Source organism: Mya arenaria, chromosome 6 (assembly GCF_026914265.1).
Source record: "Mya arenaria isolate MELC-2E11 chromosome 6, ASM2691426v1".
NCBI lineage: Eukaryota > Metazoa > Mollusca > Bivalvia > Myida > Myidae > Mya > Mya arenaria.
This window is the reverse complement of record NC_069127.1, coordinates 51,266,848-51,510,028: the sequence shown is the minus strand read 5'-3', so window position 1 is coordinate 51,510,028 and position 243,181 is coordinate 51,266,848. Positions and strand designations below refer to the sequence as shown.

The following is a 243,181-nucleotide window of genomic DNA, read 5'->3' as shown; positions in this document are numbered from 1 at the left end:
TCAGAGACACAGACTTAGGACGATTTGTTGTCGTACGCCTTTTGATAAGATCGCCCCATTGCGAACAAGACACCCTACTACCATTTTAAATATTCATATAAAGAGAACTTTCTCAGCTTGACATTGACACAGCACACATATTGCAGCATACAAATTTTCTCTGAATTGTGTATTTTTCTTCCCTTAACATAAATAAACCCAGAAGTTTCATAAACAAAGATACTCGAATTTCCCGAAGGTCGCAACAAGGCACGGTGCAGTTATTGATATTCCTAAGAAAGGTGTCTGAGACGTCGACACCAGAGCTCCCTAGGCGCTTGTTCCGGAAGAAAACATCTCACGCGGTCTCGCAGACAGGCGCCCGAAAACTGCACTTCTAGTTCAATTTCGGCTCTGTATTTTCCTTAATTACATTGTTCCAAGCCATTGAAACAGAAGTCATTTCTATTACACAACTTGCAGATTTGCATATCGCATTGTGCAATTTACAGCATCATGAGCGTTTTCTTGTAAACATGTAAAATGTTCACCGAACGGCGAAAGCTCTTTGTTTAGAGTGCGTCATTATGGCGATATTATTTTAATTAGAACAGTAAAACCATATTACAAATTCATGGCACATGTATATTATGATAATTTGATATTCGTTTCTTCAGTCAAAAATTTATCTAAGTGAATTAATACGTTTGTGTCGCCCGGTAGCTTTAAAAAGCCTTTCTCATCGAATATTTCCAAAAGTTTGATGCATTGCTTATTGGTATGCTAGCTCAACAATCTTCAAGAAACTTCATGATTCCTTCCAGAGTAATGGCACTTAAATAGTCCAAATTTAAACAAATCACTTTGAACGTGTGTACCCTGAAATTGGCATATTATCGCGACCAAGTTTGATCAAAAGCATGCCGACATTAATTTACTCAGGAGCTACGGGGTGTTCAAACTGTTCAAACATTTAATAAATTAACGTACAGTCTCTGATTTTGCATTTCTTATCAATTTTTTATCAAACTTGGAATACAATTTGGAGGTATAGTATCTGGACCGATCTTGATTCACAAACTCACACAGTTTAATGCCTAACTTTAGCATTTCTTATCAAAGTATTTATTAGACATGGTACCGACGTTTTGGGGCAAACTAGCTCAACAAACGTGAATAAAACAGCCAGATCGTACAATTTATTTTAGAGTTATGGCCCTTGAATTGTTCAAGTTTATCCAAAGTCACATTATACGCTCTCTCATTTGAGGATTTCCAATCTTTACCCAACTTGGTATCAAGTTTTGGGGCAATCTCGACAAGTTCGATAAACAGCCAGATCACACTAATCCCTTGAGAGATATGGCTTTTGATATGTCAAAACTTACTTAAATCACATTATACGCTCTCTGACTTTAGAGCTGCACTCTCTCAGAAAGAACGTGTTGACAACGTTTTATGAGCCAGTTCGTAGTTTTCATATGTTAAGTAAGTAAATGTTGAAGCAGTTTCAATCGATCTAAACAGATGCCATATGCAATTGACTTTTTTTCAAAGTACCATATGATCAGTAATTCAGTATACTAGACTGTGCATTATAAGACATTTGTCTAAATATGACTTCGAGGCATTCGATGAGTTCATTATATGTTATTCGTTTCAAGTAGAGTAACATATCGGTGCCTCTCTGGTACAAAGGAGCATCTGTCTACAACATGTGACAACTTCCATAATAAAATCGATTATTTAAGTTTCAGCTTAAAGGGTTCTTAAAGCTGCACTCTCACAAATTGAACGTTTTTTCAACTTTTTTATTTTTTGTCTTGGAACGAGTCAAGTTTTGCGAAAATCCATGGAAACTAGTTATATAAGACTGCTGAAAATAATAGATCGCAGATTTTTACATTTAAGTTCAAAAAATGATGCTTTATCCATTTTGCTTAAACCGTTATTAACATTGATTTTCCAACGGTTTGCAGATATTTACGCAAAAATTTACTCTTTCCAAGACAAAAAAATAAAAAAAAGTTGTAAAAATGGCATATCTGTGAGAGTGTAGCTTTAAGGACGTCGTATATTTGTACATTTCCGCTGGTGTATACGGCACTCGTGATTTTTTCTAGTGATGTGCTCTGATGTTGCTGCTACTGTTTTTGCAAACTAGATACAAGAATCTTAATTTAAAGTGACACTCTTATTCAAAACCAATACATACACATGTATATCAAACATCAATTTTGACTGCTAAACCTTTAACTACTTACTTAAGTAATGCATTTATGGAAATGTCAACTAATGATAAGATTGTAACCGTGAATTTAATAGCAGAAAACGCAAAATATTAAATGATTGGTGAATGCTAAAAGATTTACTGTGGTCTACTTTAGTCTCATATGGTAGAAATACTGTGCATTATGCTTATTTCTTTCAAATCAAACTCGATATCCTTCATAAGAACATTTTTTTTTATATCTGTTCATCTTTTTGTAATATCAAAGTATATTATTAATTGTGGTAAATCTTATTTGGGAGTAAGAGGGAATCTTTAAAGTCGGGTAAATGCTATCAAGAAACAGCTCAGAGAGCTATTTTCTGACATGATAACAAACATACCTATCATCATTAACAAAACATAACAGAGCTGGTGACCTGGAATTAAAACCTGCTGTCTATCCGGATTTTATTCTAACAGCACATAAATCTTGTATTATCTGACAAAAAAAAAATACATTCGAAGCAAAGGTTTTATGATGTTATATGGTAGTGGATCTAATTTTTATACTAGCAGCTAATAGATCTTGTATTATCTGACAAAAGTAGAACAGAAATAAAATACATTCGAAGCAAAGGTTTTATGATGTTATATGGTAGTGGATCTAATTTTTATACTAGCAGCAAATAGAGCTTGTATTATCTGACAAAAAGTAAAACAGAAATAAAATACATTCGAAGCAAAGGTTTTATGATGTTATATGCTAGTGGATCTAATTTTTATACTAGCAGCAAATAGAGCTTGTATGTATTATCTGACAAAATAAAACAGAAATAAAATATATTCGAAGCAATGATTTTTCAATCACGGGCTTGCAACTGAATGCATTTTGATGGAAAATGTCACTTAAACCCTTTGAAGAGCTGTGTTAACTGACATTATAGCAAATTTAATTCTTCAAATATTCATTAATAACTTCAAAAAAAATGCAAATAAATAGTTAATATCAATTATTGCTGTAACAATAAATGGTGTATTGGTTTCCAGATGAGGATTTACCGCAATAACAGTTGAGTATTGAACAAAAAACCCCAGAAAGCTCAGTGAAAAGAGTGACTCCTGTGAAATTGAGTCACCATGCGCGCACGCTATGGTGATACTTCGGTGAACATCGACTTTAGCTGCGACGGCTGGGTGAAACCTCTTGGCTTAGCCGATCATAGTTCAAGTGACATTCGTAACGTGAAGTCCTAATGTGTTTTTGAAGTTTTGTAGATAGGAACTCCTTAAGAAAAATGGACTAATATTTGTGTACTTTTTGACAAAAATGAAAACAAGCAGTATGAAACTTTGTGCATTTTGTTGATGGTGATTTTTGCAGGAATTGTTACCTTGGTTACACACAACTTACAATGAATCTACAGGCCTTTGAGATGTTGTGAGAAAAAGATTTGCAGGTAATTTATTTGTTTGTTGTTTACCATCGATTGTTTCTGAATAACATAATTCAATATTTAATAATAAGTATGTCTGTGGTCGACATAATAAGTAATTTGTACTAGAAATATGCAACTAGAAATTGTCAGAGCTATGCTTGACGGTTAGTCTAGACGTCAAAATCGGGATTCCTCTAATCCCTAAACATGAAATATTTGCCATATAAAAATCGTACAAAAGTTCCGTCCTCGTTCAATTATTTGGAATAACTTGGCGGTAAGCCATGTACTGACGCCGATGGTGCATTATAAGGTAATTAGGCTTATTATTATCATCTGCAGTCTAACATCAAAATATACATAGTATAATTTGTTACATACACCAGGGGCGGATCCAGGAATCAACGTTAGAGGGGGCGTAGCTTAGGGGCGCAACCTTTTGACATGCACCCCTCCCTCTGAACCGAAAGTGTATGGCATAAACTGTTTGCATATGGATTGGGGGTTAAGCAATCAAGAAAAATTAACAATTTGTAGTTGGAAATGATGCATTATGGGCGTATTTTATTATTTTTATCTCCTAAATTGACATAAAAAGTAAACTTTGACGATTTTAGAGGGGGCGCGCGCCGGATGCGCCCCCCTCTAAATCCGCTAGTGTACACAATTGTTATTGTTTCTGTGATAAATATGAATTGTTACCTATATTTACTCGATAAATGCATGTTTTTGTAGTAACTTTTGTGACGGTAAGCAGGCCCTCTAGCCCCAACCCCCCTCCCCCACCCACCCCACCCCCACATGCTTTAAATTGTTCAAGAAGTTATGTATACATAGACTACAGCATACTACATCATGTAAGGCTAATATATATATATAAGCCATTTTTTTCTTGAGGGAGAACCACAAAAAATCCTTAACAAATTTAAAGCCTATATTTGTTCTGTTTCGATTGGGTGGGCTTGCAAACTAAGTTAAGCTCAAAAGTAGAGTCCCCTTCCCTTGACGTAAAACAAGTTCTAGTCCGCCTAGGTTCAAGCGTTGACTAAATGAATGTATAATTATATATGAAAAAATATAACCTTTTAGTTAGAACAAATAATAAAAATGACATAGTATCTTACATTTATAACACATCTACATGTATACAACATATAGACGCATGGCAACGGGGAATGTAAGCCTTAAACCCCTGTGATTATTTATTTTTCATTTCAATGAAAAAAAGCTGTCTTGATTAAAGAAAAACAAGACGGGTTTAGCCCCCAAAATATTTGTAAAGGTAACATATATACCGGTATTTATGTTAAAGCGTAAACTGTAAACATACCACCGTTAACAATATTAATTATTTTCAAGAACCTGGAAACCACTGTTCTGAGCACACTGGCGCCATTTGCCAAGAAAATTACTGAAATCTTGAACCCAATTTCTGGTACAAAAACATTTGTTAGATTGTAACCATCGTTTTGGGGTACACGGTACACGGGGTTTAAGGGGTTGGTACCTATTACTAACATGTGCTCCGTATGTGTGTGTTTTTTATGTTGCTGCATATTCATGGAACGCTGCATTTCCACAGATTGCCCGTTTTGACAACTGTTTGTATTTTCATCAAGGAATAACCAACTATGGTGTAAATGTCTGGAAATCTTTGATATAAGACTGCTGACAAAAGATCAGATTGTAGTTTTTCAAATTAATGTTGAAACATTGATATGTTATGACTAAAAGTATTACTAACGTTTTTAGGAAAATGAAATCTTCGGCAGTTTCCCAAACAATTGAGATCTGTTCTATTGTAAAATATCTTTAATACTAAATTGAAGGCATTGATACAAAAATCAGCTGATTTTGAGAACAAAATAGTCAATCTGTGAGAGTGCCGCTTTAAAATAAATGCGCTTCGATTTCGAAGAAAAGAATCTTTAACAAAAAAATTCTCTGTACCGTACGAGGGATCTCATTTTTTTTATTGTGATTGGGATCCTATACTCTCTTTATATATCAAAACATATGTGCGTTTTGCATATCTATCGCTTTTGTTAATATTATACGAACATATCTGATTGGAGGCCAGTCAAGTTTAAAAGAACATGTATTAAAATAATAAAACGAGCTTCATCTCCTGATCACTGTCTTGTTACTAACAGGTGTAGCCCATTGGCTCTAGCTATGAATTTCTTGTTGCAAAGTAATAAAACTTGTATTTCCTTTGATTAGCAAACAAAAACGACAAACGCGGACTCTTTATGTTAGAAATATAAGTGCGGGAGTCGTCCAGAAATGTTGATAAGCTGCAGGTTTGATGGGTACCAGAAGCCGGCTTTAGTAGGAGAAAAAGTAAGCATGATTGTAAGGAAAATAGGATATTATGTTTCTGAGGCCTTAACATACATCATGGATTAAAAGAAATCGTCCGTACCGCAATATGCGACATAATATCACTTATCAACAGCAGAAGTAGTAGCAGCAACACCACAGCACTAATACCAACACTACACAACAACAGCAACAACAATTACCCATTGGCATTAACAACAGCGTTCCATGTGTAGTAACTGCAGCAACATGGTAAAGGCTTTAGTACGGATTCGTATTCAACGATATTTCTTTAAATCTCTGTTAAAAAAGCTTTTCATATTTCTGTTTCGGCAAAATACCCCTAAGACAAAAACAAAAATGTACGGTAAGGGTTACATCTTGTCCAAAAAGAGGTAGGTGTATATTTCCATCGAGCTTTATGTTAGAAAGCTATTGTTATCATTCCGCAATGACTTAAAACTAATATTCAGTTTAAAGCTTTTTAAACTGAAACCACACATTATTTATTTATTATTTTTTACCGACGGACTATAAAATCGGTAGGGTAACCCAGACAGAAGTATTTTTTTAGGCTTAAGTGAAAGTGTAACCATCATTATTTTGTCATTTCCATTTGTCTTTCGCGTCTGCCAGGAACGTTTGTGCCACGTTTAGTATAACAAATCACAAAATCGTTCACCATTCGTAAAAAATCTAAATATCATGGCCACATATGGATATCTGTTTTCCATAAAATTCGACCAAGCGAAACCCGCCGGGAAACGTAATTTCCTCCTAGAATAATAACCGGAGTTTATGCAAAATTGTTCAATTTTATAGAGAATATACCGCAGGCCTCGGCAAATTGCCTGCTTTTGTGTGGTGATACACAACGTCTGCCATTTTTTTCCCTTCTTGTTTTCTGAGAATATGGTGCTTTGAAATGTTTGCAGTCTGGTAGAAAGTACAATGAATTCTCCTCCATGAAAGGGCGAACGCCCAAAGATGCTTTACCCAGTCAAAGAACGAAAAATTCTTCTCTGAAAGTTATGATTCAGCGAAATTTAATCCGAAGAAGTTATCTTTTTTCAAAGATCTGATTTGCTTGAATTCATGCAAAGCTGCTTAATTTTAAGAAACCTTGGCATGCATTTTAAAGATTATAAAGAATGAATTTGGTTAACCAAGTAAATTCAGTTGATTAATATTTTGGTTTATTACATTGGAACCGAATTCGAACTCAAATTGTTTTCATTGTTTTTATAATTATTCGAAACTTAAAATAACAATGCCATAAATGTGAAAAAAATATTGATTTTTTTTCTTCATAAATATGCACTCTTGTACTGTCTATATATTCTAACATCTGGTGCCAGTGGTTTATCAGTAAGCACAACTCTTTTTTTTATAGTTTATCAAATACTGATATTTTTTATGGCTTATCATTATACACACAAACATTTTTTTAATGTAAAGACATTTTTTTTTGTCTTACCAGTAAGTACATATGTTTTAGTTAATGAGTAAACACAAACATTTTGGGGGGTTTAATAGTAAACACATATCGAACTTGAATAAGAATGACGGGAGCGGAAAATGCGTATTTCCGGGATAAAACAATTAAGCATTCAGTACATATCAGTAATCGAATATTTATTATCCAAATCTTTGTCATTCACTCTGAGAAAGTAAATTAACTATTAAAAAGTGAATCATTTACTCTTAAGAAAACATGTGCATTTTAATTTTTACCCATTTAAAAACTAAATATTTTTTCGGCTTCGTTTAGTATGTAATTCAATCAAAGAAACTAATAATTGTCATGTACATGTATCTTTGAACTCGTACAGAATTACTTTTTATGATAAGCCGTTTGTACACGAAAAACATATTAGGCCATATTTATTCCACGCCATGACGTGAATGTAAAAAATCCAAATAATGCCAAATGAATAGACTGACATTTACTGAAATAAATGAACAATTCACGAGCTAGACATTGTTATTTCGCAGACAAAGTGGTCACACGACTGCAATCATTGGAATCGTGACAAAACTCCCAATTACAAGTTAATCAGTGGTCGGTGGATGGCCCTAAATAACCCCTAGAGTGACCTCAGCGGCTTGAGGTCAGGTCGTCTAGGGATACGGGCATTTGCGATCATCATGAGAACTGAGAATTTAGTTCAGCGACGAGTTTTGGTTATTAACGGGCCAAAATCCATTGAATATACATGGAGAAAAATGTATTTTGGTAGTTTGTTCGACAGTGTCATAACCACGACGACGACTATGATGATGTTGATGACGATGATGATGATGATGATGATTGATGCATTATCATCATCTTCATCATCATCACCGTCGTCGTCGTCCTTTACACCATCACCACCACCACCACCACCACCACCATTATCATCATCATCATCATCATCGTCGTCGTCGTCGTCGTTTTCGTCGTATACACCATCACCACCACCACCATCACCTCCATCACCACCACCACCACCACCACCACCATCATCATCATCATCATCATCATCGTCGTCGTCGTCGTCGTTTTCGTCGTACACACCATCATCACCACCACCACTTCCATAGTAATCAGCATCGGGCGCTTGAATTCTACTATCAGTATAAGGCATTCAGGTAGTTTACCAAAGTTATTATAGTTAGGTATACTTACTGAAATAATAACTGGCTCATAATATTTCCCCTAAGCCTGTTTGGTGTGTCGGTGCATACATCCATTAAAAAAGCCTTCTTCTTGATATAATAAGTATTAAAGTGATCAAGATCTTCAATTCGTTGGCAAAAGGGCAAAAACAGCCTACGAACAAAAGCTTATAATGCAGGAATATCAAAATAATATAGCCACATGCAGTTCCTGAAACTGATTTCAGGGGCGGGTACTGGATATGGCGTTAGAGCCATGCACCCTCTCCCCCAAAACCGAAATATACATGGTTAAATGTTGATAGGGGGTATGCAGGTCATATTTCAGGAACATGTGTGCTGTTTTAGTATGAAATGGTGTATTTTGTGGTTTACATTAAAACAATTATGCGATATTGGCAATAAAACTCAATCTCACCATTACACTTAAACTTGCTACTGCATTATTATAGAGGATTGGAGATCAAGGAGAATGTGGTCACTAATACACTTTGACAAATAACAAATAGACATTCACACTCAATATAGGAAACAACATGAACTATTGTTATAACTGGTAATACTTAATTCACAGTGAGACTCTTTGGAGACCGATAAAATGCGCCAGGGTAACTAACTCACGTAAGGATATCACCAGGGGCGTAGCTAACCCTTAATGCAATCTGGTGCATTCTGTGCGGTCTGACGTGCTTTATTTAGTACTGGAAAATGGACAGTTTAAGGATTATGTATTCTCCCACCCCAGATAAGTAGATCCAATAATTTAACCATGCTAGAAAATCTTATCTTGCCCACGGGCGAAGATAAAATGCCTGTATGGAACTCATTTTTAATGGTCGCCACGTTGTAATTACATCCCTTGTTGAAGCCTGTCGTCTGAAGCATCATGGAAACCTTGTCTTGTGGCAATATTTAGAACGCTGTTTCATTATTTCTCGCTTCAAATGTCTACATAAAACAGTTTTCACGCACCTTTCAAGAAATAATGCTTCACTTTTCTTAGAACTATTTAAAAACCGATTCAGACTATTAACATAATCTGAATCACTGCACGCATATCAATGAAAATCACGAATTATCGCATATCCATACGCAATTATTTTCAGTAAGCACAACAGAGTTCCAGCAAAAAAATACATCTTTACTCAATTTTGTTTAACTGAGGTGGGAGAAAAAGCATCTACCATAGCCGCTCGTGTAAGATAGATTCATTCCGACCCTCGCTCAGGGTCTCGGTAAACCTCGTTTCCGCAAAACACCCTCCGCTCGGGTTGGAATGAACCTATCTTACACTCTCGGCCATGGAAGATACTTATAGTCAATTACGCATTCTGCAACTTTGGCTGAGTTTTTTTGTCAGAATCATGTGGATTCAGCCGCGGCAGATCACCACAGACTTGCTTTTAGGGGCATTTTCAATTGAGCTTTTAATACTTTAAGTTTTATCGGAAGGTAGACCCCGTTAGCCAGAAACAAATATTTGAATTTTTGTCAGTTATTTATTAAATAATAATGTGTAAATGTAAGATTGTTAATTGAATGATATAAATATGTCATTTTCCCGAAGCCTGGAGTTAACGACCACCTGCGAGAGCGTAGATTAGTAACACATTTAATGCACCAGTCATTTGTAACCACGGCCACTCCAGGTCCGGAGAAAAGCGGGGACTTTCGGTCCAGCCAAGCCCGGGCAAAATCTGCGCCCTGCGGGGACGATCTGCGCGTAAAACCCCTGCCAAATGCCAAGGAACCCTAGATAAGGCCACTTTACCGCTGTATTTGGCGTGAAGACAAAACCACCGCATTCACCCGGCACTGCGGGGTCAACCGGAAGGTAAAAACACGGCCCATTTCCCCGGCTATCCCCGGTATACCCCCGGACCTGGGGGCCGTGGTTACAATTGACGGGTATACCGGGGATAGCAGGGGAAATGGGCCGTGTTTTTAAATTTCAGATGGCCCCGCAGTGCCGAGTAAATGCGGTGGTTTTGTTTTCGCTCCGAAAATAGCGGAGAATGGGCCTTAGCTAGGGTCCCTGGGGTGCGGGGGCATTTGGCGGGCATTTTACCAGCAGTTTGTCTCCGCAGAGCGGGGATTTTACCTGGGATTGGCTAGTCCGAAAGTCAAAGTACCCGCTATTCTCAAAACCTGTGGGGCCGTGTATATAAAATTGACTGGTGCATTATTCAGACAACAAACATACGTTTATACTTAAAATATTTTATTTGTCTGCATTTCAGAGCACATAAGTCGAATAGTTTCATATTTATTTTCTCAGAGCACAGCGCACGCTTTTCAAATAATACTACGATAGTATGCACAAGTTAAAACTGGAAAAAACGGAACTAAACACTTATGGTCTATAATATACCAATTGACATATGATAACATGAGCTATTGTGTCGCGAATTGCGCTTAACAACTTGATGATGGCTTGACTAAGTATTTCAATGACATTTGATATTTCCTGCTTTAAAGCTGCACTCTCACAGATGGTCAGTTTTGACACTAAAATTCGTCTTAGAATCCGCTGATTTTTGGTACAAATATTTTCAATTCAGTAACAGATCTCAAATGTTTGGTGAACTGCCGAAAGTTTCATTTTTCTTATATCGTTAGTAACGCTTTAAACCATAAAACATCAATTTTCGAACATAAATATGATAAACTGCTATCTAATATTTTGTCAGCAGTCTTATATCACTTGTTTTAAGACATTTACGTAAAAATTGGCTCATTCAAAGTCACAAAATATTTCTTCTGTCAAAACGATCAATTTGTGAGAGTGCAACTTTAAGAGAGTAGCATCCTGGTAACACCAAAGTAACAGTTTATTTGAGGTGTATATATGTAAAATGCAGAAAAAAAAACTACTAGGCGGACGGAAACTATGGGTGGTAGGCTATCGGACGGAACAATCGTGTATAAGTAGATGAAATGATCGAGGATTTGACCTAAGCCTAAGAGCGTTAACTTAAGAGCGGGCGTTGTCTAAAGAGCGGCGAGGCGGAGGGGGGGGGGGGGGGGTCTTTGCGCTCCAATCTCCAGGTGACGGAACAATAGGAGTAGACAAAAACAACAGTCATGTAGGGATTTCAGGGACCCCCTCATGGAAAAGATTTAGTCGCATATAGAGCATTTTGGTGTTTCTGCATATTTGTTCCAAATCGTTTGACATAAACAGTTCCATTGAACAAGTTGGGGAGGGGGCGGTGGCCTGCGCCCCAACCCCGAGAATCAACAGCTAGCGATGTAGACTGTTGTTCACTATAAGTTAGACAAGTTGGTAGCAGGGGGCGGGGAGGGGGCGAGGGCCTGCGCCATAACCACGAGAATCAGCAGCTAGCCATGTAGACTGTTTTTCACCATAAGTTAGACAAGATGGTGGCAGGGGGCGGGGGAGGGGGTGAGGGCCTGCGCCCTAACCTCGAGAATCAGCAGCTAGCGATGTAGACTGTTGTTCACTATAAGTTAGACAAGTTGGTGGCAGGGGGCGGGGGGAGGTGCGAGGGCCTGCACCCTTACCTCGAGAATCAGCAGCTAGCCATGTAGACTGTTGTTCACTAAAGGTTGGACAAGTTCAAGTTGGATGAGGAGTGGACGGGGGCCTGCGCCCCAACCTCGAGAACCAGCAGCTAGACGTGTTCACTAAAGAGCATTCTCGTCTTAAATGTTATCAGCAATATGAATGAGATTATAATAATGTGAAACTATTTGTTATTTCGTGACGAAGCACATTTCGGTGACACCCCCATAGGTATTTCGATAGACCATGTGAAAATGTGAAGACCCTTAATTACACAAATAATGGCCACATTGTTTCAGTTGGCCACGGTCTCCGGAAATAACCTCGCATCTTCCAACACCCACGCAGTATGTAATAAAAACATATGAGTTTAATAAACATGTACATAAGTTATTTGGCAAGAATATCATAAGATTATGAGAGAAAAAGACGATGACGATAGCAAATATGTGAATATAAAATTATGGAAATTTATATATGGTGGTATACAATCATTTTGAAGTGTTGAAAAGCGTATGTTATTGAGAGTTAAATGTTGTAGGCTACAAAAAAAAATATTGTTTTGATTTGTTTTCTTTCGTATATGACCTATATGACCTGTATGATAATTAGATATTTTGCGATCATAATATTTCTTATTCCATGAAGAACGACAAAATGGAGAATCCTTGGTTAAAATGGTTAAAACTTAAAAGGGTGTTTGTATTTTGACCAAACAATATTTATTTACAGTTAAGGGTGTAATAAATGTTATCTTCTTTTTCTATTTCGTAGACGAACGATGGAGATGCTGACGCTTCTAGTAACCCTACTACTTCCGGTGTCCGTCGCCGCCGTATCATGCCCGCGCTCGTGCGACTGCGGTCACGTGACCGCTCCCAGTGCCGGCGGAAGTATGCTGGAGATCCGATGCTTTGTCTGGGACATGGCGGACTTAGATACCCACGCGCTGGCGGAAATGAAGGAGGACTACGCACTGAAAGTATCCTGTGATTCCGCGCTGCCAACGGACCTTAATAACCACGCTCTAGGGTTTAACTCCAACATCTGTTCACTGACCTTACAGAATTGTAAATTGTCGTTTATCTTCAAACAGGCGTTTTATGGCCTGAAACGCTTGGAGCTCCTCGCCGTCCACGACGCATCAAATCACCACTTGCAGCTACATCCGGAATCCCTTGACTATGTGGATAAACTAACACATCTGGAATTAACCGGAAGTGGAATTCTGAAGGTGCCGACACTTTGTGCCCTACGAAATTTGGAGTCCCTGAATATTTCCGGAAATTCGCTAATTTCTCTTACAATGGCGGGCCTAAACTGCACGGAAGGAGATCTTATGAATCTCAAAACTCTCGATATATCGAACAATTATTTCCTGAACCTGAATGAATTCATAATACACGGAAAAGCCTTTAGCTCAGTTGAAATATTTCAAGCCAAAGATAATAGTATCAAATTGGAGCCAAATTTCAACGTTATGACAAACTTTCGTAAGCTTCGAGTCCTGAGTTTATCAAATAACAACATTACCGAGGTACCCGATTCGTTTCTACATAGTTGTAAGGAAATACAAGAAGTTGACATGTCTAGTAACAACATTTCTCAAATTCCAACAGACTTGTTTATAAACTCCCAGAAATTATTGATGCTAACATTGCGCGACAACGAACTGTCGGACGGTATTTGGAAAAGTCTAACTCACCAGAATGGACTCCTGCATTTAGACCTTACCAACAATCATCTGACAGCAATAAACCAGACGACACTTAGAAATTTACCGGAAGTGATACACCTGTTGCTAGGCGGGAACTCGATAGAAACCATCCCCGAACACGTGTTTCAAAACAATCAGCGTCTCCAGGCGCTTGACCTTGCACGGAATAGTATAATGACGATCGACAAGGATGCGTTTGCTGGACTTTTGTCCTTGAATCGTCTTTACCTTCAAGAAAATCATATTTACAGTGCAAACCCTGATTTTCTATCCCATATGAATAACTTAAAACGTTTGAACATTTCTCACAATTATTTTTCGGATTTACCATCGCTTAAACTGCTGGGTTTCTTGGAAAATCTCGACGCCAGTAGAAATAATATCGAACAACTATCAGAGGAAACATTCATCGCACAAGTCAATACAAGAGATATAAATCTATCAAACAACCGTCTTTCTCGGCTGTCGGACTCCATTTTCTTGTCATGTAATTCACTGGAAAACCTAGACCTATCGAATAATTTGATACATTTTCTACACCCGTCAATTTTTATGAATCTTGGCATCAAAACGTTATTTCTGCAAGGGAACAAAATTGAATCGATTGGAAAGACGTTTTCTTACATGGAAAAGCTCCACGAACTTAACTTAAGCAGCAATCAAATCAGCGACACCCTCCAGCGACGGACGTTTCCGGGACGCATCGAAATGCTTGACCTTTCTGATAACCGACTGGAGGTCATACGCCCGCACGCCTTTGATAACCTTGACAATATAAGAGTCGTAGACCTCCGTTTTAATCAAATAACCACACTTCAACCGGAAGCGCTTCGCATCTCAACAAGCAGATTTTCTCAGACAGGGTTCCTCTTGAGCGACAACCCCTTTGTGTGCGACTGCACGTTGCTATGGTTACGGAAGTGGGACCAGTCCACGGAGGGTCCGCTTATTGTGGGCCTTAACACGACTCGCTGCGTCGCCCCGCCAAACGTCTCCGGTCGCCGACTTACTTATGTTCCTCCAGACGAGTTCCTGTGCAAATACACGAGCATCTGCAAACCCTCATGCACGTGCTGTGCGTTTGAGGCCTGTGACTGCAAGTACACGTGTCCTGAGGGATGCGAATGTTTCCATAGTTCGGATTACACGTCATCACACATAATTCGATGCAATACGAAAAACGTGACGTCAATCGCGCGATTCATTCCGAGAGTTACAACGTTGCTCGACTACAGCGGAAGTGACATTGATCACGTGCCACTTGACGTTTTTATGCTCATGGACAGACTACAAGTTCTCATGTTAAACCATACAAAACTTTCATACTTACAAGCCGGTTCATTTAATGGACTAACACACTTGAAAAAGATGTTCCTGAATAACAATAAACTCAAGTTCATAAGTAGCGGTGTATTTGACGGCCTGACGTCATTGCAAGAACTGTATTTAGATAACAATGAGTTGACGTCAGTTACAGACGGATTATTAGACGGTTTGACGTCGCTTCGAAAATTGACGTTAGGTCATAACTATTTTCAGTTTATGACGGACTATCTTTCAAAGCTCGTTTTTCAAATGGATGTATCGCTGGAAAACGTGCGTTGGGTTTGCAACTGTATCCTCTATTTCACAGCGCGTGAAAAACCGGCAACTTTTGTCGCAGGAATACGGCTTAAACGGAATGTGGTTCCTGGCATCACGTGTGCTGAATTAAATGAAGAAAATGGGCTTAATAAAGAAATTATGCTTCGAGATCATTCCCCTAAATGTAGTCAAAACTTTAATCCTTACTCATTTAAAGCATCCGATGAACCGGTTTCAGACGCACCACGGAACGAAAGCATCCGCATAGAAAATAGTTCTGGAGACAAAATACCCCCTTCGCGGAATAACGACATAATTCGTCAAGAAATGACGTCAGACAGTGATGACGACAGATTAAAATTATTCCTACCAGCAATTGTTGCGGGAACAGTGGTGTTTATTGTTATAATTCTTTTAGCGTGTAGACATGAACTGATAAATTGTTGGTTATATACGAAGTTCCGGTGTAATAATGATGACTTTGAAATGGTTTACGATAAGGCGCGCCCCTACGACGCGTTTGTTGTGTACCATCCGATGGACGAAGTAACTGTTCAAAGAGAGTTGGCGATCCGCTTAGAACACGGACGGCCGCGTTACCGCTTGCAGCTGCAGCACCGCGACCGGCCACCGGAAATGTCAGATCTTACGTACATAGAAAACAGCGTTAAGGCAAGTTGTAGGACAATCATTGTACTTTCCGGTGAATTTATTGTAGATAATTCCTTACTTAAGTGTGTAACACATTGCGTGAGACAGGACTCACTAAACAGACTTATAACAATAAATCTTGGCAAGATAGACCCAGCAAATCTTGACCCGGTTTTGCAGGCGCACTTCCGGCGCGGTAAGCATATGCTCTTTGGAGAGACTTGGTTCTGGGATAAGTTGATATATTGTCTTCCGGTGCCGGGTGTCACGGACCGTGATGCTAGAGCGGGGGCGCATCCCTACGCCACCGCGGACGCTCCGGGCCACAATTCTGCCATGATGGATAATCGTGCCTACGAGGAACCGCTTTCACCGGGAAGGCGGATGGCGCGGGAGCCTCAAGGCGGCACCGAATACAATATGCCGTCCATGAGCGGATACGGATATGGTGGTTCCGAATACAGTGGTATCTACGAGGAGATCCCTGATCCGCCGACGGATATGACGTCAGTAAAGTACGCCATTCCGTGGAACGAGGCAGATTTAAAACAGAACGTACAAACACTTACCCGTTCCACTTTAGGGCGTTCAGAATCGCGACCGGAGGCTCCAACTGCTGCCCTACCGGATATTCCAAACACTTCCGCCAGCCAGAGCGTTTAAAGTTTTAAGTGACATTTTTTGCAAAGAATTCATTTGACATATGTATGTAAAATATTTAGGGCTTAAACATTTTTATAAAATAATGTAAATACTCAATTTGGTGCTCATATATTATGTGTATTAATTGTAATACAATACTTTTCTTTATATTAATTGTATATGCATAATGTATGTTTTTAAGTTATATATTTTTCATTTTCATTTCCATGCACAAACTGTTATTACATCATAGCAACATCATTCAATCAAGAATCTTGGACCATTGTATTGTGAATAGATCACCTCTTAAAATGTATCATTTTATATTAATACGTAAAGTGACACTCTTATTTAAAAGCATAAGTTTTGAGTGATAACCCTTAGCTACATATTTGATAATAATGCATTTATGGAAAATATTAATAACTGATAACAAGATTAAAACCGTGTATTTAAAAGCAAAAAATATTAAATAATTGGTGAGGGCTAAAAGATTTACTGTGATCTACCATCGTCCCATTAGGTAGAAACACCGTGTTTTCTTCGCCTTTCTTTCAATTTAAAGTGACACTCTTATTCAAAATCAATGCATAAAAACATGTATAACAAATATCAGTTTTGACTGACAAACCTTTAACTACTTACTAATTAATACATTTATGGAAAATATTAATTACTGATAACAACATTGTAACAGTGTATTTAATAGCAGATAGCGCCAAAAATATTAAATGATTGGTGAATGCTTAAAGATTTACTGTGGTCTACTATATTCTCGTAAGGTTGAAATATCGTGTTTTATGCTCATTTATTTCAAATTTAACTAGGTAAATCTTATTTGGGAGTAAGAGTGCATCTTTAAGACCAAAGATTAAGATCAAGGTATATTGGTAACAGTACAATTTTATTCGGATTCCTTTTGAATTATAATTTAAAATTTAAGTTGTGGTTAAAGCTTGTTTGTATGTACTAATAAAAGTACATGGGTAAGTATGATTCGCATAACCATTTATTTTGTGTAAGTACATTCTTACAATCTTAAGTGTTTAAGTGGTCTACATAAAGTTGCGAAAGGGCCAGCCACTGTTTATATGTACCGCTTCACGAGTTTAAAATCAATAACGACTGACTGCTTATTTACTGAACTAAATGTATTGGAAAACTTTAGAATTGCTGCCTTCTTTATGGACAAAATATAATTTGGACCACTTCGAGTAACTTTAACGAGAAATACAGAAAACGAGACTGAGAATCAGGATATATCACACATCAAGTAATCAAATTTTCGGATTAATGAAAAATTGTGAAGATTGTGAAATACGTTGAATTTATACTACTAATAGCTTACATTTATCTTATTATTCCTTTAGTATTCCCTGTTAAAAGAGCTACGTGTCCCTCTAAAACACATAAAGTGCATTTTATCTTCATTTTGAGTACAATTCTAGTCATTTACAAGTTTCTATGCTAAATTATTTGTAAACTGTATACTATATCCTCTACATTGCCATATTTTGTAAATGAATTTATCATGCTTTAATACTGTTCTTTTGTGAATACTGTGCAGTTTATGACATTAAATGTCTAAACGTTGACCGGTCGTTTTAACATTTCGTAAGGAAGGGGAAGCAATCCAACACTTATTATGTTCTATTCCGCATTTTATTTTATTACAATAAATGTCTAATTTCGTATGGGAAGGGAGGTTATCAAACACTTGTAGTTTCCTCAACTCACCCCAAATCGCATTAACATATCGTAGAAAGAGAAGCTATCCAACACTTGGAGATTCGCTCCAACTTCGTTTACCTTTAGTAAGGGAAGGGAAGCTATCCAACACTTGGAGATTCGCTCCAACTTCGTTTACCTTTAGTAAGGGAAGGGAAGCTATCCAACACTTGGAAACTCGCTCCGACTTCGTTCACTTTTAGTAAGGGAATGGATGCTATCCAACACTCTTAGAGTTTCCCCACAAAACCTTTACATCGTTCTTCGTTATAATTACCGTAATATAAATCGGAACAACGCGGACAACAGCGCCATTCGACGAAACTCGGGTGTCTATACTGGTACATTAGTTAAAGTTGTACGTAAAATTAATAATAATGCTATTATTATTATTATTATTATTATTATTATTATTATTATTATTATTATTATTAATTGAAGTGTCTAAACGCGTAATCTTTATTACGAAGTTCAAATTGATTCCCAGTGAAGCGTTTTATTGCATAAAACATTAAGATTTAAGAGTAAAGTTCTTAGTCTTTAACTATCTTTAAATAATGAAGTTAATACGCGATATACATGTTAAAACTAAAGGTTTCTTATATTGTAACGGTGCGCTTTCCGCTTGTAGGCGGCGGATGTGCGTTATAAACGGAAGTACGTTCAAAACGGATGTTAACTTGGTTGGTAATATGCAAAATAGCAAAGCCCGGGCTCTGTGTGAAAAGAGAATTTAGTGTATATAAAGACGAGTGGAACCCTTCAGGGCTGAGCATGCTTTTCACTGAAGGGATCTGTTGGTGTTTGTTTCATTAGGCAAAAAAATACCTGTGTCTACGGTAACCCGACCGACCCTATTTTTTCCTCGCCGACCCTAATCTTTTTTTAGACATAAAAGTAAAAAAAAATTTTTTTTAAATTCTATCGTAAAAAAATATATTTCTTTAAATATATCGTTATTATTTTCGTTGTTTGTCTTTCAATGTCCCCGGAGAATATACTTTCATTCCTGATTATGTATTACCGAGACGGGAAAACAAAATGGCGGAGGGCGGCGAACCCTGTCCGATATCTTAATACTGGCAAACGCATGTTTACGGTCCAAACACGTGGTTGATCACCGGAGACATATTTTGCTGTCTTTTTAATGAAAATATTTTAAATTATAGTTCGCGGTGTTATTTATCCATATACACGTCCAAAATAAAACTTAATTTTTTACGATTAGGCTTTGCGTATATCATGCAGACTTCTTACGATTAGGCTTTGCGAATTCGTGCAGGCTAACTGCCAGGTTCCAATATACATTTCATTAATTGTTTCCGCAATTATCAATAGTTATCTATTTCACCTAATTTAAGTCCCATCAACTAAAATCCAAACAAAAACCTGCGAAAGTTTACAACACATTTATTGGAATGTGTCGGCTGCAGAAGAAACGGTACAATTTGTGACGTCAGAACACGAGCGGTGATAAGATCAAAGACACGTGGCTTCGGTTTGTATCTAATTCGGTCAGTCGGATACTGTACGATCCCATTTGATTGCCAGGATTTCGCCTAGGCTGGTACGAAAATACCATACGATCGAAAAAATAATAATCAATAATCGTCGTCTGGGAATCTTAAAACAATGACCGAAATGTTTGAATTCGTTTTAAATATGAATGAAACTTTGATTGTAGTAATGTACGAAAATAAGATACATAAAATAAATCCATATCCGCGTTTACTTGTTCTTTTATTAACCCACCTCCACTTGAAGGCCTAGTTTAAGGAGCTCACAGTTGATAAGAAAATCGACGATTTTCCTCAAGCAAATTAAAAATTTAGTTGATAATTGACTGTTTGGCTAGAACATTATCACAGATTTGTTGAAATTGAAGTGCTGGATTTTTCCTAAAAAACGATCACGACTTATAAACGAGTATTGTATACAAAAAACACACCAGATTTCATGGGAAAAATTGGCGGGAAAATACGGTAGTCGAAGGTAAGGAAATGATTAACAATGCTGTTTTATCCGACTTTTTGTAAATTAGGAAACGCGTAGATATACCATAATTGATCTGATGGAACAGAAAATTGCATGATATGGAAAGTGTAAAAAATGTAATTTTTTTTAAAAAATCCCGACCTACCGACCCTATTTTTTTTTTCGCCATGTTACCGGAAACACAGGTATTTTTGCTTGGCCTTACGCCAGAAAGCTCGGCTATCTGGAGTTTGTTTGTTTGATGGTCTCGCACGCTACAAATGGTGGCAGCGGTGGGATAATGACAACTGCCAGAACGGAGTTTCCTTACCCTAAAGAGTCCAAGACGAGTCTTCTCGGTCCCAAGTCTTCTCGGAGGGGAAGGGAATGTAACGGTCTGCTTGTAGGCGGCGGATGTGCGTTATAAACGGAAGTACGTACAAAACGGATGTTAACTTGTTTGGTAATATACAAATTAGAAAAGCCCGGGCATTGTGTGAATAGAGAATTTGTATATAAAGACGAGTGGACCCTTCAAGGTCGTGCATGCTTTTCCCTAATGGGATCTGTTGGTGTTTCATTGGCTCGCACGTTATATTATAAACTGTTCACATACATCCAAGGTTGTGTTCACTGGCACCGGATTTTCAAACTTAATCATTTTTTTAAAAAATCAAAACAAATCTTATAATTCCTTACTAAAAATTATAAAACAGAATATGTGAAAAAATATTGAAAAATATATTTTTTTAAAATATGCACTTTGTACTGTATAATATACATTATTCCAACCTAGCCACCACTTCTTGAAAGGAAAGGGAAGTAAACCAATCCTCATGGTACATGTATTTCCAACTTCGCCTTAACTTCTTGAAAGGAAAAGGAAGTAAACCAATCCTCATGGTATTTCCAACCTCGCCACAACTTCTTGTAAGGGAAGGGAAGTAAACCAATACTCATCGTTCTTCAAACCTCGCCTCAACTTCTTGTAAGGAAAGGGAAGTAAACCAATCCTCATGGTACATGTATTTCCAACTTCGCCTTAACTTCTTGTAAGGAAAGGGAAGTAAACCAATCCTCATGGTATTTCCAACCTCGCCACAACTTCTTGTAAGCGAATGGAAGTAAACCAATACTCATCGTTCTTCAAACCTCGCCTCAACTTCTTGTAAGGGAAGGGAAGTAAACCAATACTCATCGTTCTTCAAACCTCGCCTCAACTTCTTGTAAGGAAAGGGAAGTAAACCAATCCTCATGGTACATGTATTTCCAACTTCGCCTTAACTTCTTGTAAGGAAAGGGAAGTAAACCAATCCTCATGGTATTTCCAACCTCGCCACAACTTCTTGTAAGCGAATGGAAGTAAACCAATACTCATGGTATTTCAAACCTCGCCTCAACTTCTTGTAAGGAAAAGGAAGTAAACCAATCCTCATGGTACATGTATTTACAACTTCGCCTTAACTTCTTGTAAGGAAAGGGAAGTAAACCAATCCTCATGGTATTTCCAACCTCGCCACAACTTCTTGTAAGCGAATGGAAGTAAACCAATACTCATGGTATTTCAAACCTCGCCTCAACTTCTTGTAAGGAAAAGGAAGTAAACCAATCCTCATGGTACATGTATTTCCAACTTCGCCTTAACTTCTTGTAAGGAAATGGAAGTAAACCAATCCTCATGGTATTTCCAACCTCGCCACAACTTCTTGTAAGCGAATGGAAGTAAACCAATCCTCATGGTATTTCCAACCTCGCCACAACTTCTTGTAAGCGAATGGAAGTAAACCAATACTCATCGTTCTTCAAACCTCGCCTCAACTTCTTGTAAGGGAAGGGAAGTAAACCAATACTCATCGTTCTTCAAACCTCGCCTCAACTTCTTGTAAGGAAAGGGAAGTAAACCAATACTCATCGTTCTTCAAACCTCGCCTCAACTTCTTGTAAGGAAAGGGAAGTAAACCAATCCTCATGGTACATGTATTTCCAACTTCGCCTTAACTTCTTGTAAGGAAAGGGAAGTAAACCAATCCTCATGGTATTTCCAACATAGCCACAACTTCTTGTAAGGAAAGGGAAGTAAACCAATCCTCATGGTATTTCCAACCTCGCCACAACTCCTTGTAAGCGAATGGAAGTAAACCAATACTCATCGTTCTTCAAACCTCGCCTTAACTTCTTGTAAGGAAAGGGAAGTAAACCAATCCTCATGGTATTTCCAACCTCGCCACAACTCCTTGTAAGCGAATGGAAGTAAACCAATACTCATCGTTCTTCAAACCTCGCCTCAACTTCTTGTAAGCGAAGGGAAGTAAACCAATACTCATCGTTCTTCAAACCTCGCCTCAACTTCTTGTAAGGAAAGGGAAGTAAACCAATCCTCATGGTACATGTATTTCCAACTTCGCCTTAACTTCTTGTAAGGAAAGGGAAGTAAACCAATCCTCATGGTATTTCCAACCTCGCCACAACTTCTTGTAAGCGAATGGAAGTAAACCAATACTCATGGTATTTCAAACCTCGCCTCAACTTCTTGTAAGCGAATGGAAGTAAACCAATACTCATCGTTCTTCAAACCTCGCCTCAACTTCTTGTAAGGGAAGGGAAGTAAACCAATACTCATCGTTCTTCAAACCTCGCCTCAACTTCTTGTAAGCGAATGGAAGTAAACCAATACTCATGGTATTTCAAACCTCGCCTCAACTTCTTGTAAGCGAATGGAAGTAAACCAATACTCATCGTTCTTCAAACCTCGCCTCAACTTCTTGTAAGGAAAAGGAAGTAAACCAATCCTCATGGTACATGTATTTCCAACTTCGCCTTAACTTCTTGTAAGGAAAGGGAAGTAAACCAATCCTCATGGTATTTCCAACCTCGCCACAACTCCTTGTAAGCGAATGGAAGTAAACCAATACTCATCGTTCTTCAAACCTCGCCTCAACTTCTTGTAAGGGAAGGGAAGTAAACCAATACTCATCGTTCTTCAAACCTCGCCTCAACTTCTTGTAAGGAAAGGGAAGTAAACCAATCCTCATGGTACATGTATTTCCAACTTCGCCTTAACTTCTTGTAAGGAAAGGGAAGTAAACCAATCCTCATGGTATTTCCAACCTCGCCACAACTTCTTGTAAGCGAATGGAAGTAAACCAATACTCATCGTTCTTCAAACCTCGCCTCAACTTCTTGTAAGGGAAGGGAAGTAAACCAATACTCATCGTTCTTCAAACCTCGCCTCAACTTCTTGTAAGGAAAGGGAAGTAAACCAATCCTCATGGTACATGTATTTCCAACTTCGCCTTAACTTCTTGTAAGGAAAGGGAAGTAAACCAATCCTCATGGTATTTCCAACCTCGCCACAACTCCTTGTAAGCGAATGGAAGTAAACCAATACTCATCGTTCTTCAAACCTCGCCTCAACTTCTTGTAAGGGAAGGGAAGTAAACCAATACTCATCGTTCTTCAAACCTCGCCTCAACTTCTTGTAAGGAAAGGGAAGTAAACCAATCCTCATGGTACATGTATTTCCAACTTCGCCTTAACTTCTTGTAAGGAAAGGGAAGTAAACCAATCCTCATGGTATTTCCAACATAGCCACAACTTCTTGTAAGGAAAGGGAAGTAAACCAATACTCATCGTTCTTCAAACCTCGCCTCAACTTCTTGTAAGGGAAGGGAAGTAAACCAATACTCATCGTTCTTCAAACCTCGCCTCAACTTCTTGTAAGGAAAGGGAAGTAAACCAATCCTCATGGTACATGTATTTCCAACTTCGCCTTAACTTCTTGTAAGGAAAGGGAAGTAAACCAATCCTCATGGTATTTCCAACCTCGCCACAACTTCTTGTAAGCGAATGGAAGTAAACCAATACTCATCGTTCTTCAAACCTCGCCTCAACTTCTTGTAAGGGAAGGGAAGTAAACCAATACTCATCGTTCTTCAAACCTCGCCTCAACTTCTTGTAAGGGAAGGGAAGTAAACCAATAGTCAGCGTACTTCAAACCTCGCCACAATTCCTGTAAGCAAAGGGAACTAAACCAATACTCATCGTTAGTACTACAAACCTCACTACTATTTCTTGAACGGGAAGGGAAGTAAACCAATACTGATGGTATTTCCAACATCGACACATCTTTTGTTAGGATAGGTCAGGGTGAAAAAGACGCTTATATAGAAGTTATGATACACGGGTGTTTATTTAATTTCCAATTCTTATTTAATTTAAATTCAATAAATTGTTTTAGATTTGGTATACAATAATGTATTCTTCATATAGAAATGCACATTCACTCAAAAATCGTTGATTAATCACTATTGCTTTGCCGCAGCCTTTAGTATAAGGTGACGGTATACTTAATGGTTAGCGTCGCTCTTAGGTTGTAGGAAGGGATTTCGCATGATACACATTGCCTCTGTTAAAGCTGCATTCTCTCAAATTGACAGTTTTGTCGGACAATTTTTGTTGTTGTCTCAGAATCAGCTCATTTTGGCACCAGTGCCTTCAAATCGGACATATAAGATAACTCCCAACAGTTCAATTGAAAGGTAAACTGCCGAAAATTTCATTTTTTTTACAGTGTAAATAACGATTTTCAAATGTTTATGTGACAACTGCGATCTTCTCTTTTTGTCAAAAGTCTTATATAACTGGTTTCCAGATATTGACGCAAAATTTGGCTTATTCCAAGACAAAAGGTAATAATAGAAGTTTTCAAAACAATCAATCTGTGAGAGTGCAGCTTTAACTACCATCGTTCAAACGTTACTGGATAACAGTTTTGTTTGTCGGAAGCAATTTGGCATCAGCGACATGTATTTATTTGAAAGGACCCTTTACCCTTGGGTTCAGGGGATAATTCTCAATACTTTTTAATTATATAAGTATAGAACGGCTAATTCCGCGTAGTGAGTTCTGAACTGTAATTCTACAAACTTGAGATCCAGTAAAATAACAGGTTAAACAAAGATTTTTTACCAAAAACTTAGAAACCCCTAAAGTCATTTAATTAAGTTAATGGATTGGAATATTGAGACGATTGAGAGTCGTAGCAATCGTAAACTGCTTTAAATGTTTTACTATAAGACAACTAATATACAGTATAAAGTATTTTCATTCATTTCCCAAATCACCACATGCTATTATTATACAGTTCTAGAATAAAGTCAAAGCATCAAATTAAAAGCAAGTTAAATGCTTGATTCCTTGAAAACCCGAAGCCTCAATAATCATTTAAGTTCCGTGCCGTCCTTTTTTCCATTACGCTCTTTAGGTGCTTTGATTGTTTGGGTATAAATGACTGGGAGAACCGGACCAATTCCGGACCAACGGAAATCAACGAAAACACTCCGTTCCGATCCGGAAAAGAAAGTCGGTTATGAAATGATCAAACATTGCTTCCAGATAAAATATGATTATTCATATTTAATAATAACAACATAAAAAGGAGACAAATTCAAACGATTATTACTATTTTTACGGAGTGGTTTCGTGAAATACAGTAAAGTAATTTGCGTCAAAAGTGTAATAGATTATTGTTTGACTTGCACATTTATTTTTAAAAAAGGTTTGTTATTGGTCCCTGATTAATTTGAGCTATTTTTTATGCACCTTTCTCTGTATGTGATATAGTCTCGCTAACTAAATTCGTGTATAAAGCAAACGATTTGAGAAAGCAACTGATCTTACACAGATAATTTATTGTACAACTACAAATACATGAACTAGAACAATTTATATGTATATATATATGTGAGTATACATATATTTGTATATGACCATTACTTTGATATGCTTGATTTGTGCAACAACATAAAACATGTTTTGTAAATATCCAATATAGTTCATATTTGACGTACTAAATACTACAATTTGTTACATGTATTCTGGGCTGGTGGGCTTATATAACAATAAACACTATGTTATGTTATGTTTCTTTTTAATGAGTATATTGTTCACACGGTGTCTATCCAAACATTATAAAAAAATATGCGACTGATGTATTATATATTTTATACTAATATGTAATAAGCTTTTAATTGTTGTTGTTTTTGAAATGAAAATGGTCCGTACCGGCCAGTCTTTTATACCCAATCGAAATTTTGAAGTCTTCCGAACGATTTCCGGACCGGAACGGAAATTTCCGTTGGTCCGGTCGGGTATGACTAAAATACGAAAATAACCTATTTTCGCGAAAATAGCTTTTTTGACTAAAATACGAAAATAAGGTTATTTTTGATAAAAATAAGTTATTTTCGCGAAATTAACATTTAGTTAGTTTTTGGATAAAATATATATTTATTTATTTTTTGGCGGGGGGGGGGGGAATAAGTTTTGGTAAAACTCTGAAAATAGGGTTAGTTTGGCGAATATAACATTTCGGAAAAAAATGTAGTTAGTTTTTGTATAAAATAAAGTTATTTTCGCGGAGATAAGTTTTGGTTAAAATCTGAAAATAGGGTTAGTTTGGCGAAAATAACATCTCTGACAAACATGTAGTTAGTTTATGGCTAAAATATAAAGGAATTTTCGCGAAAATAAGATTTAGGTAAAAATCTTGAAAGTTTTGGCGAAATTAACAATTTGTTTTTGAAAATTATGTACTTAGTTTGGGCTAAAATAAAGTTATTTTCACGAAAATAAGATTTTGATAAAAATCTGGTAAGTTTGGGCGAAAATACAATTTTTGACAAAAATGTAGTTAGTTTTGGGATAAAATAAAAAAAAAAATGGGGGTGAAATAAGTTTGGGTAAAAATCTGAAAATAGGGTTAGTTTGGGCGAGAATAACATTTTGGACATGTCGGCATCCCCTTTAATATTTATGCAAAGAGCAACAGAAACAAGCTCAGTAGCAAACAATCTAAACATAAACCCGGTTTAGTGGCACTGGGCAAACTCAAAAGACATAGAAAACAAAATCACAAACAAGAGAAATAAAACAGCACAAAACTCTACAAACTTGGTATGTTTATCAAGAATAAAAAGCATCATTTTAAAATCCAAGTATTTCATTAAGTCTGTCTGCCCAACTTCCTGCTGGAAACATTTTAATTTTACGAATTTTCTTTAAAACTTTACCATAAAAATCGGGATGAGCAATACTATCAGCAATGAGCGATTTAAGACTACTATTGTTGAAGGATATATCTTTGATTGTTCCCTTTAGTTTTATCGTGTACTGCCTGCAGTAGCAATAACGGTCTATAATTATGGATCATTGTCATTAACTTAATCCGCTTAATGACAAACAAGTGTGTATAACCGCTTTGATGTTGCACATTTCGGAAGGAGGTGTGCAACAGAAACATGTCAAAATACTATCAATAATCATTGTTCAATTTTCTTAAATACACAATTGTTTCGAAACACTAATGCACCTGTCATATGTGTTATGTAGACCGAATAAAATATTTTTAATATTTTGGATTAAAAATTGTCATTTATGGCAACAGAAGAAGGTATTTTTCCCATTTTTTTAAAAATCTTATTTTCGCGAAAAGAACTTTATTTTTGCCAAAAACTAACCACATAATTGTCAAAAATGTTATTTTTACCAAAACCAACCCTACTTTCAGATTTTTATCCAAAACTGATTTTCGCAATTTAAATAACTTGATTTTAGTAAAAACTAAATATATTATTGTCAAAAAATGTTATTTTTGCCAAAACTAACCCTATTTTCACATTTATATCACAATCTTATTTTCGCGAAAATAACTTTAGTTTCATCAAAAATAACCCTATTTTCGTATTTTAGTCAAAAAAGCTATTTTCGCGAAAATAGGTTATTTTCGTATTTTAGTCATACCGGTCCGGTCCGGCCATTCTTTTATACCCAACCCTTTGAGTTGTAGGGTAGCTGTTTTTTGTCTGGGACATAGCAACGCTACAGGATATAAACAACATTTTACTGATGAAATAAATTGCTTGGTAAGACGAATTTACATTGTTTAGACATTTTATTTTGTAGGAAAATTGTAAAGAACTAAAGGCTCAACCCTAAACACTTGATGCTTTCGTCTTATCATTGTTTTTGGCTTAAAACTTTAGAATCTTAAACGGCGGGCACCTGCTATCAACTTTCGTTTGGCCAGACGAATATTTTGGCTTTGGAATTATATTAATCATATTATTGGACACAATTTCAACGCAGTTTGCTTCATTTAGCGATTTGGTGATACATTTACCATTATCAAATTCCGCAAGTCATGAACACAAAAAAGATTGACTACAATTTGTTCAGACATTTTGACACAAAAACATAAGAATGTCATGTTGAGTAGGGTTGGACATTGGTACCCAGTATATGTACCATAACGAATAAATGCTTTGAAAAGTGCTGGTATATATAATTTTGAAAAGAACTGGTTCCAATATCGATATTTCCATATAATTGAAATAAAATTCAAAATTCAGCAAATATGCAAAATATCATATGGCGACAGAGGTCAAAATTAACCCAAGTCTGAAGCCCTGCACTGGTAAAATGTCTTCCAGACTTGCTCAAATTTTGAATTTTAAATAGTACGGCTTGTTCCCAAGCAACAGTATATGAAGTCAAGCTTGTTCATCCAAAAGTCAAATTTTGATGACTGTGACAAGAGTCAAACTTCACAATTTATACTGACAGTATTCAAAATATTTTACCTTTCATTTTAGACAATACCCATCAAAAAGAAATGGAAATGACCATTTTTTTAAACATTATATCATATTTTGTCACTACAGACTGATTTCTGTTCAGCAATTGTTGATTACGACGAAAGCTTGCTGGTCACGTCCGTCAGACCAACAGTTTTCAGGAAGTTTGGTCTCGTGTAGATGTCATAAAACGGCAACCAGTTCAGCTTCGTTTCACGAATTAACTGAAAATGTTACAAATGCAGACCACTAAAAACGTTGGACCTCATCAGTTGTTTCCAAACAAAAACAGCTTACCCAAGCTAATTGTTTATACTTAGTTGATAAGAATATTCTTTGAAAATCAATCAGGGATAATAAGAAACATACACTTTCGGTGGTAAAATACCTTGTCTCTTGTAAATGGTTGTTATCTGAGCCACACCTGAAAAAATAGCTCTAGAAAAATGCTCATTGATAGCTGAGTGCTAGAGTACATCTTCACATCTGGGGTTTGATGCCCAGCAATAGCTAGAGTGTAGTACTGCGGAATTTGTTGTTCTGAGTTCTGTATAAAACCCAGTGAAGGTGTTCCCTTATGTCTATTATTTACACAGAGTATGTTAAAGAGTCAATTTAAAATCACACTTGGATATCCTTGTATCTGGTCCTTTTTTTCAACTATGCTTTCCCTTTAGCAAATGGTTATGTTCCTGTAAGGTGTTTGATAATGACAGAAGATATATAATTATTTTGGTGCAGACTGTTTTGTTTTGTATCAACATCCAGATCATGTTCTTTTTTAATGTAAGCTACAACTAATCCTTGAAAATATTCATGACCTTCAAATTTCTTTCAAAAATAACACCTGTACTGGTTTCTTCACAAGAACTGGAGTTTTCTTTTTATCTTAACAGTTTTTTTTAAACTTATATGGTCATGCTAAAATAAAACAAGATCATAAACTGAATAATGTATTTGATATTTTTAATTTAAAATGACATATTTTTCCAGGCTTAGCATGTCGAGCAGAGCTAGCCGAAGTGCCCACAGTGGCAGGTCGTTTACGGCTAACAAAACAAGAGAAAACCCAACAGCATCAACAGGGCAGGCTTACCCAGAGATTAAACAGAGAGGATTTTACTCAGATATCATTGGATCTGATGCTCATTCAAGACTTGATGTAAGTTTTGGACTGTTATTTATTCACATTTATTTCATGGCCCGTTTTTACAAACACTCTCAATTCTGAGGCTTGATTTAGACTCACATTAATAAGCAAATGACAATTTTATTGATATTACATACTTTTTACAAAATCAGTCTAAATGATGGTGAAACCTGAAACCTTCATGCGTTAATGAATTCAGCAATTTTCACCTTCAATTCTCTATCTTCCATTAATGTCTAACCCCTACTGGGGACCTAGACATTCTCTGCTAGAAAGAAAATACAAAACATTCAAATTTCATGTTTTGAGTCTAAACCTGGCCTGAGATATATATCTATGATATAACATTGTATAAAAGTTATTGCTCAACAAAACATTTTCTTGAATATCTTTATACGGTACTCAGATGAAAATAGATGAAAACTATTTAAGATAATTATTATTTGGATATTTGAAAACTTTTTTTCAAGACCATTTTACTGTACTAGAATGAATTAATTATGGTTTTGTAGTTTTGTTTTTATAAATACTGGAATGTTGAAAAGAATGATCTCATTGAAATGTATTGGTTGTTTTAGATAGATGGTGTAATGCATTCTTTTTTATTCAGTCACTTGCAGGTATAAATTTAGGAATGATATTTCATCGCATTATCAAAACAGGGTTTATTGATTTCATATTGGAAGTATTTCAGACGGTGATTTTTTAAACTGCGTTTGACACAATAGCTAATATAAACGATATCAAATTGATTGTTCAACCTGGCTATAAGCCAAGTCCACAAAGTTCATAATGAACTACATGCGTTTGAAGATATTGACAGACTTATCTGGCAATAGGTTGTTGATTAATTGTCATACATTAATCTGCTGAGATCTATTCAGGAAACTTTGGCAAGCACCTTATTGCATTCAATATCAACCTCAACAAACCATATGGTTTTTATTTATATCTGTAAATGTTAAAAACGAAATCACCTGTAGTGGCATTTCATAAATTTTTTAAATAAAGGCAATGTTTTATTGCCTTATTTTTATTTGTACATTTTACATACATGTATATGAAATAAAAAAAAATGTGTATTTGGTTTAAATAATATTTATTTCGTTATAACATATACAATTTATTCATATATATATAATCACAAACAACGTCAATGGAAAAGTACCGTAGTTCCAAATTGAGAGCACAATCAAAATAAACAAAACCAAATATGCATTGAAAGAAAACATGTGAATTATGTACCAAACAATAGTGTAGACAGAATTGAGAAGATAGCCTTGAAGCTTATGCTATATCTCGCTTGTGTGTATTTGAAGACCCTTTCCTCTCTTCTCAGCTTATTGCTTTGATTTTTATACCTCAATTTTTGTTACAGGATGTGATTTCCGGCCCACCAACAGCGCATGGTACACTATGGACAGTTGCAAAGGAGAAACATACACCTAAAGGTACCAGAAAACTAGCAATGTCTTTATAATGTGCCAAATGTTCAGGACTTCGTAAAAGTTAACAACCTTGTTAACATCATCGTTGCTAACTTTCAAATCTGTATTGTTCTGGATGTGTCACAGAAAGGCTTATGATCTCCTGATAAGATTTGAGACAACTGTTATAGCTCAACTTGATTTGTTTAAATTTATATGGGCATATCATGAATTTTTTTTATCTCTAAACGTTGACTATGATGTCCTTAATCACGCTTTAAGTTTTAACAAAGTTCTGAACAATCAACCTAATGTCATATAAGATTTATCATCTTGTTTCCGAAAGAAAAGGTCTTGGTATTGTCATAACCTTAGCAGCTTTGTTGGTGCTCAAAAGTTTGAAAGGCTATTGAAGATATTCCAATGAAACTTGGTATACAAGGTGCTTTATACATGTTGCCAGAGAGTATAAGCACCTGAGCAGCAGGACCCATAACCTTAACTTTTTAAATTGTTGATTTACGCTCTTTATTTTACTGAAAATCAAATGACGAGAATTGTTATTCTCTCCGCTGAGCTCTTTTTGACATCGTCTTATATTAAGAAATATCCAAATCGTGAGTAAAAGGTGGACACACATACCACTAGAACACCCTCATTCTTTTGTGTTCTCAATAAGAACCGACTTTTTGGCAAAATTAGAGAGTTCAAATGGCAATTGTGCCAGTTCGTATTTGGAAAATAAGCTATTTTTAAGTAGAATAAGTAGAAGCTGGTCGGTTACTTTACTATTTGAGAGAGTTCAACGAAACTTATTGAGAATTTGCATTCTCACTCAGTTTACCAAATGCTTTTGAGGCACTCAAAGCATTTGCATAATATTTGGTAAATATTGACTGTCAAGTCCTAATTTCCTGATTCTGTATTTCAGTGACAGCTTTTGAATCAAAGGTTGAAGTTTCCGAGGCACTGAAAGAGCAGTCTTATGGACCGACTACAGCCATCACAGCTATCTCGGTAAGTCATAGTTGCTACGTACAAACACATATCAAAATAGGAAAGTAAATAGCTATATTATCAGTGAGAAAAACAAAATTTTGAACATTGTCGCATCATTATTAGCTATTAAAACTGGAGGATATATACAAACACACCTCAAAATGAAAGACTGTGTAAATTATGTGATATGAATTCAATTGAATCAGAATATCTTTTTAAAAATAAAAAAATCTTTACCTGCCTACTCTCCTTTTGGGGCGCATTGACACAGAAACAAACAAAATTATACTTTTTGGCTTAAATGGAAAATTCAAAATTAGGAATGAAGTAACGAGCTGAAATCTTCTTATCTATCTTTTGGCGTGGAAGTCTGGTTCTGTAAACATCTTATACAAACATTTTACTAGAGCTTGGCTATCAGACTTGTGCTTATTTTATCAAGCATTTATAAGTCTTAAGCATGTACATGTAAAATATAAGGAATTGGGTTGTATATTTTTCTCAGGAAAATACCGTTGTTATAATATTGAGGTAAATGTACATTTTGTTTTAAATCGGATAAATGCAAATTTTATTAAACATCTTACTTAACAATATAATTGTAGTTTTATATATTTTCTGTTACAGGATTTTCCAGTGCAGTCGTATGAACCGAAAGTTCAGCTTCCGTTCTACGCAAAACCCGGAGAATGTCCAAGAAAGATCGAGATTGAAAGGTATTTAATATGAAATCTGAACATATTAGTATATTCAGGGATGATTATATCAGCACCAACAATCATTCCATGATTTTATTATTTTATTTTTGGAACTAAATGTCGTAAATTGGGATTGGGAAATAGCAATTGGAAAATAGCCGAATTCTGGCTTCTGCTTAAGAGGGAGAAAATGCCTGACCCTTTAGTATTTAATATGGGAAGAAATTTAGACTAATAGTAAGAAGATGGAATACAGACGGATCTGATGCCTAGAACCCGTTGTCACAAAAACCTTCACATTAAATAAGATTTTTTTTCATAATACAGCAAGCATTGGCTAGATTGAAACCCATATTTGTGTGAGTTGCTTGCAGCAGGATGATTAGTTGACAAAATGAACCATTGGATGACATTAAAACATTATCAGTAAATTTTAATTCTATTATATATTAAGTATCGTCTATATGGAAACCAAGACTTCGGCTGACTTTCTTTGCAGCAAAAGAAACACAGACAGATCTTTTCAAAACAAAATGACATGAAAACATTTTCAATGAATTATTATTCTCTATTCAGGAAACGTCGCCTATATGGGAACCTAGACTTGAGTGAGTTACTTGTAGATGAAGGGATACAGTCTAACTTATTGATGCCCAAAGAACCCAGCGATGAGGTCGTTGAGTTGAACAAACCAGGACAGGTATGAATCATAATGAATGAATTTGATAAATATGGACTTTAAATTCCATCAACTTTTTTTCCTGTTATCGAACATGATAGAAAGGTTTAATCGATAGAAAGTTCATTATACATGCAGAATCAGCTTTCGAAAGATGTCAGATTGCGCCATTTAAATTGTATTTATTGAAGAAATGTTGTTGCATTTTTATGAATAAAAATGATATTTCCCTCATTTACAGGTAGAATCCATATCGTTAATTCATGATTAGTTTTGATAGAAATAAACTAGAAACTTTGCCCATTCCTGTCAAATATATGCATCAGTAATATAGATGGCATAACATTTTATGGCATTATTATTTTATTTGTATTGTTTTTCACCAGGACCCTGCCCCCTTCCCACCATTTCTACCACTAGACATCTTCGACAATATGGAGTTTGATTGCCGGACTCCTGAAGAGTGGATTAATATGGGCTTTGAGAATGGAGTGAGAAAGCCTGTACCGGGCGAGGCTTTGTTGCCCAAGAAAGACTCTGATGCCGAATGTAAGAATGATTTAAAATTGTATGAACTTCAATTTTTCCACTGCCAAAGGCTAAGCCATCCGTCATTAGATGCAAAAATGTGTAAGTGCATTTAAGATATTAACATCAAGATTATTCCTATGTTTGATTAATATTGAATACCCACTGTATTATTTATGCATAGATTATATATGAATAACTCCATAATGACGCTACTATTATGATATATGCTATTTTTATAATATTTTATGATTTTTAAGGGAGGTATTAAAAATACACAATTTTAGTGTGATTTTAAAGCATTGTCATTAATTTGTTTCTTTAATAATATATAGCCTATATCAAAAAAGCTATCTGTGAAAACTTAAATGTATAAATATAAATATTCAAACCTAACATTTGGTAACCTTACCCATAGCAATTTTGTTTTAATAATGGATGGCTTACCTTAATGGGTGGTGAGATAAAGGTCTCCGACTGTTGAAAGAAGAGTTGTGCCAAGTGCTTGATATGAAAACATTAATATTAATTAAAAAGCATTTCAAAGTAAAAAAAAAAGAAGCAAAAATCATTATTGATAAGTTAATAGTTATACAATTGTTACTTTTATCTATTCAACTCATTTAAATGTGCAAGGTTGACTTAAGTTAAGTTTTAAAACATTCGTCTGCTGCAGATTTAGAAGATGTCTGAATAATAATGTCTCATTTCTTCTTCAGTGTCGGAGCGCGATCCGAGGATCGTCTACGCCTGGTTTGATGTCGGAGTCCTGGATTATGACACAGAGAAAAAACTTTACCTCGTACAGAAGGTGAACAGACAGAATAGAGTGGTGGACACTGCTGGAAAACCCATTGTGAATGGAGGAATAAGAGAAGACGGTAAGAAGAATTTTCTGAGACCTCTACCATTTCTGACTTTAACAGTAATCTAAATAAGAATACTGATTCCCAGATTGTAAGGTATTGGTCATCTTCCCAAAATGGCTGAAAAAAATCCAGCCAATCTTGTCCCAAACAAGAAACAGTTCTGACAGATATTCTAATTTATCAAGGAAAATGCACCTAGCTACTTCATTTATCTTCCCAAAATCTTCCATTTCTGAAATCATGTGAATGATAAAAATGTCTGCAATACAAACTCATTTTATGTGATGCATTGTTTCTTGACCTGTAACAGTATGTTCTATATACACGCATGATTTTAGCTATGATATTGGTCTACCATTTTGACATTGTGTATGAAATATTTCTTCTTACAAGTCTTAAGAAGATCGTATATTTTCAGGGACCAGAATCACCCTACCGACCCAATACTGGATTCCCCGGGTGAGACTGATGTTTAAAGCTGAGGACCCCAGGGTGTTTACAAAGAGGGTTGCAGATGCCTTCAGGTACACCATCGTTCATTTAAATTTGAATATTTTATTGAAAAAGAGATTTATCACATCAAAATCATTGCCAAAAATTAGTCCAGTACTGGATAAAGTGCTCTCGACGCTACTCTGTTTCAAGCTGCTTCCAAAGAGCTAGATTCCTATTTAAATGTTGTTTCTTGGCGTATCGTTGTCCCTCAAATGTTGAAATGAAGTTCTGTCTATTACAGTACAAAAATGTGAAAAAAATAGTGTACAAGCTAATGAGACATGTATCAAAGACAAGTCCTGTACAATTAATTAAATTTAGGTACAAAGCTTTACAAATCATTACATACATTTATAGTGTACAGAAATTATTGGGTAAATTTGAGAGAGAAAGGTTTTGACAGGAAGTAGAATTGGTTATATAGTGTGTTTTATATTTTTGTGTTAATTGCAGACTGCGGAAGCACACTGAAGCTGTCCTGCGCTACAACATGTACATTGACTGTATGCCGATGGACGGTGTGGGAGAGTTGGACCAAGCCTCCCTTAAACGCATGGTGGAGTGGGCGAAAAGCTCTCCAGGACTCTCAAAGGACAAGGGGTAAGAGTTGTTAGATGTTCTTTGTATCATTTTGATTACCAACTTGCCCAGTTGACTACCACTATTGGGGTTAGGGTTCAATAGGTCTAAAGTAAAGGTCACAGCCGATGATTTTTGGACAACATTTTGACCTATATCATAAAATCTGTTTGGCTAATTGCCCTTGACCAATCAAAGACCTCTACTGATTTCAAGATCAGTATGGTAAAGGTGAAGGTCACTGTTAATATTTGAAAACATTGTTTCTAAACCTTATCTCATAAAGAGTTGGGCAAAGGACCATAAAACTTCTTTGGTAGGTTTTTGTTGGTCACCAATTGATCCCTATTGTTTTGGGGGTCATGAGGTCAAAAGTCAAGGTAGTGACAGACAACAATTTATTAAAAAAATGTTTATGCATGTCTTAAAGCACTGTAATGCATCCTAGCAAATGTTTTGGATAGAGCTGCTTTCAGAGGGCGTTATGTTTTATAATCGTCTCTTGTCGACACACTTGCTCAAATTTTCAGACTCGAGGATGGAATTCAGGCTTTGGAGAAGGAAGCAAACATTGACTTCTGCCGTTCAATGAACCGTATCATCTTTGACAAGATAATTGAGCAGGATGACTCAACCTTTGCCTTTGTATCAGTGCCCCAGCCTGATACCAGACCTGTACCCTTCAAAGGTAACCCTTGATGATATAAAGAAATATCAGTGTATCATATAAAATCTGTTTAGAAGATAATTGTAGTATTTGACTGATAAGCCTCAAATAAATTGAGATTTTGTATAATTGTAATTAGTATAGTTGTCTTTCATGGTACCTCATGTGTCTTGTGATTATGATTTCTTTTTTCAGTTTGTGATTTTTGCATTAATATTAAATTGAAAATGTGTAAGATTGAGGGCTCAGCACTAGACAAACAGAACTCCTTCTTTTGTAGGCTCTAGCCAAAAGCCAGAAAAGCTTATGTGATGTCTCGGTTTTCATTGTCCATCACATGTCTGTAAACAATTGCTTGTGAATGTGCTAAAGTTATTTGATTGTATTTTATTCAATCTTAAACAGTAGTTAGATATCCTTGAGATCTGGAGCCCTTATGGCACATATTGAATCTTTAGCCTAGTGATAGAATAGTCTCCTTCTAAATAAAGACATTATTAATTGACTATCATTCTACTCTTATACTTTACAGCATGCTGCACAGATGTCCCCACTTATGACTACGATGCTGTGTACGACGCATTTGCCTTTAACTCGCTTCTGACCAGGGTTGAGAGCATCAAGGCCACAGGGACGGTCGCTGTCGAATGCAATGAGGTCGGGAACAAATGTCTCTACCATGTTCCTACCACCAAACCAATGAGGATTGAGGAATTTGAGCAGACGCAGGCACAAGTCACATCTCAGGTGGGTTTTTAACTTTTAACTCTTAAACATCTTATGAATATTCACATGATACTTAGTACACCAGTTACAATACAAATAAAATTACTTACTGAAAGCCTGTTACTTTTGTCAACAACCTGAATTTTTTCATTATTAGTACAATCAATTGAGCGATTTTTCAATAACTGTCCTTGGATATAATATTACATACATGTTTGATGGTTGACCTTTATTAGTTACACAAACGATCACATTGCTTTGTTTGTGAGCAGTTGACCTAGCACGTAAAGTACATAATAAATAAACACCTGGACGGAATCCATGTTTTTTTAAAAAAATGGTCTAAAAAAATTCTAACATACTGTTCGTTTCGAGTGAGCAATTATTTGATGACTGGTTATTAACTCAAGTGTATTTTGTTCCAGGTGTCACTGTTCCTGAAGGACTCCTGGATCTCCACCCTCCGTGCCGCCATCCGCACAAAACTCCGGGATGTAGGCAAGGGCTGGTTCAACATTCATGAGACAAACTTCGAGGTGTACCAGATCTCCAAGCTGAAAAAGTTTATGGAGATGGTGAAATTCATGATGCAGGTAATATTTGTTTTTATATAAGAGTGGGAAAATCCCAAAAACACTCTAAGAAAAAGAAGTGTTGTGATAAGCTTGTTGAGTTTTCTAGTCTCAAAATTGTATTAGGAATACAGTATATAAGTGAAATATATATTTGAAATCAGCAACATCTTGTTCTAAACTATTTATTTTGTTTTTCTTCAAATTGTTTCAAGATTCAATGACTTACTGGTCCCAAACTTATCTATTCTTAATCACCCAAATGATTCTGGATGCTTGTTACTAGTTTAACCATTTACTAAGCAGGGGTTGATTAAATTAAACTATTGTAAACCTATGTATTCCAGGACTCGATGAGATTCCTAGTCCAGAACTCCCTGAACTTGTTCACCCAGATGATTCTGGATGCCTGCCACTCAACGATGTCCCTCCCTGAAGACTTTGTCTGGGGAAAGGACGTCATCTCTAGCACCTACAGGTAAATCTATTATGTGATTTTTTATACTCCATTGCATTTCTTAAAATGCTGTTGGAACTTCATGCTTTTGAAAGGATTTCACATCTAGCAAGATGGAGGATGTTGTTGTGGTAAATAATCAATGGCATAACGAATGGTATTTTCTGAGGTTTTGGAAGTATGGTGATTGGAATAGGAGATACATTGCTAGTGGAACTGTGTACAAGTTTGCATAAATTTTGAAACTTGCAATAATTTCTTAAAGGCTTCATAAATGGAATGCCCGGTTTCTGACAGACCTACAACTTAGTATAAACATTATATATTTGACAACAATTATGAAGAAAGTTATGATAAGTTATATTAGATCACTGTCCGGCTTGGTGACCACTTACTAAACTCACATGAGCCGAGGCTGGGAATCAAACCTGTGTTGCCTAAGTGAGAAGCGAGTGATACAACTTGACCAATAAGATGTTCACTACCGTACCGATCTTGGTTGGCCTGTTTGCCTCAATTGCATGAAGATTATAGTAACACATCATTTGTTTCAGACCGCGCAGGAATGCCCTGTTCCTGGTGGACCTCCAACTCGACCAGCAAGGTGTTCACTACAGCACCAATTTGAACAATTTTGAGACAGTGCTGGTTGGCCTGTTTGACAAGGGAATCCAGGCAACGCAGAGTGTTCCACAGCTGGAGAAGGTACAAACTATGATAATATTTATATAGTTTTAAGGGTTTAAAGGATCTTGGTCATGGTTTGTAAAACACACTTTTCACAGTGTTTTTTTTAAATACAGTGGTCAAAACTAACACAAGCCTGCAAGACTTGCACTGGTGAAATGTCTTCCGGGCTTGCTCATATTCTGAATTTTAAATAGCAGGGCTTGTCTAATTTTGATGACTGTAAATACGAAATAAAATGACTCAAAACATTAGAATGGTTTAAACTAAGATACTGACGGCCCGTAACTTTACGGTTGTTCAGGAGCACTCTTAAGCAGCGTAAGAGTTACGACAAAGATATCTTATTGAAACAGGTTGCTGGTTAAGATTAATTAATTCTAGCTTTATCCTTTTAACGACTTAATATCTGAACAGTTAACACCAAACATTCTTTCTCTGTTTTCAGCGTATCCTAGAGAACATTTTCTGGTCAGGCGAGCCGCTGTTGGAATCTGTTGGTGAACATGAACCCCACGTTGAAGAGCTACGGGAAAGCATCCGGCGGGCAATCCGCAAGGCGCTCATTCCGATGAAGGCATATGCTCAGGAATATGAGAAATATCTGGAGATCATGAACCTAGATATCAATGTGTACATCAGGTAAGAATGACTTGGGTTTTGAATACTGTATATGTCCTATTAAAGGGGCTGTACACCAGACTGGCACCAAAATTATTTTTTTCTGTAACAATCTCAGCACAATTATTTAATAGAATGTTTTACTCTTTGATATCATAATTGTAAAAAAAGTACCAAAATGTAAAAAAAAAATCGAGTCAGAGACAGGGTTCGAACCAGTCAAAATTGCAGTCCAGCGTTGTATCCACTGGGCTACGAAGGCTTACCCTAATATGTTGGAATATTTAACTTATATACCTAACTTGGTAATATCACGTGAAAACATCGACTAGCCAATCACACATAAGGAATGAATTCTACTAGGTAGACATACCTAGTAATCTTTTTTAATGGAAAAATACGAAAAAACTGCGAAAAATAAATTCATTGTAAACTATGTGGTACTTAAGTTAGTAAGTTTCAATGCATGGAACACATCGATACCAAGTTTATGTCAGTTTTTGACAATTTTTTTTTTTTTCGCTTTTTCATCAGAGTACAGCCCGTTTAAAGTCAAATAAGCTAATCATGATAATGCATTAAAATGATTTTAGTTTTTTGCAACATTGAACCTATATTATACGCCTTTAAGGTGATGAGTCAGATATTCATTTGAAAATTTATCATTTTCCTTTATATTACAGAGAATACGAGGCTCAGAACCACACAGCCCTCGAAGTGAAACAAGAAGTCGAGATGCACTTGAAGGAGAAAGAGATCATCGAGGCCACGATCCCAAGCAACATCACAATCGGACCTTTCTGGATCAACACAGACTCTGTGAGGCAGAATCTCTCAAAGAAGAGGAAGAATCTGAGCAATGCGGTACTGGAGTACTTGGCCAGGCATTTGCGGAAACAGGCTGATGAGGTGAGTGACAAGTTTGATGAAAATCACCTCAAGACAATCAGTTGCAAGCATAACGTATCACAAATGAAACTGTTGTTGTTGTTACTGCTTCTGCAGCTGCTGCTGCTGCTGCTGCTGTTCTCATGTTTCCTTAAAGTATTCCAGGCCTGAAGAGTTTATCTGTCTTTGGTATGACTTTACGTCATAACTTTTCTTCTCATGTGTTTTAGGACTGTAAATAGTTCAAGGCCATCAGCTGCAACTCGTATGACAATTGCTTTAGTGAACAATCACTCTTGTTGTTACTGTTACTGTTGTAGTTTCAAGTTTTTATCTGTCTTTTGTATGAGTTTACGTCATAATTTTTCTCCCTACGTTTTTCAGGCCTGTGAAGAGTTCAAAGCCATTAGCCGCAAGTTGTATGACAAATGTAACTGCATAGAGGAGCTGTCTGAGATGAGGGAATGGATGAAGGGAATTCCAGAAAAACTCAAGGAACATCAGGTTTGTTGAAGTTCTTTTTGTCCTACATGTACTTTCTTGACATTTAGTCCTATCCAGGCTCCAGCACGGATTTGAAAAGGGCAGGGTGCTAGGTCAGAAATGGCACTTCTGATGCACATTGAATGAGCCTTAATGAGGCACTTGCAAGGGTCAATGTTCAATTCATATTGTGTATGTGTTGTAACTACTTTCAATACTTATAGTTTTGTTATGAATACATTAGCTGTTATCTTTATTTTAGTGTCAAGACTATGTATATTTATTACTTTTTTCACTTATTTCTGAAAATTGACTTGACACTACAATTACCGTAAATGACTGGGTATAAGACGATAGGGGGTATTAGACGCAGGGAAAAAAATCTGTAAAAAATCCGAGAAAAAAACTTTTAATCTATGTTTTTGGTTAAAAGACGCATAGAAAAAATGTCAAAATCGTCCGGCATATTCAGCCACCATGTTTGTTGACAGTGACCAAAAAAATTTTTTTCGTGAAAATGGCGATGGTTATCTTTAAAACCATACTGTCGAGAATGAAAAGTTATGTTAAGCAAAAAATATTTTGACAGTGCCCAACTTTGCTTTTTTATATGTAAGTTTGATTATTGTTTAATTCAATTTATTATTCAAAATAATATTGAATACCGTAATTCACAAGAGTTCGGACACCATAAATTAATTATCTTTTTCGCTCTCCGAATACATAGAAAATTATCATTTTTACATTTTATTTACATGTTTGTTTAACCTGCCTATTTTCTTCATGTTTGCTTTTTACCACTTATTAATTTATCCGTAGTAATCAATGGTCATAAACTTATTTATTACGCCTATAAGTGTAAATCCTTCATGAAGTTAATTAAAACACCATTTTATACATGCACTGAACTAAATAAACACATTCTATCGGCTTCAGATCAAAGAGTCACACTGTGTGACGTCACATAACTTACAGTTATGCCCACGAGGATCTCGTGGAGAGCATGGATATTGCTGTGCAGGATTAATGTATAACTGTACGATTATTGCTTCATATAGTCTATAAGTGTGGTACAAGTTTGAAAGCTTATTGGCAGATCGTTTTACAAACATGCCATGTCGATGTTTTCTTAATCCCTTGATTGCCCTTGTTGTTTGTTTAATCCTCAAATAAATATATCACACTTCCTTTTCAACAGGCAATAAATCGTTTAGGATGGGTAGTAACTAAGTGGTCACAGTGGTGTATACGGTTAGGTAATCTAGCCAGGCAGTGTAAAGATAAAAATCAATATTCTTCGTCTGTGAAACTTGGTAACTATGAAAGTTATGACTGATGTCCTTTGGGTGTCCGAAAATTAGGTACGCAAAATAAATTATTTTGGGAAATAATTATGGGTGTCCAAATATAAAATATTTTTGTTGAAATTATAAACGTCTTACGATATACCGTATCCCGATCTTCAACTGCCGTTTTAACCCGTATATACTCGATCAATATGACGCGAGTAACATCCCTTTCTACATAAATCTAAACAAACTCTCGGCTTGAAATTGACATCAGAAAAAAAGTTCAAAAAATTGTTACTGGGTATTATACGCAGGCATTTTTTTGCATCAAAATCTGAGGGAAAAAAGTGCGTCTAATACCCAGTCATTTACGGTATGTCAAATAGATATCAAATATAGTTCATAATCATCAAAGACGGCTCTAACAAACAAAAGGGCACTGCAGGCATAGTAAATAGGGAGCAACAGGGTGCTGACAAAGGGCAGGAGAGTGCTCCCTCCTGCTATTTAGGCATAGCTGGAGCACTGACTATGAGAACCATATGTTAAGATTAATTTCCGGAATTAGAATGTATATTTGAATATTTTAGGATCTCATTGACAAGGCTATGGACGACTATGAGCTGATTGAGGACTTTTACTACAATCTCTCACAAGAAGACTTCAACTTGAAGTAGGTTTTCACCTTTTGTAAATTTTGTTGCTTAAATTCTATATAGATTATTGTCCAAGGTCACATTACCATCCATACTTCTGTATGTTGAGAGACTGCTGGATAGCTAATTTCATAATTACTGATCCTGCAATGAACAGAAACAACATCTTATTACATGAAGGCCTAGCATTTCAGTGCAATCCATACTACAGTATTCTGTCGAACCCTGTTGGGCCGAACTCGCTTGGCTCAATTTCCTAGATTGTTCGAACTGGATGTAAAGGACCGATTTTTTTATACTGAATGTAAGCATTTTCCCGAGGCTTAAGGCATTTGCGCTGGTCTCTGGGAGTAAAGCTAACGGGATTCAACTGTAATGGGTAATTTATATAACCTAGGTGGACAGCTATTGGGTGGCCTCACAAGATCGAGGTACAGATGGAACAGACTGAAACACAATTGGAAGAAGATGAAGAAAGATTCAGGAAACTTCAAAGCTCCGACCAAGGCAACTTCAATGATCGCCTTGACACGCTCCAGGTAAAATGTTCATCACCTCTTTTTATAAACCTCCATTACCATTTTAATCAATAGCTAGAAATTCAAACATTGAAATTGAAAAAAATCAGGACGTTAAAAAGGTGAAATGACATCACATTATTCGCGCAAATTGTAAAGGTCAACAAGTTTTGATGTAATAACAAGCAATACACTACGCTTATGATAAAAATTTGATATCTTTCTCTGACAGAATTTGGGATTTAAAAGTGTTGTTTTATACTCTACATTTAAACAGACTATATTCTTACAAACACTTAATGCTTTAATGGCCTGTCTGATGTTTGACGCATTGTTAATCATGTGGTAGCAATAATCTTGCTCTCTTTTGCAGATGGTGGTCGCTGGCATGGCGGCTCACAGTGATATCTCGAAGGCACATGAAATTGCCAATGAGGTCCGACGTGTCACCAAGCAACTGAAGGAAGCCCAGGGTCTAGCCAGCACATATAACAACAGGGAGAGACTGTTTGGCATGCCTGTCACCAACGTTAGTTATCACTTAGTTTAAACGTTAAATATTTTACAAGGATTGTAAAGAAAGTTATATTATCATAACCTTATTTCCAGTCACTCTCTTTGGATCAATGTTGCGTGAGAGTGTGGTCTTGTGTTGTGGGGGCAACCGGAGAAAACCCAATTCAAGGTTACCAACTTACCATTAAACAAACTCACATGCGCCTTGGCCAGGAACCAAACTAGGTTCGCCTTGGTGAGATGCAAGGGTGCTAGACCACTGCACTAGCCTGACAATCAACTTGTCCCACTATAAGTCCTTTTATTTTTTTAATATGTAGTTTAAAAACTTAACACTGAAGATGAATTTTGGCCCTTTTTAAGAAAGGAATATAATTTTATATGTTGACTGACACAATAACATTAACTATAAATGATTTTTAAAAATCAGGTATTTTTGCTGCTGACGGACATTTGCATTTCCGACAAGGAAATGGAAATTAATTTCTGTTCAAGTTTTTTTCAGCCATAGTGAAAATGTCTGCTTGATGCCAATGTACCGTCCAAAGGTTCTAAGTGGACAGATACATTCAAGCTCAACTTCCTTTTCGTGCTACTTCCAGGGTTATCATGCTGGCACGACGGCATTACACATGTACACTGTTCATTGAGACTGGCTGTGTTTAATAACGATTTTGTTTTTTGCATGTAAATTGTGCAAAATCCTCAGTTCAATTAAACACTGGCAAAAAACTCAGACAGTGTAAATGTGCAATCACTTGCAATCTTAGTTGTGTGTTGTGCATTTCCTTTGACATTTGTTTTTCACAGCAACTATTTTCAAATGTCAACATTTTTCTTTCTGAATTTTCACCGCATGTGTTGAACATTAGAAAAGCTTTCACTTTACTGCAGCTTAAAATGACAATTTTTCGGTATTTCATTTCATGATAATTCTTGGTCAATTTTATTTCAAATAAACTTTGTTAAAAAAATTTTTGGTGGACTGGCATCAATTTTAATTTGAAACTATAGCAAATGCCGTATGAGAATGTTTTGAAATTTGGTGGAAGCTTTAAATGAGTGTGTTTTGAGAACTCAGCAATGCTTATGCTAAGCTCTCAATTAAGTTCTTCTTGTTTAGTTTGTTCTGGTGAGATTTTGATTTCATGTAGTATGGATATTGTTATTCTGATGTTATGAACTAATTTGTTTGTTTCTGCAGATATCTTTTCTGTCAAAAACTTGCGGGTGTATCCCTCCATTTTTTGTATGCTGTATTCAGTAGCTTTTTTACAAGAACTGAACTTAAGCATCTGGTAGGATGTGTGCAAAAACTCAAAGCTAGGCATTGTTTGGTGTGCTAATTCTCAAAATATTTAAAAACTATTAGTTTGGAAAAATTTGGGTAGAAAATGTGGAATAATTTGGTATGCAAGGTCGACAGGGGTGAACATGTTTGTGTCTCCAATTGCCTCAAAAGTTCAAGGCACCATTCAACGCAATTGATGAAGTTTACGAAGAAAAGCCAATATGCTTACTTTGTAGATTCTACACTGGTCGATTGTTAGAACTTTGTTAAAGTTAACAACGTTTGTTAATGTTGTAGTTGTTAACATTCAAATCGTAACTGCCTGAAGACACTTGCATTCTGCAGTACTTTCCACAAGATTAGCGACAAGTGTTTCAACTGAACTTTTAATTGAATATAGGGGAATATCATAAACTTAATCTCTAAATGTTAACCACATAGTTGTGTAAATAATTCAACAAAGTTCTGAACAATCGGCCATTTTTTATTGTGTGACTTTATTTGCAAGCCATCAAACAACCGAATTGGAAATGCATGAAAAATCTCACAAAGATGTTTTTCACTGCCAGAAAAACTGCAGTCAGCTTGATTTTATCTGGCTGTAGTAGATTTTTCGCATGATAAATTTGACCTGTCTTGAATCCTACGTTTTGTAAGATTAGATTGTTATAAATAATTCATAAATGGTATAAATATCATGAGGTGAATTTTATTCTATGTTTTAACACTTTTGCACGTGAACCTTTATTAAGCCTTTTCAGAAATCAGAAAGTATGTTTTGTGAGTAGAATCTGATTCCAGACGTCTGAATCTTGTAAATTTCTTGTTCTCAAAACATCAGCAAAATTACAAATAATGGTAATCAGGTCAAAATTGTCATGTCTGCTTTAAAAAGTCTACGTTATTGTGTTTTCTTTAGCATATTAATTTCTGTTTGATATATCTTACACTTTATTTGATTGTAGCACATTACTTTTTGCGTACACTTAATTTAAGTGGTAGTAAATTATTTTTTGTTTGAGATATCTTACACTTTATTTGAGTGTAGCACATTACTTTTTGCTTACACTTAATTTAAGTGGTAGTAAATTATTTTTTGTTTGATATATCTTACACTTTATTTGAGTGTAGCACATTACTTTTTGCTTACACTTAATTTAAGTGGTAGTAAATTATTTTTTGTTTGATGTATCTTACACTTTATTTGAGTGTAGCACATTACTTTTTTCAGACACTTAATTTAAGTGGTAGCAAATCATTTTCTGTTTGATAAAGGTTACACTTTATTTGAGTGTAGCACATTACTTTCTGCTTACACTTGATTTTAGTGGTGGCTTATTACTTTCTGTTTGTTTTAGCTTACACTTTATTGGAGTGTGCAGTAGCTGTTTGGAAAAGCTTACACTTCATTTGAGTGCAGCATATTACTTTCTGTTTGGTATAGCTTACACTTCATTTGAGTGCAGCATATTACTTTCTGTTTGATATAGCTTACACTTCATTTGAGTGCAGCATATTACTTTCTGTTTGGTATAGCTTACACTTCATTTGAGTACAGCATATTACTTTCTGTTTGGTATAGCTTACACTTCATTTGAGTGCAGCATATTACTTTCTGTTTGATATAGCTTACACTTCATTTGAGTGCAGCATATTACTTTCTGTTTGATATAGCTTACACTTCATTTGAGTGCAGCATATTACTTTCTGTTTGATATAGCTTACACTTCATTTGAGTGCAGCATATTACTTTCTGTTTGGTATAGCTTACACTTGGGTGTACAGTAGCTGTTAGATATAGCTTACACTTTATGTGGGTGTACAGTAACATTAGCCTTGCTTGCATTGTAGCCTGTGTGACACTTTGTTGTTCTAGTATGACAAACTGGGAAAGCTTGTCAAGGACTTTGAGCCATTCCGTAACCTCTGGGTCACCTCGTCTGATTGGCTGCGCTGGCACGAGTCGTGGATGAACGACCCGCTGACCGCGATTAACGCTGAGGAGTTGGAGAAAAACGTCAATGATGCTTACAAGATTATGCATAAATCTGTAAAGTTGTTCCAAGATATTCCAAGTAAGTTGTTTAACATTTGATATACTTATGTGGTAGTTGAGTGATTTTAGTTTTGTCTGTTTTTGACAAAAAGAAATCAAGGAATTTAAGAGCCCTTGTATCATCAGCGTTGTTGTTGTTGTCTTGATGAAATCTTGACCATGACTCAAAACACATTTGAAATGAAACTTGGTACAATTATGTTACTAAAGGGTTTATCTTGCCTTTTTTATTTATTGTAGTTTTATTAACCCTTATTTTGGTATCAATGGGGATAATTATAAGTATTTAACAGGTTAGGATGGCTCAGGGATAGTGTTTCGCCTCCTAATGAAGAGGTCCCAGGTATGATCCCCCATGGGGGAACGTTCTTGTGGCCTCCCACAGACAGACATGGACACTAGGTACTGGTAAAATCGACCCAGGAAGCGGAATCCAGAGAGTTTAATATAAGCTGTAAGCTTTCTACACAATAGAGTTCAAATAAATTGGTGTAAACTAATTATATAAATTTAGTATAAATTTGATTTTCAGGCGTGCAGCAGATTGCCCAGGAAGTGAAAGGCAAGATTGAGGAGTTCAAGCCCTTCATTCCCCTCATCCAGGGTCTCAGAAATCCCGGCATGAGGAGCAGACATTGGGATAATGTAGGATTTTATACAATATCAATTACATATGACATTTCAAAAAATCTAAATCAAATAAACAATTATGTGAACAAATAGAATTACGAAACTACTGTCTGTAAAATTTTGATCTTTTAAGGGACTCTTTGACGTCAACTGGGATTTTAATTTGACATAATTATCAAAAAATCATCATCAAATAAACACTTATGTTTATAACATGGAATTACAATAATTGTGTTTGTAAAATTGTGATGTTTTTTGGATGATGATTTCTTATTATTGTGCATCATGATGTCAGTAAATGTAAGGGTAACAGTACGGATTGGCTGACGTTGTGTATATGAGAAATTTACATGGACAATTCACATGAGGTATAATTTATATGTTTTATAAATCCATTACAGCTATCAGCTGAGCTTGGTTTCACAGTGGTTCCCAAGGCCAACCTGACATTCAGCAAATGTCTCGAGATGAATCTTCAAGACCACATTCAGACCATTGCCAAGGTGGCTGAGGTTGCTGGCAAGGAATACTCCATTGAACAGGTGTGTTATGGTTTACTAAATAAACAACTTTGTGTTTATTGTTTTAACAGTAAATGCCTAGATTTGAAGTTGCAAGGCCATATTCAGACCATCACAAAGGTGGCCGGATAAACTGGTAACATGCACTAATAGAGATTAGTTGTAAATCATGGTTGATGAAAGACTAGTCTTTGAGGAGCTGAATAGTCTTGTGACTAAAGTACAAATATACTTAAAACCACTGAATAGAGATCATTCAATTTCGACATCAAACACCACACACTCATTTCGGACTCTTGTGGTCATTCTAAAAGACTAGGGGATTCCCCAAGTCTAAAAATAGTCGTAGCAAGGTCTTCAATCCTGTTCAAAATATGTTCTAAAACTAACAAATGCTGTAACCAGATCTTAATACGTAATTTGCATATCATAATAATGTCTTGGACATAAATGTTTCTCAAACATTACTTTCTTGCTCCCTTTTATTAGGCCCTGGACAAGATGGAAAAAGAATGGGACCCAGTCCAGTTTGAAATTATGCCATACAAGGAAACTGGTACCTACATTCTTCGCTCATCTGAAGACACGTCCCAGTTACTGGACGACCACATCGTGATGACACAGAGCATGTCGTTCTCGCCGTACAAGAAACCGTTCGAGGAGCGCATCAACACGTGGGAGAATAAGCTTACTACTACACAGGTATAGTTTTAGCATGTAAGAAAGTCTGTAACATTTTTATCTAATGTGGAATGCAGAATTGATATAATTATCAATTTTGATCATATAAACATCATACGAACGTGAGTGTTTGCATGTGTATGAGCGAGTGTATGTATGCAATCGAACTTGTGTTTGTGATTTGTGTTTGTTTGTTTTTATGCGTGCACTTGGGTGTGCAAATGTATGAGTGCATGTGTGTGTGCGTGAGCATTATTGTTTTTGTATATTTGTGTATACTATCAAAATGCATAGAATTGGTTTATAGGTTGAGAATTTAAAACTGTGTGCATATAATATACTCTTATGTGAAAAACTAAAAGAGAAAAAAAATGACAATCAATAGCAATACAGTCCACAAGTCCGCCTGTAACTTGGTCTCTTCTTTTTAAACATTAAAACCCACCACTAAATCATTAATAGGATGATGCAAAGACTTTCACTGCTTGCTTATGCCCCAATAATCAACAATTTTAAACTCATTGATTTATATCCATTATATCAATAGTCTCGTAAAACAAATAAATCATTCCTTCCCAGGATGTGTTGGACGAGTGGCTGAACTGTCAACGCGCCTGGCTGTATTTGGAGCCCATTTTCTCTTCTGACGACATTAATCGGCAGCTGCCGGTGGAAAGCAAGAGATACGCCACGATGGAGCGTATGTGGCGTAAGATCATGAAGAATGCCAAGGAAAATCCTCAGGTACGATTCTTAATCCTTAATTCTTTAAGTGAATTTTCTTTTAAAATTTTAAACTGCCTTGTTTATTTTTCATTGATAAGATCATGCCACATTGGAGATGAAGTAACATAAATATGTGTTGCAAGCCTCGTTTCTGTTTTCTGCATTTGCCCTTACGTCGGATATATCGCTCCGCTATGCATACATGTGAAAAATACTTATATTCTAAAATGTCCAAGTGACAAAAAAAGTAAAAGTGAAAAGTATTTGAATATATAACAATTTTTATTCCAGGTGATCTCCCTCTGCCCGGACAATCGTCTCCTTGACAACCTGAAGGAGTGCAACAAACTCCTGGAGCAGGTCCAGAAGGGATTGTCTGAGTACCTCGAGACAAAGCGTAACGCCTTTCCACGCTTTTACTTCTTGTCTGATGATGAACTGCTTGAAATCCTCTCACAGACTAAAGATCCGACAGCAGTACAGCCTCATCTTAGGAAGTGCTTCGAAAACATTGCTAAGGTATTGGAAACCTTCTGTGTTTGGTCAAGAACATTTTTAGCTCGTCTTTTTTACAAAGAAAAAAATCGGGCTATCAATTATGATAGCCTTGGTGTCGTTGTTGTGGTTTAAACTTGGTCATAACTCAAAAAACGTTCTAGGTATTGAAATGAAACTTGGTACAAATGTTTCCAGAGATAATATGAACATGATGTAATGATCAAAATTACCAAAAAATGTTGCTAAATCATACAATAATATCAACGTTTTGTTTTCTGAGTGTCATTTAAGCTCTGTTTTAAGGAAAGCATCCAAAAGTCCAGTGAGGAAAGAGAAAAAAAAAATATGTGGAAAAAGCTATACCTGAGAGGAAAGGTGGAAAGTTGAATGTTTATATATGTGTTTTCCATGTAATATTTCAGCTTCGCTTTGAGGAAGATCTCCAAATGTCCCGTATGTACTCCGGGGAAGGTGAGGAGGTGGAATTCCGCGGGAAAAAGCTCTACCCCACGGGAAATGTGGAAGATTGGATGTTGGAGATAGAGTCGAGCATGAAGGAAAGTCTAAGGCAGATCATCAAGGAAAGTCTTGGGGACTACGAGAAGGTGATGACTTGTTTTTAATTCAAAGAAATAAAGTTAGGTTATTGTGACAGTTGTTGTCAATGGTGTCGTCATCAAAGTGCAAAACTTTTACCTAAACTTGGTCATGACATTCAGAATATTCAAATGAAACTTGATGTTCACATGTTGCCAGAGACAATATGCAAATATAAAGCAAGGCACACAACTCTTGCTTTGATAATTGTTGATTTATACTCTTTCTTTATTTAAACATTTATGAATGTGGTATCAAATGTTCTAATTGACTACTTGGATCATGAACAAATGCATTCTAGGCGGAATATTCTCATGACAAAATTCGATCAGGCAGCAAATTGATTTGTTTATATCAAAAATGATACTCCTGCAAAACTATTAAATAATTATTTTAGCAATTGACTTAATGGTAAAAAAAGTCCTTTGTCCTTTTCAATTAATGCAACATACAAAAACTAATAGAATTAAAATTGACCTTTAAAAAATCTCATAAAATGTCAACATCAAACTATTGTACTATTTCTATTTTAGACTCCTCGTACAGAGTGGGTGCTGAAATGGCCTGGCCAAGTGGTTTTGGCTGGCTGTTCAACATACTGGGCCACCGGGGTTACTGAGGCACTAGAGAACAAGAATATCAAGGACTTCTTCCATAATTCCATCCTGCCTCAGCTAGATGATCTTCGAGAGCTGGTGAACACCAAGATATCCAAGATTGGGCGCATGACGCTGTCTGCGTTGATCGTCATTGAGGTGCACGCTCGTGACGTGATCATCAAGATGTTGGAGAACAATGTGGAGAATGTGAATGACTTCGAGTGGATCAGCCAGCTCAGGTTGGTCAGATTTAAAATCTTTAATAAAACTCATATAATAATCTTATTGATGATGTTTAGGGGAATGATATAAGCTACTCCACTTTTGTATCATCTGTGTTAGTTTGTAGCATGGCAGAAAGTTAAGGTTGAAAATCAAGTTAATCAAATAAAAGTAAGTATTTAGACTAAAGTAAATAAGATATTGATAGCATTGAAAAGCTTAAGACTTTTTGAGAAATTGAGACCAAGGCATGGTTTCAATAGAGATCTTAGGACCTAAAATTGTAAATTTTCAGGCGTTACCTTACTTTTGGCACAAACTTTGTTGCAAATTAAAACACCATAAGGATATTTATTGTAAAGATTTTGCCTGTAACATAACAGACTACCCTGAGTACTCTTAATAAGCTTAAGACGTATGAATAAGATATGTTATTGAAACAGAGCCTGGGAGTAGATGTGGAATCAACATATGGACTTATGGCCTAAACAAAAACCTTTCTTATATTAAAGTGCTGAAGCTATCATGCCTATCTATTATATGACCAATGCGAAAATTTAGAGCAAGTTCTATTTGTTACTTATTAAGGAGTGTCTGAAAATGGAAAACGTTTAAGAGGGTCAACATTGAGTCTGGTTCAAACGGAAACTATGATATATATAACACAGTAATTTTAACTGATCTTTCATTTCAGGTACTACTGGCACGATGACAATCTCTGGATCCGAGCTGTGAACGCAGAATTTCCATACGGATACGAGTACCTGGGAAACACGATGCGTCTCGTTATCACCCCTCTCACTGACAGGTAAGACTTTATGATATTTTCTCAATGTCTAGAGGGAAAATCTAGAGCCTGCATGATAAAAAGTCCAGTTTTTTTCTTAGCATCAAATTTTTGTCGAATTTGGTGTTAGATCGAAATTTATTTCTCTCCTGATAACAGAATTATATTATAACTAAAGGCTGTGCTTTCTGTGATGACTCGGTGAAATAAATTTTGATCTTTCTCTAAAACAAATATCCTATATGTTTTCAATTGAAACTATTTTTGCAATCCATGTCTCATGCATGTTTACATTTAAATGGCATGTTTAAAATTTGCTACAATCAAAGCTTCAATTTGATTAAACATACCCTCAATAATTACCTACTTTTTTGACAAAATAACTTATTGAATCAAAGCTCATGTGCATTTTTTTGCCCAATTATCATGTGACCAGTAAATCATTCCATTGGTTTAACTCGTATGAATATCAGGGTACATAAAATTCGGCATCATGTCCATTAAAAATGAGCCGATAGATATGTTTTTCTACAAATTGAAATAATTTAAAATCTCCTACCCTACTTACAGGTGTTACCTGACCTTGACCGGTGCCCTGCATCTCAAGTTTGGTGGCGCCCCTGCTGGGCCCGCAGGAACAGGAAAGACAGAAACTACAAAGGTATGAATGTTCAAACAGTCTGCAACGTATCCACTTGCCATACACTTGCCGAACTTCTATGGCAAGTTTTATCCATTTGTATTTTGTAAGCAGCTTGCCTGAATTGGTAAGTAAAAATTTTGGTTGATGGAGGCTTTTGTCAAAATATAATTCATTTTGTTTCCAACGTTTCTTAGTATGTTTGTTGTTCGCAGTCTCTAACATAATAGCATGATACATGTATTTCTTGTTTTAGGATCTTGCCAAGGCTATGGCCATCCAGTGTGTGGTGTTCAACTGTTCTGACCAGCTTGACTTTATGGCCATGGGCAAGTTCTTCAAGGGTCTTGCCAGGTACGTTTATTAAGAATCATGTAGTTAGATATATGTGTTGTATGAAACTTTTTTTGACAAAATTTGGAAGTCTTGATGTCGATAGAATAATTCATAATAAAATTTCTGAAATACTTCATTTTTTTGTTTAACTGGTGTGACAATTAATTAAATATGCCTTTTTCAGTGATAAATAGGTTTGTTTTAAGATAAAAAGCATTTTTAAAGCTCTGGCTAAACAATGAATAACTAATTTTAAATTGATAACTTGTAAACAGTGCGGGAGCGTGGGCGTGTTTTGACGAGTTCAATCGTATCGACATTGAGGTGTTGTCTGTGGTCGCTATGCAGATTACGACCATTCAGAAAGCCCTAACACAACGGGTGAGATACATGTGCGATACCCGCATATAGCCCTGTCTATAACTCGCATATAACCCTGTCTGCAACTTGCATATAACCTGTGTGATACTTGCATATAACCCTGCATATGGCTTGTACTTTGCTGTAGAATAACATGTATACAATTGACTAGTCGCCAGTTATAAATTAAACATTTCAGTTGACCAATAATAAGATTATATTTTGTGATAAATAAATGCACAAGGCTGCAATATCCAATGAATTATTTCATAAATCACTGTCAAGTGATCTTGAAAAGTTACAATAATTGCATTGACTGGTCAATTCACATGTTACCTGCTTTTAAATTATATTGATATTACCTGCTCATTCCTATTTTTTCCCCGCTTATAACCCCTATATTCTGTTTTAACCCTTATATAACCCAATTTTTCTCCCAGAACTTGCGTACATCCTTTATTATGCACTTATCAAATGTTTTCCCCACCCACACAATGACAGGATTTAGACAAACTATAAATTTTGCTGTCTAAATTCCACCTCTAAAGCAGGGTATGTTATTTGAGGGTGCTAGGCATCAGGGGAATATTGAACATTGATAGGTGCATTATTTTAACCATTAAGCTGACTGGTTCGTGGGTGTGTTTTGATTAATTCAACCATATCAATGCTGTAGTGTTATTGCTTTAATTTGAAGTTTGCTGACAATACTAACCATCACCATTATTCTAACAATTTAGCTCTGGGTCTTGGGCGTGTTTTGACGAATTCAACCGTATCGGTGTGGAGGTGTTATCTGTGGTTGCTACTCAAATCATGACAATTCATCACGCCCAAATTCACAATGTACCGCCAGTTTTGCTGTTTTAGTTATGTTACATTATACTAAACAAAATAAAGTAAGGATCATTTATTTTATCAATGGCAGCCAAATGTATAAAACTTGGATAACTTTTCCACATGCTAGTTTGCACATTTAAATGATTTGATTGGTCAATAATAATTATCATATAAATATTGACCAATCAATAAACATTTCGGCTCATTTTGACCAAACCAAAGAATTAACCAATTAACTGCTGTTGTTTTTGAAAAATTGATTGTTCAAAATTGATTGTTTGAATTTGATTCAATTGTTTAAAAAATCATAAAATGTTTTTATATGTTTATAACAACCTTCCAAACAGATATTTGTTATAAGTCAGTTGTTCTATACATGCATTAAAAGTTCAATAATTTTAAAGGTGACCCTTAATTAATTTTGTTGAGTGTACTTTGCAGTTTATAAAATTTCTCAACTTCGCACTTGCTGCAAGTTTTACTTTCTTTGTAACATTTACTGCTCATCACACCCTTGGTGTCGTTGTAATTGGCAAGGTCAACGGCGGTGTACAATTACTTGGAACTCATGTTGCAATGATGATAGGCACATGTAAAGGAAGGTCAAAAACCCTTAAATAAGTGTAGAGTTATGCCCCTTTTTTATTTTTTGAAAAATAACTCGGTCTTCTTGCTACATTTAGTTCTAGCTTTTGTTTTGTGGGTTCAAATAGTTCACCTATATGTTTTATTGAATAATATCAGCAACAGTTAAAAAAGTAATTTGCATGAAACAAAGTTTAATCAAATAGATTTTAAAGTAAATCTGAATGTATACTTGTATCTAAATTTATTGCATAATAATCTGAAATTTACAACATTGTTTTTTTTAAATATTAATTAAGATATTTAAAGCCTGTTTTAATAACAATTTATCATCTGAATCATAATGTATTGTTTAAATCATCGTATATAGTATTTATATATATAATAATAATATTAAAATTTATTATCAATTTCCTAGCTGGACAGGTTCGTGTTTGAAGGTGTTGAGCTGCTGCTGAGGCAGTCCTGTGCCGTGTTCATCACCATGAACCCTGGATATGCTGGCCGTACAGAACTGCCAGACAACTTGAAGGTAGGCTAATATCTTTATGGAAGTCCTTAATTTTTGCAATGTCTATACTTCATTTTTGATATAGGGGCAGCATTGCTGAGGTAAAGCATAATTCAAGAGGATGGCTTACGTAACTAATGACCTCATTTTGAAAAGCGCTTTGAGCTAAAAATAAAATTAGACAACCAATAGAAACAGAGTTCCAAAAACTAGTTATGATAGTACCGGACTATGCCACATCACTGTTCTTATTCACTTTTTTAGGATTAAATAACTCCTTAGATAATTAAACATTGATATTTTGTGTTTTACACAGGCCCTGTTCCGACCTGTAGCTATGATGGTACCAGACTACGCCTTGATTGCTGAAATCTCGCTGTTTTCCTTTGGGTTTTCCGACGCCAAGCACCTCTCCAAGAAGATTGTCTCCACCTTCAAGCTTTCTTCTGAACAGCTCAGTTCTCAGGTTTACTAAAAATTACTATTGAAATTCAATTAAAAGGAACTTATTGACAGAGTATATGATAGCAACAATTTTTTTAAATTTCATTTTACTTTTATAAAAAAGCTACAGAAAGCAACTGGCAGATACATTGAAGCAAATTTTGTAATTTCTAAGTCATATTATAATTCATTTTACAAATTATCAATAATATGGCTCTTTGGTAAAATAGAGCTTTTCCTGTAATTATTTTAAATACTTATTTACAAACGAGCTATTGTTGGAACTTGCTACTATGTCTGCATCATAGTTGTGCAAAAACTTGGCCGTAGGTCAAAAACAGCTGAAAGCATTCACATGAAACTTGGTACACATGTTGCCAGAGTCAATACGCACATGTAAAGCAAGGGGCATAATTCTTATTTAATGTTTGTGATCGCTGTGCGACGCTCTTGTAAATACAAAAATATACACATTTCAGGATCACTACGATTTCGGTATGCGAGCTGTGAAGTCTGTGATTTCCGCAGCTGGAAATCTGAAGAGACAGTTCCAAACCATGGAAGAGGTATTTTTGGATTTTTGCTTGTGTTAATTTATCTTGATTTTAATCTACTAAAAGCGGACTAAATTACTTACCAAGAAAAAATAAATAGATATTGCATGTACTAGAAGTATAAGTCCGCCCAACACAATATAAAATGCGATAACGTTAAGCATATTTGATAATAGGAGGACATTATATAGGTCAGTTGTACGTTTGTAATGTTATCTTCGATATATTATCCTATTTTTAACCAGGTTAACACAAATCAGTTCTTCTGTCCACCATTGAAAACCTGTTTTCGTCGCATAGCGGCATTTCTCGCTATGCTTTAGACTACTAGGAACCTGATTAGTGATTGTTAAATCCACAAAAAGCGAACTGAATTATGTTCTAGCAAAAGAAATAAGTATTGCATTTACAACATTTCGTGAAACACAGGAACAGTTAGTATGTTTGATAAAAGGGCGACATTAAGTAACCTGTACTTTTGTAGTTTTATCTTCGATAGATTCTCCTATTTTGATGCTTAAGTTTACTAGTAACCTGATTAGTGATTGTTAAAACCAAATGATCTTGGGTGGACCATAGTTTTAAAAGTTGCTATTAATTACAGGAACTGATTGCTCTGCGCGCCATCCGAGATGTGAATGTGCCAAAATTCCTGGTGGATGACTTGAAGCTCTTCAATGGTATCGTATCCGATCTCTTCCCCAACATCAAGTAAGTAGTCATTTAATTATCAATGTAATCTAAGTACTCTGAAAGGTGGCAAATAGTAGAAGCCCTGTCTGTCTGTCTGTTTGCGTGCTCTTCCTATGTTTTTACGTGTTTGGGCTGTAACTTTCTTATGCATAGGATGAATTTTAAAAATCTAGACACAATTGCTCACCATAGGAAGATAATAGGCTGATTGTTTAGGACTCTGTTAAAGTTAACTTTCAAACTTGAACAATTTGATGATGTGCTTACATATATTTGAATAAAACAAGCATAGCTGAACAGCCGTCTATAATCTGGCCAAATGTGTCGCGCACAAGACCCAGGTTCCCACCTTAAAGGTCAAAGTCAGACATAAAGGTTATTCACTCAAATTTGGCAAAACTTTATATGACATAATGGTCATCTTGGCTGGGCGAGAACTTCCACGTCTATGGGGCAAACTTTTGGTGTGTAATATATGGGACGTCAGTTTGGGGGTCATTTGTCACTTAGGTGATTGATAACATTTAGCTACTTTAATCTTACTTTTCTAGGGAGCAGCCTATCGACTATGGTACTCTGGATGTTTCTCTGAGGAAGAACTGCACCAAGCTGGGGATCAAAGATGTAGAAGGTAAACAATCCATGTTGTTTCCCCCATTTTCAAGAAAAACATATTTTTTTTATTTAAATTTTTATAAAATGAGAATCTCACAATTCATAAAATGATGTTTCTGAGTGATATATTTACTGCTTTATTGATATTTTACTCCATTTGTTTCCAAAATGTTTGAAAAAGTACTCATGAGAATTGTTCGGCAATACTGAAAAAAACATTTTTCCCCCTATCTAGTGAAGAACCTATACTTGTTAAAAAGCTTTCAACAGACTTGTTATGATTCATGAATCCTTATTTCCAAACATAAATAGGCATGTGATGAGAATAAAGTCCATTAAATCTTGAATAAGCCTTTAAACTGTTGTCTGTGTTGCAGGTTTTATCAACAAGTGTATTCAGCTGTTTGAGACAACTGTTGTCCGTCACGGTCTGATGTTGGTCGGTCCTACTGGATCAGGAAAAACTAAGGTATGAATCTATATTATTAATGGTGTGGCATTAACTTAAGAAAATAACAGTTAGACTCAGCTTGCAAGCAAGTTTGTTATTTGAGTTAAAGCTACACTCTCACAGATTTACCATTTTTACATCTTTTTTTATTTTATGTCTTTGAATGACCAAATTTGTGTGTAAATATCTACAAACCAATGATATAAGATTGCTGACAAAAAATCTGATCGTAGGTTTTCATATTTTCGTTCGAAAATTAGTCTTTTATGGCCTAAACCATTACTAACACACAACAGTTTCATAAAAATGCATAAAACATCAATTTTTGAACTTGATTCAATGGATTTTTGCAAAAATGGCTCGTTCCAAGACAAAAAATAAAAAATGACGTCAAAAGTTCAATCTGTGAGAGTGCAGCTTTTAAAGGTTAATAGTAAACTAAAAACAGCGGATAGCCATTCACTTTTTATCAATATGAATTATTTCAAAAGTTTTATACACCCATAACCTAATTTGTTGAGGGATTTCTTAAAATATTCCTTCAGTTTTGAACTCATTTTAACCATCTGTTCAATTTAAGGATCAAGATTGCAGTTTCCTTCAAGTAAATTTATGACTGTCTTGTCATCCCCAAACAAAAATTCCACTTATTTTAGAGCTTAAACTTAATTTCTTACCAGTCAGAGTTTAGTACAATAAATGACTGGTTCACTCAAATTGTTCCTGTATTTCAGTGCTACGAGGTGTTAAAGGCTGCCCAGACAGCCCTAACAGGTGAAATGTCGCCCGCAGGGTTCCAGTTTGTTCCCACCCATACCTACGTGCTGAACCCGAAGTCCATCACCATGGGTCAGCTGTACGGAGAGTTTGACGCGCTGACTCATGAATGGTATGTTTGATAGAGTTACGGAGGAAACTGGTTGGCTCGATATCCTAGGGACCTGCCAAAATACTTAATATTGAGAATGCTCACAAAGAGTAAAACAAAAGAGATATCGAGAACGGGTTTCCACTGTAGTTCATACTTGAAGGTGAAAGTCTGTTTTTTGTGATATTTAAAATAAAGTTTACTGTTTGGGCAGACCTAAAACGAATGGTAAAAAGTTATAAAAGCCCACAAAAGTATTCAATTTAAATAAATATTCATAAAAAAATCAAAATTTTATGATTTTTAGGAGGCCAGGAGGCCTTTTATGAAAGTAAAAGCAATGTCGTGTTGCGGTTGTGCCCTTTTAGAAAGGAAAATACCATGCCCATTGTTAATCCTGGATGAAACTTTGAATAATCTAAATGTTAATCACATCAAGCTTAAGTCATACTCCAAGTTACACTTTTTGTACGCCATCTTAGAGCAAACATTGTTTCCAACAATAGCCTTATTAAACACTGTTAGTTGTTCTTGTATTCCTATATAATCAATAAAAAAAATTAAAACAAGCCACAATAGTATTGAATCTTACACTGTAAAAAGTAAAAATAAAAGTAAAATATTTAATGGCAATGTCAATTTATCTCTGCCAGGACTGACGGTATCTTGTCAACGTTGATCCGTGGCGGTGCAGGCGCCACTAATGAGGACATGCGGTGGTACGTGTTTGACGGCCCAGTGGACGCGGTGTGGATTGAGAGCATGAACACCGTGCTGGACGATAACAAGAAACTCTGTCTCAGCAGTGGAGAAATCATCAAACTCACTGATGTAAGTGTAACATTATAGAAATTTAACACTTGATCATCTCTAGCAAATACAGATTAAATACCTTTCAGAAATCTCATCTTTAAACATGTATGAGCCAAAAGTGAATTGGGAAGGTGTTATCAACGATGTGTGACAAAATATTTCAAAATTAACAATTCCAGTATGATATAATGGTAGTATTATAAATTTGATTGTAAGTTTTACTTGATGTTTGAATAATAATATTCAGCTTTTCTCTGTCTGAGACTCAAACACATGACTCAGGACGTAAGTGAACACCGACCTCGCTACATCTGGGTTTCACTGTCTGTATGAACTTACATGAATTTATCCTTATCCTCTTCAGCACATGACCCTGATGTTTGAAGTCGCTGATTTAGCTGTAGCATCGCCCGCTACTGTGTCTCGCTGTGGTATGGTGTACCTCGAGCCCAGCTACATCGGGCTTCCACCGTTCGTCGAATGCTGGATTAGGACCATTCCTGAAAATATCTACCCATACAAGGAGCAGATTGAAGCTCTGTTTGAGAAATTCATGGAGGTAAAGATTGCTTTAAAAATATTCTTCAACATTCAGTAAATCTAGAATTTCGGTCACAAAGCTGAAATCCTTCCATTTCTATTTGGAATTGTAAACTGTACTAATGCCAGCTATGTTAAAGGAATTAACATCAAAAGTAAATATTTTACTCTTGGTAAAGCTGCTTGGAAAATACAACTTATAGTGCTCACTTGAGAAAATTTATCGCTTTGATACATTAAAACAAGTAATTATTCTTTTTAAATGTTACAAATTTTGTTTCAATATACTTTCAGCCAGCCATAGACTTTGTGCGCCACCATGTGAAGGAGATCGTAGGAACTGTTGACTGCAACCTCGTGTTCAGTCTTCTCAAACTCCTTGAGTGCTTCTTTACGCCGTTCACACCAAAGGAGGTAAGAAGGAGTCAAAATATGACCACTCTTTTTTTATCCTTAACTACAGTGACATTTAAAGACTCAAAAACAAATGATTTGTTGACTCACTATCTATCATTTGTATAGATCAATTTATTCTTTTTTATTATATTCTCTGCAAGTTGAATCTTTTAAAATTAAGAAAAGATGTAACACAGTTTAATGTTCATAAAACTTATGTAAAGCTTAGATTTTAAGAGCATAACATTTTTTTTTATAATCTATATTATCCCTGTATATATTATATACAATAAAGATTGGTAGAAGTTGAAAATCACTTAAGTTGTTACCTTTGGATTTAAAAATCATTTCTTACTTTCTTTCTTGCGGTATAAGGTTTGTATCTTGAAAAGACTCTATAGATTTATTTTAAATTTTTTCATAAATAGGCTTAAAACATATCCAAACCTGTCAAAATAGCTAGAGTTGTATATTTTAGAAATTATATATTATTTTTTATCTGTGCTACCCTTTTATGATATGAATATATGCATGCCATATATTGCTAGGCTAGAATATATGTAACATGTAACCACTTGCAAATATACAAACTATGTTTTATGTGGGGTGGGAGGGTATTGCTTTTTATACTTCAATATACATTTTATTTGACTCTCTATAATTCAACATTGCTCCTAAATATATACACTGAATCGGATACTCCGCCATTAAAATCAGAGCTTATAAATTCAGCTAATATATGGGTAAGTTCGGCATTAAGCATTGTAAAATTGTCTGTTTCACATTTTACGCCTCACCAAAAAATGAAGTTTTTGTGCCAAAATGTTGTAATATTTTTTAATGTCATTGTCATCACAAACGCTGTTTTCAGGATTTGTTTTCCGAAGTGAGATTGATCACATTTGATTGATTTAATGGGAGTGATCACAGTTTTCGTTATCATCATAATTTCTATATTATTGGTGCAAGACATTAAGTTCACTTTGCATGATACAATTATGTGTGTTTAGTTACACATTTACAGATTAGATGCAGGTTTAAGGTTTAAGGTTTATGTCTAATTGGAGTAACAATTTTATGGCTCTGTTAGCTGTTGAGATTTTAAAGCTGCACCCTCACAGATTGACCTTTTTGACATTTTTTGAAACAATGGTCTCAGAATCAGCTCATTTTGACATCAATGCCTTTAATTCAGTTATATAAGATAAATCACAATAGAGCAGATGTCAATTTATTTAGTAAATTGCTGAATATTTTATTTTTCTTAAATCATGAGTGAAATATAATAAACTGCAATCTGATCTTTTGTCAGCAGTTTCATATCACTGGTTTCTAAATATACGCGCGAAAATTTGCTCATTCCAAGACAAAAAATAAATAAGTTGTCAAAACGGTCAATCTGTGAGAATGCATCTTTCAGATAGGGGCTAATCTATCAACAAACATCTCCTACATAATTCATTGTGATTATGAGATTAATTTTCAAGAAATTCTTATTAATCGATTACTGATTTATATTAAATGAATTGCCTATTTTTACAATATATGTCGTTTGCTGGTTCATAAGATGGCCCCTAAGTCTTTATCATTATTTAGTAATTGTAAAATTTGAAGCACTCGTTTGTGTTTAGAGCTGGTGTCAATTGACCATAAAATTTGTTGAGATAAGCGATGAGTCTTTGAAAGGCAAGAAACACTTTGATAATAAAAAAGAAGTATTTTAATTATTGAATTTGGTGCTCAATTGACACTGGTTCTAATGGTGAGGTTCTTTGACCAAAAATATATTTTGGTATCTTTTTCAAAAATACAAAGAAAATGGGTGAAAATAACTTCTGACAAATGTAGTTGTTTCACCCTCTGGTTGGTTATTTATTAATGATAGTAAGTCAAAGCAACTTGCCTTTTGCATGTCATTTTTGACATTGCATTTTAGGACATACATATGCTTATTTTGTAGCACCACTTTTATGTGATGTATACTGGCTTCCACAGGCAATTTGTCTGCTGCGATACTTAACAAGCTTTGCTTTTAAGGTAGCAAGCCAATAAATTTCAGCAATAAAGACCTTTATCATTAAATGCTTTATTTCATTTCTTATTATTTTTTTTTTCATTTTTAAAAAGAGATCCTACTGATTAAGGGCCAGTATTTTAAAGGAGAGTAAAACTCAAGGATATAAAGTTTAAGAATAAAAGTAGTTGTGTATTGCTGATCCTTAAGAGGTGTGCTACCTTAATCATTAACCACATTATACTAATACTGCCAGTGTACTGCAATAGAAATGTTTTAAACACAAGTTAAAACAAAACATTTCTTTAAGCTTTTTTTCCAAGCATGTCTTATGGTAATACACTCAACACAATTATGTAAGGGTCACTTAATAAAGCAACTGTTTTTTTTTCAGATTCTGATTTTATTTAAACCTTCGCATATACCTCTAGGTTCACTCATACTCTGACGATCTGGGTTCAAAGTGGTCTAGTGATATAAGCATCTGCCTCTCACTGGAGAGGTTGTGGGTTTGATCCCCACTAGAGTGAGAGTGGTCTAGTGGTGTATGTTTTTGCCTATCACTGGAGAGGTTTAGGGTTTGATTCCTCACCAGATGTTCTTTCCAATGGCCTCTTAAAAAGGACACCAGTACTGGGCTCTACCCCTGAAACAGACTTAATATCTATTTCAACAATTGTATAGTTGTGGACCCTTAATTAATTTTATTGAGTGTTTGTGAGAATAGCCTAACTTTGGGTGTTCTTTTAAATGTTTCAATGAAACATTTTTACGATAGTTGTTAAAAATGTACACATGTAAGCTTAGAATTTTATATCATGCCCACTTAAAGACATACCGCACTGAAATTGTTCATTCTTTCAAATCTAATAAAACAGTGTATACATCGTTAGATGCACTGGTTCCATGATAATAATTGGGTCTCACTTTATTATTTTAAAATCAAACTACTGATGACATTTATCCATTGACATGTTAACAAAATTTTGACAAAGCTTCAGGAAGGGCCTCAGATCAAAAAATCACTAAATGAAATTGGACCTCCCAATTTCTTTTAACATCATTGCGGTTTGTCTTTAATCGCTTATGCATAAGTATATGCTTTTGACTATAAACTATAAAGCAATGATATGCCAGAGTTTTTTTTAATATTTTTTGTTACATATTAAATGGGTAATAAACATATATACATGTAGTGTGTTCCTTTACAAATAATATATTTTCTGTTGTCTTTAATGCTTCAATACACATAATATCAGTTCACACTATAATAAATTTTGTGGTTCGCTTTTCATTTAAATTTTATTTTGCCATCACGATTTATTTATTCTGCTAACATGTGTTGTTTTTTCACCGCCACTCCTCAACTTTCGCCGCTTCAACATCAACTTTCGCTTATCGTTCGAACATTCGATGAACGCGCCAACCGATAAACCATACTAACATCAGCGTTCCATGAGGAAAGTGGTAAGAACAGAGCACAAACGATATATTTAAGCAAATTAAAACTTGAAACCTGCTTTGTAACTCTGAGATGATTGGGCGTCATTCATTTGAATGAAGGCAACTAAATTTACTTTTTAAAATAGATGTCAGGCTTTGATAAACGTCAGCTTAATGGGAAAGTCACATGGTTTGGCAACTTACGTGTACTGATATCAACTCCATCAACACTAAGTCTTTTATCATGCAGAAATAAAAAAACGGCTAGTTAGGGGCCTGCGAAAAAATATTTTACTTCTTTGCTGTTTGTTTATAATTTGCTTAAGCTTTAAGAGACTTGCTTAAATAACTTGACTCTGGTTGTCATTCAATCATCCTATTGAACAATAAATGGATTCGTCAATGAATTACTTAACTAGCACATGGTTGAATTGTCAAATGACTACCTCTTTGAACAACCTCGATCAGCTAACCAGGTGGAGTAAGGTTTCCATTGGCGTCATGTTTATTTCTAAATCTTATGTGTGAGTATAGTTTTAAAGCGGAGAAGTCATAAGGGTTTCCTGTAATTCTGCTAACTTCTTTCGCCTTTAACCAAATAACATGTGTGTTTTGATTTAGCAATCATACATATTAATATTATAAGTGTTGTTGCTATATTGGGCGATAGACTTTTTTTGCGGATACCATTTTTAGCCATATTTTACACCTAAATTTCTAAAATGGCCATCCATTTCTGGATAATTTGAATTGTTTTGGTACTATAGAGGTGAACATATGCAGCCTAAACAATGGTAACAGGTGGTAATCCGCGAAAAGATCTATATAGCAGGAATACCTGTTCTTTATGAAAGTAAATTTATAAAATTAATTAATCCATTTCATTTCAGCTGCTTAGCGACATTAGCTTATTTTGTAATATAATAATTGTCAAGATCTCTTTTTAGAACAGGTTCCCAGTATATTTGAAGTTGTAGCTGAATTGAACTCCTCTTGTTAAAATTATGTTTCAGCAATCATCTGTACTCATCATGCCCAGATTTACGACAACTTCATCGCAAGTCAATTTGACAGTTATCCTATAAAAGTCATAGAAGCTGAACTTTCAGATGAAAATATGTATTTTGTTATACAAGTTGATTTGAATTTTACATCAAACCTCATTTAACGAAAGGACTGAATATTATATGTGAAACATTGTGTGTTTGTAGACAGTGATAGGTAGTAATTCAGAAGATGGTGGTGATGGTAAAGCCAACTTTGTGAGTAAATTTCAGCAAATGTTGCTCTGAGTTGACTGTTCCAGAAATGGTCCAGTTGTTGAAAGATACATGAAATGTTTGTGTTTTTTTATTTTGCAGTTTTGTTAAAGAATACATGCTTTTAATATGGTTTCCAAAAAATATTGTTCCAGAAAATTTCCAGAAATGTTTTGGTTGTTGACAGTTTTATGAATTATTGCCAATTGCTTATCATATGACTTAGTGGAGCTTCATGAGTTGTTTGACCAAGTTGATTTTTATATGACTGAGTTTAATTTTATGAGTTATTTTCATACTGTTTGTCATATGACTCAGTTGAGTTTTATGAGTTATTCTCAATTAATTGTCATATGACTGTGTTGAGTTTTATGAGTTGTGGCCATTTGTTTGTCATATGACAACTTTTCACCATCTCCCTTTTCAATCAACATGATATAACATGCCTTATGTTCTTATTGCTTAAATTAGAGAATAACAGAGGAGAATACAGCAAGTGTAAGTCCATAAAAATCACATAGTGTACATTCAATACTTCAGTTTTAAGATTTTTGTTTGTTTTTTGAAACAATTTTTTGATGAAATGTAGATTTTTTTTTCGTTTGAACTTCACAGAGTAAGATTTGTCTGGAATTGAGTTAGTTTTTTAAATCCCAGTTTGAAATTTTGACACCTTTAAAATAGGTTGATTCTGACTTTCGACTATGTTCTGTTTTGTGTGAAAAGCTCTTTGATGCATTTATTTTTGAGTGCCTTTAGAATTGTTGCATTAAATATTATTTTTGAAGGTTTGAGTAGTAAGGAGGAGAATTGGTTTATTAGAAAAAAAAGAAACATAGTCAGAAACGTTCAGTTTGAATAGATATTGGAAACTTTTAAAAGAAATTTGGTGATAATGTTTCGTTTGCAAATAAGAAATCTAAATAATAAAAATTTGTTAAAATGATAAAACAGTATTGTTAAGAAAATATCCTGTCTTTTGAGTGTTGTGTAACATTATTGTAGGCTGTACATATTAATCTGACATTTACTATTTTTTTCAGATTATTTTCCAGATCTGTAGGCTTCTTAAAAGCACATGTTAATCCATTAAGTACATGCTCATCTGTTTTCACTAAAACCTTAAATTTACCTTACCAGGGTGAGAAACCGATCCCCGCCGAGCGACTTGCGAGAATATCGGAACTTATCGAGCCATGGTTCATATTCGCCCTGACATGGTCAATTGGAATGACCGGCGACCATGACAGCCAACTGAAGTTCTCTAATTGGCTGAAAGAAAAGATGAAGAAGGAGGGAGTAAGTTAATTGTCATGTTATTGACTTCATAAATTTAAAAACAAAAAGATATGAGGCGGTTCCATGGTCTATTGGTTACACACAGGACTCTCAACCCAGGGGTCACAAGTTTGATCCCCAAGGAGGGACATTAGAAAGGAGTCGTGTGTAATAGTGCTACACATTTACCACTGCTAGGAATCCCTCTGACCAGGATTATACATTATGTCTTTTTGCTATGCCCCATAACCTAACATTTCGCTAAATTACTTACTTAAACTTGATTTTACAAAACAAAAAGTAGTTATGAAACTCATGATAAATTTTAAAATAATTTCATTAAGATGCTTAAAAGATATTCAAAAAAAAGAACAAAATTTATGCAAAACAAAAAAGTGTGCTTAGCTTGAGCTTTTTTTAAAAACGTACTTAAGATTGTATGAGAAATTGAGGCCAGGTTTTATCCACCATGACATGAATCCATTTGTTTCAGCTAACCATTATCTAAGCCATTATATTTAAATAATTAAACTAAATATCTTACAAAATTTTCTAAATTAAAGTTCACTGTTTATCTATAATCATTCCTTATCAGATCAAGTTGCTGTACCCGGAAGAAGGGACAGTGTTTGGCTACAACCTCGATGATGCTGGTATCAGCAGCTCTGAGAGTGACGACGCCCTTGATGATGAAGACAAGAAGGATAAAAAGGTATGGAAAGTATTTAAGCTTGTCTTAAGCTGTCAAGGTATTGTCATAAACATGGTGTTGTCAACATTGGGTTCATTGGCGTTGTCATGCAGAAACTTGGAAATAACTAAAAAAATGTTCAAGATGTTTGAATGAAACTTGGTATATATGTTGCCAGACACTACAATACCTGTATAAAAAGACCCATAACCCTGGCTTTACTTATTTTCAAGTGATGCCCCTTGTTCAACTGGAAAAATGCCCAGAATAACATTAGCATTTGCTTGGCATTGCTCTTTTTAGATATACAAAGCGCCAGTTTTTGAGATTCTAAATATTTTAGCAAAGTGAATCATATAACGTTGAAAATAAGTTATTGTGGTGTAAACATTTTGGGAAAAAATGGAGTCAAATATCAATAAAGCAGTGAACATATCACTTAGAAATTTTATGTCATTTATTGAATCTTGAGATTCTCACTATTAAAAATGAGCAAAATTCAGATGCTGGGTATAGGCTATGGCAAAGAATGATAAAAGTCCCTGGTTATAAAATACTTTTTTTTCTTATTTTTTCTGTAATTAAATAAACTGTTGCTTTCTTTAAATCTTGCAGAAGAAAAAGAACTGCAGTGAAACAGTAACAATATTAAAATGTTTCAATGTTACTTCTTCATTGAAAAGTTTGAATGTTATAGTTCTCTGTCCAATTTGAAATCTTTATGTTTTGTTTTACATTTGTTTATTTTTGCATTTTTCTTCCACAGAATAAGGGGGTGAAGAAATTAGTATTTTGTCTATTGTTTTACTTGTAAATAATGTTTGTTTGAATTGAAAAATATAACAGAGAAGTGTCTGTCGGAAATGAGTGTAAAATTTGTGTTGGGACATGATCCGCCGATTGTTGAAACTTTATTTAAGTTAACAACATGATAAATGATATCGTAAACATTTGATAGGTGCAAATAGATATAATCAAAGCAAGTACAGCTGAAACAGTTGTCCTGAAGAAGAGTATAAGTGTATTCATTAAACTTCAAGAGCAGTAAAGATTTGAAAGTTAACAACCATGGCATTAACAAATGTTGTTAACTTTAACAGAGTTCTGAAAAATCGGCCCAATGTTTCAGGGTTGTTATTAATTTAACATTTTAGCAAAAGATGTTTGTCATTTGACTTATGATTGTTGTCATAATTTTCAGATTATATGTTTAATTTGTGTTTTAACAGAAAAAGGTGAATTCTAGCGTAAACTTAACACTGTGTGTTAAAATAATGAGTTAATCTCAAACTGGCTCTGAATTACAAAGTGCATTGAATATCATAACTAAATAGCAATTATACATAAGACAGTGAATTTTAATCAAATTTCTTTGGCCATAACACTGAAAGGTATTATGGAGTCCTGTCTTATGATATTTAAGTTATATTGAAATCAAGCCCTCTAATATTAAGTAATGGATATAGATCGTTAGTATGTAACTACAAAAATAACCATTTCTTTAAGTATATAGAATCTTTAAAAAATGTAGTGGTCTACATTACATCTGCTGCTTCACCTGATAAAAATCCATAACACCTGACTGCTGATTTACTGAAATAAATGTATTGGAAAACCTCAAAAAATACTGCCTTCTCATTAGACAAAATACAATGTTGACCACTAAAGATAGTTTTAGTTTAAACTAACAATTTTTGATCTTATGCCACCAAAGGTTCGCTGGGTCGGTTGGATGGACGATATGGAAGAGTTCACCATCCCACCGGAGACTAAATTCTCCGACATCATCGTGCCGACAATCGATACCATACGCAGCTCTCATCTGCTTGAGATGCTTCTCGTTAACAAGAAAACGGTGAGTTGTTACATTTATGTAAACATTTTTTTTAACTGGACATAAATATTTCAGACAATATTTGAGTAGTTTATATGTATGTATCATGTACAGAGCCTGAACTATAATTTTGTGTTTTTACATAAAATTATGCAGGTTAGGTTGCGTGGCCAATGAGAAATGAAATTGCTATGTTTTACATATGCTCATTATGTTTTAGGGCAAACAAATATTTTTGTCATCTATATTAGTACTATCCATGTTTGTTTTTTTGAAACAGACTATAATAAAAACGTTTTACAAATATTGGTGATTGATTTAGGGCCTAAAATATTTACAAAGTACTATCCATGTTTTCTGAAACAGACTATAATATATTGAAAATGAGTGTTTTATGTATGCAGGTGATGTGTGTAGGGCCCACAGGAACAGGAAAAACCCTGACGATCATTGACAAGCTCACTCGACAAATGCCAAAAGAGTACATCCCAGATTTCATCGTCTTCTCGGCCAAAACAAGCGCCAACCAGACACAAGATCTCATTGATGGGAAGCTTGACAAGAGGTAAGCTTAATAAAGAAGAGGTGACACAGGCTTGATTCCTGGCCTGGGTGCAAGTGAGTTTTGTTGGTGGTCACCAAGCATGGCAAGTGGGTTTCCTCTGGGTACTCCAGTTTCCCCCACCACACACTCTTATGTAATATCATGCCAACGAGTGTGATTAATATAATGTTGTAATAACTTGTTTCAAAGTCGTTGTAAAAAAAAGAAAGAAGAGTGCTTTTTAATCACTTTATTTACTTCAACACAGTTCTGAACAATCAGCACATTGTTTGATCCTTGTCACTGTGAAAATTCTCTTAAACCCTTAATCTATATTTTAGGCGTAAGGGTGTGTTTGGTCCACCACTGGGGAAATACTTTGTCTTCTTCATTGACGACTTGAACATGCCCGCTCTGGAGACATATGGCGCCCAACCACCCATCGAGCTGATAAGACAGTACTTGGACTTCAAGGGATGGTACGACAGAAAGGCAATTGGTGAGTGATTTCTTTATGATCATCTATTTGAGTTTACAAAATAAAGTTAGATTTTTTGTAGGTTTATGCCCGAAAGAGCACCAAATTAATAAGCCCAACCAATTACTAGCCTATTGACGTTCGGATTGGGTATTTTATATGGAAAGAATGTCTGTGAGTCCAAAATGTATAATTGTGTGTCTATCATTTCACAACCAATTTACAAAAATACCCGTGACCCGATAGTTTCTTTAAGCCTCAGGCTCCAATTTCTCGAAACTTCTTAAGTCCCTTATAACAGGATTAAGCTAAACTCACTATTTTTGTTGTTCTATAATATGCGTTGTGTTTACTTCTTTAAGAGTTTTTAGAAATTATATAAGAAAAATCTGTATGCTAATTAGAAGAAACCATTTTTCATTTATCAAAATCGATTATTAGTATGTATTTTGGCTAATTGAAATAAAGACTTAAGCCTGTTAAGCTTAAGAGGTTTTGAGAAATTGGGGCCAGGTGATCATATTGCTGTTTTTTTTCTTCTTTTTTTCAACATGGAATAAAGGATTTTAAAAACAACAACAAAACAACCTACCTTTTCACGCCTAAAACAGTGGTACAGTGAAATGACAAACAAACTATTTATTAATTTGGCCATTTATATGAATGTATATGGGCAGCTTTCAACAGGCAGAGGCATTTTGGACATGAAAAAATGGATATTTAAAACTGATGTTACAATAAGTACTGATAACTCTTGCTGATGCTCAATTAAATATGATTATGTGCTCTTCATCTAGGTGAGTTCCGCAAGCTAGTGGATGTCAACTTTGTGTGCGCTATGGGACCCCCTGGGGGAGGCAGAAACCCGACGACACCCCGTCTACTGCGACACTTCAACTTCCTCAGCTTTGTAGAGATGGAGGACTCCAGCTTGAAGAATATCTTCGGGACTATCCTCAAGTCATGGATCAGTAAGTAAAAGAAAAAAAAAACATTTAGCAGTTATCGCAATTAGGCTCTTGGATGATTGAGCCAAATTTTTTACCAGTGAATGTCTTATGCCAATTTTTACAACTGATTCAGTATTATTAGTAATCCAGCAAAGACCTCTATGCTGCAACTTCTTTAATCCCAAGATTCCAGCCTGAACAATATCTATTGGTCTGTCCTTAAATCTTTGATCAGTAAGGCAACTATATATTAATTGCTTGAACAATATCTATTGGTCTGTCCTTAATTCTTTGATCAGTAAGGCAACTATATATTAATTGCTAGATTTTCATCCCCGCTCACCCCCTCTTTTTTCTGCCGCCCCTTTAATTTTTTTGACTCAAATAAAAATGTTGAGCTTAGGGTCTGTATTTGTGTATTGGTCCCGTACTGTCTGGAATGGGTGTTTATTCATACCTATGGTGTCAATGTATAACATTCACATGTGAAAAAGGAGAATTGTTATAATCACAGGGATAATTCTAGTAAGCGATTTCCGCAATTTCTCGCATAAAAATCGCTCAAATCGCATCCAAATCATATAAATGCGAGATATTCTCGCGCTTGATCGCAGTTTGTGTATTTTGTGTCTTTTCCCTTTTGTAGTTTTACAAAATAAAGCATCGTAATTGCGGATGGCTTTTTGTTTATATTAATTGAATTACGGACGAATTGCCTCCCTACATTGAACGCATTTGTGTTATTGAATTTTTAATCGATATTGTCCACGCACTTGTTTTCAAGGGTTTTTGCGACCCGGAATAATTTTGTTTACACGGGTTACCACTGCATTTTAAAGGCGTCTACAATATGGGAAGCGTCAAAATGTCAAATCAGAAAACGTTGTTTGCATTTCTTGAAAAAAGTCTCTGGACCAAAATAAAATACCAGCTTCAGGTGAAAACAAAAATGGCTAAATCCTATTTTTTGCTCAAGTGTGATGAGTATGAATGTTCATGATGTTGGAACTGTTAACAAGTGTTTTCTTCTAGTCAAACAAATGTATATATCATATCTATATATTGTAAATTTGTAAATATACCGTATTGATATTTATGAATAAAGTTACTGTTATGCATTAATTTTTCACTGCGTTATCCATGTATTATAAAAATCTCACTGAAATTAAAAAAAATTCACCAATTTTGGACAAATGGGCGCAATTCTCTCATTGAAAATCTTACATAGAATTATCCCTGTGATCATGTTTGTGGTTTGTCTAGAAACTCATGCATACGGTCCCTTATGCAATAAGAAAGAACATGAACACATATTCAACAGCGAAACAGCCATCTAAGAAAAAGGTAAAATATTACCCTCGCCCCCCATTTAAAAAAAATAATGAAAATGTAGCAATTAATTTATATTGGCATGAACTAAAAATTAAAGTTGGCAAGAGTGGTCTTATTGAATAGGTGTCAACCTGGGTCTTCCAGTTAAAGATGACAGTCATATAACTGTACAACACAACAAGTGCACAGTCCACTCGTACCATCTTTATTTTTTTGCCTTCCCCATCACAATCACAAATTTAGTTCAAAATAATTCAATGTAACGCTTCTTTCCCTATCTTTTCAGGCCAGAACAACGGCATCGCCAATTTCAAGGACCAGTTGACAATGACAACCATCTCAGTGTATAACACAATCAGCGCGCAGCTACTGCCAACCCCGGCCAAATCCCACTACACATTCAACTTGAGAGATCTGTCAAAGGTCTTCCAGGGAATTCTCATGGCAGAGGCTGGAAAAATCGATGTAAGTGGTTTTCTTCATTTTGACTTCTTTAACTCTAATAAGCAATATCACTGATCATTTATATAAGCTTGTGCATGTACAGCTTTTCACCAGTGAGGGCCTCAGGACATATAACCTGTTGGCTTTCAATTATAACATAACGATTATTGTGTTGTCTGGCAAAATTAGGAAAGGTGTTTTGTAATTTTTAGTTAGTTTATGAAAATAATGTAGGATTTTTTTTAATTAGCTGGCATCCCATTTAATCGGCAAATTTACAACAATCATTACCCTTTTGTTTGTTTCAGGGCCTTGCCTCGCTGCTCCGTCTCTGGTACCACGAGTCCTGCCGAGTGTTTGCGGACCGTCTCGTAAATGATGAGGATCGTGACTGGTTTGATAATCTCTGTAAGGAAAAGATGAAGAGTGACTTTGCGGCTAATGTAGATGAAGTGATAAACAATGACTTGATTTTGTATGGTGATATTCTTTCAACAAATGTGGAAAACAAGGTCTATGCTGAGATCACAGATCATCCTAAGGTATGTACTTTTGTTTGAAACTGTTTGTAAACAGTTTGTGATAAAAATTGCAAGCTTTTTTTATACCCTTTGTGAGCAGTTTGTGATACCGTATGTGAGCAGTTTAGTATATCATCTGTTAGCATGTTTGTGATACTGTTTGTGAGCAGTTCATGTTATCATATGTTAGTATGTTTGTGATACTGTTTGTGAGCAGTTCATGTTATCATATGTTAGCATGTTTGTGATACTGTTTGTGAGCAGTTCATGTTATCATCTGTAAGCATGTTTGTGATACTGTTTGTGAGCAGTTCATGTTATCATATGTTAGCATGTTTGTGAAACCGTTTGTGAGCAGTTTGTGATACTATTTGTTAGCTAAATTGTGATACTGTATGTGAGCAGTTTGTGATCAAATTTATGAGCAGTTTGTGATAACTTTTTATGAGCATTTTGTGATACAGTTATTCAGCAGTTTGTGATACCTTTTAAGAGCAGTTTTAAGATATCTTTTGTGAGCTTCATTTTGATACCGTATTTGAGCAGTTTGTGATCAAATTTATGAGCAGCTGTAAGACCATTAATGAGCAGTTTATGATACCATTTTGTAAGACATTAATTTTGTGATTATGTTTGTGATACTGTTTTTTGACATAATTTGTGATACCATTTGTGAACAGTTTGTGATCCCATTTGTGTGCAGAACCATTTGTGAGCAGTTGAATTTTTAATAGAAAACTAAAAAATCCCTGTACAATAGATGGGGCTAAAGAATTGGCATATAAATCTGGTTCTGTCCATCAAAGTGCAACAAGTTGATTCAATTATGTCATACACTGAAAAAACAGACACGCATTGGCATCATGATGTGGTCCTTCTGTAAATGAAACTTATTATTACAATAATAATTATTAAACAAGTCTTGCAAAATGGACATGTCGAAGTTCACATCACTTTGCTTTAAGACATCATGTATGAAATTTTCTTTAAAACACTTTCCACATCTGAAAATATAATTATTTTGCGACGTTCAATCAACAGCTCCAGAAGACGTGTGAAGATCTCCTTGAAGACTACAATCAGATCAACACGGCCCAGATGAACCTTGTGCTGTTCATGGATGCGCTCAAACACGTGTCTCGTATCTCCCGGGTAATCCGTCAGCCTCTTGGTAATGCTCTACTGCTCGGGATGGGCGGATCTGGTCGACAGAGTTTGACACGCCTGGCTGCTCATATGTATGTATTTTATTATTTTAAATGGACAGTACTGACTTACAAAATTAATACTCTCAAGCTTATATTATAAGTCATTCAAGCTAGAGAATAATTTTTTATTTCTATTCTAGTTGTAAAAAGCAGCAAAATCATTGTTCGCTCTCTTTTTAAAAGAAAGATAGTACAGATATTGTGAAAGCATTGGACTCAATGTTAACATTTTAGACAGCGTGAAAAATCTTAAGCGTTGGCCATAACTTGAAAACCATTCAAGATGAATGAAAACATAGTTATTGAATGGAATGAAACTTGGTACACATGTTGCCAGAGACAAAACAAAAATGTACAGCAAGGTCCATAACTCTGGGATTAACAGTTGTTGAGTTATGCCCCTTTTTAGACGGTTTACCAACAGATGAGTGTTGGCGTTCACTACACGGCCCTCTTGTCTACTTTCTTAACGACTTTACAAAGTCTAATAAGTTTGAATACAAATTAATATATGAAAATGGCAAACAATGTAAAGAAATTTAAAAAGATGGCACTTTCCTTTACAATTGAATGTTCCTTTTCCAGGGCTGATTATGAGTGCGTCCAAGTTGAATTGGCCAAGAACTACGGCTTCAATGAGTGGAGGGAAGACTTACGTAAAGTCATGATGAAGGCCGGCCTGGATAACAACCCAACTGTCTTCCTCTTCAGTGACACCCAGGTATGAAATTTAGCAAGGTAAAGCTAGATAAGCTAAGACAAAAATCAAATAATACCATAGTCAAAATGCATTTTTCTGCTGGGCATTCTTTGACCTTCATGGTTGAAAATAAAGGGATCTCGGGTAGTTTCATTGAACCCCAATAAAGGGTTTATAATTAACAAATATTCTTTTTTGGGGGTCCCAGGGATCCGTTTAAGTTTGAAATGGGGGTGCCAAGCAATAGATTAGAAATAACAACACAGGTTTTCTGTGTCATTTATAAATAACAAAATTTTATGGGTCCATGAAATAAACTTTTGTTAGTTGAAAATGAGGGTCCCCAGCAATAAAAATAAGTTGGAAACGTAGCTTTTCTATGTCTGGGAAATCTTGTCGAAAAAGGCCTGTTGAAAAGTTCTGGAAGGGATGTATGTTGTTCTTAGTTGTGCAACTTCAATGTTTCTCAATTCAGATCAAGAGTGAATCTTTCCTGGAAGATATCAACAACATTCTAAACGCTGGTGACGTGCCAAACATTTACGGGTTCGATGAGCAGGATCAGATTTACTCGGCGATGAAACCCATCTGTCAGGATGCCGGGCTCGTGCCGACAAAGACCAACCTGTTCTCCATTTACACGAAACGTGTACGCAGTAACCTGCACACTGTCATCACCATGAGGTACGGTATAATTGACATTAGTCTGTGAGATCCTATATTATCCCATTTCTTTCTTTAAGAAGAGGAATCAAATCTATGTTGTCGTCTACTTCTTTGTTACAATAGCTTGGAATTGAAGTCAAAGCTTGGAATCAAGAGAATAAATACTAAGGCCATAAATTTTAGATAATATGGAGAATAGGAAAACCGGCTCAAAAAAACATGTAACCAAACTTTTTTTAGCTTCTTTAGTAGTTTATAAACCCTAAACACACCAGTGTCAGTCATCGAAATTAGACTTTTGGATGAACAAGCCCGAATTCTTATACTATTGCTTGGTATCAAATTTTTTAACAAGCCCTGCTATATAAAATATAAAATTTGAGCAAGCCCGGAAGATATTTTACCAGTGCAGGGCTTGCGGGCTTGTGCTAATTTCGACCACTGCAGTGTATTGTTTACAATGATAATATGCATTTTATAACAAGTCCAATCACTTTGGCTAGTATTTGTTGAGATATTCCACAGGGTTAAGCAAGAAAAAAAGCATGCATTGTCCATGTGTATCTAATGCTATGTTTTGTTGAGGATCAAGAACAGAACTATATCATCTACTTGAGCATGTGTCATTAATTTGCACAATGTAATTTTATTTTTATAGCCCCCTTGGAGAGATTTTCCGCGCCAGACTGCGTCAATTCCCCGCCCTGGTTAACTGCTGTACCATTGACTGGTTTTCACCATGGCCAGCAGACGCTCTGAAGTCAGTTGCCATGAAGTTCCTCCAGGATATTCCGGAGCTTGACACTACTGACGAGGTTATGGATGGATTGGTATGTGAAAATTGGCTTAATTATAAAAAATAAATTCTATAACTTAAAATGCCAAAGGTATGATTCAGATAAATTCTATAACTTATAATGAAAAAGGTGTCGTTCAGTATTTATGAAGAATATGGAATGATTATTTTAAAAAAATCCTCTCTAATCAAAGTTATATGTGTAGGTATATGAATTACAGGGAACTTAAATGATTTCAATGTTAGATTTAGGGTTCATTGTTATCCTCATAAAATATTTTGTCTTCTTCATAATTCATGGTTTGTCTTCTTCATAATTCATGGATTGTCAACATATGAATGTTAAATTGAAGACATACAAAGTCGATGAGAATAATTTTTATTCTGTTGACAAGTTGTCCACATTACCCTTTGCATATCACAGAGAAACTTTTCCTATCACAGGTGACTGTGTGCCAAGTTATCCACCAATCGGTCGCAGAATACTCTAAGAAATACCTGGCGGAAATGTCTCGTCACAACTACGTGACCCCCACAAGTTACCTGGAGCTGCTCGGGATCTTCTCCAAGCTTGTAGGCATGAAGAAAATGGAACTGAATACAAGCAGGAATAGGCTGAAGACTGGTTTGGAAAAGGTGGGTAGTTATGTTATTGGATTGGTTGCATGAATATGAATGAACCTGTCTTCCATTTTTATAATTATTTTTTCCTTAAAATGGACTCATTGACAGATTTTACGCTGGCAATTTTTTTTTAAGCTTTGTTAGTTTTAAATGATGTTACTTACTTTTATTAAGCAACTGGCAGAAATACACTTAATATATGAAAATAATCTTTGACAAAGAGAGTTTACAAAAATTATTATTATGTTTCCAGCTGCTGACAACAGCCGATGAAGTCGCCAAACTCCAAGAAGAGTTAGCCACAATGAGACCACTGCTTGAGGAAGCAGTAAAAGAATCCATCACCACGATGGAAAAGATCTCTAAAGACACTATAGTCGCCAATGAAACCAAATCTGTCGTCCAGAAAGAGGAGGCGGCTGCCACAATTAAGGCTACAGAGACACAGGCCATCGCTGATGATGCTCAGAGAGATCTGAATGAGGCTTTGCCTGCACTGGTACGAGATTGTTTTTGCATCTTATACTGATTGTTTTATGTAGCATATGTCAACTTTGTAGCTTGCCAGATAAATAAGGATCATGTTGTCTGGCGGTGTTTTTGCTATCCACATTATTATTATCATCACTGTCCATTGTTTCATACAGTTTGGTTCGCTCTCTAAAAATTTCCTATTGAATCTTGACAAAACTTGGTAACAATGTTTATGTGCACAATATCTGCACAAGTTTGATAACCAGCCAGATTACAGAATTTGTCCTGTACAGTGTATAGATAGTGATAGTTTTGAAATGTGAAATAAACTCTGTGTCTCTCCACTTAGAATGCTGACTTTGGTAGTTTAAAGCAATAGAATGTCATTGTAGAAGTATGTATCATGCAACGGGCCTGCTGACGTTGTCAAAATGATGATTGAGGCTCTGTCATTTTATAAAATGTTGAATAATCTCAATTTTCATCCATGATAACAGCTATTGCTAATTTGAAATCACTATACAAGAACAACATCAAACAAGTGCAAGCCATTCTGCGGACCCTGCTGGTGTGAACATGGTCAATGAAGCAATGTGTATTATGGTTTGAAATTTAATAAAGTTTCATTTTATTCTCCATTTAGGATGCTGCTGTTGCCAGTTTGAAATCACTGAACAAGAACGATGTGGTAGAAGTGAGGGCCATGCAGCGGCCCCCGGCAGGTGTGAACATGGTGATTGAAGCAGTCTGTATCATGAAGGGAGTGAAACCCAAGAGGGTCGCTGGTGACAAGGTAAGACAAGATACTGGTGTAAAAATTATACAAACTTAAGTATTTTTCAATCCCAGGTAAGTAGATACAAATGTTTGGCCATGCATTTTTGGTTGTGGTTTTTCACTATATTTTGTTTAACTGAGTTGGGAGAAAAAACATCTACCATGGCCGCTCTTGCAATTTTGCTTCTTGTGGTAAATTTTCCCAAGTGGCAATAAGTGTTTATATGCATGTGATCATATGCCCCGTGGGTAATATTTGCCTATGAGGCAAATCTCATCATATAAACACAGCTCAAGTTATAAAGTGTGAGGATTAATTTGAAGACAAGATACGGAAGACAATTTATTTGTTATATTCATTCCCTAATATCCAAGTAGCATTTGGGAGTATTACTCAAATACAGTGGTACATGCAGTGTACAGCCAGGACTGAAGATTGATATCTACTACAAATCTAAGCGACAAAGGTATGCTTACTGATTCCAGCATGTTTCTACCGGGATTGTTCAATGATATTTCTAACTTTTGCATACTCCATTTTATCTATTACAGCCAGGAACGAAGGTAGATGACTACTGGGAGCCTGGCAAGGCTCTGCTCTCCGATCCCGGCAAGTTCCTTGAAGGCTTATTCAAGTTTGACAAAGACAACATTCCCGACCCTGTCATCAAGTTGATTCAGCCATACATTGATAACGAGTTATTCGAGCCTGCGGCTATTCAGAAGGTTGGTACAATAATGTCTTTAATGCAGAACCATAGTGGACCCTACTTTTCCTTAATCCTTTTCTGGGCTCCAATTTTCTGCATGCCCACGGATCTGCTTAGCTGGCCAGTTACTTAAGATTTAGTCCAGTTCAACATGAACCTATTTTAAATTAGAACCCTCCACTACATGTACATCAGAACTGTTGAAAGGCATTTATTTAATTCAAAAAGTTGGGTAAACAGCCCTTATATCCATACTTTTGCTTTTTGAACTGCAGCAGTGCAGTAACCACATCTCAATTATTATTTTTAATTTCTGAGATTTTAATTGCTATTAAATCCATTATGACAGCTTAAAATTTCATAATTTAAGTTTGAAAGTGATCAAATATTGATCTGATCTGTTTTCTCTGTTCCCAGGTGTCCAAAGCCTGTACCTCAATCTGCATGTGGACGAGAGCCATGCACAAGTATCACTTTGTCGCGAAGGGTGTGGCACCAAAACGTGAACGCCTGCGCGTTGCTAGTGAGGAGCTCAGCGAGACCCAGCGACAGTTAGCAGCCGCTAAAGGGCGTCTTCAGGAAGTAGAGGAAGGAATCGCCACCTTGCAGGCAAAATACGAAGATTGCGAGCGTAAGAAGGAGGAGTTGGAAAACAAATGTGCCGAGTGTGAGGGTCGTCTTGTACGGGCTGACAAGGTACAGTGTTGTGGGCCACATTGCAAATTTCCTCTACTGTGATAGCAGTTTTGTGTCCTACTGCTAAGGCCAAAAAAAACAAAAACATTTGGTTCGCGTTACCCGACCCTACCTACGGAATAGGCGCCGACCCTACCGTTTTTATAGTCAGTTTGGAAAAAAAATGAAAAACTAAAAAAAAAAAAAAAAAAAATTTCTTTTTATTTTTATTGGTTTTTAAATATGTAGTTTAAAACCTTAAATGCTTATAAAGCCTAATAAAAAAATAAAATAAAAAGCCTACCTACCCTACCTATTTTTGAAAAGGATGTAACCCTAACCAAACAATTTTTTTTTTTTTTTAGGCCTAAGCTTGGCTGACACATCGTTATTACTTTGTTTGGCATCGTAGGCACAGTATACTTTCCAATTAATTACTTCTGAATGACTTGGTATAGAGACTTCAAACTTCGTATGGGTCATGGTCAGCTACATTTCTGGATGGAAGGTCACAGTCATTGCAATCTTATTGGAACATTATATAATGGACCCTTTGTTTCTGATCAATTACAATAACATCTTGGTGTAGAGTCTTCAAACTTGGTATGCACACTGGTCATGGTCACTAGATGGCCCTATCTATTTAGGTCAATAAGTTGAAGGTCAAAGTCATAATGACCTTTACAAGAAAAATTAAAGGCACACTGACAGGTGACTCATAAGATTTGCAGAATTCTAGTTTTATAGATTATGTTTCACTTATTCTGAAATGTAACAAATTTTTCTATATAATTATGAAAGCCCAATATACCGTAAATGCTTCTTCATTGCTGTGCCATTATAGTCTTCTTTTCTATCAGTGAAGCGTGTTGACTTTGAATTGAACAAAAGAACTCATACATAAAATTATCTGTAAAAACTTCTTTTTTTTGTAGCCAATGAAAACAATCAATATAACTATTTTAATAAAAATTTATTAATGCTGACAGCTGATTGGTGGACTGGCTGACGAGAAGGAGCGCTGGAAGGTTTCCGTAGAGCAACTTGAGATCTTCATCAACAACTATGTCGGAGATGTCATGATATCTGCTGGATATGTTGCCTACCTTGGAACATTCACGGTAAGGATTTTTCTATAAAATCTACATATTGTTAACGAAATAATTTTGTCAAAAACTTGAGGTCTTCATAAGCATCGATGTCGAGATTTTATGATATCTGCGAGATATGATGTCTCAGTTTGAAAATGCACTGTAAGGTTTGATTTTTGCCAAGATATTTTGCTTAACCTTGGATCATTTAAAATAAGGCTTCTTCCCTTACATTTTCACTTAAGAGAAAAAATAGCTGCATATAATGATGTTTAGAATACTTTCCTTTGAAGATTTGATCATCGGTCAGATCAAAGTTCATGAAAATAAGGTTAGAAGATATGAAATTCAAACTAATTGTATTGTTATCCTACTGTTTTATACCATAAATTTAGAAAAAGGCATTTCATTTGTTAGGGAAAGTACCGCGTCGCAATGCAGGAAGAATGGGTCAAACAAATTGACAACCACAAAGTTCCGCGGACGGACGATCCGACCCTAGTCTCCACGCTCAGTGATCCGGTGAAAGTCCGTGGCTGGCAGATCTATGGACTACCCAAAGATAATTTATCAGTGGAGAACGGAGTCATTGTGCAGTACTCACAGCGATGGCCCTTGTTCATTGATCCCCAGGGACAGGCCAACAGATGGGTGAAAAATATGGTGAGTGTTTCTGCTTTAGTTTATGAGCATTAACATATTAAGCATAGGTTATTTTTTTTTAAATTTGCATTCATTGACTTTAACATTGTCAGCAACCACTTAAACTGGGTAAATGCATAATATCAAACGTTAACTGGATTATTGTTCAAAATTACATCAACCGATGCGCTTGCTTAAAATTAATAAAGGCTACTGGTAAATGCTGACACATAACATTACTCTTACAGCAAGGAAATTTGCTTTATGTAACCATGATCATTTCAACTATTTAACAATTATAAAAGCAATACAATTTAGAAACAATATTGAGATAGCATAGGATAGTAAAAGTATTTTAAAGACATATAAACCTACATATTATCGCTCTTCCCAGGAAAAAGACAATGGCTTAGATGTGATCAAGCTGTCTGACAAAGATTTCCTGAGAAGTCTTGAGAATGCCGTCAGGTTTGGCAAGCCCTGTCTCCTGGAAAACGTGGCTACTGAGCTGGACCCTGCTTTGGAGCCCATCCTCCTCCGACAGGTATGTTACATACATGGTATTTTTAGCTTGTCTGTTTTTCGTACAAATTGGGCACACTAACAATTGTTACGGCTCTTCACCGAGTAACTGTATCAAATGTGCCCCTGATTTGAACTTTGTTGCACCAATCTCGTGCCCTGTCTCTTTTCGAAGAAAAAAAAATCAAGATATTTAGATTAAGCTGGATATACATATAGTCAGAGAGAATATGCACTTAAAAAGCAAGGCCAATAACTAAGGCATTGATAAGTTTTAGTTATACCACTTTTTGACTAAAAAAACAACAGACTAATTTTATAATCGTTTAATAACTTATTTCCAAGAAAACAAAACCATGAAATGTCAAAGCCATTAGTTAAGTATCCTTTGTCCTGTTATTATACCCCCCAAAACAAAGTTTGGGGGGGGTATACTGGAATCGGGTTGTCCGTCTGTCCGTCTGTCTGTCTGTCTGTCCGTCTGTCCGTCTGTCCGTCCGTTTTTTTTTGTCCGGGATTCATCTTTGTCGTTATTGAACAAATCTTTTTCAAACTTTCAGATATTAATGGCCATGATGTAAACTTGCGCCTCTGTGAAATTGGTACGGGTCACATGACCCTGACCAGAGTTATCTCCCCTTGATGTGTTAAAGTAGGCAAAATAAGCCCTGTCCGGGATTCATCTTTGTTATTATTCAACAAATCTTTATCAAACTTTCAGAAATTAATGGCCATGTTGTAAACTTTCGCCTCTGTGAATTTGATACAGGTCACATGACCCTGACTGGAGTTATCTCCCCTTGATGTGTTAAAGTAGGCAAAATAAGCCCTGTCCGGGATTCATCTTTGTTATTATTCAACAAATCTTTATCAAACTTTCAGAAATTAATGGCCATGTTGTAAACTTTCGCCTCTGTGAATTTGGTACAGGTCACATGACCCTGACTGGAGTTATCTCCCCTTGTAGGCAAAATTAGCTTTGTCCGGCCTAACTCCAGGGCAAACAACCTAGACATGGAGGGGTGGGGGGTATTCGTTAGCCTATGGCTTACAGTTCTAGTTTCTGTAAAAGTTCAGGAACAAGAAATTAAAGACTATATCCCTACCTCAATGACGTCAAGTAATTACTTTATATCTTCATTTTTTTAATGCATCCATATCCATTTTAAATATCATCCATTAAATATACGGTCTTGTGTGGTCAAAATTGGCCGATTTTTCAATTTTAAATGATTTTCACTAACAATATTGCCTATTTCTTTTTTCACAGACGTTCAAGCAACAGGGTAGTACAGTGATCAAACTTGGTGACGCAGTTATCCCGTACCACAACGACTTCAAGTTCTACATCACCACAAAACTGCCCAATCCCCACTATACACCAGAGGTCTCCACGAAAGTCACCATTGTCAACTTCACACTGTCACCAAGGTATGAAATCTAGGACGCTTTAGATCCTTTTTAGTTTGTCTGGTTTTCAAAGAAAAAAAGGTGAAGTACTGTCCTGTCTTTTGTGTTATCATAGTCGGCTGCATAAGAGGTAGCAGCATTGCCATTATGCATATCATTGACTTTGGCAATTACTCATAAACAGCTACAGAAATTAAAATGAAACTTGGTACAGTTGTTGCAATAGACAAAACACACATGTACAACAAGGCCCCAAACTGTAGCCATAATAATTCTTGAGTTATCCGCTTGTTCAACTAATGAAACGAAGCATTTTTTTATAATTTTCAGAATGGGCTTGAAATTTCATTGTGAACATTCAAAGGGGCCTGCAAATTTTGCAGGTGCCCTCTAGTTAACGCCCTGTCCATTAGTCTGCCCGTCTGTCCGTCCACATTTTTTATGTGTGTTTTTTTAATAATAAGCCATTCAAGATATAAAATTCATACTTAACTTCCTCACAGTAACAAACGCTCTTTTTGGGTCAAGTTATGTAACTAATGCTTCAGCTTTAAAAATATTGTCAGATATATGGCCCTTTGTAATCTAAAAAAATTATTAAAAAAATAAATATTTTGTTAATATAAAATTATTTATTCCACAGTGGACTCGAGGATCAGATGTTGGGTATTGCCGTAGCTGAAGAGCGTCCAGATCTGGAAGAAGCCAAGAACCAACTGATCGTGAGCAACGCTAAGATGAGACAAGAGTTGAAAGAAATCGAGAACAAGATTCTCTACCGATTGTCAACGTCAGAAGGAAGCCCAGTCGATGATATCGATTTGATCAACACACTTGAACAGTCAAAGATTAAGTCCATGGAAATCTCAGTGAGTTTTTTTAATAAAATTTGTTTTAGAGTAGTAACGCCTGATTAAATCTGTCCGCCTTGCATAATATTCTGTTCTAAGACTTATCCTCGATATTTCAAGACTAGAAATATTTAATGGAAACAATGCTTTAATACTTTGTGCTCTAAGTACAAACAGACCCCGGGTCTTTATGAAATTTTGTTATCCTTAATGTACTTAAATTGCTATTGAATGAAAATTGACACTACAATTTTAATGATTTGTGCTTGTTTCTATCAATCATTTTTTTTTATTCAGGCCAAAGTGCTAGTTGCCGAGCAGACAGAAAAGTCGATTGACATAACCCGTAGTCAGTACATTCCCGTGGCTGTGAATACGCAGATCTTGTTTTTCTGCGTGGCCGACATGGCAAACGTCGACCCCATGTACCAGTACTCACTCGAGTGGTTTGTTAACATCTTCCTTGGTGGCATCAGCAATGCAGAACGTGCAGGTGAATATACTGTTTTCCAAGAAAAGTTACTCAGGCCAAACTAATTAAAAGAAATTTGTTTGTCAGATTTTGGCAGAAAAAAGAGATTTGTTTTCCCTTTTTCGTTTCAAATGGGAGATGGCGAAGACAAAACTGCTATTTCCTATACAATTAATACTTAGAATGATAATTCTGAACCTTTAAAAGTTGACTCTTCCATCTTATAAATATCTTAATGGGTAAGAGGGGCTTGTTTGCTACGCTTACTCTTAATCGTTAAGATTTTACTTTGTTTTATTTAATTATTTCATAATTCATGTTTACCCCATTTTAAACTAACAAAGGATTTATACATTTCAGACAACCTCCCACAGCGTGTAGAAAACATCAATAAATATTTCACATTCAGCCTGTACAGTAACGTGTGCAGATCGCTGTTTGAGAAACACAAGCTCCTGTTCGCCTTCCTGCTGTGCGCTCGTATCAAGATGTATAACAACCTCATTGACATGGTAAGAAAAAGGGTTGGTTTATACTAATTTATTTTAGCTCGTTTGTGACAAAAGCTGATAGCTTATAAGATCACTCTCAAGTCTGTTGCCTGGGCAGAAACCAATACTTTGTACTTTTTGAGAGGCTATGAGAAAGTACCCCTGGTGGGGATTGGACTCACAACTTGTTGGTTGAGAGGCGGACACAAATAAGAGATGTCTATATAAAAAGAAATTCTCAAAAGGTCTTGTTACTCCAGCTTAAGTGTTTTTTTGCTTATCCCTGTTGCAGGCCTTCCAGCGTTCCTACTTTTTCCTACTTTTTCTTCCTTTTTTAACAGCTTCCTACTTTTTCCTACTTTTTTCTAAAAACTCCTACTATTCCTACTTTTTAAAAAATTAAGACCGCAAAAATATTTAAGTTTGATCTTTGTGCTAGTTTTATATGCAGAAAACAAACAAAAGATGTCAAACTGGCTGGTTTCTGTTGTTGAAAGGTGTGGCAACATGTTCCACTTTGACGTGCATCATCTTTTCACCCACACAGTTCAGCAACAGATACCGACCAAGCATCATTCACTAAAATATTCAATGTGGCATATTGAATGGTATGATTTTGCATTCAAAACATCTCCTCTAGGTAAGTTAATAGCTATTAATAAATACATATTTAACCAAAAATATTCCTACTTTTTTGTAAAACATATTCCTAATATTTCCTTCTTTTCTGTCAGAAAACCTCCTACTTTTTTGTTAGTGGCTGCTGGAAGGCCTGCTGTTGATAAATCATACTAGGGGAATGTTGATAGCTGCGGTAATACAATGAAACTACAGGGATAAGCTCAGTAGTCAAACATTCACAATTAACCCTTAGGCTGCTGATGGCGATTTTAAAGGCTTTGTAAACAGCTTGGAACCAGACCAGACACCGAGTAACTCGGCGCCTGGTCAGGTTCCAAGCTGTTTGCCACTCAGTCAATATATCCCCAAAGTTTTAAGTAAATTGAAAGAAATTTAGAATAAACCAGACGACTTTTTTGAGCAGACGACAATTTACCCAGCATGCAAAGGGTTAAACAGTGTTTAGAGGCATAAGGCAAAGGCCCAAATGACAATGAACTTGAGACACAAATCACACAGGACAGGGATACAATTTCAATGATGTGCGCATACAAATTGGCTTGTTTTTCTAAAAAAGTGTAAGAATGAATATTTATTTCAATTTTAGGCATATAATAAAAAGAAAAATTGTTAGTGAAATATTAATTTTGTTAGTGAAATACATTACAATCTTACACTGAAACAAACAATTATTCTCTATGTATTCACTTCAGGATGAGTGGCGTTTCCTGCTCGCGGGTGGTACAGTGAAACCCAAGGATATTCCAAACCCATCGCCCGACTGGATCGCTGCAAGATCATGGAACGACATTCTCACAATGGGCTCTCTAAAAACGTTTGAAATATTTTCTGAAGACTTCAAGAACCACCTCGATGGGTTTAAGAAAATATTTGACAGCGCAGCACCTCATAGGTATGAATGTGATTGAATATTTTACGTGCAAATTAAGTTTTTTCCAGCTGAGTTTCCACAGTATGGTGAAAAAAAAAATTCTTTTAATTATACAAAGGCTATGCACTTGATTAGAAAACAAAAGTACATGTACATGGTTAAAAATCAAAGATGCAAATTCTTGTTTAGAAATTAAAGATACATGTTCTTGGTTAGAAATCAAAAGATAAATGTACTTAGTTAGAAATCAAAGATACATGTACTTGGTTAGAAATCAAAGATATATGTACCTACCCGGTAGTTAGAAATCAAAGATATATGTACCTACCCAGTAGTTAGAAATCAAAGATATATGTACTTGATTAGACATCAAAGATACTTGTTCTTGGTTAGAAATCAAAGATACATGTACCTACCCAGTAGTTAGAAATCAAAGATATATGTACTTGATTAGACATCAAAGATACTTGTTCTTGGTTAGAAATCAAAGATACATGTACCTACCCGGTAGTTAGAAATCAAAGATATATGTACTTGATTAGACATCAAAGATACTTGTTCTTGGTTAGAAATCAAAGATACATGTACCTACCCGGTAGTTAGAAATCAAAGATACATGTACCTACCCGGTAGTTAGAAATCAAAGATACATGTACCTACCCGGTAGTTAGAAATCAAAGATACATGTACCTACCCGGTAGTTAGAAATCAAAGATACATGTACCTACCCGGTAGTTAGAAATCAAAGATACATGTACCTACCCGGTAGTTAGAAATCAAAGATACATGTACCTACCCGGTAGTTAGAAATCAAAGAAACATGTACCTACCCGGTAGTTAGAAATCAAAGATACATGTACCTACCCGGTAGTTACATGTACCTACCCGGTAGTTAGAAATCAAAGATACATGTACCTACCCGGTAGTTAGAAATCAAAGATACATGTACCTACCCGGTAGTTACATGTACCTACCCGGTAGTTAGAAATCAAAGATACATGTACCTACCCGGTAGTTACATGTACCTACCCGGTAGTTAGAAATCAAAGATAATGAGAGGAAGTGAAAACAATCATTTGGTAGTGTTTGATGGAAAAATTTCAGAGTGTCAAAAGTATGTTATTAAAAGATGAAGATCGTTAGAAATTCATTTGTAAAACAAGCACACTATCATAGCTTAGATTTTAAAAGCACATTAATATATTTTCAGAGGAAATTGACACTTTATTTGTACTATCTAAAACAACTATATTTTTACTTCACTATTTGTTCAATTTTTACAAATCTGTAGAGAGCCGCTGCCTGGAAAATGGAACGATATCGACATGTTCCAGAAAATGATTGTTCTCAAATGTCTCCGTGCAGACAAGATCACAGAAGCCATGCAGGACTATGTCGCTGAAAACCTTGGCCAGAGGTTTATTGAACCGCAGGTTAGTTAAATTATTTGCCATCTTTTAATATTCTAAGTTTCATTGAATTCCTTCAAGTAGTGTTCAAGTTCTACTCTGGAAAAAATTGGCTGAAGAAAAAATGAGCTGACTCCCTTGAAACAATGTGTTAAAAAATAGTTCTGCAAGTTTCATTGAATTCTATCAACTGATACTAAACCTGTTTTGTTTAATTAAACCCCTATTACCTGTCTGTATCAAGTTATTTATGAGTTTTGCTCCATTGTGGAAATTATTTTCAGATCTATTTATAGAATGTGACCTTATCTTCTATTTTTAGACTGCTGACCTCCACCTGGTTTACAAAGATTCCTCCCCCACAACCCCTCTCATCTTTGTTCTGTCTGTGGGAACAGATCCGGCAGCTGATCTCTACAAGTTTGCCGAGGAGATGAGGTTCGGAAAGAAACTCAGCGCCATCTCTCTGGGTCAAGGACAGGTATGTTTTGTTGTTATATGATATTGGCTACCTCTGAGAAGCCAGGCTTATCAGCAGTCGTTATAAACATTGTAAACTACTTAGCAATCTCTGGCCCTATTGTTCAGAACTTTGTTAAGTTAACAAAGTGGTTATTGACATCGTGAAAAAATAAACAAAGATGTCTGAACAATCGGCCCTGTATCTCAATTTCAATTTCGAATAACTCAAAATTTGAATAAAACTTGGTGCTCATGTTTGCTAGAGACGATACACACATATCAGCAAGGCCAATTACTTTGGCTTTGATAATTATTGGCTAATGTCACTGTAAAATAACAGACAAGTGTGGCAAATGCCCTGTGCTGCTCAGGTTTGGTCTTTTTTTAATGTGATAGTGTTTGCTACACTGATTTAAATATTTTATTTGTTGACAGCTTGACAATATATATGTTAAACATAGCAACATGATTGAATAGACATTTCGTACATGTTATTGCTAAGAATGTTTTAGTTTTTACCCATTCAATGATTTTACATCCTGTATAACAGGGTCCACGTGCAGAGGCTATGATGCGAAGTGCCATGGAGCGTGGCAAGTGGGTATTCTTCCAGAACTGTCATCTGGCTCCCAGCTTCATGCCTGCCCTGGAGAGACTCATTGAACAGATTGACCCAGATAAGGTAAGAATGGGAACCATGCGGTCCTAAAATGTGTGCTAAATTTAGAGTCTTAGATCACTGTCTGGTTCCCAGCTTCATGCCTGCCTCTGTGAAGACTCATTAAACAAATTGACCCAGATAAGGTAAGAATGGGAAACCATGCCATCCTTCATGCGTGCCTAGGAGAGACTCATTTAATAGATAGACAAGATAAAGATAAAACACAGGAACATTGATTGGAAAAAGTGATCACACCAAACAATCATTGATGAGACTTAGCCATGGACTGACATACATGTTAATTCGCACCATGCACTTGTCACTTTCTGTATCAAGTTTAACCACTTTGGCTAAAGTAATAAAGAGCTATGTGTTTTTGATTCAGCTGCCATTAATTTATGTATTCATACTTCAGGTGCATAGAGACTTCCGTCTATGGCTGACAAGTATGCCGAGCGAGAAATTCCCCGTTTTCATCCTGCAGAACGGCTCCAAGATGACCGTCGAGCCTCCGCGTGGCATCAAGGCCAACCTGCTCAAATCGTATTCCAACTTCAGTGACGACTTCTTTAACACTGCGTCAGACAAGGTACACAGGTTTTGTCTGATTTTACGCAAATGTTGATGTGTGTCACTCACGTTGGCTTTTATTGTAAACTTTGAATTTAAACTAATTATAATTCAACAATGTTATACAAGGATGTCATAAGATATAAAGCTGCACTCTCACAGATTGACAGTTTTTGTAAATTTTTGTCTCAGAAACAATTGATTTTGAAATCAATGCCATCATGAGCAGATCTCTGTCGTTCAAATAATGCCAGAAAATTTAATTTTTCTTAAAATGTTAGTATCTCTTTTAGCCATAAAACATCAATTTTCGACCATAAATATGAAAAACTGCAATCTTTAACAGTCTTCATATATCACTGGTTTTGGGACATTTACTCAAAAATTGGCTCGTTGCAAGACAAAATATATGAAGTTGTCAAAACGATTAATCTGTGAGAGTGTAGCTTTAATTGTTGCTTCATCCAATATTATATATCAAATGGCAATATTCATTTAAAACAGTAATGTTCGAGTAAGAAAGAGAATGTTTTTTATACCTAAAATCTTTTTGCTTACTTTTAGCCCATAAAAACCGTCTTACCGGTATGTCTACGTAATAATGCGTAGTTCAGTATGCCAGTATAATATCAGTGTGGCAAGCCTAGCTGGGCAAAAAAATAAATAATTAATTTAGAAATGATACAGATCAATAATTGTTTGTTTCTGATTTCATTGCCAAATCTTATACGACAGTATATAGGTCAGGTTTATTTTTTTTAAGTGGAATTGTGTCTTAATGTCATTTTTATACTGAAAACTGTCGCAATTATGTCTCAGGTACAGTTGTGTGGCTTACTAATGTGAAACAACTTCCAAAAATTTCTCAAAAAGGGAGAAAATAAACTAACGGTCAGAAAAAAATACCTGTTGACAAAAAATCAAACCACAATAGTACAGAATACGTTTTCAGTGTTTCTCACACAGGAAAAACCCAATACATATGTACCCAGACAAAAAGGCTACAGTTTCAGTGTGAAAATGGTTTTAAAATGGCAAAACTTTATTAAGAGTTGAAGAAGAAAAAAAATCAACCCTCCAACATGAATGACACAATGCTATTGGTCTGGTACTTGTCGTGCAGGGACACCATATTCTACCATATTGGGTCTCCAGTCTTTATATCGTATTACCAAAATGGCATCTAATTTTCAATGTTGATGAATAAATGAAACATTTTCTATAAATGTACTACAACGTGTTATGTAACAAAGGTTATCGGTGTGATATATATATTATAATGTCTCAGCCTACCTACCATTTATTTTTTTGGCTGTGAAATCACAAACAAATCATTTATTTTTGTAAGCCTTAAGTCATTATATTGCTTGTTTAAAATGTTTTTAAACTTAAAATTATACATTTAAAATGTTTGTCCCATTAAAGAAAAAAATGGAAAAGGTAAGTTTTCAAGATTCAAACATTCCCTATATACTCGGAATATTTAGATTATCTCAAATCCGTTCTTGTATTTATAATCCTTTCTTCTGTAGATATTCTATATGCAAATCCTGTATTCATATCTTTGCTTCATGTTTTTCTTATTTCAGATTAAGTAAATGTTTGTCTTTTTCCCAGTGATTCTATAGAAAATAGTTGCATATCATTTTAAGTAAAATTTGACTAGAATTCAGGAGAAGGTCATATAAAATCAACACTTTAATACCATTTCTGCCTCTACCCTATGGTGTAAGTGCATATATAGGAACAACATGTGTCTTGTTGGTAGATAAATGATTCATTTTCATACCTGCCATATTTCTGGAAGGCTTCCCAGAGGATATAGATTTTCCCTTGTCTGTAAGTCGTCACAAATTTTTGTGTCATGCGTACATTCAAAAACATATGAGTCATGAAATTTCACAAGAGGTGAGAAATGAAATCTCACAGTAGGTTGAGTCATGAAACTTTACAGTAGATAGAGTCATGAAACTTCACAGGAGGTAGAGTCATGAAACTTTACAGGAGGTAGAGTCATGAAACTTCGCAAGAGGTAGAGTCATGAAACTTCACAGGAAGTAGAGTCATGAAACTTCACAGGAGGTAGAGTCATGAAACTTCACAGGAGGTAGAGTCATGAAACTTCACAGGAGGTTGAGTCATGAAACTTCACAGGAGGTTGAGTCATGAAACTTTACAGTAGATAGAGTCATGAAACTTCACAGGAGGTAGAGTCATGAAACTTTACAGGAGGTAGAGTCATGAAACTTCGCAAGAGGTAGAGTCATGAAACTTCACAGGAAGTAGAGTCATGAAATTTCACAGGAGGTAGAGTCATGAAACTTCACAGGAGGTTGAGTCATGAAACTTCACAGGAGGTAGAGTCATGAAACTTCACCAGAGTATGAGGATTATAGGAAGTTGTGCAACTGGTAATTTTGATGCACAATGGTCGACTATGCCTGGAATGTTGCTCATGTGACAAAGCCAGAAGTGGGGCATCTGTGTCCTATTGACTCATTTCTTTGCCTTGTCTTATTGGTTTCAGGGTTCTTTAGAAATTGTACTACTCTTAACTATAACATTTGGCTTATTATTCAGAACATTTTTCAAGTTAACCACATCGTTGACATCATCATTGTTATCTTCCAAATGATTATTGCTCTGAAATGTTTCATGGACAGACTTGCGATCTGCAGTATTTCTTAGATATGTTGAGACATCCGTTTCAGCTGTGCTGTTTTAATTTAAATATATGAGCATATCAGAAAAAATATATTTCATTTTTTAAATTTTACAATGATACCATTAATATCTTTTTTATCATTTTAACAAAGTTCTGAACAATTGGCCCAATATAAAATTATATAGTTTTGATATATATTTTCAACTTAGTAGAAAGTAGATAGACTCTTTATAAATCAACTTACCGTATAACTTTTATGTAACAGGGTTATGGTCGTCAACTAGTGCGGGTAATAATACTGTCACATGGTGTACAAAACCACACACAAAAAAACACGAACAAGCATGTGTTTTTTGCAGCATTTCAAAATGATTGGCACTATAAAAATCTTTTGTCTATGAATTTCTTCTTGTGACCGAAAAACTACTGAGGTGGGAAATCTTGATTTTCAGGCATGCACTTTAGGGTCCTATTTCTAACCTGATGATTAGTATATGCGTGTTAAAGTCAGTCTAGTTCATTTTAAAGCAAAAAAAAATGTATGTGAAAAATCACAAAAAAATAAATAATTAAAGTTGAAATTGGCCAACTTCTGGCTACCATTAAAATAATTAAAATATATCTTGGTTTATATTTGGAACTGTGCATACGGTTTATGTAGCATTTTCATTCTAAAATTAAAACTTTTTATGATGTGTTAATTATTTTTGTCGCAATATTTTGCAATTTTCTGTCAACCTCAGTACTGCGCATGTTTTAAAATAATGTACAGTATAAGAAGTGTATCACAAACTCTTGTTTTAATATGATGATAGATGCCTTTGACCTTGACTTGCTTTAAATCTTTTTTCTTTTTTTAAAGTCTCTTTTAAAAAAATTCTGTTTCTAGAAATCTTCTTGATGTTAAGCTAAACTGAAGATTTTTTCTGCTGTGTCTTTTTTATGCATGGTGTGAGTTTTACTTTACGAATATTACACAATGTCTTGATTTAGGCATTGGGAAATTTAAATATACAAGGGTTACATCGTTTTAGAATGCCGAAGCTCTAGGCTATGAAGTGAGGAAAAACATGTTAAAAATGTTATGAAGTTATTGTTTTAGTTTATTCTTAGTTTATTCTTACATTCATTTTTGTTTTGTCAGTTTAACAGGTTTTTTTTCCATTTTATGTGCCAGTTGCGAAATGCCTGAGTAAAATAAGCATAATTTTCTGAACAATAAAGCCTAAGGACCCATTTTAATATTATCAGACATGTGAACTCTACCAGCCGTAGACAAAATCTACCACAAGGTAGACCCTTCTACCACTCTACTGCTGACCTGACAAAATCTACCGCTTTTGTTTAAATCTGCTTTTGAAAAAAATGTATAAAATTTGCATTCTATGTCCAGTAAGGTCATAAATTTATCATTAATATTGACTGGTTTAATTTCATATCTTTCTGATTTTCCATCTGTTTCCATTTCATCAATAAAATCTGTCTTGTGGTAGGTTTGCTTGTAAATAAAGCGATATTGTCAACTCGCGTCACATATGTTGATAAATACAGAAAAACAACCAGCTTAATAGCAAAGAAATCTTGTATGGCTTAAATTCTGATGAAATTTTTATGTACTCAATACATCTAAAAAAACCAGACTAATTTAAGTCAACGCTGCTGAAACATGAAATATTATGTAACATTTCTAAGATTTCTGATTGCTGATTTGGTTATTTATCTTTGGTTATTTGTCATCAACAGCTTTCTTGAATTTGTATAAGGAAAACATATTTGAACATTATATTTTAAGATTGATTGCTTGTTATAAAGAAATGCACTGTTAGTTGTTCTTGTTAAATATCAAGGAGAAGAACAGAAAAAACAACAAGCAAAAACAACATCTGTGCATTAAACAAAACAAAATAGATTTCATATTTATTTCTACACTTGCTATTCTAGAATTGGTATTTAAGTTGTTAAACTAATGTCAATGATTTGTACAACTAATGTTAATAATTTGTTATATTACGGTCACTCTGAAGTTATTCTAAGGTAAATGATTTGTTCCACTAAATTCAATGTTTTTAAGACAAACATCACTGATTTGTTAAATATTTTCTTACCATTATTTATACTTATCTATATATTCATCCAGGTCCATGAGTTTAAACATCTCCTTCTGTCGCTGGCGTTTTTCCATGGGGTTGCTATTGAAAGACGTAAGTTCGGTCCTCTCGGCTTCAATATTCCCTACGAGTTCACTGACGGCGATTTCCGTATCTGTGTCAGCCAGCTGAAAATGTTCCTGACAGAATATTCAACCATCCCATTCAAGGTAATTTAGTTTATTTTTTTATTTTTTTTTACGTGCCATTATCTTAAACTATTAGATTTTGAATAGTGATGAATATTAATAAAGTAAAAATCTGCCATAAAATCTGATTAAGGGGGCTATACACCGTATGATGAAATAGCGAAAAAAAGAAGATTATCAAAAACTGACAAAAACTTGGTATCAATGTGTACAATGCATTGAAACTAACTTACTGAAGTACCACATAGTTTACAATTAATTTATTTTTCGCAGTTTTTTTCCATAAAAAAAGATTACTAGGTATGTTTACCTAGTAGAATTCATTCTTATGCGTGATTGGCTAGTCGATGTTATCATGTGATATTACCAAGTAAGATATAAAGCTTAAATATTCCAACAGTTTAGGGTAAGCCTTCATAGCACAGTGGTAAATACAACACTGGACTGCAATATTGGCGACACCGGTTCAAACCTGTCTCCGACTCAAGTGTTTTTTACATTTTGGTATTTTTTTTACGATTATGATATCAAAGAGTAAAACATTTTATTGAATAATTGTCATGAGATGAGTTACAGAAAAAAATTGTTTGGTGCCAATCTGGTGTATGTAGTCCCTTTAAGGACCATTTACCCTTTATCATTTCCCAGGGTGATTATTAAGCCAGCACTAATCATCGGTGATGGTCCAAGTACGGATCAAATCACTTAGCTGTGTTAAAAGGATTTGTTTTATGCCTTTCATTACAGGTGTTGACCTACACTGCGGGTCACATCAACTACGGTGGCCGCGTCACAGACGACTGGGATCGACGTTGTATGATGAACATCTTAGAAGATTTCTATAACAAAGATGCGCTCAACGACGAGCATTTGTATTCCGAGTCGGGAGTTTATCGCCAGATTTCCACTGCCATGGACCATAATGTAATATTGTGATACGAACTTATATCTGCATTTATAGATATACCCGTAGATCACCGATGTCGCGTAGCATGATGGGTACATTCCCTTGGATATTTCAAAAACTAATAAAATAAAGGCAAAACAGAATATATATTAATATAAAAAAATTATCTATTCATGATTTTAATTTCAAATATTTAAATAAAAAATGTTTACAATGGCCACGTTTGTCTAGATTAGTTAAAGTAAAACCTCATTTTTGTACATGTTCTGTAAAGGAAATAAAAAAGGCAAAATATTTCTAATTAGAGTTTTTCTCCTTTACTATTAAAAGAAGTCTCTTAGGAAGATAATTTAGCCACTTAAATTGTAAGTTGACATAAAATTTCATATAAATGTCAATAGACTGTGCCCTAATGCGACAGCGGTGACTCAAACTTAATACCAAGTATCACAATTATCTTATGGGCTCGTGGTGGATGTTTTTTCACCATGTTTGCATGTATCTGTCTGTCTGTCTGTCTTGTAGTTGTTATCTGTTCTTTATTCATTTGTTCAGTGGACCAGCAAAATTTTTAATGGTTTGCTGAAAAAAAAGCATGTGGTACTGTAGTTAAACCTTAGTGAAATATCATCTTTTCTGACAATGTATGATCTATAATATAAAGTTAAAGACTGATAAATAATTCATTTGGGTAATTGTTGATTTATGTATAATTATAACTATTTTTTGAAAAATATAAAAAACAAAATTTAATCATAGGGTGCATATTGCTTCTATCAGCACAAATATGCTAAATAGTAATGATTTGTTTATCAATTGTGATATTTTAACGTATAAAATTTATTACCATAGTTTATTTCATGCTTTTCGGTGGTTGATTCAAAAACAACTGATAAAATTACTGTTAAAAACAGTTTGAGTTCATTGAGATATAATTTGACAGTTTCTCTTATTTTACCCCATTTCTTTGTGTTAAAATAAATGTAAAAACAAGTAAAAGTCAATTACCTCGTTTACTGGTATAACATTGTTTGGCTGATATTTGGTGCGATTTTCAAATTAAATATCAATAAATTGTAATTATATTGAATTCAAAGCATGAAATAAAAGAAAAAAGGTTTGTTTCAGTGTAATATTGTAATATATTTCACCTCCTGAACACCAAAAGTAAATATCAGGAAATATAACTTTGGTGCTCATTTGGTTATATATATTTAAATATTATACTAAAGCAAACATTTAGTTATTCTCAATCAATCGTGTACCACATGGTTTTACGTCTGTCAGTAGTTGTCCTTGTCTCGTTTAACTTGCTTGTCTAACCTTCCCGAGCTTTAGGCTGTCATTTTTCCAACCTGAAAATATTTAATGCATGAAAATTGCACAATCCTGGAAATTTGGTAGTCTTTGCATGTGTTTAAAACAGAATTAAATTAGAGCTAGAGAAAAGAAAGTATTTTAATTGCCAGAACTTCGTAGATTTTTAATCAAGAAACAGAACAGAGCTCAGCCATGTATTTTTAATCGATTGTTGGCTTACATATTCGGCAATAATTTTTTGTATGATGTTAAAGGCCAGAAAGCTTGATATTTCTGTTTATATGAAAAGAAAGTGATTCTCGAAATAAGCAAAGTTTGCACATTATCTTTCAAAGTCAATTTAAAAAAACCATACAATGACTTGTCTGTAAAATGCGCTAATATTTGCAACATAATTTCTTGATGTAAATGACAGTGAACCAATACAGCATTTAAACTATAATGATAATTAAGCACTTGCGCCTAAATCTTGATTCTTTAATCGTCTATGTTTGCTGTGTTAGTGTGTACGGAGCACCTGATCCCTTGATGCGGCCTGATTGCTCCAGCACGGTCTTGAGACGGCATTTGTTACTTCTCGGACTATAGATTTCTCCCAGAATTCCCCAGAGATTTTTTTTATGCTAGACTTTAGCTGCCTTTTCTCTATATATATATATGTTACAGACTTTCGTAGAATTTTCTTGTAGTTCTTAGATCCATAAAGCCTTTCCTTTTTGATAGATTTTTAATAGATTTCTGTAGACTTTTGCCATTAGATTTCGACCCCTATTTAGAGGGGATTTACAACTGTATACCTATTTCTAAACTTACCTCTATTATAGATTTTTCACAATTATTATTAAATATATTATTCACCTTTTTTTTCTTTTTATATTATTACAATTATATACACAATCATTAATCTAAATAAGCACTTTTATTTTTACGAATGTACTTATTTTTTAATTTTCATATATATATACGCGTTAAAATAGCATGAACATTAGATTGAATATTCTATCAGAAGTTCCAGTATTTAAAGATTTTAGTTTTAAAAATTATATAAATTATAGAACATAACATTGTAACATTAATAAAGAAGTTAGCTTAATTCAACACAAGGGTCATATACTGCCAGATGGCATATCAGTTGCGGTATTGGAAAATGCCTAGATTTTCAAGGTATCTTATTTAACTGGCTCTCAGAATGAAATGGGTTAAGAGATCTGTAGTCTAAGACAACATTTTCCGTATCAAGACACGGTGAATTGAAAGGCGTAAACAGGACCGTATCTTGGTGAAACGGGATGTTTCTGTTGACACTGTTTTAAAATGTTGTAACTAATTTGTGTTCATTTGTGTCAGTTAACATGGTATATTATACACATTTATACTTAGCATATGTTACTAACAGTTTAATATGGATTTACCAAGCCTGAAGTTTTGGATAAAATTAACAAAGAGATACTGCATTTATAAACGTTGATTAATAAAAAAATATTGTCAAATACATTTAAATGATTGTGTAAGTTTTGCTGTATTTTAACAGCTTATATTTTTTTAATATAAACATATGCCTTCTATTTCATTACCTATGCAAAATTGTCAACATAATTGTTTTTCATTAATAAATGAGTTGTTCTTTTTAGCACTGTTCAATATTATTGTTATCCTGTAATAGCACGATATTTTGCACGCTCTCTGGCATTGTTTCTGTAGGGATATATCCAGTATATACGTAGCTTGCCGATCAACGACACTCCGGAGATATTCGGTCTCCATGACAATGCCAACATTACATTCGCTCAGAACGAGGCCTTCATGCAGTTGGAGGCACTCGTCAAACTTCAACCGAAGACAGCGAGTGGCGGTGGAAAGTCTCGTGAAGAGGTTAGAATATTGACCTGTCTTGTCAAAATGTAGCGGATTTTCTAAACGTTATTTCAAATATTGAATATCTTTAGATAGGGTTGACATATTGTGACCAAACTTGGTATACAGGAAATGGCTTGTAATTGTTACAACAACACATATTGGAGATGTATATCAGAGGTAAGCAATTAAAATAGTTGAACCCAACAAATACCTTCATAAAGGAAACTTTTTTCTTTCCATTTATCAATAAAAAATTTACTCTTTAAGATAATTGAATTTGCAATAATCTCAAAATTCTGTTACAGAAGAAATATGCAATAAGTGTAGATTTTATACAAAATACAGTTGGAAATAGTATTAAAATTTATTTCTAATGCATATGAATCGGTCATTGCTTTGTACAATCTGACCACCATGTACATGTATGTCTTATAGATCATGGAAGAGACTGCCAAGCATATCATTAAGCAGGTGCCTCCGCCAATTGATGAGGAAATGGTCGTGAAGAAATACCCAGTCATGTACGAACAGTCCATGAACACAGTGCTCATACAGGAAGTAATCAGGTATGTGCTAAAAGTTTAAAATAAATATAAAATATGGGGGTGTATACTATACACAGTGATACATTTTCATTTTGTATTTTCTTGGTTTATTTTTATTCTGAATTCCTCTTTCTGCAAGCTTTAATAACCCAATTTGTAAGGTAAGAAGTATAACTGTGTTATTCACAATAGCAGGCATACAGTATTGGAAGAATTCAGTCATATTTTTTGTGGAAAGTAAATTTGGGGAGGGGATCCATTCTTTTACCCTGGGTGACTATTAACCAAGGTGAAGGTCTATTCCTTGGCTAACTTGCTTGCTTTGAGACAAGGACTTTTGTCTTGGTAAAAATGTTCCTGCTACTGCACTATTTTGATGGTGTGTACATTATTGCTTATTTTATGTCGTCTGCATAGCATTGCAGACATATAGGGATCATGTTGTCCGGTGTCATTGTCAATGGCCGTGGCATATGTTATTCTAGCTCTCCAACTCAAACAGTTGTTATCCAATCTTTACCAAACTTGGCTACAATATTATTGGCATACTATTTTGATAGAGATCAATTAGCAGGCAGGTCACTCTTTTAACTCCAGAGTTATGGTCCTTGAATTGACAAAATTTGACTAACGTTGGTAGGAAACTTATGTCTGTATTTTAGGTACAACAAGCTGATTACAACTGTCCACAAGAGTCTCAATGACATTCTGAAGGCCCTGAAGGGTTTGGTGGTCATGTCGCAGCAGTTGGAAGAGATGTCCATCAGTCTCTACAACAACATGGTGCCCGGAATGTGGGCAGGCAAGGTAAGCAGAGTTCTTTCCCTTGTGGAAGAATTGTTTGTTTTCTGAACTGTTGTTGGTACCTTAGCTTGGATAACAGAGATGTATTGGAAATAGTTAATGGGGACTGTTTATTGGCAATAGTTTATGGGTATTGTTTATTGGCAATAGTTTATGGGTATTGTTTATTGGCAATAGTTTATGGGTATTGTTTATTTGCAATAGTTTATGGGTATTGTTTATTGGCAATAGTTTATGGGTATTGTTTATTGAAAATAGTTTTAGGGTATTGTTTATTGGCAATAGTTTATGGGTATTGTTTCTTGGCAATAGTTTATGGGTATTGTTTATTGGCAATAGTTTTAGGGTATTGTTTATTGGCAATAGTTTATGGGTATTGTTTATTGGCAATAGTTTATGGGTATTGTTTATTGGCAATAGTTTATGGGTATTGTTTATTGGCAATAGTTTTAGGGTATTGTTTTGTTATTGGATGCAGGCAATGGGCCACTGTTTAACTTAACAACATGATTAACAAGATCGTTGTTACTGTATTGATGATGCGCTCACATATATGTAAATAAAACAAGTACAGCTGAAATAGTTGTCTCAAATCTTGTAAGAAATACTGCAGATCAAAATTGTAACCATTTAACTTCAAGAGCAGTGAAGATTTGGAAGTTAACAAAAATGACTTTGAAAACGTTGTTTACTTTAACAAAATTGTGGTTGGCCTGTTGTTTAGAATTACTAATCTGTCTACATAGTTTTCATAGTTGACAATTTGTGACAAAGAATGATGAAGGCACAATGGCAATTGAGATTTAAACAAAACTTTTCGCGAAAAACCTGTAACCTTTACTGGCTTGGTGGAACATTTTATTTATTTTATTCAAATTGAAAGCTAACACCTTTCAATCTGCAGAAACTGAACTTCCTAGTTCGTGTTGGCAAAAAAGCGTTCCAAGACGGCTTTGCCAGACTTTATTTGTATTTTGTCACATTCTGTGCTTCTAAAGGCTTTCTTTTTCAGGATGTTTTTGTGACAAAAAAAATGCAAAATTGAATGTCATATATTTTCAGGCATACCCGTCCCTGAAGCCACTTGCATCATGGGTGCTTGATCTGATTGAGAGAATGAAGTTCATTCAGCTTTGGATTGATGATGGACTACCAGCGGTAAGTGTGCCTGATTTTCAAAGGAAAACAAAATTGAGTTATTCAGGATGAGGAATCTCCTAACAAAATTTCAACTTGGCAGAATTTTGTAGAATGATGCAAGGCTGAAATTTTGGCCAAGGATTGCATCGTTAAAATACAAACAAATCTAAAATCTTTTCAATATCTTATTTGTACAAAATAACACTTAAAAGGGGTATTTATCGTATCTAGTGACAGTTGTTTTATTTTCGCAGGTGTACTGGATCTCCGGGTTCTTCTTCCCGCAAGCTTTCTTGACCGGCACACTCCAGAACTACGCTCGTCAGAAGGTCATCTCCATTGACACAATCTCGTTTGGATTCGAGGTACAATACAATAGTTGCTAAATTGTATGCAAAATATATCGGTTAGTAAACGTGAAAATGTAAGTGTCCCAAAATGCTGAATAGCCAGTGAATACCCCTATGATATGACTGTTGATGAAATTTATTAAGTTTGATCAAGATGTGTTGAAATTGTCTTTTTTTTTTTTAAAACACAACACTTTGGTAGAAAAAAATGATCAAATGTGTAAAACAATAATTAAGATATTCAATTTTACAAAAACAAATAACATTTCAAGACTGTATTTGTTAAAAGTACTGTGAATAAATAATTGAGCACTACAATATGTGTAAATTGATCTGCATTTAGCGTACGATGTCGCCAGACGGATGTCACCAAATAGTCAATTGTTCTAACAAGATATGATTTACTATTTTCGATATAAAATCATAGCTATATTTAGGAATCTGATGAAAGCCCATCAGCCTTTTATTTTGTTGTGCCAATTAAATAAATCCTGCAAGCTGTGACCATTTATATACCAGAGTTTTTTTCATGGTTTATGGCACATATGTTCCAAAATCAATATGCTTGATTGCTTGGGATTATAGTTCCAAGGAATTGCAGTACTTTTTATAAGTGATTATAAAGAAATCTGCTTATTCAAAAGCATTTGTTGTTTTTACATGATGAAAAAGAGTTTTTTATAATATGCTTGGACCTCAAAGGAAATTTTTTGTCAATAATTATGCGAAGTTTAATGAGGATTTTTTCTGTTTTGAGAAAACCTCTTTACCTTGTAAAGCTTTCAATTAATTTTCATGTATTTCTAAATATAGCAATGATTTTACATCAAAAGACGTGTCTCTTATATAATTTTGTGTAAACATGGTTCTTTTGCATATTTATTTTCATTCTTTCAAAAATCACTAAAAGGTTTTGAAAATATTTTGAAAATCATCTTCAAACTTGACTATGATAAAACAAAACAAAAAAAGGCAGAACCTTTTGGTTCAAAAGTCTGTTTAAACCTCAGTCTGATTTGTTCGTCATTGAAGAAAGTTATCAATTAAAAAATGTCTTATTTGATCATGTCATGTATATGATGCATGTAACTCAAAAAAGAGGCCATCTTATAAAAGCATGTTACTGCTCAGTCGCTTTTTAAAACCTATATTTCTGTGTTTTCAAAACTAACATTTCTATACGGTAGGTCAGTTAAGGCAAAGTTAATATGATGTTACAATGAAAGATCAAATTCAATTTGTGACACTTAATTAATATTTAATTGAATTTCAAGATCTTACAACTTTTTGTGGTATTGAACACATTAGACAAAAAGATGGCCCCAACATGATTAGCTATCAAACTGTACATCTGTGCCGACTGTGTATTGAATATCAGCAATCTCAAGTATTGTCAACTATCTCCAAGAAAATAAATGGATTTATAATTGCTGCACCCACTACTTGCGTTATTAACATTATACACAGCGAGCTGGAGGCGAGAGTTATTATAATTTTGATAACGAGGGTTTAGCAGAGTAACTGTTATGTACCATATTGTCAAGCTTACCGTTAAATCATAAAGAACTATGCATATATTGCAATATTACTGTAATTAATACGCACCTTGATATTGATCTGCACGCTACTTATTACACAGTTAGAGCTCTGCCTACTGGTTTACTGAACACACAAGCGGATTCAGGGCAAGGGGTGGGGGGGCCTGGCCTGAACCACAACCCCGCCCCCACTGTAAAACCGTACAAGTGTACTTTTTATCTCCATATTGAATAAAAAAGTAATAAAATACGCTCAAAATGCACCATTTCAGACTAGAAATTGTTAAAATCTTCTTGGGGAAGTACCCCCCCCCCCCGCCAACATTTTAAACCATTTAAATTTTGGTTCTGAGGGATGGGAGAATGTTAAGATTTTCTCCCACCTCAGATAAGTAGATCCATTAATGTAACCATGCTAGAAATTCTTATCTTGCCCACGGGCAAAGATAAAATGCCCGTATGGAACTTCTTTTAATGGTCACCACATTGTAATTAACCTCCCTTGTTGAAGACTGTCGTCTGTAGCGCATCATGGAAACCTTGTCTGGTGGCAATATTTAGAACGCGGGTTAATTATTTCTCGCTTCAAATGTCACCAGAAAACAGTTTTCACGCACCTTTCAAGAAATATTGCTTCACTCTTCTTAGAACTATTTAAAGAACGATCAGACCATTTACATACTCTGAATCACTGCGGAATATCCATGACAACCACGAATTAGAGCATATCCATACACAATTATTTTCACTAAGCACAAAAGCAGTTCCGGCAAAAAATACATTTTTACTTAATTTTGTTTAACTAAGGTGGGAGAAAAAGCATCTACCAATTAGCCGCTCGTGTAAGATAGGTTCATCCCGACCCTCGCGCAGGGTGTTTTGCGGAAACCTCGTTTCCGCAAAACACCCTACGCTCGGGTCGGAATGAACCTATCTTGCACTCTCGGCCGTGAAAGATACTTATAGTCCCTCAGACATCACTTTCTGGATCTGCCCTTGGATCTGAGATGCTAAATAATGAATAAACAAATACCAAGAGAACACTGTCACCCCAATATGGTGCCAGAGTTGTTATATTTATGTTGAAGGGCCTTAATTGTTCAAGTAACCATATATAAGGTCTGCCATCGAAAAAAAAACAAGTTTGTGAAATGTAAACTAAATACTTCTTTCCATGATAAAACATTATCAAAAGTCAAAATTAAAGCTCTAATGTCAATTATAATCTATAAAAGCTCTATTTCGCTGAAAAAGCATTTGTATAATTTACTGTTATTAAAAAATATTTTATTTAAGTGTGTTATTTTCAATTTACTTTTCAAATTTTAAAATAAAACTAAAATCAACAAAGTTGAAAGAAAAAGAGAGACTCTCTTTAAGAAAAGACTATAATGTGATAGATACAGTGAAAAAAATATGTTTACAACTTTATGGTGTTTTTCAGCAAAAAACGTTTTGACGCATGTGTTTCACAAAAATGTGTCTGATTGTCCTCATGCTTATAGAAGACTAAATTAACATTAAAAGCAAAAACAAAACAAGACAGGGTTGTAAATATTGTAAGGCTGCTTAAACATTCATGAGCATGGTAATAAAACAAGTTTCGAAATGTTTGTGAAATAACAAATAGTGATCTTTTAGTGTTTTAAATTCGTTGAATATGATTATTGAAGTCATATAAATATAATGTGTCTGTCTTTATAATGAACTAGCTCCATATTTTTTATCTGCTATAAGAGAGGATTGGGTTGCCGTTGGGGGGGGGGGGGGGGGGGGGAGAGATAAAAAAATGAAACAAATAGCAACCTATATATGAAGTGTTTCAAGCGTCTCTTAAGTTTCAGTGCTAATTTTGGTAATTGTTTAATATGTTGACCTAGATGTAGGATACGGCCATATCATACAAAATTATGGCAATTTATGGAAACTCATTTTTTTTGTGGCAACAGCAAGTCATTTTTTTTATAATTATGGACATTAACTAAGACTGACATATATATATATATATATATATATATATATATATATATATATATATATATATATATATATATTTATAAACTTACTGTAACTTTCCTTTTGTTCACATGATTTTGTACACGTTACACCAGACTAAATGGGTGAATGTGAAAAGGTTCTAAGTGACATTAAATAAAGAAGAAGATAAAACCTTTTCGCTTTCACCTCCTCTCACCCCCACCCCCACTCAATCCTGGACAAAATAAAAGGAAATATTTCCTTGTCTAACCAGTGTGTAGTGGTAGTAATCATGGTGATAGCTTGTATAAGAATATTGGCTGATTCTGCTGGACTCTGGTCCAGTGTTATGATCATCTCAATAAAATATTTATCGGGAAGCATTTATGTGTTATATTGTGACACATATACAAACCTTGGCCTTAAAGGACTTGATGGAGAGCTACCCAAATATTAATTCAGAAATGTCAGGCCAAAATTATAAAAAATATGCTTGTCCTTACTCCACCCAACATTTTGAGGGGTAGGTAGGTTGGTGTTTTTTTTGTTAGTTATAAAGCTTTTAATTCCGCAATGAAAAACATAAAAAACATTTGACCACTTAAAATGGTTTGTGGGCATTTTTGTGAGTGGATTGAGTAAGGCCAAAGAAACTATTTATTAACTTTTGCTGCATTTGTCTCTTCCAGATAATCCGAGAGAAAAAGGAGGAGTTAAAACAAGGCCCATCGGACGGGTGTTACATCATGGGTCTGTTCGTTGAGGGAGCCCGATGGGACCATGTTCATCACAGCCTGACCGAATCACGCCCGAAGGAGCTGTATACAGACTTGCCCATTCTTTGGCTGAAGCCGGAAGCCAACCGGAAAATGCCAGATTCAGGAATATATGACTGCCCTTGCTACAAGACACTTACACGTGCTGGTACGTATACTTTAGAAATATGGATAATTTACAATCATGCTTTAGAAATATGGATTATTTACAATCATACTTTAGAAATATGGATAAATTACCATCATACATTAGAAATATGGATAATTTACCATCATACTTAAGAAATATGGATAATTTACAATCATACTTTAGAAATATGGATAATTTACAATCATACTTGTGAAATATGGATAATGTACCATCATACTTTAGAAATATGGAATAACTTATAATGATACTTCTGAACTATGGATAATTTACAATCAATAACAGCACAGTACTGTGTCAACTCAATGTGTTTTGTAGCAGCATGTGTTACACAGCTATGATTACATGCACAAAATAAAAACAATTGCAAAAGCAAATGTTTGATTTTTTTGTACTAAGCCATATTCATTGAAGTTTACACTGGAAGAGTAATTTTTGTGAACATATAGATGAAATTGAAAACAAAACAAAACAAAATAACATCTATCATAATTTATTTTTTTGAAATAATCTTGTTTGTTGTTGCTTTTCATTGTTTCTGTTGACAAAATGCTTTGGGTAATACTCTGTTAACAATTTGTTTAATGGACATTTTATTAACAAAATCAACAACAAAACAAGTTTTCAAATATTTTCATATTTTTTAATTGTTTTATAGATTCTTTCTAATGATTAATTGAAAATCATAGCATTCCAGCTAGCCATAAATAAATTGTTTATGATCTCAAAAAATGATAGAATCTTAATATACTGTTATTGATATTTTATAAGTACATACTGTATGAATAGAAATGAAGTTTATTGCTTTGTAGCCCAAGGGTATGACTATACAATAATGCACAGAGATAATTGGTCTATTGTTTCGTCAGAAAGATCAATTAATAAAGCTGTCCCCTTCGGGTGACCTGAAATTTCTTCGTTGAAAGGTCATGAAGATTTTCATAAAAAGCTCCATATATTTCATTGTTTAAGATGTCAAAGAAACCTTTTTGAAGTTACCTCTTGATTCTTAATTCATGTACAAACACTAAGAAAACAATGTTTCTGTTAAATAAAAAAAACAAGATGATCATATATGCAGGACCTTGTTTGCACTGTGTTTACTTAAAAATAAGACACACTAAAGTCGTTAAAAATAAGACACACTAAAGTCGTTGAAATCAGACTTTTGGCTGAACAAGCCAGAATTCTTATACGATTGCTAATGGCATCAAATTTTTTAACAAGCCTTGCTATATATATAAAATTCAAAATTTGAGCAAGACCCAAAGATATTTTACTAGTGCAGGGCTTCTGTTAATTTTGACCACTAAAGACATCTTAGAAACATTTACTTTTGGCTCATATTTTAAGCTGTTTTTGAAAGAAGGTCAAGGTATTGTGGTATAACCTTGGTGCTGTTGGCACTTTGGTGATGTCGGTGTTGTACAAAAACTTTAACCTAAGCCACCACTATACAAAAATATTCAAGATTATAGTCAAATGAAACTTCGTTATATTACACATGTTTCCAGAGACTATATGCACATATATGCAAGACCCATAACTCTGGTTTTATTGACTGCTGAGTTATGTCCCTTGTTTCATAAGAATCACAACAAGAAAAGACAAATGTTAGTTTCTTGTTGTCATAACACAGTCATAAACGTAAGAAGTAATGATGTTAATCCTCGCTAAAATCCTTGCTAAAACTATCGCAAACTAATGTTTTACGGTATTGGCCAAAATGATTGTTATTTGGATGATAGTAAAAGACAACCAGCATTTTGAACCTTTAGATTTAAACATATAAGAAATACACTAAACCATTATATGGTATTATTACTGTGAATTCAATTCAATTACAATTTTATTTTACAAAGACCTCCAGCCCATACACAAACACAAATGCATACAATTTTTTTTATAAAACAAATATTATAGTCTGTCCAAAAACATGTACATCAAGGTGAAAAATGGAAGATTTTATTAATTTTGACTGAAGTCTTCCATAAAAACATTTTTTTTCTTTAAAGGCATGGTATGGATACATATACGTATTCATTTAATTAGGTACATCATATAAAATGTGTAGGAACTTCTATAGTATCTTGGATATTAACATTTCCTTTATCAACATACAGAGCTGGGAAACTTAACAAATTTTTCTCATAAAACCTGAAAAATGCATTACAGTTAAAGCTGGGCCATTGTCTGTCCATTGCCATTTTTAGCTGGTCATTCGTTTTAAAGAAAAAATAATCAGGTATTGTTATTTTAAAAACCTTCGCTTTTTTGTGCAAAATCTTTAACCTTGGCCATTACTTAAAAAAAACACATTCAAGATATTGAAATGAAACTTGATACACATGTTGCCAGAGATGATAACAACATTAAAATGTACAAAAAGGGTCATAACTCAGGCTTTCAATAAATGAACTGTAGAATTATGGCCCTTGTTTGGCTGAAAATTAACAGACAAGTTGTTTGCCCTGTGATGCTTTTGTAGTCAAGGGTTTATTATAATTACAGACTACTTGTACAACAATTTCTCTTTTTCCAGGTACACTTTCCACTACGGGTCACTCCACAAACTTCGTATTCTCCGTGGAACTTCCGACGGACAAAGAACAGAAACACTGGATCAAGCGAGGCGTTGCCCTGCTCTGTGCTCTCAATTACTAGACAGACAATATATTACCAGACATTCATAGACAATAAACTATACACTTTTTATGTTTTTTGAGCTTTTCCCCATATTATCATACATTCATGGACAATAAACTACCGGTATACTCTTCACATAGATTTTGAACTTTTTTCCAAACAACTTCAGTTCATTTTATTTATCTGGGCATTGGTGTGTGTCTTCATAGAAATGTTTGCTAAAGTGCCTTCAGAACAATTAAGATAACAGATAATTAAGGGCCATACCATTTCAATGAAACAGTCTTTATCAACTGTATTTTTCCTTAAATTTAAAAGAAGTGTTTAAAAATGTTTTGTTTTGTCTATAAACTGTGTGACAATGCTTTGAAATCCATAATAGACTTCCAGTAACCATTGTTTTCATTTTATGTAAGGATTTGGGCTGACATTCCATGTACAAAGTTGTGATTTCAAAATACCTTTTTATTGAGTGTGCGTTGTTATATATTTAAGATAAAGTGATTTCTGTTAAATTTATTATAAGTTATGGTTATTATATAGTTTACATGTATGTCATGTGGTATTTATAATTATTAATTTAATGAAAATATAAGACTTTAAGTCTTAATGTTTATGTCCAATATTGAAACTGCTGAAATTAAAAAAACTTATAGGCATATATTAAATATAATTATTTTTGTTATCCGTCCACTACATGTATATATTGAAACTGCTGATACAAATGTTTATATTATTCAAACTGCTGAACATAAGATATTATAATTTACATTATTGCTGTGTCTTTGTTATATTTATAACTGTGATAGTTTATCCGTCCTCAAGACCATTATTGCTAATAAATATTGAAACATAAATGTATACAATGTTCTAAAAAGTATTCGACTGTTTTACTGTTTATACTTTGAAACAAAAGAAAAAAATGAAACCATAAAGATATGTATGGAAACAATAAATAAAGTAACATCTTTGATTGTTTTGTTATATTTGTTATATTTATGATGGGATCTGGATTGAGAAATTTAAGAATTTTATAATAAAAAAAATGTGAAGATTCTTGAGTTTTAGTTCAGTAATTGCCCAGTTTGAAATGGCAAATTTACACACAATTAGAAAACTATACATCTCAACATAGTTATTACAAATGTACATTAACTTTCATTACATAAAAGCTTGGACCAATAATTAGCATCACATTCCTTAAGTTAGAATGTATAAGTATAGAATGCTTCTATCTTAAATAGTCTATCAAAATACATGTAAAAATGTACATGTTTTATGACTACATGTTCGTGTATGTTATTCAGAGGAGATGAAATATGGGACTTCAATATCTTTAATATTACTTTTTGATAACAACTTTTGTTTTCATGGCAGTACGTTAGTATTCACGTGTATCCTGAACTATTGTAGTACACTGTTTATTGAAACATTAGGCCAGAATTCATAAACAGTTTATCTGGCGTTTCCCAAACTACTTAAAAATACCAGCTACCCGAAATTATCGATAACGCAAGTATTTGTTTACTTTCAGTTTCAAAACAAAGACCGGTGCAGAATGATTGTCAGTATATCACGATTTATACAATCGATCGTCTACCAAAAAAGCTTTAAGGACAGTTCTCCAAGATTTCCAAAGATATCAAGTTCTATCGACCTTTATCGTACAATAAACTTCCTGTTAAACAATTAAAATTTAATCATTGTTTTTGACATATAGTTGGAATTTCCCCGATAGTAAACAATACGTAATCTTGACGTAGATGCTAATCTGCATAATTTATTTATAACTAGCCCAGCGATTGGCTCATGCGGACAGGAACTAGACGTGTCTGTAAACCACTCGGTAGACAGTAATTATATTCATACGCTCACTATAAGCGTGAGTTTTCAGATCAACTATTATTCAGTCAATTTAACCTTGAAACTTAACGAACTCAACTAGTTTTACAATAAAATGTGTTAATACAGCAAATTCAAGCTGAAATACCGACTTTAATAAAAATCAATGGAATTACTTTACAACAGTGTATGAACTTCGTATTGGATGCGTAATTTGGTTGGGAATTTCTTTTCAAAGCTACACTGAGCTGACACAAGCTGGGAGATTTCCCGTTTTCTTTGATTTTCACGGTTACGACTATCCCGGGGGTGCTACCATCCCAGGGACTTCTCCAAAATGGATCTCCTTTACGGAAGTGATCAAAAGTTTAATGATTTGGACGAGGACATGAATACCTTTTTGGATAACGATGTTTTTCAAAGCCCAGCGACTACGGTATGTTATTTTCAGCTGAACATGTGATTCAAATTTCAAACATATGGCTAATGTCAGTTGGTCGTATCTCACTTTGCGCGTTATAATTCATTAAAACGTGATAAGAAAATGTTTGCTAATGTCATTATATTGTATTTTAACGCTTATGTGTGCTTATTTTATCAAAAGTTAATCCGTTCCGTGGGAATTAACATATGGGCTCAATGTACATGTATCAGGGGCAACGCCCACCCGGCTTAGCGAAACCGAAACGATTTACGGGTGACTTGATACGGGGTATTTGCTACCTGAGAGCCCTTGAGAAATTTATCATGAATCTTGGGCGTGCAGTTTATTTAAATATGTAATGGCTGTAATTTGAAGTGATGTAATGTTGTGAATACGATATTCTAATTTTAAGATTGTTTTCAATTGCTCAAACTTTCAAATCCAAGCAATTGTATAAACCAAAAGCATTTGGCTTTTTTTTTGGATAAAATTCAAACAAAACAGTTGTATGAGGATGTGACATGCATGTTGTTGTTGTTTTATCTCAAAAGTATATATATATATATATATATATATATATATATATATATATATATATATATATATATATATATATATATAGTAATACTATCGATACAATATATAGATCTATATAAATATTGAGCCTAGTATCTTAAAAGAATGACATGGATGCAATGAACCTTCCATTATTTTAATAGACCCCCCCCCATGGGGCAGCTTAAGCCTTTTAAATATCCTTGTTCATGTAATTTTTATAAAATACCAAGGGGTATACAATAGCTTTTTATCTATTTGAACTATTCTGTATATATTAACGTTCATAATAAACAATAAATAATCACACCAGCAAACGATTTAAAACTATTTATCAGCTCTGACAGGGTCTGCTTAATTCTTCAATGCCCCCCCCCCCCCCTCACCTACACATACATACATACATACACAAATACTGGGGAATGACACCCCACCCAGGGCGAATGGCACTCTACCGCCGGGGGAATACCGCCACGCCTTGGGGAATGTCAACCACCCTGGGGAATGTACCACGCCCTGGACCTTTTGTGCCGTTTGTTAATGAGGAAATACATAATATCAACAGGTAGATTTTCTCAAAGCTACTGATTGGTACATGTATGTAAAGGCTGCATTTCAACACATGATTCAAGCATTTATCAGACCTCTCTTTGAGTCTTGAAAAACATATTAGAACTGCTTTGGGTTGCAAATTTAAACGAGTCAGTTTTGGTTTATATATAAATTAATATAACAGGATCTAAACTTTCCATTTAGAGAATAAGGTTATTTAAAGACGTTTTAATCACCCAGATCAACATTTTACCTCAAAATGTGATCGAGCCATTGTAATACATGCCCAAGGATTTACGTAATTCAGTCTATTTTTGTTAAAGATCATGACGATCTCGTATAAGGAAGATCATTCAAGTGTACCCCTGGCGTAGAATGCCATTTCAAAACACTATCAAATTACTATTCGTGACACCCACAATTTAACCATTCATTTTTTGATATTCATTTTGAACTTAGTTATAAAATGGGACAGACGCGGTCATGCTCAGCGGAGCAAAGGAATTGATATATACACATCCTTAAATCATGTTTGCATAAACGTAATTGTGAGCGCTTTTAATTTCGCTTGCAAGTACATCATGAATTCATTCAATAGTCATGCCTTACTATGGCTTTGTATTGTCGGGCTAGTGTGGGCTTGAATGGCTCCATTTTCAGGCTAGGTCATGTATTGGGTCTGTGTTTTTTTCTGTTTTGGATACTTCTAATCGTACGATCATACTATATTGCAAGCATTTTGAAATCATTAAAATCGCTTACATAATTACAATTAAAATCGTGCCTAAATATATAAATCTGATATCCATTTTTCTTCACATTTCTTTTATAACAAAGGTCTTATAAACTGGTTTTGAAAACTTCTCACGAAATTGGCTTTAAATTCTTAATATAACTGAAGCAGAGAAATTGATACTGTATGCTTTTAAGAACCATTCGTTGCTTTGTACGAAACGATTAAAATGCAATTGGCACTGGTATTTCCATGTACATGTATATGACGGTGTCCAGTAAATAAGACAGCCGGAAGAGTTTCACCTGCCATAGATATTCGCTATTGTAAAGAAAATAATCTACCGAAATGCCATAGATTTATTACATGAACTGCCCAGTAAATATAAAAGCTTCAGTTGCCATGGAAATTTCATTTTTCCGGTTGAATACACGGGGCCTCGGGGGAGGGGATTTGACGGGTTGATTGACAAGCGCCCGGGGCACAATCATATATCATAAGACACTTTATTGCCATAAAGATCATTTGGCCATCAAAATAGCTGTTGTAGCTGAAAGCTTGCCTTCATGATCTCATAATCATATACATTGTACATGTAACACTCGTAGCGAGTTTAAACACCATACTCCCAGGTTGAACGTCCTGGGGCCTTGTTTTTCAAGTTTTTTTTTAACCAGAGCGTTTGACTCAATTACCAACATTTGAGAACCAGTAGCCACTTAAACAATAAAGAGTTCGTTGACTTACTGGCCCCCAGACTTGGCTCAAGGACGTTTTATAAGGGGTTCTTGTTTCATTCATTATTTAACTCACATCCTTGATAATTGAGAGGGGTTGGATGTTTTAAGTCATTTTTCCAAAAACGGCAGCCTGATTTACTCCTAACAATATAACTACAATTAAATAACATTGTTGAACTCGTGTTCTCAAAATAAACGAAATTGAAGAGCTCTTTTTTAATGTTTCGGGGTTTTTGATTCATTTCATGGTTGCCGGGTTGTAATTTGTATGTTTTCATTTGCACTTTCTCACGATAATGTGCATCGCTTTCTGCTCCCAGTGCAAGTTGCTAGCATGACACATTTTATGATACATCCGCAAGGAAACCCCGCTAGGTACTCAAACTGCTAGCTCATGAAAACTTGCAAATGTAAATTGCACAAGAAGTTAAGAAACCTCAAACATTCTCATAATGTTAACTGTACTTAATATTGATTGCACGATGTACCTTGCGTCCATCCGCGGTGGTGTAGTGGTTAGACCGGCATCCAGCGACCCAGACTTGATAATCCGCTGCGGCGGCGATTTCTATACATTATACAGTAAAGTGAGACACCTACATTCGTGAACATCTTTACCCCGATTCCTTATCCCAAATGCCAGGCGCCTGGCAGGAAGGCAATCGGTACCCCTCGATTTAACTAGCTGCTGGGTCGGCAACCGGCCATGTCAGAACAAGCCACTTGTGAGACTCGACCCTTCGACCTCCCGCTCCGTAGGCGGACGCCTTAACCACAAGGCCACGGAGACGGTGGTATACATGTGTGGCAACCTGTTTCCAGGCCTTCTGCCTATTCGGAACTCCTCGGCTATTTTCCATCGTAAGTTTTGTTTTCGATGGAAAATGGCCGAGGAATTCCGAAAGGCCTTCCAGCCTGTCAATTCCAAGCCTGATTCTCCGCTGCTGGGGGGGGGGGGATTTCTATATGCAGTAAACATGACTTATGACAACCTGTTTCCAAGTTTTACGCCCTGTCAATCTCCCTGAAACTTACCACAATCTAAACCCATTGATTGTCGCAGGTAACAGCTGCCGCTGTACATATATCATATGTCTCACAAATCAATACGCCTCCTTTCACCGTATTATTAGAAATATGAGAATCTTCATTTCACTTAATATGATAGCTTTTAACAAGAGCTGATATTCATTCAAAAACGTCATTAGATGGGAACATTTCATTACTAGTATCATTTCGACGGAACTTAATTTTAAAATGAAGATTCAGTATAACACTTGTATTTGAAATAATCTTCATGATCAAGGGACGTTGCGCAATCGCACTTGTATTTTTTTCAAATCACTTGTGGGTTGTTTTTCTTCCGTTTTAATGCGAAAATGTCCCAATATTTATGCAAACATGAGAGTTAAATGCATCGCGATTTGTTTTGAAGTTTGATACTCAACATTGTATACATAATATGGCTTTTGTTTTATTACACCTCCGAGTCATGTTTCTCGTGTATAGTTAAAATGCATGTGATTCACTTCCACGCATCCAACCAGTGGTTTTACATAGTTAAGTACAACGTACAGATGATATTCTTCTGAGAGCCAAAAAACCTGTCACTCTTCTTACTCCGTGTGATTATAGCTCCCTTTGGCTCTGAATTGTTCGATGTTATCAGAGAGTCTATATAGCATGTATAGGATCTGTGATATATTATGTATGCGTATACAGTTTCAGAAAAGTACAGCTGTAGTTAAGGTTTAATTTGCTGATAAGCCCCGGGTGTCTGGAAACGATGCCTGGGAACTACTTTCTCTCGTCATGTATATAATTATTGTAAACATAGACAGCCGCTAACTTCCATAGAGTTGAATTCAGTTTCTTGGTTGCAACTTTCTGCTTTTCTGATGCAACGGAAATTTACGTCTATATGTTTTTTTGCAACGCATTTCTTTTACGATGCCACATAAAAGACAAAAATCTTCAAGGATTTCTAAGCCACTAGGTTATGATTCACCAATGCGAATGACAATAAAAATCGAAGCGAACACCTGTGCAAAAATGTTTTCATTTACTTAGTTTGCGCTATGAACTTGGCCACTCGTAAAATATTCATGGAACACGCGGTCATGCTAGTCACATTTACTGTTAACATTTAGCAGCATTTTAACGTTCTCAAGAAAAAACGGACTATCATTTATGGGTCATAATTATTGCATCACACAGCTTTAACCAGGCCTGAAAGTTTCAATTATTTACCAGACTCCCAGAAAGTGGGTCAGACTCCTGGAATTGTTTCATCAGATTTGAAAAGGGAACGGGACCAGCTCGAGTGGTTGCACGTGAAATTTTAATAGTGAAACTTTGGCAGTTTAACAAATAAGACTTTTGGATGAAAAAACCCTACTCCTTAAACTAATACCATCATGCAACACATTTCAACACAAGCCCTGCTTTGTAGCATCGAGAATTTTAGCTAGTCCGTCACGCACTGAATCTAGCTGACCACTAAGATCAACTTCTTAAATATTCAGAATGAAATATATGTTATCATTTGTTTATTTTCATAACAAAATATAACCAATCTACCAGTGCTGGGCCGAGATCCTTGCCCCCCCCCCTCCCCCTTCATTGGCCCTGTCGTTCTCTGTTTCCTAATACAGCACTCTGAAGAAAGCGCATTGGTGCCCCTCCCTGACCTTACGAGACTTATCGTAAAAGTTTTAAAAAGACTTTGAATAATTTATTGAGGATGCTTTTATCTATAATAAGGAAGCGCCGTTTTTCTTTACTTAAAGTAGACCAATTTATCACTTTTATATACAATGCAATTCAATGATATCTTTAATAGAAAAGTGCAGAATCGTGATGGACTCGTACTTGGGGCATCAAGTTAACACAATCGCTCTATTCTCCCGGACCTTTCTTATCAGCTTTTATTAGTGTGCCTTTGATAAAAGTAGGTTATGTGAGTGCTTTACGGAGACATTACGATTATCAAAGATTGAAAAATAAATATGAGTTTGTATCTCGTCATATTGATATAACAAATGTATCTGAAATTGCTTATGTACGTATTATCCATTCAGAGCTAAAATGACGTATCGGCATTCTTGTGTCGTAAGCTTATAGGCCACCTTGGCTGAGAATGGCACTGTACGACATTTGTGTGTATTCAATTCAGATCCTTTCAAGTTTTGTTGTATTCGTTCGAAAGCCCATTTCTGTATTAATTAATGTTCAAATACGGTACACAATAATCGCTTGTACATGTTTTGAGTTGACACCTATTACGCGTCATTAAGTTGGTTTAAATAGCCTAATTTTGTAGGTCATAATTGCATACTGTAATTAGGCCTGATTATTTTTGTTATTTACTTTTGTGGGTTATCACAATGTCCCACATGAAATTATCGCTTTATCACACGACAAAAACACACTGTAGGGTGACATTTGTTTACGATATTTTGAGTCCATATGGTATAATTCGGATTGTTTCGACACATGTCACCGTGCACGCGCTATGATTCTCGTGCAGCGTTCACAGCCGTCGCAGGCTACTAGTCCGTTCGTCTGCTCCGTTCAAATATACGCGTTGGTTACAACAGGTGGCTGTTGATATATACACATTAATTTCTCAAGTCAGCAAACCAGTGGGCTGTCTATTCAAACCGGATCTTGAATGTTGTGGATGTTGTACATCCGGGATTCATTGAGGCATATTCTACATCTTGATGATCTAAATATCCGCGTTACCGTCTAGAAGGCTGTTCTAATCAATCATCCGGGATTCAATGTCAAAAACAAAACATGATAATTCAAGTTGCCTTTGATCTGTTTATAAAATATCAAAGTTTCAATTTGTTTAAATGAGATGCTAAGAGTATGAATACATTTTTGCACACAGTCAAAATTGTAAAATGAAAGTAGAAAAATAGTTCCAATATATTGTCACATACTATGAAATGAAACTGAATCTCGCACAGACAAAATTATACGTTATTGCTTACATGCGTTTTATAAAAAAAGGCACAATATACTTTAATTGCGTATAATCTACATTTTTCTGTTTAACTAAAACTGCGCCGCCCACTCATGTATTCTGAACTAAATTGTGAACATACTTTTGTTTCCCAAACTAACGCTGTCCCTTTCGATTTTCCAGGAACCTGGCTACATGGTTGATGAGGAATGGTTCGACAGTTTCTTCGTGGACCCCGTGCTGAACGACAAAATGATCACGGACGCCGCCCAGCCGCCCCGCATCAAGTGCGAGCACAGTTACTCAAGCGTGAACGAGAATAGCCTCGCCAGCAGCGGCGAAATGGACGACATTGGACGACTTGAAGGTATTAAAGGCTCACATGAGGTCACGCATTTACACAAATAGGAAACTGAGAGTAGAAAAAGTAGTTCCAATATATGCTCCCACATAGTATGAATTATGACGTCACCAGCACAGTGAACACCAGTAATTTATCATTTTAAATATTGTAAACAACATAGACTAAGCGACAATTTAAAAGCTAATTGAAAAGGATTCTTATAACTCCTCTCCGGACAATTGAGGATGAATTGCCGGTTTCTTGTGAAAATGAACGGTATTGCAAAAAACAAGTTGATGTGCAGTTTAACACAAGTTTTATTTTTAATTTGGTTTGCAGTCTATAACACCTAGCTTCATAGGTATTATCTCTTCTTTTTTTAATTAAAACTTAATTTATTGTTCTTGTTTTATGAGTATGTTTTTGAATTCTACAAGTTAAACAAAAACATTGTGAGCAGCTTTTTGGCGAACATATAATGATACTCCATGGGTTAAAGCATATTTAAAGTGATGAATGCACCATTGGTTAAGAGATAAAATGTCAGTCAGAAAATACTTTATTATAGTTTTCCATTTTTTCCATTTTGGAGTGTTCAGAAGTCCATTTTAGGATCTTTAAGTGTCTGGACATGATGCCATATTGTATGAGACAAAATGTGGGAGAAATAATCTGTCAAAGCTGAGAAAAATGCCACATGGTTCAAAAGGCCATGCTGTCTCAACTTTATCTTGTTGTAATTGCTTTTGGAGCAACCTTTTAGTTTTGATGGGCTTGTGCCATTAAGGCCATATTCAATAAATAGTTTGTTTCATGTTGCGACAGACTATCACAAAAAAATGTTGACAACAAATATTTTTAGGCTCTTTGGTTTTTTTTCATGATCATTTTTTTCATTTTTAAGTAGAAAAGCAAATAAAAACCTACCCACCCACATCTTAACATGTAGGCAGGGAAACGCCACACAAACTTTTCAATGTTTGTGGCCTTAATTGATAAAAATTGGACATTTTCATTTGTAGTATCTTCCTTGACGAAAGTGACGTTTAGAGTGTCTGGGGTTTTTGATAAACTTCTTGGTTTGAAACTAATTTGTCCATAATGATATTGACCTTTATAAAAATTATCATTGGATTGGCCAAAGTGTTATTAGATATTATTTTGTGACCAGACACAACCTTATAAACATAATTTTTGCCATTTATTTTGTCCAGCCACACTTCAATCTGGTTAAAGACCTCTGTGTAAGCCAATGTCATTTCACAAATGTTAATTAACAAATTTCTTTCTTAAGTGCCACATTTTTAAGTACTTACTTACAGTAAATGGCTGGAGTAACATAAGAATAGACTTATTAAAACTTGAATCGGCTCTTCAAATATAGCAAATCTTCCTAAATCTAAGCCAATTTGGTCTGAATTGATGTTGAAAACCAACCAATTTGATAGCACTTAGTGCTTAATACACTGACCATATTCATGGATAATTCAGCAATTAATATGATTGGCCAGGAGAAACTTGTTTACATCAGAATGATAACAAAACCTTCATTCGCATTTTTGGATTTTCCAATTCTTCATAGTTGAAAAAAGTGTCATTGACTGACATTTCAACAGTTGTCAAATAAAATCGCAATTCTTAAAACTTTGATCTTGACAGCATGGTGATTTCAGTCACTATATTATAAGGTTTCTGCGTTCCTCTTTTCACCAGTAGCTGTTTACATGAAAAATAATGTCTATTTACATTTCATTGAAGTACTTTTGCTCTTATGTTAAATGAGGCTTTTAATTAGTGGTATACTGTACACTGTACTGTCTTCATAACTGCGTTAGAATTGCTGGAGGCGTAATGTCACGATCTTGATCACTTTCAACAGGTTGCAAAACAGTTTTGACATGTGTATAAATCAGTTGCCTCCAGCGCTTTAAAATAAAACTCAAAAGTTTTGAAAAACATACATGGATTTTACAATGTACGCTTTGAACTTGCTTAAATAACATGAACCTTGCAATGTACGCTTTGATGTTACATCAAAATGTCTTGCAATGTACGCTTTGAATGTACCTCATAATGTATTTCATGCAGTGTACACATTGTATTTACCTCAAAATGCATCTTGAAATTTTAGCTTAATTTCTTCTTTGTTCAGTTTATTAAATTTTCTGTGCAACTTAAATTTTATAATCTGTTACTTTTCTTGTGGAGTTCAATTTACGTCCAGTCAGCTGTAAATACTGTTTGATTTTAATTTGCCGATCAATTGTCGATAGTATTTTTCCTAGCCTGTGCGTTCACATGACCTTTCAAATGTAAAACAGTGAATCAATATTAATGTTTGTTCCAATATTCAGACCCTACTAAATTGTTTTAAGATGTTGATCTTGATGAAATGTCTGTACTGATGTATATCAAACCTATTTTGTACAGTTTAATTAAAAAACTGTCAGAGTTTTGTGACATATTATAACACCCACGATATGACACTTTGTTTTCCCATATTCCATAATTGCTTTTCTGCATTTTGTGTTGTTGTTTTCGAGAAATAAGTTGAAGTATTCAGCTATTGTCCTGTCGGTGTCATAATGTCACTGTCGCCATTGTTGATTATTTTTGTTTATGTCATTGTTATTTATAAACCATTCAACATGTCAATTATTGAAAACAAGTTTTGATGCCACATGCTTACTTTGACAATATATAAAACAAACACTTACTCTGCTGTCCGAGCAACACCTCACCACTTTTGAAAAGCCATTTACACCTTCTTACTTACACGTACCTGCATGGCCTCATTTTCATCGAATCTTTCAATGACATCATGCAATTTGAAACTAAAGCCCTTTGAATAATGACAAAATGTTCATGAAACTGATTTCACATGCAATTTTGTGTTGTTTTCATAAATCTTTTAAATGACATTATGCAATATGAAACTAAAGCTCATGATTACAAATGTTTTAAATACCATTAAATAAACATGAGAAGTCCATGAAACTCATGTCACATGCATTTCGACATGGTAAATAGAATTGTAAAATGTATCAATTGGTTCTATATGATATACCGTAATTAAAATGTTCTTTCATTCTTTCTTTTAGACTTGGAATCGGAATTATTACTACGAAATGCCGCCCTTGACCTTACCATGAAACCAGGCAACAGCCAAACTCTTAAACCTGAAACGATTGAGACCGACCCACTTACAGCCACACAGACCGGCGCACCAACAATTCCTGCACGCACGTTTACAGTAACAAAGCAACAACCGACAATAATTCTCGCCTCGACACAGCCCCACACCCACGGATTCTCAGAACGATCCGTTTTGCCCCGAATCACAGTCAAGACTGAGCCCCCAGATGCATACGACATTGAACCAAGAGGTGTGTGTTTTTTTCCAAGAAATTGGCGTCTTTAACTTGGCTCGTATTTTGTCAAAAATTTGTTTTTGGTATTTCGTCATTTTTCGTTTAAGAACAACTTTTCTCAAAAACAAATCTTGAGTTCTCGCGGTACTTAGCTATGGTTTCATGTTGTCATTGGTTTTCTGCCAGAACTGAAATGTTGGACATAATTTGTAAATGTTAAAATAAAATTAAATATCAATGAATGTTAACATATGGTATTATTAAGGTTAAATTTAAAATTGGTATTTTGTTCAGTTGTACTAAAAATAAAATGAAAACAAACCAAAATTTATTGAAATTAAAACTGACCACATTACAAAACTATATGCAAATTATTTTTTGTCAAAATTCATAAGCTATGATTTTAATAAGGTAAATAATTGAGAAGTTTTATGATAATTTCCTATTTAAATTAATTTGACCAAATACCGTGACTAATACTGGACAACAACAAGCTATCATTATAGAAGATAACAAGAAGATAAATGGTTGTCAATTTTGATACCCCTTCGGCTTAAATCCATAACGCTACTGTGAAAATGGGAAATAGCTTATGGGTTAATAACTGATACTAAATATCAATGTGCAAAGTTTCTCAATAAATTTTAAACATTGATATTTACTTTTCGGTGTTTCAATGTATTGTATCCAAAGGTCAAGTAGTTATTAATCAACAGATTATGGTCAAAAGTCGTACCATTTGTCAAGTCAATATTCATAATAAACAAGTTGTGGCAAAGTACAAATTCGTTGAAGATGTACGCTGTTGCTGTGTCCGTTACTTAAAGTGCACATTTCAGGGAGAAATTGATTGAATAGCTGTCTATATTTGTAATTAACTTACTGTTTATTGTGGTTTTACAAATATTCAGTAAGAAAGAGTTAAACAAGGGAATAGAAGGTCTTATTTTCTGATAGAATTTATGTCCACAAGCCGTTAAAGGGACACAATGCAGGTTCAGACAAAAACATTTTGTTTTCTTCATTTTAATGTATTTTTAATGTATTTATTCATTTGACTTTAATGAACATAAGAAAAAACATATGAATTGTGTACAGTAAAAGGTGATATTTAGGGGCTTTTTTAACTGGATAATTTGTGGTCACGTTACTTTTTAAGCTATAAATTGAAAAACAACAACATAAGAAGGGTATAATATCTTGTTATCCATACAAAATCATATTTTTTTTTTTTTTTTTTGATCATTCAAGTCAAATGAGTTGAACATAATGATTTTTTTTCATCAACCTATATGTGGCCCTTTAATATCAGAACTCAATGTAGAAGTGTTCCCAACAAAGGCTCATTATCTCGATAACATGACTGAGCCCTTAATAACGATGTTTAAAAATTGCCAATTACTTCAGAAAGCTGCAAAGATAAGATGTCACTTCCTTGCACTCAAACAAGTCCTAATACATTATACAAACAGCTTATGGCTGTGACAATATATCAACTTGATAGTAACTTAACATTATGTAATGTTATTTAAACACTGACTGAATGTTAAGAAAGTGTGTTGTGCACTTGTGTTAGTGAAATGGGGTTTTGTTTATAAACGAAACGATATCCATCAATGAATTTCATCAAAATACATAAACATTAAAGTTTTTATAAGGAGACTGTTGTTATCAGCAGAATGTTATAACATTTACAAGATAAATGAATGTTGTTAGAAAATTTAAACTTGGTAGTTTGTTTTGAGGAAAAATTGTACTTCATAATATATTAATGTTCTATGAATGTTAAAAGTTTCACATGAAACTTCTTATGTAACAGTTTTAATGCAGTTTTTCTTAATTGAATCAATTCATCAAGTGATGCAGTAAAAACTTCAACGCATTTATGGACAAATGCTAATTTGATGCACTTTTATAATGATTTAGGTATCATTCTTTCTGTAAAATAATAGCATTAAATGCACATTCTCATTTTCTGTTATATACATGCGGATGCAGTTAATGCATGTGTTAACTAATGTTTGTGGAAAAAATGCTATATCAATTGTCAATTTAATATCATGGTCTTCAATTCTGTCATGTTTTGTGATGTATCATTGAATAACTCTTAAAGTCTGTAAGGAATTGCTTAAATGAATTGTATAGGCAGTTATATGTAATATTTAATGATGTATTTTGCAGTAAATGTGGACTCCCTCGTGTTACCCCCAACCCCGCCCAGTAGCAGTAACTGTAGTGACAGTGACAGTTGTCCGAGCCCACAACGCTCCGCCCCCTCAAGCCCGTCACGATCCTCCTACGGGTACGGTCGCGAACGGCCATCTTTGTCTCCCCCATCGTCACGTTACTCACCATGGAGCTCAAATCAGGTATGTATAATGAAATGTTACAAAGAAAGAAATATCTATTTAGAATGAAGCACTATATCAGGGATGTTATTTGTCCACGGATTCACGAATTTCCATGGATCAGACGGCTCCAGGCCCCCCCTAAAAAAACAACATCATTGATTTATAATTTGTTTAATTTATAAGTATTGACATTCAATTTTTTTTTTCAAATTTGAAATTCCTGCATAAACGGACATTTGAAGATATGAACATAAAAAATTATACGTGTGTAAGCATCAGTTAGGACATGAACCAATTATTACCTATCAAATAAGCCTTTTGAAATAACCAGAAGGGTTCAGAATTGTACGTAAATTATTTTGAGCAAAATTAAAGATAGCTCTATATATGTTTAGTAATAATGGAATGTAGATAAAGATATGACAAAATGCACTTTATTGAAAATAAAAGATTGTGCGCTGTTTACAATTCTTTATCAGCACATATGATGACACAGATATTTGGATATCACTATCAGTAAAAATGAGTTTATAAACTTGTATGAACATTTTCAATTGACAGACTGAGGGAGTGGACATTGTATTTCAACAGATCCCGACATCTGGCATCCTCGTATTAACTGAGGAAGAGAAACGCACTCTGATCTCCGAGGGCTATCCCATACCCTCAAAACTGCCACTTACTAAGCAAGAGGAAAAAAATCTGAAGAAAATTAGACGCAAAATTAAAAACAAGGTATTAATGAATGTGATGTATAATATATTGGTCCCCCCACGACCCCTTTTGAGCACCTTGGATGGTATTCAATATGCGACTTAAGTCAATCTTATGGTCTTACATGATTGACTTCATTCACTCTATTGGTCAGTTATAAATAACAAGTAATCGGATTAGTTACATCGTTCTTACATCCAATTAAGACCAATATTGAAACCAGCCCCAAAGTCATGATGTGGATGAGCGAACGAATGTTAATTGAGAAATGACTTCGAAGAGACCCGATCATTTAAAATTGATTTTATTAATTCAAAATAAAAATGAGGGCTTAGAAACATTCATCACCATTCTGTTTGTATTTGTTATTTTTGGTTTACACAAGTTAGGCTGGGAATAACTTTATGGTGCTAATAGTATGAACCTTTTAGTGTTTATGAAACTTTATTCATGGCCCATGTAATTTTAAGTGTTTAAGAGATATATGTACAAAATACATCAAGCGTCTAAAGCATTCTCTCATATTTTTTTCGGTTTCCATATAATTAATAGTGCGCTGTTTATTTTATGATCACTAAATTTTTTGTCCAATGAAATTTTATTGTTATTGCTTAAAACATAATGTTGTGCTTTTAAGCATATTTATATGATAATATGAAGCAGTCCTATATTTAATTGTGGAAAATATGCTTAAGGTACAGGTTAAGCATCATATTTCAAAGTTATAAATTTTAAAATGGGATTTACATGTTACGCCCTACCCTTTTAAGATAATATTCACATGGTTATTTACTGCATATATGGAGAGAGAGAATTAATAAATTTTAAATAATATTTCATTCATTTCATATGTTTGTATAGGTAGCTTGCATGATTTAGATGTTTTCTGATGAAAGATATGATATTGATACAGTAACACACGTTGATAATCAATTTTAATCGTTTTCATGTAAGTTTGGAATTTGTTCACAATTGCAATTATGTTTATCACAGCTTAATTAAATACATAATTTTAGCATTACAAGTTTTATATTTAGGATATTGGTTTAATAGTACTAAGTTTTCTATCATGTTATCCAAAGTGTTAAAAGATTAACTCTTATTATCCATTAACAATAAAGAGGTTGTTAAACCATTTAGTGCTTTAATCGAGTGCTAACACGGACTCTCGTTTTCTAAGGTCAAATTTTCTGGTTTCTCGGTCTTGGTACTGGCTGTATTGATTGTACATAAAATGTTCTTAAAAGAATGTTCCTGTATTAAATATTTACCATATTAGTTTTATTGTCTTCATTGTTCGCATAGATCATTCTGAGAAAAAAAGTGTATTTATTGGTATTTATCTATTCTAGTGATTGGTAAATTATGCAGCTAAAACAAGTTTTTACCTTATTTGATGTTTGGTGGAAAATATGAATGCGTAATGCACTTAGTCAGAGACATTAGCTCAGTAGCCAGACTTTTCCAAAGCTTTTGTTTTGCTTAGTTGACATGATGTAAATCGGATTGAGACCACCCTTGATAATTTTCTACCTTATCTATCGAAAGGATATATTGAATGCATTTTTAGTGCATGTGAATTTTTTGTATGGGGTTATCATGTGACTAGTAAAGCTCTTGATTGGTTTAATAGACTTTATGAATATTTTTATCATGGTGATTCGACGACATGTCAGTTTCATTAAGCAAAATATTAAGTCTCCTGTTCTTCTCAAAATCTTATGTATTATAGACTGAACTATACGTATGCCCAAAAAGATAAGCCCCTATTTAAGTTAATAATAAATCTTATCTTTGATATTGTAGATCTCAGCCCAAGAAAGCAGACGGAAAAAGAAAGAGTATTTAGAAGCTTTAGAAAAGAGGTAAATTTCCTAAATGTCAACTGTCATATTGTACAAAGGTTATATTATGAATGTTATCTTTATTTGATTCTGATACAATGTTATGTCTTGATTTCAATATTCAAGTTACATATTAAGATTTCTAAATGGCTTAAACTTCATTAAAAAAAAAATGCAATTCCACACAAATAATGGACTCTTCCAATCATTTGTGAAAAAAGATGTTTTGAATGCAAAAAAGTGAAAATTTTAATAAATTATGATCAAATATACAATTTGGATGCAAATTAAAGCAATTCAAATATTGATAGCTTTCTATGTGAAGAATAAAATTGTTCGTTACATAGATTACACTATGTACAAGAAAGATTAATACTTGCTTTTTAGTGTTACATTTGCACAGTAGAAGTATATATTTATAAAAAAAATTGGGTGATTTTTTGCATTTAACATTTTTGCCCCAAATAAAAACTTTGCCCGTTTGCAAAATTATCAAGTGTATTGTGACGTAATATGTAATGCTTTATGACCTATGCATTTTCGTTTAGTTTATAAGTAATCATATCTTGTTTTCAGAGTTGAATCTTTCTCCCAGGAGAACTGTGACCTCAAGAAAAAAGTTGACACATTGGAAAATAGTAATAGGTAAGTGACTAGGTAAATTTGTATTGGCCTCTCATCATTACCATTTTAAAATTTAAAAATCATTCACAAAAAACTTTTTAAAAATCGTCCATATCTGAAAACGTAATGAACCGGTAGTTAGAAATTTTGTGTATTTTTTTTATACATGGAATCAGTTGCTGAACTCTAATCCAAGCAAAATAAAGAATTGTTAATGCTGCAGCCGGCAGATTACAATAAGACGGATAACATAAACATGAAATAGTTCCAAAATCTGTTAGAAATACATGTACTCGTTAGAAGTAGCTTTAAGATACTATTAGTCTTGCTATACATCTCAATTACCCAGCCTCAATTTTTTTCATTTTATCTTTCAGATCATTACTAAGCCAACTGCAGAAGCTGCAAAACTTAGTGGGGAAAATCCCACGCCCTAATGTTATGCCCCAGACTGGACTTATGGTAGGTCTTGTTTGATATTGTTACTACTTACATTGGGGAAAAAGGTGTTGGTTAATTATGTAAAACATGCAATTGCCAATTATGATGCACAACCAAACATTTTTGACAACGAGCGTTTGGCTGACAATTAAAGGGAATTATGAAATAAAGTAATATCAAAGATGACTATGAACATATTATGGTTCAGGCTACCAAAAGATTTGATAGAATTAGTTCTTATGTTTAATTTGACGAAAAAAACAAAGTTAGTTTTGAAATGAGAGTTGCAACTTGATAGCCACTTAAAGGAATACCTACCTAGTTTAAATGAAAGGTTTGTTTTATGCGGTTGTTCATGAAAACTCGATTTGAATCGTCGTTCTTTTAGACTTTTTAAAAGAGTTGAATGAAAAAATAAATGGCATTGCATGGTTTACTTTCGTACGTTATCTTGTTAAAGTACTTTGTAAAAACAGATGTGACTATACAATTAAAAGTGAGAAATAAATAAACACAAACAAGTTTGTTTTTACTTTAGAATGTTCCAGCTTTTTATCTACAAGTTTAATTAACAGTCATATATTAAAAGTATATCGATACCAATCATTGCTTTAGTCACATCTGTTTTATATTTTTACGAACATGTACATACTGTCAATGTCGGTTAAATAGTGAGTCTGCTTGGATTTCAACCAGACTAGCTTGATTGCTTTAAATCAGAAAGTCTCGTTTAAACCACATGCACACTGTTAAGATTTTAAGCCAGCGGCTGTTTCTTTTAAAACAAAATTAATTCCATTTAAGAAGTTTATCTTATTAGAAAAAAGGTGAAACATATCCTGCTATTTTTAGTTTTTACATTTTCTGCAGAAAATTCACCTTTTGAAGAGTGTCAATAAACTCTAAGATAAATTAAGGAAAAGATAATTGTCACCAACTAACCAATTGATGTACTAAAGATTTTACAGCTAAATTTTTGAAATGGTCTAAACATCATTACATTTAAACCAAAAATTGAGCCATTAGACCATGGGATTTAGAGTAAAAAAATCATTAAATAAATTATTTCAAATCCTGTGATGACTAGAACTATTCAAAATTGGTTTGTAAGAAGTTTAATATAATAACAAGCGAGACAGATTTGCCTTCAGTGCGTTCAGTACATTTTAATGTATTGGAAAGTATAAATGTTTGCGACTAATTAGCCTATGGCTATCTCTAGTGATTTAGAGTTAAGTTTAAGGCAGTAACTATATGTACATGTTCGGTGATGTCTGAGGCTTGAAAGTGAAAACTTACATAAATATTTTAGATCAAAATGTTATCACTTTCAATACTCAATAGGGAAAAATTATACTGTTTCGCTAACAATATTATCATAAATATGAATATTTCCATGCTTTAGGAGGGATTTTCTCATTTCAATGCCAAAACACCTGGTTTTCAAGGTCTCATGAATTCATAAGTGCTCAAAATTAGCTCAAGCCCGCAAACCCTTTACTAGTTATTATATATTAGCAGGGCTTGTTACAATTCTTTTTGCCAAATAGTAAAGTTAGAATTCAGGCTTGTTCATCAATTTCGATGACTGGCGAAAATTAAAAAAAAAAAGTTTACTCCTAGTTCAAGGAATTTGATAAAGTTTGAATTGTTTTTTGGTAGCTTTAGATAATACAATGTAGTGAATTTAATCCCTCTGAAAAGCATGATGACTGTTCATAAGTATGACAACCTGAACAGTTTATGCTAATTAGCTAATCCTTGCACGCTGGGACAATTGTTTCAGGTTCTGGTTTTATGTTTCGCTGTGTTTGTCGGGAGTTGGTCCCCCGTCTCACTCAATGTGGGCTACGGTTCTTCCCACTCCGCTGGGCTCAAAAACGACCTTCCGTTCGCAAACCCTCAGCTAGTAAAGCCTGCACCAATGATGGGCCCGCAGCTAGAGGCAGCCCGCGTTGACGCCTATTGTACTCCGCCGAGTGAGTAGGGGCTTCGGGTTTTATAAAAGCAGATCTAAGTGATGGGCCTAAGGCATACCCAAGTTTGGGTTAAGGGCTCAAGAAATTCCCATTTAAACTTGCATGTTCTTCCCAATGATATTTCACCCATGAAACCTGTATCTCTCTTTTGGGTTGTTATATTTTATTTACCTTTGTAATTTTTGAAAAAATAATTGTATTATATGAAGGAATAATATCAATAGCTTATGTGTATTGTTATAGTTTTATTATTATTAAAAGTTAAAAATTTCTAGTTGCAAATCAAACCATGAAAATCATGACCAGGAATGAGTATGAAAAACAAAATCATATAGAAAAATAATTTATAAGAATATGAAAATAATTGTAAGCACTTTACTGTTTCCATTTTAATAGTTTATAATTTAGAAATTGTTAAGTAAAGACTATAAATATTTTTGTCTACTTTTTTTCAGTGAAGTCGCGGGTATTGATGTCGCTTAGGGGAGAACAGGATGATTTAACGTGGTACGACATCTACGGGCCCAATGTTCCGTACGCTGAACTAGATCGCGAAACTGGAGAACCCATGGGAAGCACTTATTCAAACATCCTGGCCAAGCCCGCACCCGTTAAGTCTGACAACACAATTCCTGTTCCTGATAAAAACAGTCTGTACCCGGCCGAAAATGACGCAAATACAGCTGTTACCTTGATCAGCCCGAAGTCTGATGTAGTCGAAGTAACGGTCGATGGACGTTTCGGGCATGTCAATACATCACGTGATGAACCAACAAAGACAGGTGCTCACCCGAAACCCCATAACGGCGCCGAATCGCTCATGGAAAGTGCTGACACCATTTAGAAAACGTGTGCTTGAATGACTCTTGATGCATAATAGATACAGCCTTAATTAAAGTTAAAGTGTGATGTTTCGTAAACAACTTTCAAAAGGGAGTGATTGAAGTTGATTGGAAAATTAAGAATTAAGGGGATGTTATGTGATTGTTATTGACTAGTTACATATAAACATTTATAACTTGAGGGCTTTTCATATGCAAGATGGAATGTGCAAAGGTTATGTCACATGACAAAATCACATGACATACACATATTTATTGATATTTAATTGACTTGTTGAACTATTACAATGGGTTGATAATTTATTTTCACATAAAAAAAGTGCTGACTTACTGAAGTAAGATTCTTAATTTATTAAGTCATGGTCAGTAAAATTTTACAAAAGAATTCTGGTATTGCATTTAGTAAAATCTATCCTTATTAATGCATTTCAGGGTCGTTTTTAGGATCTGACCAATTCTTCGTTCATTGTTTCATAAATATTCACCTGTGGTGAAATTAGCCATTGCTTAATCATTGTTTTTTTCGGACCAATCATGTTTTATGGCGTAAAATAGCTTTCCATTCTTTTTCATTTATTCATATGACTGTACATATAATGGCCGTGCGTTGTGTTCATATACTGTTGAATTACATCTTTATTGTCATGTATTCACTGAAGCCATTTTAATGTATATTTGAACCATCATGGCGTGTATGTTTATTGTGCTACGCATTAATCACTTTTATCATTCTAATTTATTTTTTATGTATGTTTTATGTTAACAGTTTTAGGCATGTTTTAAATTGTTAAAAGGTTGGACCACTTTTTGACTAATTGACTTCGATAAATACATGAAGTAAACTTATATTTATTGTGAGTGGTGTAATTTTGAAATTTTAGGATTTGGTTGTTAATTTAAATTAGTATTATATATTATTTATTAGTAGTTCACACAGTTTATTGGCCAGTTCAATAAAACAGTAATATTGAATTATGACACTTAAAAATAGTGGTGTGTAACCTTTAAAAGTAATATTGAATTATAACACTTAAAAATAGTGGTGTGTAACCTGTCCCAGATCCTGAAAATCCAGACAATCAGTGTAGTGTAACCTTTGTCTTTTCTTTATCTCTCTTCCATAGCATAATACTATATCATATAACAAAAATATGAAAACAGATGTAGTATCTGCATCAACTCCTTAGAAAGGGTAAAGCTTTTTAAGAAAATAACTAAAAATATTGCCAAACAATTTGAACTTTTTGTCTGTTCAAACTATTGATGTAAATTTTTTAATCTGTTTTGTAGACATACATGTCAAATTCTACAACATTGATGCAGAAGGATGCTCGTTGGCCTATAATTTTTGTATATTTGAGCTCATCCCATTGTAAATAATTGCCTCGTCGCAAAACATGTTTTGAATGGCTGAACGCTGGAATGCTTGCACTTGAATGATTACATATTTCGTTATCAAAAAACATTTTGTAAATAATGGGAAAACATGTTTCTCTTTTGGGAATTAAGTAGAATATAGCAGTGGAAAGAAATGTGGAAATATTTCGTTGTACTTTTCTTAAAAAAATGTAATCCCATAATCATATTGGCAGTGCCATACTATCCCTTCAATAATAGAAGTTTTTATTAACATTTAAATCATCTCATATCTGTAACAGTCTTATGCAGCTGCATTAACATTTGTTTCCTTAGTAAATGGTTTGTTTGTACACTTTTGTCCACTGCAGTAGTTTCATCACCTCATTTCTGTGATAACAGAGCAAGATTTGAATTGGCTTATGCCAGAGTTGTGTTCCTTTGCTGTTTTAGGGCATTTAAAGGGAAATGACTTTGTCACTCATTTAGGTATTAGCCAATTGTTATTTCTTCCTTCGATGTGGGATTCTGTTAGGGTTATGACTAGTCATACAGTTAATATATATAACATGATAATATATTGTCATTATTTTTTGTGAAATTTATCATTTCTTTGTTGAAATACAATTACATATTTATAGTTGTACAGGACCTGCATTTTCGGACACATTGTCATTGGATGTTTTAGTATAAAATGCATTGAATGAGGTTTAAAATCACCCTTTGAAAATATCCTCATTTTATTAGAGTAGCCTCACTTTCAGATGGGTGATTCTCATTCATGTGTGTAGCCTCTCTTTGAAGTGGGAAATCTTTGTTGACGAGGTCCAATGGTGTCCTAAGTCGATTACTGGTAATCGGCAAACTATCGGTCCAGTGGTGACCTACATGTAAGCCGATAAATCGGTAAAATATCGATTATCTTGTTGTAGCTGTTAGAAATGGGGCTGGATTGTGCTTTTGGGGGCAAGAACCCTTTATGCAAAATAAATATAAAATATATATTTTACTGAAATAAAAATTGCATTCAATCTTATGTCTTTCTTATTCTTCATATGTTATGGATTTTCGTGTCACGTGAAATATGACGTATGAGTATCACTTTAAGCATAAGTTGCAGCAGCGGCGTCAGTCAAACCTTGTGCATTTTTTTTTATCCAATTACAATACAACTTGGTGACGTGTTTGTGGGCATAATGCTGCATTCACATTTATTTGTGGTTAATTGTCTTAGAAACTCCAGAGTAATACCAGTTTTAAATTATTACGTTTTTTAGACAGTCATTTATATATATACTGTATATGCAATTTTTATCTGATCCTGATGCTATTTGATGGAATCGTTTGCAGGCATAATGTCTAGGTCCATGGCCTTAGTAACTCCACAGATATGACCTTTTTTCATCGAAATATCAGTTCATTACCCAATCATGATGGAACTTGGTGGTGATAGTGTTTTTAGGTATACTGGTTTGATCTTGGAATAAATCACTCAAGTTGAGCCAATGTTATTCTTAGGAGTATAAACACATTATACGTGTGAGAACCACCAGGAATTTACACGAAACGCTGGAATACGGTTTATGTACATACACCTTACAGTGGATAATTACAGTTTTTGTCAGTCTGTTTGAAACTACCTCAAAGAGTTTATTGAAACTTTGAACATAAGTGTTTTATTCATTTTTAGCTCTTCTGGCCAAAGGCTTTATGCGATGGAGCTTTTTCCACCGTCCATTTGTAAACAAATGCTGGTTAATGCGATAAAATCTTCAGTATTGCGTGTTTCTTAATCAAACTTATTCAATTGTTAGTTATCCATGAGAGCTCCGTTCCTTTCTATTTTCAGTCAGATCCGTCTATGCATGACTGGAATACGAACTTATCAAAATTGCTATTGTAACCATGTGAAATGTTGTCTAAGAGAGACAACCTGTTTTTAGAGAGTGCAGTTGGTTTTTGGGTTTTACTTTCCCTTGCCTTCTTAAAGGCGGTTTGATATATGTTTTGACGAGTTATCCATTTATTACCCGATGTTTCCAAAGCTTAAACAGTAATTTGATACTGACTAATTGACAGTTCCTTCGAAAATCAGCCACACCCGCCCATGCATGACTATAATATAGGCGTTGAAATTGCTATAATACGGCTTGTGAAAATAAAGCCTTCAATTGCGTTTTAATATTCACCAAACTAGCACAGTTGTTAAGTATTGTGTGGACCTCTGTTCCTTTCAAAAAACAGCCAGATCCACCATTGCATGACCATATTATTGCCCTTGAAATTGTCACAATTGCTATACTTAAGCTTGTGAACACAATAGAGCTTCCAATTATCATCCGATGTTTAGTTTTACTTATTCAGTAGTTAGACATTGACTTAATCACGGTTCCTTAAGAAAACCAGCCAGACCCCCCCATGCATGACTGGGTTTTGGCCCTTGCAATCGATCGAATTGTAAATGAACGAAAACACCAATGAACGAAAATACCATACGCACTCTTGGGCCTCTTGTTTATAATGTAAACTTTGTCAAGGCCATACCTCGAAACCTATGATAATGAAACTTTCAACATTTATAAATGATAATGTCAACTTGCGCATAGTGCAAGAATTAAAATTCTGCCTGGATCACCAAGTAATATCCTCTTGTAGTTTGAATTTTTTGAAAGAACACATCTTTTGTACAAAGCATAAATTGGAAACTATTGATAGGAATTGAAAAAACTGAGAACTTTGATATATGGTAATGTGCAGTTTTACACAGCGCTCAGAAGTTGAGCTCTTTTGCATTGAATTGAAGTTTAAGCACCATTAAAGGAATGCAATGTGAAGCACACTATACAAATAATAACTTATTTCAAAAGATATATCGCCTTGTTATGTTTTAAGGGGGGGGGGGGGTCATCAGTTGATTGTTAGAAAACAACGCTTTCGATCGAAAACAATGGAGTTTAGTTTTAACAGTATTTTAGCATGACATTGTGGCATAGGCATACTACACAATGGGTGAAATTTTAATCTGGGGTATAACGAGTCACTTTCCTTCACTTATTGCTATAACAACTAAGTTGGAAAAGCTCAACCAAGGATGTATGCAGCTTACATAATTTCCCCTGTGTTGCTCAAACTTCTTGGAATTACTTCATTTTAACCATGTTGTGTAGTAGTGCAAGATAAATGTTTCGTTGACTTCGGCAACTTTGAGCTATAGGAATTGTTGTATATTATATGTAACGAGCACGATCATCAGTATTGCAAGATGTATCATTTGGTTGACCTTGACATTGGCAACTTTGAGCTATAGGATTTGTTGTATATTATATGTACAAGCACGATCATCAGTATTGCAAGATGTATTGTTTGGTTGACCTTGACATTGGCAATTTCTGGTTAGTGGAAATATTGTATGTTACACGTAACAAGCACGCTCATCAGTATTGCAAAATGTATCATTTGGATGACCTTGACATTGGCAACTTCTGGTTAGTTGATTTGTTGTATGTTATATCCTATGTGACAACCACGATAGGTAGACATTTTTTGTTGACCGTAGTTTTCTCAAATTAAAATTCAATGCATTTAATGTCATATACATAAACTAATGCTTAAAGTAAATGGTTCGTGTCTTAAACTATGCTTACATATAAAATATTCTCACGAAACTACATGCATAACGGCTTACACCCACAATACATTGTTCACCTATTTCTTACGTTTCACATGACCAATTTTTATCGAATTAAAAAAATAATATTTTTAATACATCTATACATTTCCTTTTGTATGCGAGCCTTTTCTGTCTGTAAGACGTAACTCTTCTTTATTGAGGTGTTTTTTTTTACAAAAAGATTTGGATAATATCATTACGAAAATAGTCCATTGACAGAACCAAAACAACCAACCTCTCGTGGTGTCAATGCTGTGTTGTTAAACCAGACAATGCTCTATGCGGACAAATTTTATCTCATGTAAAATTGTGACATCGTGGTTCTGCATGTGTCGATTTTTAATATATTTTGAAGTACTTAAGATAAAAATAAATGTTTTTGGATTTAATTCTTTTAATATGTGCGCATCCATTGTTTCAAATGTATGTACTTTAGATCACACAACACTCGTTATTCATTTAAAAGTTAACAAGGTGATATTTTGAAAAAATAAAGCAAAACCACCTGTTACTCTGATATACTTTTAGGAGCGGATGAGCTATCCACTTTCCTTTACATAATTTAGCTCGATCGAACTATTGGCCTCTAGGAGACCATCCAAACCTTTGATCCGCCCAATAATTGTGTTATAATCTTCGTATATATACCCAATAATGGACAAAGGCAGCTCACCGTGGTTTTTGCCTTCTGCATACGATTTTAAAAGTTAAAACAGATATTAACCATTGAGATTACATAAAATTCTTAAATAAACATGTTCATTCCTTTTCCAAATGAATGTTACCCTAAATTTTCGATTACCTATTTCGAGAACCTACGTAATTATTTTATAGTTCAAAACATTAATTTTCATAAACATTTCATTATATTCGATATAAATATCATTTAGTAGTCGGACTCGGGATTCCATGTCCTAGAAAGTAATCTTTTGATACAAATAGCTTTGGTTCATTGTACATATACAATTATTCACGTTTTGAAAAATATAATTAAGTACTTGTAGTACTTAGGTGGATTAGTTTGGCGGGACACAAGTAACATGATTTCCTCGTGTTTTTGTGGGTATATGGGAAAACGATTTTCTTTTCGTCACTCGAGGTTTAGTAATTGGTGAAATAAGAAGTTATTTTGAAATGTCTGAAAGCAAGATATAAATTAAATAATATTTCCCGCCCATCCTATCCCATTTTCAGGTTGATTTTCCTGTTACATGTGCTCGATTATTTTCATTTACAGAGTTCCTCCGTTTGATTTTCTAACATAAGCTAGTAACGTATTTGTTACTTTTATGATTTAAAATTTACCGTATGTTTAGTTTCATTCCAGGTGTTTCATAATGTTCTCAAAGATACCAGTCAATATTGATGTTGCTGACTCTAAGGACGGACGTGGCCACGATTGACCAAGGTTACGATCCAGATGTGCTCAGACGCTATATATCTTCCAGCATACGAATACTGCCTTTTCATGTGTACATTTTCACCAAATACATTGCCAATTCCTAAACTGTTTGTGTTGTTGTATTTTGAGATTAGTGAATAATTAGTATACTCACGTATTGAGTGAGTAACTACTTTTACATTCGGAACTCCGAGGCCATTTCCCATCGAAAAGAACCTTTCAGAACTCCTCGGCCATTTTTATCGAAAACAACCTTGGATGTATGCCGGCACATCAATTAAAGTAATTCGTAATTTTTTTAATTATATCATTAATTAAATGTAATGTTTTAGAGTTGTATTTATTAATCTAAGATTAAATTGATTGCCAGTGAAGTGTATTATTGCAAACATAATTAAGATTTCCAAGAGTTAAATCATAAATTTTAACTGCTAAATAAAATTACTACGCAATCTACTTGCAGCGGACTTAAACGTACCTCTTTTTGAGTATCAGGGCGGGTAATCGACCTGCACCATACCATCTCAAATGTAAACAAAAACCGGCCATCTTGGATGAGAAAACTGTTTAACTGTTTAATGTTTTTAACTATTTCTCCGTTTTTAGAATATATTTGAAGCAGAAATAATGTTATGAACCTGCTCCTCACTTTTCCACGTCTTTTGGTAACTATGTCGAGTAGAAAACCAATTTAGAACAAAAGTTACATGTGCATGGAACGTTGAAATGAAGTGAAATGACCACGATTTGACAGGGTAAAGTGCAGTGAATTTTGCTATTTCTAACCGTTTTTTGTCGAAGAAAGTTATTCTATTGGGAAACTCTCCAAATGTGTAGTGCCAATTTACATTTCATGTTATTGAAATTCCAAATCGAATCAAGCACTATTATTCAGTTAAATTGTCGTATTTCATTTTGGTACGGCGCAGTGCATTTAGCTATTTCTCACTCTATAAAATCAATTTTGGGACGGAAATATGACAAGCTGCGATCTGATCTTTTGTTTTTAAGGCGGTGTTCTGTAAGCGGCGCAGACTGTGCTATGCCTCATTTAAAATGGTGAAGAAATAGTAAAGTTATCTTTGTTTAAAGTCTTCATTCGAAGCAAAATATTGCCTTCCGACGTAGCATTTATGACGGAATTTATCACGTGGTATACACACCCTGTCATGGTAAGTAGCAGGAACAGTCGTATAGTAATGCAGTTGATCTAGAAATTGGCAACATTGAATTCTTACTCTCGGAATGGCCATTTAGTTACTTGCCTCTGGGTGACTCAAGCTTCAACTACATAATTGTTTGTTTTGGTGTAAAATCAAAGTTATATTTTACAGAGATAGCACCAAATGCGTTACGAATGAAGTAGCGATGAAATATATACGTTCAAAAGGTGAAATATGTTGCGATCTTTTTATTGTATGCGTTTTAATGATATATAATGACATTTTGTTGTAGGTTTTCAGAAAAAAGCTCCAAACTGAATGCGAACGTAACGTCATTTATAAAATGAAGTCGTGTCCAAGCCCTGTTGACGTTTGACGTTTGATTTCAACGTGAGAACGGCCTTAAATGTCAAATAGTGAAACAAGATCATGCCTGTACCAGTGAAATATTAATTCCATTTCATATATTTATCTCTATTAACCATCGGAAAGCATATTATAAATATGTTTCGTTGACCTTAGCATTGGCAACCGTTGGCATTGACGTATTGCCTTTCGAGTTGTCATGTTTTCTGGTTAAAGACCTCAGGTAAAAGTTTGGTAATCCGAAAGTTTGCCATGGAACGATTTCTTAGTTGTGAGAAGTTAAAAGCATTCTGGACAAAACGCAAATAATATGTGTTAGTGACATTGTCCTTGGCAACGTATTAGGGGCGGAAATAGGAATTGACGTTAGAGGGGGCGTAAGTAAGGGGCGCAACCTTTTAAATGCACCTTTCCCTAAAAATGCATATGGTTTAGAATGCTGACAGGGGGAATGATGGGTACTCCCACCAGAGATTGTTAACAGTTCAAGCCCGAAATGGTGCGTTTTGAGCGTAATTTATTACTTTTTATTACCCCGATATTGACATAAAAAGTAAATTTGGACGATTTAAGGGGGAACGCGCGCCGGGTGCGTCCTCATGAATCCGCTAGTGGTCATAACCATTACCCATTTTCAGCTGTTATGACTCCAATATATCTTAGAAGTAGTGAAACAGAAGTGTACGGGGTTTCCATCACTGCTTAAATAATAATGCTCATCAAACTACATTGACAAGCCCTAAGGTTTAAGCCTGGTTTAAAAAGGGCAGGATGCTGAAGGAAAAAGACAGGGTGACGAGAAAAAACAGGGACCATTGTATATGCCATGAAGAACTTACACATTATGAATTTGATGAATACGAATCGTGTTAAACTAAGGAATAATATGTTTTAACTGCCAAATATGTTAAACTGAAATGGTAAAACTATTTATAATCAAAGTAATATTGATAATCAAAACAAAAGAAAAAAATGATTATCATTTAGATTTATTAAGGCAGAATGGTACACAAACTGGTCTCCATGAAGGCAGAAGGGTGCGCCCAAGAAAGGACAGGGCGCAGCACCCTTCCATAGCTATTTAAGCTCAATCCCTTTGTCCAGTAACCAATACTTAGTTTAAACAGTATATATTTTACAACGATTGTGAAGAAAGGTATGACAACTTATACTAAGTCACTCTCGTTGGCACGATATTGCGCGATAGTGTGGTCTTGTGTTGCTTGGGAAACCGGAGTGCGCGGAGAAAACCCACTTGTCCGGCTTGGTGAAAACAAACCAAACTCACATGCGCCCAGACCGGAAATCGAACCCGGGTCGCCTTGGTGAGAAGCGAGTGCGTTAACCACTGCACTAGCTGGCCAACCAATATTTGATTTGTTTTAAAACATGAAAAAAAGACAAAAACGAGAGACACATGACGTAAACAACAATATTGACAGAGTTAAGATATACGTTTAGTTTATTGAGTTTTACAATTACCATCGGATTATTATTGACATTTCGGTAGAAAATGGATCATCGACAAAACCAAAACAACCCGGCTCATGTGTCAATGTTGTGTTGTAAAAAGCGACACAATTGAAAGAGTTAAAGACACTTTTTGTAGTCCTTGCCAATTTAAAAAACACGTTCAGGGTACTTCACATTGGACATTTCAAACTGACACGCCATTCGTTTTTTGAGCATTTCGGCAAAGTGTCGAAGCCACTCATCCATACTTTCTTTCATTTCAGTACCAACCACTTTGACGTGTAAAGACTTTTTGAACTTTCTCCTCTTTCTTTGCGTTAAATAGTTAGTGTAATCCCCTGATACCCCTTTAAGTCGTCCAAGGACTATGCAATCTGTAATGTTAAGAGCGCATTCTTCATATTTTGGCTCTGATATTAACATTTTCAATAAGTTTTCCAAAACATCTTCTGTCAATATCACTTTGTGAAAGGTGATTCTTGTTATACATGCCTTGATAGGCAAACACACGCTCGTCAACTGAACGTCTTCAACATACAGATATTTCAGATTAGAAACGTTTTGCAATGCCTTACACAACAATTCTACGTCATGGCATTTACAAATGATAAAGTTCTCTAGTTCTGAAAGCATTCCAGTTTTCATGCTGTTGAATACTTTCTCCTGCGTCTGTGGTGAGACGTTGTGAAGACTGCACGAACTGATTTTCTCCAATCCCAACCCATAGTTTTGTCTAGTGTCGTGTAAAACAGTTTCTGCATGATTCGTGTCATTGTAGCATATACACAAACTTTTTAAGTTCGTGCACTGTGATATGTCAAATATTCCAAATCGTTTCACCAATCTCAGTGATGTAAGAGATCTCTTTGATTTTGATAAAACAGCAGCAATGACACTATCATCAATGATATCTTCTTGTCCTGTCACGTCAAGTGATGCGACAGATTCCTCGTTCGAGAGAAGAATTTTCTTGAGTATGTTGCAGGCTTGATCACTTTGGGTTAGATGACCAAAAATGAAGTGTGACAGATTGAGTTCTAATTTGTTCGTATCAACACTATTGGCATGTGCTTCTTCAAACCCTGCTACAAAAAGTTCTTGCAAGTAAAGAACAGTTTTACTCGCAGGTTTTGCAACTCGAAATTCATATGCATCATACCCTGATTTTGTTTTAGATGCATTTGGCAACGATTTGTTAAGTTCTACCGAGAGAGCGTTTGCATATTCAGGAACCATTGCACAACTGAAGATAAAAATATGAGCACAATCAAACATAGTCGTTTTCCGAGGAAGAACATTTGTCTCGGTCCTAAATCCCCGCCGTTATTTTCCCGTTTTGAGAAAAGGTAAAGAACGAAGAGAAAATCCTGCATCGTTGGATTTGTAAAGTAGTAAATGGTCTTCGGCTGACACGTTGTGAACGAATGTTTCGATATCAGAGAGAGTATTCCAATGTCTAAGGCCTGTTCAAGTGTTTGTGGGTCCAAATGCTCATTCACTAGGCTATTTCCAATGTCTCTTGTCCGAGTCGCTGTGTAAGCTTCAAACGCTAGGCATGAAACCGACCGTAAGAACTCGGATGTTGTTTGGTCTATGAAACATTGCAAAAACTGTGGAAACACTTCAACGTTTTCTGCGTCTTGCGAATAAGCAGTTTCCTTTGATAGGTTTATTCGAATTAATCGACTAAACACTTTGCATCTTGAGTCAAATATGGCCCAATTTTCTCCTTCATACCATAGGCAAACCAAATACACCAGATACATCGGGTTTGACAAAAGTGATTCCATTTGGCGCTTAGTTAAATATCTTTTAAATTCCATTGAACAGCAGTCTTTCTGAGATGGCAATGCTCGTTGTAGGATGACGATTATTTTCGACACGAGCTGTTTTGCATCGGATACTCCATTGACCTTAATAACGTTATCTTTGTCGGGAACGACAGAACAGTTCTGGAAAAACATCCACGGTCGCATTGTGAACACAAACGTACAAAGCGGCCTTTTGACACTGAGAGGCAAACATCTATCAGTGCAAAGACATGCCGAATTTGTTGGATGTTTCCATTCTTCAGTGTTATCAGCAATGATCATACACCTCTCAGTATTTAGCACTTCCTCTACAAGTTTGTAAGCATCTTCTCGTTCGTGAAATGAATACAGATTGAAGATAAGCCTCTCTTTAATTATGTCATCCATTTCACACCCTCTTGTGCACCCCTTAAGATCTACGTAGAAAAGATATTCGAAAGTTTGGAGTATGTCACCATCGAAAAACAAAGAGGATTCTTCTGATTCTTGTTCAGTGTGCTCAGAGCAGTTTAAATACCGATGGGACCAATCTAGGGCGAGCTTCAGATTAAGCATGGACTTTCCTTCGCCGGAGTCCCCAAGTAAGAAAACGTTTCTAGCTTGACTGTTGTTCAAATATAGCAGGTCTTTGTAGCTTTTGACATCATTCATATCTCGGCCATCATCTGAACTCCACTGTATTTTGTCCATAATATGCATTCTAGATCTGACATAAAAATCTGCCAGATCAAATTTTGTTTTCTGTGATATAAAGGGGCTCACTTTGATATCATGATAAAATCGAGCAAGGCGTTTTCTAAGTTCTGAAAAAGAATTGAACGAGTGATTCATATCTGTAAAAATTATGACATAGTTACAATGTTCATTGTCACTTTACAATATCGGTGCGTATAATGAGCTCCATATACAGTTTCACTTCTGTTTTCAGAAATCGACTCTATTTCTTAACACATTTATAATATTCTACCCAAAGCATATGTTTTACTAAGTAGTCAATAATTTAACGAAAAGTACCAAGATAAGCCAAGTTTCCTAACAAAAACAAAGAAACTGTTTAGGGGATTAAGGTTTAGGCCTATGCTACTCTACGAGAGACGTACACTGCCATCAAACAACACAATCATACAAAAACACACATGTCCGTATATTTACCATGCTTTGCATCCTCCGTTGCACATCTGTGCGCCGATGTTTGGTTATTTATTTCCATGTGTTGTGCCAATGCTTCTTCCTTGAATTCACGAACAGTCTCAGAAAGTGTTTCAGTAGCCGTTATGCGGAAATCTAATTGACCTGCTTCATTCATTCGCTTCATTTTTTCTTCTGTTTGACAACAACAAACACGCATATTATTAGCATATTGTGCAGAACTTTGTTCAAGTTAACAACGTGATTCACGGATCCGCTTTTTAAAGTGAAATGGTCTATGTTGTATTTCATATACAAGTAATGAAACTAATATAGCTGGGTTTTTTTAGTGACAAATCGCGTTGGACTACTTTGTGCATATACTGTGTACGTCCATAACACTTTCAGAGAAGTATATACTTGTTGTTAACGTTAACAAATCTCTAAGTAACTGCAGTACATGTAAATGTCAAAACCTCATGTGTCTTAATGAAATATTACAGTTGCCTGCAACAAACAAACCGTTAGTTAGTAGTCTGTTACATTTTTAAACATGTTATATTATTGTAGTAAATTTAAACGAGCGATATTGATGATAACTGTAAGCTTTTGGAATCTTTTATACTACACCGTGTGGAAAACGTTATTTTTGAAACATCTTCATAGCTAAAATTAGAATAAGGAATCTTTTATAGATATATCGGAGGTATGGATTGAATGATTTAATCTTTGTATTACATATTGTACAACGAAAAAAGGTGTCCTTAGGGACCCTATTTAACGAAACACCTTAAATTTATTACAGATTATATTAAGGTTTAAGCTAAGCTCATTAATTGCTATTTCCATAGAATTTGGGTAATATTTACATTCTTAAGAGTGTTTTAGAAAATGCTTATCAGACACATTTTATTCTTATTTTGTAAAAAGTAGATTTAGTATAACTTAAAATGAAATAAGCTACTTAGGAGCTAATAAAAACAATTCAAGTCCCTGACCTTCCATTATAAATGGAAGCTGAAAACAACAGACATGGCAAACGGGTGAAAACCTCATAGCTGTCCGTTGTAAGGGAAATCAGAAGTACAGTTAGATTGGAATTAGAAGTCCAATCTCTGTTGATTAGCTAGGCGATAATTCTTTCTTCTTTAAATTGTTTTGAAATCGTTTGGTTGCAACCAGTTGGCAAAGCATCCAAGAATTTGTTTTAAATACATTCGGAGAATAAGCTAGTCGCGACACGTTACAATATTCACTTAAGAACAAAACAAGCTTACTTACGATAATTGGAGTAGTCAGTAAAAGTCTGGCTGCTTAATGCATTTTGCTGCTCCAAAGCCTCGTTTTTGAAATCACGAATATTATCAACAAGTAGTTCCTCACTTCGAACTCTAGATTGCAAAAGACTGGCCTCAACTATTCGATTGGTCTTTTCTTCTGTAAACATTAAGGGTATTGCATTACTGAATTGAATTTTTGCTAAATACGACATTTTTAAAGCTACATGTATCAAGAAACCATTCGGAATAACTACCGTTTTCTTTTTAGATAATACCATGATTGTAAAACTGTTATTACAAGTGGGAATAAAAAAAATCATTACCAAGATCTTTCTCTCGGGAGTTGTTTCTCTCAACTGCATTTGTACAAAAAACATTTCGCCGGCCAGCTATACACCATCGACAAATAATTAATACCATAACTATTCCTATGAGCATTATTGCGTATAGTGGTTCAAAACAACTGGGAAAAATAGCACCGGCAGTCAAAATCAGCCAAAATTCTGGAGGGTTTGGCTGGAAAAAAGAAGAAAAATATTTATTATTGTTCATGACCAATTCTATTTATAAATACAACAATCATAAATTTGTTTATAAATTTAGCCGAACCGTATAGACATTTGAAATATTAAATAATTTTATTTCAGACATATATGACACAGTATGTACATGCAACATAAATGCATACATAGTATATTCGCTTTCGGCTCAACGCTTTGCTCGATTAACTTTGATGTCCACACGTTTCAAACCAAACACAATGGAAAACAATTTAAAAGAATAATGTCAGTGAGACAACAGCATACACAAACTGATAGAACACGACATCTTTTAACCAAATGAAGTGCTAGCTATTTTCGTGACATCTGTTCAATGTATACTTACACCTTGAAAATGTCCGGAGAGGCAGCATTCTGCCATCCAGTTGTTCTGAAAAATGGGTTAACACGATCGATTTAAAAATAATGCATTTAGGTTCTCGAAGTACCTGCAGGCGCAAAGTTGCATATGAAATCCATGTGCACATGAATTATACATTTTATTTATAGAATCAAAGGTTTTAATCACGTCGACACAAGAACAGTGATACTCATGGATAATTGTCTAACGCCATATATAAAATGATGGCGTTTACCAAAGAAAATAAAGACTGCAACATGTGTACAACTAAACATACGACACAATGGTATTAAAATGTAGGCTAGATTCACAACCTTGCTTCTTTCATACTCAATTTATGTTTTGTTTATCAAATGTGCTAATGCACCATTTTTTGGCCTCCGAAATAATTATGTAAATACAAATTTATCAAAAATGTAATCTTATATCTAAATACCACCGAACAGAATACGTCGCCTGCTTCAAGTTCCCCCTTTTTAGAAAATGCTGAAACGATTAGTTATTGGTTTGACTGATGTTTCTAGGACATATTGAAATAGCAACTGCATCCACAACCTAAGTTATTGAATTATATACCTGCTGGACATTATCGCGAGTGTATAATTTGAATCTCGAGGGTAGTTGGCGCATCAGCTGTTTGGTTCCATGTTGTCCAGGACAACATTCAATGACTAGCGCGCGTTTAAGTAAATAACGTTTAATAGATAGATACATAGATAGATTTATTTCTGTATAAAATGCATAAAACATGGTCGCATTACGACATACATGATTAAAACATCAAGCAAAATAGTCCATTTCAACTACATTGTTCAAAAAGGATATCACAAAAAGGAATTATAAATCCTTTATTTCCATTGTAAATTAACGACGAGATAACCATTTAGAAAATGATACATGTGTGATTATAATTTTTTGATAATGTTCCCAGTGTTGAGAGCATTGTCCAAGGGTTTCAATTTTAACAATACATTGGTTTTTACTTCGGCCTGATCAGAAAGTCGACCAATAAATAATTTACTATGTTAGATTTTTATAAGAAATGATTAAGAAAGAGAGTGGACTTAAAATTCATACGCCGCTGACGACACTGACTGCGACGCGAACAACGACAACAGACAATATAATACCTATACGTGAACTCGTATAAGAGTAACTATCACCTTCATTTTCTGGATGTTTATGTATATTTTAAAATTGGATGTTTATGTATATTATGAAATAAGTGAAATACCCATAATGACGTTGCATGATCTTCTTGTACACGATCTTCGTCGTTCAAATCATCCTGAAACGCAAGAAATAACAGTGTCAAAAGTCAAGAACCTGACAGTCTGATTTTAATCACACAGTCACTCGTTATGGTGTATAACAGAAATAAAAGAATGAATTCCATTGGTGTTTCAAAAGACAGGGTCAATGTATTTCACTTATTTTCGAAAGCTGTTGACAAAACAACAGGGTGGATAGGTTATTAAAATGAGTATTGTAATAACCAACTGTATTCTGCAATAAAGATATGCAGTCAATTTAAGAAAGTAACAGTGACGTGAGAACGCATGTTGATAGGACTTTAAAGATTCAAAAGTGTTCTTCTTCCATTCTTAATGTGTGTGATGTTTATCCAAATTGCTAAATACACAAATAAAATGCCCGGTTTGTTGCTGTTTCAGCTTCTTGTTCAAGTTCTTCGTCGTTCAAATCTTTCTGAAACGCAAGAAATAACCGCATTTAAAGTAAAGAACCCGACATTCTGTTTTCATTCAAGTACACACGTTATGGTATATAACAGGAATTAGGTACGACTTCCATTGGTGACTTAAAATACGGGGTTCAAGGTATTTCGCTTTTTTCAAAAGTTCTTCCAGGATAAAGCAACAGGATGGGCATTACTAAAAGTACCGATTACATTCTGTTTAATATTGAGATACTTTGCAGAACGTCTTGACAACTATATTAACCAAAATAAACTGATATTTGACAAAGATACACTTACATTTATAAATTCGTTCAACTTTTGTTTCATACACAGAAGTTCCATCCTTTTACGATTTGAGAGACGTAGGCCATTTGAATGCGCTATCTCGTTTCTTATTTGCCGCAGCTAAAAATAAATATACACAAGAGCAGATTTTGGGAAAACTCTCAATTTTTGTTTAATGACAACAGCTTTGATTTGTTTTTTAAATTAAAAATATATGAAACATTATTATATTAATATTAAACATGTGCATTTCGTATTTTATAGACTTTTAGGATGATAATACGTATTCATTCTATGAAAATACATTTTTGAATACAATATATATTTGAAAAGAGTCAGTTTTGTAAGAGCACAAACCAAAACAACAATAAAAGTTCAAACAGATTGTGAAAATGGTTTTAGAAAAAAATATGATGAGAGGTACTCTTTATATTTTATATTACGATGTAACTTAGCATTTGAAGTGTTTGGAACATTGAAAGATCATGGCTTTTGCTTTCTCCAAATACACAAGTATTCTCCACATAAACAAGTGAATTCAGAATCAAGTGCTACATCAATATAGCCTGTCAATTGAATGCACCCGTCAGAGAAAGCCGACTGCCACTGTCAGCGAGAGAGCGTATTTTTTTGTAGAACTATACACCAGCAAATGATCCATGCATGTTCAGCTTGAATTGTTTCTCCTCAACCGGCCCATCAAACCGCAGGTTTAAATCAAGCTCTATGAGGTGGCGAAAACTCGAAATTGCTTTGGAGCGATACAAATTGGCTGTATCACCGTTACAAAAAAGGCAGTTATTGTGCTTATATCAGCTAGATGCCGAGTTTATTTGCAAACAGTAGTATCCTGTTGTCTCTAAACGATTAGACACAAAGAGTGGATGTACGTTTGTGGCTTACCCGATCAAAAGATACATTTGATGATGAAAGCGCCCTGCTCAATTCCGTATTGTTTATAATGACACAGACCAATGCAGATATGTCCGTCGTTGGTGGCAAGTTGCAAGATAGATAATCAGGAATGTAACATTTGACCAATTCGTTATGATCCGTGCACCTGAACTCAGCGCGTGTAAATCGCCAGTTTGGTCTTCTGTTTACATGCATATTTTCGATGTTTTCTCGTATTTTGTCACAAATGCGGTTTGGGCAAGGTCTACACATTTCAGCAGGATTTTTATGGAAGGTACAAACACCGTCCCTTTTCTTGCATAAACCGGGATATGGGCAGGGTAACAAATTTCCGATTGAGCATTCATCGCAAACAGTATTCTCTGATGCTCCCATTTCACATCTGACACTTTCCATTTGCTTTCCATGTATATTCCTCATTTCCATATCAACAACATATCCTAGAATTTTTCCGATTTCAAAGATGACATTGGAATCTTCTAGATATTCGTCTTTTGCTCTTGTCGAGGACAGATCCGGTCTGGAGAGATCCCGTCTCCGAGCCATTGCTAAATCTTTAGTCCTGAAAAAGGTTCTTTAGGGCTTTATCATTTATCAATCATTATTTGAATATCTAGTATTATCTACACATATACTTCGTAAGCAATGGCATGCATGCTCATTGTATAGGCCTCAGTATAAGTTAACGACCACATTAAGGGACTAATATACGTCAATAGGAATATGAAGTTATTCGTTTAAGGTAAGTTAGAACATACAATATTCTTACTAGCATTTACAACGATTTCAAAAACAAAAACAAAAAAACAAATCATACTTGGCAAACGTTAAACCAATCAAAATAGAATGCTGGTGGGGGTGTTATAGAAATTGTATATATCGAAGCGAAATTGTGTTGAAACCCATCAAAATAGAATGATTTCAGCCATGTGAATTGTGTTATAGTAAATGTGAATATTGAAGCGAAGCCGCCCAAATCCTAAGAAAATGGTATTTACATGTGAATATGACTTATCCGAGTAGCAACACGTCCATTTTACTTTGACCGGAAGATGAATATTCGTGTTTAAATGTTTACTATTGGTGAAGACACCCAATCCTTAACAAGAGGCATCCATTGATGTTGATACGCAATATAGTTTGCAATGGATTTTTCGGGATTCTTATAATCCCCTTTGAAGGACTTGCCACATGAAAACTCGTACAATTATTTGAATTAAAGGCCAATGCCAAAATGTTTTGTGGGGTGTAGTGTGAGCCCCCTAGTTTATTTGCTGAAGTAGTGACATCATTCCGAAGTACATACAAATATCAACTTAATTGACACGATGCATGAATCATACTGAAAGGCCATTGTCAGTATAATTGTCTCAAAAGTTTACCAGAATGTCTGAAGCAGTACTTAGGTTCCTGCTATTGTATAAACGCTCCTATGGTTGTATTTCTTAGTAATTATAGTAGAGCGTTGTACCTCAATAGGAGCAATTGACCAGCACGTGTGTTTTCATGTTTATTAACACATACCCGAACAAGAACCGTAAGAACGGTATGCAAGACACATGTAATCATCCTTAACGCTTACCATATTTGGCATAGCTTTGTAACACAACAAAACAAAATAAGAGCCGGTTCTATTGAAATAAGATGGCTATATTTTTAATTACCCATGAATATATCGGAATTTATTTAAAGACACGCACTAATTGTTTTGTATTTTCATTAAAACTAGAAAGAATTTGCGTGTGTCCACCTGCCAAGGGTGAAATCTCGACCGGTATAAAAGCGCAAAAAACATTATCTTAAAGTTGTTTATGGTTAGTTTTATCACGAAAGGCCAACTAAGTCCATTTTGAACAAGTTTATGTAGAATGTTGTATTAATTCATATTTTAAAATGACCATATGGTTAAAATCATTGCATTTTGAACGGTTTCTGAACGTAACGCTCTCATTGGCTGTCAGTTTTATTTTTCTGTATCCATTCTATTACCATCTGCACACATTTGATAACAAATGAGTTTAAACTAAATGTGACAACAAAATGTGGTCCTTAAATTATTTTGAGGAGTATACATAGACATTACATGTAAACATAGTTATTCAGTTTCTACTGGACAACGCGTTTTAAGTTATACGTTAAATAGTAAATCTATATAAAAAATGAACAGCTTAATGTTTTACATTGCAACTTAATTTGTCGCGTCAAATGGTTTTGGGTACAATGAAATTTTCTTTCGACGTTTTCTCGTTATAGGTCATTTGTCATTTTAGTTTTCGCTGCTTGATATAAAAAGAGCACAGACCACCATTCATGTTTTAACACCTAACATTACATCTAAATTAATGAACTAGGAAATAAAATGTTATAACCCATGATCATTTAAGTTATTTCACATATGCTTGGTGGACCCTAGATACGGCCAATTTTCCGCTAAATTTGGCTTGAAGACAAAACCGCCGCATTCACCCGGCACTGCGGGCCCACCTGGAAGGTGAAAACACGGCCAATTTTCCCGGCTATCCCCGGTATACCCCCGGACCTTGGGGGCCGTGGTTAAAATTGACTGGTACATTACGAGTTACTTGTACTATCTTTGATTCAGGGCGGTCATACACCGTGTTAATCCTAACAATAAATAGTTTCTTTGATTAATACTAACAAGTAAACAATTCATAAACTACAGAGAGATATATAATTGTACCTTAGCAAATACAAAACGACCATAACTATAGTTTCTGCATGTAAACATTGATAAAGTTTAATGCAATTTGGACGTTAAAAGTACGTAAGGAACATTAAAATCGTGGAAAATATATATTTCTTATATATGTATCATTCAATCAAAGTATGGGCGAATTGCGACCTAACCTACTATACGTCGCTCTAACTAAAGCGCGCCGTTTTCCGATAAACCTATTTATAGACTTTGGGTTTCTACTGAAAAAATGTTTCGTTTTTCATTTACTCATTAAATAAATAAGTAAAATAATTGCAACGACAACATGATATACAAACTGTTAGATAAGTAATTGAAAATGTATAAATATATCCATGGGTTACATATATACTCATAAATTCACAATTTAGTACAATCTATCATTAATTTTCTTTTCTAAATTTAGAGCAATTGCCTATAAAAGCTATTATCAAAGCTGAACTTGTTTCAAACATTTCTAGCTGTGATTATAACTAATATTTATCCCAATAAATATAAATACATTATACATGTACATCTAGCATCTGTATGTTTTAGCAGTAAAGTGTTGTTTTTTATCTTTCAAATGCTAATATTACCTCGTCCCACTAAACCAGTTCCATTGAATAATGAATAAGTATAGATATTTGTATAACCTCTGCGTTTATCCATTTCATCATGAGATCGAGGTTTGGCTTTATGTAATTGAACCGAAAATAAGTACAGCAATTCGAACTCCGGAAAAAAAGAGTGAACTAAGTTAAATTCTATAAGAAGCATTCATAAATTTTAGCTGTTTGTGAACCTGCATTGCATTAATTTATTTTCTTTACATAGTTTAAAAATTGATTTCGTTATATTAACTCGTTTCCCAAATTTTAAGCTTATTATCACTTACTATTCCCTATTGAGAAGGAAATATTTGTGTGTTTTTTTAACTATAGTCTTAAATTCTTAAAACCCGAAATAGGAATAACACGGCAGGCAGGATAAATTAGGTAAAGTAAGATGTTAAACCATCAAAAAAAAAATAATCGGGGGTGGGATGGGGTGGGTGGAATCCATATATTTAACTGAATTTTTGCTTAAGATCAAAAGCCTTTCTTAAATCTAAAAATATTTTCCCACCAATTTACCACTATCAAGATCCTTTAACCATGCATCTATTAATCTTATAAGGGCAGTATTACAAGAGTGGTGTTGTCTAAATTCGGACTGCGTTTTATGTACAATATCAGTTATTTTTCAAAATATGACTGTAATTGTGTTGCAATATGTCGCACAAATATTTTTGATATAGTTGGACGAATTGAAATTGAATGGTAATTGTTTGAATCGTCTTTGTTACCAGCTTTACAAATTGGTATAACTCTTGCTTCCTTATGTTTGTTCGGAAAATTTCTTATTCAATGCTATTATTGATTATATATGTAATATAAGGTGTAAGAATTTCACCACGTTGTTTTAAAACTTTAGGGCCTATAGCATCCACTCCCGTGACCTTTCCAACTTCCAAGTTTTTACTTGATATAACGTTATATATTTTATCACAAACATATCTGTACCCACCTTTTGTCAAGCATGACATTCAAGGACAAATAGTTTTCGTTTGAGAACCTTGTTTTATCTAAAATATTTGATATGTTTAAAAAATGTTTGTTTAATTCATTTCTAATATTTAAAGGGACTGTGTCACAGATTGGCACCAAAAAGTTTTTTTCTGTAACGAATCTCAGGACAATTATCTAATAGAATGTGTTACGCTTTGATATCATAATTGTAAAAAAGCACCAAAATGTAAAAAAAAAATGTATCGGAGACCGGGTTCGAACCCGCGTCGCTGAATTTGAAGTCCAGCGTCTTACTTACTGAGCTATTAAGTCTTATTCTAATCGAGTGACATAATTAAGCTATACACCTACCTCGGTAATATCACGTGATAACACCGACTAGCCAATCACGCATAATGAATGAATTATACCTGGTAGACATATCCAGTAATCTTTTTTAATGGAAAAATACGAAATAACTGCTAAACTTAAATAATTTGTAAACTATGTGGTACTTCAGTTAGTAGGTTTCAATGCATTGTACACATCGATGCCAAATTTATGTCATTTTTCGACAATTTTCTTTTTTTTTTCGCTATCTTATCATCTGTGAGACAGCCCCTTTAAAGGACCGTCAACAAATGTAGTATTTCTTTGTGAGTCTTTGGGACAATGTAGTAATATTGGTTTGATTCACGTTTGAAACATCCCTTTTGTTTCTCCAAAAATAAGTCTGATTTTTGTTATCTCTAACTCTTTCATCGTTAAAGAAATCTTTCTTACTTCTTTTTATCTTGGATGAAACTTTACTTCTTAGAATTTTATACTGAATTATGTTTCCATATTTGTGGCATCTATCACGGTCATGTATGAGTGTTTTGATTTATTTGTGAACCATGTTGGTTGATGCTCACGTTTTATACGTTTTTCTTTTACAGGAGCGTCCTTGGAGATCCAATGACACATTGGGTCATCTTGATACAATGTATTAGATTAATGTAAAAAAGCCGATTACAGGTCTTGTAATAAGTATAAGCTCATCTCAGAACAAGGAGCTTATTCTGTGATTATTAGTATGTGGATAGTTCCTCTAGTCGCTTGACGTCCGTGAACAAATTTTTATCTTTCCTCTTTACCAATAATATTCGAAAACAAAATCCGTCGGAATATGTCGATGCACTCTAAAAGTCAATAAGCTCTCTTATGTAGCTTTGTTGTGTCAAGCACTCTTAATATAAAAATCAGTTGTCTATGAATGAGAACCCTTTCCTAAGAAATGTAACACACACATAGAAGGGATAACAAAAGTAAATCCGTTCAGAATTCCACTTAAAATATTTAAGTTGTATAGATCTAGGTAGTAGACAGTAGAAGTTAAGTGATTTTGTCGGCTTGTTTGCCCTGTGCTATTGTCCTCAAGTCTGAAGTGGTAAACGTTGCTCAACATCGCAATGGCCGTCAATATCCGTTACCTCACCATACAACGCCTCTCACACCATTTCTTCATCCCTTGTCTCCGTCATGTCTTAGACTAGGTCACACTCAACAGCATGAGATGAAATATAAAGATTCATAAACAATATGTTTATTTATTTGTGTGTTTTGTTTAAGTATTTTCACATGCTTTGCTACATTTGTAAAAATGTACACATTAACGCAAACAGCTTTACATGGAGATGATTGGTCAAAGTGACAGTGTCACTAAGAATGTGCTCGGATGCGACAAGGGCTACAATGAATTCGAATCATTGTATGGGGGCAAGGTATTGATTGGCCTTTTCATCACCATCTTCTTGATGCGAGAAATCTTATCAGATATTATCATTGATGTCATTACTTTTCAATTAACCAAGATCAGGGTAATCATGCTCAGCGGAAGCTATACCGCTGATGATGTTTGCGTTTATTATTTTAACCATGTAAAGTTATGTATTATCAGCCTCCTACGCTCTCGCATATACAATTCTAGGCTTGTTTTGTGGAAATACTGTATTTGCCGATTTTTGGACCATCTGGTGTCTAGCCCCTTTAATTCTGAATTGACTACCTGTACAATTGGGCACCAAACATCCGACTCTATTCGTTATTCAAGTATGTGATTTTGAATGCAGGATGACCATAAGGATTTCGGTATTATTTGAAATGGTTTAATAAGTAGAGGAAGAATATGTTGAAACAAATACCGAAAATAAATATTACCAGCAAGTTTTTTTTGCCAAAAAATATCGCAAAATATGTCATTTTATGTTCGATTTCAGTTGAAATAAAAGCTGCGATAAATGTTCCTTTGGTGCAATATTGACCATCTATGTAACATATTAGTTATCAGCAAGCAATCTCCGTTGAAATGCACACGGTATCACAATTATCATTCTCGATTCTGGCTTGATAACAAAACGAGCTTATTTGTATATCTCATACTTTAAGGAGAGCTTAACTAGTTATGTTGTCTCTTAGCAACCAATGAACCAGCATCCTTTGGTGTATTATCTTAATATTTTAGAGCGACATTAATTAAAATCATCAGTTGCAAAAAAGCAGGTGTCAACTCCTCGTCTGTGATATGTAACAACGGAATATCATTGATGAGACTTTAGTTGGGACAACTGGTTTCGGAACAATGTATTCTGCAAAGAATATCTCTTTAGGAGTAGCGTTTTGCGTTATCATTTGTGTGAATGCGATCGCATTGTATGTCGTACGTCAAACGAAACGGACTCCCAGACTGAATCGGTTCTTGTCTTCTGGTATTGTGATATTCCACATGTTGGGGTGCGCTTTGTTTCTCGCAGAAAAGATTTTTACCGGAACAACAGTTAGGGCTACACTAATCCGTCTAGTGGCGACGTTTATGGTTTTATCGTATTTAACTATTGGATTAATGAGTGTGGAAAGATTAATTCTTTTTGATGCCTCTACATTTTATCTCAAGTACTTTAGATATGGACATGTGACAAAACTAATTGCTTTTTTGTGGACTATATAATTTCTGTTATCCTTCTTCATCAAGACATTTGGATGCCCGGACCATATAGATCCGTTTGATGCACAGTGTCTTAAATATAACGAAATAGAAACGCATGTTGTAGTTCTCCCAATTGTTTTTATATCCTTTGTTGCATATATCAAGATTTATTTATCTCTCAAATCACTAAAGAGGAATACCCCAGGAGGTCCTAACTGGTTACAAGATTCATTTCGGAAAAGCACTGGATTGGTGTTTGCGTTTCTGATCTCATCCACCATCACTCTAATAGTTTTGATCATGCGCTATACAATCTGCAAAACCCTTTCGGACATTATTTTATTGGTGAACTTGCAGCAAATCAGCAACTCAATCATAGATCCCTGTCTGTATGTGTTTTGGTTTAAGGAATCCCGGATGGAACTTCTTAAGATCGTATCGATCTGCTTTCCACGCCTTAAAAACAGGGTTGAGCCGATGAGAATTGATGTTTATGATATCGTTGTTGCCGACCGTGCTGTAAGGCAACCAGAAATTCAGGAAAGTACGGTTTAACACTCAGGTATCACATATAACATTTAGTGAAAACATTGCACAACACCGATGAGGATGCAGCAAATCGCAGCAATAAAAAACATCGCATAACAATCAGTGAAAGCAATGCAAAACACTCAGAGTTACCGAGGCACAACCATAAATAAAAGAACGGCAAGCGCGGCATTACATCCATTGAAAGCTAGGCATTACATTTATTGATAGCACGGCATTACAACAATTAGAAGCTTTGCATTTGAACCATTGAAAGCACGGCGTTACAACAATCATTAGAAGCTCGGCATTACAACATTGAAAGCACGGCACTACAGCCACAGAAAGCACGGCGTTACAACTATTGAAAGCACGGTATTACAACCATTGAAAACACGACATTACAGCCATTAGAAGCTCGGCATTACAAACATTAAAATCATGGTGTTACAACCATCAGAAGCTCGACATTACAACCATTTGAAAGCACGGCATTACAGCCATTAAAAGCACGGCATTGCAACCAAAACAAGCTCGGCATTCCAACCATTAGAAGCTCGGAATTACAAATATTACATTAAAAGGTCGGCATTAAAACTATTTAAAGCACGCCATTACATCCATTGAAAAGACGGCATTACAAACATTAGAATCTCGGCCTAAAAGCCATAAGAAGCTCGGCATTACAACCAATGACAGCACGGCATAACAACCATTGCAATCACGGCATTACATCCATTAGAAGCTCGGCATTATAATCTTGAGAAGCTCGGCATTTCAACCATTAGAAGTTCGGCATTTCAACCATAAGAAGCTCGGCATTACATCTTTTGAAAGTACAGCATTACATCCATTGATAGGACGGTATAACAACTATTGAAAGCACGGCATCACAACCATTGAAAGCACGGCATAACAGCCATTTAAAGCACGGAATAACAACCATTGAAAGCATGACATTACAACCCTGAGAAGCTCGGCATTTTAACCATTAGAAAGTCGGCATTTCAACCATAAGATATGGGCATTACATCTATTGAAAGTACGGCGTTACATCCATTGAAAGCACGGTATAACAACTATTGAAAGCACGGCATCACAACCATTGAAAGCACGGCATAACAGCCATTTAAAGCACGGAATAACAGCCAATGAAAGCACGACATAACATCCATTTAAAGCACGGCATAACAGCCATTGAAAGCACGGAATAACAGCCATTGAAAGCACGGCATTACAGCCATTAGAAGCTCGGCATAACAGCCATTGAAAGCACGGAATAACAGCCATTGAAAGCACGGCATAACATCCATTGAAAGCACGGCATAACAGCCATTGAAAGCAGGGAATAACAGTCATTGAAAGCACGGCATTACAGCCATTAGAAGCTCGGCGTTACCATCATTAAAATCATGGTATTACAATCATCAGAAGCTCGACATTACAACCATTGAAAGCACGGTATTTCAACCATAAGAAACTTGGTATAACAACCATTGAAAGTACGGCATTACAACCATTAGAAGCTCGCATTACAACCCTTAAAAGTAAGGCATTACAACCATTGAAAGCAAGCATGGCATTACAACCATTGAAAGCAAGCATGGCATTACAACCATTGAAAGCACGGCATGACAGCCATTGAAAAGACGGCATTACAAACATGAGAAGCTCGGCATTACAGCCATAAGAAGCTCGGCATGACAGCCATTAAAAACTCGGCATTACAACTATTGAAAGCACAGCATAACAGCCATTGAAAGCACGGCATAACGTCCATTAGAAGCTCGGCATTACAACCATTAGAAGCTCGTCTTTTCAGCCATTAGAAGCTCGGCATTTTTTTATGAAAGCATTGCGAAACAATCAGTGAAAGCACGGCATTTCAACCATTGAAAGCGTGCGGAACAGCTATCAGTGAAAGCGTGGCACAACATTCCATGAAAGCATGCGGTAACAATCAGTGAAAGGGTTGCAGATCTAACAATATAATTTCGCCGATGGTGATAGAACGTCTTAACAACAGTTAAAAGTAGCATAATGATGTATTCACCAACATTGATAAAACAGTTTTATAAATACATTGCACATTGTGGATAAAACATTTAAAAGGTGAACAATGATCTTCGGAGGAACTCGACGTTTTGACGTAAGCATTGACAATAAACTATTGCTTCATCGTGTTTTATTATTGCAACCTTTATGTGCTGTTTAAGAGATAAAGTAATGAAACATGTCAGAACAAATAGAACACAAATGTTAGAAATACACATTTGTTATCATTTAAATAAAGGGTGTTTCCTTATTTGTAAGCAATGACTCAATTCTTCTATTTTCTGGGACACCTCCCATACAAATACACAGTGATAATTAAGCGATTAGGGTCTCCAGATTTAATTCATGTATATTGAACTACCTTCTCTCAAAATTGCTCGTATAATGAGCATCGATTGTACTCGGATACTGCTTGAATTATCCCGACTTTGTTACAGAATTTCATTCAAGGGCACAGCGGTTTGTTTACTTTTGGTGGCGCAGAACAGCTTTCTTTCGTTTCGGCAGACGCCACATGGGGCTTCAATCGAACTTCATTAAAAATCACATTTTAAAGGGACTCAATCATGCTTTTTTACCCATTTTTGCACGGTAATGCATCTGAAAAAAACGTGTATTATATTTCATACTCTTTAAAACCGAAATGGCAGAAAATACAATTAAACCTTGATATAGTGGGGAGGGACTACGCCAGAACAGTCAAAAAAAAGAAAAGAAAACTGACAACAAAACCACTCGCCCACAAGGACTTATACATAAACTAAGGAATAGTTTAACCTTAAAGACTTTTGTTAAAAGCGTTACTAACGCTATTCAAAGTTGTGGTTTTCAAAGACAATATTTGAAATAATATTAACATTTGTTGTAGGGCGAAAGCCGTATGTGTCTTAGCTTTAACAATCCTAATTATTTGCAACACTTTATTTCGTCATAAAAAAGTTCCTTTTAACTTTCACTAGGCTGTTTTACAAAAATGCTGAAAATAAATGCATTACGTGTATGCAATGGCTATGCTAAAGGCAATTACAATTAAGGGTGCAGCATTACACACACATCATGAAGTTTTCTTGATATTAAAAATCGGACAAACAACTTTTGCTTCGATTTCTTCAGAAGGCACTAACTATTTTAAAGTGTACTCGATATGTAGGGCTAGTCATCGAACAGTTCGTCACATTTACATTTTCAAAACCCACCGGCAGCAGCCGGTTTTAAGCCGAGCCGCAGATTCGAATTCGGAGGCAGAGTCCAACACCTTTTCGAATAAAACACATCAAATTAATGTTCTGTTCCTAGGATTTTTGCCCCAAAAAATGTAGCGAGCGAGCGAAAAAAATAATAAAATACAATTTTATCAGTTTTCATAAAACCCAAAGCGAAAAATATTTTTTATGATCAATAAAAATAGAAAATATTGCCCTTAAACCATTTTTTGAATGCAATCTTAGAACTAAACCTCTTATGGACATTGGGAAAATGTCCGAATACATACTATGTAGTCATCTGTTTCAAGTAAACTCATTATATGGATGAACCAAATTATGATATAATTAAGACATATTTTTAGTTTGACTATCATTCATAATAAAAAATAACGCTGCTTTAAGGAATTTGAAATGACTTATATAAATCTACCTAAATCATTTTAACGTCATTTGCAACTGTATTTAGATATTCATTAGGATTGTTTTTGGATGTTTAAAAAATAATGTTTTACACTGGCATCTTCAAACATCAGACTCCATTTACATTTCTTGACTTAATTTTGTTTAGATTATCACTGTTAATGCAATGGGATGTGCTTATCGAAATGAAAAGTATAAGAATATGGTCAGAGTTCTTTTATGGTCAGGGAGTTGTTTTTGTATTCTCGTATTATGCTGTAAAAGAAAGCTGAAATTAAAGTGCTAAACTTAGGTCAGTCTTACCTATCTATCCAGTCGAGTGTTAATATCGCTATTAGTGCAAAGATATTTGTTCAAAACTGTTGTTTTGTCAGAATTTAGTCAAAAATGACTTTGATACATCAATTTGGACCAAACAATGAACCATGTTCCTGTTGAGTGACGCTGTGTTTTTAGCATGTCATAAGGTAAAATTCTGGTCACTTGTGTATTATGACTTGAATCAAATAATACTTAATTCAGTCATTGCTCATCATTCCGAATTCCACCCAAAATGAATCACTAATAACTAGTCCATCTAAATGGCCGTCAATGAGTCTTTTGATTATTTTTCTAATATGGCAGACTTGAGACGTCGTTACAAGGATAAATTAGAAATGTCAAAATAATGAAAAAAGAATCCGCTAATTATTTTAGCCACACTAATAACCATGATAACGCTACCAGACGGTATCACATGTTTAATTGCATAATTAGTGATTTAATTAATGATCCTTTGAGACGATGGACAATGATTCCAGCATGGTCAAAATACATTTATTGTCAAAGTCAATACATTTAACTACCTCGGTATTGTATTTTCCAGTGGTGGATCTTTAATGCAGGCAGCTACCACGCTGGCGGGAAAGGCATTGCGCTCTATGAATGCACTTAAGGCTCTGCTCAAGCATAACCGCGTCCCTATTGATATTACGTTTAATCTATTTGATGCACTTATTTTGTCTATTTTGAACTATAACTGTGAAGTATGGGGCTATATCCAGACAGAGGTTATTGAAAGAGTACATAGAAAATTTTGCAAGTGGGTCCTAAATGTCAAACGCTCTACAAATACCTTGTCACTTTATGGAGAGCTAGGCAGATTTCCATTATATATTGAGCGACATATTTTTATCATTAAGTATTTTCTCAAGTTATACAACGAGAAACAAGATAACTGTATTCTCATGGCAATTATTACAGAACAATACCGGGAACTTCTTGTTAACCCACAAAGTCTAAACTGGGTCGACAGAGTTAAAACTATCCTTCAGTCATCCGGGTTTGCGGACGTTTGACAATTTTCTGAGTCTGTAAATGTATGTGCATTTGTCCCCATGCTCAGAGACAGATTACGAGACATGTATATAACCGGTTGGCGTGCTACCATGGACACACATTCATCCTTGTATTTGTTTAAGGAAATCAAGGAAACGTTTAAAATATCAACTGACATTGTTTTAATGGAAAATTTCAAATATAGAAATATTTTAGCTAAGCTCCGATTATCCTCCCATAATCTAAACATTGAACTTGGGAGACATAACAATATTCAAATACAAGATAGAAAATGTACACTGTGTAATTTAATCGATATTAAAGATGAATTCCATTTTGTATTAGTTTGTCCAATGTATAATGATATAAGGCAGAATTATATTCCTAGATATTATGTCAGACATCCTAGTATGGTAAAATTTATATCATTACTCAATTCTGACAATAAATCTCTGTTAGTAACACGGTGGAGAACCCACGTGACTTATTTGGTAAAGTGCACGGCAACAAATGTCAACAAGTCTCGATTCAGGTAAGGTTTTTAAAGATAACTTTCTTAATAGTTGGAGAATTTTTGTGAAATAAAGACCATAAACCCCGCATTTAAGGGCTCTATCCACTGTAATAAAAAACTTTCTCTAATATTCTAAAGTTTTCCTGAAATTCTTGACCAAATGATTTCTCAGAGTTGAAATCTAAGGCAAAGTACACGGCTTTTGACATATCTATCGCTTTACTTTATGTTAGCCGTAAATAATTCATACACAAATCTTATTTTAAGCAAATTTTGTGTATTTTAAAGTTTTCAGCGTGTATTGTTGAACTTCTTACAGTTATTTCGAAGGCGAAAATGAACTAAAACCAAATTGATAAAGTACACGGACATTTTAGGTTTGATAAAGTACACGGTCGTTTACAACCTTCAGTGTATATACTCATTATTTCACTGACTGGTGCTAAAACGAGTTATTATCAATTTATTTATTATTTCTATTCTTCAAATTTATTATTTAACATTGCTCCATGTTTGAAAAGACGCATTGTCATGGAGTGGCAATGGAAGAATGAACGCGTTTTAACAGTTAGACCGACGGAGTCGCCTAAATGATGGGCTCATTTTCATGAATCATGGGAACGTGTATTATCACACTAAAATTCAGTCCCGTATTTTAACAATATATTTGCAATTGACATATAAAGGGCTTGACGTTTTTGTAAAGGGTGTTCCACTTCTTTTTCGTATCGTATATGTTAAACGTGTTTGTATTCATGGTAAACAGTAACACATAACTGCTTAATAACTCTTCATTTTGTCAATTTTGAGAAAGAAAAGTGTTCTTGTACTTTTAATGTCTTCGATTGCTAGCTGATTTGATAAACTTATGATTTTGTGACATTTGTTTCATTTCAGAATATGAAGACTCCGACTTTATGCAAGAATGCGGAATGGCATTTCAAAATAAAAAAAAATAATCTAGTAGACCACGATAGAAGGCGTTCTGGTCAATTGCCATCGTTTTTGCGGGAAAGTGTTTTCACAGACACAGGTAAGTTTTTAGCTTTATTTTTTTCACAGAGAAATAAGAATATACTAACAGTTATACTTTTATCATGACTCCCCTCGTGTAGAGGTTAAGATTTGCCGTCGTCTGACTGTGTTTTCAACGTTTTTTAGGGGTTGCGTTTTTCACATAATAATGTGGTCCGTGTTTCAGTGGACAGGGTCGTTTAGTTTTATGATGCTGATTACACGATCAAACACTCATTGCGTGGCAGTAATATAGTGTTTTTTATTAATTATTTTCAAGTACTGACATTGCCAGCATTTCTCGCTAACTTGTGACATGTCTTTTTTATAGGTGCAGCAATCACGGCGAGACAAAGTTGCACGTTTGCAAATATTGTGGCAAAACTGCTCTTGCAAGACTTGAAGATACACGAAAGACGCGAAAGCGGCCAATTGAAGCTAACCTGTGATGTGTGTGGGTTCAAGTTGGGTGACACGACCAATCTCAGTGACCAGATTTCTACTAGACACAGGGGAATGACACGTCACAAATGTCTACAGTATCGCTCTGCAATCATGTTCAAATCTGGACTCAGCAGGCACGTTAAGGCGAAACACACCTAATCAGGACACATTGAAAGATCACAATGGTCTAGTTAGAAGTGTATTCCAGTATGTTGCCGAGTTAAAAAAACGTTTTGATGAGTTTAACATTTTAGTAAGATAAATAGCAAAACGTACTGTTACCAAATGTTGCTCTTTCAAAATGCTCGTTTGTCTTACAGTACTGAAAAAATTGCTGTGTAAAATTAGTATGAAAACGGATTGAGCATAAAAAATTCACAAGGTTTAGAGATGCATTGTTGTCATTTTCCCATTGCTGTCCTATAAACACTTAACTGCATGTATCTTATATAATTCAGAAAGCTTTGAAACACAATTATTTTGTAATCACATTTCAGCCTTTAGTCTAGAACATTCTAATGTTCCATGCTTAGCTCTTATCTAGATGTTCAAGTCTTAGTCCTAGCCTGTAAGTTGGTAATATAGTGTGCTCTCATTCATCCTTGCTGTTTCCCACCTTACTCCGAGCCTCCATCTTTACAATGAGTTCCTGTCTGTATTGTTCGAACGACCGCACTTTTACTGATGTAGATCAGATAATATTTGTTCAGACTGAACCAAATAAAAGATTCAGCGTTACCTGAAAGGTGTGAACAATATGCTTTAAATGTGGAAATATATATAAACTAATTGTGATGTGCCTATTTTATTGTTTTATATCTCATCAAAATAGGAACATTCGTGAAATTTATAATCACCACAAACGGGCCGCTTACTACAGGGATGTTTTATTCGCCGTCAGTCCAGATTATAATTTATAAGTAAAACTATCTGATTTTTGAAGAAGTGTATGTATGATTCTGTATTGATCTGCATATTTAAAAGTAATCGAACTTATAATGGCAGACTTTCTCTTAAATTATCCCATAGACTATCTTTCAACTCCTCATTAAATATGATTGCTAAATATGTAGTTATTTAGGTGTGCGTTATAATGCAAAATTTATTGATACAACTTAAATAAAAACTTAACACTATACATTCTGACTTCACGAATAGAAAATGCTATATAACTATTAGTTTGTAAACCGCACTCTACTTTCAAACATAAACTAAAATGACCGTGTACTTTATCATCCTAAAATGTCCGTGTACTTCATCAATTTGGTTTTAGTTCATTTTTACCTTTGAAATAACTAGAAGTTAAACAATACACGCTGAAAACTATAAAATACATAAAATTTGCTTAAAATACGATTTGTGTATGAATTAAAAATGTATTTACGGCTAACATGAAGTAAAGCGATAGATTTGTCAAATGCCGTGTACTTTGCCTTAGATTTCAACTCTGAGAAATCAGTTGGTCAAGATTTTCAGGAAAACTTTAGAATATTAGAGAAAGTTCTTTATTACCGTGGATAGAGCTAATCATGTCTCAACCTCCGTCTAAACGTCGAAGAATTGAACTGTCCCTAGAGGACAAAATGAATCTCATTAGAGATTCTGAGAAAATCCCTAAGCCTACAATCAAGGTATGTTTACTGTATGAAATCTTTGAATTTGCTGTTTATTTTCAATTTCAGTTTAAATTTCGCTTTTACACTGCATTAAAATGTTTCATTCGATTTATTTCAGATTCTCAGCTGAGCGCTTTGGCATCGGGAAATCAACAGTGGGCGATATTATGAACATTATGTATCACACTAGAAGCGTAAAGATACATGTACAATGTACATGTACAATGATATAAACTGTATCTGTAATGTACATTGATATATAAATGAATATACATGTATATTCTATGCATTATTTCAAGTTACTTGAACCATCATTGATGTAAAATAAACGTTATCTTTGTGTGTTTTTATTTTATTCCAATTTTCAACTTCCCTTAAGGTTAACTCAGTTAATATTTTGAGTAAACTTACTCCGTACATCAAATCCTCACTAAACCGGAATCCTCACTAAACCGGAAATTTTCCCCGGTCCGGACCTTGTCCGGTTTAGTGAGTTTACACTGTATTTACGGCTAACATGAAGTAAAGCGATAGATTTGTCAAATGCCGTGTACTTTGCCTTAGATTTCAACTCTGAGAAATCAGTTGGTCAAGATTTTCAGGAAAACTTTAGAATACTTGAGAAAGTTCTTTATTACAGTGGATAGAGCTCTTAAATGCGGGGTTTATGGTCTTTATTTCACAAAAATTCTCCAACCATTAAGAAAGTTATCTTTAAAAAACCTTACCTGAATCGAGACTTGTTGACATTTGTTGCCGTGCACTTTACCAAATAAGTCACGTGGGTTCTCCACCGTGAGTAAGATTAGCTATTTTTTTTTACCAAAGCTTTTAAAATAAGAGACTTGAATGTATAAATCACCCCTAAAGACCTCCTCACATTCACTTCTGCTAAATTAGTATTTCAAGTTTGCTTTTTCCCTCTCGTGGTATTGTGTAACTCGATTGTAAGTAATAGATGGAAATTATTCTTTTTTTGTTTTTTCATGCATGCAATATTGATTTGATTATGAATATTAAATTGATTAGGTGTATTTATTTTTGTGTTTATAACAATGAGCTGTATATGCTTAAGTTAAATAAACATTCTGTTCTGTTCTGTTCTGTTCGGTTCTGTCAAAGATAAGATAAAATTTCCAAAATTTGAGCCACAGTGTTTATACCGGAAACCGCCATTTTAATTGAATTTATTGAAACCAATGCTAAACCATTCGAAATACAGTATAAAACACCACCATCGGTTACTTCTCTTTACAATAACACTTAAACTAGCGTAGATAATTATAATTGATTATTTTTGTCAGCCTTTAAAAAATATTACTACAAAAAATCTGTTTGACGATAATAATATAGGAGCGCGCGCACATTTTTTTTTACATTTTCCAAAATATAGGAGCGGTAAATCCGAGGAACGAAATATCAATTTGGTGTGGCCTTAAGAACATAATTGAACCAGACTACTCACACTACACGACGTATAATTTAAATTACGATGGTAGTGGGTGCGGTAACTGTCTTGTATCAAACATTCAAACTTACCGTGTAATGAAAAGCTTATGGGTATTGGAATTCTGTTGAACTAGATCTAAACGCTGCTGAATGTTATGTACTACTCATAACCTTAATCATCCTCGGCACCCCAACGTATCATAACCTATATGATACCCGAGGCAAATCAGCTGTAAAAATCTTGTTTTCATGAATAATTAATAACGTAAAATCCAGCCGCTTGATTGGTCGCATGAGACACACTACATGCGGTGCGGAAATGGCCGAGAAGTTAGGATGTAATCTCGGTTCGAAATCCAATGAGATCACGGCTAACAAATTGTTTTAGGCAGGATATTGTTAAATATTCAAATAGCTATTCACCAAGGAGATTCTTTCCTTTTTGATATCGGCTATTTCTTTGGTCCACGAAGTTTCCCTAGCCAATTTGCCCAGGGTATCATATAGGTTATTATACGCTGAGGTGCCGAGTAGCTGAGGTGCCGAGTAGGTTATGATACGCTGGGGTGTCGAGTAGGTTATGATACGCTGGGGTGCCGAGTAGGTTATGATACGCTGGGGTGCCGAGTAGGTTATGATACGCTGGGGTGCCGAGAAGGTTATGATACTCTGGGTGCCGAGTAGGTTATGATACGCTGGGGTGCCGAGTAGGTTATGATACGCTGGGGTGCCGAGTAGGTTATGATACGCTGGGTGCCGAGTAGGTAATGATACGCTGGGGTGCCGAGTAGGTAATGATACGCTGGGGTGTCGAGTAGGTTATGATACGCTGGGGTGCCGAGTAGGTTATGATACGCTGGGGTGCCGAGTAGGTTATGATACGCTGGGGTGTCGAGTAGGTTATGATACGCTGGGGTGCCGAGTAGGTTATGATACGCTGGGGTGCCGAGTAGGTTATGATACGCTGGGTGCCGAGTAGGTAATGATACGCTGGGGTGCCGAGTAGGTAATGATACGCTGGGGTGTCGAGTAGGTTATGATACGCTGGGGTGCCGAGTAGGTTATGATACGCTGGGGTGCCGAGTAGGTTATGATACGCTGGGGTGTCGAGTAGGTTATGATACGCTGGGGTGCCGAGTAGGTTATGATACGCTGGGGTGCCGAGTAGGTTATGATACGCTGGGTGCCGAGTAGGTAATGATACGCTGGGGTGCCGAGGATGAACCTATATAAGGCCATTTAAAATCCATTTATTGTTTTACGGATTAAAAAGAAATTGGAGCGAGAGAGCGATTTTTTGGAATTTATCTCTTTTTTTATCAAAACCAAGTCGACCGAACAGCAATTTTTCCTATAATCAATATAAAGCAGAATGATTTTTCAAATACATTACACTTAATCGCCTTTGAATACGATCCTGAACTTATTCTCTATTGGACAATGAAAAAATGTTCCAATAGTAACTATTCAGTAATGTTGAGCAAACACACAACTTATTTAACCATTTTGTAAGATAATCATTACATATTTTTAGAAAACTGTTATTTCTTATTTATCATATGAACTGATAACAATTAAATAAGGAAAATATTTGGGACAACTTATATACATGAATCACTAATGAAGTATCATTAAAATATTTATTTTTATTAATTTTGAATATTTAAAAAAATGGAAAGCATGTTTTTACAGAGGCAGCATAGAAAGCATCGTAAGTCGATATTTATTTCCGCAACTTGATTTAATTTCTTTTTGTAAAAACAATGACATGTGCAAGAAAATAGGTATCAAAGAAGGCTTATATATTGTTCGGACTGTCCAACCAGGGTTCATTTCGTTACTGATCGCTATTTGTGACCATATATTAGTTTGAAATTGTTGTTTATGCCCGTATTAAGTAAAACATGACTTTCAAACATCATTTCACACCGAACAATGATACATATTTCTGTGACGTTCAAGCTCATTTAAATTAAAGTAGTGATTATCATGAATCAGATTATAGCCCTTAGAGCAAAACGACTCTAAAATAGTGAATAGCTTGGATATTGACAAACCGTTCACAGTCCAATGATATACATTTTTTTGAGATAACTGTTGGTTTTGAAACGTTTTCATTTCAGTGAGAAAACAAAATTTCACTTCAGTTTGGAAATTAAAAGATTGCATACTTGAAGTCGCCATTTTGCTGGAAATGATTGACACCAACGCTAAACCAGTTCATCCATAAAACTCCAAGCATCTCCCTTTACAAAACAATAGTCTAAAATTAAAATTTAAAAGGGAAGGCATTGAGTAGGACAATTCTGATCGATAAAGCAGCTTTTAGAAAAGCTAATTACCATAAAAAATCAATTCCTCGTTTAAATCATAGGAGCGTATAGGTGTGTTTTAAAATACATATTTAAAAAAGAAGATGCGGTTAATCCGGGGAACGAAACATCATTTAATGAAAGGAAAAAAGCAAAGAATTTATTGACTTAATGCTCTTTTTGAACAGCACAGCTGGGATAATACCACAAAAAAATGCCAAACAAAAAACAACTACATCGTTTTGAGTGACGTAAAATCTAGTATTAATAAAACAGTTTTGGAAAACAATCGCATCTCGGCCTTGGGTGCATTTGAAAGAAGGTGAAGCCTCGATTGCCTTCTATAGCATAATGTTATAATAAATGGATATCACCATTCTATGTTTTAAGCAAAATAATCCTTTTACTCAAAATATTATTTTTTTGGGCGTTCGGGCTTATTTTGACGTTTGAAAGAGCCATTAACGGCACGAAGTACTCATGGATGTGACCATTGAGCACGACAATCACATTGAGGATTGTTAGCATTTCCATGCTTTAGATCATATATAATGACCTATCGTCCCACGACCAAACGCCCATAACAATAATGGTTATATACACGGTTGTATATATACTAAGTGTTGGAAAAATAATATTTATGGTCTTAGTGTGATTTGCATACAAGTTGGAAATTAGTTTAATTTTATAATAATAAAATGTAAAGGAATTCGGTAACGGAGTGACTTCATCCATTTGCTTATTTTCTTTTTTCCTGAAATAGAATAGTTTCGTTTGATATTTGCACGCTTTTTGAAGTTTGTTCTATAACGAAATGTGTCGTTTTCTATGATATCCGAAATATGTTTTTATTCATAATAATCTATTTCTGTGAGCCTATATATATCGATATGTATTAATAGATTTACCAATATAGATTAAGATGAACAATACTAATATCATAACTGATATACATGACTCGACCGGGTAGAATTTCGTGCTAAGCATTGAGATAAAATTGTCATACGGTACTACTTTGTTAAATGCTTTACATCAATATTTTTGAATAGGACTTGTGTATTTTTTGTGCATTCGTCAAAATATATCTTCGAAAAATAAATCAGAACATTAAAAAAATCAATTATCATTGCCCAACACAATAATGCAAAAAGAGTTAAATCAATGAACAGAAAATTAAAAAACAACACCCTCGATTATCCTTGGTCGACACAATATTGCAAACACCAAGTGAAATAATGAACAGAAAGTATAAAATGAAATCCTTGATTGTCATTGGCCCACATAAAATTGCAAACACCAAGTTAAACAATGAACAGAAAGTATAAACAGAAACGCTCGATTGTCATTGGCCCACACACAATTGCAAACACCAACTTAAACAATGAACAGAAAGTATAAATAGAAATTCTCGATTGTCATTGGCCCACACACAATTGCAAACACCAACTTAAACAATGAACAAAAAGTATAAAATGAAATCCTCGCAAACATCAAGTGAAATAATAAAAAAAGAAAGTATAAGCAGAAATTCTCGATTGTTATTGGCCGATACAAAATTGAAAAACAAAACAAAACGAAACAATGTTTAGTATGATTCTTCTTATCGTTCGATATGTTCAATTGCATGTTTAGGTTGTTAGTTAAATTAAAAGTGAATGTGTCATCATACCTTCGCTAACGAAGTTGGAAGGCACCACACGGTAGGTATGATGGTTTGTTGCACAAACTACTTTTACTATTTAAGAGGTATCACTTTGATACTTTGCACACATTTAAGGAATTAATTGCGGGGTTGATGTCATTATCGGGATATGAACGCAATTGGGCTGTTCCAAGTGTGTGGAGTCCACACGTACTTTGACCAGCCCAATTGCGTTCATATTCCTTATATTTACACCAATAGTTCATTATTTCATTCAAGAATTGTTAAAAGAATACTTCATTTTATTCAAGAAAACCTTTCAGAAATCCTTTTTTACCCATTCTGTAAATAGAACGACCCGACTGTAACCGGAAACGTCTTTTTCCAAATGTCGTCACAAGAACGCGGGAAAAGATCAAACACTTGAAATGAAATCACATTTAAACGTAGAAAATGAAACACTTGTGTTAACAATACATTTAAAATATAATAAATTAATACTTTCTAAAATGTTGATTTATACTTTACGGGACATGCTGACACAATATGAACAATAACAAGATCAATAGTTTTCATGTATATTGTTATGCGATTAATTTTGATCCGAACATATCCGAGGATGTTGCGTTCATCGATTGATGAACGCAATTGCCGAAAGGCAGTTCATTTAAGGAATGGAAGTTAAGGTGTAAATATTGAAGGAATGGAAGTTGAGGTGTAAATATTGTGGTATGTTAACATTTTCGAATGTTAACTATGTTAACAACGTTGTTGACGTTAAACTCTTTACTGTGTAATGGATACACTTGTGATCTGCTGTATTTTTAATAAAATTAGAAAACTGTTTCGGCTGTTGTTGATTATATTGAAATATGTGAGCACATCATCAAATACTTTTACACAAAATTAAACAACGATGTCGCTAATTACGTTCTTAACTTTAACTCAGTTATTAACAATAGGCCCAGTGTTTGGTAGACATAACATTTTACATGTTTTTCATAGAAAAATGAATAAAACTTACCAAAAGCCTCTGAGGTATCACATTCAATGGCATGAATTTACTTTCATGTTGATATAAAAGTATTAAATATGAAGCACTTTTCATAACTTTGCCTCGTCTTTATAAGTTTAAGCCCATTAGACATTATACTAAAATTGCAGAATAAACACGACACGTAATTGCTATTATGGCAACTTGATTAACAAAATAGTGTTTTTATCTTTTATTCCAAGAATAGCAAACACATGGTACATTTACACAAAAAAAACTTACAAAATACATTCTTATAATGACCAGACTGCATGGGATTTAAAATTAAATTAAAGTGTAAAATGTTTCTTAAACATTTATAAAACATATATAATTGAACATATAAAAAGGACTCTATTATACAATTTCCTGATATAAGTAATTTTACTGCTCGATATATGGTAATGTTCTTAGAAATCATCAATTATTTAGATTTATAAACTCAAGACTGGTCATGATAGAACTAAAATAAGAAAAGTTGGATCATAATGCTTTTAATTTCTTTGACTCTCTAGAGTTAAGGCTCTTGGCATACTATAATAAAATGTTCATATGGCAAATATGAACAAAGATTGTAACATCTACTTTAATTTAAATTGATGAAATTTCTTCACATTTGGACAAAGTCATATTTTGGTATGAGTGGACATTTTTGAGATGAATATTAAATCATATGTTAAGGTAAGCCATCCATCATTTATACAAAAATGCTACTGAGAGCACGAATGAGCCAGATTATGTGCCCGATTCAACATAGAACATAGTTGAAACGGACTTTAGGCCCTCGTCAATATATAACGTATTTGAACCAAACTGAGGGTCCACGTCAATATAGAACGTAATTGAACCTGCCTGGACCCACATCAACATAGAACATAATTGAACCTGCCTGGGCCCACATCAACATAGAACATAATTGAACCAGACTGTGGGTCCATGTCAATATATAACATGATTACACAATAATGTGGGCCCACGGCAACATAGAACATAATTGAACCAGACTGTGGGTCAATGTCAATATATAACATGATTACACAATAATGTGGGCCCACGGCAACATAGAACATTATTGAACCAGACTGTGGGTCAATGTCAATATATAACATGATTACACAATAATGTGGGCCCACGGCAATTCAAAACATGACTGAAAAAATGTGGGCCCACGCCAACATAGAACATGAATGAATCAGACTTTGGGCTCACGTCTACATTAAGCATAATTGAACCAGACTGTTGGCTCACGTCAACATTAAGCATAATTGAACCAGACTGTGGGCTCACGTCTACATTAAGCATAATTGAACCAGACTGTGGGCTCAAGTCTATATTAAGCATAATTGAACCAGACTGTGGGCTCACGTCAACATTAAGCATTATTGAACTAGACTGTGGGCTCACGTCAACATTAAGCATAATTGAACCAGACTGTGGGCTCACGTCTACATTAAGCATAATTGAACCAGACTGTGGGCTCACGTCAATATTAAGCATAATTGAACCAGACTGTGGGCTCACGTCTACATTAAGCATAATTGACCCAGACTGTGGGCTCACGCCAACATTAAGCATTATTGAACCAGACTGTGGGCTCACGTCTACATTAAGCATAATTGACCCAGACTGTGGGCTCACGTCAACATTAAGCATAATTGAACCAGACTGTGGGCTCACGTCTACATAAAGCATAATTGAACCAGACTGTGGGCTCCCGCCAACATTAAGCATAATTGAACCAGACTGTGGGCTCACGTCTACATTAAGCATAATTGACCCAGACTGTGGGCTCACGCCAACATTAAGCATTATTGAACCAGACTGTGGGCTCACGTCAACATTAAGCATAATTGAACCAGACTGTGGGCTCACGTCTACTTTAAGCATTATTGATCCAGACTGTGGGCTCACGTCAACATTAAGCACTATTGAACCAGACGGTGGGCTCACGTCAAAATTAAGCATAATTGAACAATACTGTGGGCTCACGTCTACATTAAGCATAATTGAACCAGACTGTGGGCTCACGTCAAGATAGAGCATTATTGAACGAGAATGTTGGCTCATGTCTACATTAAGCATAATTGAACAAGACTGCGGACACACGTCAAGATAAAGCATTATTAAACCAGACTGTGGCTTACGTCTACATTAAGCATAATTGATCAAGACTGTGGGCTCACGTATACATTAAGCATAATTGAACCAGACTTTGCGCTCACGTCAACATTAAGCATAATTGAACCAGACTGTGCGCTCACGTTAACAGTAAGCAACATAGAACAAGGCTGTGAGCTCACGTCAACATTAAGCATATTTGGACAAGACTGTTAGGTCACGTCTACATTTAGCATAATTGAACCAGGCTGTGGGCTCAAGTCTACATCAATCTTAATTGATCCAGACATTGGGCTCACGTCTATATTAAGCATAACTGAACCAGACAGTGAGCTCACGTTTACATTAAGCATAATTGAACCAGACCGTGGGCTCACGTCAACATTAAGCTAAATTAAACCAGACTGTGAGGTCACGTCAACATTAAGCATAATTGAACAAGACTGTGAGCTCACGTCTACATTAAGCATAATTGAACCAGACTGTAAGCCCACGTCAACATTAAGCATTATTGAACCAGACTGTGGGCCCTCGTCAACATTAAGCATAATTGAATCAGACTGTGGGCTCACGTCAACATGAAGCTAAATTGAACCAGACTGTAAGGTCACGTCTACTTTAAGCATATTTGAACAAGACTGTGAGGTCACGTCTACTTTAAACATAATTGATCCAGACTGTGGGCTCACGTCAACATTAAGCATTATTGAACCAGACATTGGACTCACGTCTATATTAAGCATAACTGAACCAGACAGTGAGCTTACGTCTACATTAAGCATAATTGAACCAGACCGTGGGCTTATGTCTACATTAAGCATAATTGAACCAGACTGTGGGCTCACTTCAACATTAAGCATAATTAAACCAGACAGTAAGGTCACGTTAACATAAAGCATAATTGAACTAGACTGTGAGCTCACGTCTGCATTAAGTATAATTGAACCAGACTGTGGGCTCACGTCTACATTAAGCATAATTGATCCAAACTGTGGACTCACGTCAACATTAAGCATAATTGAACCAGACTGTGGGCTCACGTCTACATTAAGCATAATTGAACCAGACATTGGGCGCACGTCTACATTAAGCATTATTGAACCAGACTGTACGCTCACGTCAACATTAAGCATAATTGAACCAGTCTGTAAGGTCACGTCTACTTTAAGCATACTTAAACAAGACTGTGAGGTCACGTCTACTTTAAGCATAATTGAACCAGACTGTGGGCCTACGTCAATATAATAGAACGAGATTGTCTGATAAATAATTAAGTAGACAGAATGCAATGCTTTTCATGAAGACACCGAACTTGAAATGACCATTGTAATGAACTAAAGAATTTAAGTATCATTACTACATTTCACTATCTTATACTTAGCTTAATTCTACACTCGCAACTTATTTGTTAAAGTGACAATATTGCAATAAACATGTGTATTAAAATAAGAAGACAAACAGCAGGGTCTATTTCGATTTGTACATAGTACATCGTCATTATACATGTACACGTTCATAATATATTCAATTTCAATCAAGATATAGCAACATTCTATTAAATCACTGGTCAATACATACAATCACGTGTCTGGTGTTAATATTTTTTATGTGAACGAATGTATAAGATATGTATAGTAGTCACGGATGGCAACATTTAAGTAACAGTCATTGCACACACACTACCTGAGTTTGATATTGTACACGATCATAAATTCTGTATAAAAATCAATTACGACTTTAGCGTTTGCCCTTCATTGTCAGCCATTCAGGGGTGCTAGAATTTTTAAAATGTTCAGTTTCTTATTTGTGTAGAATCGTTACTTAATGCTGAAGACAACGCTTCATGAATAAGTAAAGCGCATATATTCAGGCCTTCTGTTTGCATATACAAAAAACGATTTCAATGTCAACGCTGATTTAAATGACGTCACACTATCTTGCAGTAATTGTCAGGTCTTTTTGATAGGCGCACGGATTAATTCTAAAGCTGATGCTGATGCTCCGCTTCCTAAGGTTACTTATTCACGAATAAATTACTTAACAAACTCTAACCTATACTTAGAGGGTGCAGTAACTGTTTTGAACCATATTTTCAAGCTTAACATGCAGCTAATAGTGTGCGTATATTGGAAGCAAAAGCCTTGACATATATCTCAAATAAAAGAACATTGAATAGCATTTGAGCTTTAGATTGCCATGTATGTAGCATGGGTTATTAGCAATGACTTGCTTCTGATCAAGATCTAGCATTTAGTCTGACCAGTCGTCCCTAGGCCAAATGGTATTTAATGTCCTTTTCAATATTGGTGTGAAACACATTTAAATATATGCTAAGTGTTGAAAAACTAATGTTAATTGTGATAGAGTGATCTGCATACAAGTTGAAAATCAGTTCAGTTCTATGATTATTAATTAAATAATAGTACGAGAACAAAGTCATTTCCTCCATCTTCCAGTTTCCCTTTTCCCTAAAATAGATAGTGTCGTTTGATATTTTGCACGCTTTCACTGTTTTTTTAGAATGAAAAGCATACATTTTTCTATGTTTCTATATATTTGTAAATCTATAAATACATATAGATTGATAACATATTCTTCAAACACTACACTTACTTTTTAAAGCTGAAATTTTCGTCCAACACTGTGGACATCATCAGAGCAACTGGCCTGACTATCGCTCACTCGCAGCTCTGACACTCGGGACTTCCCGCCGAATTTCCGTAATCCGGCGAAAAGTGGGTTGTAAATCCCAGAAAGGAAGGCCCCCTCGTCCCGGTTCATAACTGCCCCCTCAGTTTTGATGCAGATAGCCTCCTTCGTTTTTCGCACTCTCCAGTCTGATTCTCTCTCTATTACGCGTGCCCCCTCCCAGTCTATTTCATGATTATTTATGTTCTGGTGATCTGTGATTGCACTTTTTTCTATTGTCGATTCTGATTGTTTTCTAGTTGATCTAGTAAATGCCTTATTTGAGTTTGTTTCACAATCTTTTTTGTGTTCATTCAGTCTTATTCCAAATTTTCGCCCCGATTCTCCCACGTAGACTTTATCACAATTTGTACAAGGTATTTTGTAAATTACTTCTGCTTTATCTGTTGTTTCCTGTTTGTCCTTGGGGTGCACTAAGATGTTGCGTAGTGTCTGATGTGGGCTCATGGCCGTGGCGACTCGATGTTTATTAAACACCCGGCTCACTGCTTCAGATAGCCCTTTCACATACGGAATAACCACCATCCCTTTAGATTTATTGTCTCTATCTGTATGTTTCACTTTTTTCTTGTCCTTGTTTTCATTTTTTCTTTTCAAAATCTCGGTCTTAACCCTCTTTATTGTCCAATCAGGGTACCCACACTGGCCTAAAGCTTGTTTTACATGTTCTTCCTCTTTATCTCTATCTTCAGTTTCGGTGACGAGGTTGTAGCACCTGTCTAATAGAGTTCTGACCACGCTCAGCTTGTGCTGTAATGGGTGGTGGGATGAAAAATTCAGGTATTGGTCCGTGTGGGTTTTCTTTCTATATACTAGCAGTTTGATACTACCATCTTCCTTCCTGGTGATGAGAGTATCCAAGAATGGAATGGCCCCGTTGCTTTCTTCTTCGTGGGTGAACTTGATGTTATTGGTAACGTCTACAGTGTTGAGGTGGTCAGTGAGGTTCTGTAGTTGTCCTCTCTGAATCTTCTCTAATATGTCATCTACGTAGCGTTTCCACAAGGTTGGTTTACATGTCACCGGAGCAGTTGCGATGGCTTCTCTTTCCAAAAACTCCATATACAGGTTAGCCACTATCGGAGATACTGGACTTCCCATAGCGGTGCCAAACTTTTGTTGGTATATGTCACCTCTGAACTGAAAGTATGTTGTAGTCAAAATAAAGTCTGTTAGATTCATGATGTCATCCACACTCAGCTTGGTTCTCTTTTTTAGGGTCTTGTCTTTCTCTAGGCGGTCTCTTATGACTGATAGGGCCTTGTCGATGGGGGTGTTGGTGAAAAGTGACACCACGTCATGTGAGGCAAACACTTCGTTGTCTTCAATCATCACTGTACTCAACGAGTCTGACAAATGTTTAGAGTTTTTCACATGGTACTCACTTAATCCCACTAGTGGACCTAATACATCTGCTAACAGCCTCGAGCTGTTATAACCGATAGATCCTGTATAGTCGACGATCGGTCGGAGTGGGTTCCCCTCCTTGTGAATTTTCGGAGTGCAATACATTCTAGGTACCTGCTCTGCTGTAGGGTATAAATGTCTATACTGTCCTTCTGTAATCTTGTCATCTTTTTTGAAACCTGTCAATATAGAGACCAACTTCCTCTTATAATTTGATGTGGGGTCTTTATCTAACTTCACATACGTCCGTTCATCACCTAGCATTCCTCTCACCTTCCCCTCATAGTCAGTGGTATCCAATACAACGGTGGACTTACCCTTGTCGGCTGGGAGAATAGTGATATCCTTATTTTTTGACAACTCTCTCAAAGCCACTCTTTCCTCCTTAGAAATGTTCCCTTTCGACAACTTGGCGTTTTTTAGTAACCCAACAACCTCAGTTCGCACAATATCCGCCTCATTATTGTCAAGAAATGAGCATACTTTTTCCGTGGCACAAATGTACTCTGACACCGGTACATTTTCTGGGGAGACTGCAAAGTTCAGACCTTTAGACAGTACTTTTTCTTGTGTGGGGGAAAGTGTAACGGATGAAATGTTTCTTACCCATTTTTTGAGCTGACTACCAGATAAATCTGGTTCCGATGACTCCTTTTTCTTAGATAGCCAACGTGAAAGTTTCTCTGTGTGCCGCCATTTTGTGCATGAAAATTCCTGTTCTCGCGATCTGTCAACGAGATCTCGCACCTGTTGGAGGTCGTCGCTAGGCAACTTCTCTTTCAAAACAAGCTCACAATCAGCTGATTTTACTTTCAAAACACTTACTTTATTGCTATTAACACGTATTCTTTCATTCAACAACCCCTTTCTTGCTCGATCTACCACCTTTCTGGCGTTATCCGTATTGATAGGGCATTTCAAGTTTAGACTGGGAGGTGTCAAATTCTCATCTTTGCAACGCAGGGAGAAAACCAAATGATTTCGATGTCTCGCTAAACTTTTTACAGTTGTTTCCCATTTTCTCGCTAGTTTTAAGGTCTCCTGACCGTACTTGTCCCGAATATTCTTGAATGAGTTCATTGTGTAGGTAAATCCAACCCACTTTTCGCCGGATTACGGAAATTCGGCGGGAAGTCCCGAGTGTCAGAGCTGCGAGTGAGCGATAGTCAGGCCAGTTGCTCTGATGATGTCCACAGTGTTGGACGAAAATTTCAGCTTTAAAAAGTAAGTGTAGTGTTTGAAGAATATGTTATCAATCTATTGGATTTACCTACACAATGAACTCATTCAAGTATAAATACATATATATAAATAGGGACAGGTATAAATATATATATGAGTAAACATAACATTCCTTAAATTCATGACACTTAAGCTTTGATAAGATTATCATGCCATACCTCAGAGTTAAACGATATCCAATGGACTCAATACTGTTTGATATGAATTAAATGTGAATTTGTAATCCGTGAACATTTAAAATACCCTTGCAAACGAAGTTGAAAGAGTGGTAGGGAAGTTTGTTGCAAAGTGTTTGTTGATTGAACTTCTCTCATGGTCTCATGCCGTATCACTATGATATTTCCGTGAGCCTAGCCTTACAGTCACAATTAATACATATTTCGCTATATCAGAACTACCTTCACAGTTAAACATGTCATACTTGGTGCACACTATCTAACATCTAGACGTGATCAATACCAATTTCGTTTGTTTTCCAAAAAATACCATTTACTCACAAAGTCATACCTGCACGACATATTTCTCTCATCAAACTCTACCATAGTTAAGTAGAGGAGGACCTTCTCCTTTCTTTTGTTAGATGCTTTGAACAATCACGACTTCAAATCAAATTTGTTTTATTGTTGTAACATGTACGGCATGTATTTATTACCCATGGCATTGCGCGAATAAATATATTCATTTCAGGTCGAAAAACTCTTCTATTCAACATACCTTTACCGCATTTACCGTCTTTCCATACCCGAAGAATACAAATGACAGTCCGTTGCGCACCTATGCAGACATAATAAGCGATCTTAGACTTCTCTTTCATACTGCATGTCAGCTATTTGGAGATAAGCAGGCTCAATCAGGAGTAAAACAAAATCAGTCAGGTTGTTCTTTTTATGAACGTAGCAATGTAATAGATAACGATGCGTAATGTATAAATGTAGTGTTGGTACTTAACACTTATAGAGGTGATTGCTGAGAATTTTATGTACGTTAACAACGTTATTATTGCAATCGTTGTTGACTTTCATCTCTTTATTGGTTAACTGTTTAATGGATATACTTGTGATATGCTATATTCTTAACAAGATTGGAGCTAAATGTTTCAGCTGTACTTGCTTATATTTAAATATTTGAGTACATCATCACATATTTCACGTTTTAAAGTTATTACCTATGTCCTTTATTACGTTGTTAACTTTTACAAAGTTCCAAACAATTTACCCAGCGTTTGGAAAACAAACTCCTTACATGTTTTTCACAGAGAAATAAATAAAACTAATTTAAAGACCCTGACTTAAACATTCAGTAGAAGGGTTTGACCTTCAAATTTACTTTATTTATTTAATGAGAAGCACTTTTCATAACATTGCATCTTCTTTATAAGAATAAGACCAAAATCCATTATATAAAATACATGTATTTAAAAATAGAAGACGCGATATTGTTATTATGGCAAATCGAATAACAAAATAGTTTTATATCATTTATTCTAAATCTAGCAAACACATGGAACATTTACAAAAACACTAACATACTACATTCTTGTATTGATCAGTATGGAAAGAAATAAGAATGAGATGAGAATATTAAACATTCTAAATATGGTAACTTAAGAATTAACAAAAGACTGAATTTTGGAACGTTTCTTAGAAATTACCTATTCAGATTTAAAACCTAAACTCTGTTCATTTTACCAACAAATGACTAAATAAGAATGTTCAAGTTTTATTGCTATTAACTTTGGCATCTAGAGTTATGGCCCTTGGAATCATATAATAAACACTTCAGTTAGCAAAAAGATCAAAGCATGTAACATCCACTATAATTCAACATTATAAAATTCAAAAATTAAAAATCATACATGGACAAAGTAATATTTTGGTTATAAGTTTGAATTCAATGTTAAAATAAGATGTTTAGGTAAGCCATCTATACCTAACACAAACAATTGCTGCTGGTAAAGATTCATTTAAATTTTTTTTGGATATAGGGATAATGTTATTTAAGAAACAATTTAATACAATTGCAACATAATCATAGTAGAATTGTGTGTTATTACTTCCCTTTATATGACATATCATAATAGTAATCCACCTCTGTATACTGTGTAGTTATATTGAGTTTTCACACATTTTCACTTAAATGTAAACTGTGATGTAATAAAATAAAATTGAGTTGAGTAGCGTCATTATGGCGTTATTCGTTATTCAAAACTTAATCCACGCAAAAAATGATATAATGATAAATCAAAATAAATTAAACTTAGAAAATAATCTCGATGTTAATATCTAAAATGTGCTAACAGATCTTTGCATCGGAATGATAGATGGCTTACCTTAAAGGTAGACAAAGGTGATTATTGCAATTTCGAGAATAGTAGTTTAGTTACAATAGTTGGATAATTAATGGCAAGCATTACAACAGTTTCAATATTATTTATCATTGATTGCAAATGTCATTAAATTTATTCTAATAATCTAAAATAACATTTTAAACATCACTCAATGACTTGTTTCCAAACTAAAACAAACAAAATGTATGTATCAATAAGTAAGTTAATATCGTAAGATTATTTTTAAAGTTCTCAACAAAAAAGCGGAATGTTACTGGACTTTTACATACTGCTTCTGGGTGACACAGGTAGAACACAGATTTGGTTCTTCTGATATATATTTCAATTGTGTTCGCATGTAATTGTTTTAATACATGTTTTCAAAATACTTTAATAAAATAAAGATCATACGCTCTTTTTAAAGTAATGACGATAAAAACAAAGATGAATTACACATAAACAAGTTTAGGTCGTATAAAAAGTTGAATAAAGAAATATTTACAAGATTAAAAAATTACTTCTTTTCCCTATTTGTCTGTAATATTGAATTTACTTTGACCCATTTATGTTGGATAAAAATAATACAAGTAAACATGTAAGGTATACATTCGATATAAAGAGACGTTGTAAGTTAATTTAAAACAAATGATGAAGTTGAAAATCATATTCCTTATCGAAAAACGGATTGCAAAAATGGATTTCATTAAATTCACTTTAGATTGAACGTATGGATTTTATGTGTAAGGCAGCCGTTATTGTCCTATCATTGTGATTACTAAGCAAGGAAAGAGTAAATAAATCCCCCCCCCCCCAAAAAAAAAACCACAAAAAAAACAACAAAACAACAACAGCAACAAAAAACAACTACAACAACAAAAAACAACAACAAACAAACAAACACAACAAAAACAGCTCAAAAACACAAAAAACAAACTTACAATCAAACAATTACAATAACACAAAAAGGGGAAACGTTTAATTAGGGTAACACATGGTGCACCAACAGGGCTCACACGGACAGTTCCAGTTTGAATCTACCTGTTCTTCTTTTAAAGATACTATTTTCTTTTCAATGCTACATTAACTGCTCACAAACCAACGTGTACTCTAGGTCAGCCAATGACCATGTGAAAACCAGTGGTCGATGTTGTAATAACGCTCATGTAATTATAAAATCAATGTTTTATGTAGATGTAGGGAACTGCCCATGCACACCAACCGGGTATAAAAAAGTCATGACGACTTACAGTGCCATTCTGTCAGTTAGTTAGAAGATCAAAGTTGTTAGTAAACTCATTTGTTTCATTGTAGTGGTAGAATACACCATGGTAAACTGATTCTGTGATATTCCTGGGATATATTTTAAAATTTAACATGATCGCGTATATCTCTTAAGCCTAAGCATTTATTTGAAGAAAGGACAAGTAAGGATTTATTTGGATGCTGTTACTGAACTGACAGAATGTGTCCTTAAATGTAGAGCGTACGATCTTTAACAATTAAAATATTTCAAAAACATGTTTAGTTAAATACACATGAACACAACTGAAGTGAATAGCAGGGGAAACAAGTCTATGTTTTGCCTTATTCGTCCATAAGCAGTACAAAAAGTGATTGGTTCATTCCGAAAGTACTATCTTCACAATGTTGACCATTTACAGAATCTAACTCTAATTTCCGACAAATACAAAATCAAAATCCAAAGTATTTTGCTATATTCGTTTAAAAAAGTAGTACGGAATAGACGAATAACTCTTAATATATAACTTAATTTCAATAGTTTATATTCCAAAGCTTTAACCTCCATGGGATGCAATTAATCTGATTCATTAATGAAATTTAAATAAAGTTCATGCTAACAACTGAAACAAATGTTTAATACAGATTCCAAAAGGTTATATATATCAAACTATACATGCAGATTTTAAATATGTAGAAAGAAAAATAAAATACTATTCGACGTTAGTTAATGATAACTGTATTGTTAAAGTAAGGTTTTAATGGACAACAATTAAACGTCACTTCGATATTTTCGGATTTTGACTACAAGTATATAACACATTTAAAAATGACAGATTTATCTAACACACATAATGTTAAGCTATGATTATGGGAAATTACGAAAGGCATTCGACACAGAGACGTATGAGGATCTTGTTTTAATGATCAATATTTAAACCATTGTAGATCAATTTATGAAACGATTTTTTATGTAAAAATTGGTATAAAAAGATGTTAAGATCTTGGCAATTTGAATAAAATAATTGAAAATGTTAAAACGTCAGGAAATAAGGATATCTCTTTAATTCTTGTGGAGGAGAAAAAAAGCTTTTACAAATGTAATACTGGATAATTGTACAAGACAAAGTAGAAAAGCTTTAACAGATGCAATACTGATAATTATTGTACAATCTCATCTACACAGGCTTTCACAGATGTACCACTGATAATTGTACAATCTCATTTAAACAGGCTTTCACAGATGTACCACTGATAATTGTATAATCTCATCCAAACAGGCTTTCACAGATGTAATACTTACGATTGTACAATCTCGTTTAAACAGGCTTTCACAGATGTACCACTGATAATTGTACAATCTCATTTAAACAGGCTTTAACAGATGTACCACTGATAATTGTACAATCTCATCTTAACAGGCTTTAACAGATGTACCACTGATAATTGTACAATCTCATCTTAACAGGCTTTAACAGATGTACCACTGATAATTGTACAATCTCATCTAACAGGCTTTAACAGATGTACCACTGATAATTGTATAATCTCATCCAAACAGGCTTTCACAGATGTAATACTTACGATTGTACAATCTCGTTTAAACAGGCTTTCACAGATGTACCACTATAATTGTACAATCTCATTTAAACAGGCTTTAACAGATGTACCACTGATAATTGTACAATCTCATTTAAACAGGCTTTAACAGATGTACCACTGATAATTGTACAATCTCATTTAAACAGGCTTTAACAGATGTACCACTGATAATTGTACAATCTCATCTAAACAGGCTTTAACAGATGTAATACTTACGATTGTACAATCTCGTTTAAACAGGCTTTCACAGATGTACCACTGATAATTGTACAATCTCATTTAAACAGGCTTTCACAGATGAAGTACTAGATAATTGTACAATCTCATTTAAACAGGCTTTAACAGATGTAATACTAGATAATTGTACAATCTCATCTAAACAGGCTTTCACAGATGAAATACTAGATAATTGTACAATCTCATATAAACAGGCTTTAATAGATGTTATACTGATAATTGTACAATCTCATTTAAACAGGCTTTAACAGATGTAATGCTAGATAATTGTACAATCTCATTTAAACAGGCTTTAACAGATGAAATACTAGATAACTGTACAATCTCATTTAAACAGGCTTTAACAGATGTAATACTAGATAATTGTACAATCTCATTTAAACAGGCTTTCACAGATGAAATACTAGATAATTGTACAATCTCATTTAAACAGGCTTTAACAGATGTTATACTGATAATTGTACAATCTCATTTAAACAGGCTTTAACAGATGTAATGCTAGATAATTGTACAATCTCATTTAAACAGGCTTTAACAGATGTAATACTAGATAATTGTACAATCTCATTTAAACAGGCTTTAACAGATGTAATACTAGATAATTGTACAATCTCATTTAAACAGGCTTTAACAGATGGAATACTAGATAATTGTACAATCTCATTTAAACAGGCTTTAACAGATGAAATACTAGATAATTGTACAATCTCATTTAAACAGGCTTTAACAGATGTAATACTAGATAATTGTACAATCTCATTTAAACAGGCTTTAACAGATGTTATACTGGACAATTGTACGATCTCATTTAAACAGGCTTTAACAGATGTAATACTGATAATTATACAATCTCATTTAAACAGGCTTTAACAGATGTCATACTAGATAATTGTACAATCTCATTTAAACAGGCTTTTAACAGATGTAATACTAGATAATTGTACGATCTCATCTAAACAGGCTTTAACAGATGTAATACTAGATAATTGTACGATCTCATTTAAACAGGCTTTAACAGATGAAATACTAGATAATTGTACAATCTCTTTTAAACAGGCTTTAACAGATGTAATACTAGATAATTGTACGATCTCATTTAAACAGGCTTTAACAGATGAAATACTAGATAATTGTACAATCTCATTTAAACAGGCTTTAACAGATGAAATACTAGATAATTGTACGATCTCATTTAAACAGGCTTTAACAGATGTAATACTGATAATTGTGCGATCTCATTTAAACAGGCTTTAACAGATGTAATACTAGATAATTGTACAATCTCATTTAAACAGGCTTTAACAGATGAAATACTAGATAATTGTACAATCTCATTTAAACAGGCTTTAACAGATGAAATACTAGATAATTGTACAATCTCATTTAAACAGGCTTTAACAGATGAAATACTAGATAATTGTACAATCTCATTTAAACAGGCTTTAACAGATGGAATACTAGATAATTGTACAATCTCATTTAAACAGGCTTTAACAGATGAAATACTAGATAATTGTACAATCTCATTTAAACAGGCTTTAACAGATGTAATACTAGATAATTGTACAATCTTATTTAAACAGTCTTTAACAGATTTAATACTGGATAATTGTACAATCTCATTTAAACAGGCTTTAACAGATGTAATACTGGATAATTGTACAATCTCATTGAAACAGGCTTTAACAGATGTAATACTAGTTAATTGTACAATCTCATTTAAACAGGCTTTAACAGATGTAATACTAGATAATTGTACAATCTCATTTAAACAGCCTTTAACAGATGTAATACTGGATAATTGTACAATCTCATTTAAACAGGCTTTAACAGATGTAATACTAGATAATTGTACAATCTCATTTAAACAGGCTTTAACAGATGTACCACTGATATTGTACAATCTCATCTAAATAGGCTTTAACAGATGCAATACTGGATTATTGTACAACCTGAACCCAACCCAACTCAGAACATTCAGTATGATTTATATGCTGATGCGATTTGTAATCAAAAAGGTTTTTGCTGCCGTTGTTGCTGTTTTTGTTTTTGGTGTTGATGCCGTCCTTGTTCTTGTTGCAAACGATGTGTTTTACATGTTGAGGTATAATGAATCACACTTATTTAAGTAAGTAAAGAAAAATATTTCTGAAACTTAATTTTCGAAAGAAACATTCCACATTGCATCTGCCTTCATGACAACTTATTGCTGCTGGGAGTGACCCTGGTGTTTCCACCGCATTGCGTATTAGATAAGCAATTCGTATAACCTTTCCGCTACCATAGCCGCCTAATGCAGACCCTAAATTCGGGTGTCCCCATTACCTCTATCATTCACCGGCGAACTACCACAGCAGTGTAAACCGTACTCAAATATTCGGCTTCTGATTACCGCTATCGTACAGCGTGGGAATACCGCTTATTTTTATAATCTTGTACATGTTTTGCTAAAAGCAGAGACTTAAATCTCCCGATTAAAATGCGTTAGCAATTAGGTAAAATGTTCATCAATTTTAAAACAGTACAAATTTATAACACAATTAAAGAAATTAATTACAAACATTATATAGTACATAAAATTATATAACATAACACCCTTATAAATCAAGTTTGCATTTCACGAATTAGTGGCATATACATTATCCCTTATAAGGTAATGTTCTAGTGAAAATGTACATTTTTCCTTTTACTTAAACCCTTTAATAGACACATTAATACAATAAAATACATTTTATTTCTTTTATTATGTAACGGCAATTAAAATATTCACTTATTAATAAATATGACATATCGGCATAACTACGCTCTGGTTGACTTCGGAAAAATACAAAACACTCATTAATACACTACGGATATGATGAATTTTGAACAAATGTAGGAATAACCGTAGACGTGTGTTGTAGTAATTTGATTGAAGACAATCATCAGTAGGAAAACGCACACGCAAAACAGCGCAATGGTAATCCTGTGATGTGTAGGTTGTGGTAATTTGCATCTTCGGTATTGGCTACTTTTTATTGTTTATAAAACTACTATAGGCGAGTTTTGTAGATAGGAATTACTTCTTTGAACAATTTGTTAAGTACATAAAGGATAATATTATGCATTAATACACTCTGGTAGTTCTAGTACAAACAGTTCAGGTATATGTATTTCAAAATTGCCGGAAACGTTTAATGTTATGATCAATCTTGGAATTATACCAGGTGTGCATGCATAGATACACTATGGCAGTTTTAACTTTTGTAGTAACTCGATATTTATGTCTGTTGTTTTCCTCATAAATACGCTACGGCTTGTATTTGATATTTCTAAAACAGCAATTTTGTACTACAGTACTTAGTAGAAAAAGGTTTTCCAAAATATTTCAAAAGTACAATGTTTAAAAAGATGTTTGTAAGGCAACGTTGCGAAATGTTTTTGTTTTATTATTTCAATCATATCGTGCATGTGTGTGCTTGAATCGGAGTAAATTGAAAAAAATCCACATAAACACTCTCTGGAATGCCATGTGTGACTAAACTATGTATGTATAAATACGCTATTTTAGCCGTGCTTAATTTTAATGCAGACATCACATTATCACAGTTTTCCAGGCACGTGTCATTCTATGTAAAATTCAGTAATAAAACAGAAAGTAAAACTTATGATTTAAGAAGTGGTGTAACAATGTTTGTGTCTCTAGTTCATTGTTGTTTGGGTCCTTGACGTGTACCCCTTAACAGGGCCTATTTTTTACTGTTCAACTAATGGGCTTGTTCCTGTAGTTTTCATTATATTATACATATTTTTGTTTATTTTAGTATTTACACATGCACAGAGCAATTAAAAAGCAATATGTTTTTTTTATCAAATAAATCAGAAAGGAATTAAAATAACGCTTCTCTATCATGATATTTTACACACATGTTCATTCATTTCCTATATAGATGTATACTTATAGGACTAAAATCCAAATACGGATTCATAATTCATTCATATATCAAGGTTTTAAAATGTATAGATCATTTATTTACATCATAGGAACTTGAGGAAAACATAGGGATAAAATCAAACATGACGAAAATCAATAATGATAATATTTTTTCTCCTATCAACAAAGAACACATGTACATAATTATATAATAGAAAAACATAGACCCAAACATAAATCAAAATTTTTGACTGTAACTATTATATTGCTAGAAATATCGCAAGATTTGTCACGGGAAACAACACCAGTATAATCACAGCATGTGATTAACGAAACGGCAACAGAGTCTAGTGGAGTTTCTGGTGTAATGCAATAGCATCGGTCTGTAAAAAGAAATCACATATTGATGAATATTTGCTATAAAGACACATTGTTAGCGCCAATTGCATAGTATATGTGTAATTTCGAAAAATATGTCCTCATTTTAAGCATGAAATGTTTAATTCTGTAAAAAAAACATTAAAACAAACATTATTCGTCCCTTCAAAAACAAAATGTTAACAGCTGAACAACATTTTGTTATGATTATTTCATCAATACTATATTGAATATTTATTTTAATACATGATTGATCTAAACGGCGCTTTCTTGTACTAGACTCTGAAATTCAAGATGTGCCATTAAACAGTAAAAATAATTTAATGTATGCATTTTCATGAACTTCAGAGGCCGTTCATTATTTCGATTTAAGGTTCATTTCAAAATGCAATTTTATAAAAAACATATATTATTGAAAATGTTTTACATACATGAGTTGTTGTTTTCCGTTCCTCTGTGTTGGACTTGACCTCCATTCGGCCTTTCCTAGAGGTAATGCCACGATACGAAATAAAACATTCCCTTAAATAAAATAACTTTTCATTTGAGTTTTATTTTATAAACATTAGAATTATACTTGTGCAAGCTGACTCTGCACTGCACATCGCCAAAGAGGTCAGGTTAAAAAATGTCACTTGTTTGTTTGGATTTCCTTATACGTGTGCTATTCCCACTGATAAGTTGTTCTGCAACCTAAAAACAGAAACATAAAACATTAAACAGCTGATTGATTTTAAAAGATGTTGTTCATGTTTCATTTTGGTGATACATGCAACGATCAATATGTTATTAAACCTGATTATGGTTACTATTTAACATTCCACAGCATATTTATAATATACTGTAAAAAGTATTACCATTCTCTCAAACAGCTTGTAGGTAGCCGGAGGGTTGACGCTTTATACATGATGAATCACAAGCCAGATGTCCACGGCAAACCATACATATTAGGTCCACAAATAAGCACTTTGTGTTGGTACACTGTAAATGTTGACTGTCTACAACACCTATGCCCTTTTTGAATTAAAAAATAACTTTGATGCATGTTTTTTTCCACTTTCCTTTTGTATTTACTTCTTCGGTCAAAACCTTGTTCTGTCGGCTATTTTTTATTATAGTATAGGATTGAAACATGTCACCGGGTTACACACATGTTTTGTTTATTCCCATGCAGTGGAAATAAGCTTCCGGTCCGAAATATTTCATGCCATGTGTTCCCCTCAACTGAGCATCCTAACTTTGCAATCTCTTTTCGTGGACTGATTTTGCGATTGACCAATTGATATGTTCTTCCGGTGTTTAATGCGTGACACGACTGTATAGATATTTTCCAAACGCCAGAGGAACTGATGTCTTAAACTTGTCGGCAAATACAACATGATCATCCTATGATGTTTTCTCTTCAGTTCTCTACAACTGTTTGAGTCAACCTTACTTTTATTTTTCGACTTAAGTAAGCCTGGTAATTCCTGAGATACCCCATGACACACGGAGCATCAACGATTCTTGAATGGTGACCGTGACATTTGATCATTGCTTCATCGACAGATATGTATAGATGCACGTTGTATTAAGTCATGCTCCTTTCCCATACAACTTTCACAACAGGGGTCACTGTGGTTCCAATGTAACCTTGATGCGACCTTGTGATATTTGTCCGGTTGCTTTATTGTTTATTGCAGTGGTTTTCATGGCAACTGTGACAGCTATTTTTTAATGGATGTTCTGTTGATATATTGATATATTTGCAGTCACTATTGGTTTCCATGATAACTTTATAGCGATCACGTAATAGATGTCCGGTTGGATTTATAAGAATGTTATAGCATATATTTCAACAGTTTTAAAAGGAAGCGTAACTAGTGTTAAATGACTTCCAAAGGCAACGTCGCCTTTGAAATGGGTTGTGTTATGTTGATTACGTATTATGTTTATACAGGAAATACCGTTGCGTAGTTTGCATACTTCTAGATTCAAGAACGCTACCAAAGTGCACTTAAGTGACTAATTTAGTAACATGAAATGTCTACCTTATCGAAGTTAACACACAGTCCGTAAAACAAATATCACAGTAATACCACTGCGCAGTTTTGCTCATTTCTTAAATTTAACAGTGATACCACAGCGTACTTCTGATACAAGAGGAAAAGCTTAAGCATGCTGTTTTATTAAAGCAAATTTACAAAAGCCAGAGGCGAATAATGTTGAATGGCGATTTTTAAAGAAATACCGTTGCTTATTTTTGCATGGTTATTATATTTGAAAGAAATACCGTAGTGTAGTAACTGTTTCTAAGACAAAGTACCATAGCGTATTAATGCTGTTTTTAAAATTAACAATCCTTCTTATTTCAATGAAAAATGTAACACAAATTTGTGGAAAATGTGCATTTTGCGGCTGTGGAATTGGACGTACCTACTTTTTCGGTACGTTTCAGTCGTCTACAGTATTCCTACAGTAAAACAGTAGCGGTAACCAGCACCCTTGAAAAATTGGTCTGCATTAGGCGGCTACGGTAGCGCGACGATGTACGGTAGCGGTATTCGAAAGGATATACCACATTCATTCAATGAAGGAAATAATGTAAAATCGAGTCGTAAAATTTCGTTTGATCTTCACGTCAAACACACACACGTCAACAAACATTCAGTCACACACAAACACTGGCACTGGTGCCGTTCCTTCCTCATTAAGAACATTCTGAAAAACAAATTGTTGCATTAGTAATTACTGCATCCATCTGTGCATGTAAAACCTTCATTTGACGCGATGGTACGCGCGAGTATGGTCTTATGTTTATGGGGAAACTGGAGTACCAGGAGGAAATCGCTTGTCCGGCTTTGTGACCACAAGCAAAAATCACATTCGCCTAGTGCTGGAATAAAGCACAGGAACTATCGATGAGAAGCGTGGCAATAATACAATTACAACTGCAATGACAAGCTAAGAAGTCGAAAATTAAACACACACACGCACACTCTCATGTATGCACGCACGCACGCAAGCACCAACACACGCGCACGCGCACACGTACTTGCAAGCACCGCCAACTGAGGACACGCAACATTTCACATCCAAATGAGGACACCATTTTCCAGGGTGTCATTTCGAAAAATAATTACGTCAATGTGTTAAACGGACTTAAAGCTATCTGGGTAGAGGTTTAAATACGTAAACATTTTTTAACAAAACACCGCCAACCAGGGACATTGACACACCCAAAAAATGCGAACGAAACACCTCCAACCGAGGACATTCTGCCTCCGACCTCCAAATGAGGACAATTTATTACCAGGCAAATTTGAAGAAAAAAACAAAGCGGTTGTTCGGGAAACGTTATACGTCAACCTGTTCGTTGTGTGATTTGACTGTAAACCCTCATTTAAGAAAAAAAATATACTCGGACAACGAAGAACCCAACGGGGGTCACACCGACCTCATTGGTTCATTTGTTTAACATTCTGCATGGCGTTTTTTAACAGATTCCGTCTGTCATTCTTACATGTTTGCTTCCTTGATCCACATATATCCCTCGATATTCTTTGTTTACGACAAATAACAACTTCTAAATCTCAGAATCTGTCCAGGATGCACATTATCAAGTATGTTCATTCTAGATGGACCTTCGATTTCGATTTCATTATTCTGTCAAAGTCGACATTGTTTCTCCGTTGTGTTTTTTTCACTGGTCCATGGGACTCGTTTCGTGGCCGTTGGAGCGCTAGATGGCAGAGTTGGTGTCATGGACGTTGAAACACAGGCTCGCGGCCTTGGAGTCATGGTAGTTCCGGCGCTGGGTCGCGTGACGAGATACGTAGTCGTTTGAGCGCTAGGTTGCGGGGTTAGAGTCAGAGTAGTTACAGCGCTGGGTTGTTTGATGAGAGACGTGGTCATTAGAGCGCTAGGTCGCGGGATAGGAGTCAATGTTGTTGAAACCATCGGCTTGTGATGAGACACGTTTTCGTTAGAGCGCTAGGTCGCGGGAATGAAGTCATGGTTGTTGAAACGCTGAGTCGTGTGATGATAGACGTGGTCGTTAGAGCGCTAGGTCGAAGGAAAGGAGTCATGGTCGTTGAAATGATGGGTCGTTCATTGAGAGACGTGGTCGTTAGAGCGCTAGGTCGCAGGAATGGAGTCATGGTTGTTGAAACGCTGAGTCGTGTGATGAGAGACGTGGTCGTTAGAGCGCTAGGTCGCGGGAATGGAGTCATGGTTGTTGAAACGCTGAGTCGTGTGATGAGAGACGTGGTCGTTAGAGCGCTAGGTCGCGGGAATGGAGTCATGGTTGTTGAAACGCTGAGTCGTGTGATGAGAGACGTGGTCGTTAGAGCGCTAGGTCGCGGGAATGGAGTCATGGTTGTTGAAACGCTGAGTCGTGTGATGAGAGACGTGGTCGTTAGAGCGCTAGGTCGCGGGAATGGAGTCATGGTCGTTGAAACGCTGGGTCGTGCATTTAGAGACGTGGTCGTTAGAGCGCTAGGTCGCGGGAATGGAGTCATGGTCGTTGAAATGCTGGGTCGTGCATTGAGAGACGTGGTCGTTGGAGCGCTAGGACACTGGAATGGAGTCATGGTTGTTGAAACGCTGGGTCGTGTGATGGGAGACGTGGTCGTTAGAGCGCTAGGACACTGGAATGGAGTCATGGTTGTTGAAACGCCGGGTCGTGTGATGGGAGACGTGGTCGTTAGAGCGCTAGGTTGCGAAATTGGAGTCATGGTCGTTGAAACACTGGATCGTGTAATGAGAGACGTGGTCGTTGGAGCGCTAGGACGTGGGAATGGAGTCATGGTCGTTGAAATGCTGGGTCGTGTGAAGAGAGACATTGTCTTTAAAGCATAAGATCGCGGGATTGGAGTCATGGTCGTTGAAACGCCGGGTCGTGTGATGAGAGACGTGGTCGTTGGAGCGCTAGGATCCGGAAATGTAGTCATGGTCGCGGAAACGTTTGGTCGTGTGATGAGTGACGTTGTTTTAGAGCGCTAGGTCGCGGGATTGGAGTCATGATCGTTGAAACATAGGCTCGCGGGGTTTGAGTCATGTTCGTTCCAGCGCCTGGTCGTGTGAAGACAGACTTGGTCGTTGAAGAGCTGTATCACTGGTTGGGGTCGTGGTCTTTGAAGCGCTTGGTCAGACTATGCTGTCAATATACAAGATAACACTGGGCGGACACTTATACTTAGTAAATCAATTAGGTAATTGACCAGATAAGGCGTTGTACGTATGTAAATCAAACAGTTCAATGGAATTTCGCTAGATTTCGCTTATGTTTATTTTATTTAATCAAGTTCTGCCCGTAATCATTAGCTGCATTATGACTTTGAACTGCCATGATGCTATCACTACATGTGTTGTGGTTAATGAACTTAGTAAGATGAGATAGCAGTGACAGCACTTCTCAGTCAATTTATATGAACATTTGAAGAAACAGAGTGATCCGTGACAAGAGATCCGTGTGCGAAGCATGCAACCGCTTGGTTCTTTAAAGCACCGGCACTTTCCTTTGTATCACCAGAACAAGGCAAGAAATGTTTATTTGTAATACACGTGTGTTAACAAATGAGCTATTTTCCGACACGTTTAACATCATAATAAGCAACATCATAAAAAAATTGCACAGCGGGAAAGAAATACAAGATATTAAATTTAATGCCGAAAATAGAACGACACAAAGGCAATCATAAAATTGATTCCTAAATAGTGGGTGATTAGGAATTGATTGATTCACACAAATAGAAACATTATCATTTTGGGCCAAGGCATAAGAATAGCTAGCATAAATATAGCCGTGATCCATGACAACTTTATAAATATTCTTATATATGGTTGACTTCGCCAGCATTCTACGATTTTGAATAATATATTTCCTTAACTTTTTTCTTAATTTCGAAAATGAATTTAGATAAAACAAATAGGACCATGGGATATTCATTTGAAAAACTTTGTCGCCAAAGACTGTGAAATCTACGGTCATTTTTCAAATTTGCATATTTTAAAGCATTTTAATACTGTACTTTGATAGCTGTATTGGTAGGGAATTTCTTATGCATTTTTTTTTCTTTTTCATAAGCCGAACTTCAATGAATAAAGTTTTTTTTCAATATATCTATAGAGTCGTATATCACCCAATAGGGCGGTGTTTTACCCTATACAGTTATTCACACTATTACCAAATAAGTTTACGGTCGGAACGCTCGAACGAAATTTAACAATGAATTAAGAAATAATAAACATTTTACATGATCCCCGCAAGGGCCGTGTTTTCCGTATACAAATATCATAGGGCCTTACTTGGGCCGCATTTTACACTAGTTTACAATCGGAACACCCTGACCATCTCCGCCATAAAACGACGGCCGAGGTGTTCCGATTGATTACTGTAAAAGGTTGCGTTGCACTAAATTTGTGATGGTTGGCTTATACCATATTTATCGAGTACCGCGATTGATTTGTGTTTATATACGAAGTCGATACATGTGTATTTATTGCAAATATTTACACCATAATAATAACTTAAAAGGTATAAGTTTTAGGTAGGCAAACAAGCTCTGTCTCCGGTCACCTGCCTTAAAGTGACACTCTTATTCAAAATCAACTCATACCCATGTATAAGAAACATACATTTTAAGCGATAAACCTTTAACTACTTACTAAATAATACATATATGGAAAGTATAACTTACTGATAGCACGATTGTTATCGTGTATTTAATGGCTAAAAACGCAAAAATATTAAATGATTGGTGAATGCTAAAAGATTTCCTGTGATTAACAATAGTCGTATCAGGTTGGAATACCGTGTTTTCTGCAACTTTCTTTCAAATATAACACGGTATCCTTCATAAGAACCATTGTTTTGACATTTATTCATCCTTTTTGGTATTTTTAAACAATCGAATTAGTTATGGTAAATCTTACATGGGTATAAGAGTGCATCTTTAAAAAAGGGTAGGTTTGATGCCAAATCTTTTTTCAAGTTATTATTTTTATTACCAAAATTTACCCTTTGTGACCCAAAACCATAGATTTTGTGCTTCAAAACATCAGAAATTCCAGCATTAGAATCTTTGACATTATCTTAAGCCTAAAATACTTCAGTGTCCTACTTATGGTGAACCCAAGCATAAATGTATAGTGAAACTATGTACAATCCTCCAATGTATATCATTGTCATGGCAAAGGGTTACTTCATTTAATGGAGCGATATCTTGGTAAATCATCGTCAGGGTGCATGTAATGTAAATTCATACATATAATTATGTATGATTATTAAAATAATGCAAATTAATAACCAGTTCTCTTCATTATAATAGCAGGGTTGCAGACCCTTTAATGCTAAGAAATATCAGCCTCGACTATAGGCAGATAAATTACCCATTTTTTACTTTCAAAAATCCATTGTTCGAGTGCTCTACACTTATTCGAAAAATCATGTAATGTTTGTTCGAGATTTTCTCAGTTTGTTCAGGCGCGTAGGAGCTGGTACCACATGGGCCGTGGCCGCGGTCCCAATATTCTAGCTAGTAACGGCAATTGGGCCGCAATATTTGATACCATTTTTTTTAAATTGTATTTCAAATGAAGCTACGCGCATATAGATTAATACATGTCTGACACGATATTGAATATACAGGTCACCATGGCATGATTACTCTAATTGATTAAAATGAATTTAATGTGTGTGATTTATTAATTTGTGACTATTTGTATTTGGTACAGAAATAGAAAATACTAGTATTAAATGTGTGCTTACAAACGTGTCCATAACATGTGTATTACTGTTTTATCATATTAGCAATTTCTTTCTCAGTGAATAAATGTTATCAAACGATATTAGTTTTAGATCTAACACCTATTTGAAATGTAAAAAGGTTTAGAGAAAAAAACATGAAAACAAAACCTGAACTCACTGGAAATCGAGTCTTTCAATGCTTACAATTGAAAAAAATCACCCGGGCGTGACACGAGCCCAACCCTTCCGCGGACCAAATGTCATTTGGAGTCCTTTGCGCCTGATGTGTTCGTTTCGAAAGATACCCCGCTTGGTATCTTCCTAACTGTAAACTTTATTTCTATTTTTGTTCCTAGATATGATCGTAAGAAGAACACATGGATTGATTTGTTCGGCCCCTACTCAACCCCCCCCCCCCACCACGCCCTTCCATCCGGACTAGTCAGAGCCATTCATGTATCTTAGTTCTGGTCCATAAACGAAATTCAATCCACCAGTGTTAAGTAATGTTGAGGCTCTTTGCTACTTGAAATATTTTTTGTCTTCGGCGAGTAGGATCTGGCTGCCTTCAAATGGATGGAACTTGGAAAGGGTGTTTTAATGTATTTGTGAAATGCTTTTATTATGTTGTTGTTGCTATTCATTGAATATATGATCAGACCATACTTTTTGCATTTTTGATGCATGAAAAATGCCTAATTTAGCGACGCCGACGGGTATCAATCCAGCGAATTCGTACGGTACTACAGAACAGAAATGTTGTCGGTGTGTTTATAGGTCTAGCTGGTAAAATCTTTCTCACTGTTTCTTTTCTAAAAAAGTAACACCTCTGCATATTGTAACTCTTATATGGAAGTAAAACAGATAGTCATACTAACTGCCCTTAATTTCAATGGCTATTTCAGCGTGTGATAACGACTGCGTTGAAACAACTGAATCACCCAGTGTGTTACATGGGACTAATACTGTAATGTAATGCGAACAACGCATCATCTTGTGGAACTAAAATGACTCCTTTGCACTTTAAGGATGTGACACAGATATCTGTTTGCATATACATCAAGGATAATGTCAGCAAGTCAGTAAAGTTTTCAGAAGTATTTTATTGGTCTGATTGTAATACTGTAATAGTTAAGTGTCAATTAACAGAAACTTCGGATGGATGGATATATTTATATAGCTGATCATAACAAGACAGGTATTAAATACGAATATATCAATACTAAGTAATCAGTATAATGTAGACAAATGGATACAAATACATGTCAAAAGAACCTCGGATACATATGTTGTAACATGCTCGGATATGTGAAATAAGTACATAATTATCAATAGCCGGAAAGTAGATGATTTTTATCTCCAAAGAGCAGAATTCATTCTTTTATTTATATGATAAAATATGTTGAAAGTCCACTTTACACAACAATCACTATTAAAGCTATTAAAGTCTAAACTTGATTGTCAGACTTTCCCCTGTTAGTTAAAATAACTTACAAAGCATATCTTATTTCAACATTGAACCTTGATCTTGCAACAAGAGCGCCATCCATGAAGAGAACACCAGCGCTCGTCTGTTTTTTTCTCCTTCGAAAATGAGGCATAACTCAATACAAACTAAAGCCAGAGTTATGCCCCTTGATGTACACATGCATATTGTCCCTGGCAACATCTTAACCAAGTTTTATTTAAATATGAAGTGATTTAGTTACTGTCCTAGGTAAAAGACTGCATGATGCCCACAGCCCTGACAGGTGCCAAGGCATATCACAATACCAAGATACTTTTTTCTGAAAAATTTTCTTTTACAAAAATTAATGCATATCAAATTTCAGAAATAAACAAATCTTCATTCATTGGCTCTAGATACAATTCAACCAAACAAATACTAAACGTTTTGATAGCAAACAGAAGAAAGTTTATACATTTTTGTTTGACATGTTCATACATGATGATATTTCATTTGCATTTCATCAATTTATCCAACAACACGAAAAACATCACATCACTGGGAAGTGACAGAAGCATTCAATACAAAGCAATACCACACACCATTATTTACCATGGAACAAAAAAAACAATTGAATACACTGCAGTGTAAATGACCACAAACATCATGGACAATTCTAGCAAAATCACCTACATATTCAATTTCAAATTTTTAATTGTTAAAAAATAAATGAAAATAGAACAATATCCAAAGAAAATGTCAATCACTGATGGTATTCAGATATAAAGCTTAAATCAAAATGCAATCTAGTCTATTCTATAATTTAAAGTATCTGTTTGTTTAATTGTTTGCTTTTTGATGAGCCTATTGCAAGGCCAGTTGCCTTGTTCTAATGTACCCTTTCACCATTGTCCTTGATCGCCTGGCAAGAATTGGATACTTCTTTATAAGTTCTTTATAAGTTCAAGACATTCTAACTTATTTTTGGTGGAGTATTAAGCTTAAAACACTTTTTAAGGCCATTTTCTACCACGTCTTCTTCAGCCTAGCTCCAAGGTGTTCTGACTGTGGCTGTTCGTTTTTCCTAAAACACAGAAATACAGGCTATTTTATAGACAAAAAAAAATCACTATATTTTCATCTATTTTTGAGCACTAAAATATGAAAGTGTGTTCTTGATAGTCCTCTTTAGGATAAATAACCATAAAATCCTATATTAAAACATGTTTTATCAATTGAAGTTGTCTAGGAATTAGCAACAGTGCCTCTGCAAGTCAATATATAAATATGACCTGTATTCAAGATGATGTGTTTTCACTGATAACCTTTATATTATTTGATTTCTTAATTTGTACAATAAAATGGGCACGGTAAGCAAACTCATTTTTCTGTAGCACTGACCTGAGCAACATGTCTTACAGTGCTATATAATATACATTGTTGTCCATGTTAAACATGTTTGACTTCAGGATTTTATTTGATATGTAGAAATTCAATTCAAGGCCTTTCTGTTAAATACAATTAGATATTTTCACTGTAACTTTTTACACTGATCAGTAACATGACACACATTCTGGCTAATTTAAACACTGAATAGGTTTTTTTTAAGATTACAAGTATGGTTGTTACACAAAATTAATTGTACACTAAGGAAGACAACAGAAAAGCCTGATCACAAAAGTGCACTTACTCCTTTACAGAAACAACACTTTTTAAATCAAATTTGCTTTAAGAATAGAAATTTCTAATTGTTACAAATTTCAATATGATTCTTACATGGTTTGTGCCAATCCCAGCATTTACGACTGCTTCGAGTTGACCTATGGAGAAAAAAACATATTATATAGGCAAATAGGTCTGCTATGTTTCTTAACGTTAACAATTAATGCTATTTATAATAATGAAACAGGTGTCTCTCGACAAGTATTATTTGAATGAAATTGATGTACATTAACAAAACCTCTTTCTGAGGACTTTTCTAAAAATATCACCTCCAATGGAGGCCAGTTACTTTTATTAGACACCATGCCTGTATTGAGATCTCAGGTATTTCAAATTTCCTTGATGCCTATTATTTAAAATGCAGTACTGGTTCTGAAATATTGAAGGTGTAGTGTTTTTAATACAGGAGATAATTTATCTCAAACACACACACACAACTATCTCTACACAACTAGACTAAAAGAGACATGTTGCAACAAAATGACATAGTATTTTGTCTTTTGAACCTCTGGTTTTTTTGATTTTGTTCTGTGGTAAGCATAATACTGAAAAGAAGTATTCAGCTTTACTGATTGTAAGCACATACAGGTACATATATTAAACATTTCGGTTAATGATAATGTTATTTACATACAATGATGTACAACCAAGATTGTGAAATGACCTTCAACCTACGACTTGAATGATGTCAAACTGATTTTAATATCTCTGGTGGTTTGAATTTCTTATTTGTTAAGCAAATTTCTACATGTAGTCATCACCTCAAAAGACAATGAATTTGGTCGAACACCCATTGATGTCCAAATGAAGACACTTCATTCCAATCACTTTGAACCCATTATGAAAACTACATTCCAAGACTAATTCTTTTACAACAAGGGCAAATCTATACATGAAAACATCAAATATCAGGCACCCGTTCATCTTATATTATAAAAACGATAAGTGTACCTATTTCAGTCCCTGGTTGATCAACGGAGGCATCAACATTATCAACATCCACATCATCAGCATCCCCATCATCAGTATCAACAGTATTCACATCATGGCACTGTCCAGCTGCAATACAAAAACATCACATCACTGAAAAGTGACAAAAGCATCAAAAACAGAACAAGATTATACATTATGGTATTTACCATAGAAGAAAAACTACTGAATATAGTGCAGTGTGAATGACCTCCAACTGAGGACAATTCTAGCACAAACACCTCCAATTGAGGACAAGTTAATACCTTTGGACAACACATAGAACTATTTCATAAATATCTCTTGTTTCAAATATCATCCTAATCTAAGCACTTCAAACAATTTAGTCTTTAAGACAGGAGGCACGTTTAAAGAAAGTATTTTAAAGAAAACCCACTGACAACCAATATAAAAAACTTCTAGTTAAGAAACAAGAGCTGTTATAAGACAGCGCGCTTGACTACGCCGCTTTGACTTAGAAGTGAAAACAATAACAATGTTATATGTGCCTGTCAAACACAATAAAACAATCAAATTAAAAAAGTGAACAAGAAGCGGGATGTGACAAAACCAGGTTTTTAATGATTGGCAGAAGAGATTCAGTTTCAACTGCTTTTTTCTATCTTTAGTAGCAGTGACCTTGATGCCATGGGCCCCAAACACAATCCCATGGAAGTCCTCCATAAACTCTTCCTACATATTAAGTTTGGTTACAGTATGTCAAACATAGCTGAAACAGTAATCTATTTTTAGTAACAGTGACTTTGACCCAAGAGGGCCGAAAGGCAATCCATCAAAGCTCTGCATATTGTCCTATATTCCAAGTTTGGTCACACTATGTCAACCCTTACTTGAGATATTCAGTACCGGTACTTAGCATATTTCTATTTTTAGTAGCAGTGACCTTGATTCCATGGGCCCCAAACACAATCCCATGGAAGTCCTCCATAAACTCTCCCTACATATTAAGTTTGGTCAAAGTATGTCAACCATAACTGAAACAGTAATCTATTTTAGTAACAGTGACTTTGACCCAAGGGGGGCGAAAGGCAATCCATGAAAGCTCTGCATAAACTTGTCCTATATACCAAGTTTGGTCACACTATGTCAACCCTTACTTGAGATATTCAGTACTAAGCATATTTTTATTTTTAGTAGCAGTGACCTTGATTCGATTGGCCCCAAACACAATCCGATGGAAGTCCTCTATAAACTCTTCCTACATATTAAGTTTGGTCAAAGTATGTCAACCATAACTGTTACTACATTTTCCTGTTCTACAGAAGTTCATTACTTTTATTTGGATTGGTTTTTCTTACTGCTTAAAGACCGACTGAATTAGTTTCAGTAAGTTATCTGTCCTCTGAAGGTACCTTCACCATTTTTACTTTCCTGGGCTCTGTTAAGGTAGTGCATGGATTCCCTGTGGGCCACTCACATTTTTTCATATAGGTTTTCCAATTTAAAAACTTGATTATTGTACCTGAGATGTTAAATTTCTCCGATTTTTGATAGTTAGAAATAAGTTACTTGGAGTTTATTTTTTTATACTGTGTTTGTCAATTTTTGACAATCGACAGAATTGTTTCAAACTTACAGCCTAAAGTTGCATTATGGCTTGCCTGAGCAGCTAAGTATATCTAAGGCATTTATTAATTTCATAGTTAGTTTGGTTTTTACAGTGTTATTTCCATTTGAATTTAATTAATGAACTTGAATTCTTGAATAGATTGTATAAAAAAATGCAAACATCTCAGTTGTTCTTCACACCCAACCTCCCTGCCTTTGCCCTGTGTCGAACCTGAGGGTTCTTGTAACCGCCCGTGCGGCTTACTACCACTTGTTGAGGTTCGGTTACACAGTAATCTATTTTTAGTAACAGTGACATTGACCCTAGGCGAGCGAAGTCAATTCATGAAAGCTCTGCATAAACTTGTCCTATATACCAAGTTTGGTCACACTATGTCAACCTTTACTTGAGTTATTTAGTATAAGCATATTTCTATTTTTAGCAACAGTGACATTGACCTAGACCATAACTCTAGGGGCCCAAAACACAATCTCAGAAAAGGTCTCTATTAACTCTTCCTATATACCAAGTTTGGTCTATTTATTTCAAACCTAGCTAAAATTATTCCATTCATAAGGTGACTTTGACGCTGCCTCCCACCAGCCGCCCGAACAATGACGCAAGTTGATATTCAAATAACTGGTTTTCCCTTTATGAAAATGTGGTTAAGAATATATATAAAAATGTGCCTTTCAAAAAATATAAAAAGAAAAATTGAAAAAAAAAATCATTCCCAAAATTTGTATTAAGGGTTAAAATGGAGTTATGTTCCTTGTTCTAAGATGGTCGTCAATAATTATGCAAAGTATTAAGGGCATTGAATGAAGGGTATAGACGTTTTTTTTATTAAAATCCCAACTTGCCCTACAACTTTAACCTGCCCTTTAACTTTAACCTGCCCTAAAACTTTAACCTAAGTCAATCAGGGGCCATAACTTGTATTAAGGATAATATGGAGTTATGTAACCTCATTGTGTGATAGTCCTAAACAATTGTGTGAATTATTAGTCAACTGAATGAAGGGTATTGGACTAATAAGTGAAAATCCCAACTTGCCCTAAAACTTTAACCTGCCCTAAAAGTCTAACCCAAGTCAATCAGGGGCCATAACTTGTATTAAGGATGATATGGAGTTATGTAACCTCAAAGGGGTGATGGTCCTGAACAACTGTGTGAAGTATTAAGTCAATTGAACAAAGGGTATAGAAGTTGTTAATAAATATCCCAACCTGTCCTAAATCTTTAACCGAAGTTCAATAGTCAATCAGGGGTCATAATTTGTAAAAAGGATAATATGGAGTTATCTAACCTCATTGTTTGATGGTCATGAACAACTATGTTAAGTATTAAGTTAATTGAATGAATGTATTGGACTTCTCTAAGTGAAAATCCCAACTTGCCCTAAATTGCAATTTCTAACCGGACGCTGACACTGGGGTGAGTAGTATAGCCCTCCTAATTCTTCGAATAATCGAGCTAAAAACTATATTCCAAGGCTTATCATAAAACAATTTTTTTTTGCAATTTTGCTCAAATATCAGGCACAAATTTATCTCATATTATAAGAAAGATAAGTGTACCTATTTCAGTCCCTGGTTGATCAACGGAGGCATCCACATCATCAGCATCCACATCATCAGTATCATCAGTATTCACATCATGGCACTGTCCAGCTGCAATACAAAAACATCACATCACTGAAAAGTGACAGAAGCATCAAAAACAAAACAAGACTATACATTATGGTATTTACCATGGAAGAAAAACTACTGAATACAGTGCAGTGTGAATGACCTCCAACTGAGGACAATTCTAGCACAAACACCTCCAATTGAGGACAAGTTAATACCTTTGGACAACACATAAAACTATTTCATAAATATCTCTAGCATTTAATTCCTTTAACTCTAGGCACTTCAAACAGTTCTGTCTCATAAGATAGGAGGGACCTCTACTGAAAGTATTTGATAGAAACCCCACTGAAGACCAATATCAAAACACTGCAACTTCTAGTTAAGAAAAAAACTATATTCCTCTAGGCTTATACTAGAACAAAAAATAATTGAAATATTACTTTAATTACAGGCACCCATTCATCTTATATTATAAGAAAGATTAAAAAACCTATTTCAGTCCCTGGTTGATCAACGGAGGCATCAACAATATCAACATCCACATCATCAGCATCCCCATCATCAGTATCAACAGTATTCACATCATGGCACTGTCCAGCTGCAATACAAAAACATCACATCACTGAAAAGTGACAAAAGCATCAAAAACAGAACAAAATTATACATTATGGTATTTACCATGGAAGAAAAACTACTGAATACAGTGCAGTGTGAATGACCTCCAACTGAGGACAATTCTAGCACAAACACCTCCAATTGAGGACAAGTTAATACCTTTGGACAACACATAGAACTATTTCATAAATATCTCTAGCATTTAATTCCTTTTATGCTAGGAACTTCAACGTCAGTTCAGTTTCATAAGACTGGAGACACCTCTACTTAAAGTGTTTTATAGCAAACCCACTGACGACCAATATTTAACACTTTGCAACTGTTAGACCTTTAAGAAAAAAACTAAATTTCAAGGCTTATAATGGAACAAAATTAAATTGCAATTTTACTTAAATATCAGGCAACCATTCATCTCATATAAGTAGAAAGGTAAGTGAAAAAGCGTACCTTTATTAGTCCCTGGTTGATCATCCGGGGCATCTACATCATCAATATCCACATTATCAGCATAATATCATCAGTATGAACAGTATCCACATCATCAGTATGAACAGTATCCACATCATGGCACTGTCCAGCTGCAATACAAAAAATCACATCACTGAAAAGTGACAGAAGCATCAAAAACAGAGCAAGATTATACATTATGGTATTTACCATAGAAGAAAAACTACTGAATACAGTGCAGTGTGAATGACCTCCAACTGAGGACAATTCTAGCACAAACACCTCCAATTGAGGACAAATTAATACCTTTGGACAACACATACAACTATTTCGTATAAGTCTCTAGTATCTAATTCCTTTAACTCTAGGCACTTCAAACAGTTCTGTCTCATAAGATAGGAGGGACCTCTACTGAAAGTATTTGATAGAAACCCCACTGAAGACCAATACCAAAACACTGCAACTTAAACACTGCAACTTCTAGTTAAGAAAAAAACTATATTCCTCTAGGCTTATACTAGAACAAAATATAATTGCAATTTTACTCCAATAACAGGCACCCATTCATCTTATATTATAAGAAAGATTAAAGTACCTATTTCAGTCCGGAGGCATCCACATTATCATCATCCACATCATCAGCATCCACATCATCAGTATCAACAGTATTCACATCATGGCAATGTTCAGCTGCAATACAAAAACATCACATCACTGAAAAGTGACAGAAGCATCAAAAACAGAACAAGACTATACATTATGGTATTTAACATGGAAGAAAAACTACTGAATATAGTGCAGTGTGAATGACCTCCAACTGAGGACAATTCTAGCACAAACACCTCCAATTGAGGACAAGTTGAACAACACATACAAAACTATTTCTTAAATATCTCTGGTATAAAATTTCATTTAAGCTAAGCACTTCAACCAGTTTTGTCTCATAAAACTTGAGGCAAGTTTACTGGAAGTTCTTTATAGCACACCCACTGACAACCAATATTATAACACTTTGCAACTCCTAGTTAAGAAAAACACACCATATTTCAAGCGTATCAAAGACAACAAAAATCTTCAATCACTTACGCTTTCTCAAACCAGGGGACAATTCAATACAATTTAACAGAGCAACCTTGGAGTTTACCAATTGCACTGACGGCAAATAAAAACTTTCTAGTAATTTTAATTGTAAACAAAACATGTACGTTATACCAAAGAATTACTCTTTATTTAAAATAAAGGTCGGGGCATGATGGTGAACAAGCATGCAAAGTTTCAAAGCCAGATGTCAATGGACTTTGAAAATATTTGAGGTGGTACGTAAACTTTAACGTAAATTCTAAGAAGAAAAAGGGGCATAATTTTCTCAAAATGCTTGATAAAGTTACCTCTTCCTGTGTACAGGTTGGGGGAATGATGGTGAACAAGCGTGCAAAGTTTCGAAGCCATATGTCAATGGACTTTGAAAATATTTGAGGTGGTACACAAACTTTAATATAAGTGGTTACGCCGACACTGCTGCCGACGCTCGGGTGACTAGGATAGCTCTCCTTATTCTTTGAATAGTCAAGCTAAAAAATCATTGGTTAACACCTTATGCTGGGGCCTGAACTATAACTTTCTGCCAACAAAGTTATGTCCTGTTATACATGTAAAATAGGTGAGTATGTATTTTCCCCAATTCTGCGACAATATTTTCCTTTAGATTGTCCTATTTATGAAAAAACATTTGATAGAAATCAGGTAAGAATTGGCCAAGAAAAAAACTTTGTCTGCAATAAAATAATTAATTATGCCTCCACTAGAATATGTGAATGCAAATGTTTATATGGCACATTATCACTTACATTCATTTCTACTTTGATAATAATTATATTTTGCTTTTTTTTTTTAATTATGCTTCCTTGTTTTAAACAGTATTCTATTTTACAATCAATTATTGGTTACAATCAATTGATTAGATATTGGCTGTAATTGGAAAGCTGTTGCTATTTATATACTGTTTAACTGTTATATATAACAGTAAGTCACTCTAAGATGAATTTTATGTATTTTATCGGATATACATGGTAAAGACTGATTTAGACTCTTAGATTGTTTTTTAAAAGAAATAAAAAATAAACATTATATCATATCTTGCTTTCAACCGGCTAGTGGTAACATTCAATCGTATTTGGAGTTTTTTTATAAAGATGAAATTAAACAAAATGTACGCCGTTAAATATGATATTGTTTTGGACTTCTGCTACATTAACAATAAATCTGACTGCAAAACAACCATGTATCTTAAAGATAAGTGTTTAACATCACATCAGTTCACATACAACTTCTGAGCATAAGCGACAGTAAATTTTGGACATATAGATCTATATAATTTTGATTTTTGATTGTTTTAATTCCTTATGACCACACTTGACTTAAACATTAACATTAGAAAGTTAAGGTTAGTCACTGTACCCTAAACAGAATAATTTTGCATTCACAGTCACCTTAACATAAAAAAACATAATCGGGTCATGATTCTTTGTCGGTAGGGTTTGGTTGTCTTGAAAACCTATTCAAATCATATTGTAGTTTATTTTTCAGAGGGCTACATGTTTGCTAACAGAAGTCGTACCAACACAAACTCGCACCAATACGAGTCGTGCAATATACGGACAGGTCGCCCCACATATGTATTATATAGGCGGTATGGGTAGATTCATATAAGTAGCTTGTCATATAGACTTTATATTAATTTACCATCATCAATTCTTAATCAATAAAATACCTTTAAAAAAGATATCCAATAAATATTGTAAAATTTGACAGAAATAATATGTACTACCGTATATAATCCATATGCGGGGCGACTTCTCTCTATATATGGTGAGACTTCATAGAAGTACTAGTTTGTGTTGGTACGACGGCTCTTGTAATCATGTGTTTGATGAAGTTCATGCATGGTTGTTAGCTACAAGCATGATTGTATGCTAGTCTAAAAAAATAGACGTGTTATACAGGATTCTTCCAATACCTAACGTCTAAACGGGTTTGTGCAAAAACAGGGGGTTTTTGACACGTATTGAAATTTTATTTCGAGAAGAATTTTATGTTTGAAATAGGTAATAAAGGTTTATATTCATATTTTACCATGTAACTTGTGCAAATATATTTTGCACAAAAAAAGCATTAAATTGCAATAAAACGAAACTTGACTAACACAGACTACAATTATGCCAAGCTTAACAACAATGCGTTGTTAAATTAAACCACAAAGGTTACACTTGAATTATTTTTAGACAATACCATTCTCTTATTACACTTAATGCACCAGTCAATTGTAACCTCGCCCCCCCCCCCCCCCCAGGTCCGGGGGTATACCGGGGATAGCCGGGGAAAAGGGTTATGTTTTTATTTTCCAGGTGCCCCCGCAGGGCCGGGTGACCGCGATGGTTTAGTCATAACGGCAAATTTAGCGGAGATTGGGCCTTATATAGAGTCTCTGGGGTGCGGGGGCATTTGGTCGGCGTTTAACAATCAGTTCGTCCCCGCAAGGCGAGGATTTTGCCCGGTGTTTGCTGGAATGAAAGTCAAAGTCCCGGCTATTCCATTGGACCTGGGGGGGGGGGGGGGGGGGCCGTGGTTACAATTGGCTGGTGCATAAGTGTTTCATGAAACCAGTCATCGATATTAGACTTTTGGATGAACAAGCCTGAATTCTTAAACTTTTGCTTGGCATCATTTTTTTTAACAAGCCCTGCGCCCTGTATATAAAATTCAGAATTTTAACAAGCCCGGAAGACATTTTTCCAATGCAGGGGTTGCTAATTCATACTGATCTGTCAACAAAGCATCACCAATTTAAACTACCTAGCAGGTGCCCTTTATCTTTCCACTCAATAAACTTAGCGCTGGGCTCTGTCATTCTTGGCTAGGAAAACAACAGGTGGGACATGGACGCTTAGAGTCGCCAAATAAAAACCGTCTCTGAAGACTGAAGCTATCATTCATTAACGACAACGTACAATTATTTGGACTAAGATGTATGCTATTAAGCATAATGCTTTAATGCACTGCTTTTGTAGATACATAAGCTTTAATAAATTAAACCATTCAAAAATAACTACTGGCGAATAGCTGGTGTTTAAACATAACAGCTGACCAACTTAAATCTTGTTTTGTTCATTTTTACAAGAATACTGTACACTGAATGTCTCCGAAAACTCGTGTTGACATATAATAATTCTTTAAATTAGCATAAAAAATGTAATAAATTTCTATTTCAAAGAAAAGTATATAGTTTCTTATATAAACAGCTAATGGGCACATCATAATTGTAGAAACCATCACTGTATCTTCATTTTAATGAAATTTTCCGTTTCCGGGTCAGACATCGCGAAAACATATGACATTCTCAAAAATCAATCGAAGTAAACAACGTCTGGTCATGGCCGTATCATACTGATAAGATAACACCTTTAAACATATATTTTACGATAAAATATTGTTATAAAGTAAATTAACAATTGAAAACAGATGTTTCACTCACTTGATGATGCGCGTAACACCGCCAATCGAGACCACTGGAGTGTGACCAAAAAAGAGGCAAAAAATGGAAATTTACGGACGGTCACGCACTTCCCATACACTTGACCCTTCTGACCTCCAACTGAGGACAGGCCATTTTTATGATTTTATTTTTCGTTTCAAGTCATAAAACGAACTTTGAGACTACCTTAAAAAAATGCCAAATGAGACCGTCCTCAGTTGGCGGTAATGGTCTCAATCGTTGCTGTTATTTCTAAGGATTGTCCTCAGTTGGCGGTGTGTGCAAACCCACGCACGCACGCACGCACGCACACACACACACACACACACAGTATTCAGAGGCACAAGACAAGAACCCAAACGACAATGCACTAGAGACAGACTTCTAGACAAACTTATAAACACTACATTCACAAAACAAATACAACAAACATACCTCACTGCATCAAATACCTTTATCGATCATTCATCTTCTCATAACAACAATGCCAACGACCATGGTCATGCCATTCATAATTTACAGTATACACTATTTAAATAAATTACCGTTTTTATTTTGAAGCATATGTTTTCTTGCTCCCTTTTCTCTGTTGGCAGAAATATGTCATCACCGCCACTACAATGACGATGATAACAGCACAACACAGGACCGTAATAACGACTTTATGCTCAAACGCTTCGTCTGGGATGAAATAACCCACTGGTTGTATATTCCCAGTTTGGCCTGGTTGAGACACCTGCGTGCCATTTTTGATACTCTTTCCTGCAAGAAAAAAACGATAAAAAGTTGAAATTATATAATTATGTACTATGAATAATATATGGTAAAGGTATAATTTCGTGGTATAGATCTGTATCAATTCCAAAACCCTTTCCTGTAAGAAAAAAAAACGAAATAGAGATCATGATAAATGATAAATTTATTACAAAATTACAATAAGTCAGTATGATAGATCTGTATAATGTTACAATTTGTATAAACAAAATGTCCATTTCATGGTGTTCCGGATGCCGAGGTTAGGTACACTAGCTTTCATGCACTAATAGAAAAAACCAACAGCAATCAAACATATATTAACGTTACGAACTCACTTTGTTTTCCAAATAAAGCGTCAATATGGCAACAATTTTCAATGGGAGATCCCGGGAACCTCCCGTACCACAGTTAAACCAGGTATATTGTTTGGCTCATGGACAGAACATGTTTCATGTTGTCCGACACGAATATTACTTATTAAAGTAAAATTCAATTCTCAAAATAATACATAACTTAAAAAAATGTTTAATTATACTGAATGTCTGGGTTAACACATATGTAAGAGATGTGGAAGAATTCAACGCGTCCTATAACTGATATTATTTCGCACTCATTACGTATAGCTGTTATTGCATGTAGCCGTGTTGGGTATGGAGGTACAAGGCTGAGCACTTTATGTTTGGGTGTCATTAGCACACACATTCGGGCGGTCAGTCCAAGTATTCACGCTCTGTTTGATCGCTCGTAATGTATATAATGTATGAATCATATTTATGTTATGCTTGTTAAAGGTAGTTTGATTTAAAATACATCAATTCTTGCTTGCACTGAAATATACAACGTAGGCATACACTTACAGGCAATATTGTTTATTGGTCTCAATTACTTTCAACACGGTCTTAAAGCACCCTTAAATACAGATTTTCCTTGAACCCTACTATCTATACTATATATACCAGTCTAATCATTTATGTACGCCTCGTTACACGTTAATATTACTTGAAGTATTGAATGAAATTAAACGTAATTCCGGATAACGGTAAAAAAAATAATGGTTTACTCGATTCCATGGGATAACCCATAACGCATATATGAACTTCAATTAATAGTAAAATAGTTGGTAGTTATTGTTACTACCTTGCCTCCCAGTGTGTATAAGTCGTGTTTAAAATGATAACAACACAGCATGGATAATATGTTTAATGATACGTACAATTAGCAGATTGCAAGACACATTGAAGTATATTTATCGGTCTCGCTAACAGTAAATAAAGTCCTTTACCAACACACTTAATTTAAGCAAAAAGATAAAATGAAAAAAAAACCAAACAAACATATACCAACAACTTAATTGTCACAAACTTAAGTGGTGTCTGTTCCAAATTTCAAGAATGATCTCTCTTCCATCTGTTTTACAAACATAAATATTTAAAGTCGAAAAGTAATACAATTCAGCAAGTGTCATAACCAATTCTCAACTACAATGAACTGATGAATAGTTGCAGTTTTGCCTCTTGAGCCTGCCACCACAAAGAATTATAAATGTATTTAAACTTATTCCGTTTCGACTACTAACTAATATTGACTAGTTTTCATAGAACCACCTTAATATAAAAGAACGATTTTAAATAGTTTTGATGAAGAAAAACGGGCATTTTATTTTGGCCTAGAATTCAGCCACGACATGAATGTACAGATTAGCAAAGAAACATATTTGGTGAATACACATTGTTTTTACTCTTTATATTCACAAGCGGATGAAAAAATCGTTCAAGATTACTTTTAATTTCAATATAGGAAAATAGAAGAAACAGCACACGCCGAAAATGGACCATTTCGGACTAGAAAATTAAAAAAATATATTTGGGGAGTACGCCCCTGCCAAAACTTTAAACCAACTTAATTTCGGTGCAAGTCAAAATGTTACGCTCTCTAATGTCAATTCCTGGAACAGTCCCTGTATACATACACTCAATGTGTATTTGGACAAGTTTACAGACAGCATACATCAAATATGTTGATAAATTGAAATAAGTTAACAAGTAACTTATAATCTAAGCTTATGTCGAGGGCTAAGCTCAAGGCAGTTGTAAAGCCTTCTATATGTATATATTAAATTATAACGGCCTTGCAGTAAGCACGCGATACATATATATATATAGTTACACTCTTATTAGTCATTTGTATAATGCGTGAAAATGCGCACGTCAACTACCCTATAACTGAGACGATATAGCTTGTTAAAACCAAAAATAGCTGTTACATCATTTTCTAAATATGAACTTTAAAGCTAGTACATATATAAACAGAATAGAAGACAGACCTATATACAGAAAAAACCGGTTTAAATGCAACCGTTTAGAAATGTTATATTTATTGGCGCTTTTGTTACAAAATATTTATTGAAATTTGAAATATGCTTCATATCAAAAGCACACGTAGATACAAATATATTTAAACATTAAATATTTGGTATTTTTAATCAAAGGATTCTTCTCAATTAAATGTCATTCATTATGAAGGTAATATGCTACCAGGGGAAATTTTATAACACTGCCATTAGTGCAAGCAGACCTTTTTATATTATTTTCAAAATATCGCAATATATCGCCTAGCTCTTGATTGAAACTCAAACTGTAACTGTTACCTTCAGTTCCTCTTACAATAAAGGCCACACAAGAAAACATGTAAACAATCCACATTGTTATGTCCGTCATCATATCAAACTGCTTTAATACTGATTTACTGTAATACCGGCCCATTCCGGATTCGACCTGAACTTTTCCTCAAACAAATAAGAAAACAGAAACAGGAAGTCAAACGATCAAAACCAACCTTGTTCCTTGTTCTACTATATATAAAACAGGTTGTATACTAACAGTGTCCTTGATTTGTTATCGGGTACACACGTACCTTTATTGGTATTTAAAATAGATCGAAAATTAATCATTGCGTAGTGTTAAAATAATACATGCACTTTCTTTTTGTTCTCGTTTCAAATAGCTATATTTTGGTTACCTTTGGTAAGAAACATTTTAGTCAACAATTTTGGTGAATAGTTTAGGTTTTGGGGATTTTTTAATTGTATTTGAAAATTAAGGGAATCATGCGTGCATGTAAAATATAAAGGTTTTGCGTAACGTTTGTTGAAAGCTATCACATTTTAACATTAATATTGTAATGTAATGTTGATCTAACTTTTCAAAGAGTCGACATTTTGGGATCATTTAAGACACGTATATGACCATATAGTATTTTAGTATGGAACACGGAACACTTTGAAAATGTTTAGGATTGCAAAATACTTTTGACACAGTTTGCATAATAAACATTTAATTCAAAACATGGCTCAATTTAAAATAGATCTCTATTAACCAGAATACCTCTTGAAACATTGTATACAGTTTGAAATTTGATAATAAACGGTAAAAACGTAAGTTCCTGTTTATATTATTGTTTATATCTACTGATGAAGTCGTTACGCCGAAGCGTTTAAGATAATAAACTTAACGTGTTTGTGTGGTTTATTTTATTCATATAATAAACGTTATAAATATGAGAACATATGTTATAAACATATAAGAACTTTATGGGATCGCGAGTCTCATGGGCGAAAATAGTAACGTTTAAAACCTTAAAATGAGTCTAAACACGGAGCGAAAATCCTTGTCAAGAAATGTGTTGTGCTTTATTCTGAACATTTAGCCCTTACACCTGATCATTATTACATTTAAAAGTAATATGCACATGTTCTCTTCAAATAATGTATTAATTTAATCCAATTTTGGGTTAAAAAGAAAGTGTCCGACCCTGAAACTGTTTCTAAATGTGCCTTAGAGTATTATCATGAGCAATGCACAACCATGATTTACCTTGCATAATATTGCATGAGGAAAAAGAGAAAACGAACATCCAAACAGAAGGTCTAAATACAATTAATTGGTCTTTAAAGCCTCTTAATTTAAAAAAAAAACAACAACAACAAAAAACAAACAACGCCACACAGTAAGATACAGCATTGTATGATATTGACTGAAAATAAATCGTGTTTTCAACGACGCATGAAGTGTCAAAGTGCTCCGTACCGAAAGGGGTGGTTAATAAACCTGCACAAAGAAAGTCTTCAAGTCAGTATTTTTGAATGCAATTTAAAAATTGGTGGAATGGATTTGCTCCTGTCCACAAACTTTACATATAACACAAAATTACCATCGAAACCTATATTACTGGGATCCAACTCAAAGACGAGCTTAGTGCCTCGGATGCATAATTATATTTTCTTATATCTTTTTCGAGCAGTCGGTATAGAACATTAAAACATGCATTAGTAATAGTATTAGTATCTGGGCACTTTGAATACAACTGAAGTCCATTAAGTTTTTAAAACATTACGCATTAAAAACAAACACTCGATTTTTTAATTTGTTTTAGTGAAAATAATACTGTATACTGAGTGTATTAAAGATGCACTCTTACTCCCAAATTCCGAACTTCCACAATTAATTCACTTGTTTTAATATACCAAAACAGATGACTAAATGTCATGTTTTTTATGAAGGATACTGTGTTCATTTTGAAAGAAAGTAGCAGAAACACGGTATTCATACATTATTAGACGATAGTAGATCACAGCAAATATTTTAGCACTCACCAATTATTTAATATTTTTGCGTTTTCAGCTAATAAATACACGGTCACAATCTTGTTATCAGTAATTAATATTTTTCATAAATGCATTACTTAGCAAGTAGTTTAAAGTTTATCACTCAAAAATTATGTTTGTTATACTTGTGGAAGTACTAATCTTGAATAAGAGTGTCACTTTAAACTTTATCAGAACTGATATGTACTTTACAAATACTTGGCAAGCAATCTCGGCTTGTATTATCTCATATTAAATTTCACGTCTTTGTGTCAAGGTTGCATTCCATTGTAAACAGCTAAACTACGGGACATTGTCATTCCGTATCATTCAATGTTAAGGAATCGAGCATAAATGAATACAATCATTCACTTAAAAATGTTGAATGTCTCGTACTTTTTATAGGGAATATTACATATTATCTTTAAAAAGTACATAGTGTTTTAATACTTACACTGATGGAGTTTATGGCCATACAAACTAGGTTAAGTCCCTAGTAAACTCGTGTTCCAGATAACTAGTTTTTCACTGACAGTTTTTGAAGCGGTTTTTTTCAACATTTATTGGAAAATTTTACAAACCTATGGACAGTTAATGTTCTATTTATACTATGGTTTTCGGAATTCCAATTTAAAATAAAGCGGTGTCCTAGTCCCTGTCTTATATCTAGCGTTTTTTTCTGGATTCGGGGGTTGGGAGCATAGATGACACACTCATATATTTGACACCATATAAAACTACCCATGAAGCCTTAATGAGTTTCAACTTATACGTAAAATGTTTGATATTTATAATCACTACATTGTCTCCTAGCGTTTAAAAGTCGTATTTAAAGTGATGACAACACAGCATTGGTACATATAATGTTGTTCATGCTCCGTAAATTTAGCAGATTGCCAGTGTTATTGATATAAAAAACAAACCTATCGTTCCGCCAGCAGTTACTAAAGTCCTTCACCAGCATACTCAACTTAAGCAAAAAGAATAAAATAAAATAAACCAACACTCTTTGTTTTTTTCACATTGTTTTTATGAACTTATTTCCAACGGAATTAATATGAAAGGTGCTAAACAAATTCCGCTTAATTTACTGAATAACATTACCATGAGTTTTTCAGCAGCACCTTAAACAACGTTTAATTAAGAATTGAACATTATTTTTCTGCATTTCATTGATGCATGAAGTGTCGGAAAAATTACACCTAATTATACATTACCTTCGCAGAAAAATAATACTCAATACTTATAATTACAACTATAACAAACTAAAATATATTTTTGTTTTTATTGTGCTATTATCCAAGAACCGCAATTTATCACTCCATAATTACATGTAGCATGTAGCTTTCCCATGCGTATGAATACATCGTCGATTTGGAAACACGTGGAGCTAAATTTAGTAAGTTAAAAATGAGACCAGTAATGGCTGCCGACTCCTCTTCTCTTTACCTTTTCGAAACGGATTAACAGCACTATTCAGGTAAAATATTTATGTAAAGGCGACTTGTTTAAACTCTGAAATAGATCTTCCATTATTCATTACCTAAGACAATATGTTTACCATAAAACCTACTGCCCTGTTGTTTATTTTCATGAATGGTTGGCATGTCATTTAAAGCTGCACTCTCACAGATTGAACGTTTTGACAACTTTTTTATTTTTTGTCTTGGAACGAGCCATTTTTTGCGAAAATCCATGGAAACCAGTCAAATAAGTCTGCTGACAAAAAATTTATCGCAGATATTTGTATTTTAGTTAAAAAATGATGTTTGATGCATATTTCTTAAACCGTTAGTAAAACATTAATTTTCGAACAGAAATAGGAAAATCTACGATCGGATTTTTTTTGTCAGCAATCTTATATCACTGGTTTGAAGCTATTTACTAAAAAAAGACAAAAAATAAAAAAAAGTTGTAAAAATGGTAAATCTGTGAGAGTGCAGCTTTATTAAAACTTTCATTAAGCAGTTGACCTGGATCTTAACTTTCATTTTTCTTTCATTTTTATTTGTAACTTCAGGCAAATCATCAAAAGAAAAGTTCATCAGTTCTTCAATTTCTGGTAGAATCTCAGCAGCAGCAGCAGCAGCAGCAGCAGCAGCAGCAGCAGCAGCAGCAGCAGCAGCAGCAGCAGCAGCAGCAGCAGCAGCAGCAACAGCAGCAGCAGCAGCAACAGCAGCAAAAGAAGCAGTAGTAGTGGCAGCAGCAGCAGCAGCAGCAGCAGCAGCAACAACAGCAGCAGTCTCCCCACTCAATTCCGGCTCAAACAACTCCAAACTACCAAAAAGAAGATTAAACAAGTCGAAATCTGACAGATCATCCGCCATGTTGACACTGTAATACAGACGAACTTTCAGCTTCCAGTTCTCCACAATCAATTTATTGTCATAAATAATAAACCATAAAACCAGAACAATATTTTTAAAAGATTTATTGTTCAATTGTTGCATTATTTAACCCCAAATATTTTTAAGAAGGGAAATACGCATATTAAATGCGCTAACTAATGTAAACAACTTTCTACTTTGACGTGACGTCATATGTTGTAAAAAGAAAGTCCGGTAATGAATATTAATAAGCTGATATGCATAGACGAATACCTCATGGAGAAATGAATGAATGTCATATAGGTTGTTTTATCCAATAGGATTTAAGCATTTACTCGCACCTGCTCAAAGTTGGAATTATTAAACAATTTAAAATATTTCATACGATGATGAGGGTTATTCCTTTTTGACCTAGAATTAAGAAAAAGCATGACTTTACAGATTACTATGAATAAATATATACAAATATACAGACAGCATACATCAGATAAGTTCATAAATTGTATTTGGTATACCTGATACTTTTAATGTGCGTAAAACTCTTAATACTATTGTGTTAAATGTGCGCAGAATTTGCACTTCAAAAACCACATATTCAAAAAAGAAGTTCTAGTACACCAGGGGTGGTATTAAGTATTACTTATTTCATGACCTAATATAACAAAAGAACATACTTTAATGATAAAAACATTTCTTTTAACTTGACTATGAAAAATTTTAGAAATTGACATAAGCAATTTAATGAATACCACCACAGAGTGATATCATGGTGAATCCTGAAATAGACCTTATATCATTTCCAAATTTAGAGACAAACACAATCTGGAATTCCAAATTCGTTTCGAAATGTATACATACCTGACATGGGCGTGATAAAAATTCGTATTTTTAAGCAAATATATCTGTCTATATAGAAAAGGCTACAGCCATACAGAACGATGGTTCAAATACAACACCATATATGAACTTATTGTAGCCTTTGCTAAAGATATTGAATGGAATTTAAGTAATAATGACGGCTTCAAATCGAAATCGAATCGAAAGTAGAAAGCAAACTCTGAATGGCCTCTATTTAAATGTATTTAACCTTACATTAATAATTACAAAACTCTTTAAGCACAATTCGCAATTAATTGTCACTTATTATATGCTTCGACGAGTCATAACATATCACTGCCGAATACCTTAAGACCATGATTCAAAACAAATAAATGTATATTAAAACAGATGCCCATATCGCATGATGTCACCAAGTTCTGTAATAAAACCTTAATGGTAACTGTTACCTTCAGCCCCTTTTCCAACAAATGCCAAACAAATAGCCACAATCCAATTATTTACGTCTGTCATCGTGTTTAACTGTGTTGATACTGATTGATTATTAGACTGGTCTATACCGGATTTGATTTACAGACAAGAAGTTTTTGCTTTACTTATATAACTCGTCAGGTTATGTTCTATTTTGAAATGACAGGTCGTTCTATAAATTAAACTGGGTGTGGACATGTTCTAGATTAATATATTTAGACAACTAATCATACAATCATGTTTCTATCGTGGCATATAACTGCCGTATGATTACCTGTTATCGTTCGCGAATTGTTTCATGTACACCATATAATTTTCGCGATAATTATCTAGCTTATAATTATGGTAAATATTCGCAAAACGTTTTCGGTAAAATAAATATCACGAGACTAAAAACTACTTCAAAGTGCCCAGAACTGCCACCTGTTACCTTTGTTTAGCTTTACAACATTAAACCCGAAGCGGGCGAAGGGCGAAAAATATTTTTATCTTATAATCAATATAATTAAGAGAGATTGTTCAATAAAAATGCCCTAAAAATCCATTTGAATGTAATCTTGAACTGAACCGAATTCATACTATTTATTTATCCGTTTTTACACATATTATATAGATAAAACAATTTGTAATATAATAAGAACATATTTTAAATGTGACGATCATTCATAATAAAAAAAACGCTGCTTTTAGAAAAAAGTTTGGAACGACTTATATAAATCTACTTGAATCACTTTAGCATCATTTGCAACTGTATTTAGACTTTCATAAGGATTGATTTCGGATGTTTAAAAACTGATGTTTTACGCTGGCATCATCAAACATCAGACTCCATAAAGGCATACATATGTATTTACTTTTAAATTTCTTGACTGAATTTTGTTTCCATTATCACAATAAATGCAATGGCATGAACAATGACTTCAAGCATTGTCAAAACACATTTATTGTCGTAAATAAAATCATTTTTCCAAATTTCGAGCTACAGTGTTTAAACCGGAAGCCACCATTTTGATTGAAACCAATGCTAAACCGATCGATATACAGTATACCACGTATCGGTTACTTTCCTTTAACAAAAACACTTAAACTTGCGTAGAAAAATTATACTTGATTATTTATTACAGCCTTTAGAAATATTACCAGAACAAATTAGGTTGGCGATGAAAATATAGGAGCGGGCGCACCAAAAAATAAATAAATATATTTACATTTTCAAAAACATAGGCCCGGTAAATCTGCGGAACGAAATGTCAATTTGGTGTGGCTTCATAAGTAACAATATTACTACTATCTACTATCGCCCCATAAGGTAGAAATTCTAGACCTATCTTTCTATTTAACTCGGTATCTTTCATTAGAACCATTGTTTCAACATGTATTCATCCTTTTTGGTATATTAAAACAATTGTTTTAATTATGGTAAATCTGATTTGGGAGTTAGTTCATCTTTAAAAAAATGTCCTTGCAATGCTCGACTTCACTGCAGTAAGCAAAACGTTTAATTATCGACTTTTAGTGATTAAAATGTTTCACAATTGATTATCATGTATTCGATTTTACTAGTTAATGGTTGCTATCATATTTCCCGTTTGTTGTTATACCGTATTTAAAAACAAACAAACTTAAGTTTAGGTATTAACCTAAAAGTATCAAAAACCCTGAGCTTGCCTTACATCGCAGCCCATTGACATATGCCATGACCTAGGTTGAGGCCTAGGCTACACTGTGGTATAGGTGTCAGTAGTCCCCTTTCTCATTTTTAAGGTATCACCGCTAAACATAATTGAAATTTTGATGGAAAATGCCTAGAGTATTAACCCTAAAATTATCAAAAACCCAAAGCCTGCCTAAAATCGCAGCCCATTGACCTATGCCATGACCTAGGTTCGCAGTTCAGTGACCTATGCCATGACCAAGATCAGCTCCTATTCTATACTAAAATAACATTTATTAATATACTTTGATAAAATTCCGGTGATTCGGTGCTAGCACCGTGGTTGCGATGATAGCACCGCGGTGCTGCGGTGTTGCGGTGCTACGATGCTAACTTCACGCACATTCAAAACTGTTGTTTTGTCAAAAATTTGGTCAAACAAGACTTTGATACATCAATTTGGACCAAACAATGAACCATGTTCCTGTTGAGTGACGCTGTGTTTTTTAACATTTCATAAGGTAAAATTCTGGTCACTTGTATTATGACTTGAATCAAATAATACTTAATTGAGTCATTGTTCATTATTCCTATTTCCATCCAAAAAATCCCACTTATAACTAGTCCATCTAAATGACCGTCAATGAGTCTTTTGATTATTTTTCTACTATGGCAGACTTGAGACGTCGTTACATGAATACATTAGACATGTCAAAATAATGAATAAAAGAATCCCTGATCACTCATTATTGTAGCTACACTAATAACCATGATAACGCTACCAGACGGTATCAAATACACATGTTTAATTGCATACTTATTGATTCAATTAATGATCCTTTAGTGCATGAGACGATGACAATGATCGAAATACAGTATAAGACACCACGCATCGGTTACTCCTCTTTACAATAACACTTAAACTAGCGTAGATAAGTATAATTGATTATTTTTTTCAGCCTTTAAAATAATATTTCTACAAAAAATCTGTTTGACGATAAAAATAAAGGTTTTTTACGTTTTTCAAAAAATAGGAGAGGTAGATCTGAGGATCGAGTGGGTGCTGTATCTGTCTTTTATCAAACATTCAAACTTACCGTGTAATGAGAAGTTCATGGGGATTGGAATTCTGTTGAAATAGATTTAAACGCTGCTTAATGTTTTATACTACTAATAACCTATACCATCCTCGGCACCCCAGCGTATCATAACCTATATGATACCCTGGGCAAATCAGCTGTAAAAATCTCGTACTCATGAATAATTGATAAGGTGAAATCCAGCCGCTTGATTGGTCGCATGAGACACACCTCATGCGGTGCGGAAATGGCTGAGAAGTTACGGATGTAATCTCGGTTCGAAATAATCCAATGAGATCACGGCTTACAAATCGTTTTAGGCAGGATATTGTTAAATATGCAGATAGCTATTCACAAAGGAGATTCTTTCCATTTTGTTATCGGCTATTTCTTTGGTCGGAAAATGCTTATGAATATTCAAGATTTACGAAGTTTCCCTAGCCAATTTGCCCAGGGTATCATATAGGTTATGATACGCTGAGGTGCCGAGTAGGTTATGATACACTGGGATGCCGAGGATGAACCTATATAAGGCCATTTGAAATCCATTCATTGTTTTACGGATTAAAAAGAAATTGGAGCGAGAGAGCGATTTTTTAAAATATTTATCAAAACCAAGTCGACCGAATAGCAATTTTTCCTATAATCAATATAAAGCAAATGATTTTCCAAACACATTACACTTAAACGCCTTTGAACAAGATCCTGAACTTATTCTCTATTTGAAAATGAAAAAATGTAGTAACTATTCAGTAATGTTGAGCAAACACACAAATTATTTTTCATACTAACTGATAACCATTAAATAAGGAAAATATTTGGGACAGCTTATATACCTGAATCACTAATGAAGTATCATTAAAATACTTATTTTGATTAATTTTGAATATTTACAAAATGGAAAGTTAGCATGTTTTTACAGAGGCAGCATAGAACGCATCGTAAGTCGATATTTATTTTCGCAACTTGATTTTATTTCTTTTTGTAAAAACAATGACATGTGACGGAAAATAGATATCAAAGAAGGCTTATATATTGTTTGGACTGTCCAACCAGGGTTTATTTCGTTACTGATCGCTATTTGTGACCAGATATTAATTTGAAATTGTTGTTTATGCCCGTATTAAGTAAAACATGACTTTCAAACATCATTTCACATTGAACAATGATACACATTTCTGTGACGTTAAAACTCATTTCTATATCCTCAACGTCATGAAGCCAAATTAAAGTAGTGAATCAAATAATAGCCCTTAACCACTCTAAAATAGTGAATAGCTTGAACAGGCGGCAACTGATATTTTATCATATGACTAACCGTTCACAGTCAAATGATATACATTTGTTCGAGATAACTATTGTTTTTGAAACGTTTTCATTTTAGTGAGAAAACACTTTTTCAAAAAAGTGTTCACTGCAAGCCGCCATTTTGCTTGAAATAATTGACACCAACGCTATTCCAGTTCATCTATAAAACTCCAAGCATCTCCCTTTACAAAACAATACTCCTAAATTAAAAAGGGAAGTTATAAAGTAGGTTAATTCATTCGATAAAGCAGCTTTCAGAAAAGCTAATTACCATAAAAAAGTTCTCGTTGAAATCATAGGAGCGTATAGGTGTGTTTTAAAAAAAAACTAATGTTTACATTTAAAAAAAGAAGATGCAGTTAATCGGCGGAACGAAACATCAGTTAATGAAAGGACAAAACCAAAGAAAACTATAATATGGACTTAAAGCTCTTTTCAAACTGCACAGCTGGGATAATACCACAAATCAAAAACTGCCAGACAAAATACAACTGCATCGTTTTGAGTGAAGTAAAATCTAGTATTGATAAAATAATTTGGGAAAATAATCGCATCTCGGAATTCATGCGAAAAAAGGTGAAGCCTCGATTGCCTTCTATAGTATATCAGTGCGAGATGATGAATGAATATCATTATTCTATGTTTTAAGCAAAATAATCCTTTTACTCAAAATATTACTTTTTTGGGCGTTCGCGCTTATTTGAGCGTTTGGAAGCCATTTACGGCACATAGAACTCATGGATTTGACCATTGAGTACGCCAATCACATTGAGGATTGTTAGCATTTACATGATTTAGATCATATATAATGACCTGTCGTCCCTCGACCAAACGACCATAACAATAATGGTTATATACATGGTCATATATATACTAATTGTTGGAAAATTAATATTTATTGTCTTAGTGTGATTTGCATACAAGTTGGAAATGAGTTTAATTTTATAATTATAAAATGAAAAGAAATTCGGTAACGGAGTGACTTCATCCATTTGCTTATTTTCTTTTTTCCTGAAATAGAATTGTTGACGTTCAACTCTTTACTATTTAACGGATACACTTGTGATCTGCTGTATTTTTTGATAAGGTTAGAAAACCCTTCCTCACTCAGCTGTATTTTTTATCTTTATATATGTGAGCCCATCATCAAATACTTCACGTTTAAGAGTAAACAACGATGTCGCTAATTACGTTGTTTTCTCTAACACAGTTCTGAACAAACGGCCGAGCGTTTGGTAAACACAACCGTTTACATGTTTATCATAGAAAAATGAATGAAAATAATTACAAGGCTCTGAGTTATCACATTCAATGGCATGAATTTACTTTCATGTTGATATATATGTATTAAATATGAAGCACTTATAAATAACTTTGCCTCGTCCTTATAAGTTTAAGATCATAAGTCGTTTTACTAAAATTGCAGAATAGACACAATGCGTTATTGCTATTATGGCAACTTGAATATCAAAATAGTTTTTTTATCTTGTATTCAAAGCAAAGCAAACACATGGAACATTTACATAAAAAACCTTACAAAATACATTCTTATAATGACCAGACTGCATGATATTTAATTTGAAATTAAAGTGTAAAATGTTACAAAAACATTTATAAAAGATATATAATTGAACATATAAAAAAGGACACTATTATACAATTTCCTGATGTAAGTAATTTTACTGCTCGATATATGGTAATGTTCTTAGAAATCATCAATTTAGATTTATAAACTCAAGACTGGTCATGATAGAACTAAAATAAGAAAAGTTGGATCATAATGCTTTTAATTTTTTTGACTCTCTAGAGTTATGGCTCTTGTCATAATATAATAAAAAGTTCATATGACAAATATGAACAAAGATTGTAAAATCTACTCTAATCTAAATTGATTAAATGTCTTCACATTTGGACAAAGTCATATTTTGGTATGAGTAGACATTTTTGAAATGAATATTAAATCATATGTTAAGGTAAGCCATCCATCATTTATACAAAAATGCTACTGAGAGCATGATTGAACCAGACTGTGGGCGCACGTCTACATTAAGCATAATTGAATCAGACTGTGGGCTAACGTCTACATTAAGCATAATTGAACAAGACTGTGGACTCAAGTCTACATTAAGCATAATTGAACAAGACTGTGGACTCACGTCTACATTAAGCACAATTGAACAAGACTGTGGGCCCACGTGTACATTAAGCACAATTGAACAAGACTGTGGGCTCACGTCTACATTAAGCATAATTGAACAAGACTGTGGGCTCACGTCTATATAAAGCATTACTGAACCAGACTGTGGGCTCACGTCAAGATAGAGCATTATTGAACCAGACTGTGCGCTCACATTTACATTAAGCATAATTGAACTAGACTAGACTATGGGCTCACGTCTACATTAAGCATAATTGAACAAGACTGTGGACTCACGTCTACATTAAGCATAATTGAACAAAACTGTGGGCTCACGTCTACATTAAGCATAATTGAACCAGACTGTGCGCTCACGTCAACATTAAGCATAATTGAACCAGACTGTGCGCTCACGTCAACAGAAAGCATAATTGAACAAGACTGTGAGGTCACATCTACATTATGCATTATTGAACCAGACAGTGAGGTCACGTCTACATTAAGCATAATTGATCCAGACTGTGGGCTCACGTCAACATTAAGCATTATTGAACCAGACTGTGGGCTCACGTCTACATTAAGCATAACTGGACCAGACTGTGAGCTCACGTCTACATTAAGCATAATTGAACCAGACTGTGCGCTCACGTCAACAGAAAGCATAATTGAACAAGACTGTGAGGTCACATCTACATTATGCATTATTGAACCAGACAGTGAGGTCACGTCTACATTAAGCATAATTGATCCAGACTGTGGGCTCACGTCAACATTAAGCATTATTGAACCAGACATTGGGCTCACGTCTACATTAAGCATAACTGGACCAGACTGTGAGCTCACGTCTACATTAAGCATAACTGAACCAGACTGTGAGCTCACGTCTACATTAAGCATAACTGAACCAGACTGTGAGCTCACGTCTACATTAAGCATAACTGAACCAGACTGTGGGCCCACGTCTACATTAAGCATAACTGGACCAGACTGTGAGCTCACGTCTACATTAAGCATAACTGAACCAGACTGTGGGCCCACGTCAATATTAAGCATAATTGAACCAGACTTTGGGCTCACGTCTACATTAAGCTAAATTGAACCAGACTGTAAGGTCATGTCTACTTTAAGCATAATTGAACAAGACTGTGAGGTCACGTCTATTTTAAGCATTATTGAACTAGACTGTGGGTCCACGTCAATATAATAGAACAAGATTGTCTGGTAAACAATTGAGTAGACGGAATGCAATGCTTTGCATGAAGACACCGAACTTGAAATGACCATTGTAATGAACTAAATAATTTAAATATCATTACAACATTTCATTATCTTATACTTAGCTTAATTCTAAACTCGCAACTTATTTGTTAAAGTGACAATATTGCAAAAAAACAACATGTTATTAAAATAAGAAGACAAACAACAGTGTTTATTTCGATTTGTACATAGAACATCGTCAATATACATGCATACGTTCATAATATATTCAATTTCAATCTAGATATAGCAACATTCTATTAAATCACTGGTCAATACATAGAATCACGTGTCTGGTGTTAATATTTTTTATGTGAACTAATGTATTAGATATGTATAGTAGTCACGGATGGCAACATTTAAGTAACAGTCATTGCACACACACTACCTGAGTTTGATAATGTACACGATCATAAATTCTGTATAAAAATCAATTACGACTTTAGTGTTTGCCCTTTATTGTCAGCCATTCAGGGGCGCTAGAATTTTTAAAATGTTCAGTTTCTTATTTGTGTAGAATCGTTACTTATTGCTGAAGACAAAGCTTCATGAATAAGTAAATTGCTATAACTGCGCATGCGCATATAGTCAGGCCTACTGTTTGCATATGCAAAGAGCGATTTCAATGTCAACGCTGATTTAAATGACGTCACACTATCTTGCAGTAATTGTCAGGGGCACGGATTAATTCTTAAGCTGATGCTGATGCTCCGCTTCCTAAGGTTACTACTTCACGAATAAATTACTTAATAAACTCTAACCTATACTTAGAGGGTGCAGTAACTGTTTTGAACCATATATTCAAGCTTAACATGCAGCTAGTAGTGTGCGTATATTGGAAGCAAAAGCCTTGCCATATATTTAAAATAAAAGAACATTGAATAGCATTTGAGCTTTAGATTGCCATGTATGTAGCATGGGTTATTAGCAATGACTTGCTTCTGATCAAGATCTATCATTTAGTCTGACCAGTCGACCCTAGGCCAAATGGTATTTAATGTCCTTTTCAATATTTGTGTGAAACACATTTAAATATATGCTAGGTGTTGAAAAACTAATGCTAATTGTGTTAGAGTGATCTGCATACAAGTTCAGTTCAAAATCAGTTCAGTTTTTTTATTATAAATTAAATAATAATTCGATAGCGAAGTCATTTCCTCCATCTTCCTGTTTCCCTTTTCCCTGAAATAGATAGTGTCGTTTGATATTTTGCACGCTTTCACTGGTTTGTTTTAGAAAGAAAAAACATATTGTTTTCTATGTTTCTATATATTTGTTAATCTCTCTCTATATATATTATATAAATAGGGACAGGTATAAATATACATATCTTAACCAATATCGATTAAAATAAGATTCCATTTACAATCAGAGTAAACATAGCATTCCTTAAATTCATGACACTTAAACTTTGATAAGATTTTCATACCATACCTCAGAGTTAAACGATATCAAATGGATTTAATACTATTTGAGTTTAATTAAATGTGAATTTGTAATCCGTGAACATTTGAAATACCCTTGCAAACGAAGTTGAAAGAGTGGTAAGGAAGTTCGTTGCAAAGGGTTTGTTGATTGAACTTCTCTCACTGTATCTTGCCGTATCAATATGCTATTTCCGTGAGCCTTCTAGTCTAACAGTCACAATTAATGCTTATTTCGCTATATCAGTACCACCTTCACAGTTAATAATGTCATACTTAGAGCACATTATCTCAATGGTAAATAGTACAGTTTGGGTCAGTTTTGTAAACTGAGTTTTCTCAATATTTCTTTATTTAAAATCTAGACAGTCATTAATAATACAAATTTCTTTTGTTTTCCAAAATATACCTTTCATCACGACGTCATACCTGCACGACATATTTCGTTTATCTGTTGCCAGTGTTGGTGATGTAGCCACATATAGATTTATAAATTCTGTTTTACCGTCAACCATGTCCGTATAAAACACTCTACCATACTCAAATAGAGGAGCACCCTCTTCTAATGAGCGCAGCCGGATTGTTCCCCAACAATTTTATTTTTTATATTTGTTTTATTGTTGTTAATGTACGGCATGTTTTTATTACCCATGGCATTGCGCGAATAAATATAATCATCTCGGATCAAGATACACTTATATTCACGTGCCCGACTTCGCATTTACCGTGTTTCCGTACCCGAAGAATACCAATAACAGTCCGATGCGCACATGTGGAGACAAAATAAGGCGTTGGACAGCAATCTCACACCGCATTTCAGATATTTGGCGATATACAGGCTTAGACCATTACCATACGCCCACTTTCTCCAACGACTGAATCAACGTATTTTTTATTTTCGACTAGTAAAGGGTGCGCGTGAATCCAATATAATGTCAGAGAGTAGGTTCACCTTGCCCGCCAGAACTTCCAGAGGCTCTTCCATCTCATCTCTGTGACACTGCAAAAATACAGATATAAAAACAACAACACTATTTAGTAAATTTTTGACAAATATTCAGCTTTTTATTTTTATAACCAGATATCCATTCAATATCTAGATCAATATATGTAATCACACACAATCTATATATCGATATTTCTAGAGATTGGAGATCTGATTTCATAGACACTTTACCAACAATGGAAGCAATACCTTGATTGTCAGTAATCCACTTAACGCACTGATTTGCTAACAAATACACCAGTCTTCGAAGGACACCATAAACTGCAGTAATTGTTAGCCATGTAGAGTTCTTCACAGACTCATATTCATACCACATACTATGGGAAACCTCATTTCTGCAGTTACCACTGTAACGTGCAACGTCAAAGACGCAACAGATCCCTTAAAGGAAAAGCATGCCCGACCCTGAAGAGGTCCATTGCACTTTATATACAGTAAACTCTCAATCAACACGTAGCCCGGGCTTTGCTTATTTGCATACTACCAACCAAGTTAACATACGTACTATGAACGAACTTCCGTCTAAAACGGACTGTTATACTATGAACGCACATCCGCCGTCTACAGCGAACCGTTACATTACTTTCCCCTCCGAGAAGACTCGTCCCGAGTCTTGGCCTTGGAAATTCATGGGAAAGGCAACTCCGATTCGGCAGTTGTTAACATCCCAACGCTGCCACCATTTGTAACATGCAATGTCATAGACGCAACAGATCCCTTCAGAGAAAAGCATGCTCGACCCTGAAAGGGGTCCACTGGTCTTTACATACAGTAAACTCTCAATCCACATGAAGCCCGGTGTTTGGTAATTTGAATATTACCAACCATCTAAACATACGTACTATGAACGTACTTCCGTCTATAACGGAATGTTATACTATGAACGCACATCCGCCGCCTACAACGGATTGTTACATTACTTTCCCCTCCGAGAAGACCGGTCCCGAGTCTTGGCCTTGTATATTTATGGGTAAGGCAACTCCGATTCGGCAGTTGTCAACATCCAACCGTAGCCACCATTTGAAACCCGCAACGTCAAAGACGCAACAGATCTCTTCTGAGAAAAACATGCTCGACCCTGAAAGGGGTCCACTGGTCTTTATATACAATAAACTCTCAATCCACACGCAGCCCGGGCTATGATGATTTGAATATAACCAAACAACTAAACATACGTACTATGAACGTACTTCCGTCTATAATGGAATGTTATACTATGAACGCACATCCGCCGCCTACATCGAACCATTACACCACATATCTAGCGTAACAAGTACCGTTTGTATCAGAATAAACTACTTCAGAATACTTGTGCGATTAGTAAATGTCTCTGCTATTTATGCAGTCCAAACTTCGCTGCCAGAATTTAATTTAACATTTACTTTCATCAGTCAAATTTATTAAAGAATCCTAACTTTTTGCTTGAACTATATAAATACTCAAACACCGTGTCGTTATCTGCGTCACGTGACCATTCATAATAGACATTGAGATTATTGTACTATCAGTTTATTTTCCAGCCTACGCGCAAACATAGTTTAAGCGCTGTCAAAACATCGACTATTGTATTTTTGACCTTAATCATTCTACACTCAGGTTTAAAGATAACTACCTCCTTTTGAATTAAGCCATGTCCCTTAATTTATCAAATTTTGTACTGGGAGTCACACTGTCTTTTCTGCATTAGGAATTAAACCAGAAGCAGCAAATTCTTTTCATTTTTAACCCAAAATTGAAAAGTTCTTTCGTACGAATACATCCAAACCTATCATCTAAAAAGAAATCCATTAAATTTGCTATCACTCGATATCGGGTAAGATTCGTACAGTTTCACCGTCTCCCGGAGACGAGTCCGCTATCCGTATGACCTTATTACGCTTTCGGAGTTTCTCTGTAACGTTTTTCAGCAGTTCCATATAGTAGTCGACTTTACTGTGATCCAATGCCAAACTGGCTTGTTGAGTGATGTCTTCCAACTCCGAGTTGAACTCGGCAGATTTTAGCTTTTTCACATCGGAATTAACACTGTAATTGTTTCCCTAAACTTTCCCTCGTAAACTGAAACTTCCTTTCTCTAGTGTCACAGTTTAATTTAAGCTTGCGAAATTGAGTCTCTAATTCTGTACCACCACGTGGTTATTCCTCAGTCATGTTTAAAACTTAAGTGTTCGTCGGGTGCCCAAAGCTGAATGAGCCATATCTCTTAACTTTTACAGTAACACTTCATGACTCAATTTTACTTGAATAAAGCTGAATAACATTTTTTTTTATCTTTTCTTTAAAGCAAAGCAAACACATGGAACATTTACAAGAAATCTATCATACTACATTCTTACATTGATCAGAAAGAAATACATTAACTTCGCTATCACTCGCTATCGGGTTAGATTCGTACATTCTCACCGTCTCCCGGCCGCCTGGAGACGAGTCCACTATCTTTATAACCCTTACGGAGTTTCTCTGAAATATTTTTCAGCAGTTCCATACTTTAGTTTAATGCCCAACTGGCTTGTTGTGTGATGTCTCCCAACTCCGAGTTAAACTCAAATTGTACTTTTTTACCATGTTACTTCCAAACTAAGACTTCAGCAGTTTTTAGCATTTTCACCTCGGAATTAACTCTGTAATTGTTTTCCTGAACTTTCCCTCGTAATTTGAAACTTCCTTTCTTTAGCAGTTCAATTCAAACTTGCGTAATTGAGTTTCTAAGTCTGTAACACCACGTGGTTGTTCCTCGGTCATGTTTAAAACAAGCAGACGAAAATTTAAGTTAGTGAAAGTCGGCTGCCCAAAGCTAATTACTTGAATCACTTGAATTTTGCACGAACATCTCGTGCTTCTTTTTTTATCTTGCGACACCTGACGCAGATATTCTTCGACACAAAGGGAAATAAATTTTCTTCTAATTCATTACACTAAAACTAACAAAACATTACATTTCTGGTAATTTTATGTATAATATATGTATGGAAGTAATAAATGGCAACATTTAAGAAATAGCTACTACACTCACGACCTGAGTTTGATAATGTACAGGATAAATAAACCTCCGAAAAAAATACTAACCTTTTTTATTGAAAGTCTGATGAAACGTTTTGCAAATTGCTCAACTCTTAATAACACTTAAGCATTTTGCAACGGAAGTATGTTGTATGCTTGCTAATTAATAAATTTGATTGATTATTTTTACCATTTTTGACATTTTATGTTTTTGTGCTTCATTCCACCTTTGCGCTGTGTTGGTCCCTATGTTTGTTTTGCCTTTTTCACTGTACCAGTGGGTCGTGTCAAGTGATTCATAAACTTTATTGAATGTGGCATAAGGCAATTTAATCCGACGACACACTTAGCATAATGAACAAATCTTTAGCAGTCATATTATAATCAAAATATTCGTTGACAACATTACAAGGATAAGTATTCTTATCAACCATAACACATAAACTGTCACTGCCGAATATACAATTACAACTATAACGTCGTCCGTATAGATTGAGGACGAAGTTGTTATGTTTTGCTCTAGTGAAAAATTATAGTCCACCTAGAGTATCTAAGTACATATATCTGTATGCGCACACTGTGATCAGTTTACAGAACAATATGCATGTTACTACTGAAATATTAACATCTACCCTTTTTAAGTCGTGTATGTATCTTGTCATTGTTCCAAGGAATGAATACAATTATTAACTTCTTACAATACTCCGTTACGCGTACGAATTCGTACAAATGTTAGAATATTCAATAGTAGATGCTTCCTTTGACCAGGCTTTGATATATTAACAAAAATTACTTACTTTGTATAATGTAAAATTTCCGGATAGTGGTGGAAAAAGTCTGGTTTTGGATCTTTATTGTTATCAAAAAAATTGTATGACAGATCTACAGCCTGCAAAGTAAAATGTTTTACTATTCATATTGTAATACAGGTAAATGTTGAATTTGGCATTGCATCCTCCTTTTATGATAAACTCCAATACCAAACTTTAAACATGTTCAATTATACATACTATGCATCTGATAGTTTACTGATAAATGATGGGATAACCGCCTTCGAACGGTCAGCCAGTGTACCTGGGGAGCCCTCACCGAACTCACTGTTTATCCAGCACTTATCAATACTTACAACATTAAAACAATAAGCCATATCAAACCATCAATGCTACCTTCAGACCTTATTACTAAAGATGATCTTTGTTGAATTCAAATTGATTTTAATTCATGCAAAAGCTACTTCTATGACGTTGTAAAATTTTCAAAATATCGGCAAGTTCTGAAAAGGTCTCACACGTTTATCAACTTTACGCTTGTTATAATAACTGAAGCCCCCCCCCACACACACACACCCATAAATAGGTAATAACGCTAACATCTTAAAACGGAGATTGGAATACCGCCTTACTTAGAAGTCGAATCCCGAATACCATTTAGAATTAATAAAACATTACGATATTGCTTGAAGATCTTATATTTAATTTATATCTTGGTTTCCCTTCTCATTCCTTACATTTAATAAGTTACAGCTTAAATGAGATTTACACCTGGGAGATGGGGGAAAGATAATTACATCCTACAATGTAGTGTGTTTTTATGTATTAACACACTTCAGAGAACACTCTTTGAATGTTTACGGGTCAAACACTACTGATAAACTTACCTATTCATTCCATGCAAACAGACACAACTTTAGACTTGGAAAAAACTACTTCAAGTGTTTCACGTATAGGACAACAATACATTTCCTTAAAATTCCGTTCATACCCAATTGATTTAAACAATAATAAGGCATGTCTCGTTTTACACACTTTGAAGTTGTGCACTTTTTTTTCAAGGAATCCATTTTCAATCAGGCTGGAAGAGAGCAAGTTCTTGCATTTTATTTTATCTAAGATATTTAACTAAGTATAACAACTATAGATTATGCGCAACACTCGGACAAATGTAAATTTGAAGTTGCATTCTCAATCTTAGATATAGAGAGGGCATCCTGGACTTCTTCCTGTCATTGTGGATTTAGTTATAACGTACATAATGTTTGCAACATGTTTAAGATGTGTTAACGTTGTCAATCTGTACAATTATTATTGCTCAAATTTATCTAGAGTATTATTAGCTATTCAAACGTTATCAAATTTTACTATAATATTAATATTAATAAGTATGCTAAAAAAACAAAAATCCGCTCAGACTGTCGAGTAATCAAGGAGAACAATTTTACCGTCTGCATTATTTCCGATCATTACAATAACTTGCATTAGATTAAGTATGATGACAGAAGATCCCAAAAAGGCTTTGCCATTAAGTAATGGCGCTGCTGTTATTAATGGTGTTCAGTTAGAAAGAACAGTTGCTCTAAGTTTTTACTCAATATAAAATCGTTAAAATATTGCAGAAATTCTTTGGAAGTTAAACAATACATGCTTTGTTCAAATTATGCCACGGTTGGTTCAACGCCTTACTGACTGAGGGCAAGGTGCATAATAATATTAACATATTTAGATTTTGATATCAATGCATAGATTGTGAAAGTCAAACATTTCCGTGTTTGGGAGTCTTTTCGTTGTTGTCGTCTACAAATTAGCCCCTTTATCGGAATGGCAACAAATAGAACTGACTTAAGTGTACACTTACTATCATGCTGATAAATGACAACGCTATTCACTAATACTGCCCGTTTTTATTGAACGTTTTCACTGGCAACATGGTACAAAAACGTCTCGTTACCCAAAGATTTCGTTATTGAAAGACCTCGTGTAAAGTCTCAATTACTCGGATTGTAGGTGTCGTATCTTTAACATTAAGGCCAATCTTTATATTGCTTACAATGTTCTCTTCCAGTTCAGGATTGTCTATATCAATGCCGACATCTATCACTCCAATTGTCACATTTCTTCCAGTATAACCACTCATCCATGTGTTGTCTATTTGTTGAGCTGTATCAAAGAATGGGGGACACTTCAAGAAGTCCTAAAAAGTAAAAATGCACTAGCCTTACTTATATTTTATTAATATCATCGCCCAAAGTTGTGAACGTAAAAAGTTCATCTACATCAAAGCCACATAATAAATAAACAATAAATTAAGTGGTCAGGTTTGTATAAATTAAGAGGAAGTTTTGAATGGTTTACATGATATATCAGTTTATTCAGTATATTGCATTTACCGATTCCAACATGATAATACATGAAATATAATCTACCGATTCAGATGCATCTGGGTAATTATCATAGTCGCCAGCAGTATTTCCGGCATCTTCACCAGACACCGGAAATATACTTGTGTCCGCATAAATATTCTTCACCTGAATTAAAGCCCATCCAAATGAATTCTACCCAAGAAGAAAGCTAAACAAATACTGCTTCTAAGAGGTTTTGATATAACATGGTTTTACTCTCAAGTATATTGATGTGTTTATGTGACCACATTTAGTCTTAGGGACATATTTGCCGCTAGTTTGCAGGACGCATAAATTTACATTTGTATAGGTTAAAGTTTATTAAGTAATTTGTTCGTGCATAAGTAACGTTTGCTAGCGGAGCGCAGCGAAGCGACCCTGGTTTCTTATTCATTAAGATTTACTTAATGAATTCTAGCCGACTTACTGTTAGCCCTTCCCAAATTGCATCAGCTTTGAAGTTAAGCCGTGCACCTATCAAACTTGCCAAATTTTGAAATCTCGAAAGGTAAAAAACTATCTCAGGATTACCCAAGATTTAAAGGTAAAATGGCTGTGTACATGCTGAATTACAAAGAAAATATGTGAACTTTGTGAAATTCCCGACAAGAGTTATTTCGTTTTGCTGTGTAAGTGCCATAAAACAACAGGTTTGAGATCAGTACATGTTATGCAAATAATGTTAAACCTGTACATTCATAATTTACTGAATAACTTGAAACTTATTAAATAATTTGCATGAGCAATGCTTAAAAAATGGACTTTATCCAGGATTATATTACTAACAACACTTAGTGACTTTTATGATCTTGGCATGATGAACACAGGGCTAGCCCGTCTGTAATATCAGGATGGCGCTAAGTACTGGCCTAAAATGCCAAGGTTTGAAAACTTATATCTTTCCTTGAATAGACAAAGGTAAGTATGAATTACATATATTTTACATTAATAAAGATACATGCGGTATGGAGTGACACATGCCAGGGTTTCTACAAATTGCTTTCAAATTAAACGCAATATCCTTCATAAGAACTACAGTGTTTTTGTCGCAAAGATACATATGTGTACATGCATAAAGAAACATTTGGCGATTAATTTTCCCATATGTGACCTTTAAAACCATACATATAGACATAATCTGAATCCCCAACTACTGACTGGTTTGCAGTTGAACATTCGCGAATAATCGACTGGAAATGGTCGAATATCCGACTGGCAAATATACGAGAAAAGGTAATTTTATACAGTGTTTGTCGCAAAGATACATATGTGTAGATGCATAAAGAAACATTTTGCGATTAATTTTCCCCACATTTGACCTTTAAAACCATACATATAGATATAATCTGAATCCCCAACTACTGACTGGTTTGCAGTTGAACATTCGTGAATAATCGACTGGAAAGGGACGAATATCCGACTGGCGAATATACGAATAAAAGTAAATAAAAACAGTGTTTGTCGCAAAGATACATATGTGTATATGCATAAAGAAACATTTGGCGATTAATTTTCCCATATGTGACCTTTAAAACCATACATATAGACATAATCTGAATCCCCAACTACTGACTGGTTTGCAGTTGAACATTCGCGAATAATCGACTGGAAATGGTCGGATATCAGACTGGCGAATATACCAATAAAAGTAAGTAAAAACAGTGTTTGTCGCAAAGAAACATATGTGTTCATGCATAAAGAAACATTTGGGGATTAATTTTCCCATATGTGACCTTTAAAACCATACATAAAGACATAAACTGAATCCCCAACTACTGACTGGTTTGCAGTTGAACATTCGCGAATAATCGACTGGAAATGGTCGAATATCCGACTGGCGAATATACCAATAAAAGTGAATTAAAACAGTGTTGGTCGCATAGATACATATGTGTACATGCATAAAGAAACATCTGGCGATTAATTTTCCCATATGTGACCTTTAAAACCATACATATAGACATAATCTGAATCCCCAACTACTGACTGGTTTGCAGTTGAACATTCGCGAATAATCGACTGGAAATGGTCGAATATCCGACTGGCAAATATATACGAATAAAAGTAAATAAAATCAGTGTTTGTCGCAAAGAAACATATGTGTAGATGCATAAAGAAACATTTGGCAATTAATTTTCCCATATGTGACCTTTAAAACCATACATAAAGACATAAACTGAATCCCCAACTACTGACTGGTTTGCAGTTGAACATTCGTGAATAATCGACTGGAAATGGTCGAATATCCGACTGGCGAATATACCAATAAAAGTGAATTAAAACAGTGTTTGTCGAATCCCCAACTGGCAGTTGAATATTTAAATACCCAACTGGCAACTGGTAAGTAGTTGATTATTCGAATCCCCAACTACCAACTACCAACTACCTTCCAACTTTACCGTCAAAAACAGGCAACCAAATACTCAGGCTACTTTCAAGCGGAATATATAATCAGCGTAAACATAATGCTTTTTCAAATTGCAAAGCAAACTGCGGTAAATGTCTTGTCATATATTGCCTCGTTGAGCTTGGTCGATTTAGTCATTTGATCATGACATCCGCGTTTAAATTCGGTACCATATCATTGTTACTAGTCATGGGCTTAACCCTTTAAAAGTACATTGGTATGCTTTGACAAAAGTAATTGTATTTGATTTAAACAAGCGGCCCATTTTATACCTAAAATACTTCAGAGGTTACAAAAATCTATGAAAATCATGTTGTGACAGTCTAATTGATAATTGCTAACAACAATATATTTGCCTATGGACAATAGTTATCCCTTTCATAATAATAATTCTTAATAAATGTTTAAATAACTAAAGCAGTCGTGTATACCAATTTAGTGAACCACATGCCCTAAAACCTTTTATACGCATGTAAGGCAAGTCGGCTAATAGATAATTCTCTCCATACTACTTGTTCGTACTGATTTAAACAAATAAACAAAAAGTTTGATAGTCTCGAATATTCAGTAAACTCATTGAAAAACGAAAACAAGGAAAGAAGAAAAGAAAATAAACAACTGGAAGGCTCTATAAATAACCGAACAGAAACAATGAGATCGTATGAAGAGAAACTAAGCGATTCGGAAAATATATAAGAACAACTGACTTTGCAAATCGATTTCTCTTAAAGGCTGGCGAACAGAAAAGAAAACCCTATTTTAACGAGATGCAGTTCTTCATGCTTTCAGGCAAAAGCGCAAGCAAGGACATGTGAACGGTCGGGTGGTGGAAGATCTGCCTGAACGAAAAGTAAAATCGCGGACCGGACTGCATCCATTTTTACAACAATACATAGCAGAAAGGAATCTGCTAGGTATAAGATAGACAAACTGATAGTTGACGGTGATGCAGTATTAATTCCTAAAAAGGGGTTAGGTAAAAGCTCAAAATGCACTTCACGTGTTACGACTTGTACATATTTTAAAGTTACTTACATTAACATTGGCTCATTGAACATTCAGGCACCAAAGAAATATGAAAATAATATACTCTTAAAAAACGATGTAAAAACTTGGAAGAGATACTCTAGTGAATCTGAAACATTTTAAGTGGCTACTCATGTTTTTCGAAAATAAGGAATTGTTTCTGTTGACCAGCATAACACGACGGGTGATTTAAGAAAAGAGGTAAATGTTGACTCCTAAAATAGAAGCTATACTGACAAAGAGATAGGCAGACGTTAACGGAACATTAAATCTGCTTCAGGTTATGATGGTGTTTTGTATTGAAATGTTAAATGCACAACGAATTATGCGATTTTTAAAAGACATTCCTATCATATTTTTGAAACTGGTGTTTTCCCCGAAAATTGGGATAAAAGTTTATATACCCCACTTCACAAAAAGAGATCGACATAAGACCCAAGAAATTACAGGGCAATTTGGTTGTCAAACAGTTTAGGTAAAATAGTTTAACTAAAAGACTACCCACCTGTGTGACAAAAATAAAATTATTGATGAATCTCTTTTGCATTTATGCCAGGGTACTTGACCGTGGATAACATATTAAATCTGCAATCCGTAATTCAAAAATATACGAGATTCTATGTTATTAACGTGGACTACCTTAAGGCTTTTGAAATTGTATACACCCTCAATAAATACATTCTCTCAGTATTTGAATGAAATGATATTTTTAATGTTTTCTTATAAGCATACCATTAAAAGCTTTGAAGAACAAAGCTATTAAGGTATTAGCCGCGTAATACACACTTTTTTAAAAGCTTTAACCGACAACATAGTTATAATCACGGTACACTATGGGACTTTCATCCAAATTTTGAAGATTTTTTACCGTGAATTAAAAAAGTTATTTATGTTTCATTACACCCACCCCCAAACTCCAAGGGCTACTAAGAGCGACACGTAAATATTTTGTCTATATTTGAATTTTTTTTCGCATTATCAGTTTTTCGATGTTTGAAAATATATAGCAGTTTTATAAAATTCATAAAAAATAGTTAACTATAAGGCAAGCTACTGAAATCATTTTAGATATTATCTATGATGTCTATTGAACAATTTAAAAGACAATTTATGATAGTTTACCGTCCAGTTTTGAAGAAAATATACATAATGTCATGTTACCATACATTTTTATAGCTAATAAAATGCTTAAAAATCAACCTTTTTCTTGTAAAAATTTATAAAGCTTAATTGGACTTATTCATAAAATGTACTCTTTCAAATAAATGAATTTTACTTATGATACTAACTCAGAAAACAGAATTTAAAACAAATGAGTGTACTTTTAAACTAAAATATGTGAAGAAACAAGAACAATAAGTGGGCTCGCCCCTCAAAAAATATCAGAGTGAAAGTTCTCAACTAATGTTTTTTTTTTAATATTATAACATGTAAACAATCTCTGTGGGTAATTTGATGTATATCTGTTTTATTTTGTCATTGGTATTCTAACAAGTATTTTTTTTCACAATAATTCTTCACTCTTCAACATTTGAAGTTTGGTCTGTTCCCATGCTTTGTACTTGTGTGTGTGCACACAGATGATAACTACTCAATGCTGAGTCAATGCTGATTTAGTTTTCATGCACCTTCAGGTACTTTACCCATCAAGAATGTTTAGTGCTGTAAAGGAAAAAAGTTGTACTTTAAAGCCTTTTTAACTAATTAGTAAAGATAATTATACTGCCATACATATACAAAATAAAATATAAACAGTTTAATATTTCTCGACATTATTTTGAAAAAACAACAACAAGCTGATACATACATGTATATATATAAAGAAAATTATTAAATTTATCAATAAAATTCATCGTCATCATCATCATCATCATCATCATCATCATCATCATCATCATCACCACCACCACCACCACCACCACCACCACTTGACCACCATCACCACCACCACCACCACCACCACCACCACCACCACCACCACTTGATTATTGAATACAGTAGGTTTATAAAAACAAAAACCAAGTGAAATATGTTTAATATGAAATACTCACATCATCTCGATCAGATGCGACTGCCTTGTGGATGGACATGGCTGTCAAATCCGCTCTGAAGGATCCAACATAGTATTTAATGCAGGCTGGAATTCTTCATAACCAGGTGTTGTTGACTAAGTAATATTCAGTCATTTTCCTGCCTGGAAGAAATTAGACTTCTGATTATCAACCAGCAGAAACTACCACCGTAAAATACAAATGCACAAGTATTATACATTCTGCACTAATATCTGTTTTAGCCAAGAGTAAGGGTTGGTAGGCACAAATGTGTAGTTGTTGTGCATATGGTTGATAATGATTCACAACAGTATGGGGTTTTAACGAGACCTACACCAAGCCAATGAATGTCAATAGTGTCCTAGCAGATGCGGCTTCAAGCCCCAAACCACATACAACTTTTTTTCACAGGTTAATTTTGAAAAGATGCATTTTGTAAACAAATAACGGGTATGTACATGTATTGTGGTATGTTAGAAATAGGTCACGTACCAAAACACATCATTTTTAAACAAAATTTTAAGTCTAATATTTTTTCTAAGATAAAACAATCAATTTAAAGATTACATACTTATATCATATCTTAAACATAAGTTATGTACATAAGTACATATAAAAATATGTAACATGTACATAAGTACATGTAAAATATGAACATGCTGTCTAAACATTTAGCTAATAAAATGATTTAAGAATTCCAAAGATAAATTAAAAAACAAACGTTTTTGAACACATCAACGTACAAAACTGCTCAAGGATAGTTACATTCTGAGCCCTTTTATACAAATATCCCAGTTCCATGCCGATTGTTGACAGTTCGTTTTTTCGAGAGAAAATCTTCTCTTACGCGTATATTTCACTTATAATCCATGTTTTACTGTAATGACTCAAATTGTAAGATGTATCGTAATCAACTGTCAGAGTGTACTTTTAGTGTTTATTTATTCTAAACGTATGAGAAAAACATCACAATGTTTCCCAATCCTACGATGTAGAAATTCCATTATTGACCTATGAATAGCCGGGAAATACCTTCTGTTTCTAAAAATAGCAACATTCGGTACAGGCCGAATACGCCCGATGTTCGTCGCGATCTGTTGCGGCGAGTGGCGATATATGTCGATGTTACCCGATGTTTCCCGAGTTGTATTACATGGCTAATACCGTAAATGCCATTTCTGCTCGTTTTATTGCGAGACATAATCCAACAATTTATTACATAAACATTTATAAGATTACTGAGGTAATTTACACAACAGTCGAGCTTGACCACTTGGGCATGGTCACAAAATAAAATCATTATTTCTTGATAAATACCAAGTGCTCTGCTTAATGTATTGTCTGCACAATAATTAATGTGATTACTTTAAAAGACACATAACTCTGCAGTTACTAAGGTGATTAAAACCATAACCAAACTAGACCACAAACGCCATCACCAAGTTTCATTAAGATTGGTTAATAATAATGCATTTTGTCTGCACAATGTTTTTCTGACGCTTCCTGAGGACACACAATTATCCAGGACACCTCCATAAAACCATGTTCGCATTGTAATGTAATATTGCATGTAATTGCTGTGTGTGAACTTGCTTAATATCAAAATAAAGAAAATCATGAGTTTGCTGTTGTTTACTTTTGACAGAAATTTATCAAAAATAAATAAATTCACAAATTATGTTAATTCTAACTCAAGTTATATAGCAACAAACATTTTCTCAAAGTGAGTACAATTAATCGCAGATATCAAATATCAATTACACCTAACATTTTCTCAAAGTAAGAACGGCTAACCTGAAAAATTTGTTGGCAATGTTTATCAAAAGCAATCTTCCAATCCATGTATAACCTCATTAAAGCGTGTGTGAAAATTACAAACGGCCGTACTGATTTTTTTCAGTGTAAAATCGGCACAAACCAGGGATGTATGTCATTACCGATAAGTTTTGCAATTTCATGAATAACCTAGTGGATTTTCTAAAATTAAAGGCAGATATTAAATATTTATAACAGAAAATGGACGAATGTTTTGTTTTGATGTACGCTGACGATGTATCGGATTGGTTGATACCGCAATACACTTATAGGGGTTGATAAACAATATTCAGTTGTTTTTTGTCCTAATGTTGCTATGAAGTGAACCTTGAAAAATCTAAGATTATGGTTTTTAGAAATGGTTAGCCTATAAGGCAGCTTGGACATACAAAGGTGATAAAGTAGAAGTGTGTCTCCTTTTACAAATATCCTTGGGCTTGGTCGATGACAAAGGACACACTGGCGAAGCAAACAAAAACAGTTTTAATGAGCGTATTTTCATGTTAGAATCACTTCAGACTTTCCATGTAAAGTCGTGTTTCAGCTCTTTTATTGCATGATATTGCCAATATTGTTTTATTCTGTAGATATTAGGGGTTCCAGTACACAGAGAATATCGAACGTGTTCACTTGTGGACTTAGGAAAAACGTGTTAAACTTCATTGCACTAAGCGAAAGCGGACGATTATCCATTTCAATTACTTATAATTTTATATGTATAACGTATTGGGAAAAACTTGTTCAGAGGCCTCCAAACAGATATCCAAGACAACTGTAACTTCTGTTACGAAGCCAAGACACAAACGTTCTTACAATCTTTTGATACCCGGTTTAAAGAATGTGCGTTACAAAATCTTAAATCACAGATAAACAATTCACCAAAGGCTATTTACAACGTTGCAATTTGAACGCTTCTTTAAGTCGAACGTTATTTGTTTGTTGATATGCCAAATATGTATAAAAGGTGTAACTCTATTTTTTACAAACTTGGCATCAACCTTTGATTCAAAAAGGGCGTCATATGGATATTAGCCTTGAATAGATATTGTACATTTTGCTTAAACATGCGGAATGTTTATACTGTAGAAGATGAGTATCACATGTTTTTGATAAGTCCATTGCATAATCCATCAAGGTG

General features: G+C 34.8%; 6 protein-coding genes across 16 annotated transcripts; 3 read left to right on the top strand and 3 right to left on the bottom strand.

Annotated features, from left to right (window-relative positions):
- Positions 1-3,304: 3,304 nt before the first annotated feature.
- LOC128238152 (toll-like receptor Tollo) lies at positions 3,305-18,322 on the top strand. Of its 6 annotated transcripts, none has more exons than XM_052953747.1 (2): positions 3,305-3,648; positions 12,908-18,322. In XM_052953747.1, the coding sequence occupies exon 2, from the start codon at positions 12,915-12,917 to the stop codon at positions 16,746-16,748; it is 3,834 nt and encodes a 1,277-aa protein (XP_052809707.1). In that variant the 5' UTR covers positions 3,305-3,648; positions 12,908-12,914; the 3' UTR covers positions 16,749-18,322. The 6 variants fall into 6 exon arrangements, with proteins under 6 accessions (XP_052809707.1, XP_052809711.1, XP_052809708.1 ...); XM_052953751.1 differs by lacking the exon at positions 3,305-3,648 and adding an exon at positions 12,453-12,480; XM_052953748.1 differs by lacking the exon at positions 3,305-3,648 and adding an exon at positions 12,515-12,616.
- Positions 18,323-28,294: 9,972 nt separating this feature from the next.
- LOC128237214 (dynein axonemal heavy chain 1-like) lies at positions 28,295-111,272 on the top strand. Of its 6 annotated transcripts, none has more exons than XM_052952549.1 (84): positions 28,295-28,351; positions 30,056-30,224; positions 31,591-31,663; positions 32,571-32,656; positions 33,266-33,354; positions 33,913-34,036; positions 34,402-34,564; positions 35,263-35,424; positions 35,831-35,936; positions 36,361-36,507; positions 37,017-37,174; positions 37,686-37,900; positions 38,305-38,472; positions 38,799-38,929; positions 39,463-39,613; positions 40,044-40,237; positions 40,900-41,125; positions 41,489-41,608; positions 43,467-43,549; positions 43,930-44,071; positions 44,424-44,579; positions 47,734-47,932; positions 48,446-48,558; positions 48,945-49,085; positions 49,554-49,766; positions 50,325-50,489; positions 50,763-50,990; positions 51,392-51,574; positions 52,100-52,404; positions 53,082-53,195; positions 53,745-53,835; positions 54,071-54,168; positions 54,426-54,531; positions 56,354-56,467; positions 56,763-56,912; positions 57,370-57,456; positions 58,049-58,155; positions 58,689-58,768; positions 59,130-59,221; positions 59,938-60,092; positions 60,725-60,902; positions 61,249-61,443; positions 61,719-61,838; positions 62,692-62,706; positions 65,284-65,301; positions 67,677-67,835; positions 68,410-68,526; positions 70,220-70,360; positions 70,744-70,904; positions 71,225-71,382; positions 72,159-72,332; positions 73,930-74,108; positions 74,396-74,629; positions 75,650-75,846; positions 76,402-76,537; positions 76,992-77,200; positions 77,841-78,012; positions 78,423-78,614; positions 78,856-79,101; positions 79,720-79,869; positions 80,406-80,579; positions 80,981-81,259; positions 82,228-82,359; positions 82,747-82,992; positions 83,366-83,515; positions 84,764-84,924; positions 85,547-85,772; positions 86,052-86,247; positions 86,587-86,738; positions 88,052-88,251; positions 89,522-89,663; positions 89,962-90,120; positions 90,652-90,783; positions 91,178-91,351; positions 94,263-94,286; positions 96,135-96,314; positions 97,041-97,217; positions 100,222-100,392; positions 100,813-100,943; positions 101,585-101,729; positions 102,789-102,884; positions 103,121-103,231; positions 107,421-107,655; positions 110,198-111,272. In XM_052952549.1, exons 2-84 carry the CDS (start codon positions 30,063-30,065, stop codon positions 110,317-110,319), a joined length of 12,663 nt encoding a protein of 4,220 aa, XP_052808509.1. In that variant the 5' UTR covers positions 28,295-28,351; positions 30,056-30,062; the 3' UTR covers positions 110,320-111,272. The 6 variants fall into 6 exon arrangements, with proteins under 6 accessions (XP_052808509.1, XP_052808510.1, XP_052808511.1 ...); XM_052952550.1 differs by lacking the exon at positions 94,263-94,286 and adding an exon at positions 92,758-92,772; XM_052952551.1 differs by lacking the exon at positions 62,692-62,706.
- A 979-nt stretch (positions 111,273-112,251) lies between these two features.
- On the top strand, positions 112,252-134,016 carry LOC128237543 (cyclic AMP-responsive element-binding protein 3-like protein 2). Its single transcript, XM_052953134.1, has 10 exons — positions 112,252-112,579; positions 119,304-119,487; positions 122,565-122,849; positions 125,016-125,203; positions 125,747-125,920; positions 127,706-127,764; positions 128,320-128,388; positions 128,745-128,829; positions 130,595-130,787; positions 131,243-134,016. Exons 1-10 carry the CDS (start codon positions 112,481-112,483, stop codon positions 131,629-131,631), a joined length of 1,725 nt encoding a protein of 574 aa, XP_052809094.1. The 5' UTR covers positions 112,252-112,480; the 3' UTR covers positions 131,632-134,016.
- Positions 134,017-142,259: 8,243 nt separating this feature from the next.
- LOC128239439 (uncharacterized) lies at positions 142,260-152,490 on the bottom strand. The gene is made up of 10 exons (XM_052956070.1): positions 152,372-152,490; positions 149,066-149,639; positions 148,175-148,282; positions 147,832-147,885; positions 147,413-147,466; positions 146,164-146,208; positions 145,602-145,794; positions 145,280-145,435; positions 144,023-144,193; positions 142,260-143,673 (listed from the first exon to the last, which is right to left on the bottom strand). Exons 2-10 carry the CDS (start codon positions 149,621-149,623, stop codon positions 142,262-142,264), a joined length of 2,751 nt encoding a protein of 916 aa, XP_052812030.1. The 5' UTR covers positions 149,624-149,639; positions 152,372-152,490; the 3' UTR covers positions 142,260-142,261.
- Positions 152,491-176,570: 24,080 nt separating this feature from the next.
- LOC128237882 (uncharacterized) lies at positions 176,571-179,150 on the bottom strand. The gene is made up of 2 exons (XM_052953461.1): positions 177,305-179,150; positions 176,571-177,163 (listed from the first exon to the last, which is right to left on the bottom strand). Exons 1-2 carry the CDS (start codon positions 179,148-179,150, stop codon positions 176,571-176,573), a joined length of 2,439 nt encoding a protein of 812 aa, XP_052809421.1.
- An 18,671-nt stretch (positions 179,151-197,821) lies between these two features.
- Positions 197,822-209,047, bottom strand: LOC128237881 (uncharacterized). The gene is made up of 7 exons (XM_052953460.1): positions 208,993-209,047; positions 205,141-205,173; positions 204,569-204,676; positions 204,025-204,117; positions 200,857-200,964; positions 199,960-200,003; positions 197,822-199,267 (listed from the first exon to the last, which is right to left on the bottom strand). The coding sequence occupies exons 1-7, from the start codon at positions 209,045-209,047 to the stop codon at positions 199,229-199,231; spliced, it is 480 nt and encodes a 159-aa protein (XP_052809420.1). The 3' UTR covers positions 197,822-199,228.
- Positions 209,048-243,181: the final 34,134 nt, after the last annotated feature.

Bases quoted from the DNA above. Each gene is read 5' to 3' on its own strand.
- LOC128237882 (XM_052953461.1), bottom strand. From the start codon at position 179,150: ATGAACTCATTCAAGAATATTCGGGACAAGTACGGTCAGGAGACCTTA. The intron at 177,164-177,304 runs GTGGGTACCCTG...CGTATGTGAAAG, and splicing joins AAAACAAGCTTTAGGCCAGT to GGCTATCTGAAGCAGTGAGC.
- LOC128237881 (XM_052953460.1), bottom strand. From the start codon at position 209,047: ATGACAGAGCCCAGCGCTAAGTTTATTGAGTGGAAAGATAAAGGGCAC. The intron at 205,174-208,992 runs GTAGTTTAAATT...TTGATGATGTAG, and splicing joins AGATAAAGGGCACCTGCTAG to ATGCCCCGGATGATCAACCA. The intron at 199,268-199,959 runs GTAAGAATCATA...TCTGTGTTTTAG, and splicing joins CTGGGATTGGCACAAACCAT to GAAAAACGAACAGCCACAGT.
- LOC128239439 (XM_052956070.1), bottom strand. From the start codon at position 149,623: ATGGCTCGGAGACGGGATCTCTCCAGACCGGATCTGTCCTCGACAAGA. The intron at 146,209-147,412 runs GTATTTCACTTA...CCCATTTTTCAG, and splicing joins ATCATGCAACGTCATTATGG to AACAACTGGATGGCAGAATG. The intron at 145,795-146,163 runs GTAAGTATACAT...TCTTTTTTCCAG, and splicing joins TCTCCGGACATTTTCAAGGT to CCAAACCCTCCAGAATTTTG.
- LOC128237543 (XM_052953134.1), top strand. From the start codon at position 112,481: ATGGATCTCCTTTACGGAAGTGATCAAAAGTTTAATGATTTGGACGAG. The intron at 125,204-125,746 runs GTATGTATAATG...TTCAATTGACAG, and splicing joins CACCATGGAGCTCAAATCAG to ACTGAGGGAGTGGACATTGT. The intron at 128,830-130,594 runs GTAGGTCTTGTT...CAATTGTTTCAG, and splicing joins TGCCCCAGACTGGACTTATG to GTTCTGGTTTTATGTTTCGC.
- LOC128237214 (XM_052952549.1), top strand. From the start codon at position 30,063: ATGTCGAGCAGAGCTAGCCGAAGTGCCCACAGTGGCAGGTCGTTTACG. The intron at 53,196-53,744 runs GTAAGACTTTAT...CCCTACTTACAG, and splicing joins ATCACCCCTCTCACTGACAG to GTGTTACCTGACCTTGACCG. The intron at 60,903-61,248 runs GTAAGTGTAACA...TATCCTCTTCAG, and splicing joins AAATCATCAAACTCACTGAT to CACATGACCCTGATGTTTGA.